This window comes from Bactrocera oleae, chromosome 3, assembly GCF_042242935.1.
Source record: "Bactrocera oleae isolate idBacOlea1 chromosome 3, idBacOlea1, whole genome shotgun sequence".
Taxonomy (NCBI): domain Eukaryota; kingdom Metazoa; phylum Arthropoda; class Insecta; order Diptera; family Tephritidae; genus Bactrocera; species Bactrocera oleae.
Genome location: NC_091537.1, coordinates 64135353 through 64351235, shown reverse-complemented (window position 1 = coordinate 64351235; position 215883 = coordinate 64135353). Strand labels below are relative to the sequence as shown.

The 215883-nt window shown below is 35.4% G+C and overlaps 5 protein-coding genes and 1 long non-coding RNA gene across 12 annotated transcripts; 2 read left to right on the top strand and 4 right to left on the bottom strand.

Annotated features, from left to right (window-relative positions):
• Positions 1–3202: 3202 nt before the first annotated feature.
• On the bottom strand, positions 3203–163521 carry drl (derailed). 5 transcript variants are annotated; one of them, XR_004978192.2, is made up of 5 exons: positions 162752–163521; positions 7065–8418; positions 6059–6355; positions 5473–5929; positions 3203–5404 (listed from the first exon to the last, which is right to left on the bottom strand). XR_004978192.2 is itself a non-coding variant. In XM_070106749.1 (5 exons), the coding sequence occupies exons 3-5, from the start codon at positions 8234–8236 to the stop codon at positions 5818–5820; spliced, it is 1581 nt and encodes a 526-aa protein (XP_069962850.1). In that variant the 5' UTR covers positions 8237–8418; positions 113864–113938; positions 162752–162882; the 3' UTR covers positions 3203–5817. The 5 variants fall into 5 exon arrangements, 3 of the variants coding, with proteins under 3 accessions (XP_069962850.1, XP_036226908.2, XP_069962851.1); XR_004978204.2 differs by having other exon boundaries at positions 3203–5609; positions 5688–5929; XM_070106749.1 differs by adding an exon at positions 113864–113938 and having other exon boundaries at positions 3203–5929; positions 162752–162882.
• LOC106618520 (uncharacterized) lies at positions 115213–115884 on the top strand. Its single transcript, XM_014236308.3, has one exon. The coding sequence runs from the start codon at positions 115242–115244 to the stop codon at positions 115812–115814; it is 573 nt and encodes a 190-aa protein (XP_014091783.1). The 5' UTR covers positions 115213–115241; the 3' UTR covers positions 115815–115884.
• A 16112-nt stretch (positions 163522–179633) lies between the features above and the next one.
• Positions 179634–184087, bottom strand: pigeon (protein). 3 transcript variants are annotated; one of them, XM_036371240.2, is made up of 9 exons: positions 183865–184087; positions 183381–183812; positions 182846–183138; positions 181578–182774; positions 181284–181516; positions 181009–181223; positions 180727–180951; positions 180313–180467; positions 179821–180051 (listed from the first exon to the last, which is right to left on the bottom strand). In XM_036371240.2, the coding sequence occupies exons 1-8, from the start codon at positions 183926–183928 to the stop codon at positions 180340–180342; spliced, it is 2787 nt and encodes a 928-aa protein (XP_036227133.2). In that variant the 5' UTR covers positions 183929–184087; the 3' UTR covers positions 179821–180051; positions 180313–180339. The 3 variants fall into 3 exon arrangements, with proteins under 3 accessions (XP_014098186.2, XP_036227133.2, XP_036227080.2); XM_036371187.2 differs by having other exon boundaries at positions 179967–180051; positions 180325–180467; XM_014242711.3 differs by lacking the exon at positions 180313–180467 and having other exon boundaries at positions 179634–180051; positions 183865–184083.
• A 4040-nt stretch (positions 184088–188127) lies between these two features.
• Datp (purine phosphoribosyltransferase family protein Apf) lies at positions 188128–188820 on the bottom strand. Its single transcript, XM_014242714.3, has 2 exons — positions 188569–188820; positions 188128–188508 (listed from the first exon to the last, which is right to left on the bottom strand). The coding sequence occupies exons 1-2, from the start codon at positions 188796–188798 to the stop codon at positions 188259–188261; spliced, it is 480 nt and encodes a 159-aa protein (XP_014098189.2). The 5' UTR covers positions 188799–188820; the 3' UTR covers positions 188128–188258.
• Positions 188821–188919: 99 nt separating this feature from the next.
• LOC106623266 (uncharacterized) lies at positions 188920–191173 on the top strand. Its single transcript, XM_014242712.3, has 2 exons — positions 188920–190827; positions 190896–191173. The coding sequence occupies exons 1-2, from the start codon at positions 189160–189162 to the stop codon at positions 190995–190997; spliced, it is 1770 nt and encodes a 589-aa protein (XP_014098187.2). The 5' UTR covers positions 188920–189159; the 3' UTR covers positions 190998–191173.
• Positions 191157–192414, bottom strand: LOC138856269 (uncharacterized). The gene is made up of 2 exons (XR_011395426.1): positions 191953–192414; positions 191157–191901 (listed from the first exon to the last, which is right to left on the bottom strand). It is a non-coding gene; the product is annotated as an uncharacterized lncRNA (long non-coding RNA).
• Between the last annotated feature and the right edge of the window lie 23469 nt (positions 192415–215883).

The window sequence follows — 215883 nt, the reverse complement described above, 5'->3', positions numbered from 1 at the left end:
GAGTTGAAATTCAATGACTGTCTGCCCGTCTGTCCGTCCGTCTGTGCAAGCTGTAAGTTGATTAAAAATTGAGATATCTTTGTGAAACTTGGTGCACATGTTCCTTAGTACCGTAAACGGTTGGTAATGCAGATGGGCGTAATCGGACCACTGTCACGCCCACAAAACGCCGTTAATCAAATACAAATAAATTGCCGTAACTAAGCTCCACAATAAGGTACAAAACCGTTATTTGGTATGCGCTAAAGCACTACAAGCACTAAACACGCCAGAGACATTGAATTTTATCTCTGGGATGGTATGAGATGACTTCATTGGAATTGCGTTCAAAATTAAACAGTGGGCTTGGCACCGCCTACTTTTAGGTGAAAACCCATATCTTGAGATGTTATAGTGCGAAAATGGGCGCAATCGGATTACAACCACACCGATTTCCTATATGACACCATTTTAAATTCCAGCTGATTCTTTCATTTTCCATTATGCAAATCAAGCAAAAATTATTGTATCAGGGTACGTGAATTATGCGTTTAGAGTATGCCACCTTGTGGCCAAAAATTATTTAAATCGAACCAATTGAATATGTGGACCCCAGTGCCTATAGTTGACTTTTTATCGAAAATATCGGTCAATGTGTATGATATATAATTGAAATTCATATAATAAAATAAATAAATGAAACTCTCGATAATATAATAGTATGTCTTTGTGTCAAAAAATGGGTTCAATCGGATCAATACTTCCTTTAATATAAAATTGGTCCAACATCCGAAGTAATTTCCCGGGCTTTGATCCTTTCAAGTTGCGAGAGTAAAAAATGTTCGGTTACATCCGAACTTAGCACTTCCTTACTTGTTTTAATTTATAATTAACATATTTTTTATAAAAACTAACATGTGTCGTTTATATAATATATTCCTTGGTATTTTTATATAATATATTGCTTACTCGTATTACTGTAAATTGTGATTTTTTGGTTCCGCTTTGGTATAAATGCTTACAGTGAAATTTGATAAACTTAAACATATATAAATATGTATATGTGCATGTATGCTTGCCTGTATTTATGATATATGTATGCATATGTAAATATAAAATATTTGTAAAACATGCATTCATGTGTGTAATAAATATAATATGTGTAGGTATATTAGGGTGTCCATTGATTCCCAAGTTGTTTTTTTTTTTGCAAACGCCCTCTGAAGTTTCAGTTTTTGCCCTAAAAAACAAAAATTCAACATAAACAAGGTCTTTAAGCCTTTTTTGTAGAGCAAATAATTTTGTATTCTAATACAATTTTTTCAAAATTGTAGGTTTGATTTCTTTTAGAAAAATTTTTTTTGCAAAGTACAAAAATCCCTGCATGTTTTAAGAGAATCCCTTGTTAAATCCCTAAGCACGTTGGATTTTCTTTTTGAGGGCAAAATTGAAATTTCAGGAGGCGTTTGTTTGCAAAAAAAATCAAGTAGGGAAATAACGAACACCCTTATATATTTATACCAATTCATTAACCGTCTTAATTATGAAGAAATGGAATTGAAGACTTCTTCACAACTATAACTAAATGAAATTTAAAACCCTCATGCGTGTGTTCACGTATGTATGTCGATTAGTAGCTTGATAAAATGCAGTCCAATGACCCAATTTCAGGTGTTGGAGTACATTTCAGATTTTGTATGCCCTGGTGAACCAACATTGTGCACAAAGTTTGTAATAAATTGTATGGCTTTCACTAGATGCTACAACAAGACTCGGTGAAAATATAACTTTTATTCTTCTTCTTCTATTCAACGAAATCAGATAATGAAGAAACACAAACTATGGTTATATTATATAATAATTTATACATCCTAATTGGATATTTGAGATAATGATGGTTTTAGTGAATTATCATTTTATTTCTATAATAAAACAGCTACTTAAACATTACCTCTTTTTGATTAAAATGATTCTCATTTATAGTACAACGCTAAAAAACTTTGATTCAAAGCCATTCGCATACCTATATGGATGTACATATGCTACTATTTATATTAGGATAACCATGAAAAGAAGAGTCGTTTCCGAGGAGGTGTTTTGTAACTCAGATGAAAGCTAAGTCCAATTTCTAAATCCTAAATTACTACAAATTGATAGATTTATGTATATATTATGCGTTTATATCTCTAATATTTGAACTGCAAAGCCAAAAGACATAAACATTCTAAATTCTTAGATCAGAAAAGACAATTATTGTATTCGTTCCTAATTTAAACTAATATCTTTTATTATCTCTCCATTTGCTCCTTTTTGAGTGACCAACCAACTGTTCTAGTAATTTTAAGCATGTCCAGAAAAGGAGAAACTTTGTGCCAATTTGAAGCCAAGTACTGATCGTCTTCCTCTGCAACGAGCAACAGTTGTAGAGTTTACTACACGAGCTGAAAAGTCTTTGGTGAGATCGCCTAACAAACAAAAAATCTTTATTCTTGTCTAACCTTAACTGAAATACTTTCAATATTTCATTCAACCGTTTTAAAGTAAACTGATTTCAGTAGCCATCCGCAAAGCAAAGTCCTGTTACGGTATGCAAAGCAAATATTCCGAAAACTAGGCAATAGCAACGGTATTAATGTATTTTTTAATGTCCTCTCTCACCATTGAATCCATTCGCCTGGTTATTCGCTTGAATAAAGAGAAGGCTTAAATGTTTTTTTTGTCTTGTTTGACTTCGTCACCTAGTATATGGAGCGGCAATCAGACTTTATTATCTCCTCTCTGCCTTATTTGAAAAGCTCAGCCGGCAGTTCACCACTTACGGCAGCTTCTTTTATTATTTATGTATTTTAATAGTATTGATTTGGGGTTTGTGGTTGTCAACATACAAAACGCTTCACTGTGTTCCCATTCAATAGATCATTTGAGAATGATTCTTAACAGAACTTTATTATGCTGCGAACTGTAGCCACCAGATTCTCGTCTTGTTTTTACCAATGGGTAATATTATATCATATATACATTTTTATTAGCATTTTCATCTGTTTCGAGGCACAGTTTAAATAAAACAGGGACAATTGTAGGGGTTTTATTAGTATCTACAGTGTTTGAAATGTTATAAAACCTATAAAAACGGATGATTTCAAATGCAAAACTGTTTCTAAGCGGCGGATGTACTTACCAAATAAATACTTGTAAACCAAATAAAATGTCAATTTTAAAAATATTCAATTTTTGGACGTTTATTTCGTTTCTGTTCATTTTAGCAATTACAGGTTGAAAACTCGCTTATTATAGGAAAAGACAATATAAATAAAAGCTAAATTTTTTTTATAATTATGAATGCAATACACGGGATAAGAGCTAGACCTGAGTGGTGGGAGAACAGTAACTTAACATACCTGTAAGCTTACATACTCGTATTGATTACAGTTGGGGGTGTGTACGTTCATTTCATATACTATTGTAATTATGAACTTAAGAATTATAAGCATAGTGGTATTAAACTGTCATCACCTAATAATTTTTACATTTACATCAAAGCTTAAACACGGACCCCTACATAAGTACTTAAATATGGTACTTACATAAATAATTAGGTAAATACTACTTAAGATTAAGTGTTTGTTGAAGGCTCACCATCATCGGGGACAATAAGTTGTAAGGGTGATATATTCAACATTTTGTCTAAGTTTTGTTTGTTTAAAGCTTATTACAGCTCTCGGGAGGAACAATTCTACTTACTGTTTCAACTCATATGTGGCACTTCTGAGTTGCCATTCATTTATTATACAATCTGTTTTTTATTTATTAATCACTTTCTTCGAATTTCAATAAAACATAAATTATTAAAATATTTCTTCTCTTCGCCTATCGCCTACTTTTTATACACACTCATAAATACATATGCACCTATGTACAGGGTAGCTCACGAATCGTGGTAGAAAAACAAGCCGTAATAACTTTTTTTCTGTGTAATCGACTTGTTTTTTTTTTATTTGGCTGGTTATTATTTAATAGTACCATGTTTTGCAGTCCGTCATTTCCGTCCAAAGGGAATTCAGAAGGGATTTTGGCGGCACTCCCCCGAGTAAATGGACCATTATCGAAGAAGACCGTACCATCGAGATAGGTATGCTCGTGTTCAAGAAACAATCGCGGCTGTTTCATCGTCAATTCAGGCAAATCCAAGAGCTTCGACTCGCACTTATCGCCGTAACTTGGAGTTAACTGACGTTCATTACAACGGATAATTCATGATGACTTAAACCTGTTTCCGTACAAAGATCAAATAACCAGCCGGTGAAACCTTTGAATTTGCCTATTCACCTGGAATTTGACAAAAAAAATTGGAATTTGCCGAAGAAGACAATAACTTGATGAATTGCCTGTTTATGTCTGATGAGGCCCATTTTGAGCTAAACGGAAATGTAGACAAGCAAAATTGCCATATATGGAGTGAATCAAATCCAGAAATAATCCACGAGACGGAACTTCACCCAGAACAAGACATTGTGTGGTGTGCAGTTTCATCAAGGTGTATTGTCGGGCCATACCTCTTTGAAGAAAATAGTGTAACAGTAACTGTCAATGGTCACCGTAATTTAAAGATGTTGAAGGAGTCTTTTTACCCAGAACTGAGCCGAAGACGTATCCCTTTCATTAGCATACCGGTTATTGTGGAGCTCCAACGAAAATTTGAAAACAAATTAATATCAAGAAACTCCACTTTACGCTGGCCCCAAGGTCACCTGACCTGACTGCAACAGACTTTTTTTATGGAGTTATGTCAAGCAAGAGGTGTACAAAACAAAACCCAGAAATCTGATTGAATTGAAGCAATTCATTAAATCAATAATAGAGGCAATCCAACTTCAACCCTACAGGCCGGCAATGAATAATTTTCTAATTAGGTGTCGCATATGCATGGCTAAACATGAAGGTCCATAAGTTTTAAAAATAATTAGTTAATATAAAATAAAATTTTCTGTACAATGTAAAAAAAAATAAATGTTACACATTCATTAAAAGAAAGTTATTACGGTTTGTTTTTGTAGCACGATTCGTGAGCCACCCCGTATAGGTAACGGGTGTTTTTTCAGACGTGTGGATTTCAATCAGTCAATACTTTTCTCGGAGTTCGTCTTTTTGGCAATTGTTACTTGTTTTATACTCAGCTTGCTTTGCCATTTCATAATGAACAGACTTGCCCAAATTTATTACCAACCGAACCATTACGGTTCGCGCGACGCAAACAATTTTTTGTTCAGCGATGAAGTTCATTTTTGGTTGAATGGGTACGTCAATAAACAAAATTGTTGCATTTGGAGTGATGATAATCCACAAACCATTTTGAGACGCCGGTGCATCCTCCAAAAGTCACTGTTTGGTGTGTTCTACGCGCAGAGGGAATCATTGGTTCATATTTCTATAAAAAATGAAGTCGACCATAGTGTTATAGTCAATTGGAAACGCTATAGAGCCATGATTAAATACTTTTTCTTTCCTGAATTGGAGGATGTTGATGTGGACGACCTTTCGTTCCAACAAGACGTTATGTGAATGAATTCCTGCAAAAAGCGGCGGTCACTTGTCCGAAATGATTTTTAAAACATAATGGCACACCCTTATGTCTAAAAAGCATCCTTTATATATTGCCCTGTTTCTATATACATAAATGTGCATATGTATGTATATAAGAATATACCTACTTTCCACTTAATTATCTGTCTTTGGGTTCTTTAAGTCGTAATGTGTTCATCTGAAGAACTCTACACTCTCTCATTTATGTACAACAGCTTTAAATTATAAAGTCTACCTTTTCCAAGTTATTTCGGAACTTTAGACATATCTTGTGATTTGCGTGTGAAACTCCGAAAGGCATATTTGCATTTGGCTAAATGAGGGACGTTCCGTTGGTAATACTGCCCAGCAGTAGGCCATAATGGTAAATCTACGAAAAATAAAAAGGAAAAACCCCAACAAATTTAATTTGTTTGACTGTAGACCTTAATAAAAAATTTTGAAAAATAATGGGAAAAATATGTTTAAAAAGATATTTGTGTATCAATCATTTACTTACAATTCATCTGGACAGTTGTAGGGTTGTGCTAGACGGTAGCCATCCTTCAAGTAATGCTCCATTTCATATGGATCGATCTCGGCGTAAGGCAGTTTACCCAGTGTGCACATCTCCCACATTAGAACGCCGAAGGACCACACATCGCTACCCTCGTTGTAGTGCTTCTTTTGTATGGTCTCAAGGGACATCCATTTAATGGGCCGATTTTCACCATCACCTAAGCAATTATAATCGGCTGAGAATAGATCACGACTCAGCGAACTATCGGTAAGTTTGACTCGCAGTTGGTCATCGATACTAATAAATGAGATAAAAGGAAAGAAATTTAGTTGCGTATATTCTTATGATAATTATAATCTTAATATACTAATAGATCTTACTCAATGTGCCAAACAGGATTAGCAACTGTTTGTTTCACTACTCTGATCATACATATGTATATTCCATATGGTAAACTGTAATGAATACTTAAAGGTGCGAATATTGCAATATGTATACATATTTTAATCGTGATTTCAGATCAAAGTTTCAAACTCAAAAAAGTGGAAAGTTTTACATCATCTCATCTTTGCAATAGCTCTATGTTCATTATTATAGAGACATATGTCAACTCTGACTTATAATAAACATTCTGCTATTGCATCTATTAAAGAGATTCTTTAGTCCGAATTAACTTCTGAAAAGTTCTACAAAGGTCATTGAAACGTATGAAGTGGCGTAGAAAATGTTTCGAAGTCTAAGGATGGAAAGTATTTATCCTAGAGAATACGTCTCAGAAATGTAAAAAGTTTTCAGTCCAGATTTTATTAACTATTCAAATTTCATAAGTGGTTTTGAGTTAAGCTGTGGTTGATATGTTGACAAAATACATTAAATCTCTATAGAAATCTTCACTCACTCTCACTGTTTTGATGATTACAATATTAATATATTAATATTTCAAACAATAATATCTCTATTAAAGCTTCCGTCTCCAAAAATACATAAAATATATGCAACTACTTACACGCAGTTCCGGGCCGCAACATCTTTATGTATTACACCGTGATTATGTAAGTGTTCCATGGCCATTGCCAGTTGCGAGGACATCAGCACTGTCTGGATGGTGGTAACACTACGCGCAAATGCCGGTTCCTGTAAGAACAGCTTTAAATTTCGAGTATTGTTTCCCGCTGGATAGAGCAAAAATGGTGTGGTGAAATCCTCGATTGTAACGCCCAAGACCGAGAGTACATTGGGATGTGCCGCATCGTATAGCATCATACCTTCTTGCAGCAAAAGCGACACTTGGATTTGACTGGCATGTTGAACAGTTTTAACCAGTACCTCTTGGCAGTCATTGTAAGTACCCTTATAGATGCGACCGTATGTGCCCTCTTGCACCAAACTTGATAGTCGGACACGACACTTTTGTACAGTCAATTCACTTAGACGACGATTAAACTCCTCCGGTTCCTGTTCGTACTCTCGGAAAGGTCGTGTGAGGGTTGCATAAGTGGGTGTGATAACTGAGGGACACACATATATGGAATTGTGGGCAGTCGATGATATTGTAGGTAAGCGTTGAAAGCTTGATGTTTTAATGAGGTGCACACCGTGATTTTGACGCTTCGTTGGTCCCTTAGCGCAGTAAGCAATAACAATTAGTGTAACGACCAGTATCAGTGCCAGTATACCGCCTATTATGAGTGTCGTTACACCGCTGGCAGGTGGTGCAAGTGTCTCCTTTAACATGGGATCGAAATCATGCAAAATAGTACCTGGACCGCTCATACGGCCAGCGCCTAACAAATTTTCATCCATCGTATGCTGTTCATCACTACTAGTCGAATGTCGATTTATACCATCCTCAGCGACCTTAATCCCCTCGTTTTCGCGTGCCACATGATCACTAGTTACATCTTCCAAAATACCCTCTATCGGTTGGTTAATATATTTGTTCAAATTGCCGACACCACTACCGATATTCGCATGGTGACCGTCTTCCTGTGGGCCAGCAAGACAATATTTTTTGCGTTTGAACATCAAATCTGTTATGTTATTCGTCTTTCGGTCCAGTATTATTTCGATGGCGATGGTGACCTCAACTTCAGCGTCCCGTGTGCCAGAGCATTTTAAACTGACAGCAAATGTTTGTGGCTCCAGCGGAATTTCACCGATGCGTGAAATATTCAACATTGGCCGTGGCAGTACGAACGGCTCTGATGTAATAATGTTGACACTGTATGGCAGCGCTTGATGGGTTAGACTTTGCCACGTAAAGGAGATCTCGTTGACGTTTGCCGGCACAGGAACGGCAAAATTAAGCGCATAATCGTTGACCTGACCATCGCGCACGTAATACAGCTCAGCCGAGACACCTGCAAGAGAAGAGATAACGTTCTTTATTAAAATGCCTCGGCAAATTCGAATCAAGCTCGAAGTTGAGCGCACAAAGTAGCAGTATGTATGTATATCAATACAAGAAGCATGTGAGGGAGAGCATTTTACATGCAAAATAGTTTAGTGGCATTGCAAACTGAAGTGAGAATGAGCCGATGGGTGCGCTTCATTTTACAGGACTATGTTGCTGGTACTGACAGCACAATTAAGTGGTTGGCGATTAATAAAAAAAATCTCAGATCGGTTAAAGCAGTGGCAGTGTTGAGGAAAATATCTATAGGTATTTGGAGCGAGAACAAAAATATCCATATTTACCTCGTGACCTGAAATAGGTTCTGGAGCATAATTTGGACATGGAAAGGTTTTTAATTGCATTGAGCTTGTGCAAATGCATTCACACACGTATGAGTATGAGTAGACCGGGACAGTAGCCGCCAATAAAAGAATGATATCGGCGTCATTCATCGCCATGGTATATGAAGAAATATGTGTCGAGTTGATTAAGTCTTAAGTGAACTTCGAACTTATCAATTCGATTTATATTATTATTTTTAATATCTATATTATATATATATCTATAATATTGTCAAATTGTATACGTCTGCGTCACACATTTTTATAACTTTATTATCAAAAAGCTGTTATGTCTTTAAGTTATGTTGGGTTTCGAGGATTTCACTTACAGCACCGGTGCTTTGTGATGCCAGAAATGCCTATATATGAACAAAGTGTATCGACAAAGTGTTTTGAGCCTTTCACAAATCATATTAGACGTCTACTTGTAGCCGGATGACTGAAGGTCCAATATACAAACGAGCAAAAAGTGTCTACATGTTTCCTCTGAAAGCAGGACAAATTTTACTATTCACGTTCTTCACAAATTTAGTCTCCCGTTTAGAGCAATTAATGAATGAATCGCTTGAATTCTGCGCCAGATGAATCTTGCGAATAATTAACATATATTATATATTGTACAATATACAATATAAGTTTTAGAGCGAATTTCTTTTGTTTGAACAACATTCGAATACAATAATAATTCTTAAAGAAATAGAAGTGGATGCTATTGATTGCCGTTGGACATTTACTAGAACTAATTTCAATACATACTCTTATATTATTCTACTAAATTTTATGAATATGATATTTAATTTTATATTAAAATTAAATTAATTAACTAAATCTTTCAAAATTTTTGTTGCATGCTTGCAGGGCTTAATGCAATGTCTAATCTGGCTTGATAGTTTTGGCCAATAACAAACTGCGTGAACTTCATTCCATTTGTGGAATTTTGCGTCATTTTAAATCAACGTTGATTATGTAAAAGTGCAATTGCGTTGGACAAAGATTAGCGCCACGTACGACAATATGATGTGAGCAAAGCAGCATCCACTCTCCGTTTGCCAATATATTGTTAACGAGATTTCAATTTGAGAAAACCCGCTACTAACTGACCAACAACAATAACAATTGTAGCCTGTGGGGAGTTAGCAAGTCAAAGGCCAACATTATGTGTGGTGCTGTGGTTCACATAAAACACACCAACCGGCGGCCTTAACAACCAGAAGCCACATTTTCTAAGCTCGTAACAACTCTTCCCACAATATTATTTTCTATCGATCACCATGGCGTGTATGTTTGTGTCCACTGGAATTGTCCAGCATGAATATTGACGTTCGTGGTGAACGCGATTTGTTGCCGACATTTCCATACTCTCATACGCAAGTACACACATGCACGCACATAAATACAAAATGTTTGCTGGTTAGTATGGCTATGTCCGCACATTATTATTCCAACACTATTGCTTGTGTTTTGGTTTTCGTTTTTCTCTTGTTCGTTCGACGTTTGATTATATGTGTTAGCATTGCATTGGCATCCTTTGTTGGCTGCCCAACAACTGATAATTACATGACCGCATAGTCCCTTCTAGCGACAAGAACACCATCAACGACAGCAGGTCGCCAAAGCTTTCAAACGACCTCTAATCGATATGCTTGTGTTGTGAAAACTTTTTTTGTGTATGCGTTTTATATTTTCCGATCACAGAAGTGTGCATATGTGTGGCTTGATACATTTGTTACAAGGATCTAATTCATGGTAAAATGCGTCGGTGGTTCCACATGTTCACCAAAACAAAATAGGCAAAAAATGTTTTAACGTCAAAGGACCTTGTGGGAATAATTGAAAATGTTTAGTTAAAAGAATTTTTGAAAAGAATATAGTAGATTTTTTTGACTCTGAGGCCTTGTTTGTGAACTCTAGTACTCTAAGAAGTCAGATTTCTTTCTTCTACCTCACCTAAATAGACTAGTGCAGAAGCCTTTAAAAATTATAAAAAAATAGGAAATTCATATAAGGTTGAAACTCATCGGAAACGAAAGACAAAATAACAAACATTAAAGTAAAAATAATTTACTATCTGAGGTCGGGAAAAAGAAGGGCAGGGGCGTGGTAAATTTTTAAGGGATAAAATGGTTTATCTCGATTAAATGATTCGGAACATAAAATGGTATGTTTGTACCAAATTTCGCGAAAGAAAAAAGAATGTTGTAAAAATAAAAATACATAAACTTGATTATTTTAATATTTTGTACAAATTTTGAGATTATATGAAAAAAGTCTTTATACAAAAGTTATAGATATTTTCATTACCTACAACATTGTTATATAACTTTTTTCTAAAGGACTCGTAGTTTTACCGGAAATCGAGATAAGCCGTTTGTAACCTTTATAAATTTAAACAAACCCCCTTTTCCATTTCCTGACCTTATATCGTCCTTAAATTATTTTTCGTTTAATGTTTGTTATTTATCTTTCGTTTCGGATGGGTTTCTTCCTACTATGATTTTTTTGTTTTCAAAAATTAGCTAGCCTGGTATATGTATTTTAAACCTAACGATTGTTCGTCGGACCATGAATAGAGATAGATATAAAGCTATATATATAATATTATAATCTTCTTTGCTGATAACTAGCTAGATAACTTGAAAATTTTAATATACATATTTTGGAAATTGTTTACCTGAGTTCACTGGCGGTCAACTTGGTTGCAGACCAACCAAAGTTTTTATACAAATTTTTAATTCTTCCTTTGACCCATAAATGCCGTTAATCACACATGAGAAGGTGAACCCAAGTATCGTGTTTCGGCATACTCAGATCATGAAGACTCTTGGCGTAATATGGACTATATTTTCGATACTGTGGATTTTTCCATGTCGTAAATTTAAAGATTACATCATTGGTGTCAAATTGTATGTACCTTGGTCAGAGGCTAATGTTTCACAACAGGCTGGATGATTTTGCGATCGCTAGTTGACAGCTATATTTATGCTACAATATATACTATATAGGTAAGATCTGAACAATTTGTTTGAATATTGTAGCGTTGCCTTAGACAATAATCTTTGCCAAATTTCGTAAGATATATTGCCAAATAAAAAAGTTTCTATACAAAAACTTGATTCTGATCGTTAAGTTTGCATGGCAGCTATACACCTGCGACCACACAGAACTTAACAATATACTTTCCAAATTTTTATACAAAAGCGTTCGATTTAATTGTTTTTAAATTAAGCGACTAAACTCTGTATTATAAATTAAATAAAAAAAAATAAAAAATTATTCATCGAATATCAGTCTGTTATATTTCGAACTAATTTAGTCTACAACTGAATGTGTTTTTTTTTAATTTTTAAAATATTTGATAAATGACGTATCACTTACTTATTTCTAAATAAAACAAGTAAGAAGGGGCTAAGTTCCAGTGTAACCGAACATTATATACTATTGTAATATGCAAGGATCAAAGTAGGGAAAATAAATTTAGATGTTAGGTAAACTATGTCTTAAAAAATGTTGCAAAACAATTCAAAATTCATTATTCTACGCAATCGCAAATGAATTACAATTAAATTAGGTATTTTAGACTCACTTAGTTTTATTACTATATTTTACTTTGCGTATATATAATATATATATAAGTTTAGGAAAGATATATATTAAACTTATTAGGTTGCAATTCCCTGTACCAAATTACATGTTTATATCCTAATTTAATACTTAGTTATGACATTTTATAGGTTTTCGATTAATGGCGTTTTGTAGGAATGGCAGTGGTCAGATTACGCCCATCTACCAAACTTCTTATGGTGCCAAGGAACATTTGTGCGAAGCTTAATCAAGATATCAAAATTTTTACTCTATTTATAGCTTGCACAGACGGCGGGGAGACAGTCAATCGGATTTCAACTGGTCTCGTCATCCTAATCAATTATATATACTCGTATATAACTCTATATCTAGATATCTCAATTAATTTTAGGAGATACAAACAACCGTTAGGTGAACAAAACTATTGCTACTCTGTAGCAACATACTGCAGAGAGATAAATAAAAGTACCGCTATAAAGTGTTGCCAAAGATGCATAACATGTGAAATTTTTGAATGGTAAGTTGTGCGTTTTTTTTATAGTATGTGCATCGAAAGCCGGAGTGCGGAAATAATTCGCTAACCTTATATACTCCCATCTCATAGCTCTCCCAAGGAATTACTGGACTAAGTGTTACTTCATAGGAGAGAAGAAGACATTGATACTGATGAATATTCTGACGCTCCACTGACAGCCTTCCATTTAACAGAAGACTCATACAAAATTGCTGTAAAACTTTCAACCGTGACACTATCGCCAAGTTTAGTTTTCAGATTTTCGCTTAAAATCGATACCAAAGAACGTTGGAATGCAATTGTGGTCGGTGATTACTGCTGGAGCATTCAAAACAAGACTGATGTTTCTATTTATGCATGAAAAGCACATAAAAGAAAACTTTTTTCATGTTAAGTAAGATAAATATAATTTCATTTTCTAAAATTGTACTATTTTGGCTAAAATGTATTACATTCAAATTTCGAAAACTAAAGCTGCTAGAAAAACTTACTACAGATTTGGAATAAGCGTGGCAAAATCATACAAAATACGGGTAAGAAACCGACGGCACACAGCCCTTATTTGCCATCATTATATATAATGCATTATATATTTTATTTGCTTTACCTGTCGTATTTTCTAAGGGCTCCTTAAATTTTAGTCTTGAGTCCAATATTACACCACGGATCGTTGTTGATGTATTTTTAGCACCCCGCCGTACATCAGGTTCCATAGAAGGAGGCCTAAAATCGAACCATGCGGTACACCACTCGAAATAAAATAGCTCTGGGTGCCTTCATTCGTATCGAATAGCAATCTTCTATTCTCAAAAAAGATCATAATAATATTAATGAGGCATGGGGAAGGGCGTATTTTGTACAGAGCTTTGATGATATTTGCCCATTTCGCAGAGTTGAATGTATTCTTCACATCTACGGTAATTAGCGCGCAATATTTTTTTATACCACCTTTCCATATTTTCCCACCTATTGCAAATTTTGTCGTATCATCGACTTCTCTTGTTGCGTCAATAGTGGACCTTTTTTTTATAAAGTCGTATTGCTTCTCTAATAATCCGCCGGCTTTTTGGATTGCTAACTCCAAGCGGTTTCTTACTATGCTTTCGTACATTTTACCAATCGTGTCGAGCATGCACAGAGGTCGATATGATGATGGTTCTTCAAGTGGCCTTTTTGGATTTAGGTGTCGAACCAAACGATGTACCTTCCACAGGAGAAATGGGGTCAAGTTGTGCGTGGCCGCAGGTGTATGCTATAGTTTGCGTATACCATATACAGACAGACGGGCATGGCTAAATCGACTCAGCTTTTTACAAACTCCGTGGTTTTTTAATTCCCTTGACTCCTTCCGCGAATTTCTAGTTCTTAGTACTGATAATAGCACCAAACCCTCCGCCGCCTACAATTCGAAGTGAAAAAGGCAGCCGCCTCGAAAGAAAGAATACATTTTTCTCAAACTTTACCAATTTCGCACTATTGCAAATGCGGCTATTTCTACCAGCAAAAACAAGTAAAGTAGTAATAATAGCGGCAATAATGGCTAACCAACCGACACAGAAAAAACAACACAAAGAATAACAATAACATTCGAAACCGCCGCTACATTGATACCACCCTACATTCAAGTAAGCCTAAGCTGCGCATTCAGCTTTTTTATGACTTTGGCATTTTGCTTTTGCATTTTTAAGCTTCCTTCCGCTTTCTTAAATAGTGAAACCACAAACTTTTTGATAAGAATTTTAAATTCAAAGGTATAGAATGTTGACCTTATTGTTGTGAATTTGCATGTTTATGCTAGGCACGTTATTCACTAGGATACTATAACTTTGTTTTCCTTTCGGATAAATAGGTGGACTATAGTATACTTAATCGATTTATATGTCTAAAACGAAGTTAATCAATTTGTTCTAATTCTATCTGTACCCACCAATACTAAACTAAATATTTCATTATTCACTAAAGAGATATTTAGACCCATTTGCATCTATTATAACGGAAAGTGGGGTATTGCATATAATACTATACAAGTAAGGAAAATTTCAAAATATGTGATCCCATATGCTTCTGCATCGACCATTGGAATAAAAACCCAATTCGATGTAAACATTTTTTAGTGTATGCATTTAACTTATAACTATTTGAACAATATATAGACGACATTTTTATACTCTCGCAACAAGTTACCATAGAGTATAATAGTTTTGTTCACCTAAAGGTTGTTTGTATCACCTAAAACGAATCGAGTTAGATATAGGGTTATATATATATAAATAATCAGGATGAAGATACGAGTTGAAATCCGGCTGACTGTCTGTCCATCCGTCCGCCTGTGCAAGCTGTAACTTTAAAAATTAAGATATCTTTATGAAACTTGCTACACATGTTTCTGGTAACGTAAGACGGTTGGTATTGCAGATGGGCATAACGCCCACAAAACGCCATTAATCAAAAACAAATAAATTGCCATAACTAAGCTCCACAATAAAATACAAGACTGTTATTTGGTATACAGGATCACATTAGGGAGGGGCATCTGCAGTTTTAAAAAGTGGTGTGCATATCTCCTAAACCGTTAAAGCAATAATGATAAAATTCACTGATAACAAATGTCCTTAGCACCTCTATCGACAGTGTGAAAATGGGTGAAATCGGGTGACTACCCCGCCCACTCCCCATATAACGGTACTGTTAAAAACTACTAAAGCCGCGATAAATCAAGAGCTTAAAACTCCAAAGACATTAAATTTTATCTCTGGGATGGTATGAGATGACTTTATAGGAACCGCGTTCAAAATTAGACAGTGGGCTTGGCACCGTCCACTTTTACGTGAAAACCTATTTTTTGATGGATAATATTCTCTAACATGAGGCAACAGTTCCTACTTCTAACTATTAAAAAATATAAAGAAATCTCAAGCGAGTTACAATTTGACTTTGCGAGAGTATAACATGTTCGGTTACCTCCGAACTTAGCCCTTTCTTACTTTGCAACAGAGTATGGCAGTTTATAAGTATTTCGCTCTTTTCAATTAATTTTAATTTTTCTGCTAGTACTCTTTTTCAAATTTTCATACGTTTAGAATAAAAGTTTTCGCTCGAGCCTCTTCTGCTACCCTTTAAAATATGAGGACTAAAAATTTTTAGCACATTGTAATTTATTTAATCAGACATATTCCAGAAACCGAATGAAATTGATGTGACAAACTGAGTGTTTTCAGTTAAGGTGTTCCGCAAAACGAATGATTTCATTTTTCCGGATTTTAGTGGATATAAAAGTAAAAAATATAAGTGTATAATTCATTTTAAATCGCAAAAATACGTACTTTGAATAGTTGAAATTTTCAACTTTAAACGTAAATATCTCGAAAACTATAAGTTTCCCGCGGCTATATCTACATATATTCATGATCTGGAGGATCTCCTTTATCTGCCCATAAACATTTTATCCCCGAAAGCCTACTAAAGCCGACCCCAGCTGTTTGAAGCAAATGACATCTGCTTTCAATATGTAAATATTTTATTTATCAAAATTTTAATTTTCTTGAACTAACATGCATTCTGCCGTGACAGTTTTGCAAAATAATGACTTCGTGATGCAGAAGATTATGTACTGGTTAAATGCTTTTATTGACTACTTTAACTTTGTAGCACAATTCCACTTTATCTGCAACAGGGAACAGGAGGACGTTTCCAAATGACCATTGGGAAGGATACGGATATTTCATTAAGAAGAAGCACCATGTGGAAAGTACATAGCTGACTAATAAAGCGGATCCTGTATTGGGAATGATGGCAGGTCACATTATTACTACAGTATTGCGATGGCAATTAAGTTCAGCTGTAACTTTCTTGGACTAAGTTTCAAGCTGTATTTTGTCTCCTTTCAAAATCCTTTCGCAAAATTATCGTTATTTCTCATAAAATGGAGTCGATCTATCTTCTGTTCAAAAACTGGTGTTTACTCCAAAGGAGTGGGAAACCAATGCAAAAATATATTGGTAAAGTAAAAAAATCGTTCGGTTTTTTATTGATTTTTCAAAAGATGATAACTTTGTGTACATTTGTCCGATTTAAGTCAAATATGCGCCGTTTAGTTCGTAAACTTGTTGTAAACGAGTTGCCAACTTCACTTTACCCCTCTCGTAGAAGACTGCGTCCCTATTGCCAAAAAACTCGGAGAGCCAATTTTTACAGGCCTCTCTTGAGGCCAGCTTCTCACCATTAAGCGCGTTCACCATGGACAGAAAAAGATGGTAATCACTTGGTGCCAGGTCCGGACTATAAGGTGGGTATATTAGAACCTCCCATCCGAGCTCCAGGAGCTTCTGGCGAGTCACCAAAGACGTGTGTGGCCTGGCGTTTTCCTGATTAAACACAATTCGGCCTCTGTTGATCAAAGATGGCCTCTTCTGGATGAGTGCTGCCTTCAAGCGGTCCAGTTGCTGGCAGTAGAGGGCCGAATTGAGCGTTTGGCCATAGGGGAGCAGCTCGCAGTAGATGATTCGTTGCCCATCCCATCAAACACACAGCAAAACCTTCCTGGCCGCCTATCAGGTCTTGTCCACCATCTGGGCCGCTTCCCCGAGCTTTCACCACGACCGTTTGCGCTCGATGTTGTCATAAGTGACCCATTTTTCATCGCCAGTCACAATCCGCTTCAGAAACGGGTCGATTTTGTTGCGATTCTGCAGCGAATTACAGATGGAAATTCGGTCCATCATGTTTTTTGCGCTATCAGGCCCATAAACTAAATTAATATTTTCAGCCGCTTTGGTTGCTTTTTCGCTTTGATCGAAGAAAAATTGTAAAATATAGCGTATTTTCTCTTTTTTGGTGTCCATCTTTGACGAGCGCTCACAACGAATTGAGTAAATAAATCGAAAAACTGTCAAAGACAAACTTTTAGCGTGAATAAACAAGTTTTCAGCGCCGTATAGTATGACATGATGCGACCCCTAACACTAGTACTATGGACAATAACACCATCTCTTAGATAAAAACCGAACGAACTTTTTACTTGACCTAATATTATCGAATTGAAGAGACTTTCACTATCAATTAATCGTAAGGTTAGGTTAGGTAATCGGACTAATATTCATAAAGTCACGAATGATCCCACTTGGACAGCAAGAAATGACGGTTCTTTGTGATCAAAAGTCTACTTTGTTGATAACGCACCTTGAAGCTGACATAAATTTGTTGATGCGGCAAACATCAATTCCAGTCCCTGCGTCTGGTTCTTAGATTGCGGCGATTTGAACATTGCTAAGAGCTAGTAATTCATTAGACCTCCTACATTTAAATTTGCTTCAGAAAAATATAACTTTTGCACAGATGCTTGTTGTCAACTAACGCTTTCTGAGCTTACACAAAGCCCGTGCTGAAATGCAGCAGACTTGCGAAGCACCGACCAAGTCTGATTAGATTGGGGTAAGGATGTCCTTTGTTGCGAGCCCTATACGAGTATAATTAAGCTATTGATAGTGAGCTTAGGCACTTGTGGGATGTCCACAATAATGTTCGATTTGATTACTTTCCAAAACTTGATATAATGTAATTACATACAAAAATAGTGATGACGTGCTTACAACTGGACGATGCATGATGAAAAGGGAAGATGGAGGTACGTTAGCATCACAGATAGTCTAGGTTGAATGTTGCCATATCAGCTTTATAAAGAACTCTTGCAGAGTTGCATTTGTGATTGCCACACACTTCTTAACTAACTTTGAGCGCACGGTGAGCGAACTCAATGCTAGTATTGCCACTCTGCTGTGTTAGTCAATCCTCACCTCCTTGAAAGAGGCTGTACTTGGGAGCAATACATTTTTTGTTACCCTAATTGCAGCCAGTTCATCTTGAAAAATACTTCAGGTATCACTCCAACCTTCTTCCGCCCACATATCCATTATTTGCATGTACGCAGAGAAGAAATCACATTTCATAAATTTTTCGTTTTCAAATTATATTAAATTTATTAATTCGGTTTTCAAAACAAGGCATTCCGTCATAATGCATACCGTATAATCACATAAAAAAATTATTCGATTTCTGGAACATGCAAATTCGATTTTCAAACCGAATCACTTCGTTCGTATGTGAAAGTGAAATACAGAACATGGCTAAATATTTCAATTCGAATCCAACATTTGTTTATTTATATAGATTACATTCCTAAAACGGTTTTATACTCTCGCAACATGTTGCTACATAGATAAAAAATTTTGTTCACCTAAAGGTTGTTTGTCTCACTTTAAACTAATTGGAATAAATCGGACCGTTGTCCCACCCACAAAACGCCATTATCCACAAATCCGACAGTTTGAAAATATGTGAAATCACATTATAACCTACTTCCCATATAACGGTTATGTTGAAACTACTATAAGTGCGATAACTCAATAAGAAAATGCGGAGATGGTATATAAGGGATTCATAAGAGCCGGAATTAAGCCGGGCGTGTCACACTTTTTAAAATAATTTCATTTTTAATTTGAATTCAAACAAATTCCAACCAAATTTGGTGCACCGTATGTCACCTTGTGAAATTTAAAATTTTCCATATGATTTTTTACTTTACAGTATATAAATCTAGCACCAATGAAAATATTGGCTGTTAAATACAGGCAGCTGTTCAAGCTCCCAAGTACTGAACATGTGGAACTGAATGACTATGGCTGACTTTTTATCGCAAATGGCGGTCGTTTTGTGAAATACATTATTGACATTCGGAGAAAAATTTTTCTAATAATAATGTGCTATGTCAAACTTTCCTCGCGTATAATATAGGATTTACCATACTTTAGTGTCAAAAATGTGTAAAATCGGTCCACGAATTAACCCTCAGCAATGAAAACCAATATTGCAATCAGTCCAAACCTTCTGCTAGCCTTAACATACTCGATATAGTGATATCTTTTCACTTGACGCCAAATCATTTATCATAAATCGGTCTATATGTGTGATTTTTTAATGAAACTAAGTAAACAATTTTTCTTAAAAATAATTTGGTATAGCGCTACATATGAATGAAATTGTTCTAGACCTTGGTCTAAACCTCATAACGCTAATAAAATTATTTCTGATCCTCTGGTTGATGTTTTTCTCATACATTCAACATATTAAATTTAACCATTTCCAAATTTTGAATTCTTTCGCTTGGTTTTCTTTTTTTAATATCAAATTATGTCAGTACCTTCAAATATGCCTCCCGCTTTGATCTTTGAAAATTGCGAGTTTATAAAATGTTCGGTTACACCCGAACTTGGAACTTCAGTATTTGTTATGTCCAGAATCATGCTGGAATCATGTGCATGGCATTAAAATTATTCAACGAATCGAACCTCCCTAATGCGCTACTCTTTAAAGTTGTTCAATTTAGTTTTGCTACAATGTGACACAATGGCCACAACCATTACAACCAGATAGCAAATATATTGCCCGTTTGTGTGGTAATATGAGCATTCGCAAGAGCAACAAAAACAATATCGTAGCAATGTGAGTTAAGCTTTATTGAAAATTGTATGACTTTCGTCACAGTTATCGGCATAGATATATGCAACTGAGCAAACACAAATGGTAACAATATTGAGAACAGGAGACACTTGCATACGCTTGTGAGACATTGTATACGCATACTGATGGTGTGATAGTAAACAAATCGTCGTTTGATCCGTCCTTGCGCATCCAGTATTTGACAGGCAGAAACATCAATCACAAATACGACGCAAGAGAAGAAATTTGCTGAGCACAGCAAAGTACAAATCAAATAAAGCAAATTGAATATGTGCAAGAAGCCAAACAACAGGAGGTTTGTAGACCGCAGGAGGTGGGCAAATGCTGCTATGGTGTCCGTGAAGCAATATGGATTGGAGACGACGATCTACGAATTTCGGCGAGTTCGATAGCTACGACGAATGTCCTTCGACATGTTGTCAACGATTTAGCGGTGTTATGTCAGTATATGCTTACATTCGTGTATGTGCACTTTCATCTACAAGCGTGTGTCAATTTGTGTGAGATAAAAATCAAAATATCTTTGATAAAGGAATTATATCTTGTTCGAGCTGGATTATCTATCTATATACATACTTATCATTATGTGTGTATGTACATTCACAAAGTTTGCAACGATGTCATTACCAGCAATCGTATGATTTAACTTTGCAAGCGATAAAGCGAAAGCGGCAAAGTGCCCTACCACCACCAAGTATCACATCAGAACAACAACGACCGTAGCACACCGTGTCTCTTACGAAAATAAAATTAAGTTTTACTTGTAACATATCTACAATGAATATACCGTTAAACCTTTTGATATTTTGTTTTTTTCTAGTCTTTCTCTATTGTTGCAGTCGACTGCCGTTGACGATTATATTATTGTAACCATTTTATTTACTTCTTTGTCTCGATTTTGATGAACATTCCATCTTAAAAAAGTATACTTTTATGTTTGTACCCACGTATATATTGTATATGTATGTGTGTTCAGTTTGATACGTGAATTTGTACATATCGGGGTATCGTGTTCATCCGTTGTTGTGTCTGCGCATTTCAATCACTTCTTCACAAATACGTTTTATTTATTTTTTATAATCTCACAACTTCTTGCTACAGAATATAATTGTTTTGTTCACCTAACGGTTGTTTATATCACCTAAAACTAATCGAGTTAGATATAGAGTTATATATAATATATAATATAAATGATCAGGATGAAGAGACGATTGAAATCCGGGTGACTGTCTGTCCGTCCGTCCGTGCAAGCTGTAACTTGAGTAAAAATTGAGATATCTTTATGAAACTTGGTACACATGTTTCTTGGTAACGTAAGACGGTTGGTATTGCAGATGGGCATAACGCCCACAAAACGCCATTAATCAAAAACAAATAAATTGCCATAACTAAGCTCCGCAATAAGATACAAGACTGTTATTTGGCACACAGGATCACATTAAGGAGGGGCATCTGTAGTTAACATTTTAAATTCACTATTTTAAATTCCATTTGACTCTTTCATTTTCCAGTATGCAAATAAGGCAACAATTATATATTATATATATATATATTAGGGTAAAACTTTGCGTGAATAATGCGTTTAAAGTATGCCACCTTATGACCAAAAATTTTCTAAACTGTTCAAGCCCCTAGGTACTGAATATGTGGACCCCAATGCCTATAGTTAGAGACTTTTTACCGAAAATATCGGTCAATGTATAAGATATATAATTATAATTCATATAATAAAATTCTCGATAATGGTATGTTTCGGGTCAATACTTCCTATAGCCCTCATATATTTAATATAAAGATTTTTAAACTTCCGGGTGACTTTATACCGCGTATATTGGCCAGTATGTGAGTTATCTCAATGAAAATGAGAGAGCGTGTTTTGCTCATAACAAGGTATCCTTGTGTCTAAAATGGATGAAGTCGGGTCAAGTTTTACATAGCCCCCGTGTAACTAATATCAGGATTTTCGAACATTCGTCTGACTTTACTCCATATGATTAGTGGTGGTATGTGAGATGCCTTAATGAAACAGTGGGAGCATTTTATTAGTCTGTGGCATGTTAGTAGTATGTGGTATTGGCAAAAATTGATGAAATCGGATTAATACTACCCTCAACTTCCATATACTACTTATAATGCTTTTCGTTATTCTAACCAGTTTTATGCTGAATATGTCGGTCAGTGAGTATTCATATTTTTTTATATATAAAATTGCTTCAAAATATTTTCTCGAGTATAGCTGAGCAAAATGTGATATTTAAACGAAATTAAGTGGATAAGATTTCGTAAAAATTATGTGGTTTGAGGCTGAATAAGAATGAAATTAGTATATACCGTGGTCTAAACCTCACACCTTGATATAATGAATTCCGATTCTCTGGTAGACGTTTGCCATATAAGCTTATAATATAATTTTTAGCCACTATGGTCGAGTTAATATCACATTCATACTTATGTACTTGTATATCTCACTTCAAGCAATAAAACTGAGACTAAGTTTATGGCCTTTTATATAAGTCAAGAAGATACAAAATTTGATTGTAATTAAATCACTATTTCATTTAATAATGCATGTTTAATACTTTCTCAACATTTTTTTAATATAAGATTTGAGGGAATTTCCTCGGCTTTGAATCTATCTCCAACATATTTTATGTAAAAAATTAAAACTTCCGTTTGGCGAAATCGGTCCACGAATTTTCCAGTTCACATATACTACTTATGGTATAATTTTTTTCGTTAATTTGATAATTCAATGAATTTAAATGGACAGTTTTTCTTAAAAATAACGTGGTATATCGCTGCATATGAATGACATTGGTCTAGACCTTTGTTTAAACCTTATAACCCTAATATACTGATTTCCGCTCCTTTGGTACAACAACAATATCATATACCCCACATATTAAATCTAACCCCTTTGGTTCAGTTTACATCACATATATTATGTTTGAGCTTCTTTTTCATTTCGGAGAAAAAAATAATACACATCTCTTAGAGTGCTGGACTTTGTATAGAGCAAAAATATCTTATAAAATAGACGCAGTTAAAGGAATTGGTATAAGTGAAAATTATAATATTATGGAAAGAGCTAAACTTTTCAAAACTTCTGAAACGTAGGAACTGTCCTAAGCATTGACACTAAAAACCTCCGCTAAATATATGATTACAGTGAATATAAACACGTGTGATGGCTTGGTTAATGGGGCAGCTGGACAACTTATGCAAGCTGATTTCCATTGTCCTTTTCCAACAAATCTGTGGATTAAACTTTGGGACCTTCTGTTGGTTTGATAGCACGATCAAAAAAGCCTCATACTCTACAAATTCTTAGACACCAATTGAAAAAGTTCTAAAATCTTTTCAATATAAAAAAATTAACAAATTTCAATTGAAAGAAATCAGTTTCCAGTTGTTCCGGCTGAGGGAATAACTATTCATAAAAGCCAGGGTGCCACATATAATAATGTTGTAGTTCATACTCGACCCAGAACGCCTGGAGCTTCAATATATGTCACTTGTAGTCGAGCTACTTTTGCAGAAGGTCTATTCATTATAGGAAATTTTATTCCTCCTAACAAAATTTTTGAATCGGACCTGTATTTAGGGAACTGAGGGAATTGAACACAAATAAAGCTCTGACAACAAGTTTTAATATTATGATTTCCCGAACATCAGGACATCAAATTTTATTTCATAATGTTCAGAGTCTTCACGCTCACATTAATAATATAAAAAGCGACTGTTTGATGCTATCTTCAGATATTTCATGTTTTGTAGAAACTTGAAGTTATCCTTGCGAAAGTTTTGATATACCAGGATTTACTCCAATTAACGAGCTAAGGATAGATAGCACGGAAACAAGCAACAGAAGTAAACGGGGCATTATAATATACTTGTATGCAAAGCATAGTATTGTTTGGTCTATAGAATCAAAGGCTGTAAAGAAAATTTATTCAGGCCGCAAAGTTTTAGAAGCGGTTTTGTTTAAATGTTTCAATATTAATATTCTGGTTCTATATAGAAGTTCAGCTTTCTCTGTCAGATATTTAATTGTAGAACTTCAGGAAGTGCTTACCTCCGAGTTAGACAAAATGTGCTAATTGTTGGAGATTTTAACATTTGTTTAATATCTACAGGAACTGCAATAAGAAATCTGCTCCAAGAAAAAAAGTTTAGTTCCCTGTTTGGTGCAGAATATTCAACTACACCTGCCGGTACACAAATTGATTGGGCATTTTCAAGTTAATATTATAATATAATTTTTAAAGTTGTTAATATTTATTATTTTTAAGCTAATCATGTATAATAATATCCATATAATAAATAAAAAATGTTATTAATTGTCCAAAAACGATTTCTTTTCATACTTCTGAATACAGTTGTAATGCATTCTATATAAAATCAATTATAAGCGTATACAAAAAACACAAGAACGTTTTCTCATAATTTGAGTAAATTTAGTTTATAAACTAAAATAATAAACTTTAAACAGTGCATGAAGTTTAAAGCGATCTTCAAACCTTTCTATACGATTTTTGTAGTATGGCTTGCCTTATTTTTCAAGTTAGGCCTCGACCATTTTCTTGAGTTCTGAGGACTGTAGTCATCAGCAAGGAGGTAACTATTAACTTTTAAATCAAATTGTGTCAAACAGTTTTTTTTTATATGTACGAATATTGTAACCTGTATGCTATGTAGTTTTCTGTACAATATAAAAAATCTATGTATGTGTATGTGCATGTATAATTTTGTACACAATAAATACAGAATCAAACATTTTGATGAGGAGAGATGTCGTTAAGAACTAAAAGACAGCAACCACCAGCAGCCACGCCGCAGATGTCAATTGACGTGCTGATGCGGAAAAGTGAAGATAAAAAATGAGCCTCTGCATTGGCATCCGCAACGACAGCACCAGTCAGCGAGTTAGAGGAAGAGAGTGCGGAGTGCAGGCATGTCGATAAGTGGCAGCGAAGCACCGAAAGTTACTGAATCGGCAGGTCGCGCTGACAAACTGAGGAAGACAAATCAGTGCAGGTGCGACAAATGCCTGAAATGTCAGACATTGTTGGCTGCCGGAATGCCAGCACTCAACACCAAATTAAGTGACGTTGGTGGATGTGCTGGTGCTTGGGTCGTGGTCGATTGTGGGTTACTCTGCCAAAAGGACATGCTGCTTTTGCTGCTCGCTTGCTTTCATATTGCCAGCATGTTTGTGGCGGCCGGCAACGTTAGACACAAGAAAAATTACAAAAAAGTGCAAACAAAAACAACAACGAAAATTCCACGACATCAATGGATGCTGCATGATGCCAATGAGCGCGTCACTGCGTTAAGACGGATCTTATGGTCTTGTCTATGACTAGCGGCGCGCTGCCGTTGCTGATGTCGACGACACTGCGTCGTTGCAACACGGCGAAATTGATGATACCCATAAACGTTGAGACAATAGGGCAAATATGTAGTAGCAGGATGATGAGTCGACCCTGCGCCAATGTTAAGTCAAAATATTGAAGGTACAAAATCCATGTTGCTCAACTAAAGTGCTACCGGATGTCTATGGATGTCTATACTAACTGGCCGACTACCATTTCTTCCCCATGAGCGTTGAGCATTGCATAGCGCGTTGTATCGACATCATAATAAATAAATCACTGGCAAATAAAATAATTGCATTGACAAAGGATAGGACGATACAGTCAAAGATAAAATTGCGGAGAATTAAGCCTTAATAGTAGAAGTGATGTTAAGCACATACATATATTTACCAAGGCAAAGTAATGAAGTAAAATATAGTGTTCTAAAGTCGATATAAAAAACTTATCGTCTTACAAAGGCAATTGATGTGGTTCTACGATTATGACGCCCCTAGCCGTGAAGTGGTTGCTAAGTAAACCACTTCTATTTCAAGCTAAAAATTTGAATATGGGGCAATTACTGTTATTACTAATTATACATTTTTTAACAACTAACCCCATTGTCTTGAAAGTTGCTTGAAAATAACTTTGTTTTCACAAAATTATAATTGATTTTTTTTTATGGCGACAGTCTTACTTAGATACCTCATCTGTTAAATATATGGCCCCTTAGAGGATATGCTCTTGACATATTACTTTCTCAACTCTTATTATCTAATTAACTTACTCGGATTGAAAAGTAAACAAAAATTTAAAAGATTAATGTCAGGAATTGTCGAATCACTCCTTTGTTGAACAGTATAATATGCAAATGAAATTAATCCGCAATTTTGCATAAAAATTATGTAAAGCTAAAAATATGTATACTATCTGGCCAGTCTTATACAGATTAAGACCTAATTTTTTTGACGCCCTCTTGAAAAAGATGATTCCGAAGACGCAGTAAACGTAATTTTGTAGTAAACTCTCACTATACAGTTTTTAAACTCTCAAATATTGTTTGATAAAGAAAAATTGGATTATATTTCTTTAGTACCAGAATAAGTTCTCAAAGTTAGGCCTTTTTAAGGGAATGAAATGGCCTAGCCACTTAAGCCGCTTTGGAAAATTAAGAAAACTTCTACGACTGGAAAGTATCTGCTTAGGACTGACAGCTAGTATACATAAAACTTTGCGTATACATAATGTGCAATTTTTAAACATAGATAGTTGTCTGTAAATTAAGGCAAACTCTGTTAAGTGTTAAACACCTCTTTCTCTAATTTAGTGAGTGATATTTCTAATTCTACAAAGATGTTACGACTTACAACTAATTTAGTATAAATTTGTATATTCTTCATATACAAATAAATTTTTATTTATATATATATAATCTTTATCCGAATTATTACAGCAGTGAAATTTTGTTCAAAAAAAAGTGAAAATTTTATCAATTCGCCTTGTTTACAAAATATGAAACGAAGGATACAAAGAAAATACGCGAAAGACAGCTAATTATTATGTTAATACAAATACAAAACAAATAAAAAAAACAAATTCTACATTTAAGAATATTTGTAATAACAACAACAATGCAAGTCAGAAAAAATAATTTGGTGTTAAAAAGAAGCAGCCATTTCAACAAATAAATAAATACTGAAATAATTAAATTGTATCCTCCAAACTGACGAACAACAATAAGTGACAAAATTAAAAGTGTCAGAGAGACGAACTTCCTAATGAAATAAAAATTCCGTGAGTACTCATATATACACAGAATAAACAGACACACGCAGGCATCTGCTGACACGGGCCCCAATTAATTAACAGCAAAAATTATCATAATATAATTCAACAACAAGCAACGCAAATTGTTGGCTACAACAAAGTATTATGCGGAAGAACCTCGACAGCACCAACAACAGCAACATTTTCACACCCTGGGCAATGACATTGGGACATGAGCACATCAACAGCAACAGTAAAAGTAATAACAACAACCGCAGCAAAAAGTGTACTGTAATTAAAAACTTCGAATGCGTTGAAAGAAAAATACGAGCACTCATCCTGAGCACATAACTTAAATGTACGAGTATTTATAAATAAACCCAGAGAAGTTGCCGCCGTCGCCGAGGTCTGCAGATGGCGTATTGAATGAGTGGAGATGTGACATTGGCAGCGAACCCTACTCCGCTGCTAAATTGAGTTTACGTAATCAGGTCAATAATGTACTTACAAAGTGTGATTTCTTTTGTTGTTGAGACAAAGTGCACACAAATGCACACATACATTCATGCATCCATAAGTAGACTAAAGGATGTGATTTTAATTAAGGCGGGGTGGAAATGCTTTTAAGCTTTTAATAAATGTTGTTAATGAAGAAATAAATTGAAATAACTATTTTAATTCGGCAAAAAATTTTATGTATAGCTCTGCTTTGTAATATTAATCACAAATGTGAAGTTAGAGTAACTCCTGCAATCCAGAAACACTTTGCTGTTTCATTGATTGAAGTAATTCTCCATGAAATTACTTCAATCAATTAAGTTGCATGATTGGAATTAGAGGGACATCGTAGACGCATAAACTAACTTTCAGGTCACATAACCTCAAATCTTATTTAATTTTAAATTCATCAGAGGATTAATTAAAATACACTAAGTAGAGAACGAAGTGTGAAATGATCTCTAAAAAACATAAGACATTCTTTGCTCAGTAAACTTATTGGCCTGTTTTATTCCTATTAATTTTTCTGATTTCCGGAAATAAATCACGGAACGGTTCGATTTTGGCCATAAAAGAAATTTTGCTTAAATATCTAAAGATCATTGAAGAAGATAACTTCTATGATAATGATAGTAAAAATTTGCCTAAAAACATCAACAACTCATTTTTAACATGATAACAATCTACCCTTTATTCGCTTGAAAATGCAAATATCTATTTTCGAAGAAATAAATTTCAATTATTTCCCTCCCTCTGTACCGTTTAGAAGAGTAAAGTATAGTAGGCACTATGCCGATAATTAAGACTTCGTTAGTAGCTTCCATTCTAAATTAACACATTCTATTGCAATAAAAAACTATAACAAAATCTTAAACACAAGTTGAGTAAAAAAATATGTTGATTATGTTAGATTAAAAATGTGCGGCTTGCTTGTTTGCCAGCTCATTTGAAATAATGTAAAAAACTTATATGGCCTTTGATTAAGCTCTTTTGTAAAACAATTTTGTGAACGACTGCAATCAGCAAACTTTTTTCACTCATTATAGTCAATTACCACACAATCAACGAACACATAATCCTTTATACCCCTTCCACCTTTCCTACTATCTTCGTACTTTGGCGTCACCAAGGCTGTCAATCGCTCTTTTCACCACCACCAAATCTTCCTACTTGGCATCAACTCACACTATTACTATTCGCAACCGCTTAGTAAGTTTTCATTTTACCGTTCCAATGCAATCATTTCTCTTTTGTCTGTCATCTGTGTTTTATCCTTCCTTTCTGAATTACAAAATTTGAACATGACTGCGTGAAATAAGCCAATAAAAATTTACAACAAATGACGCGCACCGCCATGGAATCACAATTACCCAACCAATGACTAGTCCGTCCCTCCTCATTCCCCAGTCCCATGTCTAATCTACCGAGGCTTACAAATATCAAGCAACGCTCCTAAAGCGGACAAGCCCGTCTGATTGTTTGTTTTTATGCATATGCCTCTGATTTTTTGAAAGCATTGCTTTAGTTATTGCCATGTACTAAATTGCCGAAATGGATTTAGAGTTCTTTGCAAAAAATAGCATGTAATACGACATGCTCTTAAAGCATTGGATATATTATTTTTAAATTATCCTCTTATATGTATCGCATGCTTCTTTATGTAACACTTTATGCGCCTACGTGGCGCCACTGTAATGGTAATGGTTATCGTATAGTGCGAGTGCTCGTGATTTTTGGCGAATGAATGGCTTGCAAAAAGAGTTAATGGGCCCAAAAGTATGCCACGAAATAGAGGATATCAGCGCGAAAATATGTATTCGGATTTAAATGCATGCGTGTATATGAATGTGTGCAGTCATATGCCTGCAAATCCATATCGATATGTACGTGTATTGTTAGATGTCGATTTCTATGCGCTTCAATTCCGATTTCTAATTTTTTGATTATTCAGCCGCAGACAGCCAAATAAATTTGCACTTCTGTTTCGACGCTTTTGTTATAGTCTTAGAGTTATATAAATACGTATACAGGAATATTTACATACATGTACACTGGTCAAAGAAAGTATTCGACATATGTATTTTTTTAAATTTTTTTGAAATATTCCTTAATATAAACTAATAAAAGACCAAAAACCAGTGTGTTTTAAAGCAACAATTTATTCAGTTTGTAACTTGATGACTTTTATGATAATAAAAACACTTTTGGAGAGAAACTTGGAAACAAAAACCACGGGTTTTTGTTCCTTTATTAGTTTATATTTAGGAATATTTAAAACAAAAAATTAAACAAGTAAGGAAGAGCTAAGTTCGGATGTAACCGAACATTTCATACTCTCGCAAAGTCAAATGGTATACTAGTTTGAGATTTCTTTGTGGATTGAATTTTTGGTCACAAGTTGGCATACTTTAAACGTATTATTCACGCAAAGTTTTACTCCGATATAATCATTGTTGCTTGATATGCATAGTGGAAAGTAAAAGAATCAGATGGCATTGAAAATGGTGTTATATGGGAAATAGGCGTGGTTGTAGTCCGATTCCGCCCATTTTCGCACTATAGCATAGAAATATGAATAGAACGTTATGCACCGAATTTTGTTGAGATCCCAAGATATGGGTTTTCACCTAAAAGTGGGCGGTGCCACTCCCACTGACAAATTTTGAACGCGGTTCCTAAAAAGTCATCTCATATCATCCTAGAGATAAAATTTAATGTCTCTAAATTGTTTAGTGCTTGGTTTATCGCGCTTTTAGTATTTTTTAACAGTACCGTTATATGGCGAGTGGGGGGATGTCACCCGATTTCACCCATTTTCACACTGTAGGTAGAGGTTCTAAAAACATTTGTTTTTAGTGAATTTGGTTATTATGGCATTAGCGGTTTAGGAGATATGCACATCAAACCTATTAGGAGCGGGACCACGCCCACTTTAAAAAAAAAAATTTACTGCATATGCCCCTCCCTAATGTGATCTTGTGTACCAAATAACAGTCTTTTATCTTATTGCAGAGCTTAGTTATGGCAATTTATTTGTTTTTGATTAATGGCGTTTTGTGGGCGTGGCAGTGGTCCGATTATGCCCATCTGCAATACCAACCGTCTCACGGTACTAAGAAACATGTCTATAACTTGAGTAAAAATTGAGATATCTTTATGAAACTTAGTACACATGTTTCTTGGTATCGTAAGACGGTATTGCAGATGGGCGTAATCGAACCACTGCCATGCCCACAAAATGCCATCTATCAGAAACTAATAAGTTGCTTTAACTAAGATCCACAATAAGATACAAGATTGCCATTTGGTATACAGGATCACATTAGGGAGGGGCATCTGCACCCACTCCCCATATAACGGTACTGTTCAAAACTACTAAAACCGCGATAACTAAGCACGCCAGAGCCATTAAATATTATTTCTGCGATGGCGCGTGGCACCGCACACTTTTAGGTGAAAACCCATATCTTGGGTTCCGCTTAACCGATTTCAACTAAATTCGGTACATAACATTCATTTCATATTTCTATGTTATAGTGCGAAAATGGTCGAAACAGGATTACAACCACGCCTATTTCCCATATAACACCATTTTAAATTCCATCTGATTCTTTCACTTTCCACTATGCAAATCAAGCAACAATGATTGTATCGGGGTAAAACTTTGCGTGAATAGTACGTTTAAAGTGTGCCACCTTGTGACCAAAAATTCAATCCACAAAGAAATCAAAAATTCTCTACATCGAACCAAAACTGTTCAAGCCCCTAGGTACTGTATATGTGGACCCCAGTGCCTATAGTTGACTTTTTACCGAAAATATCGGTCAATGTGTAAGATAAATATTGAAATTCATATAATAAAATAATTAAATGAAACTCTTGAGAATACAAGCAGTATGTTTTATGTTAAAAATGGGTTAAATCGGATCAATACTTCCTTTGATATAAAAATTTGCCAACACCCGAAGTAATTTCCCGGCTTTGATCCTTGAAGTTGCGAGAGTATAAAATGTTCGATTACACCCGAACTTAGAACTTCCTTACTTTTTTATATTTATTTTTAGGTAAATTACTTTTTTTCGGAATGAAAGTTATAGCTACATACATATTCGGGAAATCTAAACAAAATTTAAAATTTATTTTAAAATAATAAAGAGTGAAACCCGTGTCCATGTTGAACAAATTTGGCATGTGAACCTAATTTGGTTGAAATAATGAATTCTATAATAAATATAGGTTTTAATGACTAAAAATCAGAAATTGTGATTCTATAAAAAAAATGTAGTATAATTCATTACACCGAGATTTAATAAAAAATGTGGAATAATTTCATTGAGGTGAAGAAAATTCAAACACTAATTTAGTTAAGCTTTTATTGAAATTTCGATTTTTATGTATTTTTGCATACCAATAAAAAAAACCGGTAGAATTTATAGAATTTTTACACAAACTTTGCTATTCCCCCTACTATATAACTAATCACGACTATAATTTATTGTTTTTTTTTTATATTTCTTGCTTACCTAAGATTCCTACATATGACAGCTTTATGCATTTTTTCGTTGTCATGTCCGTTTAGAGCTTAGAAAACGTGTGGTTCCTATTTCTTACATGCCCGATGTCTATATTGCAGCTTATGTTTTTATGGACATTTTATGTTTATTTGCAATTATTTTTCATTTCACTACAAACATATGCGTTTATTTTATATGCATGCATATGTATGAGTATGTCTAGATAGTACACATTTGTCGGGCACATATATTCTGTGCCATCGATACCCCAAAAAACTAACTATAATTTAAAAAGTACGGAGCAAAAGCAGTATGACTTTCTGGTTCGCATCCAAAAACCCGCTTGCTGAAAAGGACTCGCCCCAGTTCAAGACAATAATTTTGTTGTTGTTTTTGTATTTGTTACGCATACCCTTCGGGGGGGCGCTAGTGCCGCCTATTTATGTTTTCCTGACTTGTTTTGCTTTGCATTATGTTACCATAAATTTTTGTATGCGAGTTGAATTCACAAATCTATTCACAGTGGGTCGTTTATTCTTTTAACGGCCGAAAGTATCATTGTGTACCCCTCTCGTTTGCCGATTCGGCCGCCTCATGACTGCCAATTCATCTTTACTGTTTGCTTCCCACTACCAATGACCAGCCGGCCAGGCCGGCTGACTGTGGCTCGAATAGCCCATAAATCTCGAAATGTCTTTTGACACATGTATATGTGAAGCATTAATACTGCCAGACGACATTATTTTATTATCACTGAAAATGGGAGGGCATTGAGTCAATTCTGCATGAAAATGGTTTTCGACATTAAAGATAGCAACACATTTGCCCCATGGCTAAATTAAAAATAAAATATATAATATTATGTATGTTCATATGTAAAGGTGTATGTATTAAGTCAAAACTGCATTCACATACATACAAGTGTGGCAGCAGGAAATTTTCAAACAGCCGATGATCTGAGAATGAGTTGACTCTAGATTTAATACCTTAAAACTTCCGCTGTCCAAAAAGTCATAAAAACTTTTAGAAGGAGAGCATATTTAACAACAAGGAAATATGGAAAGCCTCTGCGTGTGTGATTATTATGCTCTTGCAACATGTTACTACAGCAATTTGCAGTTAGGTTTAATGTACATATCTACCTAATCACTGCAGTTTTAACAACCAAATTCACTCAAGACAAATCTTCTTAGCACCCCTACCGAGAGTGTGAAAATAAGTAAATCGGATGAGGAGTGAGCACGATTAAGCATTATAGGAGCCAATAGAAAAATTGGAAAATGGGTGTGGCCCCCCACCTTAAGATGAAAACCCATATCTCGGGATCTACTTTATCGATTTCAAATACAAGCACTAATGAACGTATTGAAATAAAACTTAGCAAGAAGCTGACTTCAAGATAAGCCATCTCAAAAATTGTCAAAATCGGGCCATAGCTGTTCAAGCCCCCATATCCCAAAGATGTGGACCCCAGTATCCAAAGTTGACTTTTTACCGAAACTATCCTTCAATGTTTGAGATATTAATTAATTTAAAAAAAACAATTAAACATCGGAGAGCATCCTTTGCTGATATTATGTCTATATGTCAAAAATGGATTGAATTGCGTCAATACTTCTCTTAGCTCCCATATACCTAATAGAAAATTTTTCGAAATTCCGGCTGACTTTATATTCCATATACCACATATATCGGCCAATATGTGAGATATCTTAATAAAATTGAGGGGACGTGTTTTTCAATAACGGCATCTCCTTTAAAATAGATAAAATCGGATGAAAACTTTCCCTAGCCCCCATATAAGTAAAATCAGGATTTTCAAACATTCGGTTGACTTTACTCCATATATTATATGTTGTTATGCCAAATATATATTATGCCAAAAATAGATCACATCTGGTCAATTCTACCCTATCTCCATATGTACATAAAAGTATTTTTGTTATTTTTTACAAACCTTATACCGAATATGTCGGTCAGTGTGTGAGTTATTTATTTATAAAATTGCTTGAAAATGTAATCTCGAGTACTTTAATAATGTCAAAGGTTAGTGCAACAAGCCTAGACCTTTCTTTGCCCCCAATATACCATGTATAGTGATTTTAAACTTTTCAGTTGACTTGAAACCATTTAGGTTGGTCAAAATATGTGAGATTTTAATGAAATTCAGTGAACAAGTTTTACATTCATTTACCCAAGTTCGACAAATTTTTCGGGTTAGGAGGAAGGATCTCACGCTATCAACAGAATCAGATATGATAATCAGCACAATTCGTGGGCCACCCTGTACCTGGGGGTTGAAATCGATACCAAACTGAATTGGAAAATGAATATTGAAAGAAGAACAAATAAAGCGTATATGACCTACTACACCTGCAATAGAATACTTAACACGAACTGGGGCTTTAAACCAAATAGTTATGTGACTGTATAACGCCGTCACGTAGCAAGTTCTGCTATAAGAATAAAGGGATTATAAAAAGGAAAAATTATAGACATGGCGTCATCCTGAGCCAGCTAAATTTAAGTAAATCAAACTATATTCTCCCAAGGTAAAACCTTAATAGCCGATTCCGGGTAAGGATACCCCCTTGACGTGAATGCAGAAGATATTTAGTAGGGAAAGATGATACCACCTCCATCTATACCGACGGTTCCAAAACGGACTGCGGAGTAAGGGCGGGGATATACTCGGATGATCTCGAAATCTCTCTCTATCCGACTACCAAAGTCAGCCAGCATCTTCCAAGCGGAAGTACTAAGTATAGGGGCAGCCTGGGGTGTTCTATTGTATAACTACGGAAGGATACAGAAAGCAACTACACATGGCAGAAAAAGTCTGCGTTCACTTACGCAAATTTCCTTTGTACTATGAAAAATCGGAAAAAAGATGATAAAAAATTTTTTTTTACAGTATTTTATTTAGTTGAATAGAAAGTAACTATTTTACAAAATAACGTAATTGAATTTAAAATAATTTCACGTAAAAATAAAAAGGTCATTCAAGCCAAGCAGAAAAAGTCTGCGTTCACTTCAAGAATAAAGGAATAAAAGGCTAAAGGTTAAAAGGTATATAATAAATCAGTAATTAGTTGGATATCCACGTCTTTTAATGACTTCTAGTAGGCGATTTTTCATTGAACCAACTAATTTGGCTGTTGTTTCTGGACTTATAGCTTCCCATTCTTCTTTAAGTGCGTCCTTAAGCATTTCTTTGCTGGTGATAACACGCTGCCTAATTTTTCTCTCTAGTAGGTCCCATAAGGGCTCAATTGGGTTGAGGTCAGGTGATTACGGGGTAGTACGAAGTTTTTTTGGAATATTATAGAGCAACCACAGCTTCACAATCTCCGCTGTGTGCTTCGGGTCGCTGTTCCACTTTTCCTCCAAACAATATTACGACCTTTTATTCCAAAGATGCAGAATTTACTCTCATCTGAAAAAATAACGCTTTTCCAAAACCTCTTAAGTCGATTTACTCTCAATATAGGCTTTCTACGTGCCACTCTGCCGTAAAATCCGGCTCTTTTCAGAATTTTTCGTACTCTATCTGGCCATAGCTTTTATTATTTTAAATTCTATGTCTTTTGAAATTTGGCTAGTTGTCAGTCGTGGATTACACTTCACAAGAGAGGTTATATTGCGCTCTTCTCTTGCACTTAGTTTTTTTGGACGTCCAGAACGTGGCTTGGACTCATGACATTTTGTTTGCTTGTAATTATTTATTACTCTCTGGACAGACGAGTACTGTCTCCCAACAGTTTTCGCGATTTCTCGATAACTTTTGCAATTGATTTGATGATTTTTCTTTCGACAATAACTATTTATTTTCGCTTTTGGTCTATATTAAAAAAGAAGAATAACTCCTGTGATTATATTATATATGTTTTAGACTTGTTATTAACCGCGCTAACTATTGTTTATCATCTAAAAAAAATTTGTCTAAAAAACTTGTATTTTTCATACAACAAACCATCGATATTTAAAGTGAACGCTCACTTTTCAGCTCAACTTACTTAAGTAGCGGTACTAAAATCCCGTTAACTCAGAACGACGCAGCTAAAATTCTACAAAATTTTGCCCATACACTCGTCGAACAATTGTCTTCAAAATAAGCGAAAAGAAATTAATGAAACTTTTAAGTTGCATATATTTTTTTTGCTGAATGCTTAAATACATTGGGTGAACGCAGACTTTAACTAGGTGCTGTACGAAGACTTTATTGGAACACTGTATACATGGAGAGCCAGGCAGCATTACTGACGTTGTCTACGCCACTTATTACTTCCAGCGCAGTCACTGGCAGGTCAACTCCACTTGTCTATAATTTTTGTTTCTGGCCACAGGAGCATTTTTTGCAATGAAATAACAGACGAGCTGGCCAAGCTAAGAGCCTCCTTAGATGAATCCGGGGTGGAGTTAATACCATGCACGCTGGGAACGATCAAAATAGAGTTTTAACTAACACTAACCTATCCAAACAAAGTTAGATCGCCGAAAAATGCGTACAGGCATCAGGACTCCCAGTCTGACCCCCCACCTTTATTCCGCTCCAATCCTCGTGCGAGAACCATTCAGCAACTCCTGAATCTTCACACAGTCTGTTCCGTGTGTCAGACCGTAATACGCCGGAACGTCACATCAGTCAATTGCAATTCTTGTACTGGCTGGTGTCACTTTCTGTTGTGTTCCGGCATGCGCACCACACGTAAGTGGAGTGCGTCGTATGTTGCCCCGTGCTGTAGGAGTCTGCCCCCGCAATCCCATATAGTGGCGTCGCCAAACAATACCACAGTGTGACAACCGCCACCTACACGTACCTCCCTCACCCCCAGGATCACAACCAGACACCCGCGACAAACGCGAATTCTACAATTCAACTGCAACGGACTCCAGAGTATGATCGAGGAGATAGTTGCATATATGAGCCGGGAACGCGTATCGATAGCTGCGGTCCAAGAAACCAAGTTAAACAGCCGCTCAGATCTTCTGAGTTATGCAGGTTTCAATGTTTTACGTAAGGATCGCGAGCGAGATAATGGTGCAGGCCTAGCGTTCATACTGCACAACACCGTGCAATATTGTCTAATCGATGGTGACATTGACCGCAGGGACACTACCCTTGAATGTCAAGATATAGCTGACCGGTCAGGCGTGTCGAGCTCAATATATTTAATATATACATCCTCTCAGTTACATATTGCCCAATAGGATATCACCCGAACATAGGTGCGCAGCTTCGTGGTGAAAACCGTTTGGTGCTAGGCTTTAACGCGCTCCACGATCTTTGTCACTCCTACATGACGATTCGACATTCTGCACAATTAATGACGAAGCCACCCACCAGAATTATGGGACCTGTTATAGCTCGCCTTATATCACCATCGCTGACGATGGTCTGATAAATAGCATATCCTGGCGACCTATGCTAACTCTCGCATCAGACCAGCTGCCCATAATTATCTCGATCGAGAAACCTCCAGACTTTATTTCTGTGGACAACCGCACTTTTGTTAACTTTAACAAATCTAACTCTGTCGGCTTCACAGATTTTACCGATCAACGGACTACCCATCAAGATAACGAAGCAGATATGGCTCTATTATGATACGACTAGAACTAAGGACTAGTAATGGTGTATCCAGCATTGAGTACGATATATCAGCACTCTTATCTACCTATCTACAGCTATATCAACCAAATATGATCAAGAGAAATCCTTAAGTATGAAAAAGGGTGAAATCAGATTAATACCCTGCTCATTCCCCAATATCCTTTTACAGTATATAAATAAAGTACTAATTAAGATATTGGAATAAAACTTGGTACAAGGAAGAAAATACCACATAGATAAATCTCTGAGATATAAGAATTATTGAAATTCAGAGAAAGATTATTTTTTTGAACAGTGTGCGCTTGTGCCATTAATGAGTAAAATCAGGTCAAAACTCTCCCTTAGTCCCCGTATACCTCACAAAACAATTTTCGAACTTCACATGGACTTTATACTGTATATATCGGTTAATATATTATTAATGATCTCTTTCTAACAACAGTGTTTCCTTGCGCCTATAATGGATAAAATCCGGTCAATACTATATACCTAATATAAGGATTTTCAAACATCCGGCATTCTTTATACCTTACATATAAATTGATCAATACTTGAGCTTCCGGTTGGCTTTATGCCTCATATAATTAGCTAAATTTTAAATGTTATATAGGTATTTTTACTCAAATGATCGCTTGCCTAGGGACATAGAGACAGACCGACAGTCACTAGAATCATTTATTTACATATACGTACAAGTATATATAATATCATGTGCCGGCCGACACCTAATACCCAGATTTACGCTGTTTATTAGATTATCTCACTAATATACTGGAGTTAGCTAGATTTCTTCATACAAAAATGGCACTTGATAATCTCATCACTGAAGTGATCTGAATCTAATCTACACGAAATATCCTTGTGCGACTTTGAATTAGCGCCATCTCTTTGTCAGGAGGGAAACTTATCACAGCTGATTTAAACACTACAAAGAGAAAAAAATGTAAACAAACAATTAATTTAAAGAAATGCGTTTGAATTCACCTGGCCATTGACTTTCCAAAACATTTGGCCACGCGTCTGAATTATGTACAAGTACGTATTATTAAATAAAGGAACCACATTATAATACATATAATATATGGTAATACCAATAAGTAAGGCCGAGCAGATGTTGATGAAGATGAGCATCCGGAAGGTGCGACCACGTCAGCAAGCGAAGAAAACATCGAAACAGTGAAAAAAATGGTTCTTGAAAATCGTCGAATAACTATCAGGGAAGTTTTAGAGCATGTTGACATATTTCTCGAATGTTTTAGACATGAAACGTGTGGCAGCGAAGTTTTTTCCGAATTCACGATAATGCACCAGCTCACACTTCATGCCGTTATCATGCCGCAACCACATTTTTCGCCAGATTTCGCTCCCTGCGACTTTTCCCTATTCCCAAAACTGAAGAAACCAATGAAAGGAAATCGTTTTGCCACAATTGATGAGATCAAGTCAGAATCGAAGAAAGAACTTATGGTCATACCGAAAAGCGCTATTCAGAAGTGCTTCGAGGATTGGAAAAAGAGTTGGCACAAGTGTATAATATTCGAAGGGGATTACTTTGAAGGGGCAAAAAAGATATTGATAAATAAATAACTGCTTTTCAAAATTCAACTTTTCCCTTGAACACACCTCGTACAAACCTTTATCCAAATAGACATTGTTGCTCCATATTGACTAGTTTCATTGCTAATCAAAAAATGTTTCAATTATTTTCATTAAAAATATATATATAATAAACATTAAATGATGTTTTATGTCAAAACAACTGTTTTATAAATATCCTACGGCATTGATGACAGTCTAAATTAGTGGATAAATTAAATGTAATCTTATCACTTAAAATTTTAGGTCGGTTTGGTGATAACATGGTATAACTCTAAATCTACCTTAATCTATATGTATACAAGCAACCGTTGGGTTAACAAATCTATTATACTCTTTATCAACATATTGCGACAGTATATGTTAAAAATGGATTTTGGTTCAATTGCTTTCTTCTGGCTGACCTCTTTTAATAATGAACTTTCCTATTTTCCATTTTCCCTTTTCTATTTTCTTAGTAATTTTCGGAAACAATAATTTCCACTTTGTCAAATTTTTTTTTCGTATGTATGTATATAAATATACATTTTCATTATTTTCCTTTCCGATCTCTATTATATTTGGCTTTCACACACTCTTAAATGTTTGTTAATTTCATTTATAACCTCTCGCAAAAATGCTGTCCGAACATCAATTAGAAAATAAGAAAAGTGTGCAAATATACATGCACATACATTTGTAAACTCGCAAAGTACAAGCATTTTCACTCGAATTTCCAAGAGATTAATTCAATGAATTAAATTTTTATTTGCACTTAACCATTTGACTACAGAAAGTTTAACTATACCTTTTGTGTGCTCCTTGAACCTGTACTTTAAATTGTTGCGGCGCGTATCCCGACCGCCCGCCACGAACACCATACCATCGGACCCACACAAGTAGAGCTATTGTTATTGTTTTCTAGATTAATACTCTTACTTATGCCGTCGCCAACTTCATATCTCTCCGCATTAATCAGTTGCTGTCCTGCGATTTTAACGGTTATACAGCCATTTCTGCCACTTAGATTATGTTATTTTAACTGTCACAAACTTTTACTTAAAATAACCATTTCGGAAACTTTTATAATTTACAAAATAAATATTTACTTTATGGTATTTCTCCGGCAATAACAGAAACAGGAATATCTTGTGCGCTGGTTTTACGGTTGGTCGGTTCTTATCCATATTGGAAGCTATAGTTGCGGTGGCAGTGTCAAAGGCAAAAATCAACAGCTTACCCTGGTAAACAAAGCCAATACCGAAACCAAAAACCAATGCAAAGTGCAAACGAAAGCTAACCAAACCAATACTTAGTAAACGTGAGCACAGAAAAAGATGAGCATTTTTAACAACAAAAGTTTCCCAACTGAGTAATCAAGTTTAAAGCTGAAACAGCTCCGCAAATGAATGAGTGCATTCGCACTGAGGTACAGGCAGGGAGTCTTTAACAGTACACACTTGTCGCTCATGTCAATAAAAAAGACACCTGATTGTCCACCCTGCCACGGCTGCCCACCCGACTCTGCTTCCTTCTTCTAGGCACTTAAGTTGCCACACTTTTCGGAATTTTGATTAAGGCAAAGGTACTTGAAGAGAATATGTATTGTTAAAATACGCTAACAACAGTGTAGCCACCCACGCTTCCCGCTCATTTTAAGGCCGTTTTTCGTTCTGAAGCCCCAAGCATATTTGGTTTTCGTTTTACGTCCTCCGTTGACAGTCAAATTTATTTGTTTATTTCTAGCTTGTAGCGTTTTTTTGCACTAGCAAACTAAATCAAACTTTTCAAAAACTTTCGGCCTATTTAAATATTTATAGGAAAACAATTTTGAAATTGAAATAAGGTAAACGGATTTTCCGAACTCGACTCCAACTATAAGTAGAAACATTTGAAATGGTCGGTTAGATAGATATGAGGTTTCATTTATTTATTTATTGAGAAAACTAATTTTTTTTTACTAATTGGTAAATTTTTATCTAAAGCTTAAATTGGAGGGAGTGCTGCAGGCACTTCTATAGTTTGAATAGTTCAAGCGCTATCTGTTTTGATTCACTTAGGGATCGAGATAATACGGCTTTCTCTTCCGATATTAAGTTAGCCGATTGCGGATGATGTTTTATTTCATTAAAATTAACAGGCGTCAATTCCACATTTTCTTCAAGAGATTAGCATGCCAGCAAGCTTCTTGCCATCTGTGATCTTAAGATACGATACATACCTAACTAGCATTGTTTGGCAAATCTAAAAGAAAAGTTATCATAATTATCTTTAAAACAAAGCTAATTATAATAACTTCGACTAGATTATTACTACCTTAGACTAATTTATTGCAATGTAGGATCTCTTATATAACGGGTGATCCAAGTAGAGGTACTTTTTTAATAGACTTTTTTTTACAGATCACACTAGTTACATTTCCACATCCAGTAGCCATACACACTCACATTAAATTCAACTGACTTGTCACATTCCACACAAAAACTCAAAACACATTTCCACATAAAAAGATACACACAAACCACATATTTCAGGCATCAAATTTACTAAAAGTTTACATTCCGGCACTCCGAACAGAATATGCTGATCCAACGTTTTCGGGCCATATTTTTTTTTTATCTATGAGGCCCATTTCTGGCTCAATGGGTATGGAAACAAGCAAAATTGCCACATTTGGTTTGGTTTGGTGTGGTTTGTGGGCTGGAATCATCGGTCCATATTTCTTCAAAAATGATACCGGTGAGAACGTAACCGTCAATGGCGACCGTTATTGCGAAATGATAACCGACTATTTGATGCCTGAAATTGAAGCTCGTGATCTCGGCGATATTTGGTTTCAAAACGACGGCGCCACTTTCCATACTTTTATTGAACAAACACTTCGGTGAGCAGCTAATTTCACATTTTGTGCCGGTCGATTGGCCAACAAGATCGTGTGATATCACACAGTTAGACTTTTTCCTGTGGGGATATGCAAAGTCTAAAATCTATGCCGACAATCCCGCTTCGATTCAAGCCTTGGAGCACAACCTTACGTGTATCATTCGCCAATTACCAGTTAAAATGCTCGAACGAGTCATCGAAAATAGGACTCAACAGATAATCTTCAAAACATAATGCCAGAGAATGCTCTTTCGAATGATAATAAACACTCCCCATTAAATTTAAATTTTCTGTATTTTTTTTTTTTAAGTAGGAAACCTCGAAATGAAGCAACCTGTATATTTAACTTCAGAAGATGCCAAAATTTAGGAAACGAAATGTTTTTTTATACTTTCGCAACGTATTGCTACAGAGAGATCTAGTTTCGTTCACCTAACAGGTGTATGTATCACCTAAAAATAATCGAGATAGATATAGAGTTGTGTGTATAGGTATAAATGATTATAATGACGAGACGAGTTGAAATCCGGGTGACTGTCTGTCTACCCGTCCGTCCCACCGTGCAAGCTGTAACTTGAATAAAAATTACGATATCTTTATGAAACTTGGTACACATATTTTCTGGCACCATAAGAAGGTTGGTATTTTAGATGGCCATAAGCTGACCATTGCCACGCCCACGCCCCATTAATCGAAAGATACAAGACTGTTATTTGGTGTAACGAATCGCATTAGGAGGAGGCATCTACGGTTTAAAGAATTTTGAAAAATTGGGCGTGGCCCCCGCCCTCTAATAAGTTTTATTTACATATCTCCTAAACCGCTAAAGCTATAAAAACCCAATTCACACATTGCAAATATTTTTTTATGAAAATGGGTAAAATCGGGTGATAACATCGCCCAAATTCGGAAGGTAACATTATTCTAATACGCCCATGTTACAGTGCAATAAGTGGTAAATCGGACTAAAACCACGCCTACTTTCCCTATAATACAATTTTGAATTTCGTCTAATCCTTTCAGTTTCCAGTATTCAAAGAACCAAAACTATTCAAACTCTTAGGTACCGAATATATGGACCCCAGGCCCTATTGCGAACGTTTTATCGAAAATATCGCTCAATCTGTGAGATATGAAATGATGTTTTTTTTTTTGCTTAAAATGGATAATATCGAATGAAAACTTGACTTAGCCCTACATAACTAATATTAGAATTTTCAATCAACCGGTTGACTTTACTCCTTACATATTGTTGATGGTATGTGAGGTACCTTAATGAGACTTAGAGAGCTTCTGGTTCTATTAATAATATGTAGTAATGACAAAATCGCGTCAATCCCATATACCGAATAAATGCTTTTAAAGTTCCGGTTGGCCGCTTAATTTCTAAGAAATCTAAATAAAATAGTAAAATTAACTAATATTGCATATACTTATTTTAATGCCGAAAATATGTGAAATTAGATTATACTTACTATATATAACAATTCCCGATATTATAACAAACTTTACTATGTTACTTGTTTAGTGATGAACTCGAATGAGATCTAGACCTTGGTCTTATTTCATATCCCTAATGTCATCAATTTCGATCTTCTGGTTGAGTTTGAGCACATCAAATATTAAATTTAGCCTCTCCGGTTAAGTTTATGTTCAGTATTTCTCATTTGGGTATGACTTTAATATAATTTTCGCTAACGCGAAGTAAAATATAGTTTTAAAACTAATTGAGTATATCTCCATATAATATTAATAAAATACCAAATTTGACCGTAATTGATTCAAGATGTCATGTCGAATAATGAATATGAAGTTTTGCCATGATCTTAAGGTATTTCACCCGCTTTGATCATTACAAGAGTATGAAATTTTCGGTTACACCTGAACATAGCCCTTCCCTACTTGTTTTTTTATTCTTTTGTGGATTATGCATGATATTTCACACAGCGACAAATATTTTTTAATAGCTAATCGTTATACTTTTTACAATACAAAATATATGTACGTACATATGTTGTAACCGACTATGTCAAGTTCGTTATGAGAAATTTTAAAAGAGCGATATTTCGACTTCGAGTACATAGCTTTCGTGCTGAAAAGTTTTAGGTCATTTTATTTCTATTGCCATGCTATAGAAGGTACGTCTTCAATGGAATTAATAGAATCGCATCTTAAAAATATCCGTATTAATATAAGGAGGATTATAGCATGGTAGTCAATATGTAAACCCGACCAAAAACTTTTTCGTTGACAAAATCAAACTTAGTAAAATACAAATTTACCTAAATGCCAATTTTCATATTAAGTAGAAGAAATTACTCTTTGACTTCATTCATTTTCGTCACAAAATCAAAAATGTCTACTTTAAGTTTTTTAAAGTTTTTCGATTACATTATTTTTACCCCACGAAATCTGTGTAAGAACATATTTTATGCACACTAAGCCTTTCTTAAACACACGTGGTTACACCAGAACCAGCTCAATAGCACATCATTAAAAGTATCAGGATATCTTGCGTTCATCCATTTGCCTGTACTAGCTTAGTAAACAACTAATTTTTTAGCATTGACACTACGCTGTTGACCAGCCGAGGATCATTTACCAAACTGTGTGTAGAATTTGCAAAGTAAGTGTGTATAAATATAGGTATGACCACAAGCATAAGTATAGTTTGGAAATCCTTTTCTAGTACCACCAGGAATTGGTTAATAAACCAACCTACGAAAAGTCAATTATAATCTCATATAATAAAAAGGCCTTTATGGCGATCGTTAGAAGGAGGCATAATACAGAAAACATATAGAGAATATGTATAAGGGTCATTCCATGTAAAATTGACAAATAGTTGGACGCGACCCCCACCGATTTGGATGAATTTTGACAGAGAGTTTTGCCTCATCATGAAATGAAGTTCTGCCAAAGGAAAAAATTTTTCTTGAGAGTTATTCAAAATTGAAATTTTCACTGTTTTTCCGATTTTATGAGTTTATTTATTCAATATTTCAGAAACTATTGTATATTATGAAAAAAACGCTGGTGCGTTCATAGAGAACACTAAGAGGCATAAGAAAAAAATTTTAAAAACTACCAAAATTAAAATTTTTTCAATTTTTCAATTTTTTAAAATTGTAAAAAGTATCCTTCGCAGGAAAATTTTGGCCTCAAAAGTATTTATATTATACCTCTGACATATCTAAAGAAATTCTGAAATTTTCAGAGGTGTGTTCGTTTTAAATATATAAATTTATGAATTTCGGCGAAATAATTTTTTTCTATTTTTTCAACATTTCAAATTCAAAACTTTATATCTTTGCAACGAAAAAGAATACACCTCTGAAAATTTCACAATTTATTTAGATATGTCAGAGGTATAATATAAAAAAGTTTGAGGCCAAAATTTTCCCCCGACGGGTTCGTTTTACAATTTTAAAAAATTGAAACATTTTTAATTTTGGTAATTTTCAAATTTTTTTTCCTATACCTCTTAGTGTCCTCTATGAACGCACCAGCGTTTTTTTTCATAATATACAATAGTTTCTGAAATATTGCATAAATAAACTCATAAAATCGGCAAAACAGTGAAAATTTTAATTTTGAATAACTCTTAGGAAAAATTTTAAAAAAATTTTTTTTTTGGCAGAATTTCGTTTTGTGATGAGACAAAATTCTCTGATAAAATTCATTCAAATCGGTGGGGGTCCGGTCCAATTATTTGTCGATTTAACATGGAATGACCCATAAGAAGAACCTTAAGGATAGTGCCCGGATAACCGTTAATTTTATGATGGAAACATTACTATAAACATCGTCATTTAGGTACTTCATTTATTTTGTTCGTTAGAAAGAGCGAAGGGCATGACAAACAGCTAAGTCATTACGAGTTACCAGGGCACAAGTGTGAAGCACAGCTTCGTATACATTTATGCTATTAAAACCCCGTTTTCACAAGCCGCCAAAAAAAAAAACTAAGTACCGTACGTTATTGCCTGAATGCATTGACGCCATAGCGCTATAGTGGGGTATGGTCCAGTGCGCCAAGTGCAACAAGGCATCGGATAGTAATTTCACTTAAATCAAAAATAAGCCATGCCATCCATTGCGCCATAAAAACTTCAATGCGGCTACAAAAACCTCTACACGCCGATATATACTCGTTGGGGAATGCCTGAGGCCGATCAGTTTCTTTGGTAAGTGTTGCTGGAATGTGCTCTTCTTGTTGCCCCAACAAAGGACAACTTTAAATTGCGCAAATTTATAAAATGCAAAGAAATGTCAAAGTTCCGCAGCACTTATCCTTGCCTAGGTGCCGTTCCGTGCATTAATATAAGCCACATTGAAATGTTTATTATTTTAAGATTCATCCCTTTTTCAATACTAAAAAGCAGGTGCTCCGATTGTTCTCATCCCTAGGGAGGTTGATGAATTGTTTAACTCTTCCTTTATGGTATAAGGACTCACCGCGAAGAAGGGCTCTGGTCCTGTTGATTTAACGGGAGCCACTGAAAGAACTAGGACTGCAAGCTCCTTACTTGAAATGCGTCAATATCCTGGCATCCAAATTATATGGGCGAGTTGTAAGTTTTTATTCTATTAAACTTTTTATGCACACCTAGATCACTAGCTCTTTCAGCTCCTAAGACGAGATTACCTTGCTTGACTATCGCTTAATAAGTAGAAATTCTAATGTATATTCTTGTATGTATATAAAATATACATACATATACGATGTATAAGCTCATGGAACAAATGCATATACTTAGATATATAGTAGTGTACATCACATACTTTGCATCAACAATTGTAGAAACCCAATGGGTGAAAGTTCATCGCTTACGCTAATTAGCGGCTTGTCTTGTAACTCACCTGGAATGAAAAAAAAAATTAAAATGGAATATAAGAAAAATCACTTGTTTTAAGATGAGTTCGAATAAATATCTACAGGAGGAAAGAGAAAAACGAAACAGGCCACTCATAAGCTCATTAGTTAATTTGTTAAAAAATCGCCCCGACTGACTTTTATTTTCCAGCTCCAGAGGCAGTTCATAATAAGCTAAAGTATCGGGTTCTACAATAGGGATGATAAGATATTTCGTTTCGGCCATTTTTAATGTCATGATCTGTGATTTTTTTTCATTGTATTCAGTAATGTTTACAATTCCATCATGGAAAGATATACGCGAGAACAATGTTTACAAATTATTCCATTTTATTATTCAAAAAAGTCTTTCTCCAATTGCAACTTTTCGTGCGCTGTTGCCATTTTATGGTCGTAATAATCGTCGAAGAGCGTCTAATTGTTGAAAATTTCGAGGGTACATTTTCTTTACATAGTGTTCAAGTGCCAATAAGATAAAGAAGCTCGAAGTAATATTATTGCTGCTGTTCAGGCAAGTTTTGCTGACTCCAAGACATTCGCAAGAATTCAGACAGAAAGGATTTGAGCTTGCAAAAGAAGTCATGGAGGCCATTTGAATGATATTATATTCAGCACTTAATTCTATCGATTGTACTTTACACTAAATAAAAAACATTTGAATTTTCTTGACAATTAGTGTGTTTTTTTTTTGTGTTTAATCATATCACTCTTATCGGTAAACCCTTTACATTGAACAAGCAACACGTTTTCTATTGGATGAAAAGGTCTTCAGCTTTACATATACATAGTGGTTATTTATAAGTAAGGCACCTTTGAAGGGTTTCATTCCTTCGATGCAGTCGAAGTTCATGTGTTTTCTTAATTTTGAGTAAAGAAAAGCTAGGTAAATAGTAGGTTAATTAAAATATTTCATTACATAGTGGCGAGGTCTTGGAATTCTAGATAGATTCCATGCCGATAGGAGAGGTTGATGGTGAAATGTATAAAATCTAAAAAAAAATGGTTCAGAAGTAGATGTATTTAGTTTTATACACATCTCTCTTTTCTTTCCTTGTTCTGGCTTTGGTTAATGAGTAAGTAATCCTTACGAAAGCGGTAACTTACATAGTCTATTTCAAATTATTTATTGAATGCATACTTAATAAAATCCCTCAGGACATCGAAATAAGAAAAAAATTAAGAATACCCATTTCAACTTGTTATCTGCTCAAACATTCGAAATTTAAATATCCATCGAAAACCGTTTTATATTATATTATATAATATAATATAAATAGGTAAATTTAGAAGCAAGCAATTTTCCATAAAGGGAATATATTTTTTAAAGCAGTTTCACATAATTAATACAATATATCATTTATTCAGCAGAAGTCGTAGAAAATCTGTAATATTCCTACTGAAACCGGCCACGGAATCGAAAGCCGCCTCCCTATCGGGTACCCGTACCTTGACAGGATCAGGTCAAATTCAAATTGTCTGTGGCCAAAAGCCAAACTTAATGAAGAACAGCACTGCAACGGCGATGATAAGGGTACTTTGCTCCAGCTGACCGGCCTATGTCTATTCAGCTGGAGCGCGCAGCTTACGGTTACCGCCCACTTGGCTACTTGACAAACGGATGGCCAATAAATAACGTTCAGCATTGGCTGCGCTGCGGATGTAAATGTGTAGTCATTATAAACGTCAGTTGCCATTTGCACTGCGGTGTATCAGGTCTCTTATGTGCTTTCATGCTCGAACGCAGAGCTCAACCATAAGAAAAACTCGCTCCGAGCTTACAAACACCAACAAGTGTACATATGTATGCATACATATATATAACCGGCCAAACATGTAGCCAATATGCACTCACTTATTTTTGATGTTTTTTTGCGGCCCGGGCACTTGTACGTTTGTACAACATAAAATCCTTCCTAACAGCCAGAGTTAGCGCTTACTCACACCCACACAGCATAGTTCTGGGCACAAAACAAATTGAAATAGAACATTTTATAGTCAGTGAATTTGGGTGGAAAATGTTGAATTGAAAACGATTTTCAGTATGCATTATCTGTAGATATAATTCCTCATTCGAGTTGAAGCTGATACTCTGCGCTAATGTTCTTTTTGCACTTTAACATTCCGGAAACGACTCACATGTGGGTTCGCATAAATACATCTTTAAATAAAATATGAGTCTTTAGTTGATTCTTGGACTTTCTGCATGGCAAAAAGTGATCCACTCCGTGCTTTGAATGTATGTATATACTTATGTATGGAACATATCGAGTTCAAATAAATCGATGCTCATCGTTTGGCTGGATTTGGATAGAGAATCAAAAGTACTTTGTGCAATTTATGGGATTCAACAATGAGGTTATGTGAGTATAATGTAAATAAGCTTGAGTAAATGATTCGCATCCTTGTGCAAGCAAAATAAATTTTTTTACGCATTCGAATTAATCTATATATTTAAAAAATGTTACACACCTTATGCATTTATATATAGCGCATACTTGCAACTATTATATACGACTATAGGAAAGACAGAAAAGAAAAATAAAGTGAAAAGCTACTAAGTAAACTGAAATACATTCAAATATTATTATGAACAGAAATATTTAGAAAAGTGCATGCAAGGAGACCTTAAAAGTTTTAAAGAAATGGATAAATGTATCTTTATTCGCCATTATTGTTTTCCCCCTGTCTAATGCAATACATTACGATACAATATATTCTTTTGTATTAATTTGTCATTGTAATATAATTCAAAGATATACTAAATGGTCATATGGAAAAAACTTGATGGCATAATAATGTTGTTACTGCACTGGGAAAAAAAAAAATATTTTAACGAGCACTGCCGATTTGAGAGCTTCTGGCCGGATGAAAATCAAAGTAGGTTGGGGTTACGCCCAGCTGTCGTGGGAACACTGTTTGCGGACTTCATTAAAGCGGAATATTATTATTCATTTTAAAACTGTGGCAAGGTGGAAAATTAACAAAATCTGATGGAAGTTGTGGTTCCACAAAAAATAAATTAGTCAGACAAAAGTAGTTTTCAGATATAACAGGTACTTATACACACTTATATTTTTAAACTTTAAAGTGGTCATAATATATTTTTGCTAACAAAAATCTGAGTTATAAATGTGACAAAAAATTATATTTTTTATTGTACTTGTAGTCTTCTTGGATAAGTATATATGCGATTATATAAACAATTCATTCGTCCTTGCCGATTAATTGACCACCACTTTGCGGAAGCGAGCCCAATAAGTTTGTTTGAATCAACTTTGTTTATATTTTATATTTATTATACATTAACATATCAAATGTATACGAAACGGTGTGTGTAAGGTTTTAGCTATCCCTCTAGAAAATAAAATTGTCTTTGATTCACCAAGCGTTAGAGAGCAGCGAATCGACCAAATTATGCCAGCTGTTCACTTGCGAAGCAACCTTGCGCTAACATCTTCACAATGGTGTTGTGCTTCTTCATTTGACTGAGATATGCATCTTATGATGGAGATTCTTTTTTTAATTGCAAAATGTTTATAATGCTTCGCTCAAGCATTACGTTTACTACAAATTATCATATTAACCTCAAATTTTAAGTTTGTAAAAGCAATAAAGTAGTTTTTGTATTTTCATTTTTGACAGGAATATGTAATTTTTCCCGTTTACAAGAGTGAATCTATTCTAAAATCTATAAAACAAAACTTGATAGCATATTACAACTGATGTAGCACAACGTTAAAGGTTTCAAAAAAGAAATTGAAATGTTTGGAAATAATTCTATGTTCCAATTTTTAATAAAACATAAATATTTAAAGAAAATGGAAGCATGCTTGAGAAAAAAAAGTAATGGCAATCTATTACTATCCTTCAAGTGATAATGATTAAAACAATTAAATATAATATAGACAAAGAAATAAATGGCGAAGAAGGGGAATGAAAAAAAAATTACTCCACCGGTATGCCTAATTATCTGCATAAAATATATTTAATACAATTTTAAGAAAGTTATTAGAAAAAAGTTATTCATAATAAATATTGTGGAATTTTCTATCATTCTAGTACCAAGTTTCTTTAGCCCAACAATTAATTAAAGCCGACTCTTAAAGCCATGCTCAAATCCTAAGGTGGTCCAAAAAGTTGTTCGCTATTAAGTTTAGGCTACAACGCAACAAATGCTTGGTGTAAGTACGTATGCATGTGTGTGTTTATGCACAAACACCTCAAATGCTTCGGCTAGCACAAAAACATATGCCTGTGTTGCAAATTTACACAAAAGTATATTTACCTTCCTGTATGCATGCATGACATGTAAGTCGCGCCTGCAACCCATTATGTGCATTCTTGTAACTATGCATGTACAAGATGTGTCCTAGAAATAACCGAACTTTTCTGATATAAAACAAAACGCACATTATATAATATTATCTTTGAACATTATTATTAAAAGACTCAATACAACATTTGGAACAATCAACTAGCGCATGCATATGTTTTTTCATGTCATTTATAGGTATATTCTTCGGCACCTCGGTTAGGACTGCTTGAATGGCTGAGACATCATTATCAAATGCTCATGATGATTTACAGTTTTCAAGAAATTAAATAAAATAGTCACGTGGTGATATACTAATCTTCACTTCATCAAAAACTCGTTTACTTTTTTCTTTTTCATTTAATTGACTTGAAAAAAAACGCACAAAGACCTTTCTTGGCCCAAATCTTCAATTAAAATTCTCCAAATATTGTTGTACTCATATTTAATCTTTTAGCCAATATTGTCGTAATAAAATTGTAATTAAAACTTGCGTCACGGTCTTTTTTTACCAATTTAGCACGATTACTAGTTTCTGAACGGCATGAATTTGGCGTGACCATTTTAAATCATGTAAACCATGTATAAACTTGGGTACGGCTTATATAATACAATCATCACCATAAAACTTTTTCATTAATTCGTTTTGTCTCAGATAATTTTTTTTTTCAAGCTTAACACAAAATAGTAGAGTAAGAGTAAGAATGTATCTTTTTAGGGCTGCAAATTTGCCAATAGATAACGCTTAACGTTGTATCATTTTAATATTAGGTTTGGCTATTTTTGGGACACACCTTGTATTTGTGTGTTAAAATGAATAGAATTATTATGCCGCTTCCTAAATCCGGACAATCACAAAAGTGACTCGACCTAAGTAATATTTGCAACTAAAATACGAATGAATATTACAATAATCAACAACATCAACAATCACAAATTGCTGACTCCTATTACGGCGTCAGCCTCCTGTAAAGTCAGCGTTCTCTGCCGTTTTTAAAGCACTTTTGCGAAGTTTTATTTCCTGCCTTTAGGACAACCAAAAGTACTAGCTGCCACCGCCATATGTTACGCTTTTAGTCCTTGCATGAACTCACCTAAATGCATCATTGTATATAAGTATGTATACATGTTGCCTGGAATTAGCAAGAGGTTCCGTGCACTTTGGAATTGACCCTAATTTTCTGTCTGTTGCAACACAAAGAACACGAAACATTAACTCGACGTTTTTCGACACAAGCGCACTTATAACATTCATAACCACGGGTTCGTTGGAGAAGCCAAAGCAAACCAGAGGCAGCAATCAAAGCAACTGAAGCATACTGCCTGTCATGTTCGCGCATTTGCAAAGATATTTATATATACATATGTTTTTTCAAAGCCACTTCTCCGCAGTTGTATTGTTACGATTATGCAAGCGAGACATTCTTGTAGGCAGGGCAACACGATTAGGAAAGCACATCATATGCACATGCATATACAAGTAGTATACGGACTCTTCCATAAAAGCAACCATTAATCTTCAACCGCATTCAATAATCATGTTGGATTCACCTTAAATTACTTCATGATTTGCTCTGAGCGCCTCAGCCGGTGCCGATTTACTGTTCAATCAAAATAAGGAACAGACAAATTATTGCAATTTTATGTAATTCTACTGCAACTTTTATGCAATAGTATCTATACCATATTCCTTTGGTGGTCGTGATAAAAGTCTGGGAGCGGTAAAATGAGGTAGGTAAAAGAGGAAAAAGAATAAGATAAATCGCTGTATATTATAGTTTTAACCAATTTATATTCGCCAGTATATATACATATGTGAAATTATGAAACATATGTATGATTTATATGAAAAATAACAATGCATAATATTTACCTCACATTCTCTTATGTAAAACCGTACTTTGGAAAATTATAGTTATATAAAGATATACTTACATATAGTACCTTTACAATAAGTAATTTGTACTAGAGGGAAATTTAAAAAAATGGAGTACTGAGTAAGCGCCTTGACCCCAATATAAATCTGCTTATTAATTTTATATCAAGCCCCATTAGCTCAGCTAAATGTCTTCAGAAGTGAGATCCGAGGTGTTTCAGCCTTAATCTCTAGGTAAAAGTTAACAATATTACATATTGGTGGAAATGGAGTTTCCAGATATTCAATAAACAGAGCACAAAAAGTATGTAATTTATATAAAAAAGGCAATTATCTACTTTCCTATTTAAAAGACATTTTAGATAAAACGGGTCCATCCGAATTTCCCCAATCCAAACATCGATTGTTGTATAGGTGGGATGAATACTGTATTACTAAGGTTAAGACGTATGTTATACAATACTTTGTATTGTATTACTAAGGTTGAGTAGTATGTTATAGCCATAGGAACAATATTCATCCCACCTATACAACAACCGGTGTTCAGATTGGGGAAATGTAGGTGAACCCGTGTGTATCTAAACAAAAAAATTATTATTTCTGATTATTTTTTGAATATATAATAAATTTCCATTTAAATTTCGTTTCCTTTTTTTGTGAATATTACAATAATTTCCTTCATATGATCCAACACTTTACTCCAATGTCCATATAATAGGGGTAGACCTTTCGCTGACATCCACAAAGTGATCTGAAACGCGGTCGAAACACAACTGCATAGCATAGTTTTAAACATATTTCTTTACAACAGCTCTAAGCAAAAGCAAGGGTATTTAAACAACCATTGAAGTAATTTTCTACATGGTTATATTTCTGAACATTACAGTATATTTTTTAATAATAAAAAAAAGCGATAACTTTGATTACAACGAAGCTATAATATCCTTCACAAATACCAAAGGTTTCTCACAAGAACTTGATTCGATCATTAGCTTGTATGACAGCAATGTGATATAATGATTCGATCTGAACAATTTCTTTGGAGATTCTATTATTAATTTAGATAATAACTCGTTCCGAATTTCATAAAGATATCTCGGCAAATGAATAAATTTTCCATACAAGAATCTGATTCCGATTGTTCAAATTGTATGGCAGCTATATGCTATAGTGGTCCGATATCGGCCATTCCGACAAATAAGCAGCTTCTTGGTGGGAAAAGGTTATACGCTAAATTTAAGATCTATCTCAAAAACTGAGAGACTTGTTACCGTATACACAGCAGTGATCACAACCGTACGATAATTATCGTACATATGCGATAATTTCATGCCTACGTACGATGTACGATATGATATCACTATCGTACGCAGATTGTACGATAATTTTCATATGATGCATTAAAAATGTATCTTATTTCTACCCTCGCAGACAATTGGGCGATTTTTTTTTGTTTATAGGAAAAAAGAGGAGAAGGCGCGAGCTCTTGGCTCTAACTGCTAGCAAATATTTCTTCCGTCTTTTTGCTCACAACGCCATCTACTGGTTCGTTCAACGAACAAATAATATCGATATTGTGGTTTGATTTCGATTATGTTCAGACTTCACAGACTTTGCCTATCGAAAACTTTAATTCATTGGCTATAAACTATATATAAACTATCATTTTCACTCTGTAGCTGTAAAGTGAAAAATGAGTTTTGTACGTGAAGATTCCGAAGAAATAAATAATACTAAACCAACTGATGTTGATTTGGACATTACACCTCCAAGAAAAATTGCAAAAATTAGCAATAATTAAAATAATTATAGTCATTCTTTTTAAAAGTACGATAATTTCGTTTCATGTACGATAATTCTACGCTACTGGTACGATAATCGCCTCACTTCAAGATGTGAACACTGATACACAGACGGACAGACAGACGGAACATTTATGTTTATTTTTATAGGGTCTAAGACGTTTCCTTCTGGGTGTTACAAACTTCGTGGCAAACTGAATATACCCTGTTCAGGGTATAAATAATTGTACATACATAAATGGGCATGCCCAAAAATAACAAAACAAGGCACAATCCGTGTGCTCTTGGTCTCGAAAACGATAGCAACAACAAAAAAAAGAAGAAAGCAACAGGAATAGCCTGGAGATCACAGCCAATCCGTCGAACCCATTTTCGCATTTGATTTTTTGATTATACACTCAGTGAAGACATCTTCAATGAGGTGATGAGATGATGACCTGAAAACTACCTTTGCACATGAACTGCAAAAAGAAAGTATCCAACATAAACACGGAGGACAGAGCTTGCAAGCCATAAGACTTTTATAGAGGAGCATTGAAATCCAAAAAAACTGAATCAACATACGCATTTAATGGTAGTTTTGTACGTAGTGTATGCATGTAAAATAAATATTGCCCGAAGTTGGTTGGCTGGAAAGGCAGCTGAGCAAAATGATAAAACGAAATAAACGAAATTATGTACTTATGTGTTAAGGAGACAGTTCAGAGTAAACAAATCGAACGGCTGCAAGCAAGGAGCAAACACGCCACGGCTAAGGCTATGAACGATGGTGCTGTGCTCGAAACGACGAGAGTTGAGCATTGTTCGCTTCAGAAATTAAGCAAATAAATATAATCAGACGTTGAGAATTCATTGAAGACGCTTTCGGATCCAGCAGATGGTTTGATTAGTATTCACAAGTGGTGCGCGAATTGACGATTGCAAATAAGTTTAACAGTGCAAACCAAAAGAAGCAAAATACTTGAGTCAAAATGCCGGAGCGCAAGGCATCCAGTGAAGATCCATACAAGGCGCTGCGAAAGGTTTAAATAAAATGAGGAAAATATAATGAAAAAGATAAAGTAAGCGTAGAACTTGATTAATAATGGTGTTGGCCAACTCAATATGTATATCAATGCTGTTGAACCGTTAATTGTATGTGCAACGGTCATAATAATAATAATCATGATTGGTCATGGACTTAATGACAATCAGTGTGCAACATGGTGGTTAGAGTCAACTACCAAACTCATTGCAACAGTTCTGGACTGGACTACAACACTTTGTAGAATGACGATAGAATGACACATAACCACTCAAGCAATTACTAAGTTAACTAGACAGCGAAACATCTAGCCACTTAAGATCCAACTATGGCATATCTTAGTTTGGCATTTGCTGACTTACCAAAATGTAAAATGTAAAACCATACGAGGTGTGTTCAAAGGAAAAGGTGAATTTCGAATTTTATTTTGTCCCCTTCAAAGTAATCCCTATTGGATATGGTACACTTGTGCCAACGTTTTTTCCAATCAACGAAGCACTTTTGAAATGTGCTTTCCGGTATGGCCATCAGCTCTTTCTTCCATTCCGACATTCGCAAACGCATTTAGCGTGGTCAATTTAAATGACAATTTTCGGAAACCTTTTCGTCACAATGTACATACATAAATGCCACTTATTTATATTAAATGGACTGACATAAAAAAACAGCAAAAGCAAAAAATAATAAAAAATTAAATGAAATATATTACATAAAATTAAAATTAGTATCAAAAATAAAAAAATTTAGATTTGACCCAGTTTTACAAAATTTTAAAGACAATAAACACTTTAATATAAGGTTGTCATATATCTCCCTTCCGCTTTTTTGTCTTTTGAATTTCGAGGCTATGTACAAAGCGCTACAGAGCTCGTATCTGGCAACATAATTTGAAAGATTAATGGTGTTTTGGGGGATGGTACTCTATCACTTCGAACCGCGGAGGAATGGTTTCGACGATTCAGAGCCGGTGAAAACGACACCATGGATAAGCCAGCTGGCGGAAGACCTGTGACGACAAATACCGATCAAATCATGGAATACATCGAGTTAGACCGGCATATGGCATCTCGTGACATCGCCCAGGAGATGGGAGTTAGTCACCAAACCATTTTGAACCATCTGCAGAAGGCTGGATACAAAAAAAAGTTTGATGTTTGGGTGCCGCATAATTTGACGCAAAAAAACCTTCTGGACCGAATCAACGCCTGCGATATGCTGCTGAAACGGAACGAACTCGTCCCATTCTTGAAGCGGATGGTGACTGGCGACGAAAAATGGATCACATACGACAATATCAAGCGAAAACGGTCGTGGTCGAAGGCCGGTGAATCGCCCCAAACAGTGGCCAAGCCTGGATTGACGGCCAGGAAGGTTTTGCTGTGTGTTTGGTGGGATTGGAAGGGAATCATCCACTATGAGCTGCTCCCATATGGCCAGACGCTTAATTCTACCATCTACTGCGAACAACTGGACCGCTCGAAGCAGGCGATCGACCAGAAGCGTCCAGAATTGGCCAACAGGAAGGGTGTAGTGTTCCACCAGGACAACGCCAGACCACACACTTCGTTGATGACTCGTCAGAAGCTACGGGAGCTCGGATGGGAGGTTTTATCGCATCCACCATATAGCCCGGACGTAGCGCCAAGTGATTACCACCTGTTCCTGTCCATGGCGAATGCCCTTGGTGGTGTGAAGTTGAACTCAAAAGAGGCTTGTGAAAAGTGGCTGTCCGAATTCTTCGCAAATAAGGAGGGGGGCTTCTACGACGAAGGTTTAATGAAGTTGCCGTCTAGATGGAAACAGATCATCGAACAAAACGGCGCATATTTTAACTAAATCCGATCACTGTAACACTTTTTATAAAGCATTGAATGAAGAGCAAAAAAGCGGAAGGGAGATATACTTATGACAACCATATATATGTATAAATATTTGCATAAAAAGGCTGTAATGAATGACACTATGTAAGTTAAACTGCAATGGCCACCCACGCATTTTATCTGCCCTCTGATACATTTATAGCATCATGAGCATCACTAAGACGGCTATTACACACAGACTCTTTTGTAACCCAAACCGATTGCTTCAATATTCATATGTCTATATGTGAATATTCTTGAAATTGCCTTCCTTCATTCGCATGTCCAAATATATTTGCAAATATGTTTCACATGTGAACATATGTATGTCCCTCAATACGTCTTTCGCAAAAAGTCAAACATTCGCCTAAGTAACAAAAAAACGTAGACGCACCATCTTCGGCCAATAATATTCAAGCGAACTCGCGGCTTATGTTCTAAGTATTTCATATTACAACGACAACAAATTCATTCATAAGGAACGTACGCCTGCTTCAAAGCAAAGTGCGTTCGTTCATAACTCTGCGCCGCGCTATTTTTTCCGTACGCCTGGTAAACCACATTTGGTTTTCATATAGAGTTCCTACCGCAAATGCGCGAATAATGAAATTTGAATGTTTCAGTAAAATTGAAGAAGTTTCAATTTTACAACTGATTCTACCATTCCCCTCGCATTTGTATGTTGCCCACAAGCTGCTTACTCACTACGATGCTAAAAATCAGAAATTGAAGAATTGGTCTGATGTTCCCTTCAGAAAGGAGAATTGGCAACATGACCTATTAGCGAGTTAAAATAATATTTTAATTATTTCACTATATATGGCATTAAATTATAAAATTTATATAAAATTGAAATGTATATGAAATCATTAACTACTTCTATATACTCTAAGCACACTCCATATAGTACTTTTATATGTTTACTTATTATCATTATTTCGTAGTTTGTCGATTTAGCCCATTTTATCTAAATACGACGCTATGAAAATGCAGCCCAATCGGTAATCGCAATATTTCAAAAGAGCATAAGTCAACTTTCAATAGCAAACCACTGCAAAAAGGACAAACGAGACAACATAGCCGACCGACATTGTCGTAAAATTGTGGATTCAAACAAATTTTGTCAACTCCGCCATGATGCGCAAAATTCGGCGTTAATATGTATGCGAGCTCATATGTATATTTGTATGTTTGTCGACAAAATCGTCATTTGGTTTTTTTCAACAACACAATGTCCGCGTGAACTCGCCGTTATTTCGTTGGCTTGCCACCATGCACAGAGGCGTGTCATATGAGGGCTCATAATATATTAATATGTTGCTTAATTTGCATTGAAAAATACTAATGCATTAATGACTTATTGACGTAATATAATTAATAGATACGTTAGAATATAAATACAAATAAATTCATACCTATAATCGTGTTTAAAATAAATCCGATTAATAAAAATGTATCTGAAATAATCATGTGGCAGTGCGCCCCTGACCCCTTCCTGCTTGCGAGCGTTCAACTTGCTTCTCGCAAAAAGTTAAGACAAACGTCATTGCTTGTGCGGGGCAAGAAGAAGCAAGCATCAGCGTACGTGTATTTAAGGATGTATGTGTGATTATCACATTTGTGTAAATACGCATAATTAGGAAATATTCAATAAATGTACATATGTATGTACAAATGTACAATACATATGTATTTGATGTAATACACGACTCACTAGGTGTGTGTTCGCTTGCTAAAAGTGAATAATTCGAGTGGAAACATTGAAACGCAAACGCTGCTGCTGGTTTTTCGAATCGGCAATTAAGTTAACTGTACGTACGTCATCTTTTGGCCAAAATTTGATTGAACAAAGAATTTGAGAAATTTACATGAACAAAAATAAACAAACAACAGCAAATCCAGCCAATTGCAGCTATAACCGTAGCAACCAGTGAATATGAGTAAGACGGCATGCACATGGGGACTCTTATGTCGCTCATTATTGGCAAATTTTCGGCCTTTCTAATTTTTAACAAAATTTTCACAAATGTAGCCGAACTATGCAACACGGTTTAAGTGTTGTCATTTGTTTGTTGGGATGGTGGTCTCACATTTTGCTTGTAAGGAATTGCCATTATTGTGATACAATAATACTTAGAACACACGCTATTAATATTTTCAAGGAAAAACATATGACTGAAATTTCCTAATCCATCAGAATGTATTAAATATCCGCTATTAACGCTATCAATGCCACATTTTTGACAGGAATTTTCCAATCTATCGGAAAGTGTAGACCCGTAATTTTTTTAAGCCATATCTTTTCTATTTATTACAAAACATTCATGAATTATATTTCTTGTTTTAAATAAACGGATATTCGTACTCAATCCTTTGCGTATAAAAAAAATAAATATGAAGGTATCCTAATATTTGTATAATTCTATAAATATAAAAAAGTAAAAGAAAATCCATTTTTATAAAAATTCATTTGCACATAATATTAAGTGTAATATTAGTCCCTTCGCCTACAAAAACCGGTTTGGGCGACAAAAGAGTTCGTGTGTGAACTGGCACTAAATCTGCAAAACCATGTGAGAACGAATACATATATATCTAAATATGTATGTACATGCATACATTGCCAACAAAATGTCTTTATTTGCTCCAACGAAACTGGCTGACTGATTGCGTGTGAAAGGAGAAAAATGCAAAACCTAATTTTCTCTGGATAAACATAAACCAAGAGACCGAGACCGAGACCTACACCATGATCATCAATGAAGTTTGTATATACATAAGTATGTATGTGCATAACTATATGTGTGTAAAATCTAAATCAATGGTTACAAAGAAATTGCAGTCCACCGCGCCAATTGTAGGCGCCGTCTTTTTATGTTCCCTGCAAGAACAGTGACAGTCATCTGACTGGTCATATAAATTTTGTCAGCGCGGAAAACAAAGTTTCTATAATTTTCTTAAAAGACTTGTGCAAAAACTGATGTAAACAAGCGATGTGTGTGTATGTATGTATCACTCTCATGTCTTTTTTTGAGTCATTGCTGACCATAAATCCATCATAGCTGAAAATTGTTAGAGATGACTGAAACGCTATCACAGCTGCAATTTGTCAGTCATGACTGTAAATCTATCACAAGTGAAAAACTCTTTTGCGCAGTAGATAATATAATTTTTATTTCTTTAATAAATTCTAAACTTTTAATCAAAATTATTTATAATAATATACATAAATATAAAAAGGATTGCAACAAAAAATATAATTAAATAATAATATATGAACAGAAACTCCTCTCAATACCTCTGCGTACGTCTTTTCTCAATCAGTGGATATTTCTGAATTTAAAAATGCAAACGGAAATTAACTAGGTGTATAGTTTTATTTGAAACTTATTTAACTTACGCATGTATGTATATCACATTTGAAAACTCCTATCTTTCATATAAATGTATATTTTTAACACCAAACCCAAAAGAAGCGTGTTGCCCTTTTCGTTTGTGGCAAGAAGAACACTAAAAGCTGTTTTGCGCAGTTGTTGAGTAAAGCATTCAGCAATTTCATTCTTACACATGTAAGCAATATGATTCGAAAATGTCTTTGTATAACAATAACAGTGACGGTCAGATAAGTAAGCTGTCCGTCAGTACTGACATAATAAATGTGAGTGTATTGGTGAACCCATCAGCAGTTTCTTGTAGGGTTAGTAACGACAACCCGCATCTCCTGCATGCCTACATATAGTACATACATATGTAACATATGTAAACACCACAATGCTGCATGTTGACATCCCTAATTCGATTCGTTTTGAAGAGTTTCCGAGCGTTTATTCGTTTTTATAAGTATGTAATTCGGGAATGTCAATACAGAATTCCATTTAATAAATTCACTACTCATGTACTGAGCAAACATGGGGCCATCAAGCAAATACACAAGAATTTTAATTTTTATCTCTGACTGCTTAGACAATAATTGCATATGAATCAACATATACATATGTATGTAAGTACATAGTATTATATGTACGTAAGGGTTTTCCAATAAGAGTGATATGATTTTTTCCAAAAAAAAAACACACTAATTGTTAAAGAAATTGAAATGTTTTTATTTATTGTAAAGTACAATCGATACAATTAAGTTCAGAATATAACATCATTCAAATAGCCTCCACGACTTCTTTTGCAGGAACAAATTCAATGAACCCAACTTTCGAGTAGCTTTTCCACTAAATCAAGTCGTATGTCAAGAATAGCATGTTGAATATTGACTTCTAAAGCATGAAGAGAGTCTGGTTTATTGCTAAAGACCAATGACTTCGAATAACCCCACAAGAAGTAGTCTAATGGTGCTAAATTACAACTTCTTGGAGGCCTTTCAATGTCACAATTTATTGAAATTATTGCATCTCCAAACTTTTTTCACAATAATTCGTTTGTTGCACGTGCTGCACACAGCCTTGTCTTGTTAGAAACAGATGTTGTCAAGATGAACTTCTTCCAATTGCGGCCATAAAGAGTTGGTTATCATCGATTTATACCGCACTCCATTATTTTGATAATAAAATTAAATTCTCACATATATCTCTCCATGATGGAATTGTAAACATTACCGAAAACAATGAAAAGAAAAATACAGATAATGACATATTAAAAATGGCCGAAACGATAATTAACAAGTAAGGAAGGGCTAAGTTCGGATGTAACCGAACATTTTATACTCTCGCAAAGTCAAATGGTATACTCGTTTGAGATTTCTTGGTGGATTGACTGATATTTTCGGTAGAAGGTCAACTATAGGCACTGGGGTCCATATATTTAGTACTTAGGGGCTTGAACAGTTTTGGTTCGATTTAGACAATTCTTGGTCACAAGGTGGCATACTTTAAACGTATTATTCACGTAAAGTTTTACCACGATATAATCATTGTTGCTTGATATGCATAGTGGAAAGTGAAAGAATCAGATGGAATTGAAAATGGTGTTATATGGGAAATAGGCGTGGTTGTAGTCCGATTTCGCCCATTTTCGCACTATAACATAGAAATATAAAAGAACTTTATACACAGAATTTGGTTGAAGGCGCCAGGCCCGCTGACTAATTTTGAACGCGGTTCCTATAAAGTCAGCTCATACCGTCCCAGAAATAAAATTTAATGTCTCTGGCGTGTTTAGTGCTTGGTTTATCGCGCTTTTAGTAGTTTTTAACAGTACCGTAATATGGGGAGTGGGCGGAGTTGCCACCCGATTTCAACTATTTTCATACTGTAGGTAGAGGTTCTAAAAACATTTGCTTCCAGTGAATTTGGTTATTATAGCATTAGCGGTTTAGGATATATGCACATTAAACCTATTAGGGGCGGGACCACGCCCATTTAAAAAAAATTTAACTGCAGATGCCCCTCCCTAATGTGATCCTGTGTACCAAATAACAGTCTTGTATCTTGCTGACCATAAATCCGGCATAGCTGAAAATTGTCAGTTATAACTGAAACGCTATCAGAAGTGAAAAATTCTTTTGCGCAGTAAATAATATAATTTTTATTTCTTTAATAAATTTGAAACTTTTAATCAAAATTAGTTATAATAATATACTTAAATATAAAAAGGAATGCAACAAAAAATATAATAAAATACGAAAACATAAAAATAAATTTTCACTTGATGCCATCTCCTCCTCTCAATAGCTCTGCGTACGTCTTTCTCCAATCAATGGATAGTTCTGAATTTAAAAATGCAAATGTAAATTAACAGTACTAACATATCAAATGTGAGTGTATTGGTGACCCAATCAGCAGTTTCTTGTAGGGTGCGTTTTGGCCAATTATGGAATGTAAACAAATTGTCAACTGACATTTAGGGCTGGCAAAATCTGTCTTCTAATAATATCGAATTTTGTGTCGGTGCGAACATAGTATTAGCCCTTCCTTACTTGTTGTAATTGTGTATATTTTATTTGCATATAAAACACCAATTGCGATTGAGAAAGGAGCCACCAAACTGCAAATTTTCAAATATATAGAAGCATCTGAATCAGTAACTAACTAATTTCTGTCATTCACCTTGATGTCACTGAATACTGAGTATTTTCTAAAAAAAGGGGATGAAATCCGTTGCAATTTCATACTATTTGCAATTGATTTGCATAATTTTAATGTTTTGTTATATATCGTTCCTATCAGATATTTCATGAATATTTCTGTAAAAACTCATGTCAATATAATTTTTTATTTATTTTCTTTTCTAAAATGAAAAAAACGACACCTTAAAAGGTTGTTAAGCTGTTAAATCAAAGGTAAACTGCAAACAAATCGATGTGGTAATTAATTTTTTTTTTTTTTTATTTATTATTGCAAGATGATCCTTCTCGGCACAAGTTATACTGTGATTTCGAAAAATTTTGTGCGTTAGATTAAATACTTTTAGCGAATTTTTATGGAAAGTTTTACCCTAATAACTACATTGATGTTTGATATGCATACTGTAAAGTGAAAGAATCAGATAGAATTTAAAAGTTTGATTTATGGGAAGTAGGCATGGTTGCCAACCGATTTCGCCCATTTTCACAACGTATGATAAACATGATTAGGTAACCTCACACATCAAATTTGCTTGTATACGTGTGGTGGTTCCTGAAATATAGTATTTCACCTAAAAGTGGGCGGTATCACACCCATTGTCCAATTTTTAAACCGGACTCCATAAAGCTCTTCCCTTCCATTCTGGCTGTAAAATTTAATGTTTATGGCTCTTTTATTAATTGAGTTACCGAAGTTTTAGTCATTTTCAACATAACCGTTATTTGATTTTCTCCATTTTCACAGCGTATAAACGTAAACAATTAGTTAGACAGTCATCGCCAAATTTAGTTATTCCCTCTGTGTGTCCTCGTATGTACAAATGTGTGTAAAAGAGTCACTTTGCCCGATCTTGCGGTTGTGTGCCTTTTACATTATATTTAATAAAAACTCATTCTAAGAATATTAATATTTACATTCATCTCATCAGTGTAACACAATTTGTCAATTTGGATTATAAAAACATTTTACTCAGAAAAAATTGCTACATTGACGTCACGCTAAGAACTTCGACATAGACAGACATTTTTTAAATTTAAAATGTGTATCTGCTACAAAAGAGGACTATCAACTGGCTGAGGCTGGCATTTAATATGACTTCTAATTTTTCATTTCACAAGTTGGTACATCTGACGTGAGAACACATGCAAAGTTACAAGTCATTCTGTCAATTAATTCTTTGTTTACAAGTCATTTGAAGTTGACGTGTCAGAGTCTTTTTTTTTTATATAAGAAGTCCTTTTTTATGTATAAGAAGTCCTCACATTCAAAACGCACCGTTGAATTTTGAACGTGGTCGTACTAGCCTTGAAGACGATCCACGCGAAGGACGACCAAAAACCGCAACCACACCAGAAATCATTGAGCAAGTTCATAATATGGTTAATGAATATCTAAGTTTGACTAAGCGTGAAATTGCTAATGCCATAGGTATTTCAGACGAACGAGTACTTCATATTTTACAATGTATGGAGAATTACATATGAAAAAGCTGTTTGGAAAGTTAGTGCCGCACACGTTAACAATTCAACAAAAACTGGATCGAAAACAAATTTCCCAGTATAATTTGAAATGTTTTAAGCAGATTAAACCGATTTCTTGCATCGTTTGATAACTATAAATAAGGCTTGGATCTACCAGCATGATCCTAAGTTGAAACAATAATGTTATAGTGGACTGAAGCTGCTTGTTCAGCTTCAAAGCAGGTGAAGTCACAACGATCAGCAAAGAAGGTAATGGCATCAGGGGATAAAAAAGGAATTTTATTGATTGATTATCTGCAAAAAGATAAAACAATCAACTCTGAATATTATTGCAGCCTTTTGGATCAGCTGGGTGAAAAAATTCGTGAGAAAAAACCTGGTTTGCAGCACAAATAAATTATTTTTCATGAAGACAATGCACCTGCTCACAAAGGTGTTTTAACAATGAGAAAATTTAACGAATTAAAGTACGAATTGCTTCAAAATCCACCGTGTTCACCAGATTTGGCATCCAGCGACTACTACCTCTTCAGAACCCTAAAATAATTCATTCGTGGAAAGCGTTTTTATCGAATGAAGAAGCTATTACAGCCGTAGACGGGCTTTTTGCAGAGCTTATGGAAAAAGGCATAAAATTATTGGAGATTCTTTGGAATAAGTATATTGAAGTTAAAGGAGATTATATTGAATAAAAAAATATATATCGTACCAAAAACAGTATTTTTTCAATTCAAGCGCAGAAACTTTTCAACGAACCTGTATGTTACATTACCAATAAATTTAATTAAAGAAAATTGGCTGTCGTAATAATGTTGTAAGTTTTCCTTCATGCAAAACACAAATGCAAATTAAGAACAATCAAAGTCTCGCTCATAAATTTTAGTAAAAAGTTAAGAAAAAAATTACTTTTCGTTTCCGGAAATTTGATCTGACGCAAAACACTGAAAATACGAAGAATGTGTCACATAATTTTAAAAATTCAATTTGCGAACATTAATATTTGTGAGTATAAGCAGATATACATGCATATGAATGCATATATGGTATTTTTGCGAGCGTGTGCACAATAGTAAAAGCACCGAAATTATACATCTCACTCGGCTACATGCTCCCCGAAACTCCTGCAGCTTTCGCTCTCCAGCTCCTTCTTCATCCTCATTGCTGTAGCACGATTTTGTTTTTGGCACTCTTATACATGTATTAATGTACATATGTATGAATGTGTATAGATGAATGATTGAGACAACGTGTACGAACTCGTGCGATAAAAACCATTTTTCATTACACGGCAAAAATATGGAATGAAGCACTGGTATGAGAAGTCAGCGCTTTTCCAGCGCTACATCCATCGAGGACACTATTTCACTCTATCTGCACGTTTGCAGACAGACAACATCCCACTTTTTCTACTCAATTTGCGAGCTGCGGCCGAAAAGTGCTGGTGTAGAATGTCACATGGTCGCTGGTGTGGCAAACCTCAAGAAATTGACATCCTCTAAATATGTGGGAAGGCGTAAATACGTCACATACACATACAAGGTGTGTTCAAAAGAAAAGGTGAATTTTGATTTTTCGCGGGCTGTGTACATTTGACTATCGATATTTTATTTTTGTTATAATTGGACACATATGTTTATCACATGCTTGCATTAGGAGCCAATTTCGAATAATACTTTGTTTTTGCAACCGAAAAGGTTAGTCACCTTTTTATGTCCTCTTCGATTTTTAACTTTTGAAAGAAATGGATCAAAGAACAAGTATTAAAATTTGCATTTAAAATGGAATAAGGTGATCCAAGGCACTTGAAATGTTGACTGTAGTATTCGGTGAGTCAGCTTTGACTTAAAAAAATTTTTATAAGTGGTACAAGCGCTTTGCAGAAGGCCGAGGAGATGTTGACGACGATGAGCATCCTGAAGGTGCGACCACGTCAACAAGCGAAGAAAATATCGAAACAGTGAAAAAAAAAGGTTCTTGAAAATTGTCGAATCACTATTAGGGAAGTTGCAGGGGATTTTGGCATATCAATCGGCTCATGCCATTCAATTTTCTCGAATATTTTGGGCATGAAACGTGTGGCAGCGAAGTTTGTTCCGAACTAGCTAAATTTTGAGCAAAAGCAATGTCGCATTAGTATCGCTCAGGAGTTGTTGAATGACGTCAACAACGATCCGGGTTTGCTCAAACGATTTATTTGGCTCCATTTGACTAATTCCTATTCCCAAAACTGAAGAAACCAATGAAAGGTAATCGTTTTGCCATAATTGATGAGATCAAGTCAGAATCGAAGAAAGAACTGATGGCCATACCGAGGAGCGCATTTCAGAAGGGATTCGTGGATTGGAAAAAGCGTTTGCACAAGTGTACTATATCTGAGGTTCTATGTACATAGGTGTGGAGAACATATTTGCTACACATCTACGATTAGATATACAAGTATATATGAGTATATAAGCTGAAGTGTGGCTTCGCTGTATGCGTGCGGTTATTGTGATTGTAACAATGGCAAACTCGCCGAAATGATAGTGTGTTCCATAGAAGCACTTGATTCCGACCGTTCAGTTATTATGGTAGCTATATGCTATAGGGATCCGATCTAAACAAGTTCTTCGGAAATTGCCTTAAATAATAATCCACGCCAAATTTCGTGAAGATACCTCGTCAAATTAAAGAATTTTCCATACAAGAACTTACGTACTTGATTCCGATTGTTCAGTTTGTATGGCAGCTATATGCTATAATGGTCCGATAGCCGTTCCGACAAATGAACAGCTTCTTGGTAAGGACAGGTGCAAAATTTCAGAAAGATAGCTTAAAAATTGACGGACTACTTCGTATATATACAGACAGGCGGACAGACAGACGGATATGGCTAAATCAACTCAGCTCATTTATGTATATATTTTATAGGGTCTCCGACGTTTCATTTTTGGTGTTTGGTCATTTCGTGTCAAATCGACAAATAGTTGGACGCGACCCCCACCGATTTGGATGAATTTTGGCAGAGAGTTTTGCCTCATCATAAAACGAAGTTCTGCCAAAGGAAAAAATTGTTCCTAAGAGTTATTCAAAATTGAAATTTTCACTGTTTTTCCGGTTTTATGAGTTTATTTATTCAATATATCAGAAACTATTGTATATTATGAAAAAAACGCTGGTGCGTTCATAGAGGACATTAATTCAATTTTTCAAAATTGTAAAAAGTACCCGTCGCGGGAAAATTTTGCCCTCAAAATTTTTTATATTATACCTCTAACATATCTAAAGAAATTCTGAAATTTTCAGAGGTGTGTTCTTTTTCGTTTCAAAGATATAAATTTCTGAATTTTGGCGATATAATTTTTTTGTATTTTTTCAGCATTTCAATTAATTTAAAAAAATTTTTCCTTTGGCAGAATTTTGTTTTATGATGAGACAAAATTCTCTGCCAAAATGCATCCAAATAGGTGGGGCTCGCGTCCACATATTTGTCGATTTGACCTCGAATGACCCTGTTACAAACTTAGTGGCAAAATTAATATACCCTGTTCAGGGTATAATGATATGTTGGGTAATATCCTAGCATTCTCTAGTATGAAATGTATGTAAAGGGAATTTTTGAGCTTCAGTGCTTTCGGTAAGTAATATAGTACACATACATATGTACCTATGAGTATGTACTTTATATGTACGCAGGATTGCATGTGTGTTTTTACCTGCTCATATCAGCTTATATTTTTACACATACTTACTTCTCTCATGAGCTTAAATTGCGAGGTGTGATAAAACTCGGGGATTATACCATATTATGGTATTCATAATTTTGATGCTTACACACATCATGCCACACAGGCATGCCGAGCGAAAGTCATAAAAGGCAAAGAAATTGTGAAAATATGGAGAAATAGCTAAATTATAGAGCGCAGTTGATACATACTTGTACATACATACCTATACTTACGAGTACACTACCCATCCAAATACATGTATGGCACACACATACACAAATGTAAACATGCAAATGTGTGAGTGCATGGTATTGTGGTCGATTTTTTGCTGGCTCTTTTACTTTCCGAGCAATTGCTACACCAGCAGGATTTGCGGGTGATGAGCTCGTGAAATGAATTAGCATCAAAAGCCCTGGCAGGAGCAGTATTTTTACCCTGCAGAACCAGCTCCGCGCGAGCCTACTTGCATGTACAAATGTACTTACATATCTACATAAGTGTATATGGACAGAGTGCAAATTGGTAATTTGATAAGCAAATCAAAAGGAGTCAGCGATGTGATGATTATTTGTCAAATTTTTTTGTTTTGTAATACACCTGAACCGCTTGATAGTTGCAGAAAATGAAGTACCAAGAACTCATATCCTATATACAGATTTTGAGGGGCTCTATGAAACCATTCATGCTTCAGTTAGAGACCGACGTTCCGTCGTTCTGTACTTACCGCCCATATCATACGAAATTTGTCAAAATTTATGCCGTAGTGACAGCGTTAAACAGTTGTTCTCTTTTGTTTTCATTTAAGCAATTTTGCCATTGCTCAACATGTATGTGTATATAATTTTGCACACATTTAGCTTTTAAGTTATAATTGATAATGTAAAAAATCAAAATTAAAATCAAACTATTAGAAATAGTCTACCTATTTATAAATAATAGTATTCGACTGTGATTTTGAGTTAGTTTAAATTCCTAAAGATTAAATTTACATTTAATAAGTATATCGTTGTGAGTAATTTAGAATAGTTTGTAAATATTATTTTCTAATTAGTACATTATTATGGTGTTCATGAATTGTACCCAATTATTTATATATATTTATGTTTTTGTTGAAATTAATACAAGGAGATTGTTTTGTCATGTATTTGTTAATGAATACAATTGAATTGTACCTGGTTTTATATATTAATTTTGGTTTTTGTTTAAGGGGATTATTTCGACTTATATTGTTAATGTAATTACTATCTATGAAGTGTACCTGATTTTATATATATTCATAAGGTATATATTTCACAAAAAAATTTCACAAAAAAACTATAAAACTACATTCCTTTTATTTACACCTCTGTGTCCAAAAAGGCAGATATCGATGAGGTGATCTCAGCTGTGTTACACATATAGGAAAACAGCTGATTCTTTTGTTACTTGTAGTATTGTACAATGCATACGACGGTTTTGTGTTGATCACTAACTGAAGAATCATACAAGGTGCGTTCCAAAGTAAACAGTAAAAAAGTAACAAAGTAAACTCTAGTAGCGCCATCTATATGTCAACTAGTGCGTTAGAATCTGCTATCCTTAATCGACTTCCAGTAAAAATTTCATGACATTTTGTCTATTGGAAGGGAAGTTATTGGGTTTCAAGTGTCAGTATGTTTTTGTCATCGGTGCGAAAATGAGCTTCGAACAAAGAGTCAACATAAAATTTTGTTTTAAAATTGGTAAAACTTTTACCGAAACGTTTCAATTGATGAAACAAGTTTATGGCGATTATTGCCTATCCCGCAACAGAGTGCACGAGTGGTTTCAACGTTTTCAAAGTGGTCGTGAGGACATAAATGACGATGAACATGTGGGCCAACCAAAATCCGTGATCACCGAAAATTCCATCAAAACTGTGCGTGAATTCATAAAAAATCAGCCTAAATCATCATTCAAATTCATGGAAATAGAATTAAACATCTCCAAAACACTTACCTTGCAGTTTTGAAGCGTTTGGTGCGCCGTATTCGACGTGTTCGGCCCGAATATCGCGAAGATGGAAGTTAGCGGTTGTAGCACGATAATGCGCCGTCTTATCGACCGACGCTTGTGGCCGATTATTTGACCAAAAATCACATTTTAACAATCAACCACTCTCCGTATTCACCTGATATGGCACCGTGCGACTTCTACCTTTTCGGAAAAATGCATTTGCCGATGAAAGGAAAGCGTTATGCAGACGTGGAGGCCATTCAAAAGGATTGCACCGGCATACTGGCGGTGATACCGGGCAACGAGCTAAAACACTCGTTTGACATGCTTTTGGAACGTAAAAAAGCCTGTATCAAAGCAGAAAGAGTCTATTTTGAATAAAATTAATTGATTTCGCCGATAAAACCTTTTGTTCTGTCTTTTTTTAAAAGTCCTGTTTACTTTGGAACGCACCTTGTATTATACATAAGTTAGCAAAGAAAATTTACGGGACAAGAGGTGGAGGGGTTTAGACTGTCATGCTAACGCGCTGCAAAAAATTTAACTAAAACGGAGCATGGTCAACGGTGAAAGGACAAAGGAAAGCTTGAATACTTGGAACGCAACCGAATGAAACACTCATTCATTATCAATTCATTAAGAACGTAGCAAGAGTTATGGCGACTTTTACAATAAGACACTACAGAACGATACACACATAATTACTGTGGTGGTGGTGGCGCTCATGATGGTGCGGTATTGTTGTCTGTACCTGTGATGCAGTTGGTGTTGGCGTTGGAAGTGTAGTAAGACTCAAATAGCGCGCATTAATTGTGAGTTATGGCAGTTTAAGCGGAGATCATTAGAAGCCGAAACGAAAAGAAGCAATGAATGAAAGAGAAAGAGCAACGAAAAAGTAATTCAAATTAATTTCAATGGCATTTATTAGAAGGCCCTGATAAGGGATGCACTCATAAAAGAATTTGTTGAAAAAAAATGTCCATGTTATATTCCAATTTTGGAATTCAAAAAGTTTTTTGTATTTGATTTAGTAGAAATTGTGCCACGATTTCCCGCGAGGTCTCTGAAACCCACTTTCATGGTTTCCCTTATTATGGTTTACAATTCAAATTCACCCTAGTTGATATTACATCGTCTTGCAATTTTCGAATTGTTTTCGAAAAACTATTTCAAGTCATTTTAAACTTTTTGCAGTTATTTAAACTCCACTAATTTTGTGCAAAAATTTAGAAACACCAGGTTATAACAATATAGGGTATTTAGCCGTTTCTTGTGCACGTTTGTCGAAATGTTCTTTCATTTCTTGAAAAAAAATGTTTCCTAAATTAAACGAAAGTAACTTAGGAATTTTCAAAAAGGAATATCAAAAATCGTTTTTTTTTGTCACTACAACGTTTTCTAACCGGGTACTTGGAAAACTTTTTTCGCCATTTTAAAAGAAATCAAATATTATTTCCGATTCACTCTTTCGCAAACCGCAACTAAAATTAGTTGTAATTCGTAATGTCAAAACAGAGTTTACTTGTTTTATTGCGATGTTTTGAAACAACGATTTATAACTTCACTTTATCTACCTATACTTGCTGCTTTCGCCACTAAAATAAATCGGCCCACTCACTCCACCACGTTGTGTGCAAAGCCAAATCAAAGTCAAACTTCGCAAAAGAACAATAAACAGGCGAAAACAAATTTTCACACTTAAATAAGTTTGTATACACATGTTGGTTATTATTAATTTAAAAAATAGAATATTTTGAAAAATAATTGAATATATGCTTGCGCATGAATGAGTTGTTGCAAACTTTTTGGCACTTCGGCGCACAACATGTGAAAATGGAAATTAATCCAATTAAATCTACCACTAATTAGGGTAATATAACATGTTTAAGGAGTTGACACGTCCGTACGTTCCTCCGGTGTTATCTGGCATAACAGTTGAGTTTAATTAAACATAAGTAGCTCAATCTGTACATATGGTACATATAAACCACCAATATTTATATACATTTAGGTGGAGCGAAAAAAAAATTTTTTTTGCTTAGCCTGGGGGTAAAATCTGTAGATTATAAAAAAAAAATTTTTTTGGACAAAAAAAAAAAGCATTTTGTTTTAACACCTAGAGGCGGTTAGTTTTAAAGTAAATTTCGAGTTAACATTTTTTTTGGACAAAAAATAATAATTTTTGGCTTAAACCCTTCACGTTTACATAAAATATACCGAATTTGACGGTTTTTGACTCAAAATTTATTTAAGCCTAAGGAAATTTTTGTTTTGATAAATTTTAATTGGCCAGAAAGAGGACTCTCTACAGCTTCTACAACACTTATCAAAATTTGTTTACGAAATAAAAATTTAACCTCGAAAATTTACTTAAAAACTGAGTGTGCCGAATCTAGATGTTAAAAAAATTTTTTTTGTCCAAAAATTTTCTTTTTTATAATCTACAGATTTTACCCCCAGGCTGAGCAAAAAAAAAAATTTTTTTTCGCTCCACCCTAATATACATATATACACATATGTAGAAGCATGATTATTTCATATCCATACCTTTATATTTACGTTTACATACATGGAAAATCTAATCGGAAATTAATCTAACATTCACTCAAAAAAGATTAAAATTGAGCGAAGGGAAAACCGAGAGTTCTTAAGGTTATATTTTTTATAAAAATATATAAATTTTGTAATATGATTTAATAATGTTAAAGACCAAATACTTCCTAATATACAAAATTTAGACTCTGAGATAGTTATAAGGTACGACTCATTGCATAATATCATATATTGAAGTTTGAGATTTTCTCAGTGACATCGGTGAAATATTCCATTAACTCGTTGGAACTGACTCCTTACTAACGTCTGATGGGTCAGAACTTATCATTATTATGCTATAAATACCTTTTGTATTTAAATTATAACCCGGTATAACTCTTAATTGAACTCATCCGTATTTCAGATTGCGAAAGTCACATAATAAGATTTCGTTAGAACATCCTTTAATTTCCAAAGAAATTTCTATGTATAAAATGTGAAATGGTTCCGATGCTGTTATCAGCTCTTTGTCTAAGAAAGAACGGATATGAGTCAATGAAACTTCTTACAATTCAATAGTCAAAAGATAAAGGTCTCTACGTTTGCAAATAATAAAATTAACAATAATAAAATAATAAGTGAAAAGATAAAATAACATAAACAATTATGAAAGGACTAAGTTCGCATGCAACCGAACATTTTATACTCTGGCAATTAGCAAGGATCAACCCCGGGGAAATACTTTCAGGTATAGGCAAAACTTTATGTTAAACAAGTAACGAAGGCTAAGTGCAGGTGTAACCGATATTTTATACTCTCGATTCTCTTAAGTATTCGAGCAGCGAGAATATTTCTATCAAAATCAAACCAATTAACTCAAATGAGATATACAGGTTGATCGTAAAGCTTCTGCTCTCGCCAAGAAATAACACTACTAGCTCCAATTTTATTTTATTTTTCTCAAGGTGGTACATCTGTCGTAAGAACACATGCAAAATTAAAAGTCATTCTGCCAATTAATTCTTTTTTTGCAAGCCATTTGAAGTTGACGTGTCAGAGAATATTTTTAATATGGGTAGAAGTGTATAAGAAGTCCTTACAATCAAAACGCGCCGTTGAATTTTGAACTGGTAAATTTAAACGTGGTAGTACTAGTCTTGAAGACGATCCACGCGAAGGACGACCAAAAACCGCAACCACACCAAAAATCATTGAGCAAATTCATAATGTGGTTAGTGAATATCCAAGTTTGACTAAGCGTGAAATTGCTAATGCCATAGGCATCTCTGACGAACGAGTACTTCATATTTTATATGGAGAATTACATATGAAAAAGCTGTTTGGAAAGTTAGTGCCGCACACGTTAACAATTCAACAAAAACTGGATCGAAAACAAATTTCCCAGTATAATTTGGAACGTTTTAAGCAAAATAAAACCGATTTCTTGCATCGTTTTATAACTTGGATCTACCACCATGATCCTAAATTGAAACCAGAATGATTACAGGGGGGACTGAAGCTGGTTGTTCAGCTCCAAAGCAGGTAAAGTCACAACGATCAGCAAAGAAGGAATCAGTTTTTTGGGATGCAAAAGGAATTTTGTTGGTTGATTATCTACAGAAAGGTAAAACAATTAACTCTGTATTTTATTGCAGCCTTTTGGATCAGCTCAATAAAAAAATTGAACGTGAGAAAAGACCTGGTTTGCAGCACAAAAAAATCATTTTTTATCAAGACAATGCACCTGCTCACAAAGGTGTTTTAACAATGAGTACAATGAATTTAATTAAGATATCACATATCACCCGATATATGTGGTATAAAGTCAACCGGAAACTATTGACCGATTTACTCAGTTTTGGCACAAGGGTACACTAGTGCTGAGAAATATTCTCTGTGAACTTTATTAACACAGTAAGACCTCGCTTTGCGTCGTAGACACCATCCAAAATATCGCGACTCAAATTGAAACAACGTAAAGTGAATTCCTATTTTTTATTGGAAATCATATAAACGTTACCGTACTTTCATATAGTCCTTAAATATTAAGACCAAAAGAATATTTAAATAGCAAAACAAAAGTAAAACTCTATTATTTGATTTAAAAACATAAGAAATACTATAACTTCAAACAAAATTAAAAATGGATACAAATAATAAGTAAATAATTATATTATTCCGAATCTGTAGACGAGCCTACGGCCATTAAAATCTCTTTTTTATACTCTTGGAACATGTTGCCACAGAGTATAATAGTTTTGTTCCCCTAAGGTTGTTTTTATCACCTAAAACTAATCGAGATAAATATAGGGTGATGTATACATAAATGATCAAGATGACGAGGCGAGTTGAAATCCGTTCGTCCGTCCGTCTTTCCGTGTAAGCTGTAACTTGAGTAAAAATTGAGATGTCGTAATGAAGCTTGGTACACGTGTTCTTTGGAAAAAAAAGTAAGGACCAGTTCGTAAATGAGCGTAATCAGACCACTGCCACGCCCACAAAACACCATACATATAGCTATAATACCCAAATTCACTCAGAATAAATCGCTTAAGGCCACTACCCCCCACTCACAATAAAACGGTACTGTTGAAAACTACTAAAAGCGCGATAAATCAATAAATAAATACGCCAGAGACGTTGAATTTTACATTTTTACCAGATGGAACGAAAGGGTTTTGTAGGAGCCAGAGTCAAAACTTTGACAGTTGATTGGATCGGATGGGTTTTGACGTTTTGCAATTGGAACGACTGGAACGGCCAGATTGAAATTCTACCGGAAATATATGTGAACGGTGGTATTTATTGCCGCCATTCAAGATCACTAATAAAAAATATAAAACAATGAAAATTATAGAAAGTGCGAAATTTAAATGTATTTGATGAAATGTTTTCTAATGATAGTATTAGTTTTCAATTGAAAATGATTAAAAACATTTAATAACTGACAGCTAACAAGCTTAAATCACTTCATAAAGTTCAAAAGTCAGTTGTTTTAATGGACCATAATATCATAAAAAAAGAATTAAATAGTTTATCCATATATTAAACATCCAATATATAAAAAATTTTAATCATAAGAAATGTTGGGTGTATTAATTAAAATGCCCAAAAGTTATTATTTTGTCCTATCTGGCTACAATGGAATATTTTATAAAAAAACGCAAATTTTGAGGCACTTTGGAGAGTCGATTCGGCGCTGTTCGCAGCAACTCGGACTGACGTATGGAACGACTTGGCACATGTCGAAACCTTAAATTGAAAGCATTCAAAATACAGATTGTGCAAGAACTGAAGCCGCCCGACATTCCCAAGCAACATCGCTTCGCTCTATGAACTCTTGAAAAGTTCCAAGAAGACGTTTTCGAGCCAAATTTTGTTCAGCCATGAGGTCCATTTCTGACTCAATGGGTATGTAAACAAGCAAAATTGCCGCATTTGGGACAAAAAGAAACCTGAAGAAATTTAGGAGCTGCCATTTCAGTCAAAATGCTCGAACGAGTCATCGAAAATTGGACTCAAAGGATGGACCATCTGAGACGTAGCCACTATTAGGATTGTTTTTTGAAAAAATACGTTAGACATTTCTTGGTTATGAGAAGCTAGCAATTCAATTATGTCAACTTCATCCATCCCTACAAAAGAGAGTTCTAAGTATATTGTATATTGAAGGAATCATAAGGAATTTAAAATTATGATTTATGGGAAGTAAGCGAGGTTGTACTCCGCTTTCGCTGAATATCACATTTTTACTTATGAATATCAGGATAATGTAATGCACCAAATTTAGTTGAAGTAGGTGGAATAGTTCCTGAGATAAGGGAGTTCACCTAAAAGTGAGCTTGGCTTTAGTTAGTGAGCATTTGCCCTGAGTAAGTTTGGTTAACCGAGCTTTAGTGGTTTATATATGTATATATTATATAATACTATCAAACCTTATTAAAGAAGGCAGAAGTGTAAAAATCAAGAAACTGCTCAAAGCAGCTATATACATTATTTGCGAATTTTAGAGTTTGAATACATTGAATATCTTAAGAGTAAATAGTATGTGTTCTTATATTTTATTTATTAAAAATTAATCTTGAAAATACCGTAGCCCTTTAAGCACTTAATGAAACTTTTTAGTAATATTGACTTTCATACTCTTATGTTATGAAATTTTTTTTTAAGAATTTGCACTGATAACTGAAAGTTAGTTAAAATAAATTGAAAGATTTTTAAAGAGTATCATAATTAATCAACTCGAAAAATTGACTTAAAACACAAAATTAAGTGATTCCACGACAAACTTACAAATTAATTCAATTCAAAAATACCTATTTTTGTATGTAATTGTAATAAACATCATTTTTTTCCATTTCTTATGTTTAATTTTATGATTTCTGTCAAAAACTTAATTAATACTGTCTAATACTTTGAACAGAGCTTCCAAATAAATATCCAACGCAAGCATTACGACAACTATAATCCACCAGCCTTCCCCAATATTGCTGTTAGCTATAGCCCTTTATAGTATTTCGCTAAACAGCTGTTTGAACCGTGGCAATGATCCGCTTCCATCCATCTGCAATACAAAAACTCCCTAGGACATCACATCACAGACGGACGGTCATCTCGATAAGTTATACAATATATATATATATAACTCTATGTCAGTATAATAGTTTTATTCACCTAACGGTTGTTTGTATCACCTAAAACTAATCGAGTAAGATATAGGGTATATAATGATATAGATATTATATATAAATGATCAGGATGAAGAGACGAGTTGAAATCCGGGTGACTGTCTGTCCGTCCGTCCCTGCAAGCTCTAACTTGAGTAAAAATTGAGATATCTTTATGAAACTTGGTAGACATTTTTCTTGGTACCGTGAGACGGTTGGTACTGCAGATGGGCGTAATCGGACCACTGCCACGCCCACAAAACGCCATTAATCAAAAACAAATAAATTGCCATAACTAAGCTCCGCAATAAGATACAAGACTGTTATGTTGTTTTATTTGCTACACAGGATCACATTAGGAAGGGGCATCCGCAGTTTAAAATTTTTTTGTAAAAGTGGGCGTGGTCCCTGCCCTAATAAGTTTAATGTGCATATCTCCAAAACCGCTATTGCTATAATAACAAAATTCACTAGAAGGAAATGTTTTTAGCACTTCTATTGACGGTGTGAAAATAGTTGAAATCGGGTGGCAACTCCGCCCACTCCCCATATAACGGTACTGTTTAAAACTACTAAAAGCGCGATAAATCAAGCACTAAACACGCCAGAGACATTAAATTTTATCTCTGGGATGGTATGAGATGACTTAATAGGAACCGCGTTCAAAATTAGTCGTGGCACCGCCCACTTTTAGGTGAAAACCCATATCTTGGGATCTGCTTAACCGATTTCAACCAAATTCTGTGTATAAAGTTCTTTTTATATTTCTATGTTATAGTGCGAAAATGGGCGAAATCGGACTACAACCACGCCTATTTCCCATATAACACCATTTTCAATTCCACCTGATTCTTTCACTTTCCACTAAGCATATCACGCAACAATGATTATATCGGGGTAAAACTTTGCGTGAATAATTTGTTTAAAGTATGCCACCTTGTGACCAAAAATTGTCTAAATCGAACCCCAAACTGTTCAAGCCCCTAAGTACCGAATATGTGGACTCCAGTGCATATGACTTTGTACCGAAAATTTCGGTCAATGTGTGAGATATATAATTGAAATTCGGAGAGAAGATTTTCATGATAGTAGTATGTATCCAAGTTGCAAGTTTCAAGATAATTTTCAGTTACACCCGAACTTAGCCCTTCCTTATTTGTTCTTATTTTGTAGTAATGGCTTTGTTTCGTGGTCTGTAATGCAATTAGGATATTTCATCCATACACAAATCGAGATACAAATACAAATATAGGGTAATCCATTCCGAGGTTTCCTACTTTTTAAAGAAAAAAACACTTAAATTTCAAATTTAATGTGGAATGTTAATTATCACAAAGTACATTCTTTGGCATTAACTTTTTAAATCTTATCTCTTTCAATTGTTGGTCGCCCATACGTCTTAAATGCCGCATATACTTTAGGTTTTACATATCCCTCCAGGAAAAAGCCTAACGGTGTGATATCACACGACCTTGGTTGGCACTCGACCGGCGGCATGGGAAATTATCTGCTCACCGAAGTATTCTCTCAATAAATCCATTGATTGATGCGATGTGTGGGAAGTGACGCCGTCTTTTTGAAACCAAATGCCGCCAAGATCACGAGCTTCAATTTCAGGCATCAAATAGTCGGTTATCCTGGTGCGATAACGGTCGCAATTAACGGTTACGTTCTCACCGGTATCATTTGTGAAGAAATATGGACCGATAATCTCATCGGCCCACCTTCCACACCAAACCGTTGTTTTTTCTGAATGAAACGGCAGCTCTTGAATCTTTTCATGTTGCTCTTCGCCCCGGATGCGGCAATTTTGCTCGTTTATTTACCCATTGTTCTTGCACAAGCTGTGTTTTGTACGCTTTCAATTTAAGATTTCGAAGTAAAATGCGCCAAGTCGTTCCATACCTCAGTCCAAGTTGCGGCGAACGGCGCCAAATCGACTCTCCACGGTCTTCGTGTACACTATCAGCTACGGCCGCTACATTTTCTTCACTGCGTGCTGGACGTTGTCTATTCGGTCGCATATTATCCAATAATAAATGCTGGGCCTCAAGATCGGTGATAGTGTTGCGAATAGTACGGTCAGTTGACCGTTGATGTTGACCATAAGTTGAGTGCAGCGCGCAAAACACATTCTTTACAGAACATGAATTTTTGTATAAAGTTGAACGAAATGTAAACGTTGCCAGGCATCTTTCCATGATGAAATGCCAAACAATAACACGATCTTTCAAAATCAGGCTATTACAAAAAGTACCTCTTCTTAGAACACCCGTTATTTTCATTCTTATTGTTGTATTGTATTTTGTATATGTATGTATGTAGCATATCCTTTGAATCACCAAATACAGTTCCCAGACGTACAGGTTATTTCGTTTGAGGATATTCGATGTCAATGTTGGTAATAATATTGTTGTTGCAGACAATCTTACCGATACATTTCGCCGAGGATGTTGTTGTCTTGCATATTTATTGTTGCTTCATTATATTGCTGTTCCGTTCCGGGCAGATTATTCATCATTATCGACGGATCAGACAAATACGTCTATTGTTATTTTGTTTGCTTCCTTATTACGAACTGAGAAAGAGAATGTACGTATACTCGTATGAATGTCTGTGTATTTGTAAAGTCAAAAAGCGAAAACCATAAAAGTTCATCAGGTTATCCAATTACTTATGGGATAAATACACACAAAACGCATAGTTAAATGTAATCTATACTCATGATTGAGAATACTTACACATAGAAATTTTAAAGTTACTGTTCAGGTTTCAGGTTTAACACCGTCTGAACCATAGATTAACAGAGCTCATATCAAATGGTTGAATACGATAAACTCAACCATAGGTTCAACCATATCTAGCAATTACTTACACCTCAAACCTCACGGTTAGCATTTAAATAGTCAACCAATTCAAACAAGAGTGTGTGGTTTTGTGAATCCACGATGACAGTAGAACTTTTTACAGATTGCAGGCATTCAATTGAAAATTTTGGGAGAATTATTATATTTAACTTTCTAAAATCCCGTTTTTAGTCTTAACATAATAATCATAAAAAGATATAATAATAATAGAACATGAATCTAACAGTAATATTTTATAATACTCTGGGTATTAAAGCACAGAATACATAAATTAGTTGCAAACATTCTAATAATATACGCATGTTAATCACTTAGGACAATATTTATTTAAATCTTTGATTTATTTTGAATTTAAATTTTTCTATCACTAACTTCATCTTCGCCTTGAGTCTCACAGTTAATAAATATTACTATTTTTTCACGATAACTGAAATAAGTTAATAATTCTGCAAGTACATAAATCTGCATTGATCGTAGTACTATATCTTGCGTAAAAAGAACTAGTTGCAGCATGCGACGCAACTATGCGCAGGACGAGATACAATGACAAGCGAAAACCAGTATACTGGTGGAACGAAGAAATCGCCACGCTGAGGAAGCTCTGTCACTCAGCTAGACGTCGCTTACAGCGTAACCAGGGAGGCGAGAATAAGAATCGCCTCAGAGAGGCATTTAAACACAAAAAAAAGCTCCTGAAGTCAGCAATCATGCGTAGCAAAAGAGGCTGTTTCGAAAAGCTTTGTGAAGAAGCAAACATAGACCCCTGGGAACCGCGTACAAAGTATGTATGTCAAAATTAAAAAATATTTCGCAGCAACCTAAGAACGCATCATTTATGAGGAAAGTCGTCGACGCATTATTTTCAACACATGAGACCACTTCCTATGCTATGCGAAACGATGTTACAGAGCCCCCTCTATTAGTCACAGAAGAAGAAATATTGGCTATCGCGAAAAAAATTAAAAACTCCAAAGCGCCTGGAATAGATTATACCAAATAGAGCCCTAAAAGAAGCCATGACTCTGAGACCCAGTTTGTTCGCTAAAATGTACAATGCGTGTATATTGGAAGGCGTGCTTCCCATTTGGTTCTACTTCCAAAACCTAATAAGCCACCGGAAGAACCTTCATCTTATCGACCATTGTGCATGCTCGACACGATTGGTAAAGTGTACGAAAGCATTGTAAGAAACCGTTTGGAGTTAGCAATCCAAAAAGCCGGCGGATTATCAGAAAGACAGTACGGCTTTATAAAAAAAGAGGTCCGCTATTGACGCACTAAGAGAGGTCGTTGATACTGCGAAATGTGCAGTAATTGGGAAAAGATGGAAAGGTGGCACAAAAAAGTATTGCGCGCTAGTTACACTGGACGTGAAGAATGCGTTCAACTCCGCAAAGTGGGCAAATATAATCTAAGCTCTATACGAAATACGCGCTCCCCAATATCTCGTAAATATTGTAATGAGCTATCTTAAAAATCGCATATTGTTATTCGACTCTGACGAGGGCACTCAGAGCTACGCTATCTCGAGTGGAGTACCGCAAGGCTCGGTCTTAGGTCCTCTACTATGGAACTTGATGTACGACGGGGTACTAAGAATACATCAACCAAAAAGCCTGAAAACAATAGCGTATGCGGATGATCTCATAGTGGTAGCAGTGGCTAAACACCTAGATGACCTCAGGCTCAAATGCAACGATTGCATAAACGGTTTGCGCCAATGGTTTGCTTAGAGCTGGCTGAGCAGAAAACGGAAGTCTTGCTCATAAGCACAAAGAAGGTGGAGGAAAGTTTATCACTCACCATAGGGGGGTGCGAGATTACTTCACAGCCGCAGCTGAAGTATCTGGGAGTAATACTAGACTCCAAATTAAAATTTAAAGAACACCTGGTGTATACTTCCGGCAAAGCAAACAAAATGTATAATGCGCTATCTAGAATGATGGCTTAGAGGCTGCGTACGTTCCAGCCGGCGGTTTTTAATATCAAAAGCAATGAGTTCAGTAATATTGTATGCAGCACCAATATGGATACAAGCGCTAGACATAAAATCATATGCTAGACAAATAAACGCAGTACATAGGCTTTCTGCAATCCGAGTAATAAGTGCTTCCCGAACGATATCAAGTGATGCTGCTGAAGTACTAGCCAGCATGCCGCCTATTGACATCCAGGGGGACGAATTCGCGCGACTGTACCAGCTGTCAGCGTTGTCTTCAGGAGTAAAAAAAGAGAAGAGAACCAAGAGCCTAACAATGTGGCAGCAACGGTGCCTCATCTAAAGGACGATGGACTCATAGACTGATTCCGGACATTCATTCGTGGATAGACAGACGACATGGGGACCTGAATTTCCACCTTACCCAAATACTGAGTGGGCACGGATGCTTTAGAAAGTATCTTTTTCAAATAAATCACGTATTTCAAATATGAACACGTATTTTTTCAGTGCCCCCGCTTTTTAAATATTAGGGAAAAGTTAAAATCTACTCTCGGCGGTAGTGTAACGGTGGAAACTCTGACAACACATATGTGTCAGTGTTCTGAAAAATGGAAAGCTGTCAGCGAAGCGGCAGCTCTAATTATGACAAAACTGAGATACTTGCAACAGATTAGAAGTCAGTCAGTCCGTGCCGTAGAGGAGACTTAAATGTCCTTTTCTCTACCATGAAGTAATACTTAATCCGGTGGTTTCGTGGGAGAGATATAAGATGGGAGTAGGTTAGGTTTAGCGGATTAAAGTTCCGCACTTCGGCTTTCGATGCTTCTCCCTACTATAAAAACAAAAACAACAAAAAAAAATATCTTGCGTATAGTTTTTCATTTCCAGATTAAATACCTACTTCTTTATAATATTCAGTAAGTAGAGCTTTGTTAAAATCTGACTTGGGTAAATTCAACTTTTTTTATAAACGCGGGCATTTTGCAAATTTTTCTACTCTTGTAACATGTTGCTACATACTATAATAGTTTTATTCACCTAACGGTTGTTTGTATCACCTAAAAGTTAGATATAGGGCTATATGTGTATTTATACCAGGGCTATATACACCGGTATGAAGTGTGCGTTAAGATACAAATGTGCTGGTAGGGAAAATTTGTTGTGAACGAGCCTTAATTATTTTTCTATTTGGTTGACATGACATCTATCAGACATATTCAATAACCTTACAGTCATTGAACAAACAACATCATATTTTTTTATTGTGTTGAAAATGTGAAATTTTCAAGCGGGAGGTGATGATTTGCAGAAAGCATTAATTTTTTGTTTCCATTTGAAGAAAAGTGCTGCAGAGTTGCATCGAATACTTGTCGATACATATGGTGATCATGCTCTATCAGAAACAATGTGCAAAAGATGATTTCAACAGTTCAGAGATAATGATTTTGATGTGAGAAATGACGAACATGCAAGACCTCCAAAAAATTTTGAAGACGGCGAACTGCAAACAATATTGGATGAAGATAATACTTTGAGTCAAACGCAAATGGCAGCCATGTTAAATGTTGCGTTAAATGTTTCACAACAAACAATTTCAGACCGTTTGAAAGCTATGGGAAAGATCCAAAAGTGTGGAAAATAGGTGCCACATGGATTGAATGATAGACAAATGAATAACTGAAAAAACCCTTGGGAAATGGGTCCTGCACACAAAGCAAAATCGGTTCAGGATACAATCAAAGTACTTGAATTCACCAGACTAAGCTGCCTTCCGATTATCATTTATTTTGCTTGCTACTAGACCGATTTCAACTAAATTCAGTACATAACATTATCCTGAATATCACGCATATGTTACATTGTGAAAATGGGCGCAATCGGACTGCAAACACGGCTACTTTCAAATTTGCTATAGCACAATTTTAAATTCCATATGATTTTTTCACTTTCCAATATACAAATCAAAAACCAATCCTTGCATCCGGATAAAAATTTGCACAAATAGTGCCCTCAAGGTATTTCCCTCTCAAATATTGTCAAAATCGGATTATAACTTTTGAAGAACCCATACGCCAAATATGGGGAGCCCAGTGCATATGGCTGACTTTTTGCCGAAAGTCCCGGTCAATCTGTGAAATATAATATAATATTGGAAGTCGGGAAAAATGTTTCTTTGATAATATTATACCCTTGTATCGAAAATGGGTAGAATCAGTCAATACTTCCCTTAGCCCCTATATACCTAATATAAAGATTTTCTAACTTCCAGTTGACTTTATACCACATATACCGACTAATGTGTGAGTTATATTAATGAAATTAGGAATGCGTGTTTTTCTAATAACAGTGTATTTTTGTGAAAAAAGGAATGAAATCGGGCGGAAACTTGTCTTAGCCCCCATATAACTGATATTCACGCTTTTGAAACTTTATTCCATATATATGTTTATATTTATAAAATTGCTTGAAAATAAGTTCTCAAGTATACCTAAACAATGTCAAAAATTAATATACCCTATTCAGGGTATAATTAATCCAAACAGCCCTTCCATTTCTCTGCCTTCAATGATTTTAGTATAATTTTTTCTGACGACAAGTAAAATATAGAGATAAAACTGAGGGAAGCTATGACCTATAATATGTTACACATTTGATTATAAACCATACGCGATTTCGTCGAGCAATGAATTTTTTCGGTAGTATTTACATATGTATGCTTTCATTTTTCTATGCATGCATATACATAAGTATATGAAAATACGAATAAAAGTATACGCAAACGCATCACGAACAAATCATATAAATAGAAGATATTGATATTTCCATTGGTGCCGAAATTTTCTTAAATTAAGCAAACAGAATTTTAACACATATTATCTTGAGAGTGGTGAGCACAATGTTCGGATTCGATTTCTGATCAAAGATGTTTTTTTCGCCTATTCGCAAATTATATTTTACTGTATAGAAAAATTTGAGACACTACGGATGAAGCTGGTTAAATGCTTTCGCATGTACACGACACATTGCTCAGCTCACGTTGATCACACTTCATGAGAGCACCAATCACAAACAATATACATATGTACATACATACGCTTCAGTATGTGTAGCAAATGAATGGAACACACATCTCGTGAAGAGTTCAGCTATCTTGTAATATTACTTTATGTACATACATAAAATGTGCAAAAGAGAAAAAAAGTATGAAAAAATTATTACATTCCAATTCTCAAAAAAAGAGTTTCACTTAAATAATTGCAAAATAACAAAATCTGGGTCCTTATCGAGTAACAAATTAATTTTTATACTCTCGCAACCTGTTGCAACAGAGTATAATCGTTTTGTTCACCTAACGGTTGTTTGTATCACCTAAAACTAATCGAGTTAGATATAGGGTTATGTATACTTATATAAATGATCAGGATGAATAGACGAGTTGAAATCCGGGTGACTGTCTGTCCGTCCGTGCAAGCTGTAACTTGAGTAAAAATTGAGATATCTTTAGGAAATGGTATACATGTTTCTTCGTACCGTAAGACGGTTGGTATTGCAGATGGGCGTAATCGGACCACTGCTACGCCCACAAAACGCCATTAATCAAAAACAAATAAATTGCCATAACTAAGCTCCACAACAAGATACAAAACTCTTATTTGGTATAAATGATTACATTAGGGAGGGGATCTGCAGTTTAAAATATTTTTTTAAGTGGGCGTGGTCCCGCCCCCTAATAAGTTTAATGTGCATGTCTCCTACACCGCTAAAGCTATACTAAGAAAATTCACTGGGAACAAATGTTTTTAGCACCCCTATCGACAGTGGGGAATGGGTGAAATCGGGTGACAACCCCGCCCACTCCCCATATAACGGTACTGTTGAAAACTACTAAAAGCGCGATAAATCAAGCACTAAACAAGCCAGAGACATTAAATTCAAAATTAGACACTGGGCTTGGCACCGCCTACTTTTAGACGAAAACCCACATCTTGAGATCTGCGGTACATGATTACCAAATTCGGTACATGACATTCTTTTTGCATTTCTATGTTATAGTGCGAAAATGGGTGAAATCATGAATTACAACCATGTCTATTTCTCATATAACACCATTTTAAATTCCATCTGATTCTTTCACTTTCCACTATGAAAATTAAGCAACAGTAATTGTATGGGGGTAATACATTGCGTGAATAATGCGTTTTTAAAAAAAGTAAATTATGCCACTAAATTTTTTGCTAAAGTGAATTGTCAAAAACTCATTGAAATATGTAGGGCTTTAAGCTTTGTTCAGTTAAATTAAAAATAAAAAAAAGTGTTTTGCCAGACTTGCAGAAAACATGAACATGTTTTAAGGATTTGTCTGTGTCTTAATACCTATGTATGTATTATATAATCAAGCTAAGCCTTTTAGAAGTATTTGCTATTTTCAATGCGCTACGCAACTGAACAAGCCTTTAATATCGGCAGAGGGTAAATGCCTAATCGCCAGCTTAACTTAAAATATGTGTACAAGTATGAGAAGAATATGCAAAAATTTGCACTTAATTATAAAATTCGGAACTAATTCGAATGCTTCGAAATCCTGTCGGCTTAGTCGTGACATGTATTGTTAAGATTGCAATAGGATATGAATAATATGATTGTGTGTTTGCAACCCCAGCCAACCCATATACATACACATATGTATTTACCATATATAGATCATTTTATCCAAAATTGGACAGAATATTGAACACGTATTTTTTTATTTCGAGTCAATATGAAAAATTTTGGAGTTATGAATTTTCAATTTTCCAAATTATTCGTCGTAACTGAAGAGTCTAATGTACATTTTTCATTACAATAAATTGAATAAAAATAGTTCCAAATTGAAAAAAGAAATTATTTGTTATTTATGATGGGGTCACTAATACACTCACATTTATTATGTCAGTACTATCAGAACAAATGAACAAAAAAATTACTGTCAGTGTTCACGATTTTTCCAAAAGCAAATTCTGTATACGTCGAAAAAGCCGTACCCATTTCCATAGGAGTTTCGAGAAGTTGTAAAATAGCTACATATGTAGCTGTTATTCAGTGCAATAATCCAAAAGGGTTACGTGATTCTGTGCAATAACTCTTTTTGTGTTAAAAAATAAATAAATACCGATGGAGTTTTCAAATATAATATACACGTACGTACGTAAGTTATTATTAAGTTTCAAATAAAATAATATTTTTAGTTAATTTTAATATTTTTAGGCATTTTTAAATTCCAAAATATTCATGAACTGGAGAAACACATACACAGAGCTTGTGAGAGGAGCAAGCACGGAAACATGTGGAAATTTCTTTTCATAATATATTATTTAATTATATTTTTGTTACACTCTTTTTTATATTTATGTATATTATTATTTTAATTAAAAGTTTTGAATTTTTTAAATTAATAAAAATTATATTATCTACTGCGCAAAAGAATTTTTCACTTGTGATAGACTTACAGTCATAACTGACAAATTGCAGCTATGATGGATTTATGGTCAGCAATGACTCAGAAAAAGGCATGAGAGTAAGCAGTATAGAATATGGTGAATTGAATAAGTTGCTCGATGAGGATCCGTATCAAACGTTAGAAGAGCTTGCTTCAGCATTGGGAGTCAAGATGCGAAGAATTTGTGATTAGCGATGGGCAATAATTCGAATAATTCATTTGTAACCATTTCCTTACAATAAAATTGCATTTTCATGAAAAAAACAGCGAGTACTTAGTTACGCACCTAATATTTATGCGTCTTTTGTATACATTTCACATTAGTACATACATACTTACATATGTATACTAGTAAAATTAACAAATAATTGCGATTCTAGAAGGGTAGTGGACGTGCAGTTACGTAAGTGGAATTTCCCTAGATATATATGGAGAATTGAAGGCGTTCCTAATAATCTAAACATACGACCATCATGCAGAGCAAATAATTTTCTAATTTAACAGCAAGTCGAGCAAGCCGAGGCCGAGCTGTGACTCAAGCAATGGAAGTCACTATCAACATTTGAGAACAGTTGGTTATTTATGGCAGCAAAATAAATGCAAGCGAGATGTGTGGCACAAAAGTGCCGCATGGTATCACATACGCATAAACACACAGTCATGCGCACTCTTATAACATGCTTGCATAATTTACATATTTACATGGACGTATGCATATACATACATATGTACATTTGACTTGAGAATGCCCAATCCGTCGCATGTGTTGAATATGGCCTGTTGATTGCATTGTGTTGTTGGTTCAAGTGTCACCCAAAAAGTGCTTATTCAAGAGTCTCAAGTTGTTTTGACATTTCCATAGTCGAATATGTGTTATTTATTTAATCGTTAGGTCAGCATTTGTTATTTCCAATATTGTTTTCTGCGTTTTGAGGACCTCACGCAGGCAGCAACATGCTGTGGTACAAACACGGCAGCAAAGTTAGTCCCAGTTCACACACGGACTCTTTTGTCGTCGCCCGTGCTCTGGTGGCATGCTTTGAGCTCTTGTTCGTAACAGATAATGAATAACAAAAGTGTCTCCATGTGAACGCAGAAATCAATAACGACCGTTACTCCATACATTATCATCAACAACTATTGTAGGGGTTGCATCTTCTTTTATTGTATTTTTATAAAATCGTTTAAATTTATACAATGTGGGTGATCCGCATGAGTCTTGTTTCAGTTGTCTTCATCAACGGTTATTGTGATCTACTCAAAAGCATTAATTTCATAATGATTCGGTGGATGTTGTGCAAGTAACGGACCTACCCTCGTTTCGTATTGTTTACGATATGTATGTCAAGCAGCCGTTAATTATACCCTGAAAAGGGTATATTAAGTTTACCACAATGTCTGTAATACCTAGAACGAAACGCCTAGGAACTAGTCCCTCAGTTTTACAGATATCGATCTAACATTTTGCACACATCCTTTTCTTTTCTTTTTCTCCAGTCCTTGTATGGACTTCTTCATTTTCTTCACGAAATTTGGCTTATTATTTAAGGCATCATTAAAATCTCCGAAGAAATTATTCAGATAGCTAGCGAACGCATATATAGCTTTCATACAAACTGACGGAACAAAATCACCTTTTTATATCCTTTTATGCTATACTAAATGCAATTGTGAAGGGTTTTATAGCTTCGGTGCAGCCAAAGTAAACGTTTTTTTTTGTTTTTATTCCAAAATATCCACTGTTTGGATCTATTGTTCTACAAAGAAAGCATTTAGTTTAATTATATCATTCTGCAAAAGCCGCCTTAGAACAAATCCAAAGAATTCGGGAAGGAATTTTAACACAATTCAAAAATTCTGTCCATTTTAACATCGTAATGCAACTTCCACAGAACTTTTGCATACGCAATGAATATTTTGTTCAAAACGTACCCTTGATATTTTTCGAGTGTCAGCCATCTCGACCCAATCCATACAAGGTGCGTTCCAAAGTAAACAGTAAAAGTAACAAAGTAAACTCTAGTGGCGCCATCTATATGTCGACTAGTGCGTTAGAATCTGCTATCCTTTATCGACTTCCAGTAAAAATCTCATGACATTTCATCTATTGGAAGTGAAGTTATTGCGTTTTAAGTGTCGTATGTTTTTGTCATTGGTGCAAAAATGAGCTTCGAACAAAGAGCCAACATTAAATTTTGTTTTTTAAATTGGTAAAACTTTTACCGAAACGTTTCAATTGATGAAACAAGTTTATGGCGATGATTGCCTATCCCGTAGCATAGTGCACGAGTGGTTTCAACGTTTTCAAAGTGGTAGTGAGAAATGAGCCGAAACTCAAGAAATCGCGCCTGGAGAAGTCAAAAGTGAAGACAATGCTGATTTGTTTTTATGATTCCAAGGGTATTGTCCACAAAGAATTTGTTCCAACAGGCCAAAACGTTAATGCGGTATTCTACCTTGGAGTTTTGAAGTGTTTGGTGCGCCGTATTCTAGGTGTTCGGCCCGAATATCCCGAAGATGGAAGTTGGCGTTTGTTGCACGATAATGCGCCGTCTCATCCATCGACGCTTGTGGCCGATTATTTTACCAAAAATCACATTTTAACAATCAAAAACTCCCCGTATTCACATGATATGGCACCGTGCGACTTCTACCTTTTCGGAAAAAATGCATTTGCCGATGAAAGGAAAGCGTTATGCAGACGTGGAGGCCATTCAAAAGGATTGCACCGGCATACTGGCGGACATACCGGGCAACTAGCTAAAACACTCGTTCGACATGCTTTTGGACCGTGCAAAAAGCTGTATTAAAGCAGAAGGAGACTATCTTGAATAAAGTTAATTGATTTCGGCGATAAAACCATTTGTCCTGTCTTTTTTTTTTAAAGTCCTGTTTACTTTGGATATACAAGTATGTACTTATATAAATATGTTTGGGAGTTTTTTTAATGTTTTCGTCCATAAAAGGTATCATCGTAATTTTTTTAACTCCAAAATTTTCGACAACTGTTAAATGTATATACGTGTTTGTTGAAGGTAAAGCCTAACTTCAAATTCTACTGGTGCCCTATCATACGGTATAACGATGTGAACTTTGTAGCCATACTCGTACATTTTGATTAGGAGGAATAATTAATCAAACAAAGATGGCAAGTAAATTATATTAAATTATATTAAACACAGAATATAGCTAATATAGAGTATAAGGTGAACAGGAAAAATTACGTTACGCAAATTAACCAAAATGCGTAAAAACTAAAAATTTACTAAATATATTCGGACGTTTTCTTGAAGAAAGCCGAAAAGCAGGCATTACAGATCCAAAAATGAATGTTGCATATAATCTTTGGTATGATGTAAGACATACGAGGTGTGTTCAAAAGAAAAGGTGAATTTCAAATTTTTTTGAAAAGTACTTATTTATTCATCAATATCTATATTGTCACCTGCAAAATAAACCCTCTCGAATAAAATAGAATTGTGCCAACGCTTTTTTCAATCCCCTAAGCACTTCTGAAATGCGCTTTTCGGTATGGCCATCAGCTCTTTCTTCGATTCTGCCTTGATTTCATCAATTGTAGCAAGACGCTTTTCTTTCATTGGTTTCTTCCAAATCCGGTGAATACGGCTCCTGAGCGATACAAATGCGACATTGCTTTTGCTTAAAATTTAGCAATTTTAGAACAAACTTCGCTGGCACACGTTTCCTACCCAAAACATTCGAGAAAATTTAATGACATGAACCGATTGATATGCCAACATTCTCTGCAACTTTCCTAATAGTGATTTGACGATTTTCAAGAACAACTTATTTCACTGTTTCGATGTTTTCTTCGCTTGTTGACGTGGTCGCACCTTCAGGATGCTCATCGTCGTCAACATCTCCTCGGCCTTCTGTTAAACACTTGTACCACAACAAATACAAAGTGGAGTCACCGAATGCCACAGTCGACATTTCAAGTGCCTTGGAGCACTTTATTCCATTTTTAACGCAAAATTTTTTACATATTCTTTGATTCATTTCTTTCAAAAGTCAAAAATCGAAGAGCACGTAAAAACGTGACTAACCTTTTCTGTTGTCAAAAACATACTACTAATCAAAAATGGCTCCTAAGGCAAGCACATGAAACATATGTGTCCGCTTATAATAAAAACAAAATATCGATAATCGAATGTACACAGCCCGCGAAAAATCAAATTTCACCTTTTCCTTTGAACACACCTCGTATCTTTCTCTATAATTTATAAACTAAAATGTTTCTGCTGTATTTTCCAAGCACCAACTAAACCCTACAATGCAACGACATGACCTCCACTACGACGACCACGAGGGATCAGCCATCTAACCTAACATATACCGGCACAAAGTCTAATTATTCGTGCAATAATATCCCAGTGGTTAAATATACTAATAATACTTGATTTGCCAGAACTACATTAATCAGAATTCAGCTATGATTCGCTACTTGTTAAATGAGCTGTTGCTGCTAATTCATTAACTAACCATTATCCGTATTTTTCGACACCAAAACCCACAATCTGCCATTCTCATATATGTATAACATATTTTATTCGGTGGAAGCATGGAATTTTATCTAGCCAAAAAAACACAACAAAACCCTGTAAGGAATTTACGAATATCAGGCATACAACAGCATTGCAAGTTGTAAAAGCGTATAGAATTACCAAAAATAAAGTCACCACAAACTAGGTTTCTCTAATATTATATATACAGAGTCTACAACGGAGGAGCGTACCACAAAAAATTGGAGCAAGTCAACATGCGATCCCAAATGAAAGTTAGCGGTGTCAAGTACGCCGACCTGGTAAAATCCAGTCCGATGGCAACTGATGTTCAACCAGAACAACTAAATTCTCTGGTTCAACCACTGTAATATCGAAAAATTTTCACCTGCAATGCAAATATATCTGCAAGTGATACACGAGACAAAAAGGAGAATTTTACACTTGTATTTGTTGCTCTAACAAAGAAAAACTCGTGGTAATGTTGCACATACGTATCCCCAGCAAGAAGAAATGACAAACCGAATGAGTCTCCAGCTCACCTGTGCCACCAACAAACTAAACATTTATCACTTCAGACTTTCATTTTCGTTTCTTCTGCGCTTTCATCTATTTTCCGTTGTGTAAAAGTACCCTTTTGTTGGTGCGTTGTATTGTTGTTTTTGTGTTGCTGCACACCTAAATCACGTTGACACAAAACAGCAGCATTTAAATCATTTTTAAGTGACTCTACTACTGCAGCTTCACGAGTCAACTCAACCGAAGTTCACGTTTTCATGAATGGTCCAACTCTCCACCGGACTGCTGAATTAACGCGAAGACGACGACTCTCCATGGAATAATTTTATCTCGTTTTTATGTTTCCTTCATTTTACTACAATTTCTATTTTTTGTCTACGTCCATATTGCTTTGCGTTAACGTAAGTTTGCTTCATGCGTCGCGTTTTTACGCCTAACAGCTTCAATTGGTCGGGGAGATTTGTTGCTGTTGCTGTTGCAGGGAACTTTTTGACTTACAGACTGCTCCTTTTGCTATAATTGTCCCTTAGTATGCAACTTAGTATAATTGTAGCCCATATCCTCTCCCTTCCGTGCTTTCAAATACTTTTTGCAATCAATCATGAGTACTTGTGAAAAAGAAACAGATGTGTTCGGAAAATTTAAATGAAAACACAGCACAGGAAGTAAGTAATATATTGAATTTGTTGACCAATGAAAACAGGTTTATAGTCCACTTTTTAGCATCCCTGTACGATAATGTGATTTGATAACTCAATTCTACTTACTCCTGTTACTTTTCTCTTCTGTCCATAATTTTTTTCTTAAGTCACACTCCTCTTCTTATCCTTTTTATACTCTCACAACTTGTTGCTACAGAGTATAATAGTTTTGTTCACCAAACGGTTGTTTGTATCACCTAAAACTAATCGATTTAGATATTGGGTTATATATATATAAATGATCAGGATGAAGAGACGAGTTGAAATCCGAGTGACTGTCTGTCCGTCCGTCCGTGCAAGCTGTAACTTGAGTAAAAATTGAGATATCTACATGAAACTTAGTACACATGTTTCTTGGTACCGGTTGGTATTGCAGATGTACGTAATCGGACCACTGCCACGCGCACAAAACGCCATTAGTCAAAAACAAATAAATTGCCATAACTAAGCTCTAAAACAAGATACAAAACTCTTATTTGGTATACAGGATCACATTATGGAGGGGCATCTGCAGTTAAAATTTTTTTAAGTGGGCTTGGTCCCGCCCCCTAATAAGTTTAAAGTGCATATCTCCTAACCAGTGAAGCTATAATAAAAAAAATTCACAGGAAACAAATGTCTTTAGCATCTCTATCGACGGGGTGAAAATGGGTGAAATCGGGTGACAACCCCGCCCACTCCCCATAAAATGGTACTGTTGAAAACTACTCAAAGCGCGATAAATCAAGCACTAAACAAGCCAGAGACATTAAATTTTATCTCTTGGATGGTATAAGATGATTTTATAGGAACCACGTTCAAAATTTGATAGTGGTTTTAGGTGAAAACCCACATCTTGGGATCTGCTTAACCGATTGCAACCAACATAATAATATTCTTCTAATATTTCTATCTTATAGTACGAAAATGGCCGAAATCGGATTACAACCATGCCTATTTCCCATGTAACATCATTTTAAATTCCATCTGATTTTTTCACTTTCCAGTATGCAAATCAAGCAACAATGAATATATCGGGGTAAAACTTTGCGTGAATAATACATTTAAAGTATGCCACCTTGTGACCAAAAATTATCTAAATTGAACTAAAACTGTTCAAGCCCCTAGGTGCTGAATATGTGGACCATAAGTGCCTATAGTTGACTTTTTACCGAAAATATCGGTCAACATGGAACAAGGCGGTGAGATCCACAAAGAAATCTAAAACAAGTATACCATTTGACTTTGCGAAAGTAAAAAATGTTCGGTTACATCCGAACTTAGCCCTTCCTTACTTGTTAAGGCTTGGCTTATACCAAATTTTTTCAATTCATTAATAAGGCTTCCTCTAATGAGTTATTTTTGGCTACAGCTATTGTCATAAATTAAGTGAAGCTTCCAGTGTAAGATCTAAGGCAATTACTTCCCAATATCAGATTATAATCGTGGATAATTTTACATGACAAATAAATAACTTTCAAAGCACACCCAAACACCTTGAAAAACTTTCCATTTTCGGTAGTCTCAGCATTTCGGTCACCGATATTTAAAAATACCCTACCTTCGACTTAAGGTTTTGCGTAAAACGAAAATTGAGTTTATGACTTTCACATACCATTAATAAACTAAAAATTAAGTTTGGACGTCCTTCGCAGTTAAATCCTTTGGTAAAATTTAAAATGTGTGTTTTATTATTACAGTCAAGGTATTTGTAAGTTAACACTTCCACAACTATATGGCGCTTACCTGAAAAAAAGAAGGTTATAATTAATGTATAATTATGATATAAACAAATATATATAATTAGAATAGTAAAACAACTATTAATCCGTACTTAAAAATTATCTCGCTACATATGTATGTATGTACATAGATCACATCGCGCAAAATCTAAGTATATACAAGTATATAAAAATAAAACCCGTTTCCCGTTGTCACGCCATAACTTGAGAACGGCTAGACCGATTTGGCTGTTTTTTTCTGTCTCAGAAAGAAACGTGTCAACGTCATTCACAGCCATAGACTATATTGAAAGAGCATCGTTTTTCGGAAATGTGGTTACTTACTTAAATTCGATCGCACTAATTTACTAATTTTTGAAATTACTCGCCACAATTAAATGGACTGACCTTGACGGTAATATTAATAATACCAGTGATGATTTAATTTTACTCTAAGTATTTAATAATAATATATATAAGTTAGATATCAGAATAGAATTTAGATTTCATATACTAACTACAACCAAATACGAAATGTCCTAAACTTCCAGCCAATTTCAACAATATTGTACACGGACAAAATTAATTAACTGCCCGTATTTTCCCAGTCGCACAAAATAATTATTTGAATCATAACTGGCTCGGTAATCGAGCTATATAGACAGAAAAAAATGCTGAAACTAGTTTTGACAATAACATTTTACTAAATAAAACTGCTTACTCAATATAATTTAATTATACCTTAGCCACAGCAAGGCGTGGCGGGGGTCTTCTAGTATTTCTGTAAAAATCGGTCGGTGTCCAATCACACTATTTCGGTGCAGGCGCGTATGATTTGTAACACATAGCACTTGAATAAATTGTCATATTGTAATGCTTACTTTTATGTCCTTAAGAATTTACAGACAATAATTGTGTAACCAAATACGCACCAAGCTCTAACTTTAGCTAATTTTTTTATGTATCTGCATATTCGTTTAAAAAGTAGATTTTTATACAATATACATAAGTACATATATATGTCAGGGGTGTTGTAGAATCTGATAGTTGTCGGAATCATAATTGAAACTTATATCATTGGTTTGACGTTCGAAACAGAAATTGTATCGGTTTTGGGTGTCACGGAAACCAATTTGATCGGTTTTGTTATCAGAAACAAGGCAAGACGATAATCGCTGACAGATTTGAATTGCAAGTTAAGTAATTAATTACTTTAATCAATTTATTTATATTTCTATAAGGGAAAACAAAAGAATAAAACACTAAATGTCATAATTTTTGAGTGCATGAAAAAATCCAGACATTTTAGGAGGATTTACAAAACGTAATTTAACACTCAAATACGTCTTTATTCAGTCGATAATGTAATAATAATCTGCAGAATAAGCATGTATACAGGCCTACAAGAAATGCAAGTCAAACTTCACATGCGATTCCCTTGCTGCATCTAATGGGTTACTGTGGTCTTTTATTATCATCCTTTTGTTATTTTCATTTTTTCTTCCAATAAAGAAAAGCTAAAATAGCGGAACTCATTGTAATCTTAAGTAAATAGAATAAATATTACGCAATAAATTTAATTGTAAATTGTTGTTATCATCTGCTCATTCACGCGGTTAGATGTATTTCGCATTTCTACATATGTATGTACATATGTGTCTAGCGCCACTTTACACTTGTCCCATTAGGTCGACGGAGTAGGGCGATTAAAAGCCGTATCTAATGTAATTAAAAACATTTACGAGTCTAATTAAAACACTGTGACTACATCATGTCGAGGCAGCAGCATAGAAGTAATATATAGTATATGCACACAAAGTTCATAAAGAAACTTTATCACACATGATCGCGCTTCTATGGGCATGTTAATAGTGTAAGTGCTCAAAAATATTTGAAACAAGTAAGGAAGGGCTAAGTTCGGATGTAACCGAACATTTTATACTCTCGCAAAGTCAAATGATATAAGCGTTTTAAATTTCTTTGTGGATTTTGCCGCCTTTTCTATGTTGACCGATATTTTCGGTAAAAAGTCAACTATAGACACTGGGGTCCACATATTCAGTACCTAGGGGCTTGAACAGTTTTACTTCAATTTAGATAATTTTGGTCACAAGGTGGCATACTTTAAACGTATTATTCACGCAAAGTCTTACGCCGATATAATCATTGTTGCTTGATTTGTATACTGGAAAGTGAAAAAATCAGATGGAATTTAAAATGATGTTACATGGGAAATAGGCATGGTTGTAATCCGATTCCGCCCATTTTCGTACTATAACATAGAAATATGAGAAGAATATTATGTACCGAAGTTGGTTGCAATCGGTTAAGCAGATCCCAAGATATGGGTTTTCACCTAAAATCACTATCTAATTTTGAACGTGGTTCCTATAAAATCATCTTATACAATCCAAGAGATAAAATTTAATGTCTCTGGCTTGTTTAGTACTTGATTTGTCGCGCTTTTAGTTGCTTTTAATAGTACCGTTATATGGGGAGTGGGCGGGGTTGTCATCCGATTTCACCCATTTTCACACCGTCGATAGAGATGCTAAAAAACATTTGTTTCCAGTGAATTTTGTTTTTGATGAATGGCGTTTGTTGGGCGTGGCAGTAGTCCGATTACGCCCATCTGCAATACCAACCGTCTTACGGTACCAAGAAACATGTGTACCAAGTTTCATAAAGATATCTTAATTTTTACTCAAGTTACAGCTGGCACAGACGGACGGACGGACGGACGGGCGGACAGACAGTCACCCGGATTTCAACTCATCTCATCATCCTGATCATTTATATATACATAATCCTATAACTAACTTGATTAGTTTTAGGTGATACAAACAACCGTTAGGTTAACAAAACTATTATACTCTGTAGCAACAAGTTGCAAGAATATAAAAACAGTCCCTTCATGTGCCTTGATAAATCGATCGCATTGCCTGTTACCATACATTAGTCGCGGCACAGCGATCAAACGTCAAAATCATATAATGGCATATATATAATATAATGGCATTAACATGGCAAAACATAATCATCGCTAGCATTAGTGATATTAGCAGCGGGCATTCTTTCGAATACCATAACGCTGCACTTTCAATAATGCAACAGCTGGCGGTGCGCCTATGCATCTTTCTCTTAATACTCCTAAATGTACATATGTACATTTCCCGCTACCACTTCGGCCTTAATTCACACAATTAAAATTTAACAGTCTCAAGTGGGGGCGAAGAATTGGGAAATTATGCAGAAACCATAAGACGCAATCGAGCGCGTAACTTTGTTATTGTTTTAATTGCAACGCCGCTGTTTGCACAAAGTGCTTAATGCATCTGTCAACTTCCCACTGCTTGCGCGTCTAACCGCCGATGCCGAAATTATAAACGAAAACAATAAAAATTATAAAGGCAATTTAATATCAGATTGTAAGTGATGTGGCAACCCGACACAGCGGCCTCTTCAAACCACACACTCATTCACACATTATTCTGGTACTGATCAAAGGAATGGCTCTTCATATCGGTTCTGTGGAGTACACATTTAATTGGGTTAATCATCACAAGGCGGCGAGCATAGGCGACATAAGAATAATAATAAAATTATACAAACGTCAGTGAGTATAATATGAAATAGGTTCTAACATGTGCAAGCAATCAATTTGTCGCCCCTTTCACAAAACCCTTGAAACACCATACAGTAGTAAATGTAGTCTGGATTGGCTTTCAACAAATCAATCAACTAAAAATTATCCCCTATGCGACGTAACTCTTAACTGTTAGTACTTCTTTGACACTTGTTGCTTGCAAACTATTGATTGATACCACAATTCTACAGCTATAACTCTACACATGTTTTCAAGACAATACCGGTCTAGCCTTTATGGGGGGAATGTATTTGTCATTTGATCATTGTACAGTTGCCAAGACGGTAGATCTGAATTGAATATCATGCTTTTAAGCGATTGACATATTACCACATTTCTCCAAATAAAAAAAAGATTTTCCTTCAAAAACGAAAACCACGCAACATACATCCTTCATAAATCTAAACTACGACAAGTTCGCTCTAAATGATTAAATGTTTACCCTTAAATATTATCTCAAAGTTTAACCCCTAATTTTGGAGAATACGGCACTAACAAAAATCACACCCTTGAATACCGAATCGAATCAATCATTATTGGCATTTGTGGCACCTAGCCGAATGCAAATCTTCGGGAAATAATTTTAAATATTTAAGCTGAAAATTTCTCTGTATAAATCGTCTTTTTTTTAAACCAAAAAGTCTAAGTTGTAGATGATAGCCTACTATAACTCGCTATGAATCTCAATACTTCAGTTACTAGAGAAAGACCGCACTATTTAATTTTTTCTCGTGACCATATATATTTTAAATTAAAAGAGAATTTTAGTCTATATATTCTGTAAATCTGTGCAGCAAACTTTAATTCAATAATCATTACAGTTTCCACTATCTAATATTCTTTGCTTGGTTTTAATTTAGCCAAATGATGAAACAACAAAATATTGTAGACACAATCAATTATTGCAACTTGGTCGTCATGCACGTGAAAAACTGAAAGTGGCTTCGGCAAATTTGACATTTGTATTTGTAGAAAGTTAGCAGGCATAGGATGCCTCTTGCCGAGTGCTCCCCAGATTCTACATTAAAAAGAAATTTTCTAATTATTTTAATAATTTAGTCTGACAACTGTGAATGCCATTTCGAATGTAGAGCGGCTGTGCTGTTTGAAATTGCCAGCGATCACTCATATGCTTCAGTCAGATCGAAGAACAGGCCTAGCAACAAGCAGTGGATTATGAATTTCGATTATGGCGGAAGACAGTGGGGCAAGAAAGCAGTTTCTCAGCAGTTGCGATAGACTAGTAGATAACATAATGATTATAGCAACTATTTTATATTATTATTCCAAATACAAAACGAAAAGTGAACTACTTTACTAGCAATTCTATTAATTGCTGTCTTTCCTCCCAGCATACTTATCGGCCGAAAAAGATTCATATTATTTTCGAAGCGAAGTCACATTTTAATGTACAGACATAATTTTTTCTGTCACACTCAATATATGTATTATATACTTACATACGAAATTACTTTGCATTTAATGTGCTCAATGCCTCGCGGCTCATGTCAGCAACCAAGCGATAAGGCCAACTGTTTTTCTTTGGAAGAGTTGGTCGATTGGAGGATTGAACGTGCTCAGATGCTAAATACACCGCGGGCGATGAGGAGATATGTACCTATATGTATATGTGTGTTTATTGGACAACAATCATACAAATTAATGATGTACATATGTAGAATCTCAACGAGCCACAAAGATTGCTATATAGGTATAACAATCAGCGCTGAGTATTTCAATTTAGATGGGTTCAAGCTGAAGGAATATTATTCGACCATGAATGTTAGATCTTTATTTTTCTGTGACCACTCACCGACAGCTTAAAGGCTAAATCGAAATACAAATATGAACTGACCAAAAATGCTTCTGCTTTTAAGAAAAAAGGAATTGAGTAATTTATGAGGGCATTAAAAAGCATTTACATTTGCGATCTGACTTTAAGAAACTTGACAAAGTGTAATCAGCGAATGTGTTTGAAATGATGATGAAGCATTCGAGTAAGGCTGGGTACTTCGCCCAGTGGAGTCGAAAAATGTTCCCAATGTTTTAATGTAATGCAATTTTAATACCAACTTAAGAATTTTATTAAATGCAACATGTTGATGATTATGATTAGTTGGGACTCACTTGTGAGTACAAGGAACCCTATTATTATTTTTAAAAAATATGTATACTTACTCTACCACGATCATACTGCCGCCTGTTTTCATAAACCCTTGCAAGAGTTTTAGGAATACCGATCCATCCTCATATAAATACACATATACAAATGAACACACACTGAACGGTTTAACAATCAAACTTTACATCATCAGCAAAGCTCGACCCAAAAGTTTTAACTGTTACCGAGCTTACATACTAATTGGAAAGCCGTAAGCCGAAAGCCTTTGGAGTAGTTGAAAATGTGCCAGATTCTCTGTCAAGTATTTGCAATTGTAATGCGGGTGGACTACGAAATGTTTGTCGCAGTTAGAAAATGAACTAATCGCATTTGAATAGGCGTTACAGAAAAACAAAACAGCATAAACATTGAGAGTCAAACGACATTTGCTCGGTTAGTTGGTTGTTTGCTTTCGTGGGGCAAGCGACAATTCTAATAGACAAATACAATAAACGTCTACGATTTGCGTGCAAAATTCGCTTTATGACCCAAACGTTGGCAGCATCTCAAAGAGGTGTTGAGCCGTGCCGCATATGGTCTGCGTCAAGTATTCCCATCTACCGTGGCAACTGCCATAATTGAAGCGCGGGCGGTGGGAAGTTTCTGTCACTGGTATTTAGAACCTTCATGTAATTGTTTTATTATTTTTCCATCAGAATTGTATAATTAATAATTTACAATGGCTGTGGCGGAATTTTTTACAAGCAACCTTTCATTTGATTAAAAAAAACATGAACGGTTTTGTCTCGCATGCAGCAAAATCTGTATATTTTTTCGAGTGTATTACTCGTGGCAGACGGCGACCGGGGAGCGGAAAAATTTCTGCTAATGCGTTCACGCGAGCTACTCATTTGCAAGTCGAATTGTCAACAAATTTGCATAGAAATCGTGTGCCGCGAACTACAACGAAGCGCGAATGGACTTACAAACACATAAGACACAACAACAACATAAGAATAACTGACTCTTTATAAAAACAGAAAATCTAAATAACGTCAAAAATTTAGTTAAATAGCGAAGTATAAGTGTAGGGAATGGTGTTTGAGCGCACTGGGATATTTTATTTCACATCTGCATCCGTGTCCATTTCCGGAAAGGTTGAGTTGAAGTGAAAATGATGGGAGGCGCCATATTAATGGATCTTTATCGCTGATGGCATAGTTGACGCCTGTTAGCAAAAGCCTCTCGACTGTTGACTGTGTAGCGATATATCGCGACCACTGACCCCTTGACACGTACAACTGCGCTATGAATATTTAACTTAATTTTTATACACTTGCAATATAAATATTACTACAGAGTATAGTAATAGTAATAAATAGTAAAAGTTTTGTTCAATGAACGGTTGTGCGTATCACCTAAAACTAATCGAGATAGATATAGGATTATGTGTATACTTGTATAAATGATCAGGATGACGAGACGAGTTGAAATCCGGATGTCTGTCTGTCTGTCCGTCCGTCCGCCCGTGCAAGCTGTAACTTGAGTAAAAAATAAGATATCTTGCTGAAACTTGGTACACATGTTCCTGGACACCATAAGAATTTTGGTATTGTAGACGTGCGTAATCGGACCACTGCCACGCTCACAAAACACTATTAATCGAAAATTTATAAAACGTTATAACTAAGCACTTAATTAAGATATATTATATATGTATCTGTAATTTAGTACAGAAAATTGTATTGCTGAGGGGCATCTAGATTTAAAATTTTTTCAAAAGTAGGCGTGGTGCGCCTCTTAATAAGTTAAATGTATATTTTTCTTCAACCATTTAAGCTATAAAACCCAAATTTGCGCAGAATAAATATTTTTGACACTTCTTTCGACAGTGTGAAAATGCATGAAATCGGCGAAATCATTTATCTCCGGAACTACTTGATGAATTTCAACTAATTTGGTACATCAAATTATTTTAACCATCCCATCACACAGTGAGAAAATGAGCGAAATCGGACTAAACCACCACTAAAATAGTTTTGTTCACCTAACGGTTGCTTGTATCACCTAAAACTAATCGAGTTCGATAGGTTAGGCACCGCCCACTTTTAGGTGAAAAACCAAATCTTGGGATCTGCTTAACCGATTTCAACCAAATTCGGTACATAATATTCTTATCATATATCTATGTTATAGTACTGGGCGAAATCGGATTACAAACACGCCTATTTCCCATATAACATCATCTGATTTTTTCACTTTCCTGTATGCAAATCAAGCAACAATGATTATGTCGGCGTAAATAATACGTTTAAAGTATGCCACCTTGTGACCAAAAATTATCTAAATTGAAGCAAAACTGTTCAAGCCCCTAGGTACTGAATATATGGACCCCAGTGCCTAAAGTTGACTTTTTACCGAAAATATCGGTCAGCATAGAACAAGGCGGCAAGATCACAAAGAAATCTAAAACGAGTATATCATTTGAATTTGCGAGAGTATAAAATGTTCGGTTACATCCGAACTTAGCTCTTCCTTACTTGTTTTATATAATTTTCATTTTTATTTAGGCATACAGCAGAGCTTTTGAGAGGAGCAAGCGTGGAATTAAGGGAAAATTTCTTTTCATAATTTATTATTTAATTATATTTTTGTTACACTCTTTTTTTTGTTTATGTATGTATATTATTATAATCAATTTTAATTAAATGTTTTGAATTTTTTAAAGAAATAAAAATTACATTATCTACTGCGCAAAACAGTTTTGCACTTGTGATAGATTTACAGTTATAACTGACCAATTGCAGCTATGATAGCGTTTCAGTCATAACTGACAATTTTTAGCTACATATGATGGATTTATGGTCAGCAATAACTCAAAAAAAGGCATGAGAGTGAGCAGCATAGATATATAGTGAATCAATTCCGAATACATAAGTATATGTTAAAGGCAGATGCAAAGTCACACACATACGTTTGTTTACATCAGTTTTTGCACAAAGCTCTTAAGAAAATGATAGAAACTTTGTTCTGCGAGCTGACAAAATTTTTTCAGCTATGACTGTCACTGTTCTTGTAGAAGACTCCGTCAATTGTATAAAAATAAAATTTGTATTATATACTGCGCAAAAGAATTTTTCACTTGTGATAGATTTACAGCCACAACTGATAAATTGCAGCTATGATAGCTTTACAGTCATAACTGACAATTTTAAGCTTTAATGGATTTATGATCAGCAATGACTCCGGAAAAGGCATGAGAGTGGGCAGTATAGATATATAGTGAAACAATATCCATGCGTTAGAGAGAGATGCAAAGTCACACACATGCGTTAGCTTACATCAGTTTTTGCATAAGAAATTATAAAGACTTTGTTCTCCGCGCTGACAAAATTTTTCAGCTGTGACTGTTATATTACTGGTCAGATGACCATCACTGTTCTTGTAGGGTAGTTAGGCGTACTCAGCACACACCTATAGATGTTTTAGCGCAGAGTGTGGTGTTCGTAGGTGTGCGAGTGATTGCATTGTTGCGTGCCGTCTTTGACTTGCAAATTTTCACCACTTAACCTCGGGTTAAAAAATTCTAGTCAACTCGACGATTGCGCACCGTACTAAATATATAAGTGATTCATCACTTATGGGTGAAGCGTCGGGTGGGGCGGCATTCGGTTTGGTGTTTTTGATAGAAAATTAATATAAAAACGGTTGTATTGCATTGTTAGAAATCTTTGCGGCGCTAACTTAACGGTGCTCGGGTAGGCCACTTTGCACTGAAAAGTTTATGCAAATTAGTTGTGCGCAAACTTTCCTAAAGCAAGCAAAAAAACGATCCCTTTCAAGTGGTTTATACCATAAGAATTTCTCAATTAATTATGTTTATAAAGCAAAAATAACTAGTCGAAGTAAAATATCGAATGGCGGGTAACGTCTAATGAACGGTTGGTAGTAATGATGAAGGCAATGTACTTGTTTTATGGTTAGGAAAGATATACCCTCGCATGGGTGGAAGAAGTGTGTAAACATTATAAACTCACGCCTAGTTTTTGTGTTGGCTGCTGTTGGAAGCCTTTACCGACACTTAATTGCATGCAAAGTGATAGCAAAACTTTGCAAAATAATTGAAAACTTGGGTATGAATATTTAAAACTCTTCTTTATGTATGTAACTTATAGTTAATTTTGACTCCATTATTTATAGAAAAGTTCTAATGTGCTCGATATTAAATTTAGAATGCAAAATAATGTGTTTAGTAAAATTGTGCCTTATTTAAATATAAAATACGATTGCAATGTTAAATATTAAATATTATCGCAAAAAAGATGCGAAAAATATAGTATTATGAGTATCGACAAAAGACAAAGCCGGGTTAATTATATTTTAAAATTGTTGAACCAATTTTGTTTCTTTCTCATTTGTTTAATTTTTTTCCGCCGCTGTTTAAAATAGTATAAACTCTCCCCTCCAATACACTGCTCCATCCAGAAAAATAATGACCCACCCTAATAGAATACACCACAATACACCTTACCCGATGATACTCATACATCAACACTTAGGGCAAAACAACATACCACACCCTCAGCTTCTCCACCTCATTCGATATAACAGCATTCATTTCAACAAGAATGATCCTGCGCGCTATATACTCGTTTCGTCTTTGGGCTTGAGCGCCACATCAACTAATTCGATTCGTTTATACCATGTCGATCGACATAATAATTTATAATTATGTATGTACATATAAATATTAGGTCAAGTAAAAAGTTCGTTCGGTTTTTATCTAAGAGATGGCGTTATTGTCCATAGTACTAGTGTTACGTGTCGCATCATGTCATACTATACGGCTCTGAAAACGTGTTTATTCGCGCTAAAAGTTTGTCTTTGACAGTTTTTCGATTGATTTACTCAGTTCGTTGTGAGCGCTCGTCAAAGATGGACACCAACAAAAAGAAAATTCGGTATATTTTACAATTTTTCTTCGATCAAAGCGAAAAAGCAGCCAAAGCGGCTGAAAACATTAATTTAGTTTATGGGCCCGATAACGCAAAAAACATGATGGACCGAATTTCCATCTGCAAATCGCTGCAGAATCGCAACAAAATCGACCCGTTTCTGAAGCGGATTGTGACTGGCGATGAAAAATAGGTCACTTACGACAACATCGAGCGCAAAAGGTCGTGGTCAAAGCTCGGGGAAGCGGCTTAGATGGTGGCCAAGACCGGATTGACGGCCAGGAAGGTTTTGCTGTGTATTTGGTGGGATTGGCAAGGAATCATCTACTACGAGCTGCTCCCCTATGGCCAAACGCTCAATTCGGCCCTCTACTGCCAACAACTGGACCGCTTGAATGCAGCAGTCATCCAAAAGAGGCCATCTTTGATCCGAATTGTGTTCCATCAGGACAACGCCAGGCCACACACGTCTTTGGTGATTCGCCAGAAGCTCCTGGAGCTCTGATGGGAGGTTCTAATGCACCCACCTTATAGTCCGGACCTGGCACCAAGTGATTACCATCTTTTCCTGTCCATGGCGAACGCGCTTAATGGTGAGAAGTTGGCCTCAAGAGAGGCCTGTGAGAGGGGTATAATGAAGTTGGCATCTTGTTGGCAACAAGTTTACGAACAAAACGGCGCATATTTGACTTAAATCGGACAAATGTACACAAAGTTATCATATTTTGAAAAATCAATAAAAAACCGAACGAACTTTTTACTTTACCTAATATAATAATATTTTTATTTAAATAGGCGATTCTAAGTGACGTGTTAATAACTCAGTAGTGTGTACTTCCCAATAAATTGGGTACGCCAATAAACAGCCCCGAATAGCAGAATTTATATTAAAAACTATTGTGTACAAATTCAACATACATTATTCTAAGAAACCCAGTGGATTACAATCATATTTGGTATCTTTAGGCTTGCTTACTATATTTTCCTTCGTACTTTTAGGGATTTATCGTTCTCTGACAAAATACGTATATATCACCCAACATAAAGAGAAAAATTAAATACTTTAAACAAAAAATACAAATGCCACTACACATATGCATGATTATTTTTTGTCATATAACCGATTTTTATGATAAAAATTGATAAAATATTTTTTTTTTTGCACAAATGAGGCATGATAAAATGCGAAAGATTGCAAATTTGACATAAAAGCAAAAAACGTGAGCTTCGATCATTGGTTGACCGTGTCAACGGAGATTTCACATGAAGTAATGAGTGTTCATATCTACATACATATGTTGTTTGTAGACAAATTTATAAATATTTTTCTTTCATATTTGTTTACATGTACACATGATATGAAAATGCCGACGGCAAAACACAATTCTGTACTTTTATGACTCCATAATGGTGTCAAGTACATGAATTATTTTAAGAAATATATCAAAATAATTTACTAGTAATAATTTAAAAGTATTTTGATATATTTCTCATAATAAATTAAAAATGAATTAACATAAAATAATTTAAAAAATAATAAATAATAGTTCAATAAAAGGGAATATATTTTAAATGGCATACCAATATTCCCAGTTTGGCATACATATTATATTCTCTTCAATATTCGCCGGTTGGTTATGTTAAGAGAGTGTATGTGTAAAGATTCACCGCTGTTATAAAATCGAGAAATGTTATTTGTTTCTCCTGCGTATGAGGTGAACTAATTGATAAAATTTTACAAATGTTCGCTGTCGAACCTGCACCTTCTCGTTCTTTTAAGTTCTCTGGTAGAGGTACCTTTTTCAATAGTCTTTTTATTGATCACGCTTGAGTCGTGTCAAGCTGTCATGTTATTTTTATTCAGCATTGTTTGTCATTTTATCATGGGAAGAAGCCTGAACAACGCTTACAAATTGTTCAAATTTTTTATGAAAAGAGATTCAAGAGCTGCCATTTCATTCAGAAAAAACAACAGTATAATGTGATTTGTGGGCCGGCGGAATCATCGGTCCATATTTCTTCAAAAATGATGCTGGTGGGAACGTAACCGTCAATGGCGACCATTGTCGCGCCATCATAATCGACTATTTGATGCCTGAAATTGAAGCTGATCTCGGCGATATTTGGTTTCAACAAGACGGCGCCACTTCCCACATATCAATCAATGGATTTATTGAGGGAACACTTTGGTGAGCAGATAATTTCACGTTTTGGACAGGTCGATTGGCCACCAACAGTGATATCACATAATTAGACTTTTTCCTGTGGGGATATGTAAAGTCTAAAGTTTATGCGGACAATCCGGCTTCGATTCAAGCCTTGGAGCAAAACATCACGCGCGTCATTCGCCGGTTACCAGTCAAAATGCTCGAACGAGTCATCGTAAATTGGACTCAACGGATGGACCTTCTGAGACGTAGGGGCGGCTAACATTTGAAAGAGATGAGCTTCAAAAAATAAATGCCAAAGAATATTCTTTCAAATGATAATAAACATTCTCTAATAAATTTGAATTGTCTGTGTTTTTTCTTTAAAAGTAGGTAGTAGACCCGAATCGGGCCGTTATAAGGGGTGGAAGATTTAACTATAATTCAATTTTTTGTTGATTTCTGAACTCTATACATTATTGAATAAATTGGGGCATAATGAGACGTATGTAGGTATTTTGTGTTGGTTTTACTTGTTATTAACAATTTTTCACCCTCGTGGTATATATAACATTTTAAGTTAATCAATTTCTTCTGAATTCAATTATTAGTTTATCTTGAATGTATTATAGATTTTATTTTATAAATTTCATATAATATTTGCTGTGAACTAAAAAAAAATTTAGCGCTATAAGAAGAGTGAAATCAATTGTTCCTAATGCCCGATGTTCCTGCTTCGGAATCAATAAGTAGTTTAATTGGCATTGATTGAGTTTTGACAATTATATAGGGAAGAGATCTGTGGCTGGCATATGAAAATTTTCTTGTACTTCACCTTGAATATTCAATTTAAGATATTCGGTTTCTATTAGTTGTTTATTTAGTCATGGAAGATGGCGTACGATTATAGTAATTGGTGTTTGTAAATTGTCGATTAAAGTTTCCTGAATTTGTTAGTGCATGTGAATGTGTATCTATCCTCAAGTTATTGATATATGTCTAGTATTAGAATTTTGTTTAAGGTCTCCAAACCAAATCCAAATTTGTTATCTCTATTACCAAAATAGTTATCTCTGTTAATATTATCATTCTATGATATATTGAAATTGATTTTTATTTTGTTGATTTTTAGAATTAAAATATATTAAAACAAGTAAGGAAGGGCTAACTTCGGATGTAACCGAACATTTTATACTCTCGCAAAGTCAAATAGTATACTCGTTTGAGATTTCTTTGTGGATTGACTGATATTTTCGGTAGAAGGTCAACTATAGGCACTGGGGTCCACATATTTAGTACTTAGGGGCTTAAACAGTTTTGGTTCGATTTAGACAATTTTTGGCCACAAGGTGGCATACTTTAATCGCATTATTCACGCAAAGTTTTATCCCGATACAGTTATTGTTGCCTGATTTGCATAGTGGAAAGTGAAAGAATCAGATGGAATTTAAAATGGTGTTATATGGGAAGTAGGCGTGGTTGTAGTCTGATTTCGCCCATTTTCGCACTATGACATCAAAATATAAAAAGAACGTTATACACTACAATTTCGTTGAAATCGGTTAAGCAGATCCCAAGATATGGGTTTTCACCTAAAAGTGGGCGGTGCCACGCCCAGTCATCTCATACCATCCCAGAGATAAAATTTAATGTCTCTGGCGTATTTAGTGCTTGATTTATCGCGCTTTTAGTAGTTTTTAACAGTCCGTTAAATGGGGAGTGGGCGGAGTTGAAACCCGATTTCAACTATTTTCACACCGTCAATAGAAGTGCTAAAAACATTTGCTTCCAGTAAATTTTGTTATTATAGCATTAGCGGTTTAGGAGATATGCACATTAAACTTATTAGAGGCGGGACCACGCCCACTTAAAAAAAAAGTTAACTGCAGATGCCCCTCCTTAATGTGATCCTGTGTACCAAATAACAGTCTTGTATCTTATTGTGGAGCTTAGTTATGGCAATTTATTAGTTTTTGATTAATGGCATTTTGTGGGCGTGGCAGTGGTCCGATTATGCCCATCTGCAATACCAACCGTCTCACGGTACCAAGAAACATGTCTACCAAGTTTCATAAAGATATCTCAAGTTTTACTCAAGTTAGAGCTTGCACGGACGGACGGACAGACAGTCATCCGGATTTCAACTTGTCTCTTCATCCTGATCATTTATATATATATAACCCTATATCTAACTCGATTATTTTTAGGTGATACAAACAACCGTTAGGTGAACAAAACTAGTATACTCTGTAGCAACAGGTTGCGAGAGTATAAAAACAATCGGTTTCAATTACCATTTCTTTAGTTTTAAGTAAACTAGTTCGATTCCTTGCTTGAAGAACCAATTTGCGATTACTTGGTAGCTTATTTATTATTTTCGAAACTTTCATTTATGTTAATATTTTCTTAATATTTAGCCAATCCACTGGTTCATTGTTGTTTATGAATGCAATATTTGCTTTGTCTATAAGTTTGCTCTTTACTTTAAAGTCTTATAAATGAATATAGTTACGTTCAGCTTAATTTGCTCGCAGTTCATCCCCATACTTAATGAACAGGAACGGCTCCTCTGGTTTTCTCCAAATTCTCGAACATCGGCTAAAGGGCCAAAAACGGTGAGTCGCGAAATTTTGGTTGTTGTATAACTACTTTTTTAGTTTTAGTGTATTCTTATTAGTGATTTCTTATTTAATGAGTGTTTGTAATTGAACTCCTTCTAAACGGCTGAACCGATTCTGATGAAATTCCTTGTGTGTATTCAAGGGGGTTTGAGAATGGTTTAGATTCGCAACGAGATAATATTTTAACAATGAGTTTATTTATTTATAAATTGTTGTTGATGTTAGAAAGTTTTAATTAGAACTCCGGCAGACTGCGCTGCAGTCGTGTCAGATAGTCAAAAGTATATTTGAGTTTCGGTTGCGCCTGATAGATAGGTATAGTTTAAATAGCATAAGTATAGTTTAAACTATGAAGACTATAGACATGTGTATAGTGTATAAGGTCTAAACGTTCATACTGTTATGCTGCTCTATACGATACATATCTAATTGAAGATTCATAAAAGATAGGCCGGCTGAACACATTTGTTACTTTTTGGTACATCCATTACTTTCTTTTTACGGATATTACTTAAAACTATTTATTTTAAAATTTGTTACTGTTTCGAAGTAAATATTTTACATACTTCTTCATAAAATTTTCCTAACCTACATAACTATCTTAACACGTCTGTCTAGTCCGCTAGTATATATATAATATATACTATACCTATATATATGATTTATTTTCATTTTTTTTTTTTTGTGTTTTTATTAATTTCAATTTTTATTTCAGCACTTTAATTATATCAATATCTAATATAATATAATTTATCTTTTAATTTTCAGTACGAGGTACATCTGTATATGAGTAATGACTTTTTCTCATTACCCATAGAAAATAACCGAAATAAAACATATCAGTCACGTTACTCCACTCTTTCTCGCTTTCCACCTGTTTTCACCTTCTCACATTCCAGGCGGTAATAGGGTGAAGGTACCTTTTATGTAACTCGCAGTTTGTATCTAGTGTATCAAGTTTCATCAAGATATCTTAATTTGTACTTAAGGTATCACTTACACAGACGGACGGGGCTGATCACTATGATCATTTATGTATATCATATATCTATATAACTCTAATAGTAATAACAAAGTATGTGCACGAAAAAAATTGGATTGGAATAACCTGCCTTTCATTTTTTTCAGCTTCTTGGGTCTTTAATAGTTTTGCTTTGATAATGTCCTTGTAATTCCCAGTTCAGATTCGCCTTTTAAGGAACAGGTCCCACTCTTCTTATTGTCTTGGTCCCACTTTAAAGCCACTTTTCCCAGACTAAGGACCCATTAAAGCTTAATTAAAGGCAAAATACGCTTCTGTAAATGATTTATACTTTCATACCTGATAAATCGTTTACTTTTAAGTCACACTGACAAATAGCCGCCAAAAACAGTTTGTTTCGGGAATTTGTAGAGCTTTTTGTTTCTTAAATTTGCCGGAAACGTTTCCTCTTTTGCATATGTAAAACTAGTGCAGTAGAATTTGTCTAAAGTTCTCTTTTACGTAACAATCGTCCTCCATTACAACGCAATCAAAAATAGGCATGTACTTTCTGTACATATGAAGGTGAAATTTGCACTTTTTTGGCGATAGTCCTAGATTTCGTTCCAAATAACTAAACATTTTTTTTTTGCTGTAATCGGTGATTCAAATCCCTGTTATCTACCACTACTGGGTTTTCTTTACAAAGATAAAGAGTGACTATATCTTTCAAATATGAATATCAATTACGATTTTGTCTTTTTAGTTTTTTAGCGATGTCGCTATAAGATGTGCCTAGATTTTCAAAATTTTTATGATGTTTCATACTTTATATAGAATATTGACAACTTTTGTTCGATTTATCATACATTTCCACCACAAAATTGACAACATAGAATATACCTACATGTAAGAAAACCTCCTCGCTTTATTTTTTTTGGAAGAATCCAATTGTAATCCAGGCAGCAAAATACCTATAAAGCTGCAAGAAAACAAATGTATTGTCGTCTTTTGGAATACTTGATTTTTGAAATGTTATTGCATACATATATACATATTATCCAAATAAACTTGATAATTTTGTTTAATGTTAGTTCGTTAATCACATTATATATAAAGTTTAGCTGTAAAGTATCAGTTCATCTATAGACTAATCAGCGGTACAAAATTTGCCGGATCTAGCAGTACGGACTTAAATACAATAATATTAAGGATGGCCAAATAATAAATTATAGCTTTGGATAAATTAAGTCTGAAACATATTTAGAGCTATATGCGAAAATGTCTTATAAAATATTATCTAAAACGTTCTCGGAAGTTTGCTTAATCACATTCGAACTAAATTCGAAAATTTTATATTAAGTGATTAAATATACAGATAGGTATATGTATTACTCTCTGACAATACAGCGTCGAAATTCCACATCTTTATATGCAACACTTTTCATCTCTAAAAACAACCCAGTATTTTAGGACAGGATCATTATTTGCTTTTCCTCGTATTATATTCTTGCAGTCATTAATCCATATTGCTGACATCACTGGGTCATTATTATTTGAGGTATTCGCTCGTAATTGTGCGTGAATGCACTTTCAGCCACTTATCAAGATACACAATACATTCATTTCATTATATTTCATTTCATACCCATTCGAATCGCTTCGTTGTGTATTATCTGACAACACAGACCAAATGTGTTGTCATCATAAAGTTTGTTGTGACGTTTGTCACATTTGTGTCGGTTATTTAACGTGAGGGAGCCGGAGCTAATGCCTCAACTTGATCGCCATGGCAAATGAGCAACGCGAACAAATCACAATAAATATTAAAATAAACATAAATCACAAAGAAACAGAATAGAAAAAAAATATATTTTTACTTTGGTAAAGGGAAAACACATTATAGTCATTTCGTGGTACTTGAGATCACACTTAAGTAACATACATAATTAACTTTATATTACATTATATGAAGATTATATCACTAAATTACTAAGTGTTACAGCGATATTATAATTAGTGGAATTTCATATATGATTAGTTTTCAATTATCGATTATTGAGTACCGGGGACTCCCATACGAAATTTGCTAACAAAATAATAATGCTGGTATTATTGAAAACTTTGTTTACAAGTTTTCTATTTTAATTGTTTAAAATAATAATTTTTCTTCGAAACGATTCACCAATAACAATTACGAAGTAGAAGAAGATTTTTGTATAAATTCCAAGTTATCGGCGATTCGCCTTCAATATTAAGTAATCAGCTATCTTGAAGCAGCTAACATGAATCAAACGAAACGGATTTATCCACTCGCAATATTATTAAAAACTCTGTTAGTCAGTTTGGCTGTTTCCAGAGTAAGTGGTACTTTTAAAAAGAATCCATTTCTGCCACCCGCACCGCAACAGCCTGCATATTATCATCCAGCCCCGGCACCGCCACCAGTTGTATACCACCCAGCACCTGCACCGCCCCCAGTGGTTTACCATCCAGCGCCACCACCGCCACCGCAAAGGTCGCCTCAAATCATCATAGTACCTGTGCAAACGTATCCCGCACATCCACCGCCCCGACCGGCACCTGTTCATCCCGCCCCGCCGCCACCGCGTCCAGTACATCCACCACCGCGTCCAGTACATCCACCAACACATCCAGTACATCCACCACCACGTCCAGTGCATCCACCACCACGCCCAGTGCATCCAGCACCACGCCCAGTGCATCCAGCACCAGTCTATACTCAACCAGCACCACCAACGAAGGTGTTCCAACCCACTTTGGTTATACAGCCAATTCTATATCCTGGCGGTAGAGGCGGCGGTGGAGGAAAAGGGTGCAACTGTCATAGCATGTAGAAAAGGTGAACCAATATATTCAAAATAAAAGTAAACCTATAGGTACATAAATAAATCGTAGACCTGCAAATTTGTTTGAGTTTTTTAAAATGTACAAGAGGACGGCGTTCTTAGTCGGAAAAAGTCAGTAAAGGTTCTTTGACTTTTTAATTCTAAAATTACCGCTTCGGTAGAAAAGGTTCAGTTAGCATAGAATTAGTTGAGTACTTATGCTTCCAAGAGAAGAGCGCTGTGGGCATCGGTTCATCTAAGCATAATGTAAATAGAAAGATTCAGGAAGTAAAGTCCTCTATATATGAAAAATCAGATTGCAATATCGAAAAATATTTCGACATTAAGGTTCAGCGGTGGAAAACGGTGTTCGTCCTCCTAAAATATTTGGAAATAGAGCAAGCAGAGGCTAATTTATGAATAGAGAAACACCTCTCTTCACTAGCACCGATAAATTTGGTCAGAGTATTCGACTCAGTGGAAGATCATAATTTTACTCCCTAGCAGAGGGATCTAGATCTTTTCTATGAGTTAGTTTTTGATGAATGCAAATTATATAGCACTCCCGCCACTCACCCTTATGATAAGACAATGGTCCATTACAAATGAAACCCATTGAGCGAATTATGTGGTTGGAATTCGAATTAAATACTAAGTTGAAATGATAAGCATTTGAATAAACGCCTGTCATAAACGCGACGAAGCGTGGATAAATGTAAACAGGAGAAGCTCTTCGAAACGATGGTGTTACTAGGTTAATAGCTTAAATACAATACGGGCGACGATGAATATTCGTCGTACTCGGCGACGCAGTCGGACGGATTTTACGCCGAGTGTTACCGCCGTGTAAAACACAATACGAACAATTTTCGTCGCAGCTACTGTATATTCAGCGCTCAAAAATATCACAATAAATGACGAAACCAAACATAAACAATCTTAATATTGCCAACGTAGACATTTTCTTAAATTTTTTTGAAAATCCTTCATATTTTTACTGAAAATAATTTTCTTTTTTGATATGGCGATGCCGTTTTTCCCGCCGCGGTCAGCGATAAAATTAGAAATAGCTCTATCTCAAAAATCGTCATGGTGGGCGAAATTCGCGTGAAAAGCGCGCCGTCGCGTATTGTGTTAATCTTCATATACAATCGTATGTTCGAATCACCAGTATGACGAATATTCACCGTCGCCCGTATTGTGTTTATGCTATAATGATGACGGGCGGCGTCTGTACGCATACAAAATTATTTTAGACAATGTATATACATACATATGCCGCCGACGTGAGGCAGACAGTCCTTTCGTAAACAAAACTATAATTTCAGAGAAACGACCAAGCATCATTAATCTTTCGATTAAGTAATCTCCCATCACTGAAGCTATGCGACATTAACTGTATGACGCTTACAAACTTTTGTATTGTGTATTTGCATTTACATATGTATGTAGTTTAGTTTAAAGTGTGCAAAAAAGCTGTAAACCCGTCCGACTTTCTTCCTAACAGTCCCACCGTGACTAAAATAGAGTTATTTAATATATGTATGTAGAAGTTTGTTTATTATCATTGCCGTTGCCACTTCAAATCGATATCAACCACAAAAGAAGATATTCCGTAATTAAGTCGGCTCTTGTGGCCGTCATAACGCAGTTTAGAAAATCTATAAATAAATAATAACTGCTTAAGTGAATAGTAAACACACAAACCGACTAAGCGTAAAGTCATAAAAAATGCAAAAAGAATATTGAAAATGTAATTGCAGCGCGGTAAACACGTGACGAAACACGTGACCGAGAGTGGTAAGAGCTGAAATGGCCAGAGTGTTTCGTGGGAAAAGTCACTCAGTCACCCACTGCGAGCCCGTCCGGCTTAATCGAGCAGAAGTCCCAATGCAAACAAACGTGGTAGCAGATGGAAAGCAAGTTATAGAAACTGATAGCCACAATAACAACAGCAAATCTAAAAAATCTAAACGAGAGTATGAGGAAAGTAGAAATAACAGTTACAATGATAATATGGCAAGTACAAGAACAAGCAGTGCTTTGAGGGATGAAAAGAGCGAACGGTGTAGTTCGAAATCTGCGTACACAACAGCCGTTCAAAATAAACCAAACGCACCTTAACACGCTATAACGCACAAATAAAAGACAAAGGTCCATGTAAACCAACAAGCGCGCAAAATGAAAACAGGAAACGCTGCAGCAGCATTAACCAACGGCATGACACTCTAACGGTGTGAGCATACCGGCAGGTTCACACAGACATTTTTTCAAATTCCACTTCGTTTTCAATGATAGCCTCTTCAAAAAGGATACACTTGAGTGCAACATAAAGCCATAAATAGATGCGCAACCGTTCGTTATATGCAACAATCACCGAACTGGGCCCAATAAGTTTGAGTCACGACTGCTGGTGAGAGTGTGTGCCTGTATTCCATTTTTGTACTCAACCTCACGTTTTGCACATACTGACGACAAAGCCGCGGCGAGTGCATGTGTCTCTGCCGACTGACGATTGTGGCAGCCACCGCCGAGTGCAGGAATATGTTGCTGCAATGCAGCGCAGTGCAATGCAAATGGGTAACGAGACTATAAATTATTTCGGCATTAACCCATTGATTGCTTCGCCACCAAGTTGCACAGTGGTGTGGCACATTTATATATGCCGGATCTCAAGAGTGGGAACGCGTGTGGCTTGCCGTTTATGCATTCTCTGTTCCTTTTTTTTTTATTTTATTATTCGTGTGTGTGTGGAATGTGTGGAGTTGCAATATGTAGGACGCCCTTGCATGTTGCATAAATTTCACTGATACAAGAAATGCCCGTCGTAGTCAATTTTTCCTTTTTTCTCACAGAAACTTTCGCAAGCGAAAGACAACATATTCATTTCGTTGTTGTTGAATATTTTTCGCTTGGTTTCGGAATTTAACACCGGCAGTTTCAGATCTTATTTAAATGAGGAAGCGCACAAGCTAATTTTCATTGCTGTAATTGGCAAACTGCAGTGAATTTATACATACATTTTCGTACACTTATTTCACATGAAGAGACTTATTTAACTCTGTTGGTAATTGAGTGGTTTGGCCCTTTGACTCCTACGTATGTACTTAGGAACCAACTCGATATCATAAATTGAGTATTTGAAAAATTTGAAACTCTACCCGCTTAAGTGAAATATTGCAACTTGATTTATAATGAATAGTAAACTTACATTTTTTATATTATTTTTTATAAAAAATCAAACAAGTAAGGAAGGGCTAAGTTCGGATACAACCGAACATTTTATACTCTCGCAGAGTAAAATGGTATACTCTTTTGATATCTCTTTATATATTTTAATAAGTAGTATTAACTGTTGCTCAGATATTTACTGAAAAAACCATTTAATATTTGAATTTCAATTATATATTTTACACATTGACCGATATTTCCGGTAAAAAGTCAACTATAGGCACTGGGGTCCACATATTCAGTACCTAGGAGCTTGAAGAGTTTTGGTTCGCTTTAAAGAATTTTTGGTCACAAGGTGGCATACTTTAAACGCATTATTCACGCAAAGGTTTAGCCCGATACAATCATTGTTGCTTGATTTGCATAGTGGAAAGTGAAAGAATCAGATGGAATTTTGAATAATGTTATATGGGAAATAGGCATGGTTGTAATCCGATTTCGCCGAAATATCAGAAGAATGTTATGTACCGAATTTGGTTGGAATCGGTTAAGCAGATCCCCAGGTATGGCTATTCACCTAAAAGTGGGCGATGCCACGCCCACTGTCTAAATTTTAAAAGCTGGTCCTATAAAGTAATCTCATATCATTCAAGAGATAAAATTTATTGTCTCTGGCGTGTTTAGTGCTTGATTTATCGCGCTTTTAGTAGTTTTTAACGGTAACGTTATATGGGGATTGGAAGTTGTCACCCGATTTCACACCGTCGATAGAGTTGCTAAAACCATTTGTTCTCAATGAATTTTGTTATTATAGCTTTAGCGGTTGAGGAGATATGCACATTAAACCTTTTAGAGGGCGGGATCACGCCTACTTTAAAAAAAAAAAATGAAGTACAGATGCCTCTCCCGAATGTGATCTTGTATACCAAATAACAGTCTTGTATCTTATTGTGGAGCTTAGTAATGGCAATTTACTTATTTTTAATTAATGGCGATTTGTGGGCGTGGCAGTGGTCCGATTACGTCCATCTGCAATACTAACTGTCTTACGATACCACAGGCAGACGGACGGACAGACAGTCATCCGGTATAGTCCTACATCTAAGGTTGCGAGAGTATTACAAGTAAGGGCTAAGGACAACAAGGGCTAAGTTCGGGAGTAACCGAACATTTCAAACTGTTAATCTGCAATGGTCAAAGCCGGATATTGGTAATATTTAACATGTTGCGAAAGGGTTATACTTTATTGTTCGACGTGAATGGATTACAATCAAATTTGGTATCATATTATCTTATTTTGAGGGTCGTAGAATCCCTTAGTTTTATTACTATATAATACTTCCCGTCAGGGGAAATTATTCTAAAATCATTGAAGGCAGAGAAATGGAAGGGCTGATTGCACTAATTTTTGACATTACTCAGGTATACTTGAGAACCTATTTTCAAGAAATTTTATAAATATAAAATGTAAATATAAACATTCTATATATGGAGTAAAGTCAACCAGATCTTCAAAATTGTAAATATCAGTTATATGGGGGCTAAAACAAGTTTTCGCCCGATTTTATCCATTTTAGGCACAAAGATACACTGTTATTAGAAAAACACGCTCTCTCAATTTCATTAAAATATCTAGCACATTGGCCGATATGTTTTGGTATATGACTAGACGTTCGAAGGTCTTTATATTAGGTATACCGGTGATAAAGGAAGTGATTCGATTCAACCCCTTTTTGACACAAGGGTATACTATTATCAAAAAATAATTTTCCCCGAATTTCAATATTATACTCGGGTTTGGTATATCACAGTTTGACCGATATTTTTGGCAAAAAGTCAGCCATACGCACTGGGTTTCACATATTCGGTATGTGGGGCTTGTGTGGTCCCATTTCGACATTTTTAGACTCGAGATGACATACCTCAAACGCACTGTTTGTGCAAAACTTCATCTGAATATATTTCTTGTCGCTTGATTTGTGTACCGGAAAATAAAATAATCATATGTAATTTAAAAGTATGCTATATGAGAAGAAGGCGTGGTTGCAGTCCGATTGGGCCCATTTTCAAATACTTATGATCGTTGTGTTGGTTGAAATTGGTAGAGTATGTCCGAAGATATGTAATTTCACCTAAATGTGGGCGGTGCCACGCCTATCGTCCAATTTTGACCCCGGCTCCTTATGTATCATTCTGGGCGAGGCCACACCCATTTCTTAAAAAATTTTAGCCCACAGGTTGCCCTTGTTACGGCAGTCCCCTGTACTAAATTAGATGTTTATATCTTAATTTAGTGCTAAGTTATGGCATTTATAAGATATAATATATTAATTTTTACCTAGGCTATCGATTGCACCGACGGACAGATAGACAGATAGACAGTCACTCGGATTTCAACGTCTCATCATCCTGATCAACTATGTGTATATAACCCCATATCTAACTCGGTTGTTTGTAGGTGATACAAACAACCATTACGTGAATAAAACTATTATACTCTATAGCAACATGCTGCAAGAGTTTAAAAAAATTAAAAGTTAAAAATTAAAATTTCCGTATGATACTTCATACGGAACTCTGCATTCAACATTTTAAGGTTTCATATACATATATATGTTTGACTTAAGTCAAAAAATCATTAAATCCCATTCGATTTCTTAACATGTACTTGTAGAGTGGCGAAATAAGCGAGCAATGAAGCATTAAAGTAGAACACTTTACTATAAAATTCGAAATTCTCAGTATGAAATGCTGCTTCATACTAGATTTTCAGTAAACATTAGAGATCGTATTTTCTATTAGCAGAAGCATCAAAAATTACTTCTAGTTTAGATCAGGTTTCATCACTTGGCAACCTTATTTTTAGCCTCTTGGAAAGAAGTATATGAAGAACTAAGACGCATCACTAAATTTTGTGGCTGTGCACAAAACTGGCACTGCTCATTCCATGGCAATAGTGTAATATTGTCTTAGTTCATTACATTAGTAGCTGCTAGAGACAAATAAAATGACATCGTCACTCCAGTTCCTCACCCCTTTCCAATTTTTAATATTCGATCAAATACAAGCCGACTTTTTCTGTCGTCTGTTGACAGAATTTTTCGATCCTTCTTTCTCTCCTTCTTATTTCTCCTAGTACATGTGTCATTTTCAAAAAATTTTAAAATATCCAGTAGTTCAGATTATCTAAGTATATTATTCAACTGTGGTTGCTATGATTATGTCCAGACGAGAACTCTTTTTGTCGCCCAAACCGGGTTTTGTAGGCGAAGGGACCGAGCCGCTCGTGCTCGGGTGGCACGCTTTGTACAAGTATTCATGTTTGCAATAGTTCACTGCTACGCAATTCGACATTCCTATTCATTTTGAAATTCCTTTCATGGTTATTATTGGAAATTTTACTGTTATTATCTATTTTTTTTTTTTTTTGTGTTATATGCAAATATGCATAATATAATTAAAATGTTTAAGAAAAGGGTGAATAAGAATAAAAATTAGGTAATCAAAAATATTTTTGTGTACCGCGACATGAAGCATACAAGAATGTGATATAAAAGAAAATGCAGAAAATTATCCAACTCAAGTTGTCGGAGTCATGTCGAGAATTTGTCGATAATGAACGACAAAAAGAGTCCTCATCTGAACGGCCACATCTTCTCGCAAGCGAAGTCCGCTTCTCTGCTTTCACGTACACACAACTTATCGTTAAGCTGTCGTTCAACACACTTCACGCGAGCACCAATCACAAATCCGTATATATACCGACGTTTCAGAACGTTTAACAATGAATGCGAAATCGGAATTTATAATCATCCTCTACATATATAAGATATTTGTATGACAATTATTGTGTAATCACGTGTTAGTAGTAAGGTATTCATAATTATAGACTTGGTGCCAATTGCTCTGTAGTTGCGCTAAAAACCACTTAAGTTGCCATTCAACCAAATCAGTTGGATTCACTTTCATGCACTTAAGCGAGCACACATTTAATTAGAGAAAATTACAACAACAACAACAAATGCAGTAAACGATGCTACAGTACCTTCTTGCGCTCCATTAATTAACCGCATACACACCCACACATATATAATACATATCTAGCTTCACATAAATGCAACATGGGGCAAGTTTTAATGCACAAAGAAATGAACCCCGAACCGCTCACCATGCCTGAGCAAACATTGCCATCACCACTGTCACTTTAAATGCCAATGACGCGAACACGCGCGCACTTAACCCGCTTTCGCTGCGACCGAGTAGTGGGAAAGCAGGAATCCAGCGCAGGATCCCTCATCGCAAATAACAGAAATGTAATTGCAGTATAACATCAAATGTTACAGAGCGCAATGTTCGTGATTCGCGTGTATTGCACTCTATTCCAATATCAGCTTGCCGCAGCAAATAGTGTCACCCTTTCACACATGTACAATATATAAATTTGTTTCTTTGATGCCGACTTTTCTCACTCATGTTGCCGATTTCTTTTACCTCTTCGTCGAGTGCAACTTCACATTATGACTCAAGAGACGGTGGCAACGTCATCTCGACTGTGCTACACTACTGGAGCAGAGTGACAAATAAGTACGCCCGCTTTCACCCCTCTCCACACTACCTGCATACACCAACATGAATAGCGCAAATCTAGGGTAAAAGTTAATTACGGCCATTAAGTCCACACCGGGTCCGCTTCTGTTATGTGGCAGCTCAGGCAGCTGACAAATGTTGTTTTTGTTTGACGGAAATGTATGCAACCATCGGATTTTCGCAGCCAACAAAGAACATGCAACGCCGCGCGAATAACGCGCCAGTACAGCACAACGGGCGCAAATGGAAACGCCCTATATTCACATGTGCAATAATGTACATGCAATTGCAACAGGCGGTGCAAAGGAGGAGTGTTATGCACATTCACTAAGGCATACGCACAAATTTTCCTCGTATATAGTTCAACTACAAACGCTCCATACATCATTCGCTTTAATTAAGAGGGCGCGTGTTGCAATGTGCCTGCCACACATACCGCACAACACTTGCACACTAAAGCAAACTGCCACACGTCATCAACCAATATAGATACATACATTTTTACAACAATGCAACAGCTTTAAGGCTTTTGGTAAGTTGCTACAATTTTAATCATGTGTAAATATAAAAGCCCAGCTGGCCGCAAGACATCGCGCATTGCATCAAACGAGCTGCACGTGCCGAGCCGGCATTACGCGCGACAAAGCGGTCAAGGCGACAATAAGTATTACAAATCCAAACGGTCGAGAATCGGCAGGCTGGCAAGGAGACAACGATCGGGGCGGCACAACGGTGAGCTGTAATCAGCGTCTTCTTGGCAATTGGAAGTTTTTGAATTTCTTTCAGTGTGATTAAATTATGCAATACACTTTATTGCACTGGGATATTCAAAACAAAAAAAAAATTGTTGGTTGGGGAATGTTGACGATGATAACTGCATTGTGAGATGGCGGCGAAAATAAAGTGCGAGCCTTACTTCAATTCAATTCGCCTCTTTGCGATGTGCAATCCAATTAGGCGCGTAATATTCTCCAACAAAGGCGGCAGAAATAACCAGTCCAGCGGCGCCAATTCAATAGGAAAAAGGAAATAATAATACAACAAATCTGATAATAAAGGAGTCGGAACATTTATATATGTATGTAGGCCGAATAATGAACTAACTTGTTATTATTTTGGTTTGATAACCCTTATAATTTTTTTTTTTAATTCTAAAAGTACTAGAAATTCCGGTGGTGCTGTGGCTATGATATATTGTATTTAATACAGTGGAAATACAAATAAAAACGATAACGTTATTGCCTTTATAAGAACCCAAGGGATTGTACTTGAGATTTAATTTTTATATGGTTGGTACAAATATTTGCCATTAAAAAAAAGAATGAAATTTCAAAATCTACACCTAAAATTGATAAATTAGGCTTTAATACTTATTTATAGACGTGGCGAAAGTTTAACCAAAGGGGAAACTATATCCGGGACCATTTCTCCGTAGTCAAAATGGGTGATTCAAAAATATTTTCGGTGATCTTCAATTTTTTATCAATTTTTTTTTCACTAGCACCACCGAAAAGTTTATTGTTGCCGTTTAAACCTTGCATTGTTCTGTGCAATGATTCGAGTGATTTTTGTGGTTTGACTTTTTTTCTCACAATTTTACCTAAAATTATAAATATTATTATTATTGTTTTATTTTTGAACATAACCTCATGTTTTTATAAAATTTCATTTATTTATAAATGGTTTTCTTTTTTAATATAGTGGGGGTGTAAACTGTCCTATATTTTAGGTTGGATTAAACTGAACACAGTGAAGTTTAATGAAATCGGTTCAGTCGTACAACAGTTTACCCCGAATTACCACAATCTCAATCAACTGCTAACCAAAGATCACCACTTGGTATACTGCTATAGTACCAATGCAGTCTGACGTAAATAACGAAACATCAACCAAATATAAATGAGTACTTTAGTTTGTACAGCCAATTTTTTGGCACGTTGTGTGTATGGTATATGTGTCACATGTCCGTATAGCTAAAGTCAATGAAACGATAAAGACTCCAGAAACGCATTTGTAGTCGGGCACTTGTTGCCCCAACAAGTCGATACCCTCTACAGGCCTAGCTGAATCATTTCGCTAAATTTGACTTACATAGAAAATTAACTGTGGCAAGGAACCTATACCATTGAAAATACATTTTTAGTTGATATAACAAGTAAACCAAATTTTATAATTATAAAAATTGAGATAGAAAATCCAAATTTTAATCAGTATTGCGTTAAAAATCATTCATCTCTAAAGAACTAATTTTTTGCGTTTATGAATTACAAAGGCCATTAAACAAAATATAGACGTTTTAAAAATAGCTATCAATAAAAGAACTTAACAAGCTAAAAAGCTGCAAAAATATTTATTTTCACTCCTTGTTCCTTTTACTGCATCTGTAATCCACCAGAGTATTTTTGGATTTTTATACCCTGAACAGGGTATATTAAGTTTGGCACGAAGTTTGTAACACCACGACAATGGGAAATGTATACATAAATGATCAGAATGATGAGTTGAGTTGATTTAGCCATGTCCGTCTATCTGTCTGTATATATACGAACTACTCCCTCAATTTTTAAGCTATCGATCTGAAATGTTGTACCTGTAATTTCCTCATTAAAAAGCTGCTCATTTGTCGAAACGTTATCGGACCACTACAACATATAGCAGCTATACAAACAATTAAGTGCTTATGTAGGTATATGCGAAACTTTTTTCTTTGACGTGAATTATTTCCTAAGGCAACAATATAATCTCCGAATAAATTGTTTAGATCGGGTCACTATAGCATATTGCTACCATATTAACTGAACGATCGGAATAAATTACTTGCATGGAAAGCCTTTTCATTTGACGAGATATCTTCACGAAATTAGGCATGAGGTATTATTTAAGGCAACAATATAATATCCGAAGGAATTGTTCAGATCAGATCACTAGATCATAAAGCTGTCATACAAACTAAACGATCAAAGTAAACTGCTTGCATGGAAAACTTTTTTATTTGACGAGGTATCTTCACGAAATTGGCATAGAAGAAATTGTTCAGATCAGATCACTATAGCTTGTAAGGAACCTCTTGTATTAGTGAATTATATTATAGCTTCGGTGCATACGAATTTAACGTTTTTCTTGATGAAATTGTCAAATTACATCGTCTACTTGTTTAATCAACAGGATAGTTTCTTTTCAATAAATACTCAAATGCAAATGATTAACCGCAAATTTTGTGTATCAAATTTCCTACTTAGTGTGCTTTCAAGTGCATATATTTGTATAAATGTACATACATACGTACCTATATGCATGTGTGTGCTCATGCTCACTTGTTCTCAAAACCGAACATTTTATACTCTGGCAAAGTCAAACAAAACTCGTTTGAGATTTCTTTGTGGATTGACTGATATTTTCGGTAGAAGGTCAACTATAGGCACTGGGGTTCACATATTTAGTACTTAGGGGCTTGAACAGTTTTAGTTCGATTTAGAAAATTTTTGGTCACAAGGTGGCATACTTTAAACGTACTATTCACGCAAAGTTTTACCCCGATATAATCATTGTTGCTTGATATGCATAGTAGAAAGTGAAAGAATCAGATGGAATTGAAAATGGTGTTATATGGGAAATAGACCTGGTTGTAGTCTGATTTCGCCCATTTTCGCACTATGACATCAAAATATAAAAAGAACGTTATACACTACAATTTCGTTGAAATCGGTTAAGCAGATCCCAAGATATGGGTTTTCACCTAAAAGTGGGCGGTGCCACGCCCAGTTATCTCATACCATCGCAGCGATAAAATTTAATGTCTCTGGCGTGTTTCGTGCTTGATTTATCGCGCTTTTACTGGTTTGTAACAGTACCGTTATATGGGGAGTTTGCGGAGTTGCCACCCGATTTCACCCATTTTCATCATAGAGATGCTAAAAACATTTGTTTCCAGTGAATTTTGTTATAATAGCTTCACTGGTATAGGAGATATGCACATTAAACCTATTAGAGGCGGGACCGCGCCCACTTAAAAAAAATATAGCTGCAGATGCCGCTTCCAAATGTGATCCTGTGTACCAAATAACAGTCTTTTATCTTATTGCGGAGCTTAGTTATGGCAATTTATTTGTTTTTGATTAATGGCGTTTTGTGGGCGTGGCAGTGGTCCGATTACGCCCATCTGCAATACCAACCGTCTCCCGGTACTAAGAAACATGTCTACCAAGTTTCATATAGATATCTCAATTTTTACTCAAGTTACAGCTTGCACGGACGCACGGACAGACAGTCACTCGGATTTCAACTCGTCTCTTCATCCTGATCATTTATATATGTATAACCCTATATCTAACTCGATTAGTTTTAGGTGATACAAACAACCGTTAGGTGAACAAAACTATTATACTCTGTAGCAACAGGTTGCGAGAGTATCAAAATAGAATTTCAAATAATAATAGACAGTTTCGTGATTATACAGTCCAACTAGCATAATTTGTTCACCTTTAATATTTCATTAAATAATAAATATCACTTTCATTTCCTACCCCTTGAATTTTAATAGCACCACGTGAATCCATGTCAGATGGTAAGGCGAAGTCAGAATAAAAAAATCTTAATTTTTAGCCAAAAAATTTCAAAGCGACTATGCAAACGAAGCCCGCCACAATGAAATAAAAAATCAATATTTAACGACATAGGCCATGTATTTTTATTTATTTAAAATCGAAAATGTGGCAACTAATAACATCCAGACTCGTCATATTTACATAGATATTTATTATAATTATTACCCGGAGAAGAGATTTCAATATTTTAATACCTCTTTGTCGAAAATTTACTTCCCCCTATAGAATACATATTTATTAATTGAGACAGATATCGCCACCTTCAAATTTTCCACAAAACGAAATTTATATAAATAAATATGAGTTCACAAATACATATGTATGTACTAGAGCTCTTGATACTCGACTAATCGACTAACCGGATAGGGCATTATTCGAATAATAATATTCGGTTTTCACTATCCTTCATAGTCATAAGATGTGGATTATTCGATTAACCGCTCATTTTCGACTGTTCGGTTAACCCTTCGTTGACGACTATTCGAATAGAAATCGTTCATTTAAAAGAACAAAAAAACCAAAAATCAAAGGCTGTTTGGATTTCAAACAGTTTTCATTTATTCAAATAGTCGCAGTTGAAAGTCGTTACATTGCGGCTATTCGAATTCGGTTAATATTCGCACGAACGGTACAAATCGGATATTTGAATAATCGGTTTTCGGGTTATTCGAATAATTTTAATTATATACATATGCGTATATAATTTTCAACCATGCCCCTTTAGGTGTTCGCAATCGAGGCATGATCACGTAGAGCAAATATTATAGTGGATCCTTTCTATTTTCATTCACTTTTATGATTGAGCTGAATTTATGGATGAATTTTTCGCCAAATACTAAAAAATGGAATAAATAAACTGTGGCCGTCAAGCATGGTGGCAAGCAGGTCAATGGGGTGGCACTAACCGCAGACAGTGGCTGACAACCACAAAGCTATATAAATATTCTTATACGTATATATACATTTGTAAATATACAGGTATTTATTTCACTTTGCAAAAATTAAAACAAAAATTTAATTGCATCTGAAATAAATCCCCTTTAAAGTCATATTTAGGCACACATACACATGTACCTGTGTGTTTGTATATGTACATGATATACGGAATATTTTATGCTATTAAATATTTTTTAATTAAAATGGCAAATTATATTTGCAAATATCATAATTTTTCTAGCAAATACAAATGTAGAAATCTTTGCAACTATGTACATTTCTTTGTGTGAATTCCGCGCATCGTCGTAATTTTTAATAATTATTCTTATAAAAAAAATTTCAATATTTAAAAAAAAAATGTTGATGACAATTGGTGGACAGGCAAACTTATGTTTAAGATTTAAAAGCCAACATCTCCGTACGAGGGGCCTATTTTGGTGTTTACATACGGCAACACCTATGTGAACAGTTATGTGTTTTCAGAAAGTTTTATCCTACAGGTATTGTTTGTAGTAGTTGCAATTGAAGTTGAAATATTCGGCTTAGTGAAATATACATTTTAATACAAAACATTTTACTGCACCGATTTAATATGGAATTCGAAATGGGTAAAATCAATAGCAGTTAGACAACCAAAATTCATATTTTGGTCTCGTAGTTTTCGGACTACCAGGATTCGTAGGTTTAATACCCTTTTAAATATACGGGTACATAATATATAGTTTAGTGCAGGGAAATATTTAAGAAAAATCAATTAGGGGACTTCAAAAGTTCTTTACAAGTAGTAAGCAGTTAAAGAGGTTAATGTATTTAAATCGGGCGTTACAGAGATACGTCAATCGGAGGAGAAAAGGTGTAGAAATATTTAAAACTAGCAAACAGATTTTTATACTCTTTGATTTGCTGAGAAAACTATTTAAATATTGAAAATCGAGTCGTCAGATTCCCCAATTTATTGACATTTCCCTTTTTTATTTTCATTCGATCAGTTACTACGTATTTAAATATCTTTCTGAATTATTTTTTATGGACTATTTTCAATATTTAAATAGTTTTCTCAGCAAATCAAAGAGTATAAAAATCTGTTTGACTGTTTATAAGTTATAAGCAGTTTCACTAACCGGACTTTGTTGTATTTACCTATATACTCGTACATAGGTTCAGCTTCATATTATTATTATAAGGAAAAATATTTAAATATTCTTTTAATGTCAATTTTGCATTGGACCATAAATCAGAAAAGAAAATGAAATCAATCTAGCCATAAATTAAGTAACCTGGTATCACGGATTTCAGCATTGCAATTAGCAATTCATAAAATACGTCTAGTTTTATAATCAATATACATGGCTCAGTGAAATTCCATAAATACATATTGATGTCTCGTACGTAAACATCATAGCAATCAAAGCTCACACAGTAAAATTTCCTGCTGATGACATAGGAATAATCAGAAAATCAAAACTTTCTAAACGCCTACGCCTCGACTTGGCTTATTTGGTAATAATTATTACAATCACGCCCGATTTCTAACTTCATAATCATCTAAATCCAATTTGAATATGAATAAATAGCTTTTTTGATAAAGCAGCGGACGTTCAACGCTTTGTGCCTTACATAACATCACCCAACCACCCAACAAGCTGCTGTCGCCTACGAGTGACTAGCCTCTGCCTTAATTTGTCTAAATAACCAAAAAATAAACTGACGTTTAGTCAGTCATTCCGACGTTTAACGCAATTCCTGCACCAACTAACTTCCGCTGAAAACTTCTGAAAGTTAAACGCATTTACCCACGCACTTACGCATGCACACAGGAGTATGGAAAATTTAGATATAATGTAAATTAATGTGTGCGTATATATGAAGAAGCATATGCATGAGAAATTGTTCTTGAATTACGGCTACATATGCATGTACATTAGCGAGTTGATATTTTTATACCCTGATATTAATTTTGCCACGAAGCTTGTAACATCCAAAAGTAAACGGCGGAGACCATATAAAGTATATCTATAAATGATCACCGGGACGAGCTGAGTTGATTTAGCCATGTCCGTCTGTCCGTCCGTCCGTCTGTATATACGCGAACTAGTCCCTCAGTTTTTGAGATATCGATCTGAAATTTTGGAACAAGTCTTTTTCTTACCAAGAAGCTGCTCTTTTGTCGGAACGGCTGATATCGGACCACTATAGCATATAGCTGCCATACAAACTGAACAATCGGAATCAAGTGTTTGTATGGAAAACTCTTGCATTTGACGAGGTATCTTCACGAAATTTGGCACGGATTATTATTTAAGGCAACAATGTAATCTCCGAATAAATTATTCAGATCGGATGACTATAGCATATAGCTGCCATACAAACTGAACAATCGGAATGAAGTGCTTGTATGGGAAATTCTTTCATTTGACGAGGTATCTTCACGTAATTTGGCACAGATTATTACTTAAAGCAACAATGTAATCTCCGAAGAAATTATTCAGATCGGATGACTATAGCATATAGCTGCCATACAAACTGAACAATCGGAATCAAGTGTTTGTATGGAAAACTCTTGCATTTGACGAGGTATCTTCACGAAATTTGGCACGGATTATTATTTAAGGCAACAATGTAATCTCCGAATAAATTATTCAGATCGGATGACTATAGCATATAGCTGCCATACAAACTGAACAATCGGAATGAAGTGCTTGTATGGGAAATTCTTTCATTTGACGAGGTATCTTCACGTAATTTGGCACAGATTATTACTTAAAGCAACAATGTAATCTCCGAAGAAATTATTCAGATCGGATGACTATAGCATATAGCTGCCATACAAACTGAACAATCGGAATGAAGTGCTTGTATGGAAAACTCTTTCATTTGACGAGGTATCTTCACGAAATTTAGCATGGATTATTATTTAAGGCAACAATGTAATCTCCGAATAAATTATTCAGATCGGATGACTATAGCATATAGCTGCCATACAAACTGAACAATCGGAATCAAGTGTTTGTATGGAAAACTCTTGCATTTGACGAGGTATCTTCACGAAATTTGGCACGGATTATTATTTAAGGCAACAATGTAATCTCCGAATAAATTATTCAGATCGGATGACTATAGCATATAGCTGCCATACAAACTGAACAATCGGAATGAAGTGCTTGTATGGGAAATTCTTTCATTTGACGAGGTATCTTCACGTAATTTGGCACAGATTATTACTTAAAGCAACAATGTAATCTCCGAAGAAATTATTCAGATCGGATGACTATAGCATATAGCTGCCATACAAACTGAACAATCGGAATGAAGTGCTTGTATGGAAAACTCTTTCATTTGACGAGGTATCTTCACGTAATTTGGCACAGATTATTATTTAAAGCAACAATGTAATCTCCGAAGAAATTATTTAGATCGGATGGCTATAGCATATATCTGCCAGACAAACTGAACGATCGGAATCAAGTGCTTGCATGGAAAAATTGTTTATTAGATAAGATATCTTCACGAAATCCGGCATGGATTTCTCTCAATGGCATATAGCTGCCATACAATCTGACAATCTAAATTAAGTTCTTATATGAAAAAAATTGTTTACGACAAATTATCTTCACGAAATATGGCATGGATGATGATTGTCCAAGATATCGCTACAATCTTCGAACGAATTGTTCATATCAGACCACAGCTATTATAGAAACGGACCGATCAAAATAAATTTTTGTATGGAAGTTTTTAGTATGGATTATTGCTTAAGCTATGACTTCAATCTTCGAACGAATTGTTAAGATCGGACCACTATAGCATACAGCTGTCATAGAAACTGACCGATCAAAATCAAGATCTTGTATGGGCAATTTTTTTATATGACAAAATATCTTCACAAAGTTTGGCATGACTTACTTTTTTCATTAAATAGAGAACCCATTTTTTCCGTGTAATGTAATATAGTTTGTAATAGAAAATTAAACCCTTAAATTTTTCCTATACGGTAAATAGTGAGTAACATAACTAATCAATCTTCTCCAATATATTTACATTGTAATCAGATTTAACCACTTTACAAAAAATATATTATAAACAAATCAGATTAATTAATAATTTATACTGTCCAATTTGAGCTTTCAATAAAATTTTTCTTATATCTGCCAAAAACTGTTTTGCTTGTGCCAAAAGTAAGGTATGACATGTAGCTAATTGGGTCAATAAGTTGAAAATTGTGTTAAGAATGGATACATATGAGTAAGAAGCAAAAATATTATTTAATTAACCATAAAATAAACAAATCCCTAATTATTCAAGATATATTATTATTTATCAATAATAATAGAACACTAACTTTGAAAACATAATTATTCAATTTTAAAACCCTAATTAACTGATGGGTAGGTACAAAACATTCTAGGTAGAATAACAGGTAGGAAATAAACATTGTTCGAAGTGTAGCTCAAAAGCATAACCTAGGTAAAAAAACTTCGAGAATGCCCCTTTTGTATTTAACGTCTTAATATTTCCACTAAAATTACTTGATGAAATTTGGCATGGATTATTGGCCACGGTAACAGTAAAATATTATATCATAAGAAATTTTTCAGATTTGATTACTGTATCATATAGTTGCCATACAAACTGATCGATCTAAGTAATTTTTGGTATGGAGGTAAGTAGACAATTATGTTAAGAATATATACATAAGAGAAAGGCGAAATAATATTTTAATACCCATAAAATAAATAAATCCGTAATAATTCAAGATATATTATATTTATTAATAAAAATTTTAAAACCCTAATTAACTGATGGGTAGGTACAAAACAAAACCTAGGTAGAAAGTAAACATAGTTCGTAGGCGAGGTAGAAAATATAACCTAGGTAAAAAAGAACCTCTACAATGCAACTTTTGTAATTAACGCCTTAACATTTCTTCAAAAATTCCTTGATGATTGCAAGAAGGGCAAAAGAGTTTGCAGATGTGAAGTCGGGCTCTAAAGCATTCAATAAATAGGGCCCAACACATCGGATCAGTTCAGTTTACGCGAGCAGCTTAAACTTTCAACAAGGCACACTTTCAAAACAACGAAAAAAATCCTTTTCAAATAATAAGCATTATTTTAAAAATATTATTATTTTTTAAAAATACGCATTATTTTAATTCTATTATATATTTTTCACTGTTCATTTTTAGTATATTTTTTATTTGTATAAATATCTTATAAATTTATAAAAATGCTAAGAGTATCTAGACAATCGCAGGCTCAAAGACGTCGCAATGATCTGAATCGAAGCCGACAACAATATAGTCAAAATTCCACTAGACGACAGAACCTACTTCACAGAGCAGCAGCGTAATACATTAGGTAATTCAAACAGACGTTTGAATCCAGAATATAGAGCAGCGGAGCAGGAGCGCAACACAATAGTACATTCGAACAGGCGCTTGGATCGGGAATATGGGACTGAAGAACAGGAACGCAACACCGCGGAACATTTAAATAGGAGAAAGAATCCGGAATATAGAGCAGCGGAACAGAAGCTCAACACAATAGGTCGTTCGAACAGGCGCTTAGAACCGGAATATAGAACTGAAGAGCGGATTTTGGAAAACCTTCACAGCGGAAGAAACAGCTGATGATCGAGCTGCCTCACAACTTTTAGATCCCGAATTTAGAGCTCTAGCCGTTCCAGAGCAAACAGGAGACATTAATGTTTTTCAAGAGCACAACAATACAGGGGAAGAGGAAGAGGCGGTTCGATTAATTAAACTCCCACCTCTAATATTAGAAGACCATTTACTGGCAATGGTGCAGTCACTTAACAGCAAACAGAGGGAATACTTTGCTCATGTAATGCACAATGTCAGTAAAAGGGAAATCTTCTTCGAATATGTCGGAGGCGGTGCTGGAGTGGGCAAGAGTCGGCTTATAACAACTATATATCAGTCGTTGACATTGCGAGCTAATAGTGTACTAGGAACCAACCCCGAAACAGCCAAGGTGTTACTCTGCGCACCCACTGGCAAAGCAGCATTTGGAATTGGGGGCCTAACCCTTCATTCGGTTTTTTCACTCCCCGTCAACCAGTCTTCCGGCGATCTTCGGCCACTAAATAGTGACACATTAAACACAATTCATGCCAATCTCATAGATATTAGGCTTATTATAATTGACGAAATTTCAATGGTTGGAGCAAAGATGTTTGCATATTTAGATTGCAGGCTAAAGCAAATTTTTAGGAGCACCGCTTACTTTGGAGGCATACCAATTACCGTGTTTGGTGACTTAAAGCAGCTGCCGCCAGTAGGAGATCGATGGATATTTGCGCCGAATAGGAATGATCATTACAGTACAATTACAGGAACACCGCTTTGGGATCAATTTCGGTACTTTGAGCTCACTGAAATAATGCGCCAGTGTGAAGATCAAGCATTTGCCATCGCTTTAAATAACATGTCAGAGGGAAATATGACACACGCTGACATCCAATTAATCAAAAGCAGGGAAAAGACCTCTAATGATTTTAATTAAGTGATGGTCTCGTCAATGGTGCTACGGGGGAACCAATGCAGGTTGATTCCGAATCACATAGATCTGAAAGTTCAGTGGTGCGACTATGGATAAAATTCGCAGAATCAAGAGTTGGAAGCTTTACATGTTCCAAGCAGCCTCACAGTCGCAATGCAGATTGGACACCAATCATGAGCGTGGTCCGATCATTCCAATACAAGAGAAATGAGCAAATAACCATAGAACGCAGACAGTTTCCGGTCATTCCAGCTGAAGCCATCACGATACATAAAAGTCACAAGTTGCTGTTCATCTAGAGGGTAGAGTAAGCAGATCAGCTTTATATGTAGGATGTAGCAGAGCCACAAGTGCCAATGGATTGTATATAATCGGGACATTTCTCCCCCGAACCCATTTGGACCGCAGGATCTAATTAAAACTCAACTTAATAGGTTGAAGACAGAAGGAGCATTGACGACATGCTACAGATTTTTGACTGAAAAATCGGAACAACGCCTAGATATTTACTATCAAAATGTAAGGAGCCTAAACAAGCATATTGAAGATATTAGATCAGACAAGCTGATTTGTTCTGCTGATATTCTGTGCTTTGCCGAGACATTGACCTTACCTCAAGAAGAATTCCCAATAGAAGGCTACAGTGTTACTGCACGCCTTGATGGAGAAACAAGATCATCCCGACGACGCCCTGCCAACGGCCTTATAATATACTACAAGCAAGATAGGTGCCCAGGTCTATCAGAAGGATCATTTTCAAAAAACGACACCGGTTCAACAAACGTTTACCAACTGTTAAACGTAAACAATTCAACAGTTTCCATATCACTTGTGTACAGGAACCCCCGCTATAGACTTCCGGAATTTAGAAACCAAGTGGAAAATAATATCCGTCAGATAACTGAACAGTATAATGGACCGTCAGTAGTCCTTGGTGACTTTAGCATATGTCGCCTAACAGCAACTGATGATTTGGAGGCTTAATTGCAACAGTTAGGATTTCAATCTTCATTGGCTAAGGTCGCCACAACAAAACAGGAAACATCAATAGATTGGGTATAGACAAACATGGATTCTGCAATGACCTCATGTATCACATATGAAACACCATATAGTGATTAATAATTAATAAAATATTCCGTCATATATTTTTAAGCTTTTGAAAATAGATAGTATATGTTAGATTCAATATTATTAAATTTAAGTTTGTATTATAAAATAAAGTGTAAGTCATAGATGTAATTATTGTAATTTATATATCATATAAAAAAAGTATTATAGAATAATAAATATTATTATATGTTATATACATATTTTCTAATTTCTATAAATATTTTGTAATTTATAATTTTTTTTATTTTCCATTAATAAACGTGAATAATCAATCAGCTTAAAAAATTAAAATTTATGTAAATGTCTGAAAGATCTATTTACCTCAATAACTAACCTTAATTCGAATAGAAGATTGTTTATAGCAAAGAACCTGGCTAGAAAGAACTAGCAAAATGCTTTCCGTTGGATGCAAACCGTTGGCAAGTCACGTTTTCAAATGTAGTCATACATACCTAAGAAGCTGCTCATTTGTCGGAATGGCCGATATCGGACCGCTACAGCATATAGCAGCCATACAAACTAAACAATCAAAATCAAGTGCTTGTATGGAAAACTTTTTCATTTGGCGAGGTATTTTAACGAAATAAGAAATGAGTTATTATTTAAAGCAACAATGTATTCTCCGCAGAAATTGTTCAGATCAATCACTATATCATATAGCTGTCATACAAATTGAACAATCGGAATCAAGTTCTTAAATGGAGACCTCGTTCATTTGACGAGGTAAGGCAATAATTCTATCTCCAGAGAAATTGTATAGATCGTATGACTATAGCATATAGCTACCATATTCACTGAACGATCGGAATAAAGGGCTAGCATGGAAAAGCAAGGACATTCTCACCGTGAGGTAGCATTGGTGTAGCTCCACCGGTAGCATAATACGTAAAAAAATGGAAACTTCGGCAAAAAAAAAAGGTCGCCAAAACGAAAATGCCTTCTGTCTGAAATTAAAATTCAACAGGATAATGACCCCAGCATACCGCAAGAGTTATAAAAAAGTTTGATTTAAAATAAACAAATTAAAGTTCTCGGTTCGCTCCCGCAGTCACCAGACCTCAGCCCAATAGGACACACCAAAAGGTCTTTGGAAAATAATGATTCAGTTCCCGAAATTTTGACGAAGCTTGCCAGAAACTAATAAGCAGCATGCCTACCAGAATAACAGCTATTCTGCAAGCAAGGATGATAGATGGCTTAATTTTTTATTTTTATTCTCCTTTTGGGCTTGTTTTGTCTTTTAGGGAGATATATAATATTATATGATTCAAACTTAATTATAAATAAAATTATAATTTACTTTTATCATAAAAGATAGGTTTTGTAGAAATAAATGAGCAGTAAACTAAAATTTAAAAGATAACTTATAAATCAATATTTTGTGAGGGGAATTTTAGAAATAAAAACTAACAAGATATAATGATTACAACAATTAAGCCTGTAAAGGTAATAAACACCGATTGTTGCACAAATTACTGTTTGCAAATTGCTAATCAAAGCAATCTGCTGTAATACGAGAGTGAATTACTTGTATACGAATATATGTACATATATTATATAATATATAAGTATACACTAAGTAGTTATGTATAAATACATAGGTAAATTAATGCGCAGCAACATATATCTATATAGAATCTAGTTTGAACACCTTGAAGGAAATTTATAAAAAGCAATAAACGAATGTACCTATGCTGAATTATTTTGCCTAAATGTCATCATCAGCCAATTGTATGGATGGTATACCCATACCATACTAAATTAAAAGTTTCTTACTTTTGATATTTTAGATTTAACAATTGAGTAACTATTAGGAGAGAGGTTCTCTAATAATAAATCTTGGTAAGTATTGTTTGCATTTTTTATAATAACAAGAATGAGCGGAACCTTCTCGAAACTCTTCCCGATATAAAGCTCAAAAACATTTTCCTGTTGGGTTGCAAATTAATATTTGTTATTACTTCTTCATATACATACACATAGGAATGAGTATATGCAACTAACTGCACATTAAATATACATTGGATTACGCGCAGTCTGCCGCTAAATCAGACAAATATATCTTAAAAGCTATATAATAGATAGCGGAATTGTTAATGTACACATGTTATGTGCGAACATGTATCTACATTAGTATATTCGAATATACGAGTATTTCAATTAAATTTTGTGGTACCGATATTTATGCGCCAATCAGTTTGTGGCATACAACAAAATCAGATTTTCCAACACATAAAATCACAAGTTATACGCATTTGTATGCGCATACACACACACATACATGTAAATATATCTGAATGTTTATGGAGTCATTTGGCAAATTGTCGTAGCGTGGTTATGCATAAAATCTGTACCCTGCTGTGAAGCATTGAACTAGTCAGAAAATATACTAGCTCATTTGTAATAGAACCAATAAAAAATAGCACCACGCTTATACTACTTGTAAAGCAATTTAGTATAGAATTTTTAATTTGATTTGTTCTTAAACGTACATACGAAAATTTGAGGCTGCAAAATAAAGATTTGCAATATTTTAAGTTAAGTTTAATTTATTATTTTACACAAATGACCATAATTCAAAATACGAAAGGTGCAATCGTGCCAGTGTATTCGAGTTTATTATAAATATATGCACATACATATTTATTATATAGCCACATTATATTTTAACTTGAACAGTTGCTCCTGATGCTGTTGCTGCCAAAAGGAGACATTTACGGCAGACAGATGTGCATTTCGGTTGAAAGATAAAAACAGCTTGATACAACCGAAGCCATTAGCATCAATATGTAGCAACCAAATCAGCAAAAGCAATAAAATTGTGACAATTACTGTGTTCACAACCGGACTATTTTGTCGCTCATTATCGGCAAATTGTCACACGAGCGAAAAGAGTCCAACAACTCGAGTCGAGTTTTTCTGTCATTCCTTTTTATACAATTTTCGCAATTTTTGTTCCACTACGCTACACTTAAACCGTGTTGCATAGTTCATTCGTATGTTCTTATGGTGGTCTCACATTTTGCTTACGAGGAATTACCATGAATGTGGTAGAACTATATGCATAATACCCGCTTAATAATTTCCTCATCCTTCGGGAAGTATTAAAAATCCATAAGTTTTTTACTCCATTATTTTTATAATAAAGCATTCCTGAATTAATTACAATTATTTTAAATAAAATGACATTCGAACTAAAATCTTTGGTATTAAAAGAAATAAGTATGAAAGCATCTTAATATTTTATGGGTCATTCCATGTCAAAACGACCAATAGTTGGAGGCGACTTTACTTAATATACAGTACTCTCTGAAATATTAAATAAATAAACTCAGAAAATCGAAAAATAGTGAAATTATCAATTTTGCAAAGCTCTAAGCAAATTTTTTTTTCCTTTGGCAGAACTTCGTTTTATGATAAGACAAAACTTTCCACCCAAATTCATTCGAATCGGTGGATGTCGCGTCAAACTACTTGACCCTTATGTAAATATAAAAAAGTAAAAGTACTATATTTTTATTAGAATATTTAAATTTATGTATATAATATTACATTTTATACCGCTAAATGTTATTAAACATTTAAATTAAATATTATTGAGTATCTTAATTTTCTCCTTATTCACAATTTTTATACTCTCGCAACCTGTTGCTACAGAGTACAATATAATAGTTTTGTTCACCTAACGATTGTTTGTATCACCTAAAACTAATCGAGTTAGATATAGGGTTATGTATATATAAATGATCAGGATGAAGAGACGAGTTGAAATCCGGGTGACTGTCTGTCCGTCCGTCCGTCTGCCCGTCCGTGCAAGCTGTAACTTGAGTAAAAATTGAGATATCTTTATGAAACTTGGTAGACATGTTTCTTGGTACCGTGAGACGGTTGGTATTGCAGATGGGCGTAATCGGACCACTGCCACGCCCACAAAACGCCATTAATCAAAAACAAATAAATTGCCATAACTAAGCTCCGCAATAAGATACAAGACTGTTATTTGGTACACAGGATCACATTAGGGAGGGGCATCTGCAGTTTAAAAAAAATTTTTTAAAGTGGTCGTGGTCCCGCCTCTAATAGGTTTAGTGTGCATATCTCCTAAACCGCTAATGCTATAATAACAAAATTCACTGGAAGCAAAATTTTTTAGAACCTCTACCTACAGTGTGAAAATAGTTGAAATGGGGTGGCAAATCCGCCCACTCCTCATATAACGGTACTGTTAAAAACTACTAAAAGCGCGATAAATCCAGCACTAAACACGCCAGAGACATTAAATTTTATCTCTGGGATGGTATGAGATGACTTTATAGGAACGGCGGTCAAAATTTGACAGTGGGCGTGGCACAGCCCACTTTTAGGTGAAAACCCATATCTTGGGATCTGCTTAACCGATTTCAACCAAATTCGGTGCATAACGTTCTTTTCATATTTCTATGTTATATTGCGAAAAAGGGCTAAATCGGACAACAACCACGCCTATATCCCATATAACACCATTTTCAATTTCATCTGATTCTTTCACTTTCCACTATGCATATCAAGAAACAATGATTATATCGGAGTAAAACTTTGCGTGAATAATACGTTTAATGTATGCCACCTTGTGCCCAAAAATTGTCTAAATCGAACCAAAACTGTTCAAGCCCCTAAGTACTAAATATGTGGACCCCAGTGCCTATAGTTGACCTTCTACCGAAAATATCAGCCAATCCACAAAGAAATCTCAAACGAGTATACCATTTGACTTTGCGAGAGTATAAAATGTTCGGTTACATCCGAACTTAGCCCTTCCTTACTTGTTCAAAATGTTTTTACTATTCTGTTCGTACATATTTGCATATTAAATACAAAAAATAGATAACGAAATTCAAATTTCCTAACATATCGTATATACTCATTTGAAACTGAACGCTATTGCAACCATGAAAGGAATTTCAAAATAAAAAGGAATGCTGAATGGCGTAGCAGCGAACTGTTACGAACAAGAACAAAAAGCGTGCCACCCGAGCACGAACGGCACGCTCCGTTCGTCTCTCTACGTCATCCCCTCGCCTACAAAAAACTGGTTTGACCGATAAAAGAGTTCGTGTGTGAACTGGGACAATGAAAGGAATTAGGCAGCAACATAAATACAACAAACCAAAGAAGATTCAAAAACGCATTCACAAATATATTGTGACGATCACGGATAATAGAACAAAATCGAACCGACGATAAATTGCCAGAAGCAACTAAACAGCGAATTCGTAGTTGCCGGAATGTTTAGGTACGGAATTTTTGTTACAGACTTACTATATAAGGGCAGCCGGATTGTGCGGCAAAAAAGTTCTTGTTAGAGTGTTGTCGTGTTAAGAGCAATTGAGATATTAGCAAGAAGTTGTAAGCTCAAATAACGAGCAATAAGTGTTAAGTTGCGGGAATTAGAAATAAAGATAAGTGTATAGGCATAAAATTTGGACTTTTATTTAACAATCCAGTGATCGAAGTCAAGAGTGAGTTACCAGATAGACGATTTATCGAGAAATCCGTTACGATTGGTGTCAGAAATGGAACTGTCAGATAAACTCTCAAAGAGAGAATTTTTTAAAAATGGTTAAGTTTAATGATCTGAATATTCCACAACTGAAAAAGGAACTGGAGCAACGTAGTTTGGCGGCAAATGGAGTAAAGGCCGACTTACAGTCACGGTTACGAGAGGCCATGAAAGCAGTAAACGTTAATGTTGACAAATATGTGTTTCAATTGGAATTACAGAAAGAAACAACGAGAATACAAGAAAAGAAAGAGACTCAATGTTCAACAGAGGTTGTTTTGGCTGCAAAATCGCAGATGTCAACGCAGTTTAACAGGACACAAGTGTCCTCACAGTCGGAAGAGTAGGAAGTGTGTATCCCAGTACAAAAGTCCTCACAGTCGGGAAAGCACGAAACGTGTTTACCAGCGCAGGTGAAAGAGCAGGATAAAATTAAAGCTGAAACGGATCACTCTTTGCAAGAAGATCCAGCGTTGCAAGCTGTAATGCATGAAGTGGAGTAGAACAAATGTAGAACGAGTAAAGAAATAACTACAGGAAGGCCAGTTGCAAAAGCATATGGGACAGAGCGCAGCAGTTTAAAGTTGATATGTGTCTGCTTGCATCGAGTATAGAAAAGCGAAAATGGGCAAAGCTCCCGAGTACTTATGGTTGTTTCGAAATTTAGAATTGCTGAAGTTCTTAACGTGCAGTACAAAAGTCCAAGAGGAGGGCTCTTAAAAAACACGAAAACCATGGAAAAATTGAAGGTTTTATTAGACTGGTTGTCGTCAACCAGCTATGGATGGCGTGGATAAAGATTGACCATTTCCCACCAATAAATTAGGAAATAGTCATGTTTTGGTAGTCAAGGACCATTTCAACGAATGGCCAGAAGTATAAAAAATTCCTAACCAAGAGGCTGAACCAGTGACGGACGCATTCATCAGCAAGTGGGTAACAATATTCGGCGTTCCAATGGAGTTAAGTTCTGATCAAGAATGGAATCTTGAGTCAGCTGTAAGTCAAAGGATGTACCAGAAACTGGGCATCCGGAAAACGGATGGAAATAACTCCAAGAAGAGAAGGACGGCTGAGGAAGCTAACACCCGCCTAAAAGACGAGATGAGGGACATAAAAGCTTTGTGTTTGGCCCCGCAAATATGTCTAATCGGGACAATACGACTTAGGTGGAGGGCAGTGTGGCGAACACGAAGGCCGGAACAAATCAGAATTGACGATAACCTGCTAGAACCAACTAGATAGCGAAATTCGTAGTTGCCAAAATGTTCGAGTAGCGAAGTTTAGTTAACAATCTACTATATAAGGGCTGCCGGATGGTGCAGCAGATACAGTTGTAGTTATAGTGTTGCCGCGTTAATAGCAATTGAAATATAAGCAAGAAGTTGTAAGCTCAAATAACGAGCAATAAGTGTTAAGTTGTTGGAATTAATTTGAAATTTTTACTACTAGGAAATTTTGAATATATGTAGGTACAGAATATTTTCGTCTTTTATCAAATAGTGACTTTTTGGCACTGGTCGATTGTACGTAAATTGCCGACTGGTTTGATGTTCAACAGAAAATGTATCGGTTTTGGTTGCCACGGAAACAAATTTTATCGGTTTTGTTATCAGAAACAAAACGAGAAGAAAGTCGCTGACAGATTTGAAAGTAAGTAAGAAATTAAGTAATTTTATTGTTACTAATTAACTTAGCTTTGTTTTAACACAAAAAACCATAAATATTGTGTTTATGGAAAAAACGCAGATATTTTTAGAGGATTTACAAAACTTGATAAACATAATTTAACACCATTTCAAACGCATTTTTATTCAGTAATGTGATATAAATCTGTAAAGTAAGTGTTCAAATATATAATATATGTATATACAAGTGTATATATACAAGCATTCACGTAAATATAAGGTAAATTTCCCTTACGATTCCCCCTGGGCCATCAAGTGAATTGCTGTGATCTTTGAATATCTTCGTTTAAATTTTTTCATTCCCTTTTTCTTCCAATAAAAAAAAAGCTAAAATAGCGAAACTCGTGGTAAACTTAATAGAATTGCTTCTAAATTTATTCATTTACAAGTTTTGTCACATTAGTGAACAGCTGATTCGAATATTGGTATCAGAGAATGTTAATGAATAGAGAAGGCGCAAATGTTAGCTGTACTAAAATGTTAATTACGATGAGGGAACATCAAAAACGCGCAAGTTCGAAAATAAAATTTCACTAACGCAACGAACTACACCACTCTCTAAGCAAAATGTGTATACATACATATGCACAGATGTTCTTTGGTATGCACATAAGCAAAAATTGAAAAAAAACGAAAGTAATTGAATGCTGACAAGAAAATCTAAATAATGAGGGAAATAATATGAAAATAAAATTAAAATATCATTTAATAAAAAAGGGTTATAAAAACAAAAAAAGAGTATATAAAAATATCTGATAGGAATTTAACTTAGGCAAAATATTTCACGTTGCAATAAGGAAGTGTGCTATACAAGCAGCACCACAGACGATGTTCGTGAGAACTTGTCTAATCTGTGAACTCAAACAGCTATTGTTGTTTACTTGCTTCAAATGTTCATATATTTATATGTGAATATTCTTAAAATTGCCTTTCTTCATTCGCATGTCCAAATATATTTGCACATATGTATGTCCCTCAATATGTCTTTCCCAAAAACGCGCTATTTTTCTATGCGCCTGGTAAAGCACATTTGGTTTTCGTATGGAATTCCTACCGCAAATGCGAAATTAAGTTTAAACAAATGAAATTAAATTTGAATGGTTTCAGTAGAACGAGAAAAATTTCAATTTTACAATTTGTATCACTGAAAATCCTACCATTCCGCATTCCATCGCTATGCTATAAATCAGAAATTGAAGAATTTGTCTGATGTTCTCTTGGCAATTGGCAACATGGCCTATTAGCGAGTTCAAATAATATTTTAATTTTTTTCATATTGTGCACTATATATGACATTTTATCATAAAATTTATATAAAGTTGCCAACCATAAGAAATCTTTAACTACTTGTATATATTCTAAGCACACTGCATATAGTACTTTTATATGTTTACTTATTATCATTATTTCATAGTTTTTCGATTTAGCCCATTTTATCAAAAAACGAGCATAAGTCAATTTTCAATAGCAAAGCGCTGCAAAAAGGACAAACGAGGCAACATAGCCGACCGACATTGTCGTAAAATTGTCGATTTAAACAAACTTTGTCAACTCCGCGACGCTTCGCACAATTTGGTGTCAATTTGTATTCGAGCTCATATGTATGTATGTATGTACATATATATGTTTGTCGACAAAGTCGTCATTTGGTTTTTTTCAACAACACAATGTCCGCGTTATTTCGTTAGCTTGCCAGCATGCACAGAGGCGTGTCAAGTGAGGATTCATAATATTATTAATATGTTGCTTAATTGGTATTGAAAAATACTGATGCATTTATGACTTATTTTCGTAATATAATAATAATATACGTAAAAGTATATTGGAAATACACGTAAATTCATACCTATAATCGTTTTTAAATAAATTCGATTAATAAAAACTATCTAAAATAATTATGTGATAGTGCATCCCCTGACCCCACCGTAATCAATCTCCCGAGAAATAAATTCCGGCTACATGTCGCGTTCTACACCAGACATTGCAGGCTCAACAAGCATTTATTTAACATGGGCTTAGTCTCTTCTGCAAACTGCCGGTTCTGTGACATGGGGTCGGAGACCCCAGAACACCTGCTAGTGAACTGCACAGCAGTCTGCAGACGCGGAGTTAAGGCCCTGGGATCCATGTTTCCTAACAGGGATCGCATCGCTTTACTACCACCTAGAAGTATATTGGATTTCATCAATATGCTGGGGCTAGATGAGTCGCTGTGACCTAGGGGAGGGCACAATAGACCATAGGTCGCGGTGCAAACCTCTACCCTTATCTATTCTATTCTATCCCCTGACCCCTCCTTGCTTGCGATTGTTCAACTTGCTTCTCGCAAAAAGCAAAAAGTGTGGACTTAAGAATGTATGTGTGATTATCACATTTGTATAAATACGCATAATAAAGGAATATTCAATAAACCTAAACATATGAACATATTTCCTTGAAATATTTTAATTATCTCAGGAAGTAAAATATGCTACTAAAGTAATTGAATTGAGATATGCTTAGATTCCAATTAATAAAATAAAAAATTAAATATTATTTAAGTTTCACGAGTTTTAGGATTCGAACGTATATGCTCATATTCGGATTGAGCTTAAGCTTTCTAAGTTTTTTCGGAAGAAATTTTTCTATTAGGTATATCGGGGCTAAGGCAAATATTAACCCTCTTTAACCAATTTTGGGTGATGTAGCTTAAATGGTTTGGGATATCTATACATTAAACCTCTTAGTGGGCGGAGCCACGCCTACTCTTTACAAATTTTTAAACCACAGGTGCCCTTCTTTATTGCGATTCGTTGTATTAATTTACAGTTTTTGGCTACATGAGCCTTAACACACCACATTATTCAGACGCACAACACCGACACACCGTATGCAACATCTCACAACTCACATTCTAGACCACTAGACCACAGACCAACACCTACACACAATACAACATTCGCGATGACACCACACTTTCAGATTCCACAGCTGATCAACACCCCACACCAACATTAACAAAAGGATGGACGGCGATCAGTCCGGCCTTTTTCTGGGCACAGCGATAGCACGTAGATTACGTTTTGAGTTGCGCATTTAAATAAATTATACGGAATTTTATAACGTTCGAAAATATAATGCGAAATTTTCCTCTTTTCTAAACGTTTAACTTTTTATTGCCATAGTGAATGTTTCGTGAAAAAGGTAAGGTGAAATCTTAGTTGAAAAGGGACATGGTATTTCGAGCCTAAAAGAAAGGCACTATAGATTTAAAAAACAAAAAATATATATATATAATATGTATATAAATAAAATTATACACATACATATTTTTATAAAGTGACCAAACAGAAAATGTGCAGTGAAACAGTAAAAAAAAAAACAAAAAAAAGTCTAACATCGCCTCATGCAACTTTAAGCCCCAATAAAGAAGTACATTTTTATGTGCAAAATATGCACTGCACATAAGCAGAAGATGCGAACACAGATTATGGCAGATTTTCAGATAAAGGCGTCCATGTTAAAGTCTCCTACTTTGATGAAAGGCTATGCGGCTGTCTTTGTCTCTTTTCCGACAAAAACAGTGCACCTTGATCTTTGTAATAATCTGAAAAAGAAGACTTTCCTTGTGGCATTTGCTCGCTTTCGGACGACGCGGCTTTCCAACGAAGATATTGAGCGACAATAGTAAATCCTTTATCGGCGCTCAAAGGGCCACCGAAAAACAGTTTTCGAATTTTATCAAACAAGTATCAGCTTCAGCTGAAATTGTACAAAAACATGCTCCACAATGCATTAACTGGCAATTTATTCCTCCAAGCGCTCTTCATATGGGTGGTTTATAGGAATCAGCTTAAAAAGTTTCAAATCACACCTCAAAAAAGTAGCTAGAAACTACAAGTTTAACTATGAAGAATTCACAACATTATTTATTCGAATTGAAGCCGTTCTCAATTCACGGCATCTCTCGAAAGATCCCTCAGATTTCACAGCCCCACTTTCTCAAAAGAGCACCCATTCTGGCCAAACCTGAGCCAGGCGTGGAGTCGCTGTCTTTATTAAACCGATTGGAAAGAATTAAAATTATCCATCATAATTTTCGCCGCCGATGAAAAGGAGAATATTTGAAGGACCTCCACTCTCCACCACCACCACTATACCACTTGTAAAATTATGCTTGTTACCAACCTCCGATAATAACAAAACGTTGACAATAACCCGTTAAACAACCGCCAAAATTAAAAATCATAAAACGATACAACCAAATAATACATGGTAAAAGGTCGATCGAAATTAATTCCGTGGAACACACGTTCAAATTTATAATGCGGCAAATTTATAATATTCATAATCTTCTTCCATATAGGTTAATATGGACGCTGAAATGCCAGTTGCACCAACGCCAACAATACGTTCGGCTGTCAATGTACCGCGCCACACAGCCTATTTTAAGGGTATGACCCAGACGCATGACACACAGGAGTGCGTGTCTGACTCCATGTGCGTGCACTGCGACAGGGCGCATCATACATAACTGCACAGAAGCACAAGACGCCCTGTCGCACGACCCTCTGTACTCCGCAGCTAAGCCATGCAGCACGGCCACATCGACAAGAAGCACTCGTACCTGGCGTCCACGCACTAGCATTTCGACGCGGCACCAACCATTGAGGCCCCAATCTCAGCATCCGCGACTCATAGGCAAAATATTTGCCTAGGGGAGCCGGGATTGCTAAATTAGCCTTAACACACCACATTATTCAGACGCAGAACACCGACACACCTTAATTTGTGGCTTAGTTATGGCAATTTATAGGTTTTCGATTAATGACGTTTTGAGGGTGTGGCAGCTGTTTGATTACGCCCATCTACGAACACGTCATCCCTTTTTTTGCCCCGTGTACCAAGTTTTATCACGATATCTTAATATTTACTCAAGTTATAGCTTGCATAGACAGACGGACGACCAGACAGACATCCGGATTTCAACTCATCTCGCAAACTCTGTCTGAACAAAACTATTATACCCTGTAGCAACATGTTACCAAAGTATAAAAATGTACATAAGTACATATCAACAACCCACTAAGATATTCAGTTAAATGCTATAAAGGGGCCCTCGACCAAAAAACGGTGTATTTTCAATATTTTCGTTTTTTATAAAAAAATGAAATAATTTATTCAAACTTTTTATTATTCCAAAGCTACACAACGAAGATTTTGTGAAAATTTCTAAGGAAAATATTAAAAACCATTACGAGGTAATTTCGAGCAGGCCCTGTATCTCCAAAACTATTACTCGGATCAACTTGAAAAATTAGGACAATGTTATAGAGATGTCATAAAATTATATAAGACAATGAAAAAATCGAGTTTTTGAAGCCGTGAATCCGACGTAACTCCTTAAAGAGAGAGATGATATTCCATCAATGTGATATTTAATATTTATATACATACTTGTATCTATATACATATGTACATAGTATATAGTATTATAATTAATTTAAGCCACTTGTTCTCCAATTTTTATAAGAGTTGAATAAAGGGTCAACTAACCATATTATTGACCTAAAGAGAGGTAAGAGCATAAAAACTAATTATTGCCGAAAAATTGAGTTAGACCTAATTAAACAGTGGCATAAATTTAAGATATTAGCAAACACTGGTCACCTAAGCTGCCACTGACAGTTTGACAGGTAACCCAGAGACAACCCAAATCCAAATGCACACTTTCTTTTGAAAAACAAACATTTGTATACAAGTAAGCTATTGATAATATATGGCGCTGCGCCTCATCACCTTTTTACTTGAAGAAGACAAACAGCGCCAGCTACACGCACATTATGAAAAATGTCAGTTCAAGTAGTTAGCCATTTACTGTGTATTCTCGGCATTATCACGCAGCGGCTTATGTTCGCGCTAGCAGTTGTTACTTATTATTATTGTTGCTACATCCTACATATCGATGGTTTTATGACGCAACCTCGTAACTCGATTTTTGACGATTTTGAGATTAAATCGGCAAATTAATCAATAAATATAGTTGCATAGATCTGTAAAGTTATAAATAAAAATATTTATCCATTTTTTTTTTATTTAACAAAATACTATCCCGTATCTCAATTTAAAAAAAATGTGTCATGCGCAACATCGTATCTTAAAGTACAAGATGGCGTATATATAAACAAGTTTCCTGTCAGCAATGTTGTTGAATTTTGTTCAACATTTTAATGAAAAATTTTTTGTCAAGTGAATTTAATTGTTTTTTTTTTAAGTTAATAAAGAATAGTTAATACTTAAATATTATTATTATAGTGAAAAAACACAGTAAGTAACAAAAATTAAACAATCATCAATTCTAACCTATTATTAGTCTTTCCTAAAAGTGGTAGTTTCTGAGATACGAGGTTGCGTCAGAAAACAATCGATATGTACATATGTATGTCTACATACGTGTTTTGTTTGCGCTTTGGTTGAACGACTTAATTGCCTGCTCAGTGGTTCGACATTTCGGTGACTTGACACCCGATTTGTTTACACATACCACCTTATCAGTGCCTGCCGACATATGTTATTGGTAATTTATTATTTACATTAAAATACACATACTCAATTGTACATACACAGATATGGTATAAGTACATATGTATATGTAAGCATGCACTTCAGTATTATAAATATTATTGATTATTGATTCTCTTGCCGGCAATCAACCGCCACAGCGTCAAATCGGAATCACTTTACTTTCATTTAGGTTAAATCACAAATAATTTCTTTATTGCTTGAAATATACCATAGATTTGTACACGAATAAGTTATAGGAATAAACGCACATTAGGATGTGCCAGAGATTTACAAAATCAAAAAATTAATTTTTTTCGCAATCAAATTCAAGTATGTACCTACATATTACATACACTTAAATTAAAATCCAAAGCTCTCAAATTTTTTTAATTTATATTCATATGATATTAAGAATGATCTTTAAATTATGGTAATGGGAAACCATTTCAATGAAAGTAATATCAGGTTGATATCCGGTAGCTTCTACCACAAATGAATGACATCAAAGGGTAATTTTAATAATTTTTCATTTATAGTCTTACTATTATCAATTTTTATAATATATTCAATATATTTAATTCATAATATTAAAAAACTAATCACTGTGCCACTTAAAAATAATCCAAAAAATATTATTGTAACATAATTTTTATTTACTAAAATTTTTACTTATTAAAATATTAAAAGAAGAAAAACCGTTAGCTTCGATTGCACCGAAAATATAATACCCTTCATAAGTACAAAAGATTCCATACAAAAACTTGATTTTGGTCGATCATTTTGTAGGGCAGCTATAAGATATAGTAATCCGATCTGAACAATTTCCTTGGAGAATGTACCGTTGTTTTGGATAATAATCCATGCCATGAAGATATCTTGGGAAATAAAAAACTTTTTCACACAAGGACTGGATTTTGATCGTTCAGCTATATGCTCATCCGATACCAGCGGTTACGACAAATGAGCAGCTTCTTGAGGAGAAAAGGAAGTGTGCAAAATTTCAGATCGATATCTCAAAAATATACAGACAGACGGAAATGGCTAAATCGAGTTCGTCATGGTGATCATTTAGATACATATATATTTTATACGGTTTTCGACGTCTCCTTTTCAGTGTTACAAACGCCGTGGCAAACCTAATACCTGTTTATTGTATAAAAAGTATTTCGAAGTACAAAGTACATGTATCGTTTTATTATTTTCGAACCATAATAATATATATTTACATGCTTACTCATATACATATCTACATATAAGTGTAAATATGTAATCAATATAGAACTGTTACATGGAAGTCCATCGAACTGAGTGTTCGCCCTGACGCTACCACTAGCCGCGACACAGACCTCGATATCACTACATCACTGAGCGACCAAAAAAAGCAGACGTGCTTACATACATACATATGTATGGCTGTGTATACGTATGTGTGCTTGCTTTTATTTATTAGCATTTGTAAATTGATGTGATGTGTTGACTACATTTGGACATGCTAACAATCGCATATGTCGTATTTTATTAAAGTTGTCACTCTTTTGAATCTCAATTTCATAGGTTTATACATATACATATTAATATAAGTAAATTATACATGCATAGGTTTGTTACCTGATTGTTTTCCTTCCACTACAGCACTTTTAACACCCACACACATACACATTCACATATATGTACATCTGTTGCACATCGATCAATCATTCAACAGTTCGTCCGTCCGTCAGTCGGCCAATTGCTTGATTAGTCCTTCTATAGATCTGTCATATTTACATTTCTGACATGTCACAGCACAACCTTCTTCAACCTGCATTTCTGTTGCATCCATCAGCTGCGCAAATTATCACGATTTATTTTAATCGCATCATAAACGGCGGTCGCTGGTCGAAGAATGCATCACGCCCGTCGAGTGCATTTGCCACAAACACACGGATGTGTGTGAAACAACTATAGCAATAATAAAAATAAACATGTGCCTGCACCGCCAACAACGCCACTTTTGTGGCCACACGACTCCCCTTTATTTCCAAGCACCTGCATATGTGTGTGTGCGATTGCTCCTTGCGTCACAACTACAAACACGTACGTATATGTTGCAGCATACCAACATACTCACATAGTACATATGTATGTATGTACATTCTGTTGCTATGATGAATGCCAGCCACATTGCTCAAAGGAATAATTTATATTGAATTAAATTAAAATGTTTGTATGGACGCGTAATCGCTCATTTGTAAATGATGTGCCCACACATCACGGAGTTATACACATATATACGTACGTGGACAGCAGGCTTATTTGAGCACTTCCTTTAGAGGGCATATAGAAGCCATTGAAGTTCATTTGCAACAAAAAATTACACTGATCTAGGTTTAAAGCATGAGTTGGACCTTTGTAACGATACATTTTATACAGCCGTTTAACCATATAATTGAATGCGTTTTGATACACAGGGATTAGGTTTTATGGTTTTATTTTTTATACAAGGTGCGTTCCAAGATAAACAGTAAGAAAGTAAACTCTAGTGCGTTATAATCTGCTATCCTTTATCGACTTCCAGTAAAAATTTCATGACATTTCATCTTTTGGAAGTGAAGTTATTGCGTTCTAAGTGTCAGTATATTTTTGTCATCGGTGCGAAAATGAGCTTCGAACAAAGAGCCAACATTAAATTTTGTTTTAAAATTGGTAAAACTTTTACCGAAACGTTTCAATTGATGAAACAAGTTTATGGCGATGATTGCCTATCCCGTAGTACGAGGGCTGCTATATAGCTGGCTGGCCTAGGCATTTCCATTGGAAAGTTCGACATTTTTTAGCATAACATCACTCAGAACGTTTTGTCATTTAATCGTGAATTGTTTTATTTACAGAGAATTAAAAAATTCATCTCGGCCAAAAAATGGAATTAGCTCGTGAACATTTTCGTGCGATCATTTTTCACAACTTTCGACGTGGATTATCACGACAAGAGTGCATCGATGAACTAAAATCTTTGTATGGCTATGAAGCACCATCCTATAGCACTGTGAAAAACTGGTACAACGAATTCAATCGTGGCCGACGCTCGTTCAAAGACGACTTCCGTGAAGGTCGTCCAAAAACAGCCGTTGTGCCAGAAAACATCGATGCCGTACGTGAACTGATAATGCATGTAACATACCTTCAGATAGAGGCATGCCTATGCATTTCTCCCACCAGCAAACATTCGATATTGCATGAACAAATGGCCGTAAAAAAGGTTTGTTCTCGTTGGATCCCGCATAATTTGACAATCGCTCGAAAAAAGCATCTTGTGGATTGGTGTAAAGAAATGCTGAAAAAATACGATCGTGGTGCTTCAAAAGACGTTTATAAGATCGTCACAGGTGACGAATTATGGATCTATGCGTATGAGCCCGAAACAAAACAGCACAAAACAGCAATCGACCGAAAAAAAAAAATCCATTTTCGTTGATAAATATTCGTATTTTCATTATTAGGTCAGAAATATATATAGCAGCCCTCGTAGAGTGCACGAGTGGTTACAACGTTTTCAAAGTGGTCGTGAGGACATAAATGAGAAATGAGCCGAAACCCAAAAAATCGCGCCTGGAGAAGTCAAAAGTGAAGACAATGGTATTGTCCACAAAGAATTTGTTCCAGCCAAAACGTTAATGCGGTATTCTACCTTGGAGTTTTAAAGCATTTGGTGCGCCGTATTCGACGTGTTCGGCCCGAATATCGCGAAGATGGAAGTTGGCGTTTGTTGCACGATAGTGCGCCGTCTCATCGATCGAAGCTTGTGGTCGATTATTTGACCAAAAATCACATTTTAACAATCAACCACTCCCCTTATTCACTTGATATGGCACCGTGCGACTTCTACCTTTTCGGAAAAATGCATTTGCCGATGAAAAGAAAGCGTTATGCAGACGTGGAGGCCATTCAAAAGGCTTGCACCGGCATACTGGCGGACATACCGGGCAAAGAGCTAAAACACTCGTTCGACATGCTTTTGGAACGTGCATAAAGCTGTATGAAAGCATAAGGAGACTATTTTGAACAAAATTAATTGATTTTGCCGATGAAATCATTTGTTCTGTCTTTTTTTTTAAAGTCCTGTTTGGAACGCACCTTGTCTGTGTGTAAAAGCAGAGTTAGTGGCAATTTACACACAGCCTCTTTTGTAAAGCAAAGCGGTTTATTGTGGGCAAGGGGACAACGAGGAAAGACGAAGGGACCTTTGTGTTCTTGTTCGTAACAGCTCGCTGCTACCCTTTTCAGCACTCCTTTTCACTTTCAAATTCCTTGAACGGTTGCAAGAGCGCTCGGTTTCAAATGAATTCGTTCAAATTTGAATTCTGTTATCTATTTTTTGTATGTAATATGCAAAGATGTATGCATAGAATAATATAAATATTTTGAAAAATTGTAAATAAGGAGAAAATTAAGATATAGATTATGGAGTAAAGAAATTATGAATTTTTAATACTTAAAGATTAGGAAATTCCTGTTATAAATTTGGCCTTGGAAATATTAGTAGCGGATATTCAATACATTCTGGTGGATTAGGGAATTCCCGTCTTAAGTATTTCTTTGAAACTATTAAGCGGGTAGGTATTATGCATATTGTTCTACCATATTCATGGTAATTCATTGCAAACAAAATGTGAGACCATCATCCCAACATACCAATGAAATATGCAACACGCTCTAAGTGTTGCGAAGTCGAACCGCACAAATATTTTCGAAAATTTTATGAAAAGGAATGACAGAAAAACTCGATTTAGGTTGCTGGACTCTTTTTGCTCGTGTGAAAGCACAGAACGACACCAAAAGAGAATTTTCCGATATTAAGGGTCAAAAGAGTTCCAATGTAAAAGCACACTTATAATCTCCAAATATGTCATCTAAAAGAACGAAAAATGAGTCATTTAAGTCTAACAAGAAAAGAAAAGCAAATTCTTTGCAGTGTAAACTGTATATAATTAATGACTTTGAAGCAAAAATTAAAATTTGTGAATTGGCAAAGAAATTTGACCTACCGGAATCAACAGGCCGAACGGTTATAAAAGGTAAAGAAAAAATTATGAGCGCTGTGAAAGACTCTCAGTCTTTGAATTCAACTATCATCCGTAAGCGTTACGGTATTATCGCACAGTAAGTGCGAAAAATAGTCCTGTTGATCAAAAAACATTGTGCTTTTAAGCAAAGCAGATTTTTGAAAAACTAAAAGAAGAAGCTGGGAAAGCGACTAAAAATTAAGTTTTCAAAGCTAGTAACACCTAGTTTATCCTATGGAAGAGTCGTTGTAATCGGCATAGCATCGCAGAGAGTGGAAAAGCGGCAAGCGCGGATAAAGAAGCTGCAAACGATTTTCAACGTATATGAAACCGGTATTTTTTTGGAAGAAAATTCGTAGTTGAACTTTTATTGCGCGTGAAGAGAAAACTTTTCCAGGTTTTAAAGCCACCAAGGGCGAATGCAGCTGGAGATTGTAAATTGAAACCTCTCTTAGTTTATCGCTCAGAAAATTCAAGAGCCTTAAAAAATAAATTTAAAGCTGGTTTGTCTGTCATTTGGAAGTCTAATGAGAGAGCTTGGGTGACATCTTCTCTGGTTTGCCCATCATTTTATTCCTGAAGTCGAACGTTAAAGCATTTAAAGCTTACTACACAAAGCGATAATTTACACATCTACATACATGAAGCTAGGAGACAAAACAATGAGCTTTCTGTTAAAGCCTTCGACAGCCTTATATACAAAGTTGAATTCGACTTACACGGCAATCGCTCGGACCCACCTATCGCGTAAGTCCAGTGTATTACAGTATTAGAAAAAAATCGCGTAGTTAGCGGCGACCGGCTAAGGTGCAACACAAAATGCGATGTAGGCGTCATTGTGCCGCGGGAGGAGAGTCAATGTCATGAAATAAAGTGCAGCGCGGCTCACTATCCCAGTGGGCTCTCTAATATTAAAAGTTCAAAGTTCACATCTGATCGTCTATATAAAGTGCTCTTCTTCAAAGTGGGATGGCAAATGGAGTGATCTGCTAGTATACTGCATGCTTTATGCATTCAAATACAAATTGCTAGTGAGTTGTGAATTTTTATACTCTCGCAACCGTTGCTACAGAGTATAATAGTTTTGTTCCCTAAAACTAATCGAGTTAGATGTAGGGTTATATAATATTATATATATATAAATGATCAGGATGAAGAGCCGAGTTGAAATCCGGGTGAAGGTCTGTCCGTCCGTCCGTCCGTGCAAGCTCTAACTTGAGTAAAAATTGAGATTTCTTTATGAAACTTGGTAGACATGTTGGTACCGTGAGACGGTTGGTATTGCAGATGGGCGTAATCGGACCACTGCCACGCCCACAAAACGCCATTATTCAAAAACAACTCAATTGCCATAACTAAGCTCCACAACAAGATACAAGACTCTTATTTGGTATAAAGGATCACAATATGGAGGGGCATCTGCAGTTAAATTTTTTTTAAAGTGGGCGTGGTCCCGCCCCTAATAGGTTTAATGTGCATATCTCCTAAACCGCTAATACTATAATAACAAAATTCACTGGAAGCAAATGTTTTTAGAACCTCTACCTACTGTGTGAAAATAGTTGAAATCGGGTGGCAACTCCGCCCACTCCCCATATAACGGTACCGTTAAATACTACTAAAAGCGCGATAAATCAAGCACTAAACACGCCAGAGACATTAAATTTTACCTCTGGGATGGTATGATGACTATATAGAAACCGCGTTGAAAACTAGTCAGTGGGCGTGGCACCGGCCACTTTTAGGTGAAAACCCATATCTTGGGATCTCAACAAAATTCGGTGCATAACGTTCTATTCATATTTCTATGCTATAGTGCGAAAATGGGCGGAATCGGACTACAACCACGCCTATTTCCCATAGAACACCATTTTCAATTCCATATGATTCTTTCATTTTCCACTATGCAAATCAAGCAACAATGATTATATCCGGGTAAAACTTTGCGTGAATAATACGTTTAAAGTATACCACCTTGTGACCAAAAATTGTCTAAATCGAACCAAAAATGTTCAAGCCCCTAAGTACTGAATATGTGGACCCCAGTGCCTATAGTTGACCTTCTACCGAAAATATCGGTCAATCCCCAAAGAAATCTCAAACGAGTATACCATTTGACTTTGCGAGAGTATAAAATGTTCGGTTACATCCGAACTAAGCCCTTCCTTACTTGTTTTAATTAATTTTGGTTTAAATAATATTTAGAAAATCAGCTATGACATCTATAAGCTATAGTGGTCCGATCTTTACAATATTTAGATATCTATTTAGACAATAACCTATACAAAAATTTTGTGAAGATTATTTATAAAATAAAAAAGGTTTTCCTTACAAGAACTTAATTTTGATATAGCAGCTTGTATGGCAGTTATATGCAATATATATGACTAGTTCGCATATATACAGACAGACGGACAAAGCTGATCATTTATATACGAGTATATACTTTGTAGGGCCTCCGACATTTGTATAATTTGTATTTATACATTTTAAATTCATACCACAAATTAATTTCCTCAACAGTTTCAACTTATGGCCGTAAAATTAGCTCTAAAGCATACTTTGAGTTTTAATAAATGTGTTTGCTCTCAATAGGAAAAAATACATCAACTTTGATATTAAAATGTTAACTGTTTTTTCTTTTAGCTTTTTTTATGTGGAGAAATGCAATTTCTATGAGCATCTACATTTGAGTATGGTAATGACAAGAGTGGAATGGCGACATCTGCCATAGTTTAAAAGAATTCAGACCAAGTGCGGCTTTATACCTTTAATTTAATCCAGAATTTTGAAGTAGATTCAGTATGATTCCATCGAATTGCGTGTATACAGTACAATGCATAAAACCGGCCAAGTAACATAGTTGCACCCACTTTAAGTTTGAGTAAGTCTATTATGCCTAATTGGATTGCATGCAATTTTTTCTTGTATAGACAGAGATGTAAAGAGTTGATTTGTATTATTAAACTATCAATTGTGTTTGTAAAAAGTTTGTCAAAGTGTTGTTACTAAATGGCAAACAGTAACCTTATAGCAATAGATTTAAAGCTCCAGAAAAATATCGGGCGGACCCAGACTAATATAGCAGATTTCATTAAAGGTTCGGGAGACGTGTTCTTTTGCCCGGACAAATGAGTTTGGAAGGATTGTTTTAAATCCTCGTCAGATATTAAAAGGGACCTTGGTGATCCAACAGGAGTAATAGTGGATTCATCAACCGTTCGTTGGAGACTCAGAGAGGAAGGACTCAACGGTCGATGTCCTAAAAAAAATAAATTTTTTAGAGCCAACGAATGAGCAAATAGCGGTACACAAGGGCGAAAAAGTATGAAAATTGGTCGCTGGAACAGTAGTAAATCGTAATTTTAAACTCATCGAAAATCTAGGGTAATTATGAAGACACAGGTAGCCACGAAGGCGAAGAACGAAAAAGAACTGGACTCCGTCCTTTTCAATAAGTAGTATGATGACATGAAGGTCGGATTATTGCAAAAGCTTTTATCGTCAACACCACCAAGAATTAGGGCGGTGATTAAGGCAAAAGAAGGCACGACAAAGTATTGATTCATCCCAATAAACAGAGTAAAATTATGAACTAAAACAAACAATTATTGTAATGTTATTATTTTAATGAATTCTATGATTAATATTGTAGACTATTCCTAATTTAATAAATTTGAGCAAATTAGAATAAAATTCCTCGTGGAGAATTTTACATTAAATTTTTTCGGTTAACACTTTATTTTATTGCTTATTAAAAATTCAAAGAAACTTTCATTTTAATTGTTTTTTTTTTGATGAATATACAGCTCATAATTCAAATTTTTCTTTTTCCACCCACGATCATAATCCTACAATCTGCCTGAAATCTGCTTTTTTTGACAAAGAGGTGTAAATGAAGAGAAGTAGTTTATTAAATAACTTTTTTGTTTGACAAACATGAATGAAAAATATTTTCGAAACAAAAGTTTATTGCATATTTACTATTTTTCCCTACCACCTCTGAGGATGCAATGTAGATGTAAACAATGAGATCACCTGGTCGAAATCTTCCTTTTTGACACAGAGAAGTAAATAAAACGAATATACTAAATAACTTTTTTGTGAACAGGTATTTGTAATGAAAAACATTCATGAAAACTTTCAAAGATATTTTCGAAACAAAAGTTTATACAAATACATTACAAAACAATCTTCTTGTATTAATTTCAAAAAAAAAAAATATATATATATAAACAAGTAAGGAAGTGCTAAGTTCGGATGTAACCGAACATTTTATAGTCTCGCAAAGCAAATGGTATACTCGTTTGAGATTTCTTTGGGGATTGACCGATATTTTCGGTAGAAGGTCAACTATAGGCACTGGGGTCCACATATTCAGTACTTAGGGGCTTGAACAGTTTTCGTTCGATTTAGACAATTTTTGGTCACAAGGTGGCATACTTTAAACGTATTATTCACGCAAAGTTTTACCCGGATATAATCATTGTTGCTTGATTTGCATAGTGGAAAATGAAAGAATCCGATTCCGCCCATTTTCGCACTATAGAATAGAAATATGAATAGAACGTTATGCACCGAATTTTGTTGAGATCCCAAGATATGGGTTTTCACCTAAAAGTGCCCGGTGCCACGCCCACTGACTAGTTTTGAACGCGGTCTATATAGTCATCATACCATCCCAGAGGTAAAATTTAATGTCTCTGGCGTGTTTAGTGCTTGGTATAAATATATATGAGAAGAATGTTATGTACCGAATTTTGTTGAAATCGGTTAAGCAGATCTCAAGATATGGGTTTTCACCTAAAAGTGGGCTGTGCCACGTTCACTGTCAAATTTTGAACGCGGTTCCTATAAAGTCATCTCATACCATCCCAGAGATAAAATTTAATGTCTCTGGCGTGTTTAGTGCTTGATTTATAGCGCTTTTTGTAGTTTTGAACAGTACCGTAATATGGGGAGTGGGCGGAGTTGCCACCCGATTTTACCTATTTTCACACTGTAGGTAAAGGTTCTAAAAGCACTTGCTTATAGTGAATTTTGTTATTATAGCATTAGCGGTTTAAGAGATATGCACATTAAACCTATTAGGGGCGGGACCACGCCCACTTAAAAAAAAAATTTAACTGCAGATGCCCCTCCCTATTGTGATCCTGTGTACCAAATAAGGGTCTTGTATCTTGTTGTGGAGCTTAGTTATAGCAATTTATTTGTTTTTCAATAATAGCGTTTTGTGGGCGTGGCAGTGGTCCGATTACGCCCATCTGCAATACCAACCGTCTCACGGTACCAAGAAACATGTCTACCAAGTTTCATAAAGATATCTCCATTTTACTCAAGTTAGAGCTTGCACGGACGGACGGACGGACGGACAGACTGTCACCCGGATTTCAACTCGTCTCTTCATCCTGATCATTTATATATATATATAAATCTATATCTAACTCGATTAGTTTTAGGTGATACAAACAACCGTTAGGTAAACAAAACTATTACACTCTGTAGCAACAGGGTATAAAAATCGTGTACAATTCACGAACATCTTAATAATAATCCAAACAATGTACTAATAACTAAATAATATTTACAAAATATTCTAAATCACTCACAGCGATATACTTATTATATGTAAATTTAATCGTTAGGAATTTTAATAGTCGAAAAATGGAATATGTAATAAAAACATTCTTAAAGTTATACATTTTAAACCATAACATGGCAACACACTGTAACAGATTTGAGGCACTTGGACGTTTCAGGAGTAGAATATTAGTAGGCAACCCGTACCAAGTGGGACATTTTTGCGTGTGTATTACTGAAAATCTTGGGATTAGTTACTTGTAGATTTATACAATAGTTAAACCCGCTATATGGGGAATATTTAAAAGATTGGGAAACAGTTTTCTTATAATTAAAACATCCACTTTTTTTCATAAATATGTTGAATTTATAATTTGTGGTATTGATTGATTTTCAAATTTTTATAAATATATCTTGTTTTAAATACATATATAAATCTTCTGTACGTGTGTTTGTAATTGAACTCCTTCCAAACAGTTGGACGGATTCTGATGAAATAATTTGTGTGTATTCAAGGGGGTTTGTGAATGGTTTAGATTCACAATTCGATCTGGATAATGTTTAAACAATGAATTTATTTATTAATAAATTGTTGGTGATGTTAGAACGTTTTAAACAGAGTTCCGGCAGACTGCGCTGCAGTCGTGTCAGATATTCAAAAGTATATTTCAGTTTCAGTTGGCCTGGTAGATGGCGCTGAGATCAAATTCTGAGATATCATAAGTATAGTTTAAACGATGAAGACTATAGACATGTGTATGGTGTATAGTGTCTAAACATTCATACTACTATGCTACTCTATACGATACATATCTGAATGAAAATTCATAAAGGATAGTTCGGCTGAACACATTTGTTACTTTTTGGTACATCCATTACTTTCTTCTTACGGATATTACTTAAAACTATTTATTTTGATTTTGTTATTGTTTCGAGGTACATATTTTATATATTTCTTCATAAAATTTTCCTAACTATCCTAACAGGTCTGTCGGGACTGCTAGTATAATATAAAATTCTCGTTATTTTTGTATACATATACATATACAGTTTGTCCTGATGTTGGTGACACCCAGAAGGAAACGTTGGAGGCCCTATAAAGTGTATATATGTGTGTACGATCTGAGTCAATTTAGCCATGTCTGACCGTCTGTCTGTCTGTATATACGCGAACTAGTCCCTCAGTTTTTGAAATATTGATCCCAAATTTTGCATACTTCCATTTTTAGTATCGCACAGGGTGTTTTTTTAAATGGCGATTGACGCCTTGGAAGAGAGTATTCAGCGCATTATTCCTGACATACGGCCCAAACTGTTGCTAAAAGTGGGCCTCTCGGCTGGAATTTATTCAAGCCAGCCGCAGAGGTCACTGGCCCGAAATCATTTCTAAAACATAGTAGCAAATACTTATCTTTATAATATATAATTCTTGGTCATAACATAAATTATATGCGTTTTTCTTCTTCTGGAAGACCACATGTCTAAAAACAACACAAACTTTCATGCAATATTTGTCCCCAAGTTTTTTATAACTATCATTTTTTTTTGCACTGGTTCTTTCCCATCTAAATGTACACATTTTCTAAAACGAATACGAATAAGTAAATTTGGCGTACGCTCACCTATTAATCGTATCACCTCGTGCAGATTGAGGTAAACATTGAGGTGACAATGCACCAGCGCACCGCAGAACATAAATAATCCAAACGTAAAAGTTAAATTAGTTAAAAGCAACATTTTTGTTTTAATTACTCTTTAACTCGGCTCCTCAAACTGTTCTGTAAGTAACTTTATGATTATATTTACAAATAACTGTTTGTTTGTTGCTATGTTACACATATATTGCCACAAACACGCATACAAAGGCGGGTATTATATTATTATTATTTTCCTTTATACACTTAGCACAGCCATTACCGCTTTAAATACACTTTTCTGTTTATTTACCACAGTTTTGGAACTTGAAACGCTTTTGACATTTTAATATTTTATTTCAATGATTTTATTTTAAGGCTTGTGAGTTTGCCGGAAATGCACTGCAATCCAATTTCAACCTGTGCGCGTTCATAGAAACAAAGAATTTTGTATTTATTTTATTCAAAATGTGGAGCTTCTCCCACTGCACTTTTAAAAGTGCGCTGAACGTTTGCCTATCAGCTTGATGTGATTGGTTGTACGTATGTTGAGATTTCGCACTTTCGTTTACACACGCAGCATCATCGAAATATAGATTTTTTTCGCACAAGCGTTAAGATATGTTCACCGTGGCGATTTTCCAGGAACTGTCAAATGGGTAAACAAATAAATCACATTAGACCGACATGCAACGACAGAACGCACGGAGCGCAGGCGAGCACAGTGCTCTACCGGTGAGTTATTGTAGCAACAACAATGACACAGACGGAAGAAGTGACAGCAGAAAACAACAGAAGTGTCCGCTATCATGGCGTTTACAATGGCGCACACTTTGTGGATTCCAATCGCAATTTTGCGTCATCTATTGTTAGAAAGAAGTGTTAAATCCACATTACCTATAAAAAATTTACTTCCAATTTGCGGAAGTAGCAATTGACTGTATAACAGTTATATGCCTCTACTTGGAAGAACGTAAATAAATTTACGTCCCAAGAAGGGACTTAAAAAGGGGTAGTGTATAAACAGAGAACGTTCTTCGAACAGATATACGTTCTCTAGTAAGGAATGAAGCAATTACGTTATGCGAAAAATGCACTTTTCTTCAGCAGCTTACTTTTTAAAATGATTAATAAATATTATATCTTTCTCCTGTGAATAACAGACAATATGATGAATAATTTGTAGTTAAGGCATATAAAATACATCAATACATACAATTACCATGAAACGCAATTTATACATTAAATATAGATCTGTATATTTCTAACTGTCCTCGATCGTACACTAGAGCTGCAAAACAATCGATAGTTTATTTTGACTATCGTTGGCTTATGCCTCAACTAGACTTACCGATAATTTTCATAAAATTGCAATATTGCAATGCGTAAGAAAAGGATAAACGATCACACGTATACAAGAGTTTCGGTTAGCATTATTGATTGCGCCTTAAGAAACTCATAAAAACTTTAACAGAAATCTTTCATAGCGATAGATGGCTTTCTGGGATGGTAGCCTCAAAATCATATTCTTATTCTTGGCTTGGTTACCCACGTGTGATTTTAAGTTTCTAAGTACAGACAATTTTTGAAAATAATATACAAATTATAAAATTTTACTAATTTTTACACTTTAGTTAGGTGTTGGATGGTTGGCAAAATCCTCCGCTGAACCCTCCACGAGGGTGCCGACTGGGAATAGATACCACAGGTTCACGACGTGGGCAAGGGCGAGCTGGCAGCAGTTCGCCCCTATTGTAGTAGTGAGGTATCTAGCTAAGGTCAGGCTTCCTATCTGAGTGTTCGGTACTCTTCAGTACTAGTGCAGCGAAGTATGCAGAGAGGCGACGCGCTGCATACCTGCTGAAGAAGGTGGAGCTGCAACCGCCAACCAATGAGGAGCTCACAAAGGAGCTCCAGGAATCCATTGATCGCGCGAGAGCTGTTCTACCTAACTTCAAGCTAGAAGCGCCGGTAGTGGCAGCTAAAAGACAAAGGTCAGCTGAAGAGGCTAAACCGTCAGCTAAGAGACCGAAAACTAAGGGCGTAGCGCCCGCAAGATCTTTTGCTGATGTGGCCCGAAACCGCATTGTCATTGGGGTGCTGGATGAGGGTGACCCCGAAGGAAAAATCCCCAGAGCCCAATGGAAATGGGTGCAAGCCGCACTGACGAAGTGCTACTAAGCAATCCAGGTCCACCCCCGTCATGTGCGGATGCCGGATGGTATCAAGGGCAGATAAAGATGATAGCGTGCGACGACGAGAGATCGGTCCAGCTATATAAGGCAGCAATAGCTAAGGTAAGGGAGGTCTACCCTGGAGCCAAGTTAGTAGCGGTAGACAGAAAAGACATCCCATCCCGATGCAGCTCATAAGAGCATGCAACCCGAATCTTCCAACTGGGGGATGGAGATTCGTCAAGGCCTTTAACGACCCCGCAGCGGAATCTGGTGTGGAGACGAAACGAGCCACAATGCAGATTCTGTTGCTTCTAACAAAAGAATCCGTAGAACCGCTAGCGAAAAGTGGCGGAGAGATCAACTACGGTTTCACAAAAGTGAAGGTCATGACCTACAAGTCAGACGTCGATGCAGGAGAAAACTTGGCATCGGAATCGGAGTGCGAAGTCGAGGAAGATCCAGTGGAGTCCTCGGGGTCTGAGCTTGCGGACAGACTCTCTAAACTTTATACTGAGAGTGAGCTTTTAAGCGACTCTTATGATGATGCAGAGAAGACAATAACTAATGCGTCTTCTCCAAATTAATCTACACCACAGCAAACTAGCGTCTCTAGCCCTAGTTAACCGCATTGCAGAAGAACGGCCTGGCTTCGTCCTCATTCAGGAGCCATGGGTTAATGTAGGAAGTATTTGCTGTCTGAGAACACCGGGATATAATTTATACGCGAATGGTTGTGTAGGTAAGCCTAGGACATGTATATTGGCTAGCAAAAAGCTTAATGTCTTTTTATTACACAGTTACAGTAGTAACGACACTACAGTAGTAAGCTGGGAGACGGTTGAGAAGAAATACCGGTTGGCATCATGATACATGCCATACGACGAGGTAGCAGTACCATCGCAGCTGTTAAAAGAGCTGGTACGTGACACCGAAGCATCCAAGTGTTCGATTATACTTGGGTGCGACTCCAATGCGCACCACACACTATGGGGAAGCACGGATATTAATGAAAGGGGTGAGTTGCTCTTTAATTATTTAATAGGAAGTAAGCTTTTTCTATGTAACAAAGGTAGTACGCCAACATTTATAACCAGAAACCGCCAGGAAGTATTAGATATAACACTGGTATCGGAAGAACTGGTGGATAAAATAACACATTGAAGGGTATTGGAGGAACATTCCTTCTCAGATCACCGCTACATTGAGTGTATAATTGAAGAAAATGTAGTTAGGGAAGGGAAATTTAGGAATCATAGGAAAACGAACTAGCAGATGCACATGCAGGAGCTAAAAAAGCGTATTCCTATGATTCCACCATTTCAACCGGAAAAGAAAGAGGACCTAGACATCCTCGTTAAACAATTCACAGATTCTTGCCTCAAGCACTAGAAGTAGCTTGACCATTAACGTACAGTAGGGAAACAATTAGACCTCCTTGGTAGTCTCCCATACTTAAGAACATGCAGAAAAATAGCAGGAAGCAATTCAATTTTGCCAAATTATCCCAAAAAGATATAGGGTGGGATAACTATCATAACCACCAACGGACATACAAAAAGGAGGTAAGAAATGTCTTTTTGTAATGACATCGAGAATACGGCAGAGGCGTCTCGACTGAGAAAGATAACGACACAGTCGAAACATAGCATCGGATACCTTCAGAAGCCAGATCACAGCTGGACGGTATCCAGTAAAGAGACTCTAGGTCTACTTGCATGGATACTCACTTCCCAGACAGTTCCGAGAACCTCATAGGGGAACATATAATGAAGTGTGAAGTGGGCTCAAAGTCCCCTCCGCTAGGCATAGTGTCAGATAGCAATGTTTATTGGGCAATAGGCAGCTTCAAGCCTTATAAAACGCCGGGACCAGACGGACTATTCCCGGCTCAGTTACAGCAGTCCCTGAGCTACACAATAAACTGGTTAACAACCATGGTTAGTGGGGCACTGAAATTAAACTATATTCCCTCGATATGGAGGGAAGTCAAGGTGATATATATACCAAAGGCTGGCAAAAGCTCACACATTAATCCAAAGGATTTTAGACCAATTAGTCTTTCATCATTTCTTTTAAAAACGCTGGAGAGACTAATAGAAATACATATAAGGGACATAATAAACCCAGGAAAAATGGCAGCTTCGCAGCATGCGTACTCGAAGGGTAGATCCACAGAAACGGCATTAAGCTCAGTGGTAACAGAGATTGAAAAGTCTCTGGAAATAAAAGAATACACCCTCGTAGCATTCCTAGACATAGAAGGTGCCTTCAACAACATCCAGTCGAAGGCCATATTGAGCGCGCTTAAAGATCTGGGCATCTCTGAGCCTCTCCGGAAATTAATTGAACAGATGCTCTTGAGCAGGTTAATTATTTCAACGCTGGAAGCTTCAACGATTCACAGATCTGTCCGAAGGGGTACACCCCAAGGAGGCGTGTTATCCCCACTTCTCTGGATCCTGACAATGAATAAAATGCTGGTGGGTCCAGAAAAGAAGGGGTATATGTTGTGTCCTACGCTGATGATGTGGCAGTCTCGGTTAGGGGAAAGTTCCCGAACACCCTCGCTAGCCTTATGCAGACAATATTAAACGATATTAATCGATGGGCCGTATCATGCGGACTGAATTTAAATGCTAGCAAGACAGAACTAGTATTGTTCACTAAGAAACACAGTACTCCAGAAATCACGCCGCCATTTTTAAATGGCACCAGGCTAACGATAGGAGATAAAGCAAGCTACTTGGGACTAATTTTGGACAGGAAGCTTTCTTGGAAACAAAACTTGGAAGCGAGCAGCTACACCGCTTTACACATGTAAAATAATAGTGGGGCCCAGATGGGGACTGACACCTTGGGTGGCTCACTGGCTGTACACAGCAATTGTAAGGCCGATCATGACCTACGGTATAGTAGTATGGTGGCCAATTACAAAAAAGAAATATGCGATTAGAAGCATGGCAAGTATACAAAGAGCAGCTAGTATTTGCATCAGCGGAGCTCTCAGGACTACGCCAAGCCAGGCACTCAACATAATTTTACACTTGCTGCCAACAGATCTGTATTGCAAGCAAATGGCAGCGAAGTCAGCTCTGAGATTGAGGGAATCCTCCCTACTAGTCGCCAGCAACAAGGGGCATTCTATGATACTCAGTAAGTTCCCGTTTCATCCCATAACTATGGATTTTTGCAATCCTATGGAGTTGAACCTAAATCCGGTCCTCAATATTGCCTTCCCCTCTAGAGAGGAGTGGGAAAGGGACGTAGTGGACAAGGAAGCAGGGATAAGCTTCTATACGGATGGTTCCAAACTGGATAACCGAGTAGGCGGCGGTGTCTTCTCGGCTAAACTAGATACCAAAGTCGCCTTCCGGTTACCAGACCACTGCAGTGTCTTCCAAGCGGAGGTCACTGCAATTAAAGAAAGTCTTCTTGTACTGACAACAAGAAGTGTATTTATATATACAGACAGCCAGGCGGCTTTGAAATCTCTGATCTCTCATAGGATTTCGTCGAGGACAGTGAAAGATTGCTATAATCTTCTAACGGATCTGTCATCCTATTTCACGGTAAATCTGCAATGGGTCCCAGGACACAGTGACATCCCTGGAAACTGCGTAGCAGATGAACTAGCCAGAACAGGCACCACCCTACAACTAGATCATGGTAAGGAGGACATAAATATGCCTCTGGCTACTTGTAGATACTTAATCGACAAACATGTCATTAATATAGCCGAGTGTCAGTGGAATTAGTCCCTGACCTGCTCAACTAGCAGGCAAACGTGGCTAGAATGGAATATGAGCCGCACATGCCGACTGTTAAAATTCAAGAGGAATGATATAAGAACTCTAGTAGGAGTACTAACAGGCCACTGTCTAATAGGCAGAGTGACATGCAAGTAGACTTGGCACGCCATATAAAGACTATTGTAGAAGCTGTCAGGAAGTAGAAGAGGAGGAGACCATTAAACATCTTCTATGCGATTGCGCAGCACTATATAGGAAAAGAATCGCAACCATCGGTCGTGGGTTTCTTGACGACGTCTCGGAGGTTGCACGGATAAAACTTGTCTCACTGATGAAGTTCATCAGAAGTACGGGGTGGTTCAGAGAAGAGCCAATAGAGTGAGGGTATCACAATGGACCTTCTAAAGGCCTAAGTGTGTCGAATGACAGCCACTTTACCTACCTACCAACCTAGGTGTTGGATGCATTAAAAGGAATGTTGCGGAAGCATTTACAATTAGGTAAGAATTTCTACTATTTGAAATGCCGGCTGCACATAGCCCCAGTTATTCATATGTACATGCATTAGCAATTCAGAATTTTTAACGCCAAGGGAACGAAACCTCCATTTTATTTAGTACTCCTGATTTTGAAGAATAAAATTATTAAATTGAAACTTATTATGTGAACATCCTGTTGTGATCGAATTTCACAATATACATATACAATATATGTATGTACATACTTATACATACTTGTACAAGTATACCCAGAGACATTAGTCTTCCTACAGTGCCTACTTGTATAAACGAATATCACGTTAATTAATTTTAATTTTACAGAGTCGGAGATAATGTTTGGCTAGGCTGGATTGCTAATATCTGATAGGAGAACAACACTAAGGGCTAAAAACGTCAACAAATTACTATTTTTACACAAAAACAGGTGAATGTTTGAGAAATAAAGTACTTTACAGAAACGTATTTTAATAATAAATTTCTTGATCTCATATTACATGAGTTAATGTATATAAAATGTGCCTTTTTATAATTCGTCAACTGTCAGAGGAATTTTTATAGTAACATGAAAAATGTTATATGTAATTTTATTCATTTTTTTGTGTTTTCCGTCATTGTTCATGTATTGATTTATCAATAAATCCAAAGATTATTTCATAAAAATGAAGTGTAGAATTTAAACCAGCGAAAAATAAGCATTTTCAAGGCGGAAAACTATCGTTATTATCGATAGTATTTTTTAGTTTAAAGTGATCCGACTATCGATAGTTTTGCATCTCTACACTCCACAACGTACACCCTTAGAACACTCGACCCACTCAGGTGAACCAAACCATTTTTTTCGAGATATTTAGTCACATAATATAAAGAAATGTCCACATATCTAGAAGTTAGCCTCCAAAATCGAAATATTTGCTTCCGAAATAAAGCAACAGAGTTACCGTTTTGGTCCATTTTTTTCTCTTGGGCCATTGATCCATCACTTAGTAAAACGGTCCATTTTAAATGCAATGCTTTAAAAGATTTTCTTTGTCCACTAAATCAACAGGGTTTTTTCATTATCGGCACAACCATATTCAGCGGCAGCGTTGCTAAATAGCTTCCCGACAGTTCTCCAAGTTATCGAATCTGGTAACACTAAAACGCTGTAAAATTTGGGACAAGTTCAGTGTTGCCAGCAGTGACAATCTATCTTCAAAATTAAAATTTTTTTATAAAAAATATCATCAAAATCTCAAAGTGAAGATATTAAAACGAAATGAAAATAAATTTGTTCGATTTTTTGGTTCGCGAAAATTTTTTAAAATAAAATAAAAAAGATCTCTTAACTAATATTTAATGAATAAAAGATCTCTTAATGTAAAATACTTCATTCTATTTTTTTATTGATATGCATGTTTATGTTACATACGTACTATATTATACTTTTAATATGTTTAATAATAATGTATTTTAGCCCATAAACATAAATAATATTTAATATTTGGTTCGCTAAATACATATGTATGTATGTGTATAAAGTGATACTAAATGTAATATGTGTAACATGTACCTATACTCGTGTACCTAAAAGATGTACATACTAAATTAAAAATGTGAATGATCTCATGTGAAATAAAAATAAAAAAATTTAACATAAAAAAATTAGAATTGAATTAATAACGTGAACGTATATTTCTTTTGTTTGTGGAAAAATATATTTTATTTTTTTCTCACCGAACAACATTCCCCCCCTTCAACTTCCGCTCTTCCGATTCGAATTAGGTTTGGTCCATTTTTACCCAATTTGGTCTACTTTTTGGTCCAGACAAAAGAGGTCCAACGGGATTGCAAACATCATCATTCATTATAAATATTCAACCTACTAGAAATATGGTCGTTATCCACGTTTTATTCTTATTTCCTTATAGGTACACCATTTTTCGGTCAAACTTGTATGACAGGTGTTATCAGTTGGTGTTAATGTCGGCTTTTCGGCTTCATTTCCTGGTTGAAGTTAATTTTTTCTTAGGAAGCAATTACTAGTGAGCTGCAAATAATATACAATATGATATCAAGCAAAAGTGCACTAAAATATTTGTTATTATTATTATTAATTGGATCATAGAAAGTTTATAACATTAAATAATTCAATATATAATATTCAAACAATGGCACAGTGGTTCGCAGGAGCCGCGGCCAAAAATACTTTTAGATGAGAAATTTTCACCAAAAATTTTTGAAACTTTGAAATTTTCACCAAAAATCTATAAAAATATGATAAACATGTACAAAAATTCGGCACATCGTATGATTATATATGTACTTTAGCACCTATAGTAACAGTCAGTAACGTATCGATCTACTTTAATATTCTCGCAACACCGCCCACTTTTAGGTGAAAACCTATAACTTAGCATTTGCTTAACCGATTTCAACCAAATTCGGTACATAACATTCTTGTCATATTTCTACACTATAGTGCGAAAATGTGCGAAATCGGATTACAACCACGCTAATTCTCCATATTCCACTTTCCACTTTGCAAATCAAGCAACAATGTATCGGGGTAAAACTTTGCGTGAATAATGTGTTTAAGGTATGTGACCAAAAATTATCTAAATCGAACCAAAACTGTTCAAGTCCCTAGGTACTGAATTTGTGGACCCCAGTGAAATTCATATAATAAATGGTATCCGTAAATAACTGAGGCAATAGTTCCTACTAATTATAAAAATATTATATTTAAAGAAATCTCAAACGAGTATACCATTTGACTTTGCGAGAGAATAAAATGTTCGGTTACATCCGAACTTAGCCATTCCTTACTTGTTTTATACTTTTTTTTTGTATACGTAGATATATTTTTATGTACGTAGATAAGCGACTTTGGGCAGCTACACTAAACTTTTTTAATTATCTTGAGACATACATAAATGCACTGAAAAAGAAATGAATAGGGAAATCGGAGGGAAACACAACTAAAACTTTATATAAACATAATAAAGATGCATATAAAATGAATAAAATACAGGGTAAAGTAAATTATCGATTTAAGAATAACTCTAACACAAATTAGTTTTTGTTATTTTTGTAACATAAAATAAATACCTTTAACTTCAAAATCCATTAAAAAAATTTAAATTCGTAAACGTGATAAATCGCCTTACAACTTTGAACTTCGCTTTTGAATTGAAATATTCACTCTACCGTGCACCTGCTCTTAAAAAGTGAACAAGTAATCACAACTTCAATGCTATTGTAGAAAGTCCCGTTAGATTTCCAGAAAAAACCCGATTTGCCATTAAGAATTTTGGACAGTTTTTTTGCATAATTTTTTTTTATTTTTGAAGGAAACCATTGGGCATAGCATCAATATATTTGATAAAAATCTAGACTTCTCTGTAATTTTGAAAGGTTTGATAAAATAAAAATCATCTACATATCAATACATAGTATAAAATAAAGTCGCTTCCTCTGTCTCTATATCCCTATGTCTGTTTAAATCTTTAAAACTACGCAACGGATTTTGATGCGGTTTTTTTTTAATAGATAGAGTGATTGAAGAGGAAGGTTTATATGTATAATAATATCCATTAAATAATTGGACAATACTATTATGTTAAAGGTTTCTAATGTGATGTCGTAAATAATAACATTTTTTCCGTTTACATTACAAACGCATGCTGAACCCTACGAGATTTATGAAAATAATCTACTAAGTATTGTACACATTGAAAAGGTCTACAGAAAACTCCCCGATGGTGTATATCTATCGCTTCAGGATATCCCACAAGAACGTGTTTTTGTCATTTACTGTTTACGACAAATAATGGCTAATTTTCGAAGCGATTTTAACCAATACCGAATCCATCCTTATCCAATTAAATACCTTAAATACATTGTTGATTTAATATAGATCTAAATGATCCTCTCCAAATTTTTATTTTATTGAATATTTTCGAAGATATTACAGATTTAAAAATTGCGTGACGTAGCGTTTGCGGCGGTACCGGCCGGCCGGGCGGTGGGAGCGTGCCTATAAATAGCGCGTCGGAGGCTGCGGTTCGCCCAATAGTAACTACTTTGAATTTAGTAGCGATCGGACACGTTTATTATCGGAGCTCTCTAGCGAGGAAAATAACAGTACTTTATGAAAACGTGCTTTTTAGTGCGACAATGTATTAGTTATTATAAGTAAGTTACGATAAATAATTGTATGATATTAGTTTTAAAGTATAACTTATATTCTATTCTAAGGTTAATTTTTAAATCGCACTCATAGTAATTATAAGTACATAAGGTTAGATAAGATTAGATTAAATAAAACTATAATTAATGGATTGGATTTTTCTATTAGGATCTTGGTTAAAATTTAAAGTTAGTTAATAATTTCCCTTTCAATTTCATTTTCAAAAATCGTAATTTAAGGTGAGGTTTGTAAGTCCAGTAAAAGAACTTAATATAATAGGTCTCTTTTGTTGCTGATGATTGTTGATTATCTTTTGTTTTTAGTCACACGAATAGCAAATTATCTTTTTAATTAAATTGAAATCGTGGTTTACCTTGTGCTGTTTCACTAAAAAAAAAAGAACTTATCTTTTTTTCCAAATGGTAAGTATTTAGATACTTTTTCCGCGGCGCATACTAATAATATGGCAATTTGTGCATCAGCATGAGTTACTAATTCATGGGTAAATAAAGAAAATTCTGCCATGAATTACGATCCTTCAATTTCTTACAAGGACGACCGTATAGTATCAATAGGTACTATGTCAGTAGTGTGTACATTGCTTGGCATTGAAATTTAAGGACGAATCGAAAGACATGTATTGCCGTTATAACAACGCATTTCAAATAACATCTTTTAAGAGTAAGCAAGTCGCTAAGCGTGGGTTCATTCGTACATATAAAATTCAAGCGCAAGTGTACCACTTAGCTGGGAGCTTGCTGTCACTTCGACCCGATGATTACAAATTTATTATATTTTATTGCAGATCCAGATACACTGCGATTGAGAGTGTTCCAGCAGATACTCCTGACTTTAGTAGCAGTGGTGATAGCTGGACAGCAATTTAACAGAAGTGATATTGTATTGCATAGTCGTGATGATAATTTGCAAAAAATTTCAGAGTTACACAGATCTTATAACAGCTTACAATATCCTTTGATGCTATGTCGTGGAGAAAATGGTTATTCCATTAATATTTCTCATGTTGACCAAATCGATAGTACACCTCTGCGTATAACAGTGTCATGTATTAACTACTATTGCTACCGTACGTTACCAAGACGTAACAATTTCAACACTTTGTTTAGATAAGGAATGTTAACAAACCAATACTTGGTAGATCAATATGCGAAAATTTAATCTGAGAGATTTGCCGACATCCGTAATAATCAAACTAAATTGAGAGCCGAAAATTACGTTCATCTTTAGGATGCTTTACAAGCGAATGAACACCGCAACGGCATTTTGGTTATACTACCTTCATCATTCACAGGTGGACCTCGATAGTTACAAGAAAAATGTCAGCTAATACTACTAATTTAACAGATTTATATAACAGCCCGAATACACAAGAGAAACATCATACGAAAAAACGAGACTCTTACAAAATATAGCTCAAAATCAGATCAGCAGAATCGATCAGAAAAAAGTGTTCAATGCAATGAAGGGAAATTGCTTTTCCTTGATGTCCTAAGATGTAGAAAAAGTGAGATCTACCGGGAAAATTGCGTTAGCTGTTGCGCCATCCGGCATTGCCGCTACGCTTTTGGAAGGAGGCCGAACCGCCACTCTACATTCAAGCTCCCGCTGAAAATCGCAACTAATAATAATAACAGCGTTTGTAGTGTTTCTATACAGAAAAATGATGCGTGGCTGCTCATTAATAGTCTGGGACGAAGCTACCATGTCAAACTAGATGTCTGTGGAGGCACTGGATACGACACTGCGCGATTTGCGCAACAAAAAATTCCCCTAAGGGTCGATGTACAATTCTGTTCTTAGGAGATTTCCATCAAATCCTACCAGTTGTGACTCGAGGAACACGTGCTGACGACATAAATGCTTCCCTAAAAAGATCCAACCTTTGGCCACATGTCAATAAATTAGACTTTAAAACAAATATGAGAGTTTCGCCATCTTCACGTGAGAACAGGCAATTTCCAGGGATACTGCTAACAGTTTCCAATGGAGAGTTAACACAAAGTGCGGGAAGGATTAACATAGAAAACCTTTGTGTTTTGATAGACAAGAGTCAGTCAACAATGTCTATTCCGACATTGATAACATAAGTTATCAGACAATATCTTGGTTTAAAGAAAGAGCGATTCTGTCACCAACTAACGAACAAGTAGATAAGGTAAATAAATTGATTCTTTCAAAGATTCATGCGTCGATGAAAATATACTACTAGGTCGATACTGTTCTCGATTTGGAAGAAGCTGTTCATTTTCCTACAGAATTTCTAAACTCTTTGAAACCGTCTGGACTCCCTCCTCACAAAATGATGTTGAAAATAGGTTGTCCTGTTATTTTATTAAGAAACCTGAATCCACCTAAAGTTTACAATGGCACGCGTTTGCTGGTAAAATCACGGAAAACTTTCATAATAGACTGTACTCACAGGATGTGTTACCGGATAAGATATATTGATTCCCCGAATCCCTCAGATACCATCGGATTTGCCCTTCCAATTTAAACGGTTACAATTTCCGGCAAAGACATATAATATTTTGCAATGACCATTAATAAATCGGAGGGTCAAACCCACAACGTTGAAGGCTTAGATTTTAGCGTTGACTGTTTTCCACATGGCCAACTGTATATCGCTCTTTCAAGAGTAATCTCTAGAGAAAACATGATTGTATTGTCTAATGCCGAGAAAGCTGTGAACGTTGTATATAACGACATTCTGTAATATAATAATTGATGTAAAAATAAAATAAATAGGTAAAAATGTAAAAAGTAAATAAGTAGAAATGTATTGTAAGATGTGTGTAATAGTGAGTGATATAGGCTATATATTTTAATATAGGCTATTTATTTAGCGTGCAAAGCCGGGGATGGGTCGCTAATGTATGTATATTGAAAACGTGATAGCCCAATTGAAAGGTGATTTTCTGGCCTAGGCGAAAAAGTTTTGTTACAAATTCTGAAACTTTGGCGCGTATTGATCGGGGGTGGAAAAATACAATATACACTTAAATCAATGGCATCCTACTGAATCTACTTCAGAATTCTGGATTTTGATTAAGATTTATAAAGCCGCAATTGGTCTGAATGCTTTTGAAAATTTGATAAATTACGTCATTCGGCTCTTGTCATACCATACTCGAATACAGAACGAAAAAGTTTTTTAGTATTATTAAACTATGCGATAATACTGGTATAAAAATAAAAGCAAGTTGGATTTAAAAAAACTTGTGCTTTTTTATCGCCAGGCGCATTTTGTTCGTAATTTTAATGCCTTTTGAAATTAAAAAGATGTGAGTGTGGCCCTTGAGCAATGCTTTCGGGATATTATAAAGGAAAAACTATTATTTATCCAAACTTGACCGTTCAACGCAAAGAGTTCCCGAATAAAACTAACCACTACTTCACATGCCCACTCAAACCCAAGCATGTAACCTGTCGAAGAAACTCCTTTCCTGAGCATGCCGTGCTACAACTTCGATCTTAAGAGACCAGTAATTTTATGACCTCAACGCATGGAAATCTACCCTCAGGAAATTGGGGTGAACATAGGTTAGGTTATGTAAAAATATCGATCATGTTGCAAACGCAAGCAAGGAGCAAATGTAATACCTAAAGCCCCTATATATTGATCATAAAGTGACAGTGCGCCTATCACATTTTTAAACCGGCTTGTATCAGTTTCGGCAGAGAATGTTGATGAATAGAGAAGGAGCAAATGTTAGCAGTACTAAAATGTTAATTACGATGGAGGAACATCGAAAACGCGCAAGTTCGAAAATAAAATGTCACCACACCTATCAGGGTAGGCAACGAACTACACCACTCTATAAGCAAAATGTATATACATACATATGCACAGATGTTCATTGGTATGCGCATAAACAAAAATTGAAATAATAAAAACGAAAGTAATTGACCTCCGACAAGAAAATATAAATAATGAGGGAAATAATACTAAAATAGAATTCAAATATCATTTAATAAAAAAGAGTTATAAAAATAAAAAATAGTATAATATATAAAAATATGATAGGATTTGAACTTAGGCAAAACATTTCATTGCAATAAGGAAGTGTGCTATACAAGCAGCACCACAAATGATATTATAACATATCTGTCTAATCTGTGAACTCAAACAGCTATTGTTGTTTACTTGCTTCAATGTACATATGTCTAAATGTGAATATTCTTGAAATTGCCTTCTTTCATTCGCATGTCCAAATATATTTGCATATATGTACACATATGTACATATGTATGTACCTCAATATGTCTTTCGCAAAAAATCAAACATTCGCGCAAGTGACAAAAAAACGTAGACGCACCATCATCGACCAATAATATTCAAGCGAACTCGCGGCTTATTTTCTAATTATTTCATATTACAACGACAACAAATTCATTCATAAGGAACGTGCGTCTGCTTCAAAGCAAAGTGCGTTCGTTCATAACTCTCAATTTTACAATTTGTATAACTGAAAATCCTACCATCCCCCTCGCATTTGTATGTTGTCAACAAGCTGCTTCCTTACAACGTTTGCTAAAAATCAGAAATTGAAGAATTTGTCTGATGTTCACTTCAGAAAGGAGAATTGGCAACATGACCTATTAGCGAGTTTAAATAATATTTATATTTTTGCATATTATACACTATATATGGCATTAAATTATAAAATTTATATAAAATTGCCATTCATATGAAATCATTAACTACTTCTATATATTCTAAGCACACTGCTTATAGTACTTTTATATGTTTACTTATTATCATTATTCCATAGTTTGTCGATTTAGCCCATTTTATCTAAATACGACGCTATGAAAATGCAGCCCAATCGGTAATAGCAATATTTCAAAAGAGCATAAGTTAACTTTCAATAGCAAACCACTGCAAAAAGGACAAACGAGACAACATAGCCGACCGACATTGTCGATTCAAACAAATTTTGTCAACTCCGCGACGATTCACACAATTTGGTGTCAATATGTATGCGAGCTCATATGTATATATGTATGTTTGTCGACAAAATCGTCATTTGGTTACTTTCAACAAAACAATGTCTGCGCGACTCGTCGTTATTTCGTTGGCTTGCCACTATACACAGAGGCGTTCTAACTGAGGACTCTTAGTATATTATTATGTTGCTTAATTTGTATTGAAAAATACTGATGCATTTATGAATTATTTTCGTAATATAATATATATTTATATAAATACACATAAATTCATACCTATAATCGTTTTTAAACTCAATTCGATAAATAAAATATATATCTGAAATAATTATGTGGCAGTGCGCCCCAATCCCTCCTTGCCTGCGATCGTTCAACTCGCAAAAAGCAAAAGTGTGGACAAAAGTCATTGCTTGTGCGGGGCAAGAAGAAGCAAGCATCAGCGTACGTGTATTTAAGAATGTATGTGTGATTATCAGATTTGTGTAAATACGCATAATAAGGAAATATTCAATAAACCTAAACATATGAACATATTTTCCTGAAATATTTTAATTATTTCAGGTAGTATTATATGCTATTAATGTAATTGAATTGAGATATGCTAATTAATTCCAATCAATAAAATAAAAAAATTAAATAAAACTTTAATTTTATGTATTTTACGATGCGAACGTATAGGCTCGTATTCGGATTGAGCTTAACTCCTTCACGGCTACGACCTAAGCCACTATATAAATGGAAACGCGAGCGCTTAGCCAGTTTTATTATTATCATTTGTTTATTAAGTATAATATATTGCTTACGTAACGCATATACAAAAGTTGGAAAAATTGCATATCAAAGGTTATTTTATTATGAATTCTGGGGTTTTTGCCAGTAATCCTCCTTTTTAATTCAAAAGGCTTTTCACAATTTTAATTTTCGTCATATCATTGAAATTGAAAACACAAATCTAAATAGGTATTCTCACCGATTATTCATTCGTTGTGTCTATTTATAGCCTTTTCTCCGTTTCGCACACAGCGTGGTGTATCTTTCTTTTTCGAAGTTATATTTTTCGATGTTCCCTCATGTGGAATTACAAATCAGTACTCAAAGATTTCATTTAACATTTGCTCCTTCTCTATTCATTAACATTCTCTGGTTAAACGAACGAATGACTTGAAACCAACTGTAAGTCGACTTGTGCAGCTGTTTAATAGATATAAGTACATGTTTTTATTTATTTTAAGTATGTACTTATTTGTTTTGTAAAATACAGTTTGCACTAAAAAAAAAAACTTAACTATAAAAAAAACAATAGGTAACTTGTTGAAAAAAAAATTGTCTTTGATTTAAATATTTTCAATTCCATTTTGGAATACAGTTTCTTTCGACTACAGGTAGTTCTTTAGACAGCTTTCATGCCTTTTCTGCAGCAACAAAAATAAATCCATAAAACAAAACGTCAATTAAATATCTCAATAAATAACAAATCTTAATTTAAAGCCTCGAGTTTAGCTGCTGGAATTACACGTATTTTTTATGGCACGGCCTCAAATTTTTTCCTAATGCTCTCTTGTGTTACATTAAATCCAAAATAAAGCTTATGATTTATGACTATTTCTCTCCATGGATGAGATCGTGGTTTCTATTAGCAAATTGTAGTTCAAGTCATTTAGGCTTGCCTTGGCGGTGAGAAGATCCAAAAATGAATCTAAGGGCGATAAAGTGTCTGCTGCAATATCTGAAAATTAAAAGTGGAGGATTATAGAAAAATTAGACGTTATGCGTAAAAGACAATTCAAAAAAGTAAAAAATTGTGATTGAATAGAAAAACTGCTCGACAGTTACAACTATATCATTACAACCTAGACTTTTATCCAACTAAGAACTGTCAACGACAACGTTCCCAAAAAATCACTTTGGAATGATAACACAACACCAACACAAATAATGAATACCCACACACACACAAAATATTTTACACGGACCCTAACACACTAACCTTTTTGCTTACCATAAATGTTTTATGTTATAAGTTTTGTTGATTTAATTGTGTGTAAACAAAAAACAATGTACCAACGATGATTACAACGGCAGCAATTGTTGTAAGTATTATATATAAATATGATAATGAAGTTCCCTTCTCGATTGTAGGGTCTATCCAATGAATAAGTGAAATAAAATCATTAAAAATTTAACAGCAAATAAAATTTAATTCAATCGGTTTAGTGAAAAGAATGATAAGTCTAATAATAATAAAAAAAAGTAGCCACAGCAACAAGGGTTATTAGAAATGTAGTTTTTTTTTAGTTAAAGTTAAAGTTTTTGTCAAATTGGACTTAGCCCTTTTTCACTTCAAGTCACCGATATTGTTATGGGATATATGTATATTGAAATTGAGTTTTTTTTAACTCACCACTTTTTAATGATGTGCGCCCCTGCGTGTTAGCATTAGCACCTGCGTTGCCGCCACGTTGTTGTACAGGCTGTCCAGATAATATGTTCGCTGCATGTTCACGACCGCGTATCATCAAACTCTCTGGATGTGACCAACTTCTTAATAAACGCTGCGCCCGAGATTTCGGTAGAGACGATAGTAAGGAAAGTTTCTTTTCAACGCCCTCCGGTAGGTCATCGATACCTAATAAAATAGTGTGGCATTAACATGGTGCAATTTTTATGAATAAGTATATTTTGCCGTTAATAATTGTCTTCATGACGTCAATTTGCAACTCAAATACGTGATTCTCCACGTATTGCAAAAACATTTCGAAAGTTAACGCACGATATCCGAGATAGGTGAAGAAAGAAGCAAATCCCTGGGGTAATGGAAAAGCGATTGAGTTCACCGCCAAACAATAACGCTCCAGAATTAAGAAAAGCGAATACTGTTGATTGTTGGTCACTTGGTCGCTAAATAACAAATGTATTATAAATATACCTACGGTAATATTTGTTAAAAATAATAATTACATTAATTGGAAACCGCGCGCCGTCTCATTACGCGCATCGAGGCCGGCCGCGCGACAAACGAGGGAACATAGCGCACGTGACAATTCTAGTTGTGAGCTTACATACTGCGTGACAACGGCATGTACGTGAGCTGGAGCCTGTGAGCGCTCGAAAAGGGTCTCTTTCAGCCAACGAAATCCTGTATTGGGTTTAACGGAATGCTTAACTAGATGTACACTCAATTCGCGCATATTCTGCTAGTCAATCAAAAATTATTAAAGTTTCTAATGAAATACAGTCTCAACAAATACTTGCCACTGATATAACATGTTCTTGTTTTGTAGCTGTGCATGTCTCCACTTCGATAAAGGGTAACACTTCGCGTCTATTGAAAGAAGAAAAATCGTTCAAGTTATTTCCCACAGTTCCACTCGGGGTCAATGGTGTTGTGCAACGCGACAGCGCTTCCGGTTGATAGCATGATAACGAAAACATAAGCTTTTCGGTCACTTGCTCCGCATTGAAGCGGTGTCTCTCCTTTTTCTCAACTTCGTTCAAATGTTCCCATAAACGCGTCCAAATATCCGAGCGATAAGGAGATAAACGTTGATGAGGTGATAACAACATCATGGTTGTATTATATAGGCTTTCATGCGACAAACCTACATTAATATCGGCTACCCGCGCCTGAACTGGTCGTGTTGAATCAGCAGTCGTAAGGGGTAGAAATCGTGCAAGCGATGCCGCGTCCGGTGGTAGACCGCGCAGTGTGGCAGCATAACTACCCGCCACCAAAGCCTCTTTAAGCAATGCTACAGTATCCAATGACAGCGGTCTTTCCATTATTATGCCGAGCAATTCTGGGAGCACATCCATATCATTGGAATGCAGTAGGAAATAATGAATAATACTGAGTCGATTATCGACCGATGTGTCATTACGAAAAGCTTCAATCAAATGACCACGTGGAACACTGAGCGAAACCAGGTCCAAAGTTGCAGTATCATAAGCTAAGGCTCCCCACTTTTGACATGGTACAAGTTGAGTCAGTGGATTGCGATTATGTGCAGGACACACTATATGGCAGCACGGCTCATGACTCAATCCCACATCTAATAAATGTACAAATAAATCTGGCTGGAAAACCAGCAAATGATGGATACCATGTAGGGCGAATGTTGGCTTGAGTAAGCGCGCCTTTTCCCACGGTATCCCCGGCATGACGCAGTGAACTACACAGCCATGGTGAAGAAGTGTTACCGAATATGCAAAATGTACATTTACCTTCTGAGATGGGCCGGTACTATCAGCTGGTGTGTCATCTACATTTTTTGGTTGTATTGGTTGGTAAAGATAGTAGTGGCAAACAAATAACATCCCGGTTCCATTAGTCAAAATAATTAAATTTAATGAAGAGTCATGAACCCTCAAAGGAACAATGTCGTCCTCGTAGATCGGCTCAATGTCAAAAGAGCCTTGTGGTAATTTTGGCAAATTTAGTGGAATGTTCAGCTGAAGAGTTGGCATATACACATATATATGTATAATGTTTAACATACGTATATAAAAATTTTAAAGCTTACCACTGTTTCTGTAGGCAACTTTTCATTGAACTGAAAAGCTGATAGCGTGGGACTTAATTCATTTTCTTTATTTTTCTCGGTTTCATCGCGATCCATGAGACTCAAACTTTTTGCCTTTGGCTTTAGATGGATATAATATAATGCCTGGTTATCTGAATCCCATTGGGCCCAACTGAAATGTTGAGCAATCGTTTCGAAATCAAGCATGCTTGCATCTAAATGCAATTTATCATTTAATGATTTATCTCCATCAGCTTCCGTTTGTTTTAGGTTGCAAACGAATTGCATTATACCTGTTGAATAAAATTCAACGGCAACATTAACAAATAGTATTTATATACATACAAATGTTTGGAAAACAGTGAGCTAAGTCGAATTCATGTAATGATTACAATTTGAGTATCTGCTGTAATGCTTTGTAATAAATCATAGATATGCTCAAATTTTTACTTGATATTAACTCATTTAATTTACCTTAAGCTAAATTATGCTAATTTAGGATATTGTTCAGATATATTATCGATCGTATACTTACAAGTCTCATGAATAAGCAGTATAAATTTTTCTTGGATATTTTTTATTTCACATTCCTTTTTGTTCTGCCACAAAAACTGGCCCATTACTTGCCGATGCGTTGGCGACTCCAACAAAGGAATTGCTGTTGTACCTTCATCTGGTACGCGTGTCAATACAATGTAAGCTTGATAATGAAGACGAGTTTCTTTGTTTTCAACAAAAATCATTTTTTCAACATATACTAACAAGGTTTTATTTCTATTAATAGTGGCTTGTATTATTTGCCGACATTCTTTTACAAATCGGTATAGTATGTGAAACGTCTTAGCTGTTGCATCAAAATGACCTAAACAAGTCTCACGTACGCTTGTATTTAAATCCTCGAATGTCCATGATGCAAGCATTGAACCATCACGTTCCTGTCCAAGTATGCGCCATTCAATTGCCTTTTCTAAAATATTTGTTTAAAGCTAACTTTTCAAATTGGGAGAAAAAAGCTTTACCTTTATATCCCTGAGCAGCCAATAAACCGCAGAAATTTGCGGCTACATTTTCTTGTCCAAGCATTTTAAAAATATTTATCTAAAAAAACGTTCAACACATCAAATATTCCCTTACAACTCCATTCTACGAATAACAGATAAAATCAATAAACAACAGGATCTAAGTATATTCCATCGTCTGCAGATATTGCTTTTTTATATTAGCTAATGCCGCATCTCTACAGGCAATGTAGAATGCTAACCATTTGTCAAATATATTGCCATTGAGGTGAGCAATGCTTCTATTTAGACATTTGCTATCATAAAATATTCATTCCCGAAATGGCGTCGGATAGATATGTTCGATCTGATATAGCGCATGTATGAGCTCTTGAGCCGTTTAAAAATTTAATGAGGATGACAAAAATGTATGTATGACAAATGTATTTCTAGGAAAAATAAAATTTCATATATTTAGATTTAAATAATTGTTGCAATAAAGTTTATTTACCAATTCGATAATTATATATGAGCAATGATATTTACATATGCTATCATATATCATTAAAATATTACCCATAATGACAGTTCATTGCAAGGAATGGATGGCATAAAATATATTATAACGGGTTTCTCGATAAATCGTCTACCTTTAACTCCCTCTTGAGTTCGATCACTGGATTGTTAAATAAAAGTTCCAATTTAATGGCTACACACTTATCTTTATTTCTAATTCCAACAACTTAACACTTATTGCTCGTTATTCGAGCTTACAACTTCTTGCTTATATCTCAATTGTTCTTATCACGACAACGCGACAATCCGGCAGCCCTTATATAGTCTAGAACATTCTGGCAACTACGAATTCGCTAACTAGTTGCTTCTGGCAGTTTATCGTTGATTCTATTTTGTTCTATCATCCATGTTCGTCACAATATTTAGACATCAATTGCTAAACATTAACAATATGCAGTCTCGATTGGCAATATTGCTATATGTAAAATATAGAGAAGGTCCAACTACTGACCAGGGTGTGAATTGTCTAAACCTAGCAAAACACGATGAGCGAGTTTCACCACTGTCGGCTCGGAAGGAGAAATTTTAACAGTGGCGCGTGAACAGAGCTGAGCATTCAATGTAAATTATGCTCACAAGTTTGCATTGATATTACCAGAGAATGTAAATGAATAGAGAAGGAGCAAATGTTAAATGAAATCTTTTTGAGTACTAATTTGTAATTCCAGATGAGGGAACATCGAAAAATATAACTTCGAAAAAGAAAAATACATCACGCAAAATGCTATAAATAGACACAACGAATATTCCTAAATGAAAAATCGTTGCGCATACCTATTTAGATTTATGTTTTCAATTGCTATGATATAACAAATTTATAATTATGAAAAGCCTTCTGAATTAAAAATCTGTATTACCGTAAAAACCCCAGAATTCATAATAAAATAAACACTTAATAGGCTAGTTTTCCAACTTATGTATGTGAGTTAAGTGAGTAATTGCTTATTGAACAAAAGATAACAATAAAACGGTGGCTAAGCAGCCGCGTTTCCACTTTTGTGGTGGCTTAGGTCGTAGGCGTGAAGAAGCTCAATCCGAATACGATCATATAAGTTCAAATCCTAAAACTCCTACAACTTCAGTTTTAATTTTATTAATTAGAATTAAGCATATCTCAATTCAATTACATTAATAGCATATATTACTACCTGAAATAATTAAAATATTTACACAAATGTGATAATCACACATACATTCTTAAATACACGTACGCTGATGCTTGCTTCTTCTTGCCCCACACAAGCAATGACTTTTGTCCGCACTTTTTGCTTTTTGCGAGTTGAACGATCGCAGGCAAGGAGGGATTGGGGCGCACTGCCACATAATTATTTCAGATATATATTTTATATATCGAATTTAGTTTAAAAACGATTTTAGGTATGAATATATGTGTATTTATATATATATATAATATATATTATATTACGAAAATAAATCATAAATGCATCAGTATTTTTCAATACAAAATAAGCAACATAATAATATACTAAGAGTCCTCAGTTAGAACGCCTCTGTGTATAGTGGCAAGCCAACAAAATAACGGCGAGTTCGCGCAGACATTGGGTTGTTGAAAAAAAAATGACGACTTTGTCCACGAACATACATATGTATATACATACATACATACATATATGAGCTCGCATACATATTGACACCAAATTGTGTGAATCGTCGCGGAGTTGACAAAATTTGTTTGAATCGACAATTTTGCGACAATGTCGGTCGGCTATGTTGTCTCGTTTGTCCTTTTTGCAGTGGTTTGCTATTGAAAGTCCAATTCTCCTTTCTGAAGGGAACATCAGACAAATTCTTCAATGTCTGATATTTAGCAAATGTTGTAAGGAAGCAGCTTGTGGGTAACATACAACTGCGAGGGGAATGGTAGGATTTTCAGTTATACAAATTGTTTTACTGAAACCATTCAAATTCAATTTCATTTTATAAACTTAATTTCGCATTTGCGTAGGAATTCTATATGAAAACCAAATGTGGTTTACCAGGCGCACAGAAAAAATAGCGCGGCGCAGAGTTATGAACGAGCGCACTTTGCTTTGAAGCAGACGGACGTTCCTTATGAATGAATTTGTTGTCGTTGTAATATGAAATACTTAGAACATAAGCCGCGAGTTCGCTTGAATATTATTGGCCGAAGATGGTGCGTCTACGTTTTTTGGTCACTTGCGCGAATGTTTGATTTTTTGCGAAAGACATATTGAGGTACATACATATGTACATATGTGTACATATATGCAAATATATTTGGACATGCGAATGAAAGAAGGCAATTTCAAGAATATTCACATTTAGACATATGTACATTGAAGCAAGTAAACAACAATAGCTGTTTGAGTTCACAGATTAGAATTAATAGGTTGAATATTGTCTGTGGAGCTGCTTGTATAGCGAACTTGTTTATTGCAACGCGAATCCTATAATATTTTTATATCCTTTTTATTTTTATAACCCTTTTTTATTAAATGATATTTGAATTCTATTTTCATATTATTTCCCTCATTATTTATATTTTCTTGTCGAAAGTCAATTACTTTCGTTTTTATTATTTCAATTTTTGTTTATGCGCATATCAAAGAACATCTGTGCATATGTATGTGTATACATTTTGCTTATAGAGTGGTGTAGTTCGTTTCGTACCCTGATAGTTGTGGTGAAATTTTATTTTCGAACTTGCGCGTATTTGATGTTCCTTCATCGTAATTAACATTTTAGAACAGCTAATATTTGCTCCTTATCTATTCATTTACATTCTCTGGTCATATAGTATATCTAGCTTGTTAAACTAATTTTAATTATGTATATTTTCCTGAAAATGGAAAACGAAAAATACCCAAGAAATACATTAAAAAATCTCAAAACTTATTTCTTTCCTTAGTGGCACCACTGTCAAATGTTATAAAAAATGTGGACTTTGACAGCGCTCTCTCGAATCAAAGAGTTTCGGTTCTCTTATTATCTCTGATTTTATCTCTGGGTGAAACACGCTCATCGTATTTTGTTAGGTTTTGACAATTCACACGCTGGTCCGTAGTTGGACCTTCTCTATATTTTACATTCTCTGCTACAAGTAACTAAAGAATCAGCTGTTTTCCTATGTGTGTGAAACAGCTGTGATCACCTGATTGAATATGCCTTTTTTGATACAGAGTTTAAAATATAAGGATGTAGTTTAACAATTTGTTAATGAACATATATTCGTAATGGAAATAATAATGAAAACTTTCAAGAATATTATCGAAACAAATGGGTTTTATATACTTGTAGAAAAAATTGGAAACATTAAATAATATTTCAAAACAATAAATAATAATTTAAATAATACTATGTAAATTGAATCTTTACGAATTATAACAACCGAAAAATATTTGAATATGTAATAAAAACATTCTTAAAGTTATAAATTTTAAAACTTAACACGGCAACTCACTATAGCAGATTTGTGTCATTTGGACGTTTTAGTAGTAGAATATAAATAGGCAACCCGTACCAAGAGTGATTTTAGTAGTAGTTTTCGAGGCAACCCGTACCAAGTGGAACATTTTTGCGTGTACATTAGTGAAAATCTTAGGATTAGTTACTTGTAGATTTATACAATGGTACGGAGTAAAGGAGATCTAAGTAAGAAGTTGTAAACTCGGATAATGAGGAATAAAGCGTAAAGATGTTGGAATTTGAAATAAATATAAGTGTATACCCATTTGTTTGGTTTTTTTATTTGACAATTCAGTGATCGAACTCAAAAGTTAAGACGATTTATCGAGAAATTCGTTACACTAATTATCCAAATCCTTATATATTGAACCTAAAAATTTGCTGCAGAACTCTTATGATAGACTAAGAATGAATTCGTGAAATTCGTCAATCATTTGCTGATTATCCTTATAACCAACAATTTTTTTTGCAGCGTCTTTTGTTAACCATTTCATTTCAGTATGTTCGTCAGACAATGTTGGTTCCTTGCAAGAGTCTTTTAATTGAGCTAACCAATATATAACCACTTTCGGTTTCCCCTTTACATTATAATTCAGTATTTTTGGTTGATCCTTAAAGATGATTAAGTCTTCCTCAGCATACCTGCAATATTAGTTAACACCTTTATTCTTATCAATAAATAATTATAAACGCAGCACTTGCCCGGCTTCCTCTTGAGTCTCCCGCAAAGCCGCCATAAAATCATCTTCGCCCGGATCGACGTGCCCTTTCGGTGAACTCCAGTGAAAATCTCCGTAAGACGCCCGTAACAACAAATATTGAATCTGTTCACCAATTTTACGAAAAATTACCAAACCAGCCGCCCTGTTAGCCATTGAAATGAAAATACCACGAATTAAAATAACAAAAAGGTGTGACACAGATCGGTTCATCGTAAAAAAAGAAAACAAGAAACAGCTGATGGGTGAACTAATGTGTTTGAAAAAATCGGCAATTGGATGAATGTATTTAATTATTACCAGTAGAATTTAACTAAGATATAATATTACGAGAGTTATAACAACTTGAATTAGTTTACTTAAAAACTTACTTAAAAGAGATAAAATTAAAATATTGTAATCGCAAATTATTTGGCTACGATAAAAAAAATCCCCAAGTCCGAAGTTGATGCGTTGCCCTGTGTATCAGCTGATTTATAACATGTGGTCATTCTATATGTATATCTTCATTGAATTATATAAAAACCGAAATAAGTGTTAAATATTTTTCAGGAAGTAATTTTTTGTAATAATCATGATAAACACATTCCTACGTTTAGGAAATCGGTCTGTTTTTAGAGGATTGCAAATACTGCGGTATGAAGTTGCGATTCAACGGCTAGCTTCTTTTACAGTACGAAATATCTTAAATGAAACATCTGATGAAACTGGGACATTGTTTACACGTTTTGCAAAGCATATAGCGTTAGAACTACAGAAAGATGCTCCAATTGTACCGACAGTAATCAAGTATGCTGATTATTTTCCAATAAGTGATACACGTTACTTTCAAAGAGAGCTGGCTCGAATATCTCCCGATCAACTTCCGGCATTAATAGTGTACGCATTCAACTACCGGCCTAGTGCTGATTTAAACAAGTATGCCATATTAATAAATGAGATAGATGCGACTGCCATAAGGCTGCTTCCAAACATGGATCTCGATACAATTCTACGAACATTATATGCTTTTCTTTATCTCATGCCCAACTGGATTACGAGAACAGATTTTTATAATGCGGCAATGAAACATATAATAATGGGAATTGCAGCAGATACACCAAAAGAAAAATTTGTTCAAATGTGTTTCTATTTGGGTTTGGAGAAAACTCGAAGAGCTACAAATGTTGTATCTTTGTCAAATTTTCTAAATGACAATTTAGAATCATATATTCCAACATTAACTACTTTAGACTTTATTACAGTGGCTAATGCTGCTTTTAAAACATCAACCCGTTTAGAAAGCAATATATATAATAATCGTTTAAAAGAAGAAACACTGAAGCTCTCACTTGAGGATTCGGCAAATGATGCACTCTTAGTGACTTTAATTAAAGCAATGCGTTTTCAGCGAGTTCAATCAAAGGAGGTGTGTGAGCACCTAAAAAATTACTGTACTCAAGGCATAGTTGAGAGGCTTAAATTACGCGGTTGCATTCATTTATTCGCTTACTTTGCCGATAATCTTTGGGATGATGAGAGTTCAATTGACTCTTTGATAAAACAATGTTTAAATCGACTAGTTTCTTCACGGAAGATTGATATGAATGATGAAAATGTTCGCTGTAAAGACATCTCTACATTCCTTTGGTGCTGTGCACAACTTAATTGTAATTTATCAGCATCTGATCTTCAATTAATTGAGTCAAATCTATTGAATAAAATTGACCAAGGTGAATTTCGAAACTATGTGGATCAGTTAGTTGATAGCTGTTTATCTTTGTGGACGTTAGGCTACAAATCACGCGAACTTATTGAGGAAACGGTAAATTTGAAGCTAAATGCACGATTCATTAACAAAAAAGATCTACGAGATTTACCGAAAGTCGAGAGTCGCTTACAGGTGCTCCTGTCAGCTATTAGGATAGAAGAGCCGAAATGGCAGTTAAAAAATATAAAAGGATCAACGGAAATTGCTGTCGACACAGAAGCTCCATCATATTTACTAAAAAATCGCAAAAATTTGATAGATATGTCAAAGAAAATAGCAGAACACTCTAATGTACTTTCCGCTCAATTAGTTTGTCCTATTAGTGGTATAAATATACCTAACGTTCTAGTGATTTATAAGGAACCTGCTAATTTAAGAGTATTTGTGGAGCTAATTCCTGAAGAGCAAAAGATGAAATTTAGTAAGTCTCCTATAGGATTAATAGGACTAAAGATTCGATTATTGTCATCTCTGGGATATAAAGTCATAACTGTAAGTAGTTGTATATGTCAAAATTTTAAAGTGGATTTCATTAGTACTTTTTCTTTTTTTTCTAATAGTTAACTGAGTCGCAATGTAATGACAATGAAAACAGTTTAGCATTTTTGGGGCGTAATATCGAAGGCAGTGATATTCCGGAGGCTCAATCATTAAAAGTTTAAATATTAATATTAAATGTGATTTTGTTATCATGTACATATAAGGATTGTACCTGCATTAAGAAAATATTACAATAATATGAATATAATGTACTATAAAAATATCTACCGAATTTAAACAACTTAACGATAACACCCAGAAATAAATATTGTCCACACTGCTTATAAAATGTCATAAATTTAGCAGTAAATGTTTATTCTAGAGCTTTGGTTGGCAAACTTACACATTCAGACTATTTATATTTTATTAATTTATATAGTTATAAAACTAATTAAGTCTGTTACCTATAATATAAGTTAAAACGATACAAATTTGATTGTAATCCAATCACAATTTCGTCGAACAATGAATGTTGATTTCTCTCGTAACATTTTTATACTCTTGCACATGTGTGTCGCAACATACAGATTATAATAGTTTTGGTTGTTATAGTAGCGGCAGAAAACATTCCGTTCCCATAACAGTCGGGTCTACGTAACCGGAACGGACCCGGATTTTTTCCGGCCAAGGACTGTCAACTCGGCGAAATTCTGCCGCTACAACAACAACAACATTCCTGTAGTAATTTCGAGGTGCCTAATGGTGCCTAGTTGACTGTCCTTGACCGGATAAAAATCCAGGTCCTTTAAGGGTAGTTAGACCCGACTGTCAAGGGAACGGATAATAGTTTTGGTTATATATATGTAATAGCTTTGATTACCTAACGTGGTTTGTATCACCTGAAACCAATCTCTTAAGTAAGTCCGTGCAAGCGATAACTTTTGAAGTCCTCAGTACTGAATATGTGGGCCTCAATTTTTCAATATTTTCTGTCGTTCTGCCGTGTTATGAAGAATATAGGGGTTACATGGGTATAACGGCTTATCTTATTTAATTCTATAACATCTCTAGAATATTGTCCTAAATCTATCTCAAGTAGATATCAGTAATAGTTTTGGAAATACAGATTTGACTTACTTAAAACTTTAAATGCTTTTTTCAAATTGAATTGACACTAAAAACTTCCGCCAAATATATTGTGAATATAAACACATGTAATGGCTTGGTTAATGGGACAAGTGGACAACTTATGTAAATTGATTTCCATTGTTCTTTTCCAACAACTCTGTGGATTAAATATTTGGAACCTTCTGTTAGTTTGATAGCACGATCAAAAACGCCTCATCCTCTAGAATGTACCAATTGAAAAAGTTCTGAAATTTTTTCAATAAAAAAGAAATGAACAAATTTCAATTGAAACAAATCAATCAAAAGTTGTTCCGGCTGAAGGAATAACTATTCATAAAAGTCAGGGTGCCATATTTATTAAAATTGTAGTTCATACTCGACCCGGAATGCCTAGAGCTTCGATATATGTCGCTTGTAGTCGAGCTACTACTGCAACATAGGAAATTTTATTCCTTCTAAGAAAGTTTCTGAATCAGATCCTGTATTTAGGGAACTGATGGAGTTGAACACAACTAAAGCTCTGACAACAAGTTTCAATTTTACGATTTCCCGAACATCAGGACATTAAATTTTATTCAATAATGTTCAGAGTATCCACGCTCACATTAATGATATAAAAAGCGACTGCCTGATGCTATCTTCAGATCTCTTCTTATTTTATGTTTTGTAAAAATTTCAAGTTATCCTTGCAAAAATTTTAAAATACCAGGATTTACTCCAATTAAGGAGCTCAGGATAGATAGCACGGAAACAAGGAACAGAAATAAACGGGGCATTATAATATATGCAAAGCTTAGTATTGCTAACTCTATAGAATCAAAGCCTGTAAAGGAAATTTTGTCAGACCGCAAATTTTTAGAAGCGGTTTTATTTCACTGTTTCAATATTAATATCTGGTTCTATACAGAAATTCAACTTTTCCTGTCAGACATTAAATTGTAGAACTTCAGGAAGTCCTTACTTCTAAGTTATACAATCAAAACGCCCTAATTGTTGGAGATTTTAACATTTGTCTAAAGTCTACAGGGACTACAATAAGAAATCTTCTCCAAGAAAAAAACTTTAGTTCCCTGCTTGGTGTAGAATATTAAAATACACCTGCAGGTGCACAAATTCATTGGGCATTTTCAAACAAAGATAATGCAATTACTTATAAGACAGTACACAACTATCATGACAGTATTGGTATCTTTATTTCGAATTTAAGTTTTCAGACTTAGTGCAATACTTCTTAATTTGTTTTCAAACATAATGACATTAGAATGGTATATCAATTTTGACAGTAGAAAAGAAAATTATGAAAATACTCTAATTAAGAAAATTAAAATTATATGTATAATTTGTTATTATACAAAACATTATTTAAATAGTATAATGACAAATGAACCGTAATTTGGATATATGTATGTATAAGAATCTCGGTAAAAACTTATGTTTAATATTGTAAGGATTATATACAAATTAATATAATAATATTATTTTTAAAGTTGTTAATATTTATTATTTTCAAGCTAAACATGTATAATAATATTGATATAATAAATATAAATTTTATATTCATTGTCAGAATTCTAGTCGATTTCTTTTCATACTTCTCAATACAGTTGTAATGCGTTTTAAATAAAATCAATTATAAGCGTATACAACATAACTCAAGTACGATTTACAAATTGTTTTAATTATTTTTAATGTAAATGTAAATAACTGAGGCAACAGTTCCTACTTCTAATTAAAATATATGTATATATACAGAGATACGAGGTATATGAGGTTACCATTTGACTTTGCGAGAATATAAAATTTTCGGTTACACCCTTCCGTACTTGTTAAAAATAAAACTTTGATAACATCTGAGGGTATTTCCCAGCTTTGATCCTTGCAAGTTGCGAATGTTCGGTTACTCCCGAACTTAGTCCTTCTCTATGTTTATTATAAATTTATTTTACAGTTGTTAAACAATATGTATTTAATGAACATGTACCTATAATGGCAAATAAATGTCCCAAGATTTGACGTTAAGAAAATAACATTCTAAAATGAACGAACAATATGTTAAGGAGCATAGAATTACTATAATGAAAAGTTAAAATACATGATTTTTGATTTGTTATAGTATAAATGTTTTAAACAATAGAGGCAATAAAGGGTTCGCTTGTAACCATCGGTTTAAGTGCTCCTTCGGTAAAACAGGCATTTCGAGCGTAACTAAGAAGAAAACGTTATTTAAGTACTGAAAGATGAAAAAACTTATTTTGGCAATAGATACATATAAGTACTTCTGTATGTGGAATCATAGCAGCACATGATAGAAAAACTACATTTCATTTAATTAGATCCAAAAGAACAACGAATGAGTCGTAAGACAGAAACTTGGAATTCTGCGAAATTAGGAATTCTCCGAGAATAACATAATGCGATGCACATAAAATGATTTAACATATCATAACAACATGTGAAGTTTTCATGCATACGAGTACGAGATGCCTCACTTCCGACGTTTACAAAAATAGCGCCTAGCATTATACCAACAAATAGGTTAGCTGCAATCCGAAGATGTGTCGGCATTTTATTTCGTTTGATTAGATCACTGTCTGACATTTGCTCTTCTTTTTTCTCAGCTTTCGATATGTTCATATTTTCTTCGACAGTCAAAAGCTGCTGCAGTCGATCATCTTAGCCCCTATTAGGGGTTTCAACCCAAAAGCTTTTTGGTTGACGTTTTGAAATTTGGTATTATAGTTTTCAACTCAATCCGTCAAAAAAAATTTCAGTTGAAGTGTTGTCAAACTTCTACTGTTTTGGTGTTACGGTTTTTAACTCTATACCAATGGTGTTGACTAGGGTATCAAATAATTTCAACTGCTAACAAGGAAACTAGGAAAAACATTAATAGAAATTGGGTAAAAGAACTATTTTATTTATAGTTTCACAATATTCAATTCAGTTATTATGAACAAACCAATCAAAATTTTTTTTAACTCTTGGAGTAATATCTACTACTCCTAAGAATATACTTTTTAGTAAAACAAACTTTTTTAACCGTTTTCTCCTCTTCAGTCACTGGGGCTTTATCCACAGCGCACAAATATGGTGTTCATAATATTTAATAGCAGGTTTTGTAATAACCATAGATATCGTAGGTCTCTTCAGCCCAAAGGCTGTTTCTTATGCGCAGCACATCAGTTTTGGCCCCAAACATTTTTGTCATCGTAATATAAATCAAGACTAACGTCCATTTTAATAATTATTCACATTTTCGTGAGCAATAACTGAATTAAATTGTTTTGATTTTTCAATAAAAATATTCAACCGCAGCATTTTTAGGTTGGCAACACCAACTAAGCTTCGACTGAAAATAGTTGAAAATCGTAATACCCAAAAAGAGTTGAGTTGATGTAAAGTTGAATTGCTTCAACTTCAATTCAACCGAGTGGAGTTGAATGCCATAAAACGTACAGTACCCTCGACCGATAGTTGCGATTCTTTTACTGTATAGAGCCTTACATTCGCATAGAAGATGTTTTGCAGTTTCCTCTTCTTCTACCTCCTGAAGGTACACCTAGCCTGCTGGCATGTCAGTGACCTGTTAGTACTCCTATCAGAGTTCCTATGTCATTGCTTTTGAATTTTAATATTTTAATGAGACATGCGTCTCATGCCCAATTCCTGCCACGTTTGCCTGCCAGTTGAGCAAGTCAGTGATTGTCACCACCCAGACTCAGCTAGATTTATAGCATGTTCGCGGATTAAGGGTTTGCAAGTTGCCAGAGGCATAAAGATTCCCTCTTTTTCAGGGATTAATTGTAAAGTGGTACCTGCTCTGGCTAGTTCATAAGCTTCGCAGTTACCAGGGATATGCTTGTAGATTTATCGTGAAGTAGGATGTTAGATCCTCTAATAGATCAAGACATTCTTTCACTATCTTTGATGAAACCATAGGAGACTTGAGTGATTTCAAGGACGCTTGGCTATCCGTAGTATATATATATGCTTCTTGTAGTAAGCACACTTTTTGTCAGAACAACAAGGTTTTCTTTGACTGCTGTGATCTCCGCTTGGAAGACACTGCAGTGGTCTGGTAAACGGAAGGCGATTTTGGTGTCCAATTTTGCTGAAAAGACACCACCTCCCACTCGATTATCTTGTTTGGATCCATCAGTGTAGATGCTAATCCCTGCATTCCTGTCCACCTCGTCCAGTTCCCACTCCTCTCAGGTGGGGAAGGCAATATTGTGGACGAATTTAGTTTTAATTCTATTGGATTGCAAAAATCCGTGGTTGTTGGTAGAAACGGGAACTTACTAAGTATCTTAGAATGCCCCTTGTTGCAGGCGACTAATTGAAGGGATTCCCTCAGTCTGAGAGCTGACTTTGCTGCCACTAGCTTACAGAAAAAGTCTGTTGGCAGTAAATGTAAAATGACGTTTAGTGCCTGGCTTGGCGTTGTTCTAAGAGCTCCACTAATGCATATACTGGCTGCTCTTTGTATACTTCGCCTCACCGCGTATTTCTTTTAGATTATTGGCCACCATACAAATATACCGTATGTCATGATTGGTCTAACAACTACTATTTAGAGCCAATAAGCTTCCGAGGCGTTAGCCCCCATTTGGGGCCCACCATCCTTTCACATGTGTAGAGCACCGTAGCTGCTTTCTTCACCCTAGCATTCAAGTTTGGTTTCCATGAAAGCTAAGTAGCTTGCCTTATCTCTAATTGTTAGTCTGCCACCATTTAATAGTGGCGCCGTAACTACTTGTGTTTCCTGGTGAACATTACTAGCTATGTATTACCAGCATTTAAGTTTAGTCTGCACGATACGGCCCAACGAATTGTATCGTCTAAAATTGTTTGCATAAGGCTAAAGAGAGTATTCGATAATTTACCTCTAACCGAAACTGCCACATAGTCAGTCCCAACATGTATCCCATTCTTTACTAGATCCAACAGCAACTTATTTATTGTCAGGATCCAGAGAAGTGGGGATCACACGCCTCCTTTGGACATATCTGCACATCGTTGAAGCTCCCAGCGTTGAAATTATTGACATGCTCGTGAACATCTGTTCAATTAATTTTCTGAGAGGTTCAGTGCTGTTCAGATCCTTAAGCGCGCTCAGTATGGCCCTAGGCTGGATATTATTGAAGGCTCCTTCTATATCTAAGAAGGCAATTAAAGCGTATCTTTTAACTTCCAGAGGTTTTTCATTCTCCGCCACCACAGAGCTTAGCGCTGTTTCTGTGGATTTTCCTTTTGAATACGCATGCTGCGTTTTTAGGAGGAATGAGGAGAGGCTAATGGGTCTGAAATCCTTTGGACTTGTATGCGAGCTTTTGCCTGCCTTAAGTATGTATATTACCTTGACTTCCCTCCATAGCGAAGGGATATAGTTTAATTGCTATTATGTAATTCTGCGACTGCTACGTTGCTTTCTGACACTATGCCTAGAGGAGTGGAGTCTGTTTCAGCTTCGCTGTCTTGAGTATATTCAACAGTATGGCTTTCAGAGCCTAGTGACTCTTCACTGGATACCGTCCAGCTGTGGTGTGAGTTCTGAAGGTATCCAATACTGTGCACCGATTGTATCATTATTTTCCTAAGTCGAGACACTTCCGCCGTGTTCTCGATATCATTACAAAAATATTTCCAAGAATTTCTTTTTGCTCTCCTAACTTCCTTTTTGTATGACCTAAGGCGGTTGTTATAATCATCCCAGTCTGACTCGCCTTGGGATAGTTTAGCTAAATTGAACTGCTTTCTGCATTTTTACTGTAATTTTTAAAAGTTCAGAGGCCACCATGGAGGCCTAATTCTACCCTTACTTCGTGTTATTGGACAAGCTACTTCTAATGTTTGCCGGCAAGATTCCGTGAATCGATTAACGAGGATGTCGGTATCCTCCTTGCTTTTGGGCTGAAACGGCGGAATCATAGGGATAAGTTTTGGCAGCTCGTGCATGTGCACCTGCCAGTTCGTTTTCCTATGATTCCTGAAGTCGATAGAGGCAGCGCTTTTCTCTATTATACATTCAATATACCAGTAATCCGAAAAGAAGTGTTCTTCGAGGACTCTCCCTTGGAGTACCCTGTTAAGTAGTTTTTCCGACACAAGTGTGATATCTAGTACTTGTCGGTTTCTTGTAATGAACGTTGGCTTACTATCTTTATTATACAACAGAAGCTTAGTGCCTAGTAGGTAATTAAAGAGACCTCTGTCATTGACATCTGTGCTGCCCCTGGCTGTATGATGCGCGTTTGAGTCGCACCCAAGTATAGTCCCATACCACCTCTTTTACCATCAGAGGTGGCACCTGCTCTTCGTCGTATGGCATATAGCACGACACCAGCCGGTAACTACTTGTGCCCGTTTCCCAGCTTACTGCTGCTGTGTAATTTTTGCTATAATGATGTAATATAAAACGATTTTTTTTGCCATTATGCATACTCTGACTTTACCTTCACAATTTTCCATACATACTTTTAGTTCGGTGTCCTAAGTCAGCAAGCTCTCCATTAACCCAAGGCTCCTGAATGATTACAAACTCAGGCTGTTCTATTTTCACGCGGTTAATTAGAGCTGTTGAAGCTAGTTTGCTGTGATGAAGATTAATTTGTAGAAGACGCATTAACTATTGTTATATCTACATCCACCTGAGAGTCACTTAAAAGCTCCCTCTCAGTATAAAGGTTTGAGATAAGAATACTCACCTTGCTTACTCAACTTTCTTTTTCGACTTCGCATATCTCGTTTTCCGATGCTAGTTGGTCTGCAGCTCCTGGATCTCCCTCATCCAGAACGCCAATGACAATTCGGTTTCGGGCCACATCGGCAAATGATTTTGCGGGCGTTACACTGTTTTTCTTCGGTCTCCTGGCTGACGGCTTAGCCTCTTCAGCTGACCTCTGTCGCTTGGCTGCCTTTACTGGCGGTGCCACCTTGAAATTTGGTATGACTGCTCTCGCGCAGTCAAACGATGCTTGGAGCTCCTTCTTTAGCTCCTCTTTGGTTAGCGGTTGCAGCTCTACTTTCCTCAGTACGTATGCGGCGCGTCGCCTTTTCGCATACTTTTCCTTTGCCAGGTCCTAAATATTAGAGACAGGCCACTCTCTGGCAGATGCACTTTCACCAGAAGCCTCTTTAGCATCTCCCCCCTCGACTGATTTGCAGCCGTGTTTTGGCTGCAGGTTTTGGATCTGGCTGCCTCTGGTGCTACTGCTTTCTTGGGGCCAGCTTTAGCTTCTGCTTATCATCAGGACCAAGCTTCTTTCCGGTCCTCTTGCTGGTTACTGCCGAGCTCGTTCCCAACGCTGTTCTTTTTTAGGAGCAACTAGCTCCTTCCGGCTCGGGCTTTTATTCTATTAAGTCTCATATCAGTCCCACGAGTGTGGAGGAAAGTATGTCCGCTTGCGCATAGTCCCCGCTACGCAAGTAAGGCTGTCTTATTATGGAGGGCGCCAGGTATCCGTAAGCTCCGTTCGACACTGGGCTATTTAAGGGCCCCCACTCAGGTTGATCCTCGGCACGGGTCGCATGACACCTTGATCCAGCCCTTTATAGTACCTCCGACCATGGTAAGGCTCCTTATTTGTATGCTGTGCTATTGAGGAACAACGAATACACAGGTAAGAAGTCTGACCTTAGCTAGATTCCTCACGACTACGGACTATTACCAGCTCGACCCTGCTTACCCTCGTGAAACAGTGGTATCTATTACCAGTCGGCACCCTCGGGGAGGGTTCAGCGGGGCATTTCTGCCTACCTTGTTCAGGAATACTTGAGAACTTCTTTTAAATCAATTTTATAAATATAAACATATACATATATGGAGTCAAGTCAGCTGGACATTTCAAACTCCCGAATATCTGTTATATGGATTCAAAGGCAAGTTTTCACCCGATTTTATCCATTTTAGGATATTCTCTCATTAAAAATATTCGCTCTCTTAATTTCATGAAAATAATTCATACATTGGCCGATATATGTATGTATGTGGTATAAAGTCAACTGAAAGTTGGAAAATATAAAGATTATATGGGGGATAAGAGAAGTATTGACCCGATTCAACATGAGGTATATTATTATCAAAGAAATATTTTCCACAACTTCAGATATATCTCATAGATTGACCGATATTTTCGACTAAAAGTCAGCCATACTGGGGTCCACATTTTCAGTTTCTGGGTTTAGACCATTTTTAGACCCGAGAGGTCATACCCCAAAGGCACTATTTGTACAAAGTTGTATCTGAGTATATTCATTAGTGCTTGATTTGTGTGCTGGAAACTCAAAGAATCAGATGGAATTTAAAATTATGTTATATGGTGAGTGGGCGTGGTTTACGTCCGATTTCGCACATTTTGGCACAGCAATATATGAATGTCTTAGTAATGCAAACTACCGAGTTTGGTTAAAATCAGGTCTCGAGATATGGGTTTTCACCTTATGGTGGGCGGTGTCACGCCCATCGTCCAATTCTGAAAGCGGCTCCTATAAAGCTCACTTGTATCATCCTGGGTGTAAAATTTAATCTTTCTGGTGCACTTAGTTATTGATTTATCGCGCTTTTAGTAGTTATTAACAAAACCGTTATATGTGGAGAGGGGGCGGTTATAATCCGATTTTATTCATTGTCACACTGCCGGTGGGGATCTTAAACAATTTGTCTTAAGCGAACTTGGTTATTGTAGCTTAAGCTGTTTAGGACATATGTACATTAAACTTATTAGAGGGCGAAGCCTCACCCACTTTTTCAAAGTTTTTAGCCCACAGTTGCCTACTGCGATCCCCTGTGCCAAATTACAGTTGTATATCTTAATTTACTGCTTAGTTATGATATTTTAAAAGTTTTCGTTTAATACCGTTTAATAGGCGTGGCAGTGATCCGTTTACGCCCATCTACGCATTTTTTTGCCAAGGAACACGTGTACCAAGTTTCATTAAGATATCTCAATTTTTACTCAAGTTACAGCTTGCACAGACAGACGGACGGCCAGACAGTCACTCGGATTTCAATTCGTCTCGTCATTTTGAACATTTATTTGTACATAACCCTATATCTAACTCAGTTATTTTTAGGTGATACAAACAATGTTAGGTGAATAAAACTATTAGAATGCAAGAGTATAAATACACCGAAATGTTAGACGATGTTCTCATTTCGTTTTTAAAGAGTCTTTAAAATGGTTTGAGGAGCACTTATAAAGTGGCCTGCGTACAGTTATGATTTGAATCCGGTCGAGAACATTTGGGGGTACATATCACGGAAAATCTATGGACAAAAAGCCCAAGGACATCTTTATAGTATTGTATTAGATCTCAAGTTGGGCATTAAAGAAGCTTGGGAAGATTTTGATCATTCGAAACTGAAAAATTTAGTAAACTCGATGCCAAATCGTATTTTTGCAGTTATTAATAAGAAGTAAGGAAAGGCTAAGTTTTATACTCTTGCAACTTGCAAGAATTAAAGCCCGGGAAATTAGTTCAGGTAAGAAAAGAGCTAAGTTCGGATGTAACCGAACATTTTATACTCTCGCAAAGTCAAATGGTAAACTCGTTTTCTTTATATACTTTAATAATTATAAGTAGGAACTGTTGCGTTAGGTATTTACTGGCAACACCAGTTATTATATGAATTCCAATTATGTATCTTACACATTGACCGATATTTTCGTCAAAAAGTCAACCATGTGCAATGGGTCGACATATTCAGTACCTACGGGCTTGAACAGTTTTGGTTCTGTTTAGACAATTTTTGGTTACAAAGTGGCATACTTTAAACGCATTATTTACGCAAAGTTTTACCCCGAAACATTGTTGGTTGATTAGCAAAGTGGAAAGTGGAATATGGGGAATTAGCGTGGTTGAAATTGATTAAGCATATGCTAAGATATGGGTTTTCACCTAAAAGTGGGCGGTGCCACGCCTACTGTCAATTTTGAACACGGTTGCTATAACTCGTCTCTTCATCCTGATTATTTATATATACATAACCTTATATCTAAGTCGATTAGTTTTAGGCGATACAAATAACCGTAAAGTGAAGAAAACTATTATACTCTGTAGAAACATGTTTCAAGAGTATCAAAATGTTTCGAAAGAATTAAACATACATTATTCGATGAAATCGTGATTAAATTACACTCTAATTTAGTATCTTCATAGAAACATGAAAAGAACGTTATGCACCGAATTTGGTTGAAATCGGTTGAGCAGATCTCAAGATATGGGTTTTCACCTAAAAGTGGGCTGTGCCACGCCCACTGACTAATTTTGAACGCGGTTCCTATAAACTTAATTTATACCATCTCAGAGATAAAATTTAATGTCTCTGGCGTGTTTAGTGCTTGATTTATCGCGCTTTTAGTAGTTTTTAACAGTACCGTTATATGGGGAGTGGGCGGAGTTGCCACCCGATTTCAACTATTTTCACACCGTCAATAGAAGTGCTAAAAACATTTGGTTCTAGTGAATTTTGTTATTATAGCATTAGCGGTTTAGGAGATTTGCACATTAAACCTATTAGAGGCGGGACCACGCCCACTTTAAAAAAAAAGTTTTAACTGCAGATGCCCCTTCCTAATGTGATCCTGTGTACCAAATAACAGTCTTGTATCTTATTGCGGAGCTTAGTTATGGCAAGTTATTTGTTTTTGATTAATGGCGTTTTGTGGGCGTGGCAGTGGTCCGATTACGCCCATCTGCAATACCAACCGTCTCACGGTACCAAGAAACATGTCTACCAAGTTTCATAAAGATATCTCAATTTTTACTCAAGTTAGAGCTTGCACGGACGGACGGACGGACGGACAGACAGTCACCCGGATTTCAACTCGTCTCTTCATCCTGATCATTTATATATATATAACCCTATATCTAACTCGATTAGTTTTAGGTGATACAAACAACCGTTAGGTGAACAAAACTATTATACTCTGTAGCAACAGGTTGCGAGAGTATAAATATCTTCAAATGAGATATGCATATATAATGATAATAACTCGATCGAAGAAGCTAAATTTAATATATTGAGTTTATGTTAAAAACGTCAACCCGTGGAACGAAATTTATTGGATTAAGGACATGAGCCTTAGACCAATTCCATTTTAATTCAGCGCTAAGCCGTATAATTTCTAAGAAAACTTGGCCCTTTAATTTCATTTAAATATCACACATTTTGACCAACCTAAACGGTTAAAAAACAGGTGGAAAAATGGAAATTATTTTGTTAGGAATAGAGAAAAGGCCCGTTTTGGCATTGCTCAGGTATACTCAAAAACATATGTTGAATTAATTTTATATATAAATAATACTCACTGACCGATATATTCGGCATAAAACTTTTTAGAATAACGAAAATCATTATAAGTAGTATATGGGAGTTGGGGGTAGTATTGACCCAATTTTAATTTTAAATTAAGAAAACTTGGCCCTTTAATTTCATTTAAATATCACACATTTTGACCAACCTAAACGGTTAAAAAACAGGTGGAAAAATGGAAATTATTTTGTTAGGAATAGAGAAAAGGCCCGTTTTGGCATTGCTCAGGTATACTCAAAAACATATGTTGAATTAATTTTATATATAAATAATACTCACTGACCGATATATTCGGCATAAAACTTTTTAGAATAACGAAAATAATTATAAGTAGTATATGGGAGTTGGGGGTAGTACTGACCCAATTTTAATTTTAAATTTTCGCCCAAATTTATCCATTTTAGGCACAGAGTACATTGTTATGAATAAAACACGCTCCCTCAAATTCATTGATTGATCACGATATATGCGATATAAAGTCACCCGGAAGTTCCTGACATCTTTATATTATATATATGGGGGCTAAAGGAAGTATTGAACCGATTCAACCCATTTTTGACATACAGATGTACTAGTATCCGGGAAGAATCCTCTCTGAATTATATATCTCACTTTTTGACCGAAATATTCATTAAAAAGTTAACCATAGGCACTGGGGTCCACATATTCGGTTCATAGGGGTCTTAACTGTTTTAGTTCAATTTTTAACAATTTTTGGTCAAAAGGTGGCACGCTTTACAGGCATTATTCGTGCGAAGTTTTATCCCGATAGATTCATTGGCGTTGGAGTGGTTATAGTATGATTTTGCACATTTTCGCATTTAATCATAGAAATGACAGAAGAATGTTATAAACGGAATTTCGTTGAAATCGGTTCAGCAGGTCCCGAGATAGGTGATATTACCGAAAACTGATTAAGGGATTTGTTCTGAGCGAATTTGGTTATTTTAGCGTAAATGGTTTGGGAAATATGTACCTTGAACCTTTTAGAGGGTGAAGGAACGCCTATTTTTTCAAGACCACATGTGCCCCTTGCAACTACAATCCCTTGTGCAAATTACAGACCTATATTTTAATTTAGTGCTTAGTTATGACACTACGAATTCTTTCTCTTCCCTACTATTTTGTCAAGGAATAATGTACCAAGTTTCATTACGATATCTCAATTTTGATTCAAGTTACAACTTGCACAAACAGACAGACGGACATACATCCGGATTTCAACTCGTCTCGTCATCCAGATAGTTTATATATATATAGCCCTTTTTCTATCTCGATTAGTTTTAGGTGATACATTCAACCGTTAGGAGAACAAAACTATTATACTATGTAGCAGCATGTTGCAAGAGTATAAAAATGAAGGATCAGTTAATTATTGAAAACGTAATAAATATGAACATAACAAGACTAAAGTTGTTTAAACGAATGTGTACTTCTTTTGTTATCCTATTATTAAACGAAATTGAATTAAATATAACAACAACAACGAAAACAGGTTTTTGTACTAAATACCAATTACCGTTTGCTTAGCAAGCAATATGAGTTAGAATTTGTTTTATAATAAGAGAGAAAAGGCAGCAAAATTACAATTAATACTGCGTTTAAACGAATATGTGGCTCTGTATTAGTGACAAGACATTACTTGAATTTATGAATAATATTGTGAATTAATAAACATACAGACATATGTATATGTACAATTAAGCTTCGGCTTATTACGAGTATCATTTGAAAATACTACCCACTGAGCCACACAAGGCTTTCGGGTGCTGAAATAAGAGTTCATTATTCGTTAAACGTTATTCAAGTTTCAAGGTGCAGTTAAGGTATAAAAGCTTTAACAAGTTCAGGGCTTTTAAGACTATCTTAGGTAGGTACGGAGGAGTGCTGCCCACTTGAACTCAATTAGCGCAGACTACGCCATATTGATGCATCGTTTCATCGTTGCGCTCAAATCATCGTTATGATTTTTGTGGACAAAGATTTAACTATCAGACTTGACCTACGAATAAGCTTTAAGTCTTCCTGCAATTGTTTAAAACTATGCGTGGCTAATTGTGTATATGGTTGCTTTCCGCGTCCTCCGGTAGTTTTTCAATAGAACTTCTCAATAACTAGTACTTCCGCTTGAAAGATGCTGGCTAAGTTTCGTAAACGTATAGAAAGAGAGATATCAATAACATTGGAGTATACTCCTGCCCTACTCCGCAGTCCATTTTGGACCCGTCGATATAAATAAAGGTATCTTCCACCGCTACTAACCCTCTTCTCCATTCACGTCTAGAGGGTATCCTCATTCGAAATTGACTATTAAAATCTAACCTTGGGAGGATATAACCTGATTTACTTAGGTTAAGCTGGTACAGGATGGCGCTATGTCCATATTCTTTCCGGTTCCAACTTTCTAATTCTTTTATCCTGAAAGCAGAACTTGCTGCTACGTTTCGAGTGAACTAATCTATGGAGGATACTAAGCGCCTCGGTCGGACATGACTTAATAGCTCCGGTAACTCTTGCACTGGCTGCTCTTTGTATTACATTTAGTTTCCTGATATTATATTGTTTCTTTAATGCTGGCCACCAAATCTGTGCTCCATACGGTGTAATCTTCGTAGGTCTATTTTTATAATCTCACTAATTGCGGAAGGAAACACCTCTGAGAACATCAACACTATGTCGTCTGCATATGCTACTGCTTTTACTCTTCCTTCATTGAGTTGAAGTAGTATTCCATTCCGCGCCACCACACATAACAGTGGGGAAACGACACCTCTTTGAGGAGTGCCTCTACCTACAAGTACGTAGCTTGTGTGTTTCGGTGAGCCATTTGATGCTATAATATTGTAATTCTGTTCATAAGTATCGATCTTAGCCATTCGCAAATTATGTCGTCAAATTGGATCAAACTGATGACGATGCCCCGCTCATATAAGATGGTTGTCAGATTGGCTATAGCTCTTTTTAAGTGCTGCAGATTTATTTGCACGCATCTAAATTCTCCATGAGGAGCCACCTACCGGCTGCCTCTAGCCACGTCGCTGAAGTGCCTTGCTACTGCTGCACGATTCAACTCTGTTCCTTGCCTTGGTGTTTTGGGTAGAGTTCTCGTTGCTTCATTTTGTGAGCGATTCCATTTCTGGGAACCAATTTTATCGTTGGCTTCAGCGGGAGGTTTTGATTGTTTCCTATTACTCTCGTATTCCTCCACTGTCTGCTTCTGGCGTTTTATTTCCTCTTCATCAACTGAGGTGCCGGTAGCCTGGTCTTGGACAATTTTGCCCAGTATAAAGACTGCCCCAGAGGGGTTTTTCTCACTTGGTTTACGGACTTCTTCCTTTTTTTGCGCTGATTTACTCCTTGAGCAGACAGTGTCCTTTGGTTGGTACTCATAGCTGCTTTTGAGGTGGAGGATTCCATATTTATAATTGGGGTATATTGCTTGGTACCCGCTGTGTTAACTGCTGTCTTCACCATTGTACTATTGGCCACTCGTCCATAGAGCCGGTATGCGTAGAGAAAGCATTAGATACCTCCGATCTTACCGGGAATCGGAGGGGACCGTTCACGATCAACTATTTAAATACCGCACACTGATAATTCAGCCATCAGCACTGGTACCTCGACACCTTGATATAGGTGGTGTTGGTGAAGGTGTCCTCACACTTCCGCAACAGGAGATGGTCGTAAAACCATATTCCCATTGTGAGAATTATGAGGATCTTAGTTCGTAGTAAGAATATGCGTTCCCATTTGGGTTGCGCTCATTAATATTACTTAATGACCTTCGCCACGGCAAAGCGACCAACGCTGAAGGAGAAAATTATCTTACTATTTTATTAAATTTTCCTTAAAAGCCAAAGTACAAAACTTCTTCATTGTCGTTATAATCGGCTATGTAATTTTGTACGAGTACACAATGGTGTTCAAGCAATTTATTTGACGTAGCCTTTCTTTAGACCACCTACGTGGAATTGGAGGTTCTGCATAGTTTTTGATTGTATTCTAATACTAAGTATTGAATTGTATGTCATAAATGTTGTCATGCCGTATATTTAAATATTACGACTCAAAGTATGGAAAATCTACAAAGTTTTATTCGGTTCATCGAGACTATTTACTAGGTCTAAAGTTTTCAAAAGTTGATTAGGCGTTAGATTTTGAAGATAAGTATATTAAGTGTTCACGCTAGTTCCAAAAAAAAAAAAATTAAAAAACTCTTCGGCATAGCAAAAAACATAAATATTGTGAAATCCCATCCCAATAGAATTAGCCCGGCTTGACGGAAATGAATCAATCAAACCAAATTTTGATAACCTGTTGCGATATGAAACGGTTTTCGTCTTCCAAGTCAAAAGTTCGTTCAGCTAGAACATGTTCACCATAAATTTCCACCAAAATATGATGACTGGTTTGCAGATGAGTCTTTCTTCATATTAATATTGTAACGGATTTATCGATAAATCGTCAACCTTGTAACTTGAGTTCGATCACTGGATTGTTAAATAAAAGTCCCAATTAAATGCTATACACTTATTTTTATTTCTAATTCCAACAACTTAAAACTTTTTGCTCGCTATTCGAGTTTACAACGTATTTTTTATAGCTTATTTGCTCTTTACACGGCAGCACTCTAACTAGAACTGTGTTTACTACACAATCCGGCAGCCCTTATATAGTAGATTGTTAACTAAACTTCGCTACTCGAACATTTTGGCAACTACGAATTTACTATCTAGTTGGTTCTAGCAGGTTATCGTCGATTCTGATTTGTTCTGGCATTCGTGGTCACCACACTGCCCTCCACCTAAGTCGAATCGTCCCGATTAGACATATTTGCGGTACCAAACTCTGCAAGCCGTTCCAGATGAACTACCTTCATTTTATTCCTTGGTCATTCAATGGTCTGTATGAGATACACTACATCGTTGAGTCGTTCAATAACCTGGTATGGTCCTTCCCAATTGCACTGTAATTTTGGAGACAACTTTTTCTTTCGTTGTGGGTTATATACTCGTAACAATACCCAATCGCCTTCAATAAAACCCTCAGAGTTCATTGCCTTGCCGTATTTTTCTTTCATTTTATCGCTCATAATTTTGGTGGTGTTGAGACACCATAGCATGTATATCCCTCATTTCCTCTTCTAGGATGCTGTTGAATTTCTTTGCATTCCTTCCTTCGTTGGTGTTAATTCCAAATTTTAAATCAATCGGTAGTCGAATTTTCTTCCAAAGTTTGATTGAATCTTTCTACCATGCCATCGGACTTTGGATTTAGTGCAGTTGTACGCGTTTTCCGGATACCCAGTTTCTGCATATCTCCTGAATTAGAGCTGATTCAAAATTTCTCCTTTGATCAGAATGTAATTATATTGGAACACTATATCTCGATACCCAATTATTGATGAATACATCCGCTACTGTTCCTGCCTGTTGGTTAGGAATTGCGTATACCTCTGGCTATTTGCTGAAAAGTCCATGACTACCAAAACATATTTGTTTCCTAATTTACTGATAGGAAATGGACCAGCTACATCCATGGCAATTCGCTCAAACGGCACACCTGAATTGTACTGCTTCATCTGACCATGACTTCTGGACCTCGGCACTTAAGCAGGAATTCACTCGAAACAATTGGCGATCCCCTCCCAATAAAATATTCGTTTTAATTTCTCTGATACCCATGTGTCCTCCATTCGGACTTGTGTGCAGCTCGTTTAGAACTACGGGAATTCTTAAATTCAGAGCAATCATCAGAGCTCGGGAACTGCAAACTATTCCATTGTGCCCAATAAGCCTTTGCGACTGGGCTGTCTGCAGCTATTTATTTTTCAAATCTTGATCTTCTTGCTGACGGACGGCGGGACATGGCATCAGCATTTCCATGATTACTACCTTTGCGATGTTCTATAGAGAAGTCGTAACTTTGGAGTCTCTTAATCCACCGTGCCAACTGTCCTTCTGGGTTCCTGAATTGTAGAAGCCATTTCAATGCTGTTGATCTGTTCTCACCTGAAATCGCTGGCCGTAAAAGTACTTATGAAAATGTTTGATGCACTTCACCAACGCCAGTAATTCCCTCCGCATAACAAAATAATCTCTCTCTGGCTTGCTTATGGTCTGGCTATAATACGCAACCACTTTCTCATACCCATCAATGACTTGTGATAGAACGCCTCCTACTGCAAATCCACTAGCATCCGTATCCAAAATAAACGCTGATCCTGGGACCGGATATGCTAATATTGGTGCAGTACTTAACCGTTTCTTCAGAGTTTTAAAAGCCACTTCCTGTTCTTTATTCCATTCAAAAACTCTGTTCTTTTTCGTGAGTTCATGGAGGCTACTAGCTACGCTGGCAAAATTTGGAACGAATCGTCTATAATAAGTACAAAGTCAAAGGAAACTAAGCAATTTATGTACATTTTTAGGAGAGGGCCAATCTTTTACTGCCTCTATCTTTTCATTAGCTGGGCAAATACCCTCTGTTGTCACTTTTTGTCCTAAGTAGCTTACTTCTTTTCTAAAAAGGGAACACTGCTTTAGACCAGCGCTAGGTCTTCCAGTGTAATCATTTTAATACTTGGTTGCTTAAGTCTCTCGAAGGTAGCTGGAGCGTTACATAATCTAAAAGACATTACGGTAAATAGCCATAAACCATCTTCAACGCTGAAAGCCGTCTTTTCTTTGTCTTCTTCGTTTACCTCCACTTGCCAATAACGACTTTTTACATCAATGTGTCACACCTTTGGTTCTTCCTGGTTTGGCTTCGTCTTTATCAAATATGGATGAGTATCTGAGAAGAAGTTGTTTAGCCATATCTTGATACTTTGCTTCTAGTTCCTCGATCCATGCGTTAATTTTGCTCGTTATGTCGTTTTTGTCCATTGAATCTTCCTCAAGACCTATTTCGCAATTTATCACGGCTTCAATCTCTTGACAGAACCCTAATAAAGCTCCTTTGGAGGGTTTGATTGATAACTTGCACTCATTAAGTACTCTTACTGGAACACGTTTATCTTGTCTTGTCATTGCCAGGGTTTTGCCTATAAGTAAGTTTAGTGTAGATTATTTTGGGGCCTCAACAATACACCACTTGTTTGGCCCATGTCTCCATTTATTTCTGTCCAAATAACTGCTTCAGATTTTGGTGAAAGAACAGATTTCTCTGTTGTCAGCACTCGTCTAACGTTGTACTTATTATCGTACCCGAACATAAGTGGCACTTCCATATTTGTATAGGTCATAATCCTATTCTTCATGTCGATTTTGATTCCTTGATTCGCTAGAAAATCTACTCCAATTATGACTTCGTCTGCCACTATAAAATTGTGTAACGGCATTGCTTTTCCAATTACGATTTCGCACGTTACTTTTCCGCGAACTTGATTATCTTCTCCAGTTCACCGGTATCACTTCTTTATCAACCAGATCAGATTGAATTATGGAATGTGATCCACTAACGGTAACGTTACTCGTATTCCTGCTTATTTGTGAAATGGAGATTACAGGGCATTTGCTTGCTGCCCTGCCCTTCTCGGCTGGCTCGCTTTAGTTTAACGACTGGTTGATCACTTAGTTGATCTTCCTCAGCTTTGCGTTTACGTCCAACTGGATTGGACTGGTTACAGTTGCGTGCAATATAGCCACTTTTTCCGCAGCTGAAACATTTAACCACACCATCATTTTTCTTACGCACTTCTGTAGATTTTTCTAAAGCTTTCTGCATGTTGTCTATTTTTTCAAGTAATTGGTTCACCCAAGTGTGTTCTTCTATTTCTACTTTATGAGCTTTAAATGCTTGATTGCAAAGCAGAGATGCAGTTTCCTGTGTCAGAGCATACGAAACGGTTTCCGCAAACGTCAATTTCGGACATGCTAACACAGCGAAGCGTGTAGTGTTCTCTCGTATTCCATAGCCGAAGGTCTGAATTTTTGTCTCCTCGATGTATTCCACGGGCTTATGTGAATTAGCTAAGTAAACTAACCTCTCAATCTCTGTAGAAAACTCCTGCAGAGACTCATTGGCTTTCTGGCGGCGCAACATGATTTGGAAGATCTGCTTCCTGTGCAACTACCATACCGTCTTTCTAATGCACCCATCAACGCTTCATAACTATTCGCCTCACAGTTTGGAATGGTATGTAATATCTCCGCTGCGGATCCTTTTAATGCAACGAACAATGCAGATACTTTATCTTCAGCGTTCCAATTATTTGAAGATGCCGTCTTTTTGAATTGAAGCTTAAAAACATGGAACGGAACAGTGACGATCTTTTAATTCATCCACTTTAGTTTTAATTTTATCCTGCTCTTTCGAAATCTGTGAGGACACTTCTGCTATTTGTGAGGTCACCTGTGCTGATATACGTGCATCTCGCGCTATGAAATGCTCTTCGAAATGTGTTGACAACTGCGTTTCTAACGAGGAGAATTGGGATTGTTGGGCCAACATTTGTGATGACACCTCTGCTATTGGTTGGGTTATACGTGCATCCTGCTCTTTAAATTGTGTCAATATTTGCCTTGACACCTCTGTTGATATCTGCATTGCCATCTGGGACATACGTGCATCCTGCTCTTTCCCCATCTGCGATATTGCAGCAAAAATCATGTTTATATCCACCATATTTGACGAGCACTAAGCCTCTTCTTCTCTATTTCTCAACATTAATGTTTTCCGTCTCCATGGCCTCTCTCAACCGTGATTATAATTCAGTTTTTAATCCATTTGTCGCCAAACCACAATGCTTCAGCTCCTTTTTCAGTTGTGGAATCTTCAGATCGGTAAACTTGGCCATTTTCAAATAATTATCTCCTTGGGAATTTATTTGACAATCCCACTTCTGACACCAATTGTAACGGATTTCTCGATAAATCGTCTAGCTTGTAACTCACTCTTTAGTTCGATGACTGGATTGTTAAATAAATGTCCCAATTTAATGCTATACACTTATCTTTATTTCTAATTCCAACAACTTAACACTTATTGCTCGCTATTCGAGTTTACAACTTATTGCTTATAGCTTAATTGCTCTTTACACGGCAACACTGCTGCACAATCCGGCAGCCCTTATATAGTAGATTCAGAGAACGTAAAATATAGAGAAGGTCCAACTACGGGCCAGCGTGAGAATTGTCAAAACCTAACAAAATGCGATGAGAGTGTTTCACCACAGTCGGCTCGGAAGGAGAAATTTTAACACTGGCGAGTGAACAGAGCTGAGCATTGAATAAAAATTATGCTCAGGACTTGCGTTGATTTTACAGCCGCATGTTACTCTTTTGGTTTATATTTTTATATGCTTATATGCAATCTTATTTATTGATATGAATATCATTTTGCGAATTTTTATGAAAACATGCAAAACTGATAACATTCTAATTAAATTATGTAATTTTAAAAATACTATATGTATATAGTCAATTTGGGAATTTAATGATTTTATTTAGTTTTTACATAATATATGTACTATCTTAATACAGATTAAATTTATTACAATATATGTATATGTACATATGTACATCTTTTATCATATTAATCTTATATATAATCATATGTATATCTGCACAAGCACATTTGAATGTGCGGATTCAGAAAATCAAATCATAATTTTATCATATATCAACACAATATATGTGTGCGCATTGATTTATATGTACACACATATACATTTGATAATATGAAATGCTTTCATATAAGTACATATGTATGTATATGTATCTGCTATGTTTTACTATATACATACATACATAAGTATATAACATACTAACATAATATCTTAAATCATTTATCAGTAATAACATTTGCGCGAGTTAACGACATAGCCGCACACCGCATACATATGTACATACATACAAACATACACATGTACATACACACATACGTATCATAAATACTTATATATAAGTGACATAACACTTATTAGACATAAATACATAAAACCAAAATAAGCATATGTAAACATATCTATCAGCTAACACACTTGAAATGTACAACACACATTGTAAAATATAAATATCAGAGATAAGAACATATAACAATAGAAATGCACTATCAATAACAACCTAAATATAACAATAGAAACGAATAGTTCTATCTGTTAGTAAACAGATAACTATCGATACAGCTCAATAGTATAAGTAGCACTAAGATTTATGTAAACTAGTTAGTCTAAAGATTATGAATAAAGAACACGCACTTCGGCGTAGTGAAAACATATTTCTTTTTTCTCATATCGTAAAAAACGATAATAACTCGCGCACTGCTCTATATGTACATACATACATATGTGCTTATGACATTGCTACACAAATAATGGATACACAAACCTACATTCATATATTCGTAAATATGTCACTCGCAAAAACTACAAACATTGTTCTACAAAAACAACAATCGTCACAAGTCAATATGTCAGCCAAATTTCTGATATTCCCTCTAGCAGGAAAAAGTTGCAACCACGCAAGCCCACAAAACATAGAAAAAATTGACAAAACTGGCAACAAAGCTTTTGTCGATTTAAAATATTTTACAATTTAAATTTACAATTTTAAAATATTTTTCCGTGTCTCACAAAAATCTGCGTCAATATATATGCATGCTCATATTATATATAAACATACATATGTACGATGATTTGTGGGCAAAGCTGTTAGAGCGGCAAGGGAAGCGGTGACAATCGGCGGCCGTTCGTTAATATTTTTTCGGCACAGCTCGGATTTTCTACCAACAACACAATGTTGTGACGCTTTGTCGTCGCGTCAGTCCTTCGACACAGTGACTCTTTGACAAGAAAACAAAAAACGTGAGCTTTGGCCATTGGTTGTCCGTGGCAACGGAGATTTCGCATGAAACAATGAGTGTATATATTTACATACATACATATGTTGCATATAGACAAATTAACAATTATAATGGGTACTTTCATATTTGTTTACATGCAAACATAATTATACATATATATGTGAATAAGAATATTTGGGACCGCTTCGTCTTTTCTTATCGGGTTATGTTAAGCAAGAGGTGTACAAAATCAAACCCAGAAATCTGACTGAACTGAAGCAGTCCCTTAAATAGATAATTGAGGCAATCCCGAATTAGGTGTCGCATATGCGTGGTTGAGTATGGAAGAATAATTAATTGTTTAAATAAAATAAAATTTTCTATACAATAAAAAAAATATATGTAATGCATTGACTAAAAAGAAATCTATGGCGGTTTAATTTTGTAGCACGATTCGTTAGCCACCCTGTATAGGCAGAATATCTTCAATCGTTTGCGCATTGTAAATATACGAATCTGTAAGCGTAAATTTCTTAGCATTGAAATTAGCATTATTTTTCTCAATTAACATTGAAAATGCTCAATTCTGCTATTTTTCAGTCCCCTGATGTTAATTGTAGCCATTTGGTGAAACACGCTCATCGTTTTCAGTACCCCTTCCAAATGTGGTGAAACACGCTCATCTTTTTCAGTTCCCCTGCGAAACGTGAAATATTTTGATAATGGCCGCACTGTGAACCTTCTCTATGATATACGTTCTCTGGTAGATTGTTAACTAAACTTCGCTACTCGAACATTCTGGCAACATGAATTTCGGTATATAGTTGGTTCTAGCAGGTTATCGTCGATTTTAACACCATGGTATAAGGGAGTAGCGAAAGTCCCATTCACAGTAGTTTCGCCACCTCTGAGGCGTACGTTCACAATAAAACCAACATGGTGGCCATGGTGAGTTAGGTTGGCGAGGGGTTAAAACGGGTTGCGCTTATCAGAAAACGCCTAAATAATTATTTATAAATATTTGAAATTTTGGTTATTAATTGATGTTTAATGATAACAATATATGATATTATACAATGTTGATATAGGTAAATATGCGGCATATTTTTAAGCATTTTAAATAACTTATTAATGAACAAACTGAAAATTCAATTTAACTATGAGTGAACGGGAAGAAATAACTATTGTAACAGAATTTGATATTATAAAAAATAAGAATTTATATAATCAAAAAAGCAAAACTTATCATTGTCATACAAGTGATAATAATTCATTTAAACAATAAAGCAAAATTTATCATTGTATTTATATTAAGAAATAGTTACTGTGCCGATGTTTTCTCAAATTTAAGTATAGATTTATTTAATCATAAATTTTATTTACGTTTTATATATCAGCAATTAACGGTGGATATATGTACAATAGTTTATTACAACTTTTGACATACAAATTTACCATATTATTATATAGTTCTTAGTTTAGTTTTTAAATATATAGACTTCTAAAATAAATTATTTTTTGAAGTTGCAATATCTTTATAGTATAAAATACGGTAGGCATATCAGGTAGCTGTCTCTGTATTTCAGCATGTATCGATTATAATATGTACAATATTTTACCTATAACCCTTTACATAAATAAATTACCATATTGTTATATAGTTCTAAGTTTAGTTTTTAAATATATAGACTCCTAAAATAAATTATTTTTTGAAGTTGCAATATCTTTATAGTATAAAATACGGTAGGCATATCAGGTAGCTGTCTCTGTATTTCAGCATGTAGCGATTATAATATGTACAATATTTTACCTATAACTCTTTACATAAATAAATTACC

What these genes read in the sequence shown, in the direction of transcription:
- LOC106618520 (XM_014236308.3), top strand. Translation starts at nt 115,242, where the DNA reads ATGAATCAAACGAAACGGATTTATCCACTCGCAATATTATTAAAAACT.
- drl (XM_036371015.2), bottom strand. Translation starts at nt 162,866, where the DNA reads ATGTTGCTTTTAACTAATTTAACTTTTACGTTTGGATTATTTATGTTC. An exon ending in GTTGCGGCCCGGAACTGCGT is followed by an intron (nt 6,356 to 7,064) that starts GTAAGTAGTTGC and finishes CTCATTTATTAG; the next exon opens with TATCGATGACCAACTGCGAG. An exon ending in TACAACTGTCCAGATGAATT is followed by an intron (nt 5,930 to 6,058) that starts GTAAGTAAATGA and finishes TATTTTTCGTAG; the next exon opens with ATTTACCATTATGGCCTACT.
- pigeon (XM_014242711.3), bottom strand. Translation starts at nt 183,928, where the DNA reads ATGCTTGGACAAGAAAATGTAGCCGCAAATTTCTGCGGTTTATTGGCT. An exon ending in AAGAACATGTTATATCAGTG is followed by an intron (nt 181,517 to 181,577) that starts GCAAGTATTTGT and finishes ATTGACTAGCAG; the next exon opens with AATATGCGCGAATTGAGTGT. An exon ending in GCGCACATCATTAAAAAGTG is followed by an intron (nt 180,052 to 180,726) that starts GTGAGTTAAAAA and finishes TTTAATTTTCAG; the next exon opens with ATATTGCAGCAGACACTTTA.
- Datp (XM_014242714.3), bottom strand. Translation starts at nt 188,798, where the DNA reads ATGAACCGATCTGTGTCACACCTTTTTGTTATTTTAATTCGTGGTATT. An exon ending in GAGACTCAAGAGGAAGCCGG is followed by an intron (nt 188,509 to 188,568) that starts GCAAGTGCTGCG and finishes CTAATATTGCAG; the next exon opens with GTATGCTGAGGAAGACTTAA.
- LOC106623266 (XM_014242712.3), top strand. Translation starts at nt 189,160, where the DNA reads ATGATAAACACATTCCTACGTTTAGGAAATCGGTCTGTTTTTAGAGGA. An exon ending in TGGGATATAAAGTCATAACT is followed by an intron (nt 190,828 to 190,895) that starts GTAAGTAGTTGT and finishes TTTTTCTAATAG; the next exon opens with TTAACTGAGTCGCAATGTAA.